Source organism: Perca flavescens, chromosome 5 (assembly GCF_004354835.1).
Source record: "Perca flavescens isolate YP-PL-M2 chromosome 5, PFLA_1.0, whole genome shotgun sequence".
NCBI lineage: Eukaryota > Metazoa > Chordata > Actinopteri > Perciformes > Percidae > Perca > Perca flavescens.
Window position 1 is genome coordinate 5282172 of NC_041335.1, and position 288358 is coordinate 5570529.

The window sequence follows — 288358 nt, forward strand, 5'->3', positions numbered from 1 at the left end:
TGAGCCCTGATCTGTTCTCTCCCTCAAGTTTTTATCCTATCCTCACAGGGGGTGTCTTCTAGTTTCTAGACAGAAACTGGTATCTTTATAGACACACACACCAAGGTTGGGGTCTCTGTGTGGTGCAACTTCCTTGTCTTCTCTCGTAACTTTAACTGCCTTTCCTGTTTTTCTGCTTATCTGTCTGGTACACAATGCACTCTTATGCCATAATAGGCTCAAACTATAGTTAACGGCTTAATCTTACCCTTCCATGCTTCAGTGACATTTCCTTGAACCACTTCCTCAATGACTGCACACAGCTTCTTTTGCAATGTGCACAAATATAACTTTAATTGCTAATATTCTACATTAGTTACCTGTATGGTCAAACGGCTTGCCATGTGGCCTACCTGTCAAGATTCATAGGCCTACCTGTAGTAGTTTAATTGACGGACGAGCTAGCGTTAATAGGTAACCACTGTTGCATGCATTTTTCAGTTAAAGGAGGTAGCTTTAATAGGTAAACCCTCACCCATTCCCAAAGAGTAACATTTCCATTTAAATATAAAATTGAATTTAATTACCTTAAAAGCTGAATTATTAAGCGTTAAGTTAAATTTGTACAGACCTTAACGTTAGGGCTACATTTTGGACATGGTTATTATCGTTCGATGGATAGCGGTGACGTTAAACCCTTTGTTTCTGGAAAGTTAGCTTAATGTTACAGTTACATTACAGAGTGTGGTCTAGACCTACTCTATCTGTAAAGTGTCTCGAGATAACTCTTGTTATGATTTGATACTATAAATAAAATTTAATTGAATTACATTGAGTGGAAACCAAAGTGTTTTTAATGCTTTGTAATATTACCATCATCGTAGTTTTCTCTAAAAGGTTATTATTTAATATAGGCTTAGGAAAAATCACTGTCATATTTTTCTTTAGGTTTTATCATTTCTGACGATACAGATGGAGCATCACTTGAGGAAACAATCCTCATGTTATCTCTTCACGTGCTCATTTACTGGATGTCACAGATGTGTGCGAGAAGCACCAAAATATGGCGCTATCATTTTCAACCAATGGGCTGGCCGTTTGTAACAGGTTGTAGCGGACGTCACTGTGGCGGGAACGCGCATTCAAGACGGGAAAGCGGTTGAGGAGGCATCGGGATCGCGCTCATCTGTTTGGCTGGCAAATGCCTCCGGTGTAACAGGCCGATCATTATGGGAGAACCAGGATCCCGAAGCGGGATGGACCCTGACCCACCGACCGCTGCGCAGAGCTTATGGAGGCGGTTTATACCGGGATAAAACATTGTGTGTGTCCAATAGCAAACAGCCAGTCAGTGAGCTACAGAGGAGGCGGTGTTTGCTGGGATTCAATCTGAGCCAGAGTCGCGGCTGGTAGCTTAACTAGGAGAGAGGGACGAGGAAACTGGGAAGACAGCAGTTTACAATCTAACCGGATCCTGCTCGAAATTGCGAGAATGATGGATGGACTGTCGATTACAAGCTGGTCCGGTCAGCACAACCCTGTCAGAGCAGGGTGGGTTCATCCGGAGTGAAATCAGTCGGCTCTTATTTGTCGGCTTGTCCTCCGCCGGGAGGCGATGTCCACTTTCTGCCTAGACCTGCAGGCGTCCGCCGTGGTTTCAGCACCACAGGAGCTGGACAGCGACTGCATGGAGCCCCGGGACAGCTCCGCCGCTCATGAGCCCGGCGGCTTTCAGGGTCACCCGCTGCCGCACGCCGGGTCCGGAGGCCTCGGCATGGCCTTGGAGGAGGAACTGGCCATGCTTACCGGGGACCGGGACGACGAGGAGGAGCTGTCGGACCTAGAGACGCCTGCGGTGGGGCAGAACGCAGACTTGCTGTCGCTCTTCCGTCAAAAGGAAAAAGACTTGGTTTTAGCTGCTAAACTCGGCAAAGCGCTGCTGGAGAGAAACCAAGACTTGACCAAGCAATATGAGAAAATGCACAAAGATCTCAACGAGAAATTAGAGGTAAACTAAGGGAAGAAAATAAAATAACATAGAAGTTTTAATGCTGCCTCCAGCCCTTGTTACTGGTTTGGCCTAATCCTTTAATCAAGTTTGAACTTTCACAATGTAAACAAACTCAAGAGGATCATAACAAATGCTGCCCGTAGAGCTCCACATTCAAGCTACCAAAGACAGTGGGTTTCACCTAGCATGATTCCCTTGGTAGGGCAGTGTTGTATCTAATGTCCTATAAGCTGGGACTGGTTACATAGCGTGAATTGAAACTAGCGGGTCATTCTAAGTCAACTATGCTGTCTCTGTCATTACAGTGACCCACAGCCAAGCTGAAAAAGGTGTAGCATGGTCTGAGTTATTTCACCCATCGGGTTTTGTTCTTGTTGTTTTCAAAAATCCTTCACACAAGCCAACACGTGGCCTGAGAAAAACCACATAGACTAATCCTGTGGCTGTCCAGGGCCTTCTGTATCTACTGTACATCTGTTCAGCCCTTTGATCCATATTCATCTTCATGTTGGAGCTCAGAGAAATAAGCTGCCTCTTAATATCATATTCTACTTATCATTGATGTTGTTACAGTTCCTGGTACCCTATTTTTGATGTTGTTTTCTGAGGTTGTTTTGATTCTATTTGATCCCTCCTTTTGTCTGGGCACATACTCACACATGAAAATTGTGGCCACACAGATGCCAGCTGCTTCAGCCTTGGACATAACCATAACAACAATCCCCCCCCCCCCCATCCCAACTCTGGCAACCGCTGGTGATGCAGTGCATCTGTCCACCGTTCATTGCCCTCTATAGAAAAGAAAGAAGCATCCTATTATCTGAACTGTCACTACCGGAGCTAAGGACACAACTGGTTCAGTTCAAAACTATATAACTATATAACACTATTATATCCCTGCCTGCACCAGATTAAACCGGTGCTTTCATTTTAGGCAATCATAGTTGCAGTTCTTGCGACTTTTTTGCACTTGTTTTGTAACAAAACTTCAATTTTGGGTGTATGGTGCTAAAGTCAAACTTTCTTCAGTCTTAACATCATATGTTTTCATATTAATGCTAACTGTATAGTATTGGCACAGTGACATAATAAGCACCACAAGGAAAATAAGTCTGACTTTTGCATAGATGGTACAAGAGTTAGGAACTGCAATGTTGCCCCTCCTTGATCCTTAACTTTTTTAACTTTTAGTACAGTGACATTTTTTCCAAGGATTGAGTACATACTTTCTCAGTCTGTTGCAGCACCAGCATCTTTGTGAAGTATCAATGATTTCATTGGTGCTTATGTTCATAAGTAAGGGCAATACTGTACTTCAAATCCAAGCAAATTAAGGTTTAAACCATACCACCCTCTCTCCCCTTGTCCACATGCAGCACTTGGAGCAGGAGAAGCATGAGTTGCGTAGGCGTCTGGAAAGTCGAGAGGGGGAGTGGGAGGGCCGTGTTGCCGAGCTGGAGACCGACGTCCAGCAGCTGCAGGGTGAGCTGGAGCGGCATCAGGTCCAGCTGAGAGAGGCTGACAGAGACAAGACCAAGTCCATCAGCGAGCTCTCCGAACAGAACCATAGACTGCTGGAGCAACTCAGTAGGGTGAGCAGCAGCGAGAGAGTGTGTGTGTGGGGGGGGGAGGGAGGGGTGTACAGTATGTCAAACTGCCCTGGCCTCAGGGCAACTTAGTCCAGTTGAAGTCTGCCTGGCTGACATCAAAGCATCAATGAGATGCTCAGCCAAGTGAAGTTTCAGCATCCCTCAGGGATTATCTACCTCCATTCAGCCTGGCTCTGTCGAACTTCACCTGAATTGTGCTAACTCATCAAAATAAAAGTGGAGCTTTCGGGTCTCATGTTGAATAATTTAGAATGATTGGACTGCACACTTATGCAATAGCACTCTGCATATTGGCAGGTAATTTGAGTGCAGTTATTATGACAAGCAGAGTAAAAAATGTCCTTTATGAGATATTCAGATGGACAGATAGATAAAACCACACATACATCTAGCAGTGCTCAGGATTTTCATGAGGACTTGAGGCTATATCCCTGTTAATGTGAATTGCTGTACGCACGTCAGGAGAAACTGAGATTGGCAGTAGATGCAGATGGATGGGGCTAAGAGTGCTAGTCTTTGTAGCTCCAGTTGATTAATGCCTTTCGTAGGAGTTTAGTACAACACCTCAGTCTGCTCTATCGACACAAAACAAGACACTTTATCCATACAGAGTGGCCACTTAGGTGTAACAATACAACGGCTCTGCAATGAACTGTACCTTTGGGAAGCCTTCAATGTAAATCTTTAATAAGACAATGTAAGAGCAGTGTTTATTTTAGAGATGTTCCGATACCATTTTGTACTTCCCAATACCAATTTAGAGACCTGAACTTGCGTATCAGCCGATCCGATACCAGTGAATTTTAAAATATATAATCTTGTTTATTATTTTGACAGCTGTATACTACTATCCCGGTATGGATGGGATATGATTGCTATCATTGTTGTATGGCCTGGCTCAGGTTTAACCCTTTGTAAAACATGAACAAAAACATACAGAGAATGACAGTGACAGTCAGTCACAATGAGAACATAAATAAACTATTTAACAGTATATTTATATACTATGTAGTATATTTTCTTTCGGGCTTAGTTACATGGTGTTAGAAAAATACTTTTTCTCTGATTAGTATTAAAACTCTTTGCATTATAACAAAACAAAACACTGTTGCTGCTGTTGCCATGTGGTATCTGGGAGCCACTGTCTTGTGTGTGATGCTGAGGAAAGAACAGGCACTCCTTGACTGAGATAACTGATGACATCGACTCTTTATTATGACTATAGAGTTTTATTACATTCTACGTTGTATTACAAAAGCTGTTGTAGAAAGCTTCAGTCAGTCATTTTCTGTACTTATGCTGTGAGTGTTGTAGATTGACTCCACTTGCAAGTAAACAAACTTTATTATAACTTCAGTGGTTCCGTCTATCCTTTGATAATGTAAATTATTCTAACATGTGGTATTGGATCGGTGGATAGGCTCACATTCTCGCTGATACTGACACCATTTTAGGCTGTATCGGAGGCACGGATACTGGCATCGGTATTGGAACAACTGTAGTTTATTTAACTATATAACTTTTTTTTTAATCTTTGAGACTATAGTCTAAGACAATTGTATTATTGACCTGGATTATACCCTTGGTTTTCTTGTTAATTTGTCCACGTTCTGTCCCTTCTGTGGTAGGGATGTAACGATACATCTCATGATTCAATACGATTCACAATATTGACGATATAATTTTCTCACGTTTTTTTTTAACAGAATGAGCTGCAGACAAATGACTGAAAAATAATCATTTATTTATATAAACTGTGCAAAACAACATATGTGTCTTCTTGTCAAACTGAACTGTGCAACTGAACTGAAATTGTATAAAACGACATCTTACACAACTGAGATGACGTAGTGACGTCTTTAAAATCAAAAGTAGATTACACCTAGGCTGTTTAAAAATTGCATCGCAATTCTTTATTTATTTATTTTTTTTATCTCAAACGGTTGTAATCTTTACACATTTATAACCAATTTTAACCAATTCATGATGCATCGTTACATCCTCATTTAATAGTGGCTTCATTTCAATGTTGTCACTATATATTATGTAATATTTCCCAAACTGTGTGGTTGAGAAGCTACATATCACTCCAACACACTTTACAATTGATATGGCACAGGGATGAGCTTGCTTTCCAAGAGCAGGACTATGCCATGCTGCCTAGCCTGTCAGAGTCATATACAGTATACACCTGTAAGACCATTATAGAAACTTCGAGTAAGGGCTGTACAACAGAGGCTTCAGACTATGGTCAGCTGCCAGGTAGGCTAGCAGTAGTTGCCAAGGCTATTTCAGGATGCCCTAGAGCTGTGCATACAAAGGTTGACATGCCTGTACAGGTGCTTTGATATCCCCGTCAGCAGTTGTGCCTATGGTGACGCTGACACTGTGTTGTTCCCCTTCCTGGGAGAAGATAGGATCTGCTGCCAGCCACACGCTGTTCAGGGAAGAGAAGGCTCTGTGTGGCTGATTTTAACCCCCAGCTCGACGCTGTGCAGAGCAGCTGTCCTTCCCATCTTAATCAGATTAAATCAGTATCCTGCACCATCTTGCCCCAACCCCATCATCACATTGCAATCAAGGACTGCCCTGGACTGGCCAGTTGCTATGGATAAGCAAGAGCAGGCACTTAGCATAATTAAACTGTGTTTAATTTAATTGAAACCTGGGTGTGGGAATCTATAAAGTTATTCCCTGAAAGTGGTATATTGTGTTTTAGGGGGGAGCATATATTGTGGTCTTTGTGACTCAGTGAAATGTATGAGACTTAATTGACTGCATCGATCCAGATCCACGATTCAATGAATTGGGCATGCAGAGGAAGACCTGCTGGGTAATAGAATAAACGAGGTCAGCCACAGCGCTCACTTTCTCTCTCGCTTTATCCTTCTTTGTTTCTCTGTCCTTCCTGCTTTCTTCTCTCTATCTTTTTCTGTCAGTGCTCATTATTAGGCACTGGGCTGTGACTAAGTCATGTTAACTGTTTACAGCTCTGAGTGAATGGAGGGAATGTAAAACTACCCTGAGGAAACCCTGCAGAAGGGAGGTCACTGGAGACCTGCTATTTTCATCTGCTTCCCTGTTTCTCATAATAGTTAACTCTTTAATCGAAATAGTCTGATTATGATCTAAACTGGGCCGTATGTTGCTTCCTGTAAGAATAGCACATTTTACGACTGTATGGCATGCCTGCTAAAAATCACATTATAGCGGTATAGGGGTAATCGGACAATAGACACTTATTGAGGACAAGGCTCATATCAGACAGAAGAAACACATCTACAGCCTCTGGGTTTACAATAACACACAAACAGGGGGGGGGTCTAATAAACCAGCTTGTGGCTGCCATTGCTACACCACAGTAAGCATACTGTGTTCATCATGACTGTGGATGACTTCATAATCAATGCAAACAAATGAATACATTTTATTTGATAAGTCATCAGAAATTAATATAAAGTAGACGTAAAGACATCATTTATTTTATTTCCAGATTACCAACATTTTAAAATGTATTCAATTATTTTGCATTTAATTTATTTTAAATCAGCTATTTATAATGTATTTCCATAATTATTTCAGCATCTATGTATGCACATATTTATTTATTGATGAATAAGTCCTCCTGTATATATAACTGCCAGTGATTTCTAAAGCAAACCTTGCAGCCAAAGATAATAATAAAAACCGTGCATTGCCTTAAGAATTTAAGAATGAGTGTCTGCAGTGGGATGACCTTGAGAAGGCATAGGAAGTGATGTCAGTCACAGGGTAAAAGACAGCGCTGAGGGGGATTAGGCTATAATCTGTGCTAATAGCCTTGCCATATGCATTCAGTCAGGAACCAAAACAACTTCAGTCCATACTCGACTTAATTAATAACAGCAGGTTACTAAGATATTTGGACAAAGAAGATCTAAAAATGTAGTGCCCGGCTTGTTACATCTTATCCTGGGCGGACACAAACACCCCCTGTTGTTATTCCACTTTGGGTGTGGGTGTGTGCATGTGTGAGTGAATATTCCAATACTGGGTGATAAAACTCTACATCTTATTCAATACACCCAGAGAAAATAGGTTCCTATTGATCCAGGAGTAGAGCCTAGGAGGTGTGTGCTGGTCTGTATGGGTCTTGGGTGTGAGAACGGCCAATCTCCTCAGGCCTAATCTGATCAGAGTGAGCCAGCAGGAAGGGGACCTTTCTCTAATTACATTATCACACATGATCAGAGAAGGCTGGGGATGCACTGACTCCAGTATATGTGTCTAACTGCATGTTTTATGGCCTTGATCAATTCTACCTCTAGAATGTACTTAAATGTTGACAGCAGCCTCCAGTGACTCATCAATTTTGGTTACTTAAAGGAGAAAGACGAGTGCTTAGGGACCGTCTACAAACTACAGCACCGAAAAAAGATACAACAAAAATATGTATTAATTTAATGATTAAATAAGGTAGTGTCTCCAAACTTACCTCAAATATAACGTGTCTCCTGCTAGTTGTATTACAGCACTTTTAAAAAAAAGAAGCATATGCCTATTTTAGAAAATATGTTTGTATCGCTTTTCGGTGTTGTAGTTTGTAGACGGTCCCTAAGCACTTGTCTCGGAAGAAATCTGTTCACATGGCTAGGCACTTGTAATGACATCTCGAAAATTTTAAGAGGCTAAAAGCACGTTTAAAACCTGACCCATTTCAGCCGCCTGGGTGCGAAAGCTAGCAGTAGCATAACTGGCAACACCGATTATTTTCATTTTTCTTGCTACTGACAGCACTACGTGACAACAAACAACATAGCTACGTGTTGAAATCAACCGGAATTCTCTTTTAAAAGAAGAAGAAGAAGAAGAAGAAGAAGAAGAAGAAGAAGAAGAAGAAGAAGAAGAAGAAGAAGAAGAAGAAGAAGAAACTTAGTTATTCGTCACATACAATCGTACAGTACAATGTAGTGCATTTAACCCATCCTAAGTATTAGGAGCAGTGGACAGCCTCACGGATTTGAGGAGTAAATCAATTTTTTTGACTTGTCATTTACAACAAATTAAAGCTTTAGTGCGTAACTTTTTGCTATTAATGAACGTCCGTTACATTCAAGGGTGCGCGGTCACAGAAGGCTTGTATCATGTGGAGGCGCCGGCAGTGTTGTTGTCTTTACTTAGAATTCCTCACGGGGGCAGCAGAAACTACGCACTATAGCTTTAAGAAGCAAGGTGTAATGTTTATAATGACAAGGGCAGAACGTATGCATCCTTTGTTGTGTCTCGTCTCATCAGTACAGTATGTCCACATCATACTCTGCACAGGATTCATTTTCACTCCTTCTTTTACAACCTCTAGCCAGCGTTGAACGCAGCCCCTGGGCATCTGTCCAGCCATCAGCTTTGTTTAGTCACTGGAGCGCATAACGTCTGCCTTCCATCAGCCCAAGGTGGCTGTTGCTCTCAGGATCAGCTCTCTGATTGGCACGTGTTGTCACTCTCTGTATTTGTTATGCAACCGTTTTGGGGTTGCCCATCCTCCATACTGTAAGTCTAGACAAGGCAGGGCTCTGTGAAAGTGACTAAGGAAAATACCAGAAGCTCTGAGACCACTATTCGCATCTCCACCAATCCCACTTTTCCCTGGTTGCTATGCCAACCAGAGTGACATGCAAATTGAAACTCCATGTGTTGTTACCATGGGAATGTGCTCTACAGAATGGCACGAGGACACAGCTAGTTTGATGCTAGTTTGCGTCATTGAAGACCTGTGATGCACCTGCAGTCACATATGCTTGATCATGTTCCACAGCCACAGACAGCCGGCAACTGAATCAGCAGGAGCGATCTACACTTTTCAAGTGTCAGCCTTCCTCACATTAAAGAGCATGTACGTATTTACTCACATAAATGTCAAAGTAAAGACACTGTAAAGAAACGTGTCTCTCTGCTGAGCCCTACTTTGCTGCCCTGGATTCCGTCACAGCGGTCTGATATGCCCTTGTTTGTCCTGCCATGCTGATAATGCCTGATCTGGGATCTGAGGAATGTATGTGCAGATTAAGTGAGTCTCTGCAAATCAGGCAGTCTGTGGTCAACCCTGTGGTTTTTCGACATGATCTCAATCTGTCAGCATATGGGGCCAGTGGGTCAGATGTCACTTTACCACTTTGACCTGCCGCTGCACTGGCCTTCACTGACTGTACAGCTGTTTCCCACACAGAGGAGACAGGATCATGCAGCTGTCAGCTGGTACATAGAAACTAACATCTGGCTATCATAGCAGAGACTTTAGATCATTGTCTAGTTATTAGATATATTATCTTCTGCCTCAAGGTTTGCCTGAACACAAAAATGGCTTGGCCTTACGATGCATTGGACAACATTTATTTCTGAGAACTTTTTTCTTTGTATTTAAAGTGCTCATATTATGCTCATTTTCAGGCTGATAATTATATTCAGAGGTTGTACCAGAATAGGTTTACATGGTTTCATTTTCAAAAAACACCATATTTTTTGTCGTAGTACTTTTTTTCACCCTGTGTGTTGAGCTCTCCGTTTTAGCTACAGAGTGAGGCATCACACTTATTTTCCATCTTTGTTGGGAATTGCACATGCTCAGTAGCTAGGGAAGGACTACTAGCCAGTCAGAAGCAGAGTATGAGGGCGTGCCATGCTAGCAGCTAGGCGAGCATTATAACGTGTGTAACAAATTGACCAGGTTTGTCTCTGAAGTAAAGGCTGGACTACAATAGAGCTGTTTGGAGCAGTTTGTGAACAGTGTTTTCTGTTGGAGATGGTAAGTCCCTTTGGGTGGACTTTGGGCTTTTTTCCTTTTTAAACCCATAACAAAAAGATATATAACACATTAAAGGAAAGGGAAAAAAACAAAAAGCATAATGTGAGCACATTAAGTCCACAGTAGTTGGTTTTTCATACAAAGACACTTTGTTAAGTTAGAATTTTTAGGAGTTTATCAGGTTGATAACTTTTAAAGAAAAGAAAAACTTTTTACATTCTAATTTCCAGGGATTGCATATTTCAACAGTTAAATAGATAAAGAAAATGTTGCTGATTTAAATCCAGCTCTGTGTCATGGCAGTATGGGCAGTGTGTTTAGATGAAGCGTGTGTGGCTTCCTTCCACAGCCGCAGCGCATGGAGCTCGGAGCAGCCAAGGTCTGCCGAGATCTGCTGGGTGACGCAAAACGACCAATTTCTGTCAAAAATATTTCCTTTAAGTCTCAAAAGATAGGTCAACTTTTTCATCAAATACATTTCTAGAACAATATCAAGCCATTGCTCTTTTCTAAGAGGATCAGCTTTATACCAATGCCTTTTTTTTGCCAAATATCTCTTCCTTGTTAAACCTTTGCAGTGTTCCCTTGGTTTCACAGCTTTTTGGAATGGCATATCCGTCAGTGTCTTGTATGGTTAGTTTTATCATTCATATCTCTGTGCAGTTCGGTCCTCAAGTCAAAAAGACAATAGCCACGCCAGCAACAGCCTGTTCACCCTGTTGCAGTCTGGCAAGCGATACAGTAGTATCCACTGCCGTAGCACCAGACTACAGAGCAGCTTCTTTTCTCAGTCTGTGAGACTCCTTAACTCATCCTCCGTACTCCAACTTAAACAAAATAGTTTTTTGTCTTAGTTTATTCTTGTGCAGCATAAAGGGACTAAAACTTGTAGTTCATTGTGCAACCCTGTGTTGTAGAATGACAATACATAATGATTGTAATCAGCCTTGAATCTTGATTAAGTAGTGATACTTAGTGTTGTCTGTGTTACTCTAATATAGCAAGATAATATAAATATAATATAGCATGTAATGTAGTAAGACAGTATAACATATTAACATAATATAGTATGACATGGGACAGTAGAGCAGTGGTTCCCAAAGTGGGGTCCGGTTCCTTGTGGGGGGGGGGTTCCAGGGGGTCCCCAGCAAAAAAGGGGAATCATTCATGTATTTTCACTATAATTCCATCCATAAGTAACACAATGACAGAATGTATAACTAACTTATAAAACATTATATCATTTCACCACTATCTTTATAGTCATTATACAAAACAAGTAATTTCATTATTATGCTATGGCCATATATTACGGTGTAACATGTGTAGTCCTGTCTGGAATAAACACTGGGAGGTGCGTGATTAATTCAGTTATTGTACTTTGCAGAATATATGACAACATCTACTATTGTATTTGTTGTTGTATCTGTTGAGCCTCCTTACATCTCTCTTTGAGCTTCTTGGAAGGAGGCAGCAGTGTGTAGTGCCACCTAGAGGCTGTACTTCAGATGGATATTAGTCATCTCAATTTTCACTCACCACCCAGTGATTGAAAGACAAACAGAATAATAATAATTTAAAAAAAATGATGATTTGAACTCAAATATTTGTGGGGATTTGCTTAGAGTTGAGGACTATTTGCCACAGTAAAATAATAAAAACAAAAAATTAGTATTCAATGTGCAGCTCCCTTTTTTACATGTTTTTGACATATTTACTATATGTTTAGTCTCCTCAGTAAGCTGTAAGTAGTGAGTGGTTTTAAGGACTTTGCTGTTGCCATGGCAGTGATAATAATGCAAACAGTAGCTTCCTGAGTGCAGCGCTATCCCAATGAAGCTCAGCCAGGCACTGTGTGGCCTGATCCCACCTGTCCAATAAGTGACGATAAGATAACTGATGCACTGAGTCTGCAGCTGGGCTGGATTGCACAAATATTGAGCAGTTGACTATTTAAAGGTTATGACATTTAAAATTGGGCTTTCAGAGGAACAGCTATTAAATGCACCATGTACAGGAACAGACTGGGGAGGGCTGGTTTAGAAGTAACTCTTATATCAGTAACACTGAGTACATACTAGTGAACCATGTCAGTGTCAGACGCGTAACCATCTGTAAGCAGGGTAAGCGGTGCTTACGGGCCCGGACCAATCAGGGACCCGCATCACTGGAAGATATTTTCATTACTCGCAACAATCCCAGCAGTCCCACGTGCAGCCACTGACCAAGCGGGAGTGAGAATGGGTCAAATTAATTTCCTTGTTTCTGTTATGAAGACGAGACGTGTGTGTGTGACTCGAACAGCTCACATTTACCAACAAAACGTACAGCGAAAGACCGTGCAAAACATTTCAAACCGTCCTGCCAACATGTATACATTTTAACATCACTGTATGCTGTAACGATTTTTCACTATAAAGTCACTGAAGCGGCTGCTGTTTCAATACTGTCTGTCTCTCTGCAGCGGACGGGGCTGCTGCTCCATTTCCCCCGCGACTGACACACACACGCGCACACACACACACACACACACACACACACACGATGTGACCTAAATTGAGGACAGCTACGCTCGTTATTGTAAGTGCAATGATAAGTTAAAGTCCAAGAAGTACTTTATCAAACCGTATGAATTTGTGTGTGTGTGTGTGTGTGTGTGTGTGTGTGTGTGTGTGTGTGTGTGTGTGTGTGTGTGTGTGTGTGTGTGTGTGTGGCCAGGATAGGAAATTAACTACCAATGTAAAGATCAGCAAGCCACTGACAGTGACATATATGTTCATATTTGATTCATTCAATAAATAATTTTTTGTCTTAAATCCACCAGCCATTTTCATATTATACCAACATTTGCAGCATCCTGAGCCTATTTGGTAAGGTTCCCTAGGAAATCTCAGCCCAGAGTAATTCATTAATAGTAATAATTATTATTCTCCCCAAAACAAGTTTCCTTTTTATTTTTAAAGAACTATACAAAAAGAAATTGCAACTTTTTTTGCAACTTTCACTGTCTTCTGCAACTTCATTGCAACAAACATACAAAAGACATTACATTATTTTTACAAAACCTCCCGTGAAATCAGGCATTTTGGGCCACAACAATCTAAAAAAAATGCCGCGAAATCCTGGAAGGACTGCCCTTGTGTGTTATGGTGCGCATTCACCAGTGTTTTTTTGTTGTTGTGGTGCGCGTAGGCTACTCCTGATTTTGTCAGTCATCTCATCTCTTATATGCTGTGTCTCTATGATCCTATCCTGTCCTATTCATGGTAGCCTACTCGAGGACAGTGCGCCATCATCACGTGCTGTAGTAGGGGGGCCCGCCTTGATAATCCTGCATAGGGGCCCGGTGTTGGCTCGTTACGCCACTGGTCAGTGTGTTTGTGCATGTCTACGTGTGTGTCTGTGTCTTAGACTTGCTATCAGACAATGAGTATCTTGGTAAAACGCTGCTATACAATCTTTTTAATTGAACTGAGCAGTTATTATATAACACTTTAACAATGTGTTGTTATGTCAGCATCGACATAAACAATAATTAAAGGAGAACATTTACCAATTATACAGATCTTCTGCATATGTGAAAAGAGTTGTAAAAAGCCTTTAGTTTCTCCAGAGGGAGCTATGTAAAGTCTGAAAAAAGGCAGTGTCAGTTTAGTCTCACATTGCCAGACCTTCCTCCACAGTGCTGCAGAGGAGGGTCTGGCTAGTCCACACAGCATTCCTGGATGGCAGAAAAACGTGCTCTGGTTTATTGGCATTTCTTTAAACCAATACCAATCGTCATGGGCGGCCCTAAGTGCCGGACGGAGCCACGGTGCCGCTGCTAAATAGCCTTGGGAAGGAACTTGTTTTGGTGGAACGTTTGTACGTTCCAAAGTTGTTTTAGTCGTACAACAGAAAACTCAGATTGGACAGATAGTCTAGCTAGCTGTCCGGATTTACCCTGCAGAGATCTGAGGAGCAGTCCTCATAAATCGACCAGAGTTTAAAATTCCAACACAAAGAAAGCGGAAGGTAACGAACATCCAGCCGAAAGGAGTGTCATCTGGTGGAATTTCCGGTGGCAATGGAGCAATCCTGAGTGGAACGTTTCAAATTTAAACAAATCTCTGATTGTGACTCAAAAATAAGACGCTACACTAGCCTCTATAACGCACAAGAATCTTCAACTGAACTGTCGGTGGTCGACTTGCATTGTGTCAATTTTGACAAACCATCACAAGAGCAGTGCTAAATCGAGTACTTTTAAGAGTTTTTAAGAGCAGCCACGTGGATTCTAAATTTGTCTTACTGACCTGTCTGTCTGTCTCCATCCAGGCTGCAGAGGTGGAAAGGCAGTTGTCCACTCAGGTCCATTCATTACGGGATGACTTCAGGGAGAAGAGTATGTCTACAAGCCAGCACATGACTCGACTAGAGACTCTACAGGCTGAGGTAAGCTGCTATCAGCACCATTTTTCCCTTTCTATTCATACACTAAATTGTACTTTTCGGAGTGCACACAGCTTCAGCAGTCACACGCCAGAAGCTTAAAAAACAAACTAACTGTTCAAAAGAGTAGCTAGGTACTTTCGATTGCTGCTGCAGTTATTGGTACGTAGTGAGAAGAGTGCCTAGGGTGACAGTAGATCCAAAGGGAAGTTTAAGCAAGACTATGCTTTTGAAAGTATTAAAGGTCCCATATCGTAATATATTTCTTTTTTGATTATAAAGCAGGTTAAGATGCTACAAATATAAATGCTGTGAAATTATCAAAATGCTCAATCCACAGAGAAATGCACACAGCCCATATTCAGAAACTGAGCCTTTAAATGACCCGCCAGGACTTCCATACCATTGTGATGTAATATCTATACTATAAATAGGTACAAAGTGCTGCTACAGTGCCATTACAGTCATTCCCCAGCTGCAATGACAGTAAAAAGACTCCTAGAGCTCAAAAGACCAGACAGGTCTTATTTGGGGGGTTGGCTCAAATAGACAGGTGGTAAAACTGAGCGTTTCAGAAAAAAAGGGGTCGATATAGGTATATTTAGACAGACAGTACAAGAAAATCAATGTGTTTTTTAAACATTAAAGCTTGTAAACATGTTCTAGTAGAAACCCAAAATACAAGTATGAACCTAAAAATTAGCATGATACGGACCTTTAGTTGAATTCTTTAGTAATAAAAACACAGCCCTTTTCAATTTAATACTAATACTAATACACTTTTCGCTACTACAGTTTTCTGCTTACTCAGTCTGGTATGACCAGTAGCTAATGGTAGCTAATGTTAGCTAACGTTAGCAAACTTTAGATAGATGTTACTGGGTAACTGACTTTACCAAGGCAATTATCTTATTATGACTCTTTTCTACTTGTGTTGCTGTTGTATTATGTTTACTGCTGTTCTGCAAAAGGTACATGGCCTCGCTTTAAAGTCAATGTTTTTGGTAAATAATAAGTGGAATACAATCCCAGTAAAGGGAAACTTTACTGCTTCCAACACGTCCTATTGGATGGTTTTCTCCTCTCACCCACCATGCAGTGTTTCTTCTGTTAGGGCAGGAGTGGGATTATTCTCAAACTACTTTTCCTCTCTTTCTGTAATCTTGATCTTTCTCTCTCTCCTCACCCATTCCTCTTCCCTTCACCCTCCTTCCCTCTTGGTTGGAGCAGCAAGGGCTAGAAGTGAGTGGTTACCGAACGCTGTCTGTCTGTCAGACTGCATGCTGCATGTAACGTCTTGTAAAATAATAGAAACAAGGATTGCACCATTGTTTTCTTTTGAATTTGCAATTGCACCTCCTCTGTCCAATTAAATGAGTTGATGATAGGCCAAAGTACTTTTATTTCATAGGATAGATTATTGAATCTCACGCTGATTAAAATACTTAAAACTTAAGACAAACACCTCAGCATTTTACATTTAATGTCATATAATTTAAAAAACAAAAGTATGTTGTCACCTAAAGTATGTAGCTATTACATATCCTTGGCAATCCCTGTTTCATGAGATCAAGCATGAAAAACATGCTTGGTTGTCAGAGCTTGAGTTGTGTTGTGACATCAGCTGTGTCATGTATGATATCAGCCAGAAAAGTCATGAAAAAATGTACTGTTAGAGCACAACAACAAATCAGTTTTCCCCGTAGCTTCACTTCAAAGTCAGGCAGAAAACACCCAGACTGCAGAGCCTGCGCTATAATTGGGAGAAAAAGCAACCGCTCTATATTTAGCTGAGATACTGCAATGTCTGGGTGCTCCCACTTTTCCAACGCTTTGCTTTTGTATGACATGTGCTGATGACTAACGGCTTTTTGCCCTATATGTGTGAAGACTGAGACTATAGCGGCCCCCGAAATATCCAGAACCTGGCAATGCGGATGCTCATATGATAATAAAAACAACTGATCCGCATGTAAGCCTCCACACTGTCAAGTAGGTTACCAGATGTAGGTCAAAAGCAGGAGGGATAAAAATGAAGAACTGATGTTTGTTTAATGGGGAAAGCTGCTCAGGCAGCTACAAGGGGACACAATTCATAAGGAACGTGTGTTGCTGCAATGGTAGCCTTCAGTAGAAGGCCGTTACACATGCATGGTAAGGTGGCAAGCTGATATCAAGCTTTGTGGAGACGCTAACATATCGCCAAGACATTCCTGAAGACGAGGGTGGCAACTAACGCCTACACCCGTGCTAGGCAACAGACATTCTTTAGGCCAGTGGGAGTACTTTTTAATCTTGTATAAGAGCCCAGCTTGCCTCAGAGTCAGGAAAACAACAACATTTAACTGCCCCATCTGTCCGCTATCCACCAGTTAATCGAAACAATCCTCAGTTTCAACAATGAATGCCTATTTTTCAGCGGCGCAGTAACTAACTGGTGCTGTTTGACACGTTAGATTAAGATGCTGTCGGAGAGGAAGATGGAGCTGGAGCGCCGCGTGAACGCCATGCTGGAGGAGAATGAGCTGCTGCAGAATACAGTGGAGGACCTCCGAGAGAGGACGCTGGTGTTGGAGAGGCAGTCTCACACGAAGGACCTACAGGTACAGACACGTGAACAAAGCTCTGTTAGATATGGAATCTTCGAGGAATAGCTACTACCTCTGTAGACACTGTGTGTAAATGACCTTTTTAGTGATGACACACTACTACTAAGGAGTCGACGGACCCATCAGACCTCTACAGGTGCTTCCTGTGTACTTTGCACTGTTAAGTCACAGTCATGCCTCCTCTGGTGTGTGTCCAGTTACGGCAGAGCCAGCTGGAGCTTCAGGAGGTTCAGATGTCCCACAGGCAGCTGGCTGCTCGGCTGGAGGAGCTGACGGAGGAGCACAGCCTCCATGGCCTCACCCCGCACCCGTCCAGCCTGCTGTGTGAGATAGAACAGAGCATGGAGCAGGAGGAGCAGGAGCAGGAGAGAGAGCAGGTAATTACTGTCAGGCCTCGATCTAAGCATAGGCATTCTAGGCACGTGCCTTTTTGGCCATTTTATGCATCTGCGTTAAATCTACGCCATAGGTACGTGGTGATACAGACCCTACGCCGTAGCCTGACGTGCATCTCTCAAAAAATGTCACACATCGCGGCGACGCATGTCGCTCAGCCGTGGCTCGGTAGCTCTGCATTTCCCCGCCGACTCATTTTCCCCTAGAGGGTTAACTTTTCCTGCTACAGAGTTCCCACCGTGGTCAGAAAACACAGGGGAGACACTTTGTTTTCTCTCACTATGACTCTAGAGTCGCTACTCGCTCCGCAGCTAATCACCGTCACTCTCTCACTCGCTCTACCACACTCCCCACACACACACACACACACACAAATGCCGGCCCTGCTATTCTCTCAAAGAGATCGATGCACACATCAACGCACAAGTATAAACTCTAGGCCACTTACATAGGCTACGGCGAAAGCTCTGCGTGGAGCCTCCGCAGGACCATAAATCAGACTTAACAGGGAAAAGTCAAAATATATATATATATTTTTCCAATCTAACATTTCATTTAAACTAAAAAAAGAAGATAAAGAAAAACGACAAAGAGGGTCTTAGCAAAAGTTTCTCTCAGGCCCTTTAAATAAGCCTAAATTAGATGCATTAAAATACAAACGTACCTATGTAAATAAATTAGCATAATAATCATGTGGCAGTTCAAACGTAATCTTGTTTATTCACCAAAATAACATAGTATCCATTTGGAGGTGACAGTATGCCTAGTGTAATCTTTCCATTGAAATCCGGCTCTGGTTACTGCAGGATTGTATTTGATTGAAAAGACCTCTAAAACTAACGTCAAATACTTTGCTGGGTTTTTCTAAACACTCTTCCCCCTGCTCGTCCGTTCAGCTGCGTCTTCAGCTATGGGAGGCCTACTGTGAAGTTCGCTCGCTCTGCTCCCATCTGCGGGGAAATGACGTCACTGATTCGGCGCTGTCCACTGACTCTTCCATGGACGAGTCCTCGGAGACGTCCTCAGCCAAGGATGTGCCTACTGGGAGCCTCCACACCAGCCTGCTAGAGCTACGGAGGCTCACACAGAATCTGCTGGATGGCAACGAGTCCACGGTAATGAACAACACGCTGGCAACTAGTCAGCACTGTCAAAAGTAAAGCCTCGTTTTAGGGCTCTAGTAAGTTCCTAATAATTTCCCTGGAATAACTACATCATTTGGTATTTTAATAGGGAAAACAGAGACAATGGCCTTAGACACTGTAGGAAATATTACAATAGTAAAAGGGCTGTATATTTGGTCTCAATTCTGCTTGTAAATTAAATCGATAGGTATACAGTGAGCAAGTTTTACCCTTATTTTTTTAGAATAACTTCAATGCTGAAGGATTGCAGACTGATACTAAAAAGAGCAAAGAACAAGTTAGCACTATTTAGATCAAGTGTAGAATTTGCAGAGTCACATTAGCCAGCTCTGACTGGGGGATCCCGAGGCGTTCCGAGGCCAGGGTGGAGATATAATCCCTCCTCCTAGTCCCGGGTCTTCCCCGAGGCCTCCTCCCAGCTGGACGTGCCGGGAACACCTCCCTAGGGAGGTGCCCAGGGGGGCATCCTTACTAGATGCCCAAACCACCTCAACTGGCTCCTTTCAACGTGAAAGAGCAGCGGCTTTAAAGATAAAAATAAATAAATAAAGAATAAAACAGGAAGCTTTAAAATAACACTTCTAAACGCATCAACTTAAAAAAAATTTACACATATCAGTTCCTTTCTTGAAAGTAATAAAGGACCCTCTGGGACCTGTAAAATAAAGACAGCTAACTCAATAATACTTTGACACGATGGAGCCTCTGTGGGCCTATATTCAATAATAAGATGTGGGTGGTAACAGCACAGATACTGTACATACAGCGAGCGTGTGTTGTGAAGTGATGTGTGTTGTGCGTTAAAAGGGCTCGCCGCGCAGTGATGAGGAGGCTCTGGAGGAGCAGACGAGGAAGCTAGGAGAGGAGCTGAGGGAAGTCAGAGAGCTGTACGAAGCTGAGCAGGACAAAACACGCAGCAATGAAGACAAGGTGCTGCAGCTGCACAATCAGGTACCGGCTTCAGTAACATAACTGCACATGGGATCACACGTATACATGCCGTGTATGTGCGCATCAATGAGACATAAGAGATAAGGTGAGACATAAATGGGTCAAAGTGTGAGCAGAAGGCAGACTTTCTTCACACTGATGCCCAGACAGTTGATCACAGATCACATCCAGTCTTTCTTGTCTGAATAACGTTGCATTAAATCAAGGAGTGCTTATGTCTAGGGCTGCAACTAACGATTATTTTCATTTTTCGATTAATCTGTTGATTATTTTCTCGATTAATAGATTAGTTTTTTGGTCTATAAAGTGTCAGGAAATGGTGGAAAATATTTAGAAGATGTATTTATTGTTTTGCTGTCATAGGAGTGAAGAAACTAGACAATATTCACATTTAAGAAGCTGGAATCAAAGATTTTGTACTTTATTTTTATTATTTTTATAACAAAAATGCCTCCAACCGATTAATTGAATCAAAATAGTTGGTGATTATTTTAATAGTTGACAACTAATCAATTAATTGTTATCTTTGCTGCTCTACTTATGTATAGGAATAACATTTAGAGAGCATTGTGCCGCAGATGTAATATTCACCAGCAGTGGTGGAATGTAAGTAAGAGTAAGTACATTTACTCAAGTACTGTACTTAAGTACAAAATTGAGTTACTTTGTCCTTTACTTGAATCTATTCTTTCCATGCCACTTTTTACTTCTACTCCACTACATCTCAGAGAAAAATATAGTACTTTTTACTCCACTACATTAATCCGACAACTTTAGTTACTTTACAAGTTAAGACTTTTGCACACAAAACACATGTAGTTTATAAAATTAAACATGAAACTAGCCAACAATATGACAGCCTACAAGTCCAGCTGAAATGATTAGACCATTAAACATAGAACTGATTGGATCGTTTCTAGTTTCTAAAATGTGAGGATTTTTCTGCAATTACTTTTTTACTTTAAGTACATTTTCCTGACATTTTACATACTTTTACTAAAATAACATTTTCAATTCAGGACGTTTACTTGTAACAGAGTATTTTTACAGTGTGGTATTGGTACTTTTACTAAAGTAAAGGATCTGAATACTTCTTCCACCACTGCTCACCAGTTTGTGTGCCACTGTGAATTTGATGTATGTTGTTTGTAAAGTAGCACATTGCTTCAACCTTGTCTTCTTTCTGCCGGGACAGCTCACTCTCTGCTGTGGGTTTAAAGTGCCATCTTACGTGATTTACACACGCACGCACGCATGCATGCACGCATGCACGCACGCACGCACGCACGCACGCACGCACATGGGTCAGCTGTTCTCCTGGTTGACTGGATAACTGAACATCATAAGCACCCGGGTATAGCATGGACTTCAGAGACTGGATGCAATCCTGAATGTATGAGGCCTGCGTCTCGTCCATCTGTGTCATTCTCCCATGTGACCTGCAGATGGCGCTGCTCTCTGTAGAGATGTGCTCTCTCCGGGAGGACAACGAGCGGATGAGGACGATGGCTGAAGTCCGAGAACCCAGCGAGCAGCTCCAGACTGCTATCAGAGACAGAGACGACGCCATAACCAAGTAGGATCACATCACATATGCACATATGCAGATTCTCACAGGCAACTAAACTTTCTTCATCATCATCTCAACTTGTGTGTTTATAGTTTGGCTATGTTCCTATTTGTAATATTAACATTGTACTCAATACGTTCATTGCTGAGATCTGGGGATATGGTTACATCCCTTAAACCTTTTGGTTTTACCTCCAAATATAATGGTTTAGATAATTTCAAGTTTTGGCTGCTTTAAGGTATTGACTTGTTCCCAGTTATCAGAAATAACTTTCTTTTGCAAAATTTTATCATAACTGAAAACTACAAGAACAAGACCCAAGCTTTAAAGGTCCAGTGTGTAACGTGTTCATTATCAAAATCTGTGTTGCCCGTTAACAAACTTGTCCTTTTTTCATGAATATGTACCACCCTCAATTCAAAGTATTCCTTTTGGCTTGAAATTTTACATTTGCATTTGCATGAACTGGGGTAGACGCTCCATATTCATGCGCCATCTTGAAATACGTTAGCCGGTAAGGGACATACAGGACATACTGCTCCACCTTTCGCGTTTTCTCTGTCACATGATAAACTCACAGGAGCTGCTAATGCTGCTAACGGGTATCGTAGCTTCCCGGCCCCGGCAAGTTTGAAGAAGGAAACATGGAGGACCACACGTATTCAAAATCCAAATTTCAGGAACGGGAGTCTTCTTCTTCTTCGCCCAGAAAAAGAAAAAGGATATTGAAAAGAGCAAGACACCAGCTTTTTGAAGCGTGAAGGCTACCGTAGCTGTAATACATACTTTGAACTGCGTGGTGTGCGAGAAAGTTGATTGCGATTTATGAAATTCCTACACATTGGACCTTTAATGAACCAGAATTGTCCTTTAAATTTGTTCTTTTTCATCACTTCAACACAGGGATAAGATAGATACAGATTATAGATAGGGAAATATGCCTATTTGTTAAATATGAAATATGAAGCTACAGGCAGCAGCTAGTTACCTTAGTTTAGCATAAAGACTGGAACCCAAAGCTAACAAAATATGCCTAAAGATCACTCTTTAACATGTTATATCTTTTCTGTTTAATCTGCACAAAAACCGAAGTGTAGAAACAAGCGCAGTGCATGTATCATCATTGCTTCTGGAATTGGTTGCGCCTTGAAAGGTCAGCAACAACGAGGTCAAAGTTGAAATAATTTGAACTTTGAGTGCAGCGCTCGGCGGCAATTCCGAGTGGTGCGTGACGCCATAAGTAGCGCTCCACCTAGTTGGGCGGCACTGCTCTCCCCATAAGAAAAACAATGGAACGGCCAGTGCAAAGCGGTTTTACTGCGGATCATGTGTAGGCAGCTTTAGAGGTGCTAGTAAGCGGAATTTGTTACCAAAAGGCTGGTCTATATCCTTAACGTTCCACATTGCTCTGGTCCCGCAGGAAATTCTGCCGGATGTATGTATTTTCACTGATTTCCGTTTCCTTCCACTTTCTTGTGTTGGAATTCTAAACTCCGGTGAATTAATGAGGACTAAGTAGTAACTGCTCCTCAGATCTCTGCAGAGTAAATTGAGACAGCTAGCTAGACTACCTGTCCAATCTGAGTTTTCTCTCGCACGACTATTTTGCAGCGGCTACGTGTGGAGCTTAGCACCGCCCATGACGATTGTGATTGTTTTAAAGAAATGCCAATAAACCAGAGCACGTTTTTCTCCCATCTCGGAATGTGTGGAGTAGCCAGACCTTCCTCCGCTCTGCAGCGTGTGGATCGTCTGGCAAAGCGAGACTACCATAAGGCTAGCTGTTTCCCCGTGCCTCCAATCTTTATGCCCAGCTAAGCTAACTGGCTGCTGAATGTAGCCTTATGTTTACCAATCTTCTTATTTAATGTGGGGTACACTCCACACAAAAATAAAGCCGATTTTGGGCCTGATTCCCCCCTCCCGACAATGGTCAGCAAAGCCACGATTATCCGCTAACTGCCTGTCCCCTGAACACACTGTAAAAAAACAGTAGACAGCCCAGGCTCCACAAACGCCAACAAAAACTGGGCCAACCTGCACCACCAAACATAACAAACAGTCTTCCAGCATTCCAGTCAATAATCGACAAGAAGGATTTTAAGGTGGGGGTTGGGGGGAGTAGGGAGGGGCGAGCTAGACTTTGTTTTGTTTGACAATACTTCGAATGTCAACAAGAAGTGACATCACCCAACATCGCTTAGAGCACCTTTAAGGGTGTTTTTACTGATCGCAGTGATTTTAAATCGCAAATATAATATACATATATGTATATTGTTGTGAGTGAGGAACGCCTAGGCATACAGAGCTCATACCGCTTATCAGCGGATCATGAAGGGAGAAAGAGGGTGGGATAAACGGGGAGCTCTAACAGAGCTAATGTCTACAGTGCAAACAGAGCATTAGTCAGCTCCATGGTTAGCTCACACTGTGTGGGGTCTCTTCCATTATCAACATCTATTGTGGGCCAGGCCTAACTCTCTGCAAGAAATTGAATAAGCGTATTTACCAAAAGGACGAAATCTTCCTTTAAAGAGTTATTTTACATGACCATAGTAGGATGTCACTAGTTGTTCTGTCTGTGCGTCCTGCAGGAAGAAAGCAGTGGAGATGGAGCTGGCCAAGTGTAAAATAGACATCATGTCTCTGAACAGCCAGCTCCTGGACGCCATCCAGCAGAAGCTCAACCTGTCGCAGCAGCTGGAGGCTTGGCAGGTGGGTCAAAGGTCACCAGCGATAATATTAGTAAAATCCCAATTGTCCTTTTGTAGCATTTTGAAACAGCTATTTAAAGGTTATTACATAAATAAAGCTGTTCTGTAAATGTAGTTTTTGGATTCTTTTTGTTCATTCAATTTGAGATGAAATTAGGAAGCTGACTATTATATAATGTATATGAATGTAATGTAAATGAAATTGCACTAACTATTAGAACAGTTTGTCCATTTTCCTTCCCTTCCCCGTAACTTGTGATTATTATTTGGACACTTATAGAATCTGTGCACATAAAGTACACTATACTACTCCATTAACTTCAGAGGGTGCATTTCCGTTGCTTGTCTTTAATGGGTGTCCATAAGGAAATATATTACATATCGTCGCTGTCGGTTGAAAACATTGTATGCCCAAAGCTGTCGTTTTTCAGGAAGAAAAAAATAGGCTAATTTTAAAAAAAAAGTAAAAAAAAAAAGATATTTACCTCAGACAAAGTCAGGCAAAATCGCCTGAGAGAGAAAAGGGGAAGACATGCAGTAAATGGCTGCAAGTCGGACTCAAACCATGAGCCACTGCGTTGAGGACTGGGCCTCTGCATATGGGCGCCTGCTCTACCAGGTGAGCTACCCAGGTGCCCTTCTTGTCACTGTTTAAATATTTGTAAAATCCACAGACAGATGTAAAGGGTGACCAATAGCATTGATATATAAAAAAAAAAAATGTAATGACTAAATATGGAGATACAAAGTTTCTGCCCAACAGCGACGATATGTTACCTGAGGACATTGTGTGGGTGGGTGGGTGTGTGTGTGTGTGTGTGTGTGTGTGTGTGTGTGTGTGTGTGTGTGTGTGTGTGTGTGTGTGTGTGTGTGTGTGTGTGTGTGTGCGTGTTCCCTCCCTCCCCTCCCTTATCTGTAACTAGCAGCTCTTTCCTCTCTCTTCTCCCTGCCCACAGTTTGCCTCCTCAGGGCTCTTTACTGTTTGGCTCTTGTGGTTTCTGATCTAGTGGCCTTTCTCAGCTTCCGTACCACCCTTTCTCCCCCTGTGGTACCCCCCCCTCCTGCCGTAGAGGTGAGCCCGAGCCGCGCCATCTCGCCGTTTCACCTTGCACTAACCCAACTATGCCATGCTGAGCCATTCCATGCCAAGGTTACCTGACTCAGGAGAGACGCACATCCCAGCTCCCTTTCTCTCTGAACCCATTCACCACCACAGAGAACCATCCAAACACACCACCCTCTCTCTCTCTCTCTCTCTCTCTCTCTCTCTCTCTCTCTCTCCATACACCTGTATTCCCTAAAGGGAGATTGGTCCATTGGTCAGCTTACCTGTTGAGAGATGAGAACACAGACACCAAAAACACGCCCATATCTCCAATCCATCCTAAACTAGGGTGGTGTTTAGTTATAATAATGCTACTGCTAAGTGATATTAGATGGCATCCAAAAAAAAAAAAAAAAAAAAAAAACATTAAAAAAGTGTGTTTTCATATTCCAAGTACATATTTTTAGTCTCACATCACAATTGTTGCCAACCTGATTTACTGTAGCAGCTTGTCATTGCCCCCTGGTGGCTTTATCTCTCAGGAGCTACTAACAACCATCCATTGAATATCAAAGTATTTTGTCCAACAGGATAAGAAAAAGAAAAAGAAAAAAAAAGATTTCTGCAACACAACATTTTGTGTTTTTTTAGCTGACTTTACTCTAATGCTTGCTAAATTAATCGGCAACCGGTTTTGTGCTCATGTAATTGAATTGGTTGGAGGTTCGATCCCCCGGCTCCTCCTGCCCACATGTCCACACTGAACACTGATGGTCAGGCTAGCACCTTGCATGGTAGCTTGCTGTCATTGGTGTGTGTTTGTGTGTGTGAGTTTAAATGGGTGAATGAGAAGCAAATTGTAAAGTGCTTTGGCACGGTATGAAGTAACGTAATAAATATAGTTCTTAAATATCCATTGTTTAAGTTTTGTGCTTCTTTTTTTGCACATATTCCTAAATAAAGGTTTTTAATCAAATTATCACACTGCAAATCTGAGGCCAGGCAGTTTTAAGTAAACAACAAGTGATCGACCAGGGATGAAAGTTGATTGTGGTGTCGCTAATCAGTACCTAACAGCTAACTTGATCAATGATTCCGATCTCCCTAGAACTTCCTGTACCACCCTACCTGTGTAACACTTCTCTCCTGTCTTTCTCTCATCCACGTCTGTGCCCATGGCTTTAGGATGATATGCACAGAGTGATTGACCAGCAGTTGATGGACAAGTACCAGGACGAGTGGCGCGCTGACCCTACCTCCCTGCCAGGGTCGTCCAGGGCCCATGGCGGTCAGTCCTCCAGAAGAGCTCACCGCATCTCCGACCGGGACAAGAGACTTTTCTCTTTTTTCAAAAAGAACTGAGCCTCATTGGAGCACAGCAGACAGACAGAGACAGACGAGGCCAGGGACAAGGAGGGAGTGACATCACAGTATCGGGGTAACAACACAGCCAAAGACGGGCAGTGGCACACACTGAGGTTTGGATTGGGAGGGGGGGTGGGGCGTTGCGTCATTTTGCACTTTATCTGTCCCATTACTCTTCTATTTGCTGATTAATTGGTGACTGCTGACAATGAGAGACTGACTAAAAATAGGACTTCCCCAGAGGCTTCGGCTTCAGCCCCTCTCACAGAAAGCTATCGGTCTTACAGAACATGAACAGGGTCACAAAGTTTACCTCCAAAGAGGAAGGTTTCCTTGTAGTGCCTACAACCATCTCTACTAGCCCACTGCCAACTCTGTAGAGGGGGGAAACACTATGTTACTGTATGCATCCCAGTTATCAGGCCAAGCAGTCTGGGGAACGACAGGTGGACGTGTGGGACATTGCAGGATTGTAGGAAAAGATGTGGATAGCAGGACAGAGCTGTACATCAGAATATGATGCAGCAGCCAGCCCGCGTGGGATCTCTCAGGTTTATTCATTTGTTCAGGGGATGTTCACAACATGAGGCAACAGAGCTCGATGCATCAGGACCATAGTGTGCTGTATATCTGACAAAACCAATGACAAAAAGAGTGCTTATTTTTCTTATTGACAGCAGCGCAGGTGAGCGTATTGCCCCAGGCCCAAACTTCCAATCAAAGTGAGAAAAAAAAACCTTACATAAATGATTTTGTATTACATTTTCAAGTTTGGGGACTTGCAATAGATATATTAAAGCTGCATTTATCAATATTTTTATAGAAACAATGTGTAGTGTGAAAAGAGCCACTCTTAGTCAACCCCCACCCAGTGAATTATCACCCAACTCTGCAGTTTCCCCTCAGCTCTACGGGGTGTTTCAACCTTTTTTTTAGCTCATTCTTTTGGTTTTACGACCGTTTTGGTTTCCCCCTTTTTTCTTGGCAGCTGGCAGCTGTTTTCAGCAAAAAGCTGTAATAAACCGATTGCACTCTACCTGCTCAGCACCAGACCGCCGACACACACAGTGGGCATCCAGCTGGTGAACATAGTGGAGCATTTAGCAGCTAAAAAGGCAGATAGATTGGATAGAGACCAAAACAGCCACAGTAGAAGAAGAAGAGTAAATACTGGCCTTAGACCGTATTGGGTGGCAAGAAACACGACTCCCAATTATTGCTAAGGTTACACCGTGCCTGCTGGATGTGTGAACAACTGGTGGCTAACATTTGCAAAACAACTTTAAAAAAGGGAGTATATGCATATGTCTTTGCAGCTAGTTCCTTAAGCCTAAAAAATAATCAATTGTTCAAATTCAAAGCAGCAGAAGCAGAGACTTTTAGTCTCTAATATCAAATCCAAAAACACTGGATCCTACATTTACCACAATGCAACCAAATACCCAGTTTTGTAAACAGATGTTCTGTTATAAATTTGTATTTTTGTAGCCTGAGTTGCGATTACATTTTCTCAGACTTAACTAAGCTCTTTCAGAACCACAAGACAATTGAAAAACTGCTTATTGTGGTTATGAGAAATATTCCCATGACTAGTAAACTGACTTTTATGAGTAAAAATCCCCTTTAAAGTTTTTTTCTTCTGTTGCATGACTAAAACAAGCCTTAATGTTCATCTCCAACATCTGAATAAACCTTTGGGTGACTGAAGATAGTGATATTGTATGTCTGGTTGGTATCATTTTTCCACACTTTTAAATGTAAAATATATATAATTCTTTCAAAAAAGAAAAGAAAAAGGCGCTGTCCAACATTGTCCTCGTGATGTCAATCATCTTCCTAGCTGACCAAATTTTCTAAATGTTTACATCAGCTTAAGGGAGGAACTATGTAGAATGCCAATCAACCCACCTCAACAATAACCTGTTGAATTGTCTGTCATTAGAGCAGAATCTCCACTAAACCTCCTCTGCAGCAGTCCACACCGGACCTGCTTTGGTTCAACACTAATAGAAAAGGTCTACCTCCATTCTCATTGCTTCACCACTTCATGGGCACTTTGTTTTCCTAGTTGCCGAGCTTCCGTTTATAGGTGCCATTATCTGTGACACCGTTAGTAATACAGCACGTGTTGACCCGGACATCTGCGATCATGGATGACTTACCGTGTGGCACAGTGATGTCTCATGTCTGTCTGTGTTTGAACTCATGTCTAATAGAGCTGTGCAAACCTATGCAGATGTCTTCTTGTCATCTCAGCTGGTTGTTGGGAAGGATCAACCCAAAGAGTGATTTTTTTTTTTTTTTTATTATAAAAAGTTGAATAGGTTTGGACGAAATCGTTATATTTATAAGAAAAAAATGCATACCTTTTTGAATGAAAATCTTTTTTTAGAGAGAAATATACCTGTACGTTGTTATTTCTAGGCTGTTTGTTTTTTCATGCGTGTCCTAACAGTGAGTGGGTAGTCCACTGGTGAGTTGGACATATCACTCATACGTATGTCTATTTGACTGTTGGGGTGTGACATGTAGTAGAGCTGGCAAGAGATTCATGAGTACTTCTAAGTTTTGCCCAAATTGTTCACCAAAAAGGATGCGTGACAACCAGGAAAATGCCAAGAAGCATCATGAATCTCAATTATTAATCCAAGAGTGCCCCATAAAATGCAACTTCAGCTGACAGTTCTTGGACCACTTCCTGATCAGTCATCCTTTATAAACAAGAGAAAATCTATATCACTCTGGTGTCTGCCTGTTATATATACCATGCTAAAACCAGCAACCAGTTAGCTTAGTTTATAAATCATTAATAAAGAATCAAGAGTCTCACTTTCCAATAAACCAACAGCAAACGTTAGTAAGTCATCTGTAAATATAAATATGAATAAGTCCTTGATTAAGGGTTCTCACAATAGGCTAGACAAAAGTCTGCATTTGTAAATAAATTGTTAAGAAATTAGTTTTGGTCCAAATGCTGTGCAGACCTGTTCCAGGAGGTCAGAGGTCAAACCACTGATTGGACGAGTCTTCCTGAGGCCCGTTCCAGAAAGCAGGTTTAGTGAAAACTCTGATTGTTAACCCTGAGATGAGGGAAACTCTGGGTTTTCCGTTCCAGAAAGAGAGGTAACTTAACCTCGGAGTCAGTTACTATGGTAACTGAGTCTGTGAACCTAACCTGGTCAGGAGCAGGTTTTCTTCAAGAAACCTAGAGTTTCTCTCAAGAGAAACGGAGGAAAAAACTTGAGTTTCTCTCAGAGGAGACTAAGAGAAACGGGGGAAAAAACTTGAGTTTCTCTCAGTCTCATTTCCTCATTCATTCATTCAGTCTGTATCAGGCGCATTTTAATGCAGTTTTGAATAGAAAAACGTATTGATTTATATTAGGCAGATTATAAAACGTTTTTTTCTCATACATGTCATGTCCTTTTGTCGACGATCCCATTGATGAAAAAGCTGTATTAATTCACAGAGAGTTTACGTCGGTATTGAGTCCCGACTAGATGTAGGCCTATTTTCATTTCCACATAACCGATTTGAGAGGTATTTTTTATCACAGTCCATTAGATATGTAGATACCTTATCTGTCCCTTATATCACTAACATCAACCATCGTGGACAGGCTTTAACATCCCAGCAGATTCTTTGTATCGCATTACGTTTTTTGCAAACGGCAGTTTTCTTTACAACAGTGTAGCGGATCATACTGTAATAGTAGGCTAATCCACTGCAGAGCCATCAGAAAAGTGTGACTCGTTCTGAAACGTTTTTTAAACGTTTTTGTAGTGTTCCCTGGACAGTAGAGCCATTAAAAAGAAATACATGATTATACATTATAGTTCTGTTAATGATCATGGTGCTGCAGCCTCAGAATGGGATTAGTACTTTTCCGCCCGCAGGATTGCACCTAAATGAAATTATAGGTGTAATACCATTCCAGTTTTCACCAGTAATGTTATAGGTTACCTGTGATTAAATATGAAATTAATACACTGTGAATGCATAGGCCTACACATTGACTCGAGCAGCAATCTTCTTCCACACCAATAATCTCTCTTTTGCAGCAGCCGCCGCTGTCTTGCTTTTTTAACTAAATACATGTTCAAACTCGCTGTTTGTGCGCATGAGTATTTCCGCCGACCCATTTGTTTGTGGTTGTTACCATGGTGAATCGTAGAATCATGGCTCCATTCATACTGCCTTTAGTGCACGCGCGTAACCCTGAGTGAACATACTCAGAGTTGATTGAACCAACTCAAATCAGCTGTTCTGGAACCGAAAACTCAGAGTTTCCCCATCTCAGGCTAGGCTAAATCAACTCAGACATCAGGGTTAGACTCAGGGTTTGTTAAACCTCCTACCTGGAACGGACCCCTGATGAGTTAAAAAAATTAATAAAAAGATGTTTTATTTAACTGTGAAAAGCCTTATTGATATTTAAAAAAAAGTGTCCTGGCCAAGATAGGCAGCACTAACAACAAGTAACCGGGAAACAGAAAGAAAAGATTACAAAAAATATCCGAATTAAACAGATGTGATGCAATTTCTTTCTAAAATCGACCTAAATGGCACCTTAAAACAATCCAAAAGCTAATTTATCTAAAAATATGAAATAATCAAGACCAATCCAAAACAATGCAGTAATGAGACTATGAAATACCTCAAAATATTGGCAGCCAGAAGAGAGAGCGTCCAGTTTCTACAGCAATGATTTGAATTAATAAAAGCGACAGAAAATGTTGCAATTTTAGATCTGACTTTAGAATAGGGCTGGGCAATATGGCTAAAATCTTCTTTCCCCATATAAGTCATTTCATATCTCGATAACGATATATATATATATATATATATATATATATATATATATATATATATATAAAACAATATAGCATGTTTTCTGGTATGTCAACATATAAAAAGTCCATATGAAATAACCACATGGTAAAGCCTACTTTGTATCCTCCTGTGTGAATTAAATACTTGACAAATGAAAAGTACGTATTGCGGAGTATTTTCTCATTTTATGAAAAACGTTCTTGCAAAATGAACATAACATGCAAGGATCAAAACGTAAATCGTCCAAATGACATAAAAAAAATTTTTTACATTGCGATTGAAAAATTAGAAAAAAATACATACGATATATCATATTTTTATATTGTTTGACGAGATATATCATCATATCGCCGAGCCATACTTCAGAAGCTTCCAGGCATTAGTGAATCTTTTTTATTATTATTAACTCTGTCTAAAGGGTGCCTTATTAGAAAGTTCTTTGACTGCTCCTGTCTGAAGAGAAAGTGTGAGAGTGGTTGGATTCAAACACTGATCCTTCACATCCATGTTTTCCATTGTCTGATTGACAGGTGAGGGGAAGATACTGCGGCCTGCAGCAAGCTTGGATTAAACACCAGTCTCTCCTGCCGTAATCAGACGTAACCAGACTGTAATTTGTCTCACTTCATGTCAATTTTTTTTGTCAGAAAAACAACACATTGTAACATATTTGGTTCTGTCCACATTATGTCCTGATTACCGTTTGTTTCTTGTTTGACTGTTTGTCTTGTTGAAGACTGTCACTCCGACACTGTAGACTGTACTGATTCATTTTTTTAATTGAAAGCATTTTCTCAAATGCTGCCTGCTGCGTGTCGGTGTGGTAAACATCCTGATGCTGCCGCTGATGCTGATGTGGGTCGAGTGTGTATTGCAGTGACAGACGGACACGCCATCGAGTGTGTTTTCTGTTGCTCGTCTCGACTTGGTCGGATGTTGTTTTGGAATTTAGTGCTTTCGGTGGGCTCATTGTGCTCCGTGTGAGTGCTTCCATTCACCACTGACTAACGGCACTGTTTTCAGAATGCTTCAAACTATTCAAACTATTTATCATGCAATTTTCTTAGCATTTTGGGGGATTTTTTTGTACAAATAAATACTTTACAATCTTCCTGTCTCTCCTGACTTGGCTTTGAAATACAGATGCTTCCCTTCTGTGGTTCTCACAGTCAGTGGAATGTGGTAAATAAGCTAATGATGCTTCTAACTTTCCCGCTGAAATACGAGAACACCATCATCTGCAAAGAATAAAACAATAGCAGTTTTATAATACCTAATTGCACACAAGCAAACTGAATGAGCAGTCGTAAGAAGCTCAGACCAATAGTATCACAACATGAGCAAACCTGTCACAATGTCTTCTTGTCATCTCAGCTGGTCGTTATAATGCATTAACACAAAGAAGGATTTTTATAAAAAGTCAAATAGGTTTGAATGAAATCAATATTTATAAAAATGCATACCTTTCAATGATGATCTTTTAGTAGCCATGCTAGTGGTGTGGCTTCATTAATGTTAATTTCAGTTGCTGCACCACTTTTGGTCCCGACTGAAATAGCTCAACAGTTATCAGATGGATTGGCATGGAATCTGGTGCAGATATCCATGGAGCCCTATGATTTTTCCTCTAGTGCCACCAGGTGAAGGTTTTACGGAAAAAGAAAAAGAGTCAGAATTTGGAGATTAAAGTCAGAATTCAGATTCTTTTTTTTTGCTCTAAAAAACGACTCACAATTCTGAGAAAAAGTCAGAATTCTGACTTTAAATTCAGAACTCTAACACTCTTCCGTAGAAGGTTAGCCCTGTACTGGGTGGAGTGGGACTAATGCTGCGTTCCAGACACCCGTAAAAGCCCGTAAAAAGTCACGACTCACGAGTTGGTAGGTGTTCCGGGCAAAGTCACAACAAACCATTCTAGCTAGCGTTAGCTAGCGGCTACCTACCGTTGACGTTAGCTAGCGCTAGTTGATACTACCGATTTCTAGTCGGTGACATATTTTGGGCTTCATAAACATAACCTGTAGTAGTACACAATTGTATGTGTATTGTTTTGATTACAATGTGCGGAATTACTTTACGTTGCCTATTTATGTCTATTTCTCACCGTTAATCACCGGCGTCTGTACTGCATCTAAAGAGGTCGACATTGTTGTTTATGTGTGTGTGACGTCAAAAACTGTAAGTAGTAGTAAGTTAGGGGTTTGACTGCCGTTGCAGGTAACTTTCACAGGTAGAAGGTTGAGAAAACACGAGTTACGGGTTGCCTGGAACACAGCATTAATGTAGCTAAGATGTTCATGGTTCCCAGGTGATGAATCCTACTGATTTTATTGATTCCATACTTTTCCTCTAGCGCCACCTTGATATTTGTGTCTTTGAGTGAAATGTCTCAACAACTACTGGATGAATTGCCATGAAACTTGTACTTAGTGCTAATTAGCAGTTGTTAGCATGCTAACATGTTAAACTCAAGTGAACGTGGTAAATATGACCTGCTTAAATCTGCATGGTATCATTGTCATGAGAGTGTTAGCATACTGATGTTAGCATTTAGCTCAAAGTTCTTGCCACAGCTGCTAGCATGGCTGTAGAGCTTAGTCTTTCTTATATTCATTTCCCAGGGAATGGCTGCAAGTAGTGGCAATAAATGCAGTGGTCTCTGAAGCTAGCAAACAGAGCCGGGTGTCCTACCTCAGTATTTTGTGAGTACGGTCCAAAATGTGTCTGTTGCATCGAGCTTATGGGTCAAATATTGCATCAGTCTTATTCTCATCCAAATCAGGGAACGTTTCTGTCTTTACACCTGTTTTCTAAAGACAGAAATGTAGACATACGTATACCAAAAGAAGCCACGCACAATTACAAGTACTGGATTAACCTTAGACCAGGGGTCTTCAACGTTTTTCAAGCCAAGGACCCCTTGATGTCTGAGTCTGCCTGATGAGTTAAAGAGCTAAAAAGATGTTTTATTTGACCGGGAAAAACCTTATTGATATTAAACATCTCTTTCTAAGGAGTGTCCTGGCCAAGATAGGCAGCACTAACAACAAGTAACTAGGAAACAGAAAGATAGCACAAAGAATTAAACAGATGTAATGCAATTTCTTTCTAAAATCAACCTAAATGGCACCTTAAAACAACCCAAATGCTAATTTAACTAAAAACATAAAATAATCAAGACCAATCCAAAATAATCCAAGGTCTTATCAACTTTAGATTCCCTATACAACCCCCTTGGTTCCCCAGCATGTTTATATTTAATTTTTTTAAAGGTCTTATTTTAGTAACAAACATTTTCAAATGATACTCCGCAGTTACTGACAATGTAAAAACCTGCCAGCCTGCCTTTCCATCCACCAACAAAGCAGGTGGGAAGTTAGCAGTGACGTGTGGAAAACAGTTAATGCAGGGTTTCTGCAGGTTTCACCAAGTCAAATTGAAGACTTTTTTTAAGACCTTTATGAATGACATTTAAGACCTATATCACGACAATAAAGTACAACGAAATGAGTGACAAAAGTAAATAAATATATTCAAACTGAATGAAAGCAACACGGAGTAATAATATTCTGTTCATATACAGCAAATTATATTTGGACTATAGTGAAAGAGAACTACAACACCATGGAATCATTTTTTTTTTTTAAGTATTTCAATAAGCATTACGTAGGACGTAGGAGCATTTTAAGACCGGTTTAAAATTATGTAAGACCTAGAACACAACACTTCAGCGAATTTAAGACTTTTTAAGGCCTAAAATTTAGATTTCGAAATGTTTGACTTTTTAAGACCCTGCGGAAACCCTGTTTTAAGTGGTAAAATGAAAAGGGATGACAATGGAAGGCAAAAACAGACCGATTTAATTAGTTTCTTTTTCAAACGTCCTGCTGCTAAGGGTGAAAACCGGAATTCCTCTCCTGAAACATGACTCCGATTGATTCCCCGTGTAACACTGAGACAGACAGTAGCAAGTAGCAAGAGGCTTCAAAAGACCAGTTCACACTTCCTCACATACAATTTTATTCACAGAAAAGCAAAAAAAAAAAAAAAAAAAAAAACACAGGTTTAAAATGAAGTTAGGACCAAGTCTCAAAATCACTGACACATGAGATCAGTCATTATGTGTCAAATATTTATTCCTTTAAAACGTTTTATTACTGATTAAATTCATGTAGGGAAAAATGAATAGTACATCTCTTTTTCTCCAGTGTACAGCAAACCACAGCTGACGAGTGTATTTCAACCATAGCACACGGGGCATGTTAACACATGCACAGTTTGGTGTGCCAATTATGTGTGTAATGTTATATACTGAATATAAACACACAAATATATTTATATATACATACACGTAATGAATAGAAATCATAATGTGTGAGATTTGACACCATATCTAGGCCCTGGAGGTGTATCAGGATCCCTAACTGGCTGCCCGGAGTCTGCCCAGAGTCCAAAAACTAAATGTTTCCAACAGAAGCTCAGCCAACATCTATAGCTCTTTCCATTTATTACTCTCCCAATTCAAAAATAAAGAACAAAAATACGTCAGTTATAGACATTGTACGATGCTTCGGGCCTCTTGACAAACCCTGGTGGGGCACGTGGAGAGGGAGAGGAGCTCAGGCCCCCGAACACACTGGGATCCAGCGCTGCAGTTCATCCCTCGTTTTGTTCTATCATCATCAGTCCCACTGTCTGCCACACTCTCATTGTGAATGCCAAAAAAAAAAAAAAAAAATGAAGAAAAAAAAAAAACACTGTGCGGTAACACTTTAATTGAACAGGTAGAGAGGGGTTGTGTGTGAAAAAAAAAAAACATGACTACTGTTTCAAAGTCTGATGTCAACTGTTGAAAATATTCTGCAAGCTGAGAAAATACAGTAAATCTTTTGACAGTCTAAATGCAAGTCAGGCATTACCTTTTACATACCCCTTCAAACAAAGTGTTACATGCAAGGGCAAAAAAGAAAAAAAGAAAATACACTGCTATGGATTGGAGATCACTGCGACGACTACGAGAAGCCAGTTTCCAGAGTAAGAGCCCCCGTTGTGCCCCTCGAAGGACCGAATGCAGGAGGTGAGTCCGGAGCTGTGGGTGCTGCTGATATGTGGGTGGTTTGGGGGGTGGGGGGGCGGCCAGTGGCTGCAGAAGTACAGAGGGAAATAAGGAGAACGAGGGGAGGGCAGCCCCCCCCAAGCACTTCCTGAGGGTTCCCCTCATGCCCCGATTCCCCCTGCCTCATGGCCAACCAGGGGCCACTATGGCACCAGGTCAAACGAGAGGCGCCACTGAGCTCCTAATATGTTTTATTTTTTCTCTAGAATATTGGCAAGTATCATTGTTTTTATTTTTTATTTTTTTTGTTTAAAATATTGAGGAAAAGATTTAAAAAGCAAAGTCTGAAAGAAGTAGTAAGACTGAATCGTCAACGGTGCTTTCAGAGGCCGGACGTCCCAGAGCTCCAGGTGCTCTGCCGCACTTTAAAAAAAAAAAAAAAAAAAAAGAATGTTGGCTCAGCACTATTGGAGGTTAGAGGGGAGAGGGTGGGAAAGCTTGGCAAAATATAGACAAAGAAAAATAACAAAAAAATAAAATAAAGCACGAGAAGTCACCAGTTCTGTCCATGGATTAATTGCTATAGGTCGTCTACCAATTGTCATCATCATCATCATCGGTGGGATGCCACCACCCCCCCCACAACAAGTCAAATAATAATAATAAAAAAAAATCTAGCAGTTCATGATTTCTTGGCATGAGCTGTGGTAACACAGGTGTCTGAAATGTTGAAATGGTAGAGAGGTGGTGACACCTCCACTCTTACTCAGACACAACTCCCAACCAACCAAACATCCCCCCCCAAAAAAAATAAAATTATTAAAGAAACAAACCAAAAAAAAGAAAAAGGTGAAACCCTCCTCCTCAGGCGCAGAGTCTGACGTGACTCTGAATGTCCCGTGTGCAGTGGAATGAGAAGGAGGGCTGAGATACTGAGTGCGCGAGAGAGGGGGGGGTGGGTGGGTGGGTGGGTGAGGGGGGTTATGTGGAGAGAAATCGGAGCATTGTGGCGTTCACTTGTCAGCTCACAGATCCTTTAACAAAAGGAGGACCTCAGCTCAATAGTGCCCATCTGATGAATTCCAAATAAAACTTGATCTGACGTCTAATAAAATCTGTACACTTGTTTTGAAGTCTTCATGATTAGTTTTGTCCAAAGGGGACTTTTTATTTTTTTTATTTTTTTTCATCTTTCACTGTATATTTATTAAATCTTTATCTGCTCTTTAATTTAGATGCTATGAGTCCCAGCTTGTGTATATGCATGTGTGAAGAGGGAAGAAAAAAAAAAAAAAGACGCTGCTGGCCTTTTTTTTTTTTTTTTTTTTTGTGGATGGCTTCGAGTTTGCTAGCAGCACTTTTTCTTTCGTTTACTGTTCCGGGTGAGTTTGACCACGTCGTTCTGTTGCTGCTGCTGCTGCTTGGCGAGCACCTCCTTCTTGGCTCTTAGCACTAGCTCGGTGATGCAGTTGAACATCTGCAGGAGAAGAACAAACCGGAGCCGGGTGGTGAGTACAGCAACCAGACGGGCTCAAATAACAACAACAACTGGGGCTGAAATCTAGGGATAGGCCCATTATCGTAATCATATTTTTTTAGCAGTTTGCTTGATAACCAATAAAGTTAATTAATTAAAAAGGCCGCTACTTTGGCTCCGCTACAGCTCTGCGTCTGTCCCTGTCTAACTCCCTAACTCTCTGTTACGGGGTATAATGTTGAAAGTTTCTTATTTATTAAATAATTGCTTAAAGCATTGAAACTAAGTTTTGTGTCGGAGTTTGTTACCTTCCAAAATCTTCATTTTGACTGTAAGATTTTCATTTTCACTGTAAATGCACATTGTTTCCAAATATCCGTTTCATTAACTACTAATAATCGGTATCGGCCTTGAAAAACCCGTATCGGTTGATCCCTACTGAAATCTGTTCAAAGTGTCCCACCGAAGCCATCAACATCCTAATATTTACATAGCATTAAAGGTAACGGTTCGAGAAATAGGGTTATTCTTGCTGAGAGTTGCTTGTACAATATGAAGCTACAGCTTAGCATAACAGCAAACGAACTAGCCTTGGCATGTATAAAAATGATAAAGCAAACCTACAGTTAGCTAACTAATACCTTATATGATGTTTGTTTGAGATGTAAAAAAAACAAAAGTGTAAAAGTGCCTATTTGTGGTTGTACTGTAATATGCAAGTGGTTGCCTCACCATAATAATAAGACAAAAGAGATATTATTAAAAAAAAAGGTGCTGGTAGGCGGGTTTTATTACCTTTACACAGGACAGTTAGTTCTTTCCAGTCTTTATGCTAAGCTAAGCTAGCCATATAAGGATGCCTAGTTGGGCTTTAGGAAATTCTGATTGTGAGAAATTGTGAGTTTTTTTTAATGTTCTGACATTTTATAGAGCAAACAATACATCGAGAAAATAACTAGGCCAGCCACTGATCATGAAAATAATTGGTAGTTGCAGGCCTAAAGTGTAATTTCCCAAAAATATTCCTTTAAAGGCAGTGGTTCCCAAACTGGGGGGGTCTGCTGCACTGCTAGCAAAGCATGAACAAGTTTGTGAAAAGGACTGTCAGGTGTAAAGCAGATGATGAAGCTACACCAAACGCCACAGGAAGTGACCACAAAACCCTAAGGAGCCGACTAGAGCTGTAACAATACCAAATTTGACCGGACAATTAATTGTCTCCGAAATTATTGCGATGAACAACAGAATTGTCTTTATCAGTCAAATTTGTAAAAATATTTATTTATGTATTACTTTTGCAAACAAATTCCAGTTTTGATTGAATCCCAGAATACACCTTGTGGTTATAATCACGGTCACGTGACACAGGTACACCAGCCTATGAAGTAAACCCCGCCTATTTATTATTCTTAAACATAAAATTGCATAAATATCCCGCATATTCAATCGCATTTTTCAAGGAAACGTGCCGCATAATCAAGGATTTTTGCCCGCAACATTCACAAAAAAAACTCTGCATATTTCTGGAAGGAATGATAAATGCAAAAAATACTTGTGAACTCCCCCTAGGCCGTGAGTCCGATCTGGACGAAAATGTGCATGTAGACTCTGTGGACCCTCATGATAAAAAGTTATCAAAGTCATTCTAACAGCACAGGCAGGTGGCGCTATAAAAACAAAAAGGGGGGTTTTGCTCTATAACTCCCACACCGGACGTCGTACATTCAAAATTCCTACGTTGGCGCGTTCCCCGAGCTCAGCCGAGTCTTGTCCGACACCGTACGTCGTACGACTAGTGTGGCGGCTGTGAGAGGTAAAAGCGAGAGGACGAAGAGACAGCAAAGACCATGGAAATGGGAGTTAAGAGTAACCAATAAAACAAGCTTCTCAAGACACGGTGACTAGACATCGCGATTGCGATTAGATTCATCGTGTAGCCCTAGCATATAGGCCTATGTATTATGTTATATCACTAAATAAATACTTCTATCTACATAAAAGGGGGGCCCTACAGAAAAAGGTTTGGGAACCACTGCTTTAAGGAATGCTGTGTACAATAAGCCAGAGCACAGTGAGCACCCTGAGACAGCCTGCTGATCAGCAGGTATTACACAGCATTCAGACACGCTGCCTCATTCATTCATGCATGCATACCAGACATGTCCCAGAGACCATTCCGCACAAACACGTCAGTCTGCACCAGTGTTGGGCACTAACACATTACTCAGTAATAGATCACTTTCCACTAGGGGTGTGACGAGACACTCGCTCACGAGACAAGACGAGACACGAGATTGGGGTCACGAAAACGAGACGCGATCTTAACACTAATTTAAAGAAAACTTCAGTTAAGAAATATGACTCGGACAAATAGTCTTTACTCAGAGAACCAAGGTTACAAGCTAGGGGTGTGACGAGACGCTTACTCCACGAGACGAGACACATCACGAGATTGGGTTCACGAGAACGAGACGAGATTTCTCGTCGAGGTGAAAAGTTGTCTCGCGAGGCGATGTGATGTCAGCGTGATGGAGCGTGGAATTACTATTGAAGATCCCCCTGCCACTTTTAAATCATTTGTGTGGCAACATTTTGGTTTTCCTGCGGAAATAATAAACAGCGAAAGAGTGACAGACAAGACGAACACAATATGTAAATATTGTAAGAAAAAAATGCCGTATACCGCGGCTAACACGAGCACTATGCAAAAACACTTACAGCACCACCACAGCTCTCTACTAACTACTGCAGCCGCGACTCGCGGGTGCTGTAGTTAGTAGTACGGCATTTTTTTCTTACAATGTTTAAATATTGTGTTCTTCTTGTCTGTGACTCTTTCAATCTTTTCACCTCGACGAGAAATCTCGTCACGTTTTAATCTCGCGAGATCTTGTAAAACGAGATCTCGTCACACCCTTACTTTCCACATATATCCACGACGTTCCACTTCCGGGATTGCTCCGTTGCCGCCGGACATTCCGCCGGATTTCACTCATTTAGGCCGGATGTCTGTTGCCTTGGGCTTCCTTTGTGTTAGCATTTTAAACTCTGGTCGGCTATGGTTAACCTTTTCTCAGATTTCTGCAGGGTAAATCCAGACAGCTAGCTAGACTATCTGTCCAATCGGAGTTTTCTGTTGCACGACTAAAACAATTTTTGAACATACACAATGTTCCACCAAAACAAGTTTGCCTAGCGCCGCCCAAGACGATTTTGATTGGTTTAAAGAAATGCCAATAAATCAGAGCACGTTTTTCTTCCATCCCGGAATGCTGTGTGGACTAGCCAGACCCTCCTCGCGGTGGAGGAAGGTCTGGCAAAGCGAATTACTTTCCACAGTGACAAGTAGCGTAAGGGATTACAATTTCCAAAACAGTAATTTCATTACAGTTACTAATCCAAGCAACGCTGCGTTGCGCAGTCCTTCCAGAAAAATGCTGGATGGAGTTTTTTTGTGATTATTGCGGGCAAAAATCCTTGATTATGCGGCACGTTTTCTTAAAAAAAATGCGATGGAACATGCAGGATATTTTAGCAATTTTATGCGATGAAATTGCCGGAACTTGCAAAAATTGCGGTTTGATGAAAAAGAGAAAAAAAAGTGATTCCCCCAACACCCTGATTTTCGATGATGTTCACGTTGCATAATTACGTCACTTCATAACATTCCCATGGCAACAGGGGAAAATGGCTGCTCGTGTGAAGTAAACGCAACATTTATAAGATATAAGGGACTTTTTTGCAACAAAAATGCAGGGATTATTAAATAATAAAAGCTCCGCGTATTTTGTGCGAAAATCGGCAATTTATGCGCCAAAAGTGTGGCATATTTGAAAAAAATGCACCCCCCGCATCAATATGCGGACTTTGACTGATTATGCAATGAATTATGCGATCGCATAATCGCGTTTTTCTGGAGGGACTGGTTGCTGCCTTACTTAAAATGTGATTTGATTTTTTTTGCCCAAGGTAGGCTTTCTTATATGATGACTTAATTTAGCGAGCGGCAGGTCAGGGCCAGGACAGGTCACGTCGGCTACTAGCCAAAAAGCCAAACGAAGGACGACGGAAAGAGGAATACTTCCAACAACATGTCACTGTGAGCAGAGCAGCGTCCCTTCAGGCACAGCGAGTTAGTATGGTTGTGGAAATCTGGATCGCCAGGTCCTTTTCATTATGTAAGTTTATGTGAAAAAACACTTAATAAGCCTATGTAAATGTGCGATAGTCTTCACATCACGCAGTAACAGCCTGAATGCAGAATGTCCGCAGTTATGCAGTTTGGCTGATTGTTGACTCCTTTTTTTTTTTTTTTTTGGAAGGGTGGGCCGCGAAAGTAATATAGTAATCAAAAGTTTTCCTGGCTCAGAGTGGGCCTTTGGGGGGGCGACGCACGGCAGTAAGCATGATTGCTCCGCAGTACAGTAAAGGCAATGAGTCCGTGTTACCCTATTTGACAGAAATCTATGCATTTTCCTGTTATTTCTGACAGTTTGATAAACAAAAATGTATATCATGTATGTATAAATGAAACCTCAATTAACAAAAATTATTATTTAAATAAATCACATGGAGAGTCCAGTACTGGCTGACTCTAGACAATAAAACTGAGATTCAGGGCCCTATCTTGCACCCGGCGCAGCGCAAAGCCCGACGCAAGTGTCTTTGCTAGTTTGACGCAGTTGTCAATTTCCCGTACACAGCACCTGCGTCGTTTAAATAGCAAATGCACCTGCGCCCATCTGTGCGCCCATGGGCGTGCTGTGTCTTACAGGGAGGCATGTTCAGGTGCATTCTTGGCGTATCGCTATCTTATGGTAGCGGAAAGCGATCGTTTCCATGTACGGTCCGCTCGTGAGCTTTCACTTCACACACGAGCCAGATCAGTTTCTTCTCCTGAAAATTCTCTTACCAAATCCGCCATCATAATAGCGATGCGCCAAGGTACAAAAGCGTAATATATTACACTTTCTGAGTAACTTGCCCAACACTGGTCTGCACACAGTCAAGACGACAGAAACAACGACTTACCTCTTCGACGTTGATGTTCTCTTTTGCACTCGTCTCAAACAGGTTGATTCCCATCTGCTCTGCAAACTTTTGCGCGTCAGTCGTCTCGACCACCTTGGAGTTGGGGTTGTCGTTTTTGTTTCCCACTGAAAAACCGAAAATGTTGCCGGTGTGATGTAACAGTAACGGACTGTCTGGACTCAAAACAAACAGGAACTCATTTTTCACTAGATTCAAGGGTACAGTCTATTTTTTAAAAGGTGAAGGGTGCCGAGATGTGCCCGGACTTTTTCGGAACACCGAAAGGCGCAAGCTCACCTAATATTCGGCACACGTCGTCACAGTTCTGGTTGATTTCATGTAGCCATCGTTTGACGTTGACAAAGGACTCGGCACTCGTGACGTCGTATACCACTATGACCCCGTGCGTCCCCCTGTAGTATCTGAACAGGCAGACGGAGAGAGACAGTCAGCCTTTGACAGCAGGGAACTCAGGGGAGTCCCAGAAATTACAGTTTGACTGAAACATACATTCACACATATTGTGTCAGCTAGAACACTTGAACACAACGCTAAGAAGTGCATTAAAAATAATAATAATAATAATTCAGAAAAGGATTTAGAATCAGAACCAGAAAATGTGTTTTTGCCATGTAAGTAAGACAAAGAATCTGCCTTGGTGATTGGTGCATACATAAACATATTAAACATGAATATGAAATGAACAATAAATACAGCAACAAATGTGTTCAATGTAACGTTTAACATTTAATAAAAAAAGAGGCTGTATGGATTAGTGTGCAAAAGTTTAGGATATATAGCATCATACATGATGAAGATGTACAAATTGTACAGGAACACAAATATCTGGGAGCAGTGTTTGACTTGCAGCTGAAACTCAACGTGAACGCAGACTGTATAGTCACAGCAGACAATTCATCTGCTAAGGAAGCTGAATTCTTTCTGTGTCTGCAAGAAACTTTTATGGAACTTTTATAAAACTTGTAGCTAGAGATGAAGCGATAGACCGGCCGGTGACCGGAATTGGCCGGTTTTCACGTGCTCGGCCATGACCGGCGAGCGGCAGGTCAGTCTGACATATGCCGATTTCATGCCGTTCAACGCTACGATTAACTGACAGCATAAGTTATACGAGTTACAGTTCTCAAGGACACACGCACACGACGGGACAGCGGTGTGAAGCGCGTGTCCGCGCTATTCTCACACATGTAGGGAACCTCGTGAATTAACCTGCAACATGTCAGCTCTTTGGAAATTCTTCAGCCTGTGTGCAGAAGATAACAAGATTGCAATATGCAACACCAAAACGGGACGACACCAAAAACCTAATTTGTTTTGTTGGATATTGGATGTGAAAAGAAGGAAATGGTTCTGACATTGCACATTAGATGTGTGTGAATTTCCCACACCAGGAGTAATTTATATAGTTCTATTTCATAGTGATTATCTGTTCAAAAAATGTTCTATGTTCTGTGCAAGATGTTCTATTAAATATTTGCGTGTGCTGTAAAGTCGTTAGATAAAATGATTATGGAATCGTCTAAAATCGGTATTGACTGGCCTAACTCAAAGAAAATCGGAATAGGCCTAGAAAGTTGTAATCGGTGCATCTCTACTTGTATCGAGTCTTAACTTTTTCAATTGTGTTGCTGGTAGGCCTGCACGATTCTGGGAAAAAAAAGTTTTAGCTTAGAATTGATATCACGATTCTCTGCCACGATTTTTTTCTCACAAAGTGAAATGTTTATTGCACACATGATAAACAAAACAAATTGGCAGTACCAAAAAGATTATTTTTGGCACCTATAGCACATTGCGCATCACCACAAGTCTGTAAACATAGAGGCTTCAATGAATAATGAAAATAAAGTACATAATGGCTATTTAAGTACAGCAGGCTACCAAAAATAGTGACATATAACACATTCAACTAAATATGGCCCTGATAGAGGCTCTGTCAGCTCTCTGTGGAAGAAACAAGTGGTTTGAGAAAGCTGAAATATATAATAACTCAACCTGACCACGCACTTTCTAGTGAATTTTGAGTTATGCCGTCAGGCAGGCGCAGCTACGTGGCTGCATGGGAAACAAATTGCTATGTACATTGCTCTATTCCTTCATCTATCAGGTTACTAAACACAATCCATTGATCTGTGCGCGTGTTGTCACTGGCATGTTGAGGTTTTCGTTGTTGTTATGGATTTATGTATTTGATCTACATGGATACCCTGGAAATTCAGAGTTCTCGCGAGAGCACAGTTTGAATTTGCCATGTGTATTGTTGTGATTGGGTCTGGCTTTCCAGGCTACTACATGGATGGGATAGACTGTACAAATGAATTGCTAATTATCAGATAAAGCAATCTGAATAAAAATGTGCAAAGGGCAAGTAATAGTCCAGGATAACTAGCAAGCAACCAGAAAAGTTAACAGAGATGGCTAAAAGTAATGGAGAATTAGTAGAAATAGTGACCATCTGGTCTATATCTGGCCTAAAACAACTGTTTGGTACGTTTTCCACTCCAGTCAGACACTTTGCTGCTTAACCCTTGTGTTGTCCTCGGGTCAAATTTGACCCATTTTTAAAAGATTTCTTTATGAGAAAAGTGGGTTTCTTTCAACCAAATTTTCAGAAAAATAATGCGGATTGTTCCACACAAGTCAAATAAATTATCAGCCCACTACTTTCTTTAAATTTGGATGTCTTACAACGAACGTTGAAAAAAGTGACAAAAATGGCAAAAGGCGCAGAAAAAAAATTGTCAAAAACATTGGAAAAAGTGACGAAAACATCGTGGGGAAAAGCAATAAAGTTTTGAAAAAGACGACCAAAATGTTGAAGAATGCCTGTGGAAACCCAGCATAAGGGAGGAAAGCCAACAGAAGTGAGACCTGCATCTGTCCCACACAGACAACTAAACCTGAATGTGATGATGGACAGGTCAACTGTAACCCTTCAGCCAAGCATCAAACCGTGAACCAGGCATCAGAAAGGGAGCATCCCCACTGTAGCTGCACTCGCCAAACAAACACAAAGACCCTTTTGTCAGGCTTACTGTGTGTAAGAGTGTGTGTGTGTGTGTGTGTGTGTGTGTGTGTGTGTGTGTGTCTCAGTGTTTCTGCCTGGCCTGACAGTTTGGTGATACAGTGTTGTCTGAGCAGTAATAGGCCACCACACAGCAGGCCTGGATGGATCTGTATGCGCGAGCGTTCGGCCCTTGTGGCGTAAGGGTTGAAGGCGCTGACCGTGTGAACGCAACCTCCCTGGTTCGAGTGTGCTCATATTTCGCTCATTTTCAGGTTCATAATTGTATTTAGAGGTTGTACCAGGAGGTACATAGGTTTACATGGTTTCATTTTAATAAAACACCATATGTTTGTCGTACTGCACACTGCTGCAGCTCCTCTTTTCACCCTGTGCGTTGAGCTCTCTGTTTTAGCTACAGAGTGAGGCATCTCACTTCTGTTCCATCTTTGTTGGGAGTCGCACATGCGCAGTAGCTAGGTAAGGACTACTAGCCAGTCAGAAGCAGTGTTTTTGGAGAGGACTTTGTGCTTTTTCACTTTGTAAACCTATAACATGCACAAACAAAGATATATAACACAATAAACTGGAGGACTACAGATGGAAAGTAGCATAATTGCTAAATCTGGTGCAGCCATCTTTTTAATGTAACTGCACATTGTCCTGCTAAATAAACTAAACTAAACTAAAGGGAAAAAGCCAAAAAGCATAATATGATAAAAGTATGTGAAAATATACTTTGTTATGATTCATATTTTATTCAACATGGTTTTCCTACATAAAAAGTTTGTTGGGTCTCTATAAATTATTGAGAGTGGTCTAGACCTACTCTAATCTGTAAAGTGTCCCGAGCTAACCTCTGTTATGATTTGACACTATAAATAACATTTAATTGAATTGACTGGTTTACGGATTAGTGAGTGACGTACCAAATCCAAGCATGCCTGGGCTACGTTACGATCTCAGATTTCATCTCAACCCCTTCAGGAGAGGTAATTAATCGATTAGTTGATCGACAGAAAAAACTGAATTAAAACTATTTTGATAATCATTTAATCGTTAAAGTAATTTTTAAAGCAAAAATGGCAGAAAATGCCATTTTCACCTCTCAAATACAGCGATTTCCCTTCCTGTTTTATATCATACTGTATTGAACTGAATATCTTTGGGTTTAGCAAAAAACAAGACATCACCTTGTAATAATAAGAAACCTTGTAACAATAGTTAGTTGCAGCCCTAGATACAAGTCAGTATAGTCAAGGTGAGACATTTTAAAAGGGACATAAACATAAGAAAAACATTTCTTAATTGCAGGGGGACATTAAAGGCCTTGATTTGGGCCTAAGGCTTCTGTCAGCTGTGGGTCAGCCACAGGGTCAGGCTAGTCCGCCGAGTGGACAGAGCAGAGGCCTGTACGACGGAGCAAGATTTGGCGTTAACGAGGTAACTTCAGGTTCAACCCAGGGTTTTGTGTATCACGGTGGATCACTTGTTACCGGGTTAAATCGCCGTGGTAACTTATGCCGAACACCTAACCTGCTCGGGAGCATTATGGTCAGGGCTTGACATCAACTTTTTGAGGCACTTGTCCTTCGGACAAGTACATTTACGTTTCACTTGTCCATGAACAAAAGTCACTTGTCCGGGTAAAGATTAATCATTTTATAATTTTTTTTATGTTTTGCTAATGCAGAATTTTAAGAAACCATTGAAAGCATCCAAACACTATCAACATTAATACAATTCAGTTTAAACAGTAGAAACAAATGTGTCCCAAGAACAGATTTCCCCTTCAACAAGAAAAAAGGATCTCCAGACTCATAATACAAAGTTATACTTTGCACGCCGGTGTGCAGAAGTTAATATATTGAGATCCTAAGTGAATATTTTAAAGTTTCTCATTACTTTCAGATTCCTAGTCAATATTCTAAGTTACTATGTCAATTGAGATATTTTGAGATATTGAGTCAATATATTGAGATTGTAAGTCAATATGTTGAATGTTCTCATTGCTTTGAGATTCTTAGTCAATATTCTGAGTTACTAAGTCAATATATTGAGATACTGAACCAATATGTTGAGTTATTAAGTCAATATATTACGATACTAAGCCAATATATTGAGATTAAGTCAATATTTTATAGTTTCTCATTACTTTGATATTCTTTGTTTATATTCTGAGATACTGAGTCAATATATTGAGATACTAATTCAATATTTTGACCAGAGGTAGTGGTGACTTGAACTTATACTATATCTAGAATCATTTTGTAGACATAACAATGGATTTTGCCACTAAATGTTGGTGTCAACGTGTCTTACCAAGGGATCCTTTTAAAAAGGTGTAGCTACTTTACAGTTGATTATTACTTGATATTTAATTCGCTACAAACGAGTAGCGGAGCAGCTAGTAACGTTACGAGGCAGAGAGCCAGCCGTCAAGAGTCAAATTAACTTCATGCTTCATCCGCACAAAGCACACTTCTATCGCCACGAGTGACAGCTTTATTCGGCTCGTTTTCTGTGAAAGATTTGGGGACGGGGTAACGTTAAAGCGTAGTTAGCATGCTAACGTTAGCTAACTAACACCGGCTGCCTGGCTTGCTGGTTCCGCGGTGCTTTCATGCTGTATCGCTTACAGAGAATGAGCTGAACAGTGGGCTGGGTCTAACGTCAGCGGTCCGCTCTCCGGCTGCTGCTGGGTCTAACGTTAGTTAATGTATTTGTTTCAAATCGGTAAAGTAAAATCTGTAACATAAACGGAATGAGTGGCACATAATAACGTATATAATGCTTCATCCACACAAAGCACATTGCTATCGCCACGAGTGACTTCTGTTTTCAGCTTGTTTTCTGTGAACGATGTGGCGAGGAGGTAACGTTAAGGTGGAGTTAGCAAGCTAACACCGCCAGCTAGCTCGCCGTGCTTTCATGCTGCTTCGCTTTGGAGAATGCGCTGAACAGCGGGCTGGGTCTAACGTTAGCGGCCCGCCGACCCGCTGCCCGGGATTGTGGGGTAAAATATGTATTTGTTTCAATTCTGTAACATTGACAAAATGAGTGGCATTTTGATTTGTTTGAGTTTTAACTTGTCCAGTGGGGCAAGTAAATTTCTCTTCCACTTGTCCTACAAAAAATCCACTTGTCCCGGACAAGCGGACAAGCCTTAATGTCGAGCCCTGATGGTTATGTTGGAGATTAGAAATCAACCGGTGTAAAAGCACCGCCTACTGACCAATCAATACTCGACTGATAACGGCGTCACCGTTCTTAGAAGATCTGGAGCTCAGTGGGCAGAGAGAGGGAGGGAGAGAGAGGGGGGAGAGAGAGAGAGAGAGAGAGAGAGAGAGAGAGAGAGAAAAAGTGCCCTCATACAAGTTAAAACATTTAGAGACCGACAACCCCGTTAACATTCCCTGATGGGTACTTTTATGAAAGATATAGATTTTCAGCGGAGGGAATTACGTATAGGCTATTTGTCGGCTTCTTGAGCCGTGTGTTGCCAATGCCACACATCAGTTTGAATTATGTTTTTTTATTTTCTCTCACCATCGCTTACCACTGCCAGGGTTGCAACACAACAATAGAACAGGCTAAAGCAACGACGGTTGGACGATGCAACGATGGAAAGCACAAGTGTAATTATGATCAGACCTTGTGCCTGACTGATGGGGAAGTGATATTGATAAGCGTTGTGATTTAGGCATAACAGCGTCGGCTTTTTTGCGTATTGCCTGTAAAACAGTGCCTGTGTTGTTCATATTTATGTAGAATTATAGTATAGTATAGCTCTTCTTATGTAAAATATGCGGCTCTGGTAGATGTTTGCGATTGGTCGCGCTGTGCAAACACCGCCTCTTTTAATGTGAACGTGCGCGTCGCTGGATTGGGAAGCCCTGGGTTGATTGAACTAGTTGTTAACCACCGCGGTTGTTAGGTTACGTGAAGCCGGGAAACTGAAATAAATCCCGGGCATGTTGATCCGGATTCGTAGTACAGGCCTCGGGTCTCTGCCCATGATCCAGCTCCACGGGGGAAAGTGGTTTAGGACCTAATGAGGCACCATGCCGCTCTACTTCAGCACAGTGAACAATTCGCCTTATGGCCAGCCTGCTTGGTGGAGGGATTCCTGCAGCCGTCCTCCCAAACTAGGACGATCATACTCCTCTGGGGGCTGAGGCGTCAGCACTGCACAGGATTTCAAGCTTTCTGGGTGACTTTGGTGTTCCGATTGTCCTCACTGCAGTGGCGATAGTACAGTGAAGTTTTGTCCCGAACAGGGCCAGGAGGACCGATAAGTCAATTATCTAACATTATCGGTCCTCCTGGCCCTGTTCGGGACAAAACTTGGGACAGTGACAGTTTAATATCTTTTAATTAAGTGTAACCTCTGTCTGTTTTAGTCAAAGTCAAAAAGGAGTGAGTGGGTAAGATGACAGAAGTTTGAGCTGTAGGTCACATCAACGCTGTTTCTACCAGAGCTGCTCAGACGCTGTCTTTTCATACAGTGAGAGCAGCCGCCCATTGATGCGCAACTCTTATTTATTATTGGGTGTCAAATGTGTGCTCTAATGTCAAGCCAGTCCATGTTAATTGCCCAGTAACTGAATGGTAAGTCCATATTTCAGCAGAGCGCGGTAGGAGCAATCACGTGTGAGTGGTCTTCAGAGCGAGACAGCAGCAGCGATGTCACCCAGTGTTTTTTTTTTAAACCGGCCGTGACGATGTTTGGACGACAGGGCCGAACAAGACATTTTTAGGTGACCAAAAATGCTCCAATCAACTTTGATGAAGTGAAAACACACAGTGAGAGGGTCAAAGTTTAAGGTGAAAACATGGACAGGACCCCAAAACAAGTTCACGGCTATTTTAAATGTACACAGTGCCACGGATAGGCATTGCTAAGCCACGCCTTAAAGCATTCCCTGCTTTATCGTCCAGTTGAAAATAAATGGGACCGTCATTTACAGAATGAACATCGTGCTGTATTGAAGTAGACTTGAAATTAGTGATTGAGACCATACACTCATCATGAAAATGTTTACTGAGGTAATAAATCAAGTGAGAAGTAGGGTCATTCTCCCGTAGTGTTATGCAAGCAGACTTCTTTTTTTGCAACCACTTAAGTCGCCCCCAGCTGGAAATAAGATAGAATGCAGATTTAAGGCACTTCCGCATTGGCTTCACTTTTCACAGCCGGAAGCTCCGTTCATTGTTTTTTTTTTTTACAGTCTATGAGGGGAAAATTTAGCAGCCAAAGAGACAGTTATTTCCCTAGGCTGCCCTCAAGTGGTCAAAAAATCAGTTAAAGGGGTGATAGAATGCAAAACCGATTTTACCTTGTCATAGTTGAATAACGACAGTTTGGTGGGTAAATAGGACATACATAGAACCTCAAAATCCCATTGACACTTCTTTCCTCTGCAAATCTCACAATTTGGAACTGCCTCTAGAAACGGGCGAATCTGAAAAAGCTAAAAGTCGACGTCAACTTCTCAACTACTCCTTATTTGGCTCTACCTTCTATTTTTGTAACGCCCCAAAATTTACATAGGCCACTAACTGATCTGAGGACAGTTAGTCTTCTGAATAGGTCGCGCAGATCTCAGAAATTGTTCATCTGCTGTTTTACCACTAAATTCACTTCTGAGACTTTTTTATGCGAGAAATCAACTATGTAGAGGTCAAATATGGGTCGTTTTTTACAAAAATTGATGGCTAAACCGGCCTGCTGTGAGGTAGATGGAGCTCTGTCACGGCTGGCAACCCACGGTGCTCGATACCCGCGCAAAGTCATCATTTCTGGGCTAATGGACTACCAAATGCCGCTGCCCTGACAGAGCTCAAGGGGCTGCAGCTCCCCTCTTCCTGCTAAATGCAGACCTGCCAACCTTGAAGAACTTTTATGAGTACAACACCCTCACAGTGACGGGACAGCTCGCTAGGAGGGGCAGGTGGGCGGAGGGTTAAAATGCAGCGCTCCGATTGGCCGAAAGCTTTTCACTCCACTGCTCAGCGGCAGAATCAACGTCATAGATGTAGATTGCATAGAAACTGAAACCGGAGGAATGCGAGATGCAACAAAATGCGTACCTAGAGAGCAGCGAATCGTACAAGCGTACTTAAGGGTCAAAATGCGTGCCGAGTACGAAAAATGCGTACATGTTGGCAGGTCTGTAAATGGCCGGTCTGTGTGAGTGAGGGCGCGGTCAGCGAGCTTGTTACGTCTGCAATCTCTTACCACAGGTTCCAGTTAATCTTATAATGGATATGTGTATTGAGTTATAAACACCTCTTGTCCGTGAGTGAGCTGGATGGAGCTCTATTAATGAGAGCTAGCTTGCTTGCCTCCTCCTAACAAGACTTCCAAAATTCACAAAAATGAGGAGCTGTTATATAAGTGGCGTGACGAAATTCAAACTGTAAATATACTCCAGTTATGCCGAAAGTGTAGCTAACTAGCCGCGATCTGTACACATAGGATTGAAGGGACACTAGCAGCTAACGAAACCCCTCATGTTCACAAAAATGCATTAAATTGAAATCGGACACAATTGTTAGCTTTATGTGACCTTGGGGTAGCTGTAATATAAGTGGCGTGATGAAATTCTAACTGTAAATATACTCTAGTTATGCCGGCAACTGGCAGCCGGCTAGCTCCCCCGAGCCCCGGTAGTAAGTAACCGAGAAACGGTGACTTTCACTGGGTATGGAGGTTGCCGCTTTCTCGTCAGACTGTGTGGAGCTCCTAAAGTCCAACACGTCTTACCAAATTTGCAATTAGCCATCAATTTTTGAGCTTAATATCGTTGATTTCTCACATAAAAAAGTCTCAGAAGTGAATTTAATAACGAAATAGTAGACAAACAATGTATAACTTTGCAGTGTCTGAAATATGAGACCTGCTGTCTCGTCACCAATGTGTTTCTATGTGGTTTGCTCAAACCAATCAGCGTGCAGCTCATCTAAATATTCATGAGCATACCATATTTGGAAGAAAAACTCTTGTTACAAATAGGGCCATATTCACAGTGTAGTTAAGGGCCTATAAAATAGCATTCGGGCATTTTTCAGCCCAACCAATGTGACATACCCTATTAGGAGACCTTAAGGAACAGTGTGAAATACCCTATATAATCATTCTATCACTCTTTTAATGCAGTTCCGGGTTTAACGGACCCTTTTCCTAAAATGAAAAAAAAAAAAAAAAAAAAAAAAATAGCGGTAGTGGTCATGCTGATAGTTTTGATTTTGATTTGTCTTTTAGATTTCTGTCTCCACCCTATTAAAAGTGTTTTCATTTAAGAGTAGCGAGTGGTGCATTTCATTTTGTGCTGTGACTCAGCTGAAGCCAAACTGGACAAAAATGTTTGGATTTAGATTTAAAATGAGCTCACAGGCCTCGTGTTGGACACGTATTTGCACGAGTGGGCAGTCACTGCTTTCGTGTTGGAAGAAGATGGATGATACAACAATAATGTGGGTCCAACAATTCACCTGTACAGACCAAAATTACTTCCATACATCAGCGTGAACCCAGAGGCACACAGATGCTGTAGAACACGGGACAGCGGTGTGACACAAACTACAGCATAAGAGGGTAACGACGCCAAGGCCTTTGCCGTCATGTAGTGCTGCAGTACGAGTCAAGTCTCCCCTCTCACATCTGTAATTAGGATATGTGGGGAATTCCACCCAGTTTCATAGCGCAGCACCGACTCAGTCTAGTTGTCTACAAACTGCTTCCTCAAATAAAACCTAATCTGAGGACCGCAGAGAGCCTTTTTTGGTTTCAGATTCAACTGCTGAAAGAAAATATCAAGCTTCACCTTGGTGTGTCTGTGTGCGTGTGGATCTACTTACGTGGAGGTGATGGTGCGGAAGCGCTCCTGCCCTGCTGTATCCCAGATCTGTAGCTTCACCTTCTCCCCGTTGATCTCCACTGTCCGGATCTTAAAGTCCACGCCGATCGTGGTGATATAGCTACCTGCAAACACGCACGCCGAGACAAAAATCAAGTTAGTACGCTACAACAACAAAGTAGACTTGGCAATGGTGCTACGGGGGCTAACGGTAGAAGCAGCACGCACCTGAAAATGTGTTGTCTGCAAATCGCAGGAGGAGACTGCTCTTCCCAACTCCTGAGGACGAAAACACAAGCACAGAATGAGGCTTAGAGTCCAACCAACAGGTTTCCAAAAGAAATAAAAAAAAAAATGAGTGCATTCTTTATGTTTGACTTATAGCTTTCAAACACAATAACTACAGTTGTCTGAGGACAAACATGTTTTTGAGTTTGAGGTTGTTTTATATTATATTCTAGCTACCAAAGAGTAACCACGTGGCGGCTGCAAACCAAAAACAAGACATCAACCGGAACAGTTGCTGTAATCCTTTTACATAAAAATGAAGGATTTCAAAAATATACAGACAAAGTTGTACCTGTTGCACAGTGTACAAGCTGAAGGATTTAAGGTAAGCAAGGCTGCACCCTACATGTTCATTTAAAACATTTGATGACGCTTGTACCTTAATCGCTTCAACAGCAGAACAAACAGCAGCAGTTAGGAAAGCTTGCGTCGAAGCCACAAAGGCAAGACAACAAATGGAACAACTCTATCACAGATATAGACATAACAGATGCCAGGTGAGGACAAAGCAGAGGAGGAGGAGGAGGAGAGTTGGATGAAAAAGGAAGATTGATAAGCGGGATCAGTACGGTCTTCAACAGATCAGTTGTCAGGTTACAGCCAGAAGATAGAAAATGACTGTGCTGCCTAGCCTGGGGTGGGGTGGAACTCAGCATATAGAGCCTTGTGACTTAGCCTACCAATTGTGTTATTGTCATCTCATGTTTGATTGGTACCAACATAAAAAGCTCTCAGGTTCCTGTGGTCTCCACGCTACAGAGTTTTGTTCAAACAAACAATAGCCAAAGCTTCAAAGCAGAAGCGAGATCATCATCATTTAGTACTTTTGAAGCTTTAATATTCCATCCTACTGTCTAGCCACCCAGCTTAAAAATTATATTCCTCAGGGGGTCAGTGATGAAACTATTCACGACGTTTACATGTTCGACTTTTGCGGCCTGGAACTTGTGAACAAAAGGTAAACGCAAACCACTGCGATGAGCAGATATATCACATGCATGCAGTGTTTTCCACTGGGTTTGTGAAAGACTGAGGTGCATGTATTTGGTGGGGGGTTTAGTGGTCCACTAGAAAATGTTTTTCTTTTTTAATTCAGTGCAATTTCACATGATTATGGACCATTTTGATTACCATATCAGTGTCTAAAATGATGGAAAAGCTAGAGCAGATAAATAAATAACCCTCAAAAAGCTTGCTGAAGAAGTCCACTGGGAACCAAATACAATAATTTAGATCTGAAAAAAGTAATTTAGTTAGTTTTCATGCCCACAAGTTTTTTACTTTCATTCAGCTTAGGTGGTGCCCAAAACTGATTGGGTGCTGCACCTTAGCCTTATAATAGTAGGGGAAACCCTGGCATGTGCTACTATGTCAGGCCAAAAGCTAAATAAGTCCAGTGATGTGATAAAACTCAGCCTGAGCAGCTTGGAGATCCAGAGTGTGAAATGTCTGAATCGCAGCAGTCCATCAATCTACATGCCACGGTGGGGCAAAGGCCAGAGCATCTTTCCTATATAATCTCTGTGCACTGCACTGCAGACACTTGTACTTCCATGCTACAGCTGAGGGGACACTGGCCTCTGTGTAAGGGGCAGTGAAGGGATTGCTGTGCTGCCTTGCCCTCTACTGTGAGCAGCCAGCTGATGGGGTAGTGCCAGGATCTGGGTTGTCAATGAATGCAAAGATCATTGCCCACAAAGCAGTCCTGCACACTGAGGCTACACTCCTACTGAGGGTGAAGCCATTAAGGCATGTTCTCACTTTAATGGGGAGATACAAGAAGAGCAGGCCTTATCACTTGTACATATTTACATGATCTACCCATCTACTTGTGGCATTGTTTGCCATGGGTTTTAACATAATAAAGAAGCTAAACACAGCTAAGGTAACCATATATTCAGTGGTCTTTGAACCTCAGCTGCTTGACTATAATATGGCTCTTAATACTACAGTTGACACTTATTACCTCTGTCTTGTCTCACTTCACTATACTTTGACTGGCTGGATGCAACTAACGTAAGAGACTGCAGTGCAGCATTCCTCCACTCTTAAGAAGCTAGCACTATAATGCTAGCTAGCTAGCTAAATAACAAACTGCATTTCAATAACAACCCAACTTAGTTGACTTAACACCGTGCAGAAAACAGGCTAGTTTTAATTTCATGTATGAGGATATACATGAAATTAGGAATACTAGCGTCTCAGTCCAGCTAACGTTAGCAACATAACCAAGCCTGAAAGTGTAATGTTAGCCTAACTTCCATCGAGCTAACAAAGCAAACAAGCGATACAAACTACAGGACAAATTAGAGGAGCATGTGAACCCCGGTACAGTTATTTGGGTTACAGTGGGTGTTTTGTTGTAGAGCTAAAATAAATGTCTTAGAGCCGATATGAGAACAGGACTGGAAAACCTTCAAGAGACAAACCCCGAAGATCTTGAGGCGATATCCGGCCTGATCGGCTGACATGCCCAGCCCGGACACACAACCTCCGCCCTGTCACCGCTACATAAATATGGCGGATGTGTACATTTCACCAATCATTTCCATGCAGAAACTAAAAAAACAAGTTGTAAAAGCATCATAGAATCGAAGCGGGCCTACAGCTGCATTTCTTCTTCTCCCCTTAAATAAAAAACAACAAGACAAGGCCCACTTCCCGTCCCTCATCCCCGGCGTCGGCTTACCGCTGTCACCGATGATGAGCAGCTTGAAGAGGTAATCGTAGTCCCTGGCCATGCCGGTAGCTGGTGGCTCACCCCCGCCTTGTGCCGCTTCTTTGCTCGGTTTGCTGTCCAACTTCCTCGGATCGTAAAAAAAAAAAAACTCACCAGCCCCCAGATCCCCCGATACGAAAGCAAACGACCACTACCGATACTACAAAGTGTTAGCCCCCCGAGCTGGCTGCGTTTTTTCTCGGGGTTTCGCGGCGTAAGCAATCCTCTCCCTCCGCTGCAAACAGCCGGAAACTCCGCTTCCTTCTCTGGTGGAGCGGTGGAGCTGCACCCAACTCTGACCCAGCTTCACTGCGCAGGCTCCTGCTACAGCACAGGCGTCCCATCCCATTGATGAACATTAAACTCATGCTACTAGAAGGACAATAGACTAGTACCGTAATGTTGACTACATCTACAAGCAGTGTTCAAGAAATTGCTGGTTCCATTTCTTTAAAAATAACCCTTACCCTCTACACAACGTCATTCATACTATACACACTGCCAACCACATAATGTGGTAAATCTACCCGTTCCTCTATTTACACTAATCAGATTGATGCCATCACATAGCGAATGATTAAAATGTTCAAGGTACATAAAACACATTTGAAACCTTTTGCTTTAGATATCAATCTGGGTCACTTTTAGTATGATGGTGGTTTTAGAGCCCTAAACAAGATGCTTCAGACAGCTGAAGAAGTGACACACCCACCCCAGGAGGGTTACAATTCCCAACAATCCCGCTCTATACATGTGGTTTGTCTGCATATAATCCTCACATGTACTGACAATTTAAATAATCTCAAATGTCAGTAGGTAGTACACAGAGACATGTGAAGTTCCTGTAAGGTGTGATGAAAGGCTCAGTGACCTGACCCGCCCTGTAGAAAACGGTTTACCAATAGTTCACACACATTATGAAATCAAGATCTTTTTTTATTTTGTATTGCCTTTTTACAACCGTATCACTGACATAAGAATTTTTTTTTTTTTCTTATAAGAGGTTGCTTTCCCCTCCAAACAACTCTCACACACAAAGTCCAAATAAAAGTTAAAGACAGGGGGTGTTTCATTACAGTAGCGTCTTAAATGCTTGAAATCATTTTTGTAAAATAAGTAGCAAAACACTGAAACATCAAAACAAAATTGGCATTGTGTCTTCTTATGTAGTTTAGTACAGGATAATAACCTGCACATTGTGAGATAAAATAAAATAAAATAAAAAATTATGAATTGGGCTTAAAGGACGCTAAAACAATGAGAGAAAAGAGAAGAAAAAAATAAAATAAAAAGGAATTTCTTGGGGAATAGGTGGGAAAACACTACCCATCTCAGTCTTGGTCCATGAAAGGCAACATGGGCATGTGTGGTGAGTGTGTCTGGGGTTGTACAGTGGGGATCATTTCATAGCTCGGTCCTACTCAATCACGTTAGGATGGTGTCATCTATCTCTTCATTGGAGTCTGGCAGGCAGGCAATTTTTTTCAAGGACCGGCGGTGACACTCTGACAGCAGGTCGTTACTCGCAGAGTCCAGAATGACCGTAATACTCTGAATTGTAGAAAGAGCAAAAAGGAACAATTAGAAAAAGCAGTCTTTTGCTATACAAGTTATCTACATCGTTATATAATAGCAGAGAGTCTGTAGTCTGACCTGCATGGTTTCCTCTCCCTGTCGGAGTCGTAGCAGGTTGATGATGGTGTGTTCGCTCTGAGCTCTCACGCTGGTGTTCTTGTCCTTGGTGTTGTCTAGTAGACTCTTCAGGAGGGGCTTGATGAGATTGGCCTCCAAGGAGGGTGTTGCTGGTTCTTTAAACACCCACCACAGCACCCGCTCTGACACCAGTCTGATGTCACTGGACTGATTCTGAAGACACTGCATGGTCACACAGACAACAGACGTCTCAACACAAAAACATACTACACACACTATTGAAGCAGGTACTCATCACAGAATTCACGGTGTTATGTCAGTATTCACTGTGTTATGTCCATCAGTCTGATATCAGCTTTCATTATGGGTTTTAATTATATAACCGAAGGCTTTGTGAAATTAATAAATGAAAAAAAACAATTCACAAGTTTTTGGGGTTTCAAAAGCAAAACAAAAATGGATTCAGCTGGGCCTGAATGGAATGGAAACAGCCTTGGCAGCTGGAGTTGAACAACCATCAATGAATGTATTCTATACTCCTCAAGCTTGGACTTTTCAGCCTGTGAACCTAAAAATACTTCATACTACTAATATAGTACCAATGCTACCCTGGTAATAGAGTAAGAACTAGAAATACGGTCATCAAGTAACAAATGCTGAGCAACTGTTTGTCCTTAATACCATTAGGCCTAAATAAAACATAACATTTTTAAAAGGCGGCATCATTTGATTTCTTGTGTACACACAACATTGTTATGTTATCACCCTATACAGTGTTTGTGGTTGTGTTAGCCAACAGCTGTTTATTTACACATCCAGCAAGCATGGAACACCATAAGCATTCATTTGGAGTCGTGTTTCTGGCAACCTGACAAATTCAAGTCTAAAGGCCCTGACACACCAACCCAATGGCTGACCTTTGGCCGAAAAGGCAGTCTGACTGATCAGTCGGTTCCCCGAGGTCCAAAAAGTGCATCGGAACACACCGTAGCGACGCCGACTTGAGCGTGTAATACGTCTCCATAACAGCAGGTGGCGCTAATCTGTATAGTCGTCCAAAAAATTTAAACCGGCAACTGATTGGACGAACGCGTCACGTGGGTCTGGTTTCTCCGGAAATTCAAAGCCAGACTGTCATGGTGGCTTGTTCGGAATACAATGTTATATTGTACTAAAATAGTTCACCACAACGTGTTTATGAAAACGTTTTAAGCGAGAAATAGGCCATGCAGATGCTGAATCTTCCGAGTCTTCATTTCAGATGGACAAAGGTCAGTTTAAAAGACTCTAGTCACGCTCATCACCGCTTGTCATTTCCGGGTTAGCACTCCACCAATCAGATTGGCCATGGAGTCCGACTGCCCGCCATTTATTTTTATTTTATTTAACCTTTGTTTATTCAGGGGAGGTTCACTGAGAGGCAGCCTCTCTTTTGCAGGAATGCCCTGATCACATTCACACCTGGAAGCGGCCCAGTACAACCACAGTCTGATCTGCTGGCCACTGAGCAGCTCCACTGGAGCAGTTGGGGTTAAGGGCCTTGCTCAAGGGCACCTCAGTGATGGTAATGAGGGAGGGACAAGCGTTGCTCTTTCACTTTCCCCACCTAGATTTTATCCTGTTGGTCTGGGGCTTGAACCGACGACCTCCCGGTCACAAGCTCTCTTCTCTAACCTCTAGGCCACCACTGCCCTATCAGACGCAATATGTCAGGTCGGCCAAAATGAAGGCCGACAGCCCCTCGGATGGACGACGGCATGCAACACACCGAACAGACTCGAGTCACCGACCTCGCCAGACCGTCCGACGGCCGATTATCGGCTTGGTGTGTCACTGACTTTTTCTGGGAGAGGGATCCCTCCTCTGCTACTATTCCTGAGGTGTCTTCCGTTTTTTTCCTGTAGGTTTTCCACTACTAACAACATCTTTTATATTACACATAGTCACTTGACCCATTTTCTAACTATAAATCAAGGAATCTCTGTGTGTGTGTGTGTGTGTGTGTGTGTGTGTGTGTGTGTGTGTGTGTGTGTGTGTGTCCGATGTTTTTCAAATATCTCGAGAACCGTTCATCCGATCTACTTCACACTTGGCTTCCTGGCTACCCAGTGAACTTGGCGTTTGGAGTTTGCAGTTTGGACAGTGTTGGATATTGGATATCAACAAACTGTGAATAAAACTAAACGGCCGCACAATAAAGGTTGAGAAAAAAGAAAATACTGGCATAACGCTGGCTTCACTTCATCCTCGTCTACCCATCACAGTAAAAGCCCAGCTTAAGTTCACTCAAAGCATTTCGCTAAGAGGAAAGTCAATAAAAAGGCATTTATTTGCCAACACTAGATATCAAACAAAAGATAGATAGTAATCTGTGATTACTCCATATTTTAATAGTGATATTTTGTGAGTATAATCTAATCACACTATATAATTACGCACAAAGCCAGAGCATAGGGTGAAGAACGGTTAGCTAACTTATTAGCATTCACTTCCTTACTTGTACAAATATAGAAAAGGGAAGTAAAGAGCCTGTAATTATCAGTTTAATAAAACAGTTCCTGCTTTACCTTGACAAACTGTGTTATGATGCGCTGGGAAACACTACCGCCTCCCTCTGTTCTAAGGTGATGCCTCATCAGGTATCCCAACGCTCTGATCCCACTGGTGGCAATGGGAATCTGGAAGAAAAACACAATCACAACATGAACCGACGCACATGAGGGCAAAAGGAATAGCAGGAATAACAGGACATACAATGTAAGAGAACAGAAGAGGACACAGGATTGTAAACTATACTACTTTATTATTTCCATTCATTTTATTATGTAAAAAAGTGGGGGAATTACTGACAACTTGAATTTTTGAAATGTCTGTTGAATCTTACATAGGATAGTGTAATCTACAATATGCAGCACTTGTTTTCGGAATGTCAGTATGGTAAATATAAAGATACAGCCAGGTTAGACAGTTAACTTAGCATAAAGACTGGCTCTGTTTAAAAGGTAAAAAGCATCTAAAGCTCACTCATTAACACGTTATATCTGGTTGGTTAGTTAGCTGTGCTTGTGGTCACTTACTAGCTACAAAGAAAACCACGATGGGTGAATACGCTAGTTCCCAAAATATCAAACCATTCCTTTAAAAAGGCGACATACAGAGTGCCGCACAAACTTTCTTCTCACCCTGTCAGCAGTGGCGTTGGCCAAAATGGTCTCTGTCACAGTATCACAGTATTCCTTCCCACACAGCTTCTCGGGAGCAGACTTAACGGCTATGGCCATGGCCAAGCTACGGCCATGACGCACCATCCAGTCAACACCAGACACATCCGCTGAGAGGAGGAAAAACATCGATTAGTTTGTGCTCTCGCTGTTCTGCCGATGCACGGGGAGCAGCATAAGAACACTGGCAAAGTCAGACCTTTATGAAAACATGTAATTGGACAAACATCATGAGAGGTGCTACTATAAACATATTTATAAAAAGGACATGAAAAACACTGTTTGTGCTTAAACCAATTAAAAACACACATTTACTAAGTCACTATTATTATTTCGGTGTGTACACCGAGACAATTGTTGTAATAAACAGCAATTAGGGGCACAATGAAATAGTCAGCCCAACATTATACGCAGAATGTGAAATGTGATGTGCTTTGCATATAAATACCAACCCAAGATGTGCTGAAGTAACACACTCTTTAGCTCCTCCTCTGACAAGAAGGCACACAGCTCACCAACGCAGCCGGCCGACGCCATGCGGGTTGCATCCTACGCACACACACACACACACACACACACACACACACAGGTTGGGTGTTAGTTATTCTCAAACTGACAGACGCTTTTAACCACCTTTTCAGAAAACCACATCCTCTCTGCCTGACTTCCGTTTTTCTATTGTGATCACAGAGGAAACTACAGCACAGAACAACTGTCTGTGAAATCCCTTCCATGATTTCATACGTTTATACTTTATTTTATTGGTAATTACTTAATGTATTCCGCAGCTATTGCAACCCATTTGTTGCCACAGATTTTAAAAAGCTCTAAATCTGTGACAACTCCTCCAATGCATCTGCAACTTTCTGTCATACCTCATCGTGTCCCAGCATGCCTAGTAATGTGGTGGTGATGTTCTTGCGGATGGCTGGGTCCACTTTGGAACCGGCCCCCTGGATGACAAACCTTAAGGCTTGGAGCATAGTCTCCCTGTGAGAGGGGTAAACAAGGACAACACAAGCATGAGAATGAGTTTTTACAAATAATGATCTAATGATCTAAAATCAACATGAACCAGACCACTGAACAGTGCTCTCTGCTGGACAAACTATGTAATGGTGACACTCTTTCTAAATAACTGCAAATACACATGCACAGTACTGTGCCAAATTTTTAGGCAGGTATGAAAACATGCTGTCAACTAAGAATGCTTTAAAAAATGGAAGTGTTAAGTTTATTTTCATCAATTAACAAAATGCAGAGAATGAACAGAAGAGGAATCGAAATCAAATCGATATTTGGTGTGACCACCCTTTGCCTTCAAGACAGCATCAATTCTTCTAGGTACGCTTGCACACAGTTTTTGAAGGAACTCGGCTGGTAAGGTGTTCCAAACATCTTGGAGAACTAACCACAGATCTTCTGTGGATGTAGGCTTCCTCAAAACCTTCTGTCTCTTCATGTAATCCCAGACAGACTGGATGATGCGGAGATCAGGGCTCTGTGGGGGCCATGCCATCACTTCCAGGACTTCTTGTTCTTCTTTACACTGAAAATAGTTCTTAATGACCTTGGCTGTATGTTTGGGGTCGTTGTCCTGCTGCAGAATAAATTTGGGGCCAATCATACGCCTCCCTGATGGTATTGCATGATGGATAAGTATCTGCCTGTATTTCTCAGCATTGGGGACACCATTAATCCTAATCAAATCTCCAACTCCATTTGCAGTAATGCAGTCCCAAACTTGCAAGGAACCTCCATCATGCTTCACCGTTGCCTGCAGACACTCCTTATTGTATTGCTCTACAGCCCTTTGGCGAACAACCTGCCTTCTGCTACAGCCAAATATTGCTGCCATTTTTCTGCACCCCAGCTCCTATGTTTTCGTGCATAGTTGAGTCGCTTGGCCTTGTTTCTATGTCGGAGGTATGGCCTTTTGGCTGCAACTCTTCCATGAAGACCACTTCTCCGGACAGTAGATGGGTGGACCTGGGTCCCACTGGTTTCTGCCAGTTCTGAACTGATGGCACTGCTGGACATCTTCCAATTTCGAAGGGAAATAAGCTTGATGTGTTTTTAATCTGCTGCACTTTCCTTGGCCGACCACTGCGTCTACGATCCTCAATGTTCCCTGACTTTAAGCAAGTGTACCTATAAGAATTGATGCTGGTTTGAAGGCAAAGGGTAGTATCACCAAATATTGATGTGATTTAGATGTTTTTTTGGTCACTCACTTTGCATTTTGTAAATTGATAAAATAAACATTCATTATTTATATTTTTGAAAGCATTCTTAGTTTACAGCATTTTTTTCACACCTGCCTAAGACTTTTGTACAGTATTGTATATACAGTGAGGAAAATAAGTATTTGAACACCCTGCTATTTTGCAAGTTCTCCCACTTGGAAATCATGGAGGGGTCTGAAATTGTCATTGTAGGTGCATGTCCACTGTGAGAGAATCTAGAAAACAATTTCCAGAAATCACAATATATGATTTTTTAACTATTTATTTGTATGATACAGCTGCAAATAAGTATTTGAACACCTGTCTATCAGCTAGAATTCTGACCCTCAAAGACCTGTTAGTCTGCCTTTAAAATGTCCACCTCCACTCCATTTATTATCCTAAATTAGATGCACATGTTTGAGGTCATTAGCTGCATAAAGACACCTGTCCACCCCATACAATCAGTAAGAATCCAACTACTAACATGGCCAAGAACAAAGAGCTGTCCAAAGACACTAGAGACAAAATTGTACACCTCCACAAGGCTGGAAAGGGCTACGGGGAAATTGCCAAGCTTGGTGAAAAAAGGTCCACTGTTGGAGCAATCATTAGAAAATGGAAGAAGCTAAACATTACTGTTAATCTCCCTCGGACTGGGGCTCCATGCAAGATCTCACCTCGTGGGGTCTCAATGATCCTAAGAAAGGTGAGAAATCAGCCCAGAACTACACGGGAGGAGCTCGTCAATGACCTGAAAAGAGCTGGCACCACCGTTTCCAAGGTTACTGTTGGTAATACACTAAGACGTCATGGTTTGAAATCACGCATGGCACGGAAGGTTCCCCTGCTTAAACCAGCACATGTCAAGGCCCGTCTTAAGTTTGCCAATGACCATTTGGATGATCCAGAGGAGTCATGGGAGAAAGTCATGTGGTCAGATGAGACCAAAATAGAACTTTCTGGTCATAATTCCACTAACCGTGTTTGGAGGAAGAAGAATGATGAGTTCCATCCCAAGAACACCATCCCTACTGTGAAGCATGGGGGTGGTAGCATCATGCTTTTGGGGGTGTTTTTCTGCACATGGGACAGGGCGACTGCACTGTATTAAGCAGAGGATGACCGGGGCCATGTATTGCAAGATTTTGGGGAACAATCTCCTTCCCTCAGATAGGGCATTGAAGATGGGTCGAGGCTGGGTCTTCCAACATGACAATGACCCGAAGCGCACAGCCAGGATAACCAAGGAGTGGCTCTGTAAGAAGCATATCAAGGTTCTGGTGTGGCCTAGCCAGTCTCCAGACCTAAACCCAATAGAGAATCTTTGGAGGGAGCTAAAACTCCGTGTTTCTCAGCGACAGCCCAGAAACCTGACTGATCTAGAGAAGATCTGTGTGGAGGAGGGCCAAAATCCCTCCTGCAGTGTGTGTGCAACCTGGTGAAAAACTACAGGAAACGTTTGACCTCTGTACTTGCAAACAAAGGCTACTGTACCAAATATTAACATTGATTTTCTCAGGTGTTCAAATACTTATTTGCAGCTGTATCATACAAATAAATAGTTGGACATGCACCTACGATGAAAATTTCAGACCCCTCCATGATTTCTAAGTGGGAGAACTTGCAAAATAGCAGGGTGTTCAAATACTTATTTTCCTCACTGTATATGACATTTCTGTATTGACATGTGTGTTATCAGCTGAGATACTGTATGTTGATACTGACATATCTGTGATGAGTTAAAATCACCAAATAATATTGGCCTCTAGTAAAGAACATTTTGGGACAAATGTCAGATCACACAAATTTATGGGTTGTTTAATATTTTGTTTTTGTGATGTGCCTCCTTTCCTTGTGACCATTTCCCACATATCATCCACAGTGTTACGGATCATCATGCTTCTCATATCTGCAACTTTTTGTCTTTTCTTCTCATGGACCGACTTTGTTCCCACATCCTTCAGACCACTCAGGGCTCTTGTCTAACTTTTTCCACCATCCTCCCGGAACTGTCCCGAAATACAATCTAAGCCATCCCCCGAAAGGAATGCGCACCGTCCCGAATTTAAGATCTTTATTTACCAGTATTGGTATCGGCTCCGATACTGCCTAAAACGCCGGTATTGGTAATTACTGGAGTTTATGCACCGAGCCGATACCCCATAAGAAAATCTGCGTTGAAGTAGTTTATTTAGGTTCTTTTTCCGTTATAACTGACTGTCAAACTGGATAATAAAAGAAAGTTCTGAGGCAGAGGTGAAAGACAAGTATCCACAAAAAAGAAATCCAAAGAATTAAACAGTTTATATCACTGAAATATATTTTTTATTTCTTACTCCTTTAATCATCTTTTGTGACCCCTTAGGTTTATCTTGGGACCTGGGGTAAACAACAACAATCATCCCAAACGCAAATTTCAAAGCATGATTAAATGTAATTTAACGTGTTGTTTATCTAGGGGTCCGCGATATTAATAGCTAAATCATTCCGTTTCCAAAAATAGTTTGATTAGAGTAGTAGCTGACCGATTCATGTCTCCTCTATCTGAAGATTTCTGTATTAGTCTGCTGTACGAGTGCTCACCTGACTCCTGAGTCCTCAGCGTTGCGGATGGCAGAGAGCTGCTCGGTGAAGAGGGGATCCACCTTAGTGTGGATGGAAACCAGTTGGCCCAGAGCCTCAGCAGCCTTCAGCCTCACCCCACGGCTCGAGTCCTGCAGGGCCTTCAAGAAGGTGGTCTGCAGCTGGGGAAGGAAGGGCTTCAGGGCAATGCCCACCTGGAGGAGGAATCCAGAGGTTAGCGCCAAACATTGTCACTTAAGCCGTAGCCTACGTTAAAGCGGCTCACGCCGCTGTGAGGTTTTATACTTGTGCGCTGTGGTGTCTGCGTCAATCTTGCGTATCTGTTTAAGAGAATAGCAGAGCCGGTATGTGTGTATGCATGGGGAGAGAGTGACGGCGATTAGATCGGAGCAAGTACCGACTCTAGAGGCATAGTGGGAGAAACTAAGTGCCTCCCCTGTGCTTTCTGACCACGGCGGGAAGCTGTAGCAAGCAAAGTTAACCCTCTCCTTGATTTCATGTTGTTTATTGAGAAGGAGAAAGGGGGAAATGCGACGCTACCAAGCCACGGCCAAACAGACCAATCACAGTTGTTGCGTACTGCGTCGCCGCAACGTGTAGTTAAATTTCTGGGGAGCTGCATGTTAGCCTACGGTGTAGGGTCCGCATCTACGCCCTACGTACGAACCTACGTACGTACCTATGGCGTAGATTCAACACAGAAGTATAAATTGGTCATTAGCCTCCTGACTGATAATTTGATCATCTGTAGTGTGATGGCCTAAGCCACACAGGTTAAACAGCCAGCAAAGGTCCTTCCTGATGCAGAAAAGGTGTGGCCAAGGGTGAAGGACTGTTTTATACTATGGCCTGCCAATTGGGCCGTACCATTAGATGCCATGCTGGAGGGGGGTTTAGGTTGGAGTTTATTTGTATTAGTTTAAATTATGTCTATTTTAGTTTTTCCCCTGGGTGGTTATTTGGTTTGGCCCAGTTGGTATATATGTTCACTGTTGTCTCATTCTAGGGAGGGAGGTTTTTGATGTGCACATGTATTTTTTGTTATAGTTATTTTTGGTTTGAGTTATATTAAGTTTACCAATTTTATTGGTTTATGTATTAAGTTCTTGGTCTTATATTGTTTTGTGCATTTTTTGGGTAAATAAAAACCCACTTTTTTCCAACAAACTATCCTAATTGTCTAACTGCTTGGTCTCTGACAGTAGGGAGAAATGAAGGTTGAAGAGGTTTTGGTAATTTACGTCCAATGGGGAGATGCAGGTACAGACCTTTGCCAACAGCAGGGTGAGAGTCTCCAGCAGAGCGGTCTTCACAGTCCAGGCAAAGCGGTCTCCCAAGATACGAATGAGCGGTCCAGTGATGTTGATGACAGAGGGCCGCAGTGCCTCAGGGGAGGTCAGTTTGATGACCCCTCCTAATGCTTTGGCTGCCTCTTCTTTCTGCTCGGGGCTTCCGGTGAGGACACCTTCTCTCAGGACAGGCAGGATACAGGTCACTCCCTGTGGAAACAGAGAAAATAACAGGAAATGATGAAAAGGACTGCAACAGACAATCTTTTTTTTATTTTTTATTAGTCATTTGTCAATTAATGTTTTGCGACTACCTGCTTAATTGCCAAGTAGGGCTTTACCAGATTGAGAATTTTGTCAGTCAAATCAGGTTTGGCGGTGGTCATTTTTTTTTTCTCAAGTATTCAGTATCAAACAACGCGTTAATGAACTGACAGATTTGTGAATGAGGTTCGGCAGGACGTTAAGGGTGACAAAGAGGTTCAGTAAACTAAAAATGCAAGTTAGCCCTCTGGGCTAGTGTGTTCTAACTTCTGTAGCCAAGGGTAATACAATAAAAACAGGGAGGCTCTCTATTCTGAACCAGTATAACTAAGATGGCCAGCACACTTTTATTAACTGCCATATTGACAACAGCAGTGTATAACGCTCCAGCTTAACTTCTTTAATTTTTAGCCCAACTTAAATTCACTCAGAGCATTTCCCTAATAAGCAACCCAATAAAATAGCTTACTATATGGCGTAACATTTTTTTGCCGACAGATATCAAACAAAAGCCAGCTAGCGGAATGATTTTAGCCCAGAGAGCGGTGTGAAAGTGAGGAGTGCTCACTCTGTCAAAAAAAAAACGACTACCGTCAGTGTCTACTGAGTGGACACTGACGGATGATTCAAATATTGAACTTTCAGGGCGCGCAAATCCTCGCATTTGTGATGCTGGAACCAGTACATTTTTGCTTTATAAAAGGACTTAAACAATTAATAGTGTATCAATAGAGGTGTTGAAATTAATCAAATAATCAATGCATTGCATCGCGGACATGGACGATGCTGCATCGATTCAGTGGCCCACCATAACCGATTATAACACAAGGACGTCGCTCGTTAATTTTCCGGCCGCGGCATAAACATTCAAATGAAAAATAACATTCTCAGTAGCCTAGCTAACCCGTTTCACACACGCACGCGCGCGCGCACACACACACACACACACAGACACACACACACAAAACAGCTGAGCGGATATACGGGAGAGTGGAGAGGATCGCAAATCCTCTTCAGAGAAGAGGAAAAGAAAACACTGAGAAACATGGAGAGACACTAGAATAGTTAGCTTGGAAACGATCTAAGTGTAATAACAAAGCTGAAGAGGTGTAGCTACACTACGGCACTTTTCCTGTCTAACAGCAGTGGGGATAACATCTGGTAAGGATGCCCCCTTGGGCGCCTCCCTAGGGAGGTGTTCCAGGCACGTCCAGCTGGGAGGAGGACTCGGGGAAGACCCAGGACTAGGTGGAGGGATTATATCTCCAACCTGGCCTGGGAACGCCGGATCCCCAGTCGGAGCTGGTTAATGTTGCTCGGGAAAGGGAAGTTTGGGGTCCCCTGCTGGAGCTGCTCCCCCCGCGACCCGACACCGGATAAGCGGACAAAGATGGATGGATGGATGGATGGAACAGCAGTGGTTTAGAACAAACGTTGTGCTAGTGTGCCTGGCTAAAGTTGGAGCTAACGGACTAGCTAGCTAGTTAACTAAAGTGGGAGCTAACGGCGGAGAGTTGCTGGTTCGGAGGACGCTGATTTTGGACCGGAGAGGACGACAGTGTGTTTCCCTGATGAAGAGGACTTTGCTGTAACTGGTGACTCGTTTTCGTGTTGGAGCTGTATTTCTTGGACTAACAGCTAACTGTAAGTTGGATTTCTGAGTGTTTGCTTCACTGAAGAGAACGTCCTGCTGGCTGCTGCAAGTCCACATGAGCTCGCAACTTTTCTTTTTTTTTCCTCTCTGTGTGTGTGGGTGTGTGTGTGTGGGTGGGTAGCTGTGTGTTAACACAGTGGTTTAACAGGGTTTGAGTAAGTTTCACATTGAAAATGCTGTAAGGAGGAATCATTTTGTGTAGCTGGAGTGTTTTAAGTGGAAACTGATAGAGAAACGGGTAAAGGGGTAGCTAGTTGTGTGTAATATTATATTGCCGTTAGCATATTTGAAGGGTGTGATTTGAGTTATGTTTTTTTTTATTATTCAATCTAACGGCTAAATATTATTTTTTTATATTAAGTTATTGTTCAGTAAACAATACCTTTTTTGTTAGATAAGATAAGTTGTCTGGGGGTCAGTTATTCCAATACAGCACAATAGATTTGCTGGTTAAAAGTAGGGTGGTATATGACTAATCCAAAATAGGTAAACCTTCGTGGTAGCTACCTTAAAGAAATGAACCCAAACACTTCATCATTCCAGTCTGAAGTTACGTATTGCAGCTTGGGCATTGCACTTGACAGTGCAAGTTTGTCAAGTAAAATATCCTATATGGCTTTAATAGAAAAATTTATTTTGAAGCATTGTGATGCATCGAGATATTGAATCGAAGACCCGATACTCTTAATCGAATCGGGAGATCAGTGAAGATTCACACCTCTATTTATCAAGGGTTTATAGTGTATTATTAACGAGGCTTAAACCATTCTCAGTTTTGACTGTCTGGCAGGTGTGGATTAGTTCCAGTAATCGAAAACAGTTTAAAGCTTGTAGAGCGTAGATGTCATTTTAAAACACAGGAGCTCGGGAAAATGAAAGGATTCTGTAAAAGCTAGAAACACAAGGACCAAATCCCCGTGCTGTTACAAGGTCTCCATGTTTATTGCGTCAGGAGGAGCCTTCTTACCTTCTTGGGCAGACAGAAACCAGGCAGGTGCTGACCCTTAACATCTGCAGCTGCTGATCTAATGTCTCGATGCAGGTCATCAATCATAGCCAGCTGGCTGCTTGCATCCAGTTTCTATACAAGAAAAACAAACAACACTCAGGCCACGTTTACCTTTTGATTAAGACATAACCAATGCACTGATCTGTACTGTTGTCTTTTCACCATAGTGTGCAGAAGCTATGGAACTATTTGTGTCAAATTGTCTTTACGCCAATGTCAAGACAATGTACAAATAATCAACACACCTTTGTAATGGAGTTGATGGTGTCCCAGCTCTGAGACAGGACCTCTGGGTTGGAGTCATTGAGAAGGCGGATGAGGCCTGACAGCAGGTTGCGAGTATGGGCACTGTAGTCCAGGCGGGTACGGGCGAAGTAGGCATTGAGGATGGTGACAGCAGCCTGTCTGACGCCGGCGTCAGCGCCTCGCGTGGCCTCCAGCAGGTCATCGATGATGATCCGCTGGCCCACTTCATCCTCCACTGAGAGGATCACTGTTTGGCAGCTGCACAACTCCTGAAGCAAAGACAACACACACAGGGGTTATGGTTGCGAGGAAAGAACAAAAGGCTCAAACACAACAGCAGCAGTAGACATCAAAGCTTGTGAATGCCGGTATTACCTGGGCTTCATCTTCTGTTCCCAGCTTTCCTTTGAGGGATGAGAGGAGGGCGGGCAGGATGACCCCTAGGTGGCGTGTGAGAGCGTCTCCAGCCACAGCGGACAGGAAGGCCAGCACACGGGTGTTCACAGGAGGAGCAGTCAGCTGGTACGACCAAAGGGGACGATCGCTTTAGTCAGATACAGCTAAAAACAATAACGAGGCCTAAAAAAAGGAAACCTTGACTGTGACATGTTACCTTTGGGACCAAGTAAGGCAGCACAGAGCGACTCTTCACTGCCATGACTTGCTTCAGGCCATCCAAAGCAAACTCAGCTGTCTCCTCGTCATCCTGAGAGAAAATATAACATTCAGTGTATTAAAAGCCAGACTGAAAACTTAAGAAAGCTATCAGTATTAGGCCTGAAACAAACAGCTCGCTCCCTCACCAGCTGTTTGAGCAGGGTAGGCAGGATGTCATCCAGCGCCTGGTGACCGATGGTTGCATGAAGCTGCTCAAAGGTTTTGGCTGCAGCCTCTCGGACCTCCTCCAGCGGGTCACAGAGAGCCTTCCTCACTGTGGGGACCAGCGACTCAGAGAACACCAGCACCTGCAGTACAAGCACCATCAGCTTCATAATGTTTTTATGTCTGTTGAAATTCCCAGACTCCTGGCCTAAAACGCATAAGTTAAAAGATTTGTACTTAAATTTACACCTTGATATTTAATACTTTGACTGTAAATGCAGCAACGACCTGTGGTTTTAAATCTACAGGACTGATGTAGAAGATTGATGTGGAAGGATCAACAAGCTAGCCTTATGCTTTGCCTCACTTTGAAGACCTAGTTATATACTGTACAGTGTTAAAAAAAAATAATATTGCATTTGCAATTTGAATATTACTAGAGATTGTTTAGAACCGAGAAGCGCCAACTCAGAGAATTGTTCATATTACATAGCCATATTTATTCTGCTAACCCATTCTGCAATATATTTCTTGTTCTGCCTATACTTGTATATCGCATTGCACTTTTCTGCTTTTTTTTGCACTTCTGGTTGGACGCAAACTGCATTTCACTGTCTTTGTACTTGTACTCTGCACAATGACAATAAAGCTGAATCTAATCTAATCTAATTTGCCTGTATCTGTGTCCTGTGGGTTTGTCCACTTCCACGCCTCTTTAGGAGACTACTGGCAGGTCCTGAGTATATTGATTCCTATCGGAGAAGTGAATGTGAACACAGACTATGACCAATTATTTAGCCTCATAGTCACGTAAACATTGGGCCCATTTTTCACAAGCCACATATCTCCTTAACATTCTGACATAAACAGGCATTTTTGAGACGTACACATCAGGAGAAAATGAACTTGGTTTGAGCCCTGTTTCTGTCTTAGCAACAAACTCTCACGAGATCTGACAAAAATAAACAAAGATAAGCTTATGTCCACTAACGTTTGTGAACGGTGTAACAAAATAAATTTTCCTAATGCTACATATGACTTCAAACTATTTAAATACCTAATGTTGGCAAAAGAAAATGATAAATTATACAAATATAACTTTTCATTCATTTACACAACGCTCGCTACACTTTCAAAAGAGGCCACGCTCCTTTAGGAGACAGGAAGTGTGTACAGTATCATACCATTGGCGCAGCGTGTAATGTCTTTAGTTATAGAGAATCTTTGATATTATCTTATCAAGAGACTCAATTGCATTTCTTTTCATAGAGTGAGAACTGTTGAAAGAGAGGGGGACATAAAATCATGGTGAAAAACCTGGTTTTAACTGATCTGCTTCTTTAAAAAAATAAAAAATAAAAATAAAAGTCTATAAAACCCCCAAAAAAGGAAACTATGACATTTTCTTTTGAGGATTATAGCTTTGAATCCTGGGAGCATCTCTGGGCTTTTATTTTTTTAAATAAATAAAATAATTCTAATGGTGTTGGTGGTGTGTTACAACATCTGTGTGTGACTCACCGCATCCTTGCTGGTGGACTTCATGATCTCACTGAGGCCAATGCAGACTCCCTGCCTCTCGTCACTCTTGTCAGAGCGCAGGCCCTCCTCCAGGATGGGAATAATCTCAGGGAGAATCTTCTCTCCCAGTTTCCTCACGAGATCACCCAGAGTCCGAGCAGCGATCTAAAACCACACCGACACACAGAGTCAGTAAAAGGCTCTGTGGAGGTACTTCAAAAAACACTACTGGCCAACCGGGGAACATTACAACAAAGTATGTTTACAAAGATAAAAAAGATATTATACCGTTCTCTTGTCAGGGCAGGTGGAAGCCAAGAAGCCCAGCAGGAGAGTGAAGAGGGTTGGGAGGATCTCTCGAAGAGTCCTGGGGGTGTTTGAGACCACGATCTTCCACACGTGGAGGGAAGCCTGTCGAACCACCAGCTGAGTGTCTGAACGGCCCATATAGAGGCCAGAGAGGACACGATTACGCCGCTCAGCACCAAGAGCTCCAATGATAGCCTGGGAGAGAAAAAGTCAAAGGACAGCAATTCTTAACACATCAATGTATAAATGTTTTATTTTTTTTAACGGACCAACGCCACGGTACTGTGATGGCAAGTAGAGATATAACAAGACAAGTTGTACTTCCTTTTACTCATTAGATCTGCCTAGGAATTCTTTTTTGTTTTGTAGAAAAATAAATATATTCATACTTTATTGGATGCAGCTGTTCCAAAGTTGTCATCCTCACAAGCGGTCTCTGTGGTCATCTTTCCTGTCACTCCAGAGATATGGAACAACAGATCTCCAAGCAGCTGCACAGAGCTGAACCTGCAAACCAACGAGATGGACGCACAACTTGTTAATATAAAGGTCGCGACACACTAACCCGATAATCGGCCGTCGGACCGTCTGGCGAGGTCAGTGACTCGAGTCTGTTCGGTGTGTTCCTTGCCGTCGGCCTTCATTTTGGCCGATTTGACATGTTGAATCGGAAGGCGGGCAGTCGGACTCAATGACCCATTTGATTGGTAGAGTGCTAACCCGGAAACGGGGAGAGGAATGAGCGTGACTAGAGTCTCTAAAATCTGACAAAAATCTTTTAAACTGACCTTTGTCGATCTGAAACGAAGACAGATTCAGCAACTGCATGGCCTATTTCTTAAAATGTTTTCAAAAACACGTTTCGGTGAACTATTTTAGTAAAATATGAGATCGTATTCTGAACAAGCCGCCATGACAGTCTGGCGTTCGTTCGTCCAATCAGCTGCCGGTTTGCATTTTTTGGGCGACAATACGGATTAGCGGCGCCTGTTGTTATGGAGACGTATTACGTCTCGTCGCTTTGGTGTGTTCCGAGGCACTTTTTTGACCAACTCGGGGAGACTGATCAGTCCAACTGCCTTTTCTGCCGAGGGTCGGCCATCTGGTTGATGTGTCAGGGGCTTAAGAGAGAAATTAATACCATCACTGATGTGTTGCGTGTGTATTTAAGTCTGACCTGATTCTCCACAGGTCATCAAACAGGCCCTGTTCCAGCTCAGGAAGCAGCAGAGCGATGGCTGTCTCAGCATACATGCTGATGATTCGCTGACCGGCTCGCAGTGCTGTGTCTCTCACATATTCATTCTCATCAGCCAGAGCCTGGTGGACAACACAAATAGGGTTAGAGCAAAGGCAGAATACCCTGAATTAAGGTTCTGGGATTTCTCCCTAAAATCTGTTCCCGCATCAAGGAAAGAAATTGCTGCTGGAACCTGGTGTTTTAAGCATGTGTATGCTTGTATGTGTTCTGAAGACTATGTACTAAAACAAGGATACTTTCCCCAAACCTCATTAACGCTTCACACAACAGTCTTAGATATGGGCCGAGCTTAGTTTGCTGTGATATAACTGGATCAACTTTTCAGCACAAACTTTTCAGCTCAACTGCGTGGCAAAATATATCATTTTAGATTAAAAGAATGAACTGGAGTGCAAAGCTTGTCATTTTAAACTTTGCAAGCGACTTAATCAGACATGCAGATTTCTATAGGGAATCAAAAAAAAAACATATTACCACATAATCTAACATATGAAAGAATAACATTGGAAAATTTCATTTCAGTTATGTTTTTAAAACTGCATGAAGTTCTGGGAAACCTGAGAAAATGGCGAGAATATTCCCTGGGAGTAGGAATTTCAAAATCGTGAAAAACAAAAACAAAAAAACAAGATGAGTGAAATGTGAGTCACAGCAAAAATGGCACACACAAAAACCTTTCTGGTCATAGCAATACCTTGAGAATGCAGGGGATGATGGGCCCAACGTAGGGAGTAAACTTGTCTCCAAAGGTGAGAGGCAGGTAGATGAACATCATGATGTAGCCGTCTCTGACGTGGGAGGCGATGTCTACCTTACTGGCTGTTTGCACCACATCTGGCATCAGCTTGTCCAGCTTCTCTACTCCCAGTCCAGCCATCACCTCAGCCAGACCTGAAGACACCCACGCACAAATAATTCAGCGAGTTATTTGATGGGTGGGGATGGGATGGGATAACGATGGGAGTAAATGAGAACCAACACAGGGACAGGTGGGTGTGGAAGAACCAACCTTGTGCAGCTCCAGAGCGGTCTACGGAGCTCTGTTCAGAGGCCAGGGTCTCCATGAGCCACGGCAGCAGGTCATCAAAGCAGGATTCACCCATCCCCTTCACCATGGCGCCCAGGGCTTTGGCTGAGACTGTACGTACCTGAGGAGGAGAAGTAGAGGAGCAGCTATAGCTTCAACTTCACACACAGAGCATATATTGCTGCAGTACTGTTTGTATCACTAAACACACCTCAGGCACCGGGTCCAACAGGGAGGCCTTCAGTCCAGGAATAACACTAGGCAGGTAGGGTGACAGATCCTATAAACAACGACACGGATTAGGCCACAAACGAAAAAAACAAGTCTTTAGAATACACTGGTTTAAAAGGACATATACACATTTCGTTTTGTTTTTAGTTCAGTGTTCTATATCAATATTCAAGCAGCGCTGTGTACCTTCTGGTCAGTGAGGGAGTACATGTTGCCGATGATCTGAGCGGCCATCTTGCGAGTGTCGGTAGAGCGATCCTGGAAGGCTCTCTGGACGATGGGCATGATGAGGGCCAGGGAGGGGGCGTCGATGAAGTGGACAAACTTGGTGTCCAGCAGCGTCTGCAGGCACGTCTGGGTCCTCCTGGACGGTTCAGTGAGAGCGTCCAGCAGGATGGGGGTAATGGCTGAGAGAGGAACAATGGCATGATTGGCAATGTCAAAAAACTAATTAATGAAGATTAATTAGGTGAATCAACACCTATTTGATACAGCCTCAACAAAAATGTTAGCCTGACGTGGTCATACTCAGATTCTAGTCAGAATGGGAGTCTGAAACCGCTCCATTGGGCTGTGATTATGGGGCGTGTTCCAACCGAACCAGGAAAAAAAATGGCTCGGCATTTATTGGATAGACCTCCAACCAATCAGAGCAATGGAACTATGTGTATCGTGTATGTGTACACTGTGTATCGTCTCCATAGCAACCACTCTTTGTACAATGCATTCATTCTGACTTCCGACTTTTAGACTTTTTTGAAGCTGGATATATCATTTGTTTCTTGTAAATAAAAATGTGGAGAACGTTAATGATAGTGACATGCTCGCTACAGTTGCATTTCTAGAGATGGATCGGCGAAAACACGTTTTATTTCTCTGATTCACGGCTTTGTTCTAGCGCCGGCGGTCCCTCTCTTCAGTCTCTCTCTAGGTCTCTCCACCATATAACGCTCTCTCTCTTCAGTCTCTCTATCTCGCTCCACCACATAATGCTACTGTGCTTTGGGGCAGTTGTTGAGGCTCCTCCGCTGAGGATTTTAAAATGAATGCGCTGTCGATATCTTCTGTAACAGACGCGATGGTGGAATCTACACATCTCAACAAATTCAACCCAAGCGTTCTTTGGTGACGTGGTTGATTCTGTTACTGTTGTTCGGGCAATAATTGCTTCTCAACGGAGCGACTCCAGACCGAACTTCCCGACCTCGAATTTTGTGGCCGGGGCTAAAATTGGCTGGCATCCAGGCTACAAAAATGTAGCATTGATGCATAAAGCTTGGCTTTTGTGCTGCCTTCCTTTACACTGTACAGATGATCATTTTGAAGACTGTAACCCCTGTATAACTGAAGTCTATGACTAACATTTAAATCCATGCATTCTTTTTCCTTGACATAATCAAGCGCCTACATTAACCACAATGCAACTCGACAGTCCGGTCAAAGATTTGAGTGTGTTATGGTTGTAGCGGCTAATGTAGTCTCAAGCAGAGTAGAGGAGCAGGCTACTTGTTAACTCACTTCTTTCTAACTCAACCCAATTTTTTCCATTTTTAAATTTGTAGTCTTTAGATCCAACCAACACTAACTCAAGTGACATCCCTTTCAATTTATCACGCTTTAAACAGCTTCATCTGGAGACACAAAACGTTTTTTTGCAACTTCTTAAACATTTGCAAAACTACAGTATGTAGTAGTATGCCCAATACAGTGCGGATCGGTCCGCTTTTTTTCCTGTCAGAGCCCGGCCCGCGTCCGACATCTAATTTTTTTCTCATACTAATGACACATGTACGTTTGTTTGTGTGGAAAGCCCGCTTTTATTAAGCAACTGTAGGAAGGCATTCGGAAACGTCAACAGATGAGCGCATCAGCACACAAGCAATGGTAATAAGCTGTTTAAAATGTGCAATGCCTTATCGTGTTGATGTGACCAAGCCCGACTCGAACATAATTTCTAAATATCTGTCCAAACCCGGCCCGGCCCGTCGGAATTCCTTATTAACTACACCTCTGAAATTAAATTCAGTGTACAGTGCCACTGCCAACTGTTCAGCAGACAATAATTAAAGATGGGCATACAGCTTCCCCCCAAAAAATTGTTTCTACATGAAGAAAAGAAGAAATAACGCACATTTCGTATGTTTTTAAATCCCCTTTGGGTCAATACTTTCAGACAGTTTATGGGCAATAAGCCTTCTCGGTCATGGCAGCTCTGCCCCATGACTGTGGGACACCTACCCAGGATTTCGGGGTTGCGGATGACAGAGCCGATTTGTCGGAGGGCCTGTTGGCCGGCCTTCTGCACCTTTACATGGGAGTCGGTCAGCACCTCAGTCAGCTTGGGCACGATGCTGGGCAGACAGGAGGACAGCTGCTTCGGTGCACAGAAAGCCATGGCACCAAGCAACTCCACAGAGCCTGGAGGAAAGGGGTGGGGGGTTGATTTACAAGAAGCTACTGTTTGAGTAAACACCTAACTTGATTGTGAATGTCCAGAGATGCTTAAATATTTTTCATCATCTCAAGACATTTCAGTAATGCCTAGGAATTCTGTGCATGAAAGGGCTCCTAACCTGCTTTAGTTCTCCAGGACTCCTCCTCTAGAGCCATCAGCAGGGAGGGAAGAACCAGCTTCACCCCGTGGGCGCTCAGGTTCCTCATCACAGCCTTGGCGCAGTCATCTGCAGCCTGGTGGAAGAGGGAGGCGTGGGGGAACTTTAGACAGGGATCCTACACATTTCTTCACACAAATTCTATGACAGGAATTATTAAAGTTTCCTAAATGAGTGCCTGTCTCATGGATCACGTGTTACGCCAACCTTACTATGTTCTCATGTGGGTATACAAAAACACTGGATAATTAAGAGAGACTTCTTTTAATTTAGAGCAAGACATTTTGATGATACATTTATGAAAAGTAAGATTATTAATGCAGAAGGCGGCTCTGGGACATGCTGCTCACCTCTCTGACATACTGGTTTCCGTCTCCAAAGCAGAGCAAGAGGTGTGGCAGCACATGGACCACGTACGGCTCAAAAAGCTTCCCCAACATGTTACACAGCATCTCAAAGGCAAAGAGCGCTCCTGGACAGAGACAAACAGCTAGTCAGTGGTTTCTTTTATTTTTCGTCTTGAGGCAGATGGTGGCCTCTGGTACTTATGTGGTTCATACAATAAACAGCAGTCCGACATACATAATATCTGCATCAATGTGTGTTAATCAATACGAAACCAAACAGTTCAGTGGTTGGATAAACTTTACCGACCTTCCCTCCGTCTGAAGTTTTTCTTGTCCTGGATGGCGTCGGTCAGCGTGGTCATGATGTCCTGCTGTTTGAGTGCCAGGATCCCGAGACCTTTGACCAGGCCAGCCAGTCCGTACGCTGCCCCCTTCCTCTCTGCGTACTTGTCGCTCTCCAGCAGCAGCTGCAAGAGGTTCCTTACAATGCCTGCAGCGTCCTCCTTGATGGCGGGGACTAACGGAGGCAAACAGCCGGCCACAGACTCCTGGACCTGATGAGGGATGACAAACCACATGAAATAATGGGATGAAGAGTAGTGGACTGTCAGCAAAATGGGATCTCTGTCGAAATCTGTACAGTGGAGAGGAACCCGATTGGGCACAAATCTACACTTTGCAGCGCTCTGCGGACTGCGAGTCTCTGGCGTCAGTATGGAAGCAGAATGAGCTGCTTACCTGCTGTGAAGGTGTAGAGAGCGCAGTGATGAGCTTGGCCACGATGGGTTTGACCTTGGGGTCATTTTTATCCAGATGTTTGGCCAAGGAGCCCATGAGAATAACCACACTCTGACGGACAGCGTCGTAGTTGGCGTCCTGAGGGGCGTCCTTCAGAAACTCCTCAAACACTGGCAGCAGGGAGCTCACATTGTCCTGTTACATAAAGCAGGTACACGCGGTTCAGTGCGAGACATAAATGGTCACATTTGAACGTATCCGCATGTTTTGTGCATGTGAAACGTACAGCCGTTGGGTGAGAAAGTACCTTTCCGTGTGTGTTGAGCGCAGAGAGGGCAGCGTCCAGCATGCAGCGCCGCACCTCAGTGTGGCGGTCGTTCAGAGCATCAGGAACAAAGAAGAGGAAGAGGGGGGTGACCTGAGATTCGTCCAGGTACTGCGACAGCTTGTTCAGAGCCAGAGCAATGCCACCCCTGACAAGAAGCGTGTGTGAGGAAAATGGCTCAGTGCACAAGAAGGAAAATGTTATGGTTTCTAGTACTCTACTACGGTCTGAGATTAGCTTTTTTATTTTTTAATAATATCGGATATTTAACAACTAAGGAAAGACATTTCGAAGCAACCCCCCTGGACTGGTGTTTAGGATATAATTGTCAAAAATCCTCAAAATTACAAAGGTAAAAATAGCGAGCCGGCAGCAAAGGCTGCATCTCTGATGAGCACTTTCCTGCCTTTTTCTGTCATTACTAATTTTTGGCACGTTATCTCTCCCTGTTGGAACTAATGCACATGTTTCTGCCCTGATTGATAGTAGGCCAAGGAGGTTAATTGTGCATTCAGGAGTCCCTTGAACACTCTGATTTTTAAAGTAAGACTGAACGGTTAAAAAACATTGAATATCTTTGCAAACAAACACTGAGATTTACCTGGCCTCCCATTGGTCAGGAGGAGCTTCAGAGATGACTCTGCCCAGGGCATCCAGCACAGGAGGTGGTCTCTTTAAAAAATATAAACATATTTTGGTTTCCCAGCTTAAATTCATCTACTAGCAGCCAACGCAATTTGAGTAATGCAGTTTGGCCATGGTGCAGGGTCTTACATAGAGTTTCTGGTGGTAGAGCTCAGTGAGTTGGCCCAGCACTGTGGCAGACTGGTCTTTGTACTGGGACACGGCGCTCGACAGAGCTTCGGCTGCGGCAGAACGGACAGCCTCCTCGTGGTGGGTGACGTCTCCGATCAGCAGGGAGCAGAGCTCAGGGACCACCTCCAGACCCAGAGATTCCCACAGTCTGAGGAGGGAGGACAGGAAAAGAAATGAGTTCAACTGATCAAAAATCTAATTTTGCAGGATAAAACGTTTTTAAATGACATTCAAAGGACAGCGCGGTAAATATTTTGTATGGTGGAACAGGAATGTGATTTGGAGAACAAAAAAAAAAAAAAAAAACTGTGCTGTTGAAAAAGCAATGTGTTCTGAGTTTTAGATGTGAATGGGTACTCCGCTAGTAAAGAAAGGGAGCAAGAAAGCACATAATACATACTTTTCAGCCAAGGTTCGGCCCTCCTCCTCAACGTCAAACCTGCAAACCCAAAGCCTGCGCAGCAAACTCAGCCCGCTGGCCTCTGTGCTGTCTGTGGACAGGGCAAACTCCATCTCCAACAATCCCTGAGCACAGAGACATCACGTGTTAATAGCAATTCTAATAGAAATACACAAGCTATGTAATATGTCACTTAACCAAGATTAACACTAAATATGTTAATAGCAATGCTTTCATCTTGGTCTAGAAACTATTTTTATTGTGTTTTTAGCTCATAAATCTTTATCTGTGGAGAAAAACGCAAAATCCCATCAAATGTGGGGCCTTTTCCTGTCTCAGAACGGAGGAATACCTCACAAGACAGGTGTGTAGAAGGGGGACGGGTAGGTCAAAAGTTGCAAGCATAACTTCTGCACACTGTCTAAGTTGCAAAGATACATTTATTAGCGACGTTTCGGTACATTTTGTCCGATATAGGTCTAGTACTGAAACTGAAAGGTCTAGTACTGCTAATAAATGTATCTTAGACAGTGTGCGGGAGGTTTTGTTTACAACTTCTCCTGCCTAAAATAAACTGTTTACTCTACTGAGGGAAAGGCCAGCTTCAACAAATGTGAAATTAACAGTGATTCACAACACACCCTGAGGGCAGCATCCCGGACAGAGAAGCAGGGTGAAAGGAGGGCGTTGAGCAGGACGTCTATTTCTGGCTGCTCTGCCACCGTGCAACCCTCTCCTCCTCCAGCACTGGCACACAGCGCTGTCAGGCACTGAGATGCCAACACCTGAAACACAAGAGTGTGAAAAGTCTCATATCACAATTTTAGGTAGCAATTCTGTCATCCATGGGGCTATAAAAGAATGGAAACGGGAACAGAATAAAGAGCTTGACCAAACTAATACAGAGTGTGTTTGTGTGTGTGTCTTGATGGTTGAATTTCAAATGCATTTAAACTGTGTAAAATCCCTTGTTTACCTGGAGTCTCGGGGTGGCTGTGGCAATAATTCTCGTCAGCAGCAACAGCATGCTGACACGTGGAAGCAGTTCTGGGCCGTTCTGAGACAAGAAAACCCAAGTTAATACATAAATCTACAAAATAAAAGGGAGTAATGTCATATGAAGCTTTCCCAATTTGGTGTCCATTTATGTTAACAGGCCAATGGCTGTGCGAACTAGCTATTAATGTGTGCAAACCCAAAAGACAGCTATGTAGAGGTCTGCTGAGTAAATACTGTACATTCTGAGACAAATTGGGTGCACTCAGTAATTTCAGCTTGTCTTCACTGATGTTCCCGTGCAGGTCACAGACAAAAGAAAATGCAACGGAGATGTCTGTCTCTACCTCGTCTATAACAAGATCGTCCATGTCTGTGGCGGCCCGAAGCTGGCAGTGTACGGTGATGACTTGCAAGGCTCTGGTCATCATGTTCTCCGTCTCCTCGGTGCTGCCTGAGAACTCCCTGAGCATGGCGTTGAGGAGAGGGAAGCAGACGGAGAAAGCAGGGGCGGACAGTGGAGCCACGTCTAAGGGGAGAAAAACAACAATACAAAAAGGAACAAGAGAGCAGTCAGTACAGTGCAGCACAGTCACGTTTACTATCTCAGCTGCTGGCTACAACTCTGACCTGCTACCGGTGTGTACATTTAAATGAAAATTTGTTTGCATATGTACTCTTCTGCGTTGCAAAAAATGTAAACTTCAGAACATTTTCAGTCTCATGTTGTCTGTTATCTTAAGCTTTCCTTCCGCTCACTTTATAAATCCATTGAAAATTGGAAGTTTTCATTTAAAATATTGGCTTGATATTATCTGGAACAATACACTATTTATATTTCCTCAATAGTATTAAAAAAGTAAATAAATAGGAAAACAGGAAAATCAAGTGAGATTTCCAACAGAGACTGAGTTCCTATAGTTGATTCGTTGTTTTAATGTTGTAATTTAGTTCATGACAGAACATAAAAGACTTCATTATTAGCAAGAAACGAACACATGATTCAGAACACAAGTGTGCATGACCCTCCCCACCGTTCTTGGCATCTCTCTGTGGGACAGTGTGGTTGTGCAGCAGCAGTATGGTGCGGTGAGCTGCCGTTTCCAGGTCCTCCTGTTCCCAGGCCTCATCCAGAGCACACTCTGGCTTCAGCAACCGTAAAGTCACATGTCCAACAAGCACAGCTAGAAGGGGAAAAAAAAAAAAAAGTGACACTGAGTCGAGATGCTGAGGCTGTGTCTACCAATACAATACAATACAATACTGAGACAGGCCACGTACCTAGAAACTCAAAGTGTTTGGGCATGAGGCACACTACGATGTCCAAGAAGACCTGCTGGATGGATGGAGCAGCCAGAGGGGACTGTAGCAGGGGTATTAGGACCTGGAGGACAGCAGGGAGCTCCCTGGTGATCTGAGGCGGTCTCTCTTTCAGAGTGGCTTCCAGCAGACCCACCATGCCCTGCAACTCCACATCCAGCTGGGGACGACGACAGGTACACCGCAGATCAACATCGAGCAACATCGAGAAGTTAAGAATGTCACACACATCAGGCGTCAAAAATCATTTTTGGCGACTTATGTCTACCAAACACTAGAAGACTTTGAAAAAAGACTACAGTTGGATACCATGTCACCTCTAATGTCATAGTATGTAAAGACTGGGGATCTTGCAGGGTCACACATTGCAAAACTACAACTACATTCGTTTTGAACATGTTTACTAGCTGGTTACTTTAAGGGAAGCGTGCCGATTTTCTGTCCTGCAGTACATGCAGATGAATGGCAGCAGTACCCGGGAGGTCGGCGTTTATCCGTCGGTAAAACTCCCGCTGGATGAGGCGCTTCAGAAGGGTTGAAAATCGGCAACTTTACCCCCAAGCGTTAAGCTTAGGACGGCGCCAGAGCAACCATAAACAACACTGGCTCCAGCAGTTTGCTGCTTTCTGTTTGGTGCTGGAGGTTGCGCACCCATTGGTTGTTGATAATGTTCACATGATTTAACTTCACTGACAAGACTTAGCCTAAAACTTAAGATAATATCATTATCAATGATTTTGTCGGAATGATAAGATGGGAAAAAGACTGACTCGGGCTGAGTTTATAACCAGTTCACAAAAACAATTGAGAGGATGGGAGCGCGCCCCAACTCTAGCAAGACCCTCAGGATTTCATTGCGATATTGGAAATTTGTCCGCGACAGTGGAATTGCTTGAAAAGTCGTTTTGGTGTAAGGTCGGCATTAGTTTCATACCCCTTGGAGTCTCTTGCGAATAGCGGCCTCTTTTTCCAGCTGGATTTGCATCATCTCCTTCTGTTTGCTGGTTAGTTGCAATTCCTCTTTGATGCCTTTTTTCTTCTTAAGCTCCTACAAGATCAAAAGAGAGATCAAGATGTGTTCCAGACATTAACACCGCTAAAAAAAACAACAGATGATGGTAAGTGCACTTTACCTCCTGTAACTCCAGCTCAATGATCTGTTCCTTGTAGGAGTAGGCCTTGTTCTCTCTCTTAATGTTGGCCTTCTTGGTGCTTTCCTTCTGGGCACTGCGGCAAGCGTAGAGGAGGAGGACAAGAGTAAATAAATGTCAACAAGACAAGACAACAGAAGGTTCTGGCGACTACTGTTGGGTTAAGAAGTTCACAGTGGAAGGAGAGGCTGTGTGTTACCTCTGGATGATGCTCTTGTCGTACAGTTCTCCCTCAGGTGTCTGCATGATGGCATACTCCTCCCTGGTGACCTGAAGTAGAGCGGGTCTGGAGAGTCCCTCACTGACGTGACTGATTACCCGCGGTAACAGCTTGTCGGGCGAGAGGCCAGAGAGGGCACCGACCGCATTTTTCACCGCCTGAGGAAAGCAACATGACCACTAAACATCCTAGTATCATGTAAAATGCATCAGCAAAATTCAAACACAAATGTCCTTCGACATATTCTGCACAGAACGTAGTTTCTTTTCTTTTTTTACAGTTTATCTATCCTTCAATCAACCCTGGTTTCTTTACAGGAATCAGTTATGTACACTTTGTTTATGTGTGTATAAGTCTCATGTAAATGCAGCATAAGGACACGTGTGTTATTTTCAGACCTGGCTGTCAGCATTGACTTCCAGTAGATGTGGCAGAATAGCCTCCAGATTCTTTTCTATAAATTCTTCTGCTTTAATGTTCATGGAGAGGAGCAGAAAAGGCCAGAGGCCGCTGCGAGCTCCAACTGAAAAAGATATACACAGAGCAGATGGCATGTAAAAATATGGCACATAGCACCAAAACACCATCCAAACAAACTCTGGTGTTATCAAGTTACAAAAACATATGGTTAATGGTTAACCCAACTACGGCTAACAAGTGAGCAGCAGAATCATTCAGGAGAGCAACTCATTCTCATACCTATGGATGGATGATGAGTGACTATGAGGATCTCCATGGCCAAATTCTCTGCTTCGGTGGGGTCACCCCATTGGCTGGCAGAGGAGCAAATAACACACAGCGCGTCCAGCAGGATACGAGGGGGAATGCAGCCGCGACCCAGCTCAGTCAGCTCTCCTGACTCTGATACCAGGACATCCTGGGGCAAAACCTGATGGTTTACATTACACGGTCAGTCAACAATCACAAACAAAAAAAAAACACATTGGTCAAGCTGAGCGGTTGACTGATTGTACGATCCACAACCAACTTTTAAAGATGTAGCTCTATGTTTTTGAGGTGTATGGTAAATAAGCAGTCTGTACTTTGTGTTTGTTGATGACCACGCGAAGTTCTCCCAGGAGGCCACGGGCAAGACTGGATCCACCCAGAGAGGAGAGCAGCTTCTTGATTGTCTGTTGGGCCCGCTTCCGCACACGCCAGCTCCGAGACAGCAGAACCGCAACTGTGGCGTGATGATACATCCTACACAACAGTTACATGCAGGAAAAAATAACTAGTTATTAAAGCACTAAAAAAGGTAGATCAGCATTTTCGGCCTTTATTTTGACAGGACAGCTGAAGACATGAAAGGGGAATGAGAGGGGGGAATGACATGCATCAAAGGGCCGCAGGTCGGAGCCGAACATGGGCCCGCTGCGTCGAGGAGTAAACCTCTACCTATGGGCGTGTGTGTGTAGGACTCTAAGACATTTTCAAGCTCAAAAGATCTCTACATGTTAACAGAGGGACAGACTCACTGGGATTTGCTCGTGTTAAGCCTATGATGATGGTCCAGGAGGAGCCTTTCACAGAGCAACAGCACTGTGAGCAGAGCTAAAGACAGAGTAAAAAAAGGGCAAAAACAGGCCATTATTTCATGTCTTATTATTTTAAAACACCCATGAGCCTTTTAAGCTAGTAAAATACAGTATGTTGAGAATTGCCTTACTTTCCTCGTTGACCTGGGAGAGGAACTTCTCTGTGGTGAAAAGTGGCTTCTTCTCATCTAAGATCAGGTTCCAAAAGCTGGAAAACTTAGCCTCTGCAGAGACAAAAAAAAAAATCCTTATCATTTCCCATCCTTTTATGCTCCAACAGTCTCTATAAGGGAAAAAAAGTCATTTTTGATATGCCAGCCTCACCCGTCTGTGTCTCCAGCAGTGCCAGTCGACTCAAAAGAACCGAAGCTGCCACACCTTCGGAAAGCAGAGCATGCTGGGAGTTTTGTGCCGCAGCCTTCTCCACTGTTTGGAGGAGCAAGGGCACGAGGTCTGAGGCTTGGGCCAGAGTGTCACCTAAAAACCAGGGAAAAGGTGATAGTACAGTATTACCCAAAGTGGAGGAAAGAACAAATTATGGTGCAGGTGGAACTTGACGCATCTGTACCTAGTTGGCGTTTCTTTCCACACCCACCCAGGTATCACCAACCAGTCTCCTGTGTATACCGTAGCCGCCTGGTGTCATTTTCAGGCGATTTAATCAGGGTAAACACAGTGAACGGCCGTGCGTAATGCCACTGCTGGCGCGGCGCCGGCTCAGTTACTTACCCAGAGTCATGCAGTTAGTTTAGGAAGCCCTTGATTTAATATGCGGCAGAGTTTTCTATGATCCGAGCACACATTTTGAACGTTAATATCGCAGTCGATCATGTTCATTTAATTGTGGGAAGCCAAAATCGTGACCTTGATTAATATTCGATTAACTGTGCAGCCCTAATCCGTATATTCGCCACATAGCATAGCGGTCTTTGTTTGCCTGACCTTTGAAGGCCCCCAGCATGGCCTGAAGGTAGGCGTGTCGAACCAGAGAGGTGGAGGTCTTGAGGGTGAAAGCTTTTTTCAACCAATCCAGCAGAGCGGTGGGAACTTCCACTGTGAGACGACTGCTCCACTGGGAGAGCACAGACACTGCATGCACCAAGGTAGCCTCGTGAACTACATAAAAAATGTTAAACAAAAATGTTAGCACCAGACTGAAACATCACATCCTGGTCTCTTAAAAATGTTCCAGGCCTAAGGCATAAACTTTAATGATGTACTCTTTTTGTGCTTAAAAGTTAGCAAGAAAAGTAAGAGTAACGATACCTTCTTGTTGTAAATAAGGGATGAACATCACAGTGACTGCAGAGCTGAGAGTCTGGCTGGAGGTTCCTGACGCAGCATGATGGCTGCAGCTGGCAATCCCTAGAACAAGACGAACATTTGTCAGGTTGGAAAAAAAAAATGTCTGCTTATGGATAGCTAATCATTTAAAGTGTTGGCAAAGGCAAATACCTGACAACACACTCATCTTTTGGGCAACAACTGTGAGCTTTCCCTCAGACCCTGCAACCACAAAAATTTTGATTCAGGTGGGCAAAACCAAACACGGTTAAGACAATATTTCAGCCTAATAGGTAATTAACTAGTAACCTCCGAGGATCTTAAAGAGGTGAGTGACGATGTCCTGCACAGCAGAGGGGTCACTGCACTGCTGTGCCAGGTTGTGCATGGCCTGGACCGCCTGCTCCATTAGCTCGGCATTATTAGCTTTCAGCTGGCCTGGAACACAAGACAGTACCAGTGATTAAATACACATTATGCTAAATTTGAGTAGTCAGTCTTTCTCCTGCGAAAAATTATAGCCTCATGACAGCGGAGCGTATGCTTTAAAAATGTGTTCCACAAGACAAAACTAAATCAACTGAGCATCCATTAGGCCTTACTTGCAATGGCCTTTCCGATATCCATGGCGTACTGACTGAGGTCGAGAGTTACAGCCAACAGCAGGCAGGAAACGGCTGGAGAGAGACCAGACAATGTTTTTATCCACTGTATGAGGGCTGCCTGAGCACCAAGCAGGTCAATATTTAAGCAATCATCAGAAACTAAAAGCATCTCACTCTGCATAGCGTTCTCTGGACTTCGGAGCATTGTCTTCTGCAGTGCAGGGAGCAGCAGCTCCTTGAACTCAGAGTGGGACACGTGACGCAGGAAGGAGCCACTTTTGTCCAAAATGTGCTGGTATGGTTTTGTCTTGCTCATAAGGACTGATTTTATGTACAGGTCCAACAGGGCACTCTGAAAGAAAAAGAAAAAACAGTAGACACAAGGTGATACGCTGCATGCCAAAATTATACTCATCTTTGAGGTCTTTGAAATAATATATATTTATTTGATTGGGACAGTGCATGTTAATAAACAAACATGGAATACATGCATGTAAACATGCCGGATTGTAGCCAAGGGCTAATTTCCATCCGTAATATAAATGCAAAGTATCATAGCACAATTGGTTAATGATGTTAAGCTCAATTTATGGTGCTGCGTTAAAATGAGACACCGTGGGTACATACGTAGTACGCGAAAATTCGGGCTCTACGCCGTAGGCTGACGTGCATCTCTCAAAATTTTTTACTACGTGCCGACGATAATGCGGTGACGCAGACCGCAACGACTGTGATTGGTCCATTTGGCCATGGCTTGGTAGCATCGCGGTTAAACAAAGAAACAGCGTTTGTATATATAAAAAAAAAAAAAAAAAAAAAAAAATGCGAATAGACAATTATGTAATAATTGTTACAGGCCTAAAGGCCCTGACACACCAAGCTGATAATCAGCCGTCAGACAGTCTGGTGAGGTTGGTGACCTGAGTCTGTTCGGTGTGTTTCGTGCCGTCGTCTGTCCGAGAATCCGGCTGCCTTCATTTTGGCCGACCTGACTTGCTGGGACCAATCTGATTGGTGGAGGGCTAACCCGGAAATGACGAGCGAGATGAGCATGACTATGCCTCTTAAAATCTGACGAAAGTATTTCAAACTAACCTTTGTCGCTCTGAAATGAAGACAGATTCAGCATCTGTATGGCCTATTTCTCGCTTAAAATGTTTTCAGAAACACGTTTCGGTAAACTATCCTCGTAATATATGAGATCGTATTCTGAACGAAGCCGCCATTATGCCCGGTTGAAACATCCGGGAGCAGCCAGACCCACTTGACGCATTCGTCTAATCAGTTGGTGGTTTTAATTTTTTGGGCGACAATACAGATTAGCGCCGCCTGCTGTTATGGAGACGTATTAAAGAGATGCGCTAGAACGACACAGACACCAGCGCACAAGTATAAACCTCAGGCTACAACGAAAGCTCTGCGTAGAGCCCCCGCAAAAGCAAATCCGCTTTAGAAGTGTAGAAATCGACGACATCATGCTAATAATGAGAACTGAAGAACCGATTAAAGAAAAACTCACCTTGTGCTTCTCTATTGTAGCTTTGTCTTTCTGAGCAGTGCAGAAGTCTAAACACACCCCCAACATGGCCAGAGTAGTAGGGCTCTGGTCCAGACTCAACAGTGTGCTGATGTATTCATCGACCAGTCCAGGGTTCTGTCAAAGACAACACCGTGTCAAACCTATCCAGCATTCCTGCATGTATGGCAGCTGTTCTCAGCTCACAGAGTAGGAGCCGAGACGGTTTGTGGATGTTTTAAACAGGTCAGGTTATATGGTCCATTATCGCACGTCTCATTGGATTTCGCAGGCTCACAGCACCAATAGTTCCTGATCAAGCCCAACATTTTGAGAACCAAAAGTCCAAAGCCCCATCCAGACAGGATCAACACCGGGCGGAATTTTAGCCACTGGTAATTTACAGGAGCTGGTTCTGTAATCGACAGTGATGTGCTGCGGGAAACAATGTCACCTTTAGGGGTGCACGATTCAGAAAATGTCACGATTCAATATCAATTTTCAGACTCAAGATTCGAGTCAAAATCAGGTAATTTCTTCCTCCCTAGTTCGAGATTCCCCCCCCCTCCAACATCTCTGTGATTTAAAGCTGGATTGTGTAATTTTTTGAGTTGATTCTTTCTGGGAGATATTCTTACACAATGTAGCTTTAAACAAAGTGAAACAAATGGCAATTTAGGCTGATCATCAAGTTAGATCCTCCCCACCGACAAGATCAAGGAGTGTCTTTTTATTGCCACCGTTTTCCATACTCACTGCCTTCCAGAGGTGACTGAGATTCTTGAGGCTTGATTTCTGAGCCGTGGTCTTGGCTCCGCCCACCACCTCAGCTACGAGAAGGCTCTGAACCTCCACCTGAAAGAGAGGACAACAGACCACGAAGTGACACCAACTTCCAAAACATAACACTGGTCAAAGGTGGGGGGAAATCTGGGTGACAGGTTTGTTAACTCCATTAACCACTTCAGCAAGTAACCAACTTGGATGACAACATTTAAAGGACAATTCCGGCGCAAAATGAACCTAGGGGTTAATAACATATGTGTACCGAGTCGAACGTTCTCTGGGACATGTTTTCATGCTAATCAAATGTGTCTGTAGCTTGAAACTAGCTACCGCAAACCGGTGTTTGCTAACGCTAGCTTTCGGGCCATCTTGGATAACAGTCATGAGCAGTCGAATGACGAATGCCGTGCAACCAGTAACATAGCTCCAACGCAGCATTCGTGATTCGACTGGTCATGACTGTCATCCAAGATGGCGGCCGCATGTAAACATTAACGCTACTGTCTTTATAATCTATCTTTGTAATAAGCTGTCTGTACACTTACAAAGTTCTCAATGCTTCGGTTTGCATGTAGGGACCCTCATTATGCTACCGTTTAAGTGTGGTGCTATTTTGAGCCTTGTTAGTGGTGTAGAAATTATGAAATTTACCCTCTGCCCTGAAAGCTAGCATTAGCAGCTAAACACCGGTTTGCAGTAGCTAGTTTCAAGCTACAGACACATTCGATAAGCATGAAAACATGTCCCAGAGAACGGTCGACCCGGTACACGTGTCATTAACCCCTAGGTTCATTTTGTGCCGGAATTGTCCTTTAATGTCTCAGTAAAAAAAACAAAAAAAAACACACACATACACACTGGATATAAGCTGTTATTTTAGAATCACGGACCACATTTATACAGTTCATTTGAAAAAAGACAGATACTCTTTTACTGACCATTTTCTTCCAGATGGGTCCTTGTTTTTTCTCTGGGGCAGAAAACACACGGGGGACTAAAAGGCAGGTCCAAGACAAGCTGATGAAGGCAGCAGAGCCTGTGCTTTTGCTGCAAACATAATAAGGCAGCCATATGACGACCAACAAAGGACAACCGGGATAATATGCAACCAAAAATTGGTTCCTAGACACACTATTGTATTTTCTGCTTTATTAGATAATTTGGTTTCTTTAATCTTCATCTTCAGCTGACTGCACCTGCCTCTCAAACCCAGCGGAAAATTAAAAGATGTCTATTGCTGACATTGCTAATTCTGTAAATCAGTTTGAAGTCAACTTTATGGATAAAAAAACAGCAATATAAAGTTCAGAGCAGTACCTGGGCTCTCCATTTTTGCTGACGACTCCACTGTTCAGCAAGCAGTGGAGGAGGCCGGTCACCAGGATGTCAGGCTGACTGTCAGCCAGCTGGGCGATAACAGAGAGGACCTCTCTGCGTGACGCAGCATCCCTGAGGAGCACACACGGCCATGTAAACACAAAGGATATACACTCAGTTCCTAGTTTATAAAAAAGGTACACTTAGCTTAAACTAATTACAACAGCCCAGCAATAAATCCTACCCCCGTGTTGGTTCTAATTAGATTTTGATTCCGGTCACAAAAACAATGCAATCGGAAAAAAAACAATTATTTTGCACATTACGTTTTGCAAGTAAACACTTATTTTGTCTTGTGTTCTGAATGACACATGCACCTTTGGCCCTCCCTACATTATTTATTTTAAGGTGAATTTAAAAACTTCAATAGGAAAAGCATAAAAAAGGGAAATGTCACAGTTCAAGGTGTTTTCACTTTTGATGTGTTGAACTGTTTCACTGTTTTTTCAATTCAATAAATGCAACATCTTTCCAAAAGTCAATGAGTAAAGGCTGTTTTATGCTTCTGCGTCGAATCGACGGCGTACCCCTGCATACCCCTCTACGTCGGACCCTACACTGTAGCCTGACGTGCACATCTCGAAAAATGTAACTACACGCTGCAGCGACGTACGTTGGTCGGCCGTGGCTTGGTAGCGTTGCATTTCCCCTGACTCATTTCCTGGTTCTCCTTCTCCATAAAGAAGATGAAATCAAACAGAGGGTTAACTTTTCCAGCTACAGATTTCCCACCTCGGTCAGAAAACAAAAAGGGGAGACACTTTGTTTCTCTCATTATAGCCTCTTTCCGACAAAGTAGTTACAGGAACGTAGTTATAGGAACAGTTCTACTAACTACTCTTCCCCCAAAACCGGTTTTCCATTTGCATTCACACTGGCCAAGTGGCCATAGGAACTGACCTTTTGTTATTATAAGCCACTTTCCAACCAAGTAGTTACAGGAACGTAGTTATAGGAAAAGTCCACTTTTAAGCAGTTCTACCAACTACTCTCCCCCAAAACTGTTTTTTCCATTTGCATTTGCACTGGCCAAGTGGCCATAGGGACTATAGGAGGGGCAAGGGAGTAATGCCAGCATGGCAAAGGTCTTTATAGCGTTAAAATCAGAAAACAAATACACCAAAAAAAGTATGAACTAAATACTAAATCTAATGTATATAGCATATTTGTTATAATTTAAACTAGTCTCCCGAAGAGAAACTGGTATCTCTTTCTCTCCCCCACCTCTGCTTGCAGCGTTGTGGACGTGTGTGTGTGTGTGTGTGTGTGTGTGTGATGGGCGGACAGCGAGGTTCTCAAGCATGCAGGGCACGCTTGTGGAGTTTAACTCCAAAAAGACAGTTAACCACAGGTTCCCGTTAATCTTATGCTGGACATGTGTTGTGATATTTAAACAGACGAACCGTCAACGGCCAAATAAAAGCCAATAAAAGCGGTCTGAGAGACCTCCAGCTTACAGCGGGGTCTCTGAGCAGGACTGGCCGAGCGACGAGCTAGCGGCCGGGGCAGGCGCCTGCCGACTGTCGCCTCACTTCATGGAGCTTCTCACCTCCGAAAACTTTGAAGCAAATTGTCAATTCGGCATCAATTTTCGCAAGAAATCTAAACAGTTCATTTCTCGCCTAAAACGTTTGTCAGAAGTGAATTTAGTGATGAATAAGATGGCGAAACTTAATCCCCAAATTGGTCCAGTCGGAACACGAGAAAAAAAGGGTACTAGCTCCGAAGCTAATCGACACACTCTCACTTCTCCCTCGCTCTACCACACACACACACACACACACACCGGCTCGATGCACACATCACCGCACAAGTATAAACTTCAGGCCACTTACGTAGGCTACGGCAAAAGCTCTGCGTGGAGCCTCTGCAGAACCATAAAACGGCCTTAATCGTATTGCATAATCTCGATTTCAATATTGACCAAAATAATTGACTATGATGCTTTTTCCATAGTCCAGAAGCCCTAGTTCTAATGTTCCATTTTTGTTGAATCTGTGTAAGAGAGGTGCTGATTCAACGGTGTCATTTCAGAGGCTACAGTCCGTGGTGCTGTTGAGCTGTGTTGTGTTATCCAGACAGGTGTTGCTATTATTGTGTCCACCCCATTTCTATAAATAAGGGTAGGCTAAATAACAGGAACACTTCTCTAGTCTGTATAATGCAAAATATAAGTCAAGAGCACCACAAACTACACCCTCCAAAATAAGCGTACAGTAAGTTGCATCAACATCACTCTAAAACAGACTGAACAAAAGCTGAGCTTTCACGAAGGTGGGATTTATTGCAAGACGGTTGTTTTAGTGTGCATTAGTTTTAGCTAGGTTTGATTAGTAAACTGGCAACTGAGTATACAAATTTAAACAAAAAGCTGTTTTGGGAGCATTCCATTGGCTGAAAGTTATTACATTCACTTACCGATATCTGTTTGGAGTGAGACAGAAGAGCTTGCATAATCCTTTGATGGCAGGCTCTGGTAACTCTAAAAGAGATATTTTAAAGAAGCATTAGTTTTGAAAGTAATACATATTTCAAACATAGTGTAGAAAATTGAACACAAACAAAATCCCTCACCTTTGCCCTTTATACACCGTCTGAGCTCCCCGAATATGTCCTTGCGCTCTTTCACACTGGCTGTAGTCACTTTTACAGCGAACTTCTTCAGTGTGTCTGAAACCTGGAGTAATAGAATAGACTGTTAATATTAATATACAGCCTATGAGTAATAGTCATAGACATTATAGAATCTGGACCTAGTGAATAAGTGGCATTTGTAATTAAGGAATATCTTAAATGACTAGATTAGAAGAAAAATAGCAGATTTATTTTTCTGTTGATTGATAATAATAAAATAAAAAATAATTTCTTGTTGATTGTCAACTAATCGCCTGAGCTCTAGTTACAGTGCTCAGCATAAGTGAATACACATATGCTAAAGTTAACTAAAAAGAGGAATAAAAAAATCATCTTTGTGAAATTGATCTTAATGCCTTAATTAAAAAAATGAGGAAAATCCAACCTTTAAGGACACCAATTTTATTTGTGAATGAATAATGTATCGTACAGAAATAAAATGTTCTTCCTTAAAATACAGGGGGCATTAGTCAGTACACCCCTATGTTAAATTCCCATAGAGGCAGGCAGATTTTTATTTTTTAAAGGCCATTTATTTCATGGATCCAGGATACTATGCATCCTGATGAAGTTCCCTTGGCCTTTGGAATTAAAATAGTCCCACATCATCACATACTCTTCACCATACCTAGGGACTGGCATAGGGTACTTTCCATAAAATCATCGCTCAATGCAAATCAAACCAGCTATTAGGCTAACTGAAATAAAACCATGCCAATCTCTACGTATGGTGAAGGTACATTATTCACTCACAAAGAAAATTGGTGTCCTTAAAGATTCGATTTTTTTAATTAAGGCATTAAGATCAATTTCCAAAAGATTTTTGTTTTATTCCTCTATTTAGTCAACTTTAGCATGGGTGTATTCACTTATGCTTAGCACTGTACATGTCTGTCAATTAATATTTGGGACTGTACGTTAAGCCTTTGAAGATGGAGTATGTGTGTCAGTGTGTTAGGTTTTGTCTGATTGTACAGGGTGAAATGAGTGTAATGCATAGAAATAAGAGAAAAGGAAAGAAGAAGAAAAGTTTAAGTAGTTTTAGTAGAAATCCTCTGCCAAAAAAAAAAAAAAAAAAAATCGCCAGTAAACTCTTAAGGCCTTGATTTTAAAACTGTTCGTTGCCGACAAAGGAATTTCCAGCACAGGCAATACTATACCACGATGACTACTGCGAATGTAGCTAGTGCACTCACAACGTATCAGTTAACTAACAATAATTTCCTACTTTGGAGGGCGTGGTTTAATTAAATCATCACATAAAATGCTCGTCTGCCTAATTTTGGGAATTAAGACCAATTTACGTTATTGACAGTAGATTTAAACCCCCGACGAGTTAGATTACAAGGGAGTACTATCCAGATAGAGCTTCAGCTCGCCTCCCACTGTGGACAGAAAACGGTTATCGTTAGCTGTAGCAGCAGCTCAGCCTGAAGCTACGAGTCTGATGAAGTCACACTGAGGCTACGCACGCAGCGCTGAGCTAACAGCCTGCTCGCTAGCTGTTGTTGTTGAAGTTTGCCTGAGTTTCTCATTGAATGCCAAAACACACCAATATGTTTTTAAAGCGGTAGTCAAGATACCACGAATTATGTGTCTACCATATTTGAAAGCCTTTTTGTAAGACGATAGTCTAATGTTAAAGAACAGCCACACAGACCTGCGTGTCCGCTGCCATCTTGCCGGTCTTGATGCAGGAAGGACTTGTTGATGTCACTTCCGGGTCACAAGTGCTACGTAACCCTTTTTTTTTCTTAAAAAAACACATTTTTTTCCTTTAATGTAATCAATAAATAAACACTTTAATATATGAAAATAATCGCTTAAAACAGCTACATAAAATGAAATTGCAAAATAAAAAGGAGCACCCTAACCCTATATATGTACAAATATATCTCTGGAAATGTGGATATTGTCAAATATGCAGATAGCCTACTGAAATAGTAACCTTTTAGGGATTTTGTAAGAAAACACATGGAGAAAAAAAGAGATCTCTGGGACACACATTACATTATTTAATTAAGTTTATTACAATTATTTACACACATTCAAAATTATATTGATATAATGTGAGCAAGTTCTACCTTTTGTTTCTAAGTTAATTTTTTTAAGTTGGCAAATCCGGTGTAAACACCTGAACAAAAAAATAAATTAATTTCCTTTTTTTAAATTAGTTGTATATTTAATGCACCAGAGACTCGGAATTGATGCCCCCCTGTCCTTGTCAGAAGATTTTTTAAAGTCTATAGAAATGGTCACAGTGGAGCTGAGAAGCACCTCTAGGTATGAATGTTTTGGTAATTTTCCTCTAGAGTGTGAAGATGACACATTACCACCCCCCAAAATGTAGTGGATTGAAACCTTGGTCTCTCAATAAGCCTAAAGGTTCCAGTCACCTGGATTCACTTCATTAGATGTACCAACAAAACAAGACTTGACAAAACGCTGGATATTGTCACAACAAACTTGTATACATCTGTTTATTAGTGTGTGTGTGTGTGTGTGTGTGTGTGTGTGTGTGTGTGTGTGTTGGGAGGGGTTAGGATTTTGGATTTTTTAGGATGTGGGAATGACTTTGCACATATTTGCGTATTATTGTAAATTAGTTGTTGGTAAAATTGCATATTCTGATGTTTTGTGCTTCACTTGCATTGAATATTTATGGTTTTACCTATACCTGCTCAGGGACTACGGGCGGGAAATAGCATTTGTGCTACAACCTGGTGCAAAGCATCGCTCTTGTTCTTATACAAGGTTAATGTTTAATTGTACACTGTCCATGTTTAAATAAATAAAATAAAGAGCAGAGACTGACAGTTCTGGTTATGAAAATAATAGTAACTAGAGACCATCTTGTGTCGTGATCACACTAGCCGCAACGTCAAATTGGGCCATTGGCCTCCCCCACTTTACCCCTTCCCTGCTTCCTACCCCCCTTCTTCTAGCGTCCTTGCTGGGATCACCAATCTTCAAACTTGGTCTTGATTTTGATCTCAACTACACACCTGTAAAGTTTCATGACTGCAGACACAGACAGACAGACAGACACCTGGCAAGATATTTAAATCTGCCTAGTCGCCGATCATGGCTGGTAAGTATGGTTATTATCTTAACAGACCACCTGCACCTCATGTGACAAAGAGCCATTCCGATATATGGATTCAGATTCATTTTAAAGGCTTCCACACACTGCCAATAAGCCTTTCAGTAAACAGTAAGTATCACGGTTGATAAATACAATGTCTGGCTAAATGGTTACATAGGAGTCAGCTGTCTAAACTCATTACACAAAATACCTGATAATTGGAACTTTGGTTTTTCTCTTTTCTGCATATTTATCTGAAGTAAAAACATTGACCAGCAGGGGTCACTGTCTATTCTGGTATTCTTTACTGACGCTGCAAATTAACTGAAATAACATTTAAAATGTAATAATTTACTATTGATGGTTCCAGGCTCACATTTTCTCCTTGCTTCTAAACAACAATATAGAACATGTAGGCTCTAAATACTGGCTCCGTGTGGACTATATTGGCTATAGATTAAATGACACGCAGTTGCTAGTGGTTTGGATATTGGTTTGTATGAACCCAAAATGTGTGCACAGAGTGTTTAACACAAAAATGTAAGTTGTAAACATGAATCTGTTTTCTATGCACATCTTACACATGTCGCACTGATGAGTAGAACAAGTATTGACAAGAGACCCTTTTCAGAAATAAACTTACAAATTCGATAAATCTTATTTTAGTCAACAAATCCGATTGCATCTTTAAACACATTTTAATGAAACAGACATTTCATTTTTAACAGATGAGATTTTATGTGCCAATACATCAGTTCAGTCTTTCCAATTTGAAGCTGCATATATTCACCAAGTTTAGTCTTTTCTTTAGTCTTCTTGCGCTGATAGCTGATTGGAATAATCGATTGAATTGTCGGTGAAATGGATTCTGTCTTCATTTCAGCGACCACTGACACCAGTTATCTGTTCCTCTGAGCGGTGCTCTTGAACGTGGATCACCATATACAAAAAAATACTACAAAAGTAGCAACGTAATAATGTTTGGTTAAAACAAAGTGGTGGGGTGGTGCCCAAGCGGAGATATGACCTGTGAAAAGTTATTTTAAAAAGCAGCCAAGCAATCAATGGTACCATATCAACTGAAGACTTACACTAATGAAGAGTGGGACCAATGCTCCCATAAATATCCTAAAACACAGAAAATCACAGACTGGGCAGTTCAGGCGTGATGCTAGAGTCCCATAGTTTGCATTCCTCTTTTCCTGGACCTTTTATCTTTGCCCACTTCATGTCCCAATATCTTATTTTCCCTTCAGCATGGGAGCTACTGTTGTGTAGTACTAACAATGGCATAGATTATAAGTCCGAGAATGATGAGTGCAGCTACCACTCCGATGCCAATAAACATCACTTTCATCTTCTTGTTCTCCCATCTTTTCTTGTTCTTCACCTGGTTGCTGGTCTTTTCAAAGGCTTTACTCTAGGGAGAAAATACACAAATAGAATGTTACATTACGTTGTTGTGTAACTAAACTGCTGTCTGATAGTCTTAAACATACGGAACATACGCCAAGATGGGATGGATTTATTCGCCAGCATACTAACTTATATAAATCTTCCAAAGGCCTATTGAGAAAACATAACCAATCCAATTTTATACATTTCTTAGTTGTTTCCGTACTTTCTCTTTCTTTAAGTGGTTATGCTCAATATGTTTATATTAACAATGGATCACGTTATATGGTCCGTCTGGAGGTCACATTGTTCCCACATTGTCCCGTTGGCCAGTATTACATCACACTGTTTCTTTTTCAGAGAACTAAAAGAGCAAACTGAGGTTTTAGTCGTACACAATCGAACACAGGGATCCACTCTGTGATAACATGGATTATGAGCAGGCCCGCTTTTGACACCATGGTTAACTTAAAGTTGCACCAATCTTTATTTTATATCAACAAATGATCAAATGAATTGTTATATGAAAGAGGTAGGCACAAATAGTTACTACCTGACTTTGGTTCATGTTACAGCCCACTGGTGAGCAGTTCTCAGAAAACTATGAATAACTATAAAACAATAAAAATGTAAGGTCAATGAGCCCTTGGATACACTTTGTGATAATCAGTGTCAGAAACTAAGGGGTGCAAATGGCAAATGTACCCCAAGAAATTTCAAAATGCCGTTAAAAATAACGTGATCAAGGGGCAAAAATTGCTCCCAACATAAAAAATAAATAAATATTATATTTACCAGTTTAGGCCAATATCCTAACCCCACATTAAGCCATAATTGTATTTTCATTCAATTCATTACAATTTCCGTTTCCATCTCTAAAATACACACACTCACACAAACAGCGCTGTTACATGTAAAAGCACTGATTATAGCAATATGGTTTTTATTCACTCATGTTGGCACCAGGTGGTAATTACTGTTTGCATTTTAACCTGGGCTCATTTCACATTAAAAAACAGCAATATTATGCACTAATTACTTTTTGGATTAGGAAACAGGCAAACTAGGAAAGAACCTTTCCGAAGACCTCAGAATTTTGGCACTATGATAAAACTAAAGCCGCACCAATCAAATGACGGCACGCAATGTGAACGGGGTCGCCCATGAAGACAAACCCTCTAAGCTCTATGGGGCGTTTTAGCTTCTTTCAGCTCATTGTTAGAATTACAGCCCAAATTTTACTTTTAGGTCAGTCTGTCCACTCTTACCAGCATGGTTTTTGGCCGTAGCAGACAGCTGTTTTCAACAAAAAGGTCTAAAATCCCATTGTACACCACCTGCCCAGAATCAAATGGCAGACGGACAAAGTTAGTGACTTGTAAAAGCCAGATATTTCCCTCTATTGCTATAAACTCCAAATGAAGCTAATGTTTCTCCATATCTGCTGGATGTGTAAAAAAAGCAACTGCATATCAACTTAAAGGTGATAATACAGGGTGTGTCAGTGTTGTGTTTAAAGGTGCCCTGCCACACGTATTTCACTACTTTGTGGTGATGTCTGAAGTTCTACCATGGACTCTGTACCATTTTTTGTGGAAAAAATGCTTTGGTTACCTTGTTTCAAGCCATTCTAGTTTGGTATAGAAAGCCTGCAGGAAGACTCAGCTCGATTTCTGCCAGTTCTCATTAATATTCAACAAGCTAAGCTGTTTGAATCTGATTGGGTAGCCAATCTCTCATTGGCTAGACAGCTAGCCAATGAGAGTCTGGCTGTCAGAATCCTTTACCCAGCCCGACTGGGCGAGCTAATGAATAGTAATGAGCTCAGGCAATATAATGTCAGACTGACCAGCTTTTGTAATTGGCCTGATTTCTCTGCACACATATAACACATATAGACCTAACATATTTCAAAAAATACAAGGAAAAACAGTTTTGTGTGGCAGGGCACCTTTAAAGCTTTTTTTCTGCTGCCAAAATGTGGCCTTTATTTGGCCACTTTTTTTGCACATAACACAGACATATTATCACTGTATAAAGTTATGATGAACGGAATACAACAGACAGTACAACATTAGCATTCATTTGGAGTCATGTTTCTGGCCAAGCAATCAATGGTCTGTATGATGTTTGGTGCTTGGCAGCGACTGCAACTGACCTTCTGCTTGAGAGCTGCTTTCCTAATTTGTCTGCTCATAATCCATAATATCCCATATTATCCCCATAATATCCACGACGTTCCACTTCCGGGATTGCTCTGGTGCTGCCGGAAATTCCGCCGGATGTCACTCTTTTCAGCCAGATGTCCGTTACCGTCCGCTTTCTTTGTTGTTTTAACTGGTGGATTTATGAGGACTATGGCTAACTGTTCCTCAGATATCTACAGTGTACATCTAGACAGCTAGCTAGCTAATGTCCAATTTTAGTTTTCTGCTGTACGACTAAAAGAACTTTTGAAAGTACAAGTTCTACAAAAACAAGTTCCTTCCACGAGGGTATTTTGCGGCGGCACCGTGGCTCTGTCCAGTCCTTAGCGCCGCCCAAGACGATTGTGATTGGTTTAAAGAAATGCCAATAAACCAGAGCCCGTTTTTCTCCCATATCGGAATGCTGTGTGGACTAGCCAGACCCTCCTTCGCAGCGCTGTGGAGGAAGGTCTGGCAATGCGAGACTATCCCAAAGTGTATCCAAGTGGTTCTTGAACTTTCAGTTCAGTTGCCTGCCAGTTGTCTGCTTTTTTAGTTCTCTGAGAACTGCTCAACAGTGTGATGCAAGATGTAAGACTAACCAAAGGGGCAATGTGAGAACCATGTAACCCGCTTGTCCAACGCCGGATGGACATTGGCCTCGTGGCATGTCCTGGACTCACTCTGTCGTACCCAGGGACCAGCTTGCTTCATTCATCTTAGGAAAACAATAGGAAATACCTTTCTAAAAATAGCCCCATAAAACACAATCAGGATGTAAATTGTACATTTGTTTTCCTCTCCAGCTCCACCTAAGGGGTATTTATAGATATAAATTATGACATTTCCTCATATTAGTCTCTGGACGCCTGTGGAAACACTCCCTGTGTGTGCCATTTGCTCCAGTAATTCGCCTCATCCATTCAATCCAGAGACTTCCACACAGAACACTAAAGTTAAAATAGTGGGGTGTGATGCTATGTAGTGATTATTTTCCACTTCAAGCTTCTCTGATCTGCCCCTGCTTACCTTTGCCAGCAGCTCATCAGCCCTGTCCTCCAGTTCTCCCAGTTTTCCAGATCTCTCATCGGCTTTGTTCAGGTTGTCCAACATGATAACCTTCACCTCCTCCACGTCCTCCTGGGCCTGCTGCAGGCGGCTCTTCCCATTCTCCTGTCCAAACAACACACACAACATGGTTGAAGAGTGTGGATTCATTCAGTCATTTGGGACACGGCAGGGACTTGTGTGCTCGCATTGTTTGAACTTTTTCCAGTGCCAGCTACTTGTTTATTGGGAATAATCCTCACTTAAAGGGTGATTTCGGGTTTTTTCAACCTGTTCACTATTTCCCATGCATTTGTGTCTAATAGACTGTTGTGAACAAAAATCGTTGAAATTGGTCCGGTATTGAGCAAGAAATGCAGTGACCGGCCACCAGGAAGTCAGGTGCAATGTAACCTAATGGGGCAATTGTGCGCCCTTGATTTTTGTTGTTGACTAAAAGTAATTGTTTTTGCCACGGACGGGCTCAGATTGTTATTAAAAGTGTCTGACAACATTATCGATTGCAGGAGGCGACTTCTTGTCGTCTTGAGCGTAAAGGCCGTTTTATGGTCCTGCTGAGGCTCCACGCAGAGCTTTCGCCGTAGCCTACGTAAGTGGCCTGATGTTTATACTTGTGCGCTGGTGTGTGCGTCGACCCGGCATATGTGTGTGCGTGTGTGTGGGGAGTGGGTTGATAGAGCGAGGGAGAAGTGAGAGAGTGACGGCGATTAGCTTCAGAGCGATTAGCTTCAGTTCTTTCTGACCACGGTGGGAAATCTGTAGCAGGAGAAGTTAACCCTCTCCTTGATTTCATGTTGTTTATGGAGAAGGAGAACCAGGAAATGAGTCAGGGGAAATGCAACGCTACCAAGCCACAGCCGAGCTACGTGCATCGCTGCAACCTGTAGTTACATTTTTCGAGAGGTGCACATCAGGCTACAGCGTAGGGTCCGGCGTAGACACAAGAGGGGTCTGCGGGGGTACGCCGTCGATTCGACGCGATTTTGGTTCCAAAAGCATCTGAGCGTGTAAGCGCAAGCTTATCTGTCCTCTCTGCATATTGACACAGAGTGGAGCTCCGACCGACACACACACACACGCAGTTTTGTTGAAGTCACAGAGTCACGGTTGGTTTCAAGTGTGGTTACAGTTTTTCAAAACTTCACGCAGACAGCGTTTGCTGAGATTTGATATTAATCAAATCTGTTGTGCTGTTGACGTTATACTTCCTCTTACAAAAGCAGGCACAACGGTGATTTCTCTGCCCTGATGGATGACTGACAGGCTGAGCTTGCAAGGCAAGGCACTTTTAATAATGTTACTCTTAGTGAGCAGTTTTACCAGATTTTTTTTATTTTTATATAACTGTTTTGATTCACAATTAAAGTGGAAAATAAAAGCTTTGTGTTTAATGTATTTTTGTTGATGTTGAAATGGATTTTAAAACATATGGTATTGAAAAAAGTATCGTTAGGAACCGGCATCGAATCTGAGGTATCAAAATTGCAACCCTAATTGTAGGCATAAAGGTCAGTGTAGTAATCATTAGGAGTACTATTCAGCCAGTGAATTCATTGTTTATTATCTTCCGTGGCTCTGGAGTCTGAACTAGCCCTGATGATGTCATCAGGCCTGCGTTACAAACTGGGGTCGTGGGATTTAAAAGTCGTGGGCATTTACCTGGCCGGCAGGGAGAGTTTAATGAAAAGATGCTATTGGTTGTATTATGGAAATGTAGGATCCAGTGTTTTTGGAGTTTGGTCCATATAAGCATATCAGCTTTGACTTTGATCATTGTTTTTTTTCATATATCTATCTCTTGTGAGTTCTTCTGTACTTTCCCACATAGACCATGTGGTCAATAGCAGTGCTGAAGGTACTCTGATTGTTGTTTTGTGCTAACGAGTGCCTCAGTTTGGAAATTACTGTTTTAGCTCCATTCTAACATTAAATTATCATATCTGTTATTCCTTGATGTTTTTGGTTAGCACAATAAAAAAATAAAAAAGTAAGTCAAATAAAAGTCTTACAGCTTGTATTCCAGACAGGCTGCCGACTGAAAAGAATCCAACCTTTGTCTGCCTGATATAGATCAGATTCGTTGCTGTTTTATAAACACAAACCTGAGAGTACATTCATTTGTAACTGTATGACTTAAAGAATTGTTTTTAAAGCAAATAATGGAACACAAATCTGAAACTTGAAGCTAAAGTGAAAAGAGGAACAAGTTATGAGAAACTAATAAAAAGAAGTAAGACAGGTTTTCCCAGCTCATGAAGGATACGTTCTAGCAGCAGCTGTTTACACTATCCTCTGTAAAGGCGGTATCCAAGGGCACAACAACAGCAACAGGGCTACCTACACATTGATAAGAAACCTGGAGCAGGATATGTAGAGCAGTGATTTTCAACCACTAGTGTGCCGTGAGAGATCGCCCTGTGTGCCGTGAGAAATTATCAGATTTTACTTAATTTGTCCAACAACTTTTTTTATTGAGTTACTGCAAATAATTTGCCATTGTTGCGCATCTGTGCCTGCAATATGATGACTGGCAGAGAAATTAAATACTATTCTGTATCAGTAGGGTAGGTGACTAGCGCAATAATGACCTTGTTGATTTAAGACAATAGAATTACTAACAGCAGGGCTCCTGACTGTGACCAAAATTTGAGAGTGTGCGACGAATTTTACATCCAGTCTCACATGTGCGACCAGTAAATTTGCCCCCTTTTTTACACGTTAAACGTTGAAATTTCGGTACTTGAGAGCGCGTAAGCGCAAGCTTATCTGTCAAAATTGACAGGGAGCGGAGCTCTGACACAAACACACACACTCGCACACACGCAGAGCTGCTGACCGTGCAAACTACGTCGGCTCTGACGTAGGTAGGTAGGTAGGGACGTTGGTATTATCTGACTTTGTTGAAGTCACAGTGAGTCACGGAAATGCAGATAAAGTGGTTTTAAGTGTGGTTACAGTTTTTCATAACTAATTAATGGCGAGCCGAAAGCGGTCACGGTGCTGTTGATGTTACACTTCCTCGGAGCAAAACAGCCAGGCACAACGGTGGTTTCTCTGCCCTGGTGCGAGACTGACAGGCTGAGGTTGTAAGGCAAGGCAATTTTATTTCTACAGCACCTTTCAGCAACAAGGCAATTCAAAGTGCTTTACATGAAACATTAAAGAGCAATTAAAAAAATAATATACAATTACAATAATAAAAAAAAATATAATATATTTGTTTTTACTGTCATGACAGCGATGGGGCTGTGAGTTTACCTTATATGTTGCATCTTCAAAAGTGACACTGAATTTGAAACAGCACATTGGAATTTATGCATCTATTATCAAAGTATTTATTAGTAATAGAAATGTGAATATTTGGTTAGCACGTTGATTTACGGTGTGTGTAGGGCCAAGATCATTGATGTAAGCCTGCAAAAGCAATGGATACATTTTTATGAATGAAAAATGCAGATTCTGATCTTATTAGGCTACAATGCGTCATTTTGTAACATTTTTGGTTGGTGGTGTGCCGTGGTATTTTTTTTATGTAAAAAATGTGCCGTGGCTCAAAAAAGGTTGAAAAACACTGATGTAGAGGGTAGTTTGACCTCTAAGCAATTTGTATCCTGACAGGTTCGCCGCTGTCCTTTGAGCCATGAGAGGAAGCCAACATCTCAGAAGTTGACAGCAACAGGAAACCGACAGATAGGACAAAACCAAACAAGTACGCCCTCAGCATCTTGATTTAGTTCATTATTCATTCTCATTTCCTGTTCAAATTTACAGTATGTGTACAAGTCCCCCGGTAGGCTGAGAATAGTAAAAGTAATATCAGTGCTTGGCGGAAACTGATTCATGGATGCCCTGAAAGCCCAGTTATCTTGGCTTTGGCCGTCCAAGTAGTAGATGAACAATAGTCTGTGTTTAAAATTCAGCCCGGCGACACACAGGAACTGCTGCCCATTCCAGTTCCCCTCCTTGCTTCCTTCCTTCCCTCGCTCCCTCCCTCCTGCCTGCATAAATGTACCTGGCATTATACACGGAAACCTCACCCACGTCAGGTTATAGCCTGTTTATTACAGTGTAGTAGGTACTCCATTCTATTTCAACAGTGAACGCAACCGGGGGTTGTCAACCACTGTCTTGTTGGCTAGTAATAGTACGTTCGTGTTAAGTTCATTCATATTTAAGGAGAGCATGTATGAAGGTTATTGGTAACCCCCATGCCAAAAATGCATTCTTAATTCATGACTTAATGAGCTGGCTTAATCTGGAAAAGCTAATACATGCAAGAAAGGACCCAGAAGACGTCATCTGTTATATTTATTTTTATTTGAGCAATTATCTATTTGATACACACCTACTCTGCTCTCACTTCACACCTAATGCTCCTCTCACATCTCAACCTGCGTAGACTCGATTTTACTTACTCCAGATCAACACTGTAAAGATATAGCCTACTGTATAGCCTATCATGATTTTTTTAATGCATGCTTTAAGTTTTGTATTTCTTTAGGTGTATTCATTTATTTAAGATTCGCCTCAATGTACTCCGACCTGACAACGAACTCACGTGCTGTTTCCAACTAAATACAACTGCATTTTAATATAATTTTTGTTATTTTCTGGGTAATATTCGTCATTTAAAATGGAAGACATCACAGTTAACAGCAGCTATAAGTTACCTTGTCCCTATACCCACTATTAGGCTGTTTTGTGGGACTTTGCCCGCAGATTATGAAGGGTCAAAGTAAGCTATGTATACGTTTTAAAAAAGCATACTGACAAAATAAGTTCCTTCTCTTCTCTCTTTCTATTCTTATCAAAGTTGTAAAGTCATTATATAGTATAGCTTTTTAGCCCATAGGAGAATTATATTGACTTACCATGTCTGTCACGTCTCTTGCTGTTTGTCGAGGCTGTCACCAGATCCAATGCATTTACAGCGCGACTCAAGTCTACTTTAGTTACAGGAAATACAGCATACCAGCTGTGTAGTTTTAATGTTCCACCTTGTAACCTAAAACGTGTAGGTGCAACGTGTTGCGGTTTCTTTGTTTTTTTTGTTGTTTTTTTACACACCTTTGTTTTCAGCGTTAGCTCGACTCTCACTTTCACTTCTGCCGAGCTACAATCGTCCTTCTGTGCTGTCCCTCTATGATGCGTTCATGGTATTCCCGGAAAGACTAAAATTACAAAAAGGTGATCACGTGACCGTCATGTTGACTTGGCAAAATCCGGACTTTCCCTGATTGGGCTACTTGGAAGACTTGTTGGACTCATGGATGTATTAAGAGAACGGTTGTAGCTAGTTGGTAAGTGGCTCTAGTAGCTAGGACCAAACAGTAGGATTCGGATTTCCCCCAGTTTACCACACCATAGTCCACAAAGGCTAATTCACTCAAGTGCTACTTTATACAAATACTCCATGGCATTTTAGGGAATTTAATTTTTTTTACTCCAAAACATTTATTTGACAGCTATTAGCTACTAGTTAGGCCTACTGGTTTTGAGTTTTTTTCAGGTTAAGATTTATTCAATAATTATATGTTTCTTTTAATTATGGTGCATTGTTTTGCTATAGATTATACCCAATAGGATATAAAGTAGTTAAAACAAAAAAAGGCTACATTTCAGTCTCAGATCAGACTTGACTAAAAATACACAAGTATTAAAATCCAAATATACATACCAAAAAGTGGGAAAAAAACTCATATGCAGAATGTCCCATTTCAGAATAAAAGCCTATATATATAATAGCACTGGGTCATAATTATTGATGCATTAATGTTGCAGCTGGTCAAGGTGGAGCTAATTTAAACTACTTCATATACTGCTGGGCAGCTTAATCCATAATATTTTCGTAGTTGATTCATATCTTGTATTAGTTAACTTAATTTGCAAAGTACTTGAGTACAGTACTTGAGTAAATATAACTAGTTACCAATACATTCCACCACCTGTTACTTTGGAAATTAAGATTTTACATTCAAAACATAATTACCTTATAAAGCATTATTCAACAGTATGAAGTAGTGAAAATTAGTTCCACCTTAACAAGCTACACCAATCAGAAAATTCAGCTTACATTGTAATGCATCAGCACTAATAATACAATAACATAGAATTATATCACATTCTAAAATAACACATTGTTTATTTTGTATTATTGTATATTATTTTGTATATTATTGTATGGGCCTATTTTGCTGATAATACTTACGTGCTTGAGTTGGTCTTGAAATTACCAGGGGGACCTAAATGCAGCAGCACTCAGACTCTGTTTTTTAATGTTTCCTGTTGACTGTTGGAGCAGACGATGCAAGGAAAGGTTCTGTGTGAACGGACATTACAGTTTTATCTTATCTTATCTTATAGTGACATTGCCTTATATCCTTCATGCAGCAGAAAAACTAGTAAGAACTCCACAACAGATTAATCATAAACATACTGATATGCCTTTCCGCTTCACTATGTTCAGTGAGAGTCTGGCAACATTTGACCTGTCCTCTCTTTACATCTTTGTCATGTCATGAACATTCAACTAGTCCATTTCATTTCTAGCAGGCCTTTGCAGTCTTGCTGCAGAACATTGTGTGCTGTTTGGTCACTGAAGGGTGTTGCTTTTATATGGGCTGTGCATGATTTTAGGAAGGTGACTGCTGGTCCACCCTTGTGAGAAACATGTGCAGTGTTCATATTATATCCCCATAGGGACTTACTGTACAGTGTGTCTGGGGCACTAAAACGTACATTTATATCGACCTCATTGCACTATTATAGTCATGTAGTTTTTGACCTATAGTTTCGATATCTGTATAGTATGCTTTAACTGGAGTTATTTTGTCATTGAAAAGACAACAATGGCATCATTGTCTTGCAATAGACTCATTTGTGGCTTACAGTTACATACAGTTACACATAAGTCGCGACATGTGTTGGGTTGCATCAAGACCCAAAGAGACCAAATGTCTCTGTGGGTTTCTTGAAGCAGGATGGTTTGTCATTAGTTACTAAAACTGCACGTCACTAGAGACTACCCAGGCTCTTAATCATGACTGCTGCTGTGGGTGTGTGTGTGTGTGTGGGTGTGTGCCTGTTGCACTTATGATAAGGAACGAGCAGGCAGACAAAACAACTCCATTGTAGCTTTACTGCGTCACTCACACTGGCAATTGGAATTCTTTCCAACAGTCTTCGTTTCATTCAGTGAGAGTTATATGCCAAACCAAACACCATCAGGCAGACCCCATTATCTCTGATTATGGAAGCTGTCCAAACATAATTGAGAGATTGTGACCTACTTACTAAATCATTAGAAGTTGCTGCATGATTAATTCACAACACTAGTTGGCACACTGATGTGCTTCATGTTTTGTAATCTTGTATCAAAGGATACAAAAAGAGGATGTGTGCTAGAATGAAGGTTTAATTTGTTCATGTAAACAAATAGAGGATCTAAAGATGAAATAATGGAGGTCACAGAGAAATTAGAGAAATATCAGAAACAGGAAGTAGGGTAATTCACATATTTCCTCCTAAAACCTTAATGAGGTAAATCACCTTCTTCATTTGAATTTTGTAAAGATCTGAGCTATATTGAGTTGGATGAATGAAAAAATTGGTTTAAATCCACATACGCATACTGTATATTGCTAAAGCCCTGTAAATAGAGTATATATTATTATTATTATTATTATTAATATTATTATTATTATTATTATTATTATTATATATTATTGGCTGTAATAGTATTAAACTCTCAAAGGCCTGAGTTTATGTCCATAAACTAAATTAACTCTCACTCAGCTTAGAAAAAGATTTTTTTTATTTCTTTGCAAATGGTAAAAGGACAGAGCACATTGGGGACATGGATCTAAATAAAATGGATTACAGTGCTGTGGGAAAGGTATGTGATCGTAATGTGTAATGGACTTTCCATTTAGATATTTGGTTGGTATTATCTGTTTTTATCTACAATAAATGCAGACAAAGTCTAGAAAATGTATATCTAATTTATCTGTATCATTAAAAATCCATATTATTAGCCATACACTGAGCAGTTATCCACGGTATGTGATAGTGATAGTAGTGATAAGCCTTTTCAATACTAAACACTGAAGACAAGGGAGGCGGTCCATGTGAATAAAGCACTCAGATCCTCACCATTTCTCAACACAGACCTAATGACCGTGATTCCTTGTTCACTGAGCGAGACTTTTTGTTTAGAGCCCAGGTTGGCTCCAACAGAGAGTCACACCTTGTTCTAATTAAAGCCCTTTTGTTAGTTGAAGTGCAAATCTACTCAGACTTGTGAGTTGAAAGTCTTCTCAGCTTTTATTTATTCTGTTGTGTCCTGTAAAGTTGTACAAAACTCTGACCAGAAACTTCTTCATGGTCCATGAATAAACACAACTAACGTTGATCTAAAAAATACATCTACTGACAATTTGCTGTTATGAGAGGGGAAGCAGGAAAAAGACTCTTATACATTAGTTAAACTACTTTATAATACTTTCACTACTTTATTCATCCATCCATCCATCCATCCATCCATCCATCCATCCATCCAAAAACAGCTAAAAGTTAAAATAGTCAGCTAAAAGTACTGACTAAAAGTTAAATTGTTAGCCAACAGTGGGAGCGTGCCTATGTTCCCACAGCTCTATGTTCCCATAGCCCTATGTTCCCGTAGCCCTATGTTCCCACATTTCTACAATTGTTTTCCAAAATTAGGCCCTATGTTCCTACATTTCTTTTTTCATGAATTTGTATCAGATTGTATCCCCCTTTCTCCCAATTTGGTAGCCAATTACACCCAACCTATTATCCAGTAGCAATGGACTACAGATGGAATGTAACCCTAACCCTAACGTAGGGCCTAACATAGGGCTGTGGGAACATAGCGCTTAATTTTCAGTGAAAACTAATTCTTAGAAATGTGGGAACATAGGGCTGTGGGACCATTGGGCTGTGGGAACTGAGGGCTGTGGGACCATTGGGCCGTGGGAACATAAGGCTGTGGGACCATTGGGCTGTGGGACCATTGGGCTGTGGGACCATTGGGCCGTGGGGACATTGGGCTGTGGGACCATTGGGCTGTGGGACCATTGGGCTGACCCCCCAACAGCAGAGTTAGCTAACAGTTCAAATAGTTAGCTAACAGCTGAAATAGTTAGCTAACAGTTTAAATCGTTAGCTAAAAGTAATGGTCCACTCCAAGTAGTGGTAGCCTAGAAGGCTGGTAGTAGTATGATTGCTGACCAAACCAACCTTAATATTGGCAGTTCAGTTGTATGACAAAAATGAAAAATATCCACTTTTAATGAATATTGTTATACATTTACAACATACATTGAGAATCGATGAAGGACAAGTTCATTAGGGCTGTGGGGGTACGTCAGACCAAAAAGGTTGGGAACCGTTGATATAATTTACTATAGTGTAGCATACTAAACCACACTATAGTATAGTATAGTCTAGTATGTTAATAGTATATTAAGTAATATGTTAGCAGCAGCGTTAGCCAGCACCAGTCGGGATCAATTCACCGGCTGCAGCAGTTTTTTACCACGTCCCTGGTCATGCAACTGTTTAGAAAGATGCTGAGTTTTTTAAGGTTGGGTAGAATGAATCTACCTCTGTTAATCCAGTTGTTTCTGCCATGGCTTGCAGCTTTTGGCTTCCGTTTTTTTTTGCGTGTTTATGTTTCATGTCGGGTGGCAAAATGGGCGGTTGACAAGAACAAACAGGCCATAACCAAAACAGACATTCCTTCCCGGAATGAAAATTTCAAAGAGAAAAACACTGGCTTTATTGTTGTCAGAGAAGATTAAACTTAGCATGTTTCCTTAATATCTGATGACATATTGTGATAATGATGGTCATTGATTTAATACAGTAAATATATTAGCCTACTTAAGAAGATTGAATGGTACTAGCAACTTGAATGCAAATCTGTCAGCATTGAACTTGCATCTGCCTCTAAAATACATTGGATTAATTTTACTATGATATCATCAAAGTGGACAAATAATCACCATAATACATCTGGGATGTAGCATTTCCCATTTTTCTGACTGACACAGCACATGAGACTTTGTCAAGTCAGAGCTGAAGAGGCCAGAGACCGGCCAACAAAAGCCTTCTTCAGGGAAAAGCTGACCAAATACAAAGGCCATATTCAGCATGCTGATCACCCTCCCTTTGCATCATTGTCTGACACTCGTCCATGGATGGTAGACTCACATCCTCATGACTGCAACAGTCTGAGTCCAGGCTGATTTCCCATCAGCAACAAATGGGCCCTCAGTGGATTGGGTTTGTCCAAGAGGCGTTGTTCCAAAAACTCATCCGGGTTTTTGTCATGGGGATAAAACATTAAAATTGTAGTCACCACTTGTTGACAAAACAGCGCATTCATCCGGATCCGGACATAGAGGTTTACTGTTGTTGAGTCAACAGGAGATGTAGGCCTGTTACGACTTGTTCAACAGTCTGCCAAAAGTTTTAGTTTTGCTTTACTTAGTATTCCTTCTGCAGATTGTTTGGTTTCAGGCTGTTCTAATGAACCAGCTACGAAAAGTAAAGCACTGTATGCACCACATTGACTGCTGCTGTATAAAAATGCATTGGTTGTACATTAATACAGGGCTTTCAAGCGAGGGAGTGGTGTGCGTTAGAGCTGGGCCAGGGGCGATTCTAGGATCAGACCTTTAGGGGGGCTCCCAGTAACATTTTGTTGCTTAAGTTCTAAGGATATACAAATTGATGTGCACAAGCTTTCGTACAATATGTTTGACAACAAAATATTGTTTGGTGGGCATATATGGGAGAAAAAAAAAATATAGAATTAAGAAATATTTGATAAAAACTAACAACATGCACTACCGGTCAAAAGTTTGAAGGTCACTTAGAAATTTCCATTCCACTCCATTATAGACAGAATACCAGCTGAGATCAGTTGCATTGTTTTTTTTTAACCAGGGCAGCAGTTTTCATATTACATTATGTGTCTACATAATTGCAAAAGGGTTCTCCACTCCAATGTTTTCTCAGTAAGCCTTTTAAAATGATATCAGATTAGTAAACAGAATGTGCCTTTGGAACATTGGATGAATGGTTGCTGATAATGGGCAATGGGCAGCCACTTCTTTCTACAACAGTCGAGAACCCTTTTGCCATTACGTAAGCACATGATGCAAAAAAAAACCAAAAACAATGCAACTGATCTCAGCTGGTATTCTGTATGGAGTGGAATGGAAATTTCTAAGTGGCCCCAAACCTTTGACCGGTAGATGATAGACAGTAAAGTCCCATCCTTATTTGAAAACAGAGAAGGTATTCTGGCCACTAGCCTTACCAGCTGGGCCTGATTTGTAGCACACTAACAGTATACCACTCTTTCTTCACTACTGCATTCTCCAACCAATATGACCCACTTTTGTTTTTAATGTTTGCAAAATTGAATGTCCTTTTTCAGTGAGTTGATTCCAGTTTTTCAAATGCACCACAAACATTTTGCTTTTGCTTTTTTGCTATTGGTTTGTTGTATTTCTATTAGTAAAGCCTGGGAATAAACTGAGTAAGTATGTCATAATGTCCTGCATAGTTTCACCACAGGAGAGAGAAGCTGCGGGGAATCCCCCTCAGATCTACATCCTCAAGTCTCAGATCAGTCGTATTCCTGTCTCCATCTTGTGGCAGTTCAACAAACAGCAAAAGAAGTAAATATAAAGACTGTAATATTTATAACATACCAGATGTTTGAAACTCTTAAATTACATAGGTCATAAAAAAATACTCTTGTGAATTCTGCTTATGGAAAAGCCACAGTGTGACTTTCAGAGAACTGAAAACGATCTTAGTCTCAAACAGCATGGATTAGCTCAGCATGAGTGTGTGAAAAAACAAATAGATTAGGACTACAGTGCCCCAGAATCATGTAAAAAAATCACATCCAGCTTTCAATGGTCTTTGACCGTTTTTAATTAAAAACAAATGTACTATGCATTAGGGGAAAATGTGCGATATGCGATAATGTTGAATATCGCGATAACAATATTACTTGCATTACATAAACAGATATTGAAGCGCACTCACTTCTGCGTTTCTGCTGCTTTCTGTATTCTGCTAAAATACAACAATTGCTGGTTGAATTTAACAATTTATTTTTGAATAAAAAAAATAAATAAAAGGAAATCATTTCCAACATTCTTTTACTGAACAAATTGACTTGAATGTACAGGCACCACTGGAAAAAGAACGACAGTTACATTTATAAGTGCAGTTTTCTACTGATGAAATATCAGAGTGTCTTTGTGATATGTCGCAGCCTTTCACGATATGTGTATTGCGGCAGTTAATATTGCAATGACGATAAAAAACGATATATTGGGCAGTCCTATAATGCATTAGGCCTAAATAAATATAGCCTCTAAAAGAACACTTTCATTAACACATTGGTTATAAAACTAACTTTCTGTCATATTTGCTGAAACTGACCCTATATGTTCGAGTAGAACTACATGAAGCAGGTAATTTAAAGGGGAACTATGCAGTTTTTTTAGCTTAATTTACCTTAACTGAATAGCTTCGAAGTCATTGGTATGGTTATATGACTTTTTTCGAGTTGATTGGTGGTTGTCTCGCTTCCCCCCTAGCGCCTGTGAGTGGAAAAACCACCCTTGCAACCACCGGCCTCAGCATCAGGAAGTATCGCGTGATATCAGGTCGCGTGATGTAACGAATTGCTTCACAGCACTGCACACATCCGCCCATTCAGGAACCGGCTAACAAGGTAGTGATGGAGTTTTTCACACTATCGTCATGGCGGAGCCGGCAAAAAAATAAGTAGAAAGCTAGGAAAGCATTGTCGGAAGAACAGAGAAAGAGGAAATGGCAGACTGACCGAGCGAGGTATCAGACACGAGTAAAAATCGGAGCTGCCAAATATCTATTCCGAAGCTGTAGGGGGAGCTCTATAGAGAAACCTGCGAGCAAAAAGAAGAACAATTGGCCAAACCTGCATAGCGCCCCTTTAAAAAAAAGAAACCGCTCCTCTGGCACCACCTACAGCCTGTGTCACTACTCGATGTGAGTCGAGTGCAGATGTGAGTTGCGCATGCTCAAATTTAAACGGTTTACAGCATAACGCCAAGGGATCCAGATCCGGCAAATGTTTAAGCTATCTATGATTGTTTGATTGCTAACGTTAGCTCAAAATGCCATTCAAGTGACAGCCTTTGTTGTGTTTGATTGCTAACTTGTAGCCAGCAGTGAACAAACTTCGTTATGTAGCTCCATTTTTATTTTATTGACAATTACGGAAGTCTCTCGTTAGCAGGTTCTTGTAGGCTACTTCAGCCTCTAATCTAGAACTGACATCAGGGATCATGCCGTGAAAATGTGATGTCTTACGCTAAATAATAAATTGCTGCTATGTAATTTACCTATCTCAGTATTCTGTGGCTAACAGCAAAACAGATCTGCTAGCCCAGTGTTTTTCAACCTTTTTTGAGCCACGGCACATTTTTTACATAAAAAAAATCCCACGGCACACCACCAACCAAAAATGTTACAAAATGACACATTGTAGCCTAATAAGATAAGAATCTGCATTTTTTCTTTTTAAAAATGTATCCATCGCTTTTGCAGGCTTACATCGATGTTCTCGGCCCTACTGCTTACATCCTGTTACTGCAGGATGCGCGCGAAAGGTGGCAGCAGGGCTCCAGACTAACTTTTTTCACTAGGAGCACAGTGGCCCCCAACTGAAAATTTTAGGGGCACAACCACAAAATGTAGGGGCACACACCGTAATTCAACATGCTAACCAAATATTCACATTTCTACTAATTTCCACTGTATTACTAATAAATACTTTGATAATAGATGCAGAAATTACAATGTGATGCTTCCAATTCAGTGTCACTTTTGAAGATGCAACATAGAAGGTAAACTGATAGCCCCATCAACGTCATGACAGTAAAAAAATATATATACAGTATATATATATATATATATATATATATATATATATATATATATATATATTGTATTTGTATATTATTTTTTAGCCTGTTTTATTTTTATCATGACCGTTTTTAATTGCTCTTTAATATTTCATGTAAATCGCTTTGAATTGCCTTGTTGCTGAAAGGTGCTGTAGAAATAAAGTTGCCTTGCCTTACAACCTCAGCCTGTCAGTCACTCACCAGGGCACATAAACCACCGTTGTGCCTGCTCGTCTCCGATGAAGTGTGTTGACATCAACAGCACCGCGACCGCTTTTGGCTCGCCATTAATATCATATCGCAGCAAACCAAGTGTAGCCACACTTGAAACCACTTTATTGGCATTTCCGTGACTCACTCGCCGATGTAGTTTGCGTCGTCTGCAGCTCTGCGTGTGTGCGAGTGTGTGTTTGTGTCAGAGCTCTGCTCTCAATTTTCAGGGAGGACAGATAATGGTGCGTTCTTTTTGTCTTGTAATCGCAACTAGTAGCTCGAGTGTGACGTCACATCCATGTCGAAAAAACAAATAACCGCAGGTTGTTGCTTTCTTTTTGTCACACAATACTACGAGTCGGAGAAAAGATGGATTTTTGTAACATTTTTGTAACATTTAGGATTTTATTCACCGAGTTATTGACATATTACACAAATATATTTCACAGTTTGATACATGAAAATTATGTTTTGATTAACGTTAGGCTACTGCTCTGCTTTCTGCTCAAGACTCGGCTTAAAGCCATTGTTGTCATATAGCAACCGACCATCTCTAGCCAATTTCAGCTGCACAACCTACAAAATAACTAATCAGGCGGTATTTAACTCCTAATAAGACTGTAGCGACATGCCTATAGGTAGCGGTATACAGTGCTATGTGTACGACTTCTTCATTTGGTTACAACAAAGACAAAAGTGCTTAAAATTGTAGAAAACCACAATGTTTACTACGTGTGATGCACGATGTAGCCATCTTTGAAAGTGAACTCGGGGGTCTTCTGAGTTCAGACGACTTGACGAGTCGTATATACGACCTCGGTGGCGTTTTTTTTGCAACTTCCGGTTCGTAACTCCGGAAAACGACTCGTAAATCGACTTGGGTGGACAAAAAGAACGCACCATAAGCTTGGGCTTAAGCGCTCTCAGGTACCGAAATTTCAACGTTTAACGTGTAAAAAAAGGGGGCAAATTTACTGGTTGCACATGTGCGACTGGATGTAAAATTCAGTCGCACACCCTCAAAGTTTGGTCGCAGTCTGGAGCCCTGCTGGCGGTAATTCTATTGTCTTAAATCAACAAGGTCATTATTGCGCTATACTGCCACCTACTGATACAGAATACTATTTAATTTCTCTGCCAGTCATCATATTGCAGGCACAGATGTGCAACAATGGCAAATTATTTGCAGTAACTCAATAAAAATTTTTTTGGACCAATTAAGTAAAATCGGATAATTTCTCACGGCACACAGGACGATCTTGCGGCGGTGGTTAAAAATCACTGTGCAAGCCTACCTGCGTGGGGCTGTTGCAAAGTGAGGCATGCGCAACTCACATCTGCACTCGACTCACATCGGGTAGTGACTGCCTGTAGTAAGTAAGTAAGTAAGTAAGTAAAATTTATTTGTATAGCACCTTTCACAGATAAAAATCACAAAGTGCTTCACAATGAAATGCAATTCAACACAAGAAGTCACAATACGAGCACATTGAAATACAAATAGAAAATGTAACAAACAACCATAAAAAACCCATCAACTAAGTAAAAGCCTGCTTGAACAGCAGAGTCTTCAACTGCTTTTTAAAAGATTCGACAGAATCCACACAACGTAGCGAGAGAGGCAAGTCAATCCACAGCCTAGGAGCCACTACTTGGAATGACCGATCCCCTCTAGTTTTAAAATTAGTGCGGGGAACCACTAATAGCATCTGACCTAATGATCTCAGACTACGGGTGGGGGTACGTAGCTGTATCAAATCAGAGATGTAGAAAGGAACTTGACCGTGCAAGGCTCTGAAAGTAATGACCAGAATTTTAAATTGAATTCTATACTGGACTGGTAACCAGTGAAGTGCTGCTAAAACAGGTGTGATGTGTGCTCTTTTGTTAATGTGCATTAAAAGCCTTGCAGCAGAGTTCTGAACAGTCTGGAGACGATAAAGCTGATTCTTACTCAGACAAGTAAAAAGACTGTTACAGTAGTCTAAGCGTGAAGAAATGAAAGCATGAATGATCATCTCTAATTCATCCTTAGTGACAAGTGGTCTTAACTTAGAGATATTTCTCAGGTGGAAGAAACAGTTCCTAACTAATAATTTAGAGTGGTGATCCAACGACATAGCTGAGTCAAAAACCACACCTAAGCTCCTGAGACTGGGCTGGACAGACAAGCCTAAGTCCCCAATATGATGCTTTATCTCAGGGATACGACTTTCAGGGGCAATAATTAGAGTTTCTGTTTTTTCTGAGTTCAAAAGCAGAAAGTTGTCACATAACCACTGTTTGATACTAGACAAACAGTTTATTAAAGATGACAGTTTGGAGAACTCAGTTTCCTTAAAAGAACAGTAAAGTTGGATATCATCTGCATAGAGATGGTACGATATGTCTCTAAATTGACTAATTATCTGTCCTAAAGGAAATATATACAAGAGGAACAGAATAGGTCCCAAGACAGACCCCTGAGGTACCCCACACGACAACTCTGCAGTTTCAGACAATATCTGATTAACATGAATGATGAGAACCATTTTAAAACTGATCCAGACATACCAACCAGATCATGAAGTCTATTTATCATAATGGAATGATCAATAGTGTCAAACGCAGTCCAATAGGACAAAAACTGTAAAATCCTTTGAATCAGCTGACATAGTGTGATTAGTTGTCGATGTTCAAAGCTTTTGGCTAAGTCTTGGATCTTCTTAATCCTACCTATGGCACCTTTAAAGGCTGTTGCGAATATCATAAAGGTGAGACTATGTTGACTATATAGGAATTATTTTGACCTCTTTGAAGCTAAACTGGTCCTGTTACAGCAGACAGAGGTGGGAGATGAGACACACACAATCTTTGCTTCAGACTGAAAAATGACTGTTTTGAGGCTTATTGGTTGCCATGGACCCAGCAGGACCAACCATAGCGGGGGGCTGTAAATGATCATACCTCCGCTGGTTGGCTGGAGGAGCGTGATCCCCCAACACTCGAGGTGAACAGACATGGGCTTGAAATCTGACCTTAAACATCTGACCCCTGGCTGTGTGATTATTGAATCAAAATATCAAAGTCATATGTTGTGGGTGTGGAGCTCTTGCGCCTCCCACAGCTGTGCTTGTTTTCTCTCAGTGCCCTCGATCTTCTCTTCGGTGACTTCTGCTGCTTCACAGCTGCTTCACAGCAGCAGCAACACTGAGCTGTGCGGACAAAGGCAAAACCTGCAAAACCTGGTGGTGTTCCAAAATACTCCAATGTCTAAACCAGGGGGTTTCAAGTAGGGTGGACCAGGAAAACCATTGCATTGCAACCGATAAATAACAACACCTCCAAATTTGTTGCTTTCTTTCAATCTAAAAGGGGTAACCCCAGACGAGAAATTTGGTGCAGAAGGAGAGGAAACACTGATACATTTTTTCATGTATGGCATGCTTTTCTATCATGTGTAGAAAAATGTGCTCTGGTTTATATATATATATATATATATATATACGCAAAACAATATCACCCCACCCTCCCCAGGACCCAGAGGGCTGACAACTGTAGTCACAGTCTGCCTTTTAATGTCTTTGCCAATTAAAAGCCACAAATCCACATCCACCTCCATTGATGCGGGCTGTTGAAAGTTCCATATAAACTATGTCAAGAAAGGTCAGAAGCCACTGCTTAATGGTCAAAGTGTTTTGGGGCTTCCAGCACACCGCCACCATTTTCTTTGCAGCTGAAAGCCGGGTAAGGACTATCCTTTTCGGACATTTAGAAATCTGTCATTCAGTCAAGTGAGAACTGGTAGTGTTGTGGGAACTGTCCCAGAAACGAATGTCGTCAGCTCTGAGGCAACATTGTGCAAGAACCGTGCAAAGGGGCGACACTCCCAAAACATATGCAGAAATGTGCCCATAGTATTTAGCGAACACAATGTGCTTGAAGCATCACCGATAATTTTCATTAGGCACAGCCTACAAGGGGTCAAATAAGTCCTATGGACAAAATGATAGTGGATTTGCTGGTGGTCGGGATTTCTAGAAGCCAATTTAACATTATTCCACACATTGCTCCAGTCAAAATCTTTTATTCTTTCCTTGTTTATTGCTTTGTTTGTCTTTATATTGTTTGACTATTGCTGAATGATTTATTGCTGAATATGGTCTGTCACCTGACTACCTGTCCACAACAATCATGTGACTCTTCTCCTACTGACCATGTGACTACTGGCCAATAGGCGATTAGATACAGTACAAATGCAAACATTTTATACTTGCCTAAACGTTACCCTCCTGAGGGCCTCAGTGTCCTTGAACCCTTGTACACTTGGATCCTAGATTGCCTGATTTAATTTGGATTAGTATACAAAGTAAGTAGTACTTTGTAAACTTTGCAACAGTATGTATGTATGTAGTATGTACATTGTGTGTGTGTATGTGTGTGTGTGTGTGTGTGTGTGTGTGTGTGTGTGTGTCTGGCTTGACGACAGGAGTGACTATAGAAGGCATTGGCCCACTGACAGGGATGACTCCGGTGGCCAGCAGGATGATGATGAGCACGATGATGAGGACGACCACCACGACGACCACGATCATCTTGACATTCTTCCACCAGTAGCTGCGCGCCATTTTCTGAGACGTCTGCTGGAAGTGCTGAGCCTGAGCAGGGAGGGAGACAAGACAATATATTACATTGAAGCAACACATCTGTCTTCCTGACACACTGGTCTACTTAAGAAAACAGACCCCCAACTCATCAACGTGTCCCTGATAGCTCATTAGCTCCAACCTCTAACACTACCTGAAACACTTTGTACAGAAAGCATATAATAACATGTTATGGCCTTTTGACATAGCAAAAGGAAACAATACACTAACATCAAACCCAAAGTCTATGGGAAAATGACCCTACTTTGATTTATTACCTCAATAAACATTTTTATGAGTTTTAAGTATCAACGCAGCATGATGTTCATTTTGTAAATGATGGTCCCATTTATTTACAAATGGACGACAAAGCAGGGGATGCTCACACCGACCTGTCAATCAGGACAGAGGCTTAGCAATGCTGACCATGGCCTTGCTCCTGTGTATGTCACGGGGCGGAAGTGGATGTTTTTATTTGAGCATGCTTTTATTGGATTGCTGTGTTTTTATTGTTTGCTGTGGTTATATCTTTATATTGCATGCTTTTATTTTGAAATGTGTGGTGTTTTTAATGTTGACTTCCGCCAGTGAACATTTTAGCAGGCCTAATCAGGCTAATGACTTTCACCTGGGGGTGAGAGGGGGTTGATTGGCCCTTGTATAAAAGGGCAAGACCTTAGAGGAGCTAGGAGAAACAACCTTAGAGTGCCCTGAAGCTATAGATGAGAAAACACAAACCCTGACTGCTAGCGGTAAAAAGTGGAAGAGTGTGAAAACTCTCCCTCCCGCGTAAGTCCTTTTTTTGAGACCGGTGTTAGGTGGTGGTAAACGTGATGAAGTGGTAGCAGTTGCTGAGGACGTGTTACCGGCCGAAGTTTTTCTGTTACGGGTTATACCAGAGGAAGGCCGCACAAGGAGAGGAAACTGGTTGCCAGCAGAACCCTGTGGACATTGTAAAGTCAAGACTCCCGTTCTGTTTGGACTGTTTTAGTTGATTTTTAGTTTTTTTAATTTTTTTTAAGTAAATTTTGTTTTAACCTTTTGTTAAAATAAATGTGGTTCCTTTTTAACTTTTTTTTTTTTTTTTTTTTTATATTCATTGTTTTGAATACAGTTTTTACTGCTCTCCCCCGGAACAAAGGACCTGGTTGAATCTTTGACTTTTTAATTGGAATTGTTAGTCTTAAAGAGGTCTTAGGCCTCAAGAAAAACCTAGGTGGTGTTGTCGGCCCCTTGTTTTTTTTTTTATATACCATTTTTATATATTGGATATTTTAGCTTCAATGCGCCTGCCCCCCTCGCCTTTATGACATGTACATTAAAATAGCTTTGAATTTGTTTTTAGGTGTTAGTATTTTTGTATTAAACTTTAACCCTCTCACTTTGTGTTCACTTCAAAGGTAATTGGAACATTTGCTTGCCAAAAAATGTCTTGTTCAGTGTTATGCCAAGCTAGCTAGCTAGCATTAGCTGGTAATTTAAGGAAAACCATTCTGTACTGCTGTACATGGAGATGAATGGTGCCAGCACCTGGAGGTCCTTGTTGTTAAATCTCCACTGGGTGACTCTCTTCAAAAGGGTTAAAAATTGGCAACTCTTCCCCTTAAAGGGGTGATAGAATGCAAAACCGATTTTACCCTGTTATAGTTGAATAACGACAGTTCTGTGGGTAAATAGGACATACATAGAAGCTCTAAATCCCATTGACACCCCTTTACTATGAAAATCTCCTTTTGAAACTGCCGCTGAAAACGGGCGAATCTCAACAAAGCTAGTTGCTTACGTAAGCATCCCAAGACCTGTACCTTTTGTCACGCCCATGGGTGTATTAAAAGAACTGTCACGCCCCAACATTTTGTTGGATTCCCATAGGATACAGATTTGACCATTGGCAAATTATCAAAGATGTTTTATCAATATTAATAAAGTTATGAATATGGTTAATAACTGTATCAAATCGACAAACAATCAAAACGGGGCACCACCCTGCAAGTCAGGGACCAATAATCAAACTGTGGAACAGTCTCATTTCTGTGAAAATCCTTTAAAAGGAAACAAAGGAAGGGGTGATTTCGAGCACGGACCGGTTCAGCCAGCAATTATTACAACAAGTACACAAATAATCACAAGCAACTGCTATTTAAGTATAATAAGATTTATTAACGTCAGAATTATCAGTAGCTAATCAATCCTTCAATAATAAACCTTTTATAAAATACCTTTTTACAATATCACAACCAAAAACAAAGCAAAAACAAAGCAGCATTGACATGTCTGTGTGTGTGCGTGAGTGTGAGTGTGAGTGTGAGAGAGAGTGAGTGAAAGAGGAGGGGCGGTGTCGAAATGTAGTTCTAACAGGCAACTACCAAAATGGCTACTCCGGTGAGCTGCACATAACTATTTAGCCTCAAGAGGGCAGTAGTGGTGCTGGTGAAGAAGCCGGGGGGGTTGCTAGGCAACGCGCACGCTTAGCTGGTATGGTAGTTTCTGTGTTAGCTCTGTACAAACGTAAGCCGATTCCACGTGGTTAAGCTAGCAGCGCTAGCTCGGGAGCTACGTGGCTAGCTTGTGTGTGTGTGTGCGTGTGTGTATATAATTAGTAAAAGAAGAGTAGAGAAGAAGTGTAAAGAAAAGAGGCACTCTGATCTTAGTTATTGAAAAAATGACTAGTTTCCCTCAGCCCTGGACCACACGTGTAGTGTAGTAGGACAGACTGAGACTTTTGACTTATCGAGGGAAACGGCCACTATAACCACTCTAATGGCTAACAGCGGATTTACCGCGATTATCTCGCAGACAGTAACTAAACTCCGTGAAAGGAGTGACTTAGCAGGTTGCAATTACAGTTATACCCAGCTACTTAACAAACATAATCAACAATATCGTGATCCATTATACATTCACAGAAACAGATTAATAATCATATATGGACCATTACATGATTACAATCAGATCACATTAATGGCAAAAATGGTAGCGAACCCTTTGCTCATTAATAAAACAAACCAAAACACACCAATTTTATAGTCTGCCCAGAACTGTGTAAAAGCCTCCTTACTGTGTGTCGTTTGTCAGTTAATCTCTCGCCAGAGTTTAACGATCCGTTTCGTCCAGAGCAGTGGACGACACGGAATCCAGGTCGACATCAAGAAACGGGACGTATTCCTTTCTTGAATCCGGACTGATTAAACCCGCTGCAGATAGAGGAAATACTGGGCCAGTGTTCCTCGGATCCCCTTTGTATATCAGAGAGATATAAAATGTCCCAGCTCAATCTCGACCAGCGAGGTGATGCTGGCTAGCTAGTCCGGACTAGTGCACCTCCTGTCAGTAAACTGGGTTACCGTGGAAAGCAAAGAAGCACAAACTCCGACAGCTTTTATCCTTCCTCTGCCTCCTAGTGGCGGGGTGGTGCATTAAAAGGCCCGACAGCCAATGGGAAAAGCGCAAACTTGTCACAGGTGTGAAGCAGTTCTTTGTCTCACCACCAGTCTGCCTTGTTCCTCACATGTTGAAGGTAGATTCTCCATTTTGGCGACTCTGCCTGTAGGAGTTTGGTGAAACTGGCTTTGGGATTCACATGTAGGCCAAGATCCTTTGTCTTGCCTTCCCTGTGTCCTTTGTCTCTGCAGTCAGCTCAATCTGAGCCAAATCACTGTTTAACCAGCTTCTTGGTCCCCAACAATTTACATAAGCTACACAACTGACCTGAGACCAGGTAGCCTTCTGAATCTAGGTCGTGCAGATCTCTGCTATTCCATTACAAAATTCACTTCTGAAGCTTTGCGAGAAATCAACTATGTAAAGCTCAAATATGGGCCGCTTTACGAAAATGGATGGCTAATTGCAAATTTTGTCCGACTGTGTGTCGGAGTTCAGCGGCTGGTGCTGCCTGTGTTGTTGCCTCGCCGCCTGGCCTGTCTTACTTTACAAACCCCAGCCTGCTATGAGGTACTTGGAGCTCTGTCACGGCTGGCAGCCCACAGCACTCCATACCCGCGCAAAGTCACAGTTTTTTGGGCTAATGGACAACCAAACGCCGCTGCTCTGACAGAGCTCCAGGGCCTGCAACTCCCCTCTTCCTGCTAGCTAAATGGCCGGTGTATGTGAGTGAGAGCGCGGTCAGCGAGCTTGTTACGCCAGCAATCTCTTACCACAGTTCCAGTTAATCTTATAATGTGTGGAATTATAATGTGTTGAGTTATTTAAACAAACGATTGGGGAAATAAACGCCGCTTGTCCGCTAGTCTCATTGATAGAGCCTGCAGCTGGATGGAGCTAGCTCTATCAATGAGAGCTAGCTAGCCTCCTCTTAGAATTCCTCTGAAATTCACAGATATTCATTAACTATCTGTGATTTGTAGCTACACATAGGTAGCCAGGATTGAAGGGACAGTTACAGCTAACAAAACCCCTAATCTTCACAAATATTCATTAACTTGAAATCGGACACCGTTGTTAGCTTTATAAGATGTTTAGGTAGATGTTGTATAAGTGGCGTGACGAAATTCAAACTGTAAATATACTCGAATTACGACCAAAGATGAAGCTAACTATCCGTGATTTGTAGCTACACATAGCTAAGATTGAAGGGACAGTTGCAGCTAACGAAACCCCTATCTTCACAAATATTAACTTGAAATCGGACACCGTTGTTAGCTTTATAAGACCTTTAGGTAGATGTTGTATAAGTGGCGTGATGAAATTCAATTCAATTCAATTCAATTTTATTTATAGTATCAAATCATAACAAGAGTTATCTCGAGACACTTTACAGATAGAGTAGGTCTAGACCACACTCTATAATTTACAAAGCCCCAACAATTCCAACAATTACAGTAATTCCCTCAAGAGCAAGCAGTGCGACAGTGGCGAGGAAAAACTCCCTCTTGGGAAGAAACCTCGGACAGACCCAGGCTCTTGGTAGGCGGTGTCTGACGGGCCGGTTGGGGGTGTGATGAACAGTGGCGATAATAGTCACATTAATAGTGGAACAGTGACTGGATGTAGCGGGGAGCTGCAGGGTTCAGCAGGAAGCAGCAGGGTTCAGCAGGAAGCAGCATGACATTGCAGGGCACCGCTGAGCTCGGCAGGGAGTGCAGCAGGACCACGGCGACTGTAAATATAGCTACTCTAGTTATGCCGGTGTTGTGCCGAAAAAAGACTGCCTGCCGAAATACGACTGCACACCGCTAGAGGGCGATTTTGGTCATGTTGTTCTGATATCCAAACCAAGAGTAAACAAAATGTTATTTAAAAAGTTAAAATAACTGTCCCATTTTTGAGCGGGGAAATATTTGTCACGAGTTTACATGAGAAACAGATTGGACATACATTAGATAACATACATACACATATTTATAGGACTACTAAAAGTCCTGAAAAGTTTGTCTTTGTCAGCCTTTGCAATCCTGAGTTATGGGTGTGCAGTCCTTTTTCGGCAGGGATATATGGTACATTTTATTTACAGAATGGACACAAAGCGACGCATGTGTCTGCTCAGAGCTCCGTGTGTTTTTTTCCTATTTATTTTTTCTTAAAAAACATTTCAGAGCTCTGTGTGTTTGAGCCTGAACCATAGGCCTATAGACTGTTAACAACACGTCACAGCAACACAGGAACTTAAACTTTGTGTTGCTTACAACAACTAGCTAGGCTAATGACATTTGGGGCTACAATTAAAACATTTGGGGCTGAAGCCCTTCAAAAATGACCTGGTTAATATTGGTGCGCATAACTATTTAGACTGACCAACATCGCCCTCTAGCGGTGTGCAGTCGTATTTCGGCAGGCAGTCTTTTTTCGCCACAACACCGGCAGCTGACTGCCACCCAAGATTAACTGGAACTGTGGTAAGCGATTGGAGGTGTAACAACTTCGCTGACCGCGCTCTCACTCTCACACACGGGCCATTTAGCTAGCAGGAAGAGGGGAGTTGCAGGCCCTGGAGCTCTGTCAGGGCAGCGGCGTTTGGTTGTCCATTAGCGCAAAAAACAGTGACTTTGCGCGGGTAAGGAGTGCTGTGGGCTGCCAGCCGTGATGGAGCTCCAAGTACCTCATAGCAGGCCGGGGTCTGTGAAGGAAGGCAGGCCAGGCGGCAAGGCAGCAACACAGGCAGCACCAGCCGCTGAACTCCGACACACAGTCTTACCAAATTTGCAATTGGCCATCAATTTTCGTAAAACGGCCCATAATTGAGCTTTATATAGTTGATTTCTCGCTAAAAAAAAGTCTCAGAAGTGAATTTAATAACGAAATAGCCCGACAAACAATGTATAACTTTGCAGTGTCTGAAATATGAGACCTGTCGAGTCTCCCATGTGTTTCTATGTAGTTTGCTCAAACCAATCAGCGCGCAGCTCATTTTAAATATTCATACCATATTTGGAAGAAAAGCTCTTGTTCCAAATAGAGCCATATTCACAGGGTAGTTAAGGGCCTATAAAATAGCATTCTGGCAATTTTCAGCCCAACCAATGTTACATACCCTATTAGGAGACCTTAAGGAACAGTGTAAAATACCCTATATAATCATTCTATCACCCCTTTAAACATTTAGTTTAGTCTCGCTTTGCCAGACATTCCTCCACAGCGCTGCGAAGGAGGGTCTGGCTAGTCCACACAGCATTTGGGATGGGAGAAGAATGTGCTCTGGTTTATTGGCATTTCTTTAAACCAATCACAATTGTCTTGGGCGGTGGTAAGCTCCGCACAGAGCCACAAAATGCCTGCAAAATTGCCTCGGAAAGTAACTTGATTTGGTGGAACATGTTCATTCAAAAGTTGTTTTAGTCGCGCAACAGAAAACTCAGATTGGACAGATAGTCTAGCTAGCTGTCTGGATTTACCCTGCAGAGATCTGAGGAGCAGTTAACCATAGTCCTCATAAATACACCGGAGTTTAAAATGCCAACATAAAGAAAGCAGAAGGTAATGAAAGCGAAAAGAGCGTGATCCGGCGGAATTTCCAGCAGCACAGGAGCAATCACAGAATTGAAATGTCATGGATATAGACTACATTTAGCTTAGTGCGCGTCAACCTCCCCAGCTCCACCCTCTCGTCAAAAATCGTAACATCTGGTTGCAAAAAACCAAGATGGCGATCTCGTATCACCAAACTCGAGGCTTCAAAACGGCAGTCCACAAACCAATGGGTGACGTCACAGATGCTAAGTCCCCCATTTTTACAGTCTAAGGCTATGATGAATAAAAATAAATAAATAAATGTCAGCCTGAGGTAGCGGGAGTAAGTTTCCAACAAGTGCTTTACATATTGTAGGGTAGGTGCTGTAATAATAACAAGCATTTACTGACACATTTCCTGTAATAAGAAAACTAGAATGACAAGTTGTGCACTTTACAGAAAGCGGTCACTCCCTGTGATGAGCAATGGACCTTTTTCACAGCAGACATTTTTGACTTGTCATAGTAGGAAAAGCACAGCTGAAATTGATAACCTTAACGATGGCTCAATTCCATCAAGTATCCCAGTGAGCTATTTCAGTGAGTCAGCACGCACAATACCAGGGCCTCTCCTAAGTGGAATGCAGCCATCAGTAATGGTTTTGAATACACCTGTGCTTTTCCTGCTATGACATGTCAACATGTCTGCTGTGAAAAAGGTCTATGCAGCCTTTGCAGTGAGGCATTTGAACCTCAGACAAAAGGTGTCGGATTAACGAGCTTAATCACCTAACGAGGTGCAGCTGGAAAAAAGGCTTTATTCAAAATTTGCATCAGAGCAAGAGAAAGGCCACACTTAGTCAGGTTCGTTTGTGTTCTGTCACTGTAACGTCCTCAATATGGGCTGGCCTCTACTGACTTGGAGATAATCAATTATCACAATATTTTTGACCAAATACATCGTTGTCGATATTGGGGCGATATTGTAGGGTTCACTATTGGTGCTTTTACAAAATAAGAGTTTTGATAAATAATAACCAATAATACAATATCTAAGTGAGTAAAGGCAAATAATAAAACAACTAGTAAATCTGGTAAGTTCAGAAAATGACATCACTTTACTGTAAGGCAGCCTTAAAAACCAGGAAAAGACAACACTTGTGTCATATCACTATATGAAGATATCCAAAATTTTTGATGAAATCTAGTCGGAGATTCGAGACTGTAAGACTGACCCCTTTTTCCATTTCCTCTGCCTTGGCGAGCAGGTCGAGCCCCTTTTCTCCACGTTCAATGACTTGTTCCATATTCTCCTTCATCTTTTCTTTGACTTCATCTACCTGATCCCTCAAGGCCTGCAACTTGTCCCGTGGCGCTGCCATTCCTCCCTGCTCCTGGGATGGGGTACCAGATAAGTTAATTAGTTAGTTACTTAGTTAGTTATTAGCATTACATGCAAGAAGGTAACCATGTTTTAGAGTTTAACCAATACCAATTCTATTTCTCAATAACCTGTAATTTCTAAAGTCCGTCACCGCGGCTGTTGTTGGTCCTGTATGGTAGTAGTGGATCTAAATACTGTAAATACAAAATAGGTAAAATTTTTTAGATAGTTGTACCCTATATAGTGTCTAATAGATTTTCCATTTAGATATTCCTGCATCCATTATTATGCTTCCTCCTCTTCGTCTCTAGTTTTGGTGCTTGGCAACAAACAGGCATTACATCACCAACTGGAACCGAATGTGCGTTAACTTGCAATCTAGGACCAGATTCACCAAACACAATTACTTCTGATTTTATTTTGTAGTAACTGGCAACAAAGATGCTTAGGGGAAATTTAGTGGACTAAAAGTGAAAGTTTCCAGAAATATAAATAACGTAATATAAATATTTAAAAAAAAAAGTACAGATATGTGAAAATTCTACCTAAGTACAGTAACCAAGTATTTGTACTTTATTATATTACAACTGATAATTTTTCATCATGCATGTTTCATCCAGCCTGCTCTTATCCCTCTAACGCAACACACCTCAACACAATCTAAGGAAGATATGAGATGATTCAAAATCAGGCTTGTGCATAGCAAGAGGCCCTTCAATACCTCGTCAAATCATATCAGATTATGTAAAATGATTTATTGTTTTTTCAATTTTGGGAACCCTTCAACTTAAATTGAACGCAGATGTGAAGGCTGCTCACACAGTCGTAGTGTGTGTGATTTATGAGCACAAATGTTATATACAGAGGAAAAAAGCTGCACAATGAGCCAGGACAGTAAATGAACAAAGCAACAGCCTGTGTAACAAGGTTTGGGTTTCAGCAATGATTTACCGAATCTGATTAACAAGGTTAATCGTTCAATGACATTTCCGATTTGATTCAACATCAATTAGGTTAGGGACATTGTAGTTACAATAACGATATTGATTGGAAATGAAAAGAGATTCTCAGAGAAATGATGCTGTGAATTGTACAAGCAAGAGGCAACTCTCAAATATTTTTTTATAATGCACTTGGTTAATGTTTACATTAAGAATTTGATTTAGAGTACTTTTTACTTAAAACTATAGTGCGTAGTTTCTGTCTCCCCCATGAGGAAGTAATGACAACTAAACTGTCGGTGCATCCACATGATACAAGCCATCCGTGAGCGGGCTCACCCCCAACTATTTCCTTACCATTATAGCTGCAAAGATGAATTGATTAGTTGTCAACTATTAAATTAATTAACTATTTTGATCATTGATTCATCGGTTTGAGTCATTTTTTATGAAAAATAGGAAAGATTCTCTGATTCCAGCTTCTTAAAATGTGAATATTTTCTAGTTTCTTCACTCCTCTGTGGCAGCAAACCAAATATCTTTGAGTTGTGGACAAAGCAAGTTTGAGGACGTCATCTTTGGCTTTGGAAAATACCGATCGACATTTTTCACCATATGACATTTTAGAGACTAAATAACTAATCGATTAATCGAGAAAATAACAGCTTAATCAACAATGAAAATAATGATTAGTTGCAGTCTTACTTACCATGTCTGTATTGTCTCTTGATGTGTTTGTGCCAAGCCTGTCACACATCTAATGCATTTAAAGAGCCCATGGTTACCTGAGCTTCCTGAAAAACAGGTCATCTTCACAGGTGACGTCATCTGTTAGTAAGTGGAACAAAAAAAAGTCCATCCAATTAAATCATACAAATTGATTGACCCTCACTGACTTGTTCCAACAGGAATCACATCACACAAGTATTCATACAATTTCAAGGGACCTTTAAAGTGCAAATGAACTTCAGAACACAACTTCAGAACCCTAGTTGAGGATTTTAGGGCGCGTCGAAGGAAGGGTAAGATGGAGGTAGATGAGTTTGAAAGAAGCAGCGGGAAGAAATCAGAGAGAGAAAAACAGAATAGAGAGGAAATTTCAAGTATAGGAAGCAGTTAGGAAAGAAAAGATTCAAGAAGTAAGGGAGAACAAATCAGAAAGGAAGCATGATGAATACTGTTTGCAGGACAAGATTAAGTTCTCACTATTTCTGGTCACAGTGATTAACTGCGCTGCTGAGGCCGGAAGGAAATCTGAGAGAATAGTAATAGCTATAGATGCTGCGATAAATATTGTTTAAATTACTGGAGAGGAAGAGCAGGGTCTGTTAAGAAAGGCTTTCAGGCCCTCTCAGAGCCTAGTTGCCAAAGTTAATTTAATTAGAGAATGGGGTGAGGGGTGGAGCACAGGAGCTTTTTTTTTATTTTGTATTTTAAAGTTTGATTAGATTAGCCTGACAAACCAGACCCACATTAAGACGTTGGGTCTGGGAATTCACCATTGGCAGGGCTCAATCCGAGCGGGATAAACTGTTGTCTTTCATATTCCCTCTGCACTCATAGCCAACCAGAGCAACGCTAGTTGATGCCGTATCCAGTCGGCAAAACTCAGAACACATCTTCCTTTTTTAAGAATGACTTCAGTGCTTAACTCCAACTTTTCTAACCTGACTCCGCCAGATGGATTGCTTTGCATTTGCTCGGCATATCCATCTGGGAACTTTCCGTTGGAGAACTTTTGGGAAGGGGAGAAAATACTGGTTAGCTGATTGGATGAACCATCTGTCTATCACCTATGTTGGTGATAGACGGGCCAAATCAACCAATCAGATCCACTAAGCGTATGAAAATACAACCACAAGCCCGGCCCTGCTGCTGCAGGCAAAGCATAGCTCGTTAGCTCAACAAGCAAGCAACATGTCGGTAAAGGATATTTGCCGTTTGTGTAACGAGAATTTAGGAATAAAAGGCACCATTTCAGGTTCCCGGACCATATTCCAAAAGAAGGATCCAAGAGAAAAAAAGCATTAGCGAGCGACTAACAGAATTAGGGCTACCGCTGGCTGATAATACTGGTTAGCTGATTGGATAAACCATCTGTCTATCACCACCTAACCCACCTCAAAACCAACGCTGATTGGCCCGGTTGTTTGGCTAACAGCTCCAAATTTTCTCTATCTCAAGATGCCAGACTCATTTGCGAGTGGAAAACTGGAGCTCGCGAGATCAAGACGGTCTCACGAGGCTACAAGTTTTCCAGAGTTGCGGCTAAAGACGATTCGAAAGACCGCTGTTTGCCAGCAGCAGCAGCCATCTTCTTTGTTTTCAAGTAGCAGGGAATTCACGTGGAACCGTCGCAACTCTGCCGTCCTTATGTTAAGCCCGCCCACCGACTCTATACACGATGTGATTGGCCTGACCAGAATTTGGTTTTTCCAGCTCGCAAGCCAATGGAGAGTTGCTAGATTGAGGTAGTCTAGGCTAAGATTAGATAGGAGTCTTATTTTTAATCCAGTAGAAAAGGGTAATACAACATTTGGATGCAAACTGCCTTTTTAAAACCAACGAAGAAGAAGAAGAAGAAGAAGAAGAAGAAGAAGAAGAAGCAAGAAACACAGCGGACAAGCTCTTCTGTTTCCTGTACCTGAATGGTTTTTGGTTCTAGTTCTAATCCACTAATTTTGATTGACAGCTAGGCCACTGATTGGCCAATTGGCCACACCATAGTAATTGTGAGTGTGGTATGATTAAAGTGGCCATATTATGCTCATTTTCAGGTTCATAATTGTATTTTGAAGTTGTACCAGGATAGGTTTATATGGTTTAATTAAAAAAAAAAAAACATATTTTTGTTGTACTGCACATTGCTGCAGCTCCTCTTTTCACCCTGTGTCAGGTCATGCACAGTAGCTAGGTAAGGATAACATGAGCTAGCTAGCTGTTTCTCCAACTTCGGCCTGTACAAGGCAGGATTAGCCGGGAGACTTCTTCTAAATGAGGGCGCACTTCCAACTTTGTGTGGTATACCTGCAGAACAGGGACATGTAAGTAGTTCTATACAATTTATTTTGTAGATTAGGGTGAATTTGTGTGTGTTGTAGCAGTGTTTTGCCATTGTGAACAAGCTAGCATGCTAGCGGTTAGCCCCCTAGGCCCCTTGTTTCGGCTAGTGACGTAGAAAATCCTGCAGATTTTGAAGGCAGGACACATATCTCACTCAAAACACCATGGATGGTTTTATTTCAAAGTTTGTATGCGTGTGGAAGCACCAGAGACACAAAATAACACCTCAAATCCCAGAAAAAGTGATTTTTTTTATAATATGGGCACTTTAATAAAAGGAAGTTAGAAACAGAAGTGGTTTAGTTGAGAACAACCATCTGTCTCATCTTATTTAATATCATTTAAGAAACCATCAGTATTATTTATTTCCCCTGATTCACACACATGCTACATTAGCCTACAACGTTTTGGTAGGGTCATAAAGATTTATTTCTACGGGTAGGACATTTGAGTTTAATTATTATTTTCAACAAACGTATGGGGCCTGGATCCACAACAAAGGAACAAAAGTGTGTTAAAACAACTCTTCTATTGCTGGGGCAGTGACTATAATTTTGAAATGGAATAGCCACTACAAGCGCGTCTCCATGGATGGTGGTCTGTCCATCAGACTGAAATATCTCACAATGTTCTGTTTGGTTTGAGTTGAAATGTGTACAGATGTCCGTGGGCCCCAGAGGGAGAATCCACCAGTGACTTTGGCAACCCCCCTGACTTTTCATCTAATGCTACCAGCAGGTTGACATTTTCTTGACTATCTTGACTAATATCATTTTGATGGCTTGCCATGCAATTATGGACATTCATAGTCCCTACAGAAAGAACTGTAATGACTTTGGTGACGTATATATATATTTATGTGTGCACCACTTTAAAAGATTATCAATTTCCTGTCATCCTGGGTGCATTCCCACCTGTATTTGGAGCTGTCCACTTGTGATCGGATCACTCAGATCGGATTTTAATACCAGGTGGAAACGGGGTGTGACAGTGGGCAGCCCTCTGGAGGCAAAGTAGACCTGACAGCTGACTCTTTGTGTTGAGGAGATCAAAGCGAGCATAACCGGTGTAAAGCTCATCTGGCAACTTGGCCTCACACATAATGGAGGCGCTCCTGGTTTTGTAGCCTGATATTCTGGACGTCTTTGGTGTTGTGGTCTCTCTCCAGTCTCTCCTGATGCCTCCGTTTTGCCAGTTTTTTGTTGTTGGGTCTTTTATGGCCAGGATAGCTCGAAGAAAGGAAAGGGCAGAGAAAGGGGGGGGATGCAGCAAAGGGCTGCGGGTCAGATTTAAACCCTAGTCGGCCGCTGCCAAGGGCTCTAGCTCTTGGCTATGCTGTATACCTCCTCTGGACAGGAACCCTGGCCTATCGCCTCTCCATTCATCCAGGCTCTCTGGTTGGGGAATGAATGGAAGTGCAACTCCTTTTGTCATCAATTAGTTTCTTCAAAGTGAAATATCCTTTTCTGTGAGGTGTTTACAATATGTTTTGTTCCCTATAACAGCGGTGGAAGAAAGCTTTTAGACTGAGTGCCTAGAATAAAGCAGTTATCAGATGTTATCAAAGTCAAGTGCAATGTCTTGCTATTGCTTAGCTGTGTTAGTACCAAACAATTTTTAGAGCCGGAGAAAATGTGTCATGTTGCACTAAGAGCTAAGAACTGTGAAAAGCATCCCCTCTGACCTACTTCCTCAAGTCTCAGATAGCAGCACTCTATATCTCCATCTAGTGGCTCTTTGACAAACAGCAAAGGAGGGGACATGATCACACAACAGAGCAGAGGTAAATATTATTTATTTCACATCAGACCATTTTAAACCATTAAACACCATTAGTCATCGGAATAAGACCTTGAGGATTCTACTAATCAAACATCCAGATACATCATAGGTCAGCTGAGCAGGATTGTGTTATTTCATCCGTTTCGAGAATGTGGAGTCAACATGAACATAGTTCAAGACAGAGACGGACCTGCTGCAGCTGGAGCCCGCAGGAACAGAAATGTGATGTCAATGTCCTCACACACAGCCTTAATTGCATCAGGATGAGCCAGTAAACAGTCAGGCAAAGAGATTAGGACTACTGCACCCCAGAGCCTTGTAACAAAAACACACAATTGAGAATTTGTTCCAAAATACACCTACTGCACTTACAGAAAATGATTACCAGCAGAGTAATTGAACTGTACCATTTTACGATTAATCAGTCTGGATTATCGGTTTATATATACGGAAATCACTTGCAGCTTTTATTGGTTCATTTTTGATTAAAAAAGAAAGAACAGGAATGACATGAAGCATTAAATAGATAGCCTCTAAAGAAACAAGATACTTTCATTAACAACATTTGGTTAAAGGCTGTTGCAAATATACATAAAGGTGTGATTATGTTGACTATTTACAGTTCAGAATAGGAATCATTTTGGACCTATTTGAATCTAAACTGGTCCTGTAACAGCAGACGGAGGTGGGGAGGTGAGCTTGTATTCTGAAAGAAGTTTTCCTACTCATAAGCTGTGACTATTGGTTGCCATGGAGCCAGCAAGGGCGGGCGGGGGGAGCCGTGGAGGGGCTGTAACTGTAAATGATCGCTCTCAGCTGGTTGGCTGGAAGAGCCTGATCTTCCACAACTACTAGTGTGGGAACAGACCATAAAACAGGCTGACCCTATTGGCTTGTTTGTTTATTGAATCAAAGTACCAAAGCCTGACATTTAAACTGCAATATCTCTAGAGTTATAAAAGCAAGGAAAAAAGGAACATGATCTGTTAAAAAAAAAAAAGAAAAAAGAAAAAAAGACTAATGATACTGCAGAGCACAAACTGTACAGAGCTATAATCTTCCCTTCTAAAGGACCAGGTATTGCTGTGGAGTAGAAAAACCTTTCATCTTCAGGTCCCGTCATCAGTTAAATTGTATAGCCTTAATCAAAGACACACTGTGATGTAGCCAGTGGTGTCCCAGCTCACCGTTTTTTGAAACTCAACACAGTTCAGGGATTCTTGTGAATTACAGTTGTTTCCTAGTCTATATCCACGGCGTTCCACCTCCGAGATTGCGCTCGTTCTGCTGGAAATTCCGCCGGATGTCACTCTTTTCGGATGTCCCGTTACCTTGCGCTTTCTTTGTGTTGTAATTCCAAACTCCGGTGGATTTATAAGGACTATGGTTAACTGCTCCTCAGATGTCTGCAGGGTAAATCCAGACAGCTAGCTAGCTAGACTATCTGTCCAATCTGAGTTTTCTCAGTACACGTACACGTTCCACCAAAACAAGTTCCTTCCCGAGGCTATTTTGCAGAGGCACCGTTGCTCCGCTCGGCGCTAAGCACCGCCCCAGACGATTGTGATTGGTTTAAAGAAATGCCAATAAACCAGAGCACGTTTTGCTCCCATCCCAGAATGCTGTGTGGACTAGCCAGACCCTCCTCCGCAGCGCTGTAGGGGAAGGTCTGGCAAAGCGAGACTAGTTGTTTCCTAATCTTTGACTGTGTGCTATTCTCTACTCAAACATGAGCATCGACACCAACAAGGAGCTAATTACAGTACATTTGAAAGAACTACAGCAGTGCTAAGTGTATACATTCAATAAACTGACAAATTTAAAAAAAGGAATTTCTATGGATGATTGCTTATTCCAGATTGTCGAACTACAAAGAAACTGGGAAGCACTTTGAAAAAAAATAAGCCCACAAATAGTAACATACATATCCAATACACAATTCAGAATTTCATTACATAAAGTGTGACCTAAAATTGTTACAGATTTGTGTGTGGTGCGTTTGTCCAATGATGGCAAAAACACTATTTCTTTTAGAAACTGCCTTTTTTCAGCTTTTAAACTAGCCAACCTGCCTTCTGTAAAAGGTGCACTTAAGTGAGAACATTCAAGACAAACATAATGTCAAGTTAAGAGACTGGAGAAATCCACATTCATTACTTTCATATACGCAAATTAAAAGGGACTTCCTCTTTGCCAGGTTGGAAAAGCCTTTGGTGGTAATCCACAAAGAGGAACTGACGTGGTGATATGAAGCATCCTCTGAGAACAGGGACGGACTTAGACCTCCCAGACACTTTTGTTTAATTTCTCACAAATTTTGAAAATGGCTAAGCTTAAATTGTGTTTAAGGGTCTCAAAGGCTCACGTTCCTTAAACCAAGGCACAAAGTCGTTGAATTCTAATAAAAGCATGACGTTAAGCAGTGGAAACTAACTTAGAAGTAATAAAGGTTATTTGCTTTAGTCTATATATTACTTTGTATAATGTGCAATAAGAATGGGTTTGTTTATGATTGTATATACATTGTGTGTGTGTGTGTGTGTGTGTGTGTCTCTCTCTCTCTCTTATGGCTTGGTGGTGGGAGTAATTACAGGAGGCGCAGAGGCACTGACAGGGATGACTCCGGTGGCCAGCAGGATGATGATGAGCACGATGATGAGGACGACCACCACGATGACCACCACCATCTTGACGTTCTTCCACCAGTAGGTGCGAGCCACTTTGTGAGACGTCTGCTTGAAGTGCTGAGCCTGAGCAGGGAGGGAGACGAGAAAATACAATTAGGGGTGTGAGAAAAAAAAGTATCGCAATATTTTACAACGAAGCGACACGTTTATTGTTTTTGCTCTAACCATCACTAGCGAGTGACGTATCTGCCTGCCAAAGACTTTTGAAGTCGACATGGAAGCTGCAGTAGTGGTTGTCTCGCTTTGCCAGACCTTCCTCCGCAGCGCTGCGGAGGAGGGTCTGGCTAGTCCACACAGCATTCCAGGATGGGAGAAGAACGTGTTCCGTTTTTTTTGGCATTTCTTTAAACCAATCACAATCGTCATGGGCGGTCCTAAGTGCCAAGCGGAGCCACTGCAAAATAGCCTCGGGAAGGAACATGTGTACGTTCAATGGTTGTTTTTGTCTAGTCTAGCTGTCTGGATTTACCCTGCAGAGATCTGTGGAGCAGTTAACCATAGTCCTCATAAACCCACCCGAGTTTAAAACCCCAACACAAAGAAAGCGGAAGGAAACGGGACATCCGGCCGAAAAGAGTGACATCCGGCGGAATTTCTGGCGGCAACGGAGTAATCGTGGAAGTGGAACATCTTCAATACAGACTACAGTAGTGGTTGCTAGGATCGTGGAAGTGGAACATCTTCGATACAGACTACAGTAGTGGTTGCTAGGTGCAGTTAACTTAAAGCTATAGTGCGGTTTCTGTCTCCCCATAAGGAATTGTAAGTAATGACAACAACACTGTTGGCGCGTCCACATGACACCCCCACCCCTCCTCCACACAGTTGCTAGTAGCCAAGGAGGACATGGAGGATTAAATTAAAAAAAAACATGGACTCTTCAGAAGAGGAAATTCTTTTCAATCGAGCTTTTGCGTGCAAAAGTCGCTGAACGACACGGTTTTCTAAACAACCATACTGAGAAATACAGAGGGAGTTGTGTGGATAGTCTGATAGTCTTAATTAGCTTTGTAGCAACTCATTTGGCCACGGCTTGAATGTAACGGACGTTCATTAATATCAAAAAGTTACGCGCTAAAGCTTTGACACTTTTTTTCACACTGATAAAATATATTGTCATATCACTATATGGCATAAGTCTGGATTTTCCAGGTTTAAACTTCTCACGATTTGCATGGGGTACTTTCCATGAGATCATCTCTCAATGCAAATCAAACCAGCAATTAGGCTAACTGAAATAAAACAATGCCAATATCTACGTATGGTGAAGGGTATGTGATGATGTGGGTCTATTTTAATTCCAAAGGCCAAGGGAACTTTATCAGGATGCATAGTATCCTGGATCCATGAAATAAATGGCCTTTAAAAATAAAAATCTGCCTGCCTCTATGGGAATTTAACATAGGGGTTACTTATGCCCCCTGTATTTTAAAGGAAGACAATTTATTTATTCATGATACATTAGTCATTCACAAAGAAAATTGGTATTCTTAAAAGGTCCAATATGTAATATTTGTACTGTAATAAATCCAAAAATGACACCAACGCCTCATCAGATATTAAGGAAACATGTTAAACTGAAATACTATCTTTTCTGACAACAATGCTAACATCAGTATTTTTTCTTTTTGAAATTTACATTCCGTGACGGAATTTATGTTTTGATCTGTGTGTTGTTATCAACGGCCCAGTTTGACAGGCAGGCCGGGTTGCCAGATATACCTGTAAAAATGTAAACCCAGCGCGCTACAGCTGTAACGGTAGTACAGCCATGAAAGCAGCACACAAACGAACAGGATCAACGGAGATAGATTCTACATGACATAAAAAAAGAAAACAGCATGTTTCTAACAGTTGCGTGACCAGAGATGTAACAACCCCCTGGTAAATATTGGAGATGTATTTGAAAGATGGAGACAGCTTAGATCCCAAAAGGACGCAGAGTTGGCTTATTTTCTCCTGAACAGGTAAGCATTAGCTTCAGGCTAATTTATCACAGCTACTAGGAACGGGCATTTTTTGTCATTTCAACATTTGTGTACTCACATTGAATTATATAGCTAGAGTACCCGAGTTGGTTACTCGCAAAAACAATTGAGACAGAGCCAGTAAAGTGATGCCGACTGGTCCTGGCTAACGCCGCCATGCTAACCCTGCTAACTGCTAACGTTACCCGGAGGACCAGGCAAGCAGCTCATGGGTGTTTACAACGTGTAGTTCAGCGGCTGGAGCCGACAACGGTGAGTTATTTTAAGCCACGAGAGGGGGGCTGTAAATCGGAAAGAGAGGACTGTGAGTTTGCAGTGTGTTTAGCGATTGTTGCCGTAATTCTAAGCCAATGAAGTGTGTTCCGTCGGCAAGGTAGTGGTATTTTTAGCGTTTCGTATTGCAATTCTAAGCCGAGGAAGTGTGCCTGACTGGCGTGTGGAGAGGACAGTGAGGTTTTTGTGTTTTAAGCAGTTCATACTGTAATTTTAAGACGAAAAAGTGTGTCTCAGTTGGTTACAGAGCTCCGCGTGAGCACGGGCTTTTGTGACTGTCAATATAGCCAGCATCTACCGTTAGCTACTCCGCTGTGCTGTGGAGTAATGTCTGGCTATGTGAGACTAGCATCTACCGTTAGCTACTCCGCTGTGCTGTGGAGTAATGTCTGGCTATGTGAGAAAAGCGTCTAGCAACATTGTTGTGAATGCTGCGGTCTCAGCCTGGCAACCCCCGTGAACTTCGAGTCTGGGCAGGAGGGGGCGGGGGAAACGACTCTCCAGTATTTTGAATTGGTAGTGCAGTAACTATTTTAACCGCTAGCTGCCAGTATTACATACAATATTACATATTGCACCTTTAAAGGTTTGATTTTTTTTTTTTAATTAAGGCATTAAATCAATTTCAAAAAGATGTTTTTTTATTCCTATTTTTAGTCAATTTTAGCATGGGTGTGTAAACTTATGCAAGCCACTGTATGTTGCACCCTAGATATGTTTGAAGATGACATCCCATTCTTAATCCCACCTACAAATGTTGGACTGTTTCATCAACCGGTGGAAACAGGCGTCAATAAGCACAACACCAGACCAATTTGAACTGCTGAACAAACTGTGTGCTGCGATTAAGAGATCTGGAACCCAGCTAACACTTAGTCTACACCAATATTTGATTGGGATTGTCGCATTTCTTCTACAGTTAAAATGTGTGCCATCAGAGTATGTCGTAACCAACACTTTATTTACCATTTCAATGTACACACAGCCTAACAATGGCTACTTTGTGTGTGTCCGGAGAGGGTTAGTCTCGACTACTGAACCTCCCAGATGTATGTACATAGACACCTCAATCACAGGTCACTGATAACGGCTCCTTTGTTCAGATCTGCTATTGTGCCTGCCGGTTACCTGACATGGCTTACTGGCACAGCTAAATGGAGCGGAGCCATTATTAATGTTATTAGATACAGCTGGGCTTTTACGGCCATGACAAAATGTCTGCTGTGAGAAAGGTCAGTTTTTGTGAGACAGCAGGAGGTTGTATGTTTTGTCGCGGTGCTTCAGACAGTTACTGTGATCATCTCTGAGAAACATTACCTAGTCTAAAAAAGAAATAAAGGTTGTGTACTTTTACAGACAGTGGCCATTTCTTCGCCTATAATGAGCAATAGGCCTTTTTCATGGCAGACATTTGGATATGTCACATGTGTACCTAATGTCATTAATAATGACTGCATTCCAGTTTAAGGGTAACTTCAGTTTTTTAAACTGGACATTGGTCCAGTATTGCTGCAGTCAGCAGCAGCGGAACAAGCTACAACGTACGTTATTGGGCAATCGCGCACCTTCAATTTACGTCCATAAAAGTGCTTGTTTTGCCACTGACTGACATGCTCGGGTTATTATTTTAAGTGTCTGACAACATTATGGAAAGGATTTCTACAGAGGTCGACCTTTTCTATTAAAGTAAGTTACGTAAGTAAGATCCCTTTTTTAAAAACATAAAAAATATGTAAAAATGCTATAGCTAAAAATGTATGTAAAAAAACAGTAATTTTATCATCGTAAAATACACTTCACAAAGTCAACAGACACAACATAAAACTATGAAAAGCCGTCTTGGTTCGTATTTGCAGTTTTCCAACAATCACCACTCTGGTCCAGTTAAAATAAACAATAATAAACAATGTATGGATTTACGTGTGAAAATATGTTGGCTCTATACACGCTAAAAGTAGTGTTTATTTAAATGGAGTCCGGTGGGTTTAGCGATGGCAATCTCGGAGCGGTTTCTGGTTAAACAAAGAGGATTTTACTCTTTTAAATGATGAGTGATGATTGATTTCAATGATCTGAGCCTGTCAGTAGCAAAAACAGCACTTTCAGGAGATAAAATTAACGATGCACATTTGCCCTATAGGGTTAAATTGCAGCCCGGGTTCACGACTGCTGGTAACAGCGTTATTTCTCAATACTGGACTGTGATGGCCTAAGCCACACAGGTTAAACAGCCAGCAATGGTATTATGGTACACAATCTCACCCAATGCTTTTTAGTACACATTTTAATTTATTGTGCAGTCAGCCACACCCCAAACAATTCCGACATTAAAACAAACACATTACACGGTTTGGTTAATTCATAAGCCACGTTTATTTCCTTTAGCTTTATATGGTTTAAATGGAATGCAATCTTTTCTACATTGTAAGGTTTTTGATATATTCAGCATTATTTTCTGTCTTTGTTACCACGCTGGTGGTGAGGTCCTTCCCGGTGCAGAAAAGGGGTAGCCAAGGCTGAAGGATTGTTATATATTATGGCCTGCCAATTGGGTTGTACCATCAGATGCCATGCTGGAGGGGGGATTTAGATTTAGATTTAGAAATTGGGTTTATTTGTGTTAGTTGCAATTATGTCCATTTTGGTTATCCCCTGTGTGTTATTTGGTTTGGCAAGTTAGTGTGTGTGTGTGTGTGTGTGTGTGTGTGTGTGTGTGTGTATGTATGTATGTATGTATGTATATATATATATATATATATATATATATATATATATATATATATATATATATATATATATATATATATATATATATATATTATATATATTTTAAGTTATAGTGAGTTGACCTATTTTAGAGGCCTAGATATTAAGTTCTTGGTTTATGTTTTGTGCATTTAAATAAAAACCCACTTTTTCAACAAACTCCTGTTTTTCTCATTGTTTAACTGCTTGGTCCGTGACATGGACCAATTTCAAAGATTCTTGTTCACATCAGTCACTTACACACAAAAACATAGGAAAATAGGGTCCAAAGGCCTGTACTACGAAGCAAGATCAACATGTCCTGGATTTCTTTCAGTAATCCGGCTTCACCTAACCTAACAACCGCGGTCCCGCATAACCTGTACTACGACGCTGGTTATCAACTAGTTCAGTCAACTCAGCGTTTCCCAATCCAGCGGCGCGCGCGTTCACATAAAAGAGGCGGTGTTTGCGCAGCACAACCAATCAAAAACATCTACCAGAGCAGCATGTTATATATAAGAAGAGCAAATTATAATTCTACATAAATATGAAGAACACAGACACGGTTTTACAGGGAAAACGCAATACAGTTGCTGCTTCCTAAAACAGGAAGGAAAGCTGGCAAAAAAAAATAAAAAATAGCCGACGCTGTAGATGTTTAAATCACAACTCTTATTAATATCACTTCCTCATCAGTCAGGACCAAGATCTGACCATGATTACACTTGTGCTTTCCATAAACTGTCGTTGCTTTAGCCTATTATTTCCGTTGCAACCCTGGCAGTGGGAAGCGATCGTGAGAGCAAATAAAAAATATAAAAACATAATTCAAACCGATGTGCGCATTGGCGACACATAGCTCAAGAAGCCGATATGCAATTCTCCTCCCATTAAAATATATATTTCATAAAAATACCCATCAGGGGATGTTAACGGGGTTGTCGGTCAATCAGAACTCTCTCTCTCTCTCTCTCTCATTGATTGATCAGGAGGCGGTGCTTTTATACCGGTTGATCTCTGTTCTCCAACTTAACCTGCTCCCGACCAGGTTAGGTGTTCAGCATGAGTTACCATGGCGATTGAACCCGATAACAACTGAAAATCCTGGGTTGAGCCTGAAGAAATTTCCCTTCGTTTACACGGAAACGGAGAATTTGCCTCTGAAAACGAGTCTTTCCTAAAACCTCCGGCCAGAGTGGAGATTTTAGAAAACTTCGTTTGAACGTTTGCATGTAAATTGAGACAAACCGAGGTCTAGGCAGCCGAGGAAGAGACTCGTTGCTGTTGTTGCTATTTTCGGGATTCTGATTGGCTAACGTGGGCTTGAGCTTCTCGTTACACTGCCACCTAAAGGTTTGGCATGCTCTTGACGGCACTGACGGCGTATATACAAGGGCACCTGTAAACGAACACTTTTCTGAAAACTGACAGCTGTGCACAATGTTACTTTTGAAAACGGAGAGGTTGAAATGTCCGTTTATGAAAACAGCCGGCCACGTGTAAACATAGCACCAGGGACACAGTAATGGAACAGAGCCATCGTTAATGTTATCAGTTCCATCTGTGCTTTTCCTGCTATGCCAAATCAAAAGGTCTACCATGAAGAAGGTGTGTGCAGCCTGTGCAGTGAGGCATTTTAACTTTGGTCAACAGGTGTCGGGTTAACGAGCTCAATCAGCCAACAAGGTGCAGCTGGAACGACGCCTCGCTGAAAAAGGCTTTATTCAAAGTCTGCATCAGAGCAAGAGAAAGGCCACACTTAGTCAGGTTCATTTGTGTTCTGTAATGTCTTCAACCTTACTTAACTTGTTGTACTGGTTTAGCCGATAGTTATCACTGAGGTCACTGACTATGTTTACATGCACATAATATTCCGTTATTTGCCCTTATCCGAAAAAGACAATATTCTGACTAAGCGATTTACATGGCTAATTTAAGTGAATATTCCACTAATATTCCTCTTTACATACAGTTGTGCAAAACACTATTTTTTTTTTTTTAAGTTTTCCCACTGGTGGCAGACTTGTTTCATTCCTTCAAATCACCTTCTAACAAAAGGTCAGCATTTCAATGTTTGTGCATATCCTAAAATCTGTTGATATTGAAGTCGTTCATAATGTTTAAAAGTAGCGGTCACTTTTATTTTGACCATGCATCTCTACCGCAGCCCTGCAAACCGTTGGCTAGTTGGTTTGTGTACAACAACCATAGCAATAGCACAGGGCTCACCGTAAGCTGTTAGCAGTCCAGAGGCCATAAACTCCCACAAACTTGCTGTAAAACCCCTGATTGATACGCATATTCCGAATGCGCTGTATATGTCCAAAGAATGCTTCTAAAACCTGAATAAAACCAGCATATCCCCCCATGTCTTAATCAGAAAAAAAGGCCTTATTCTGAATATCCAAACAGAATATGCTGTCTAATATATATGTCATATATGGAATTAGAGTGGAAGATTAGTGAGCATGTAAACATTCACTGCTTAATAACTAGAGCCCGACCGATATATCGGCGGGCCGATATTAGGCATTTTCCAAACTATCGGTATCGGCATTTATAATGGCAGATTTAAAAAATATATATATAAAAATTATAATTTATGACAAATGATTTTGATAATTGAATATTAAAAAAATAAAATAAAAATGGGAGAAACACCCTTCAACCATGTTATGAGGGTTGGCATTGCATAGTTTGTCCACCAGAGGGCACTCTACAACATCCCTGTTGGCAACTCTCTGATTTTTTTTGTTACTGTCTTTTTGTTCAAAGGACTTTAAGTTTCAAATCTTAAATTACGCATTTCTGGATTTTAAAACAAAATATATATCTGCCGATATATAGGAATATCAGATTTTTAAATCATCAAATATTTGTATCGGTATCGGCCTTAAAAATTGGTCGGGCTCTATTAATAACCTCTTTCTTTACAAATTCACCGTACGACGAGGATGCACATATGAAAATATAGTCCACATCTCAACCCACTTTTACACAAATCAAAATAAACTCCTGTGGTAATGACTCACCCCTGCTTGCAGGTCCTCTGACTTGCCCATAAGGTCATCGAGTCTCTCTCCTCGAGCCAGGATCCGGTCTACATTCTGCGTCATGATGTCTTTCACTCCATCTACTTGATCCCTCAAGGTCTTCACCTTGTCCTGTGGCTCCGCTGCCGCCGCTCCTCCTCGCTCCTGGGATGGGACAGAAAAAGGAAGTTTAAGAAAATAAGTTCAGGAACAACATGTGAGCTGCAATCCATGTCCTACCTATGGCTTATAGTTTTTTCAGTGGAAAGAAAAAGCCAATTTTGTTTGACACCACACAACAATGGCAGCACCCATGGAAGTTTATATTGTAAATGCTAAACAGTTATCTAAAAGGCAACGTAAAAGTATATTTGCATGTATTTAAGGTAACATATTTATGGAATATTAAGAAACATTTCCAAGTATAAAAGTGCTGTAAAATCAAATGTATAATGCATTTTTCCTCCTCGGTCTCGTTTATAACTACGGTTTATTAGGGGTGTAAAAAAAAAAAAAATCAATACACTTGAGTATCACGATATTTTATTTAGCAATACTATATCGATTTTCAAAATGCAATATAGATTATATTTTTTTTTAGTTTACTTGCAAAAATATTCATGTAAGACAGTGGTTCACGTTTATGTTGTTTAAACCCCTTAACACTAGATAGCTATGCTGAAACGCACCACTAGTGTCCTTGCCTAACAGTACCTAACAGTGCCTAGCAGTGCCTGACTTTTTGCTAGAAGCTAACAATGTAGCTATGGCTGAACTTTGGCCTACTTTAGCATATACAAATTTTCTCACTGAGAACCTGGGAACCACAATCCCAAACTGGCAGTTTGATTGTCTGTGTACTGAATTGTTTACCTAAACTTCTTTAACTTTTATGCACATCATGGAACGCAGCATAGGTAGAGCTTTTGATACTGGGTATAGGCTATAGCATCCTCATAGACCTCAAGTCTCACTTATTGGATCAATTCCTTTTTCTTTGCACATAACTGCCTCTAGGTCACACAATCATGTTGAGGCTAATGCCCGACGAGGTGTCCGCTATCAGGAATTAATGGAAGATGGGGAGGCAGGGTGAAAAATTAACTTTTTGGTCCATGGGCCAAATGGCAAGTGAATGCTCACATTTTACCAGCCACTCAATAGATTACCACTGTTTTTTTTGACTGGTGAGTGAAGCAAATCTACCAGGCACTTGCATATTTTTACCAGCATTTGGCTGGTAGATGGGGCTAATTTTGGACCCTGCGGGGGGGCCAGAACCATCTGACATGCAGTCCATACATTCCTTATTACGGACACCACAAAAAGGCATTACTTACTACTATTATTTAGGGCTGTTCCCTCTTAGTCGATTAGTCGACTAATCTGTCGTTTTGGTCTTAGTCAACTAAGATTTCTTTAGTCGATTAGTCATGTTTTATGCTTTTTCATGCTGAATGACTTATTTGCAAGAAATGTACGAGCACATCTCTGGTAAACAAGAAGTAAAGTGGTGCTTTTGCATGACTCTTTGCGGAGAAACTCAGATTTACAGATCTGTCGATTAAATCAACTAATCGATTAGTCGATACAGATTTTCTTTTCAACCGACAGCCGACTTGTTCTATCGTGCGGAACTGATGAGGCTAATTTTTACCATAACTAATATTCTTTCATTTCAGTGGCTGGATTCATCTGTCTGACACCAGCGCATGTTTATAAAGCATTAGATTCTAAGGGAATAAAAATCAAACTATTCCCTATCAGTCTCGTTTTTTCAGACAACAACGAGCGTGACAGCTGCTGGTGCCCTTCGGGCTGCACATGACAGCACAGGCTGCTCGCAGTCAAACCATGTTTCTTACATCACAGCGCGTCTGCACTCAACAGGAAGATAAGATGGGATCTTACAGTTGTGGGTGTGATTTCAAAGCAGAAATGTTACATGGAGTGTTTTTATGTGCAGTGACTTCCACGTAGGGCTGGTCAATAGACCCTTTTCACGGCAGACATGTTGATATGTCATAGTAGGAAAAGCCCAGGTGCATTCAAAACCATTAATGATGGATGCATTCCACTTAGTAGAGGCCCTAGTATTGTGCATGCTGACTCACTGAAATAGCTTACTGGGACACGTGATGGAACTGAGCCATCGTTAAGGTTATCAATTTCAGCTGTGCTTTTCCCACTATGACAAGTCAAAATGTCTGCTGTGGAAAAAGGTCCATATTTCAATATTATAATCCGTATAGTGATATGAGACTAGATATTGTCTTAGAATTTGAAGAATGGTAATATCGTTACATGGTAAGTGGTGTCTTTTCCTGGTTTTAAAGGCTGCATTACAGTAAAGTGATGACATTTTCTGAATTTACCAGACTGTTCTAGCTGTTCTATGATTTCCCTTTAACCACTTAGTCATTATATCCACATTATGACGGTTATTTCTTATGAAATCATAAACATGAAGCTATTTTGTGAAAGCACCAATCGTCAACCTTACAATATCGTCGCAATATCGACATTGAGGCGTTTGTTAAAAAGTATCGTGATCTGATTTTCTCTATCGCCCAGCCCTAATTCCATGTCCCATGAGCCAGCACCAGGCTGTAAACAAAAAAAACTGTCTCTAGGAAACTGAGCAGGTTTTGCTGTGTCATCTGCTTACCTGTTACTCTCCACTACCTTCTCTTTCTTTTCCTTTTTTTCCTTCTATCAAATGTTCCTTTCTTCTGTTGCTTTTTTCCTGTATTTTGTCCATCCTTTCCCTTCCTTCATGATTATTCTGTTCATTCTTCTCCCTCATCCTTCCCCTTTATTTTTCTTTGGATCGGTTGGTTTATGCAATCTTCTCATCAATTCACCTCTCAAAAACAACACTGTTACAGACTTTCTTTTCCTTTTGTCTTGTTACTTTTGTGTTTCATTTAACATTTTTTGTTTCTTAATGTCCCCTTTAAATCATATATCAGCATCAGATGCCTTGCTGTGCGTCTGCATATAATATTATTGGCATTAAAACTGCATTAATACTGTACATTTCAACTAATATTCTTATTTGCTATTCTTGCATTTAAAAAAAATTAATCATAGATCCCATTTTCAGCATCATTATTTACACTATTATATATTGTAGTATAAATATTGTTACATACTAAATTCTTCTATTTCTCTATGTTTATATTATTTCTATTCTAGAATGGGAACAACTGTAACGTAACCTAATTTCAAGGGGTGGAAGTGACAAGTTACATTTACTCTCATTACTGTAACAGAGTTGTTCTTTGTGCACTTGAACTTTGAGTATTAAAATAAAATAGAAAATCTGTAATTTTGTCTCCCGGAATTCACATGATGGTGCCCTCTGTTCCCCACAAATACAACAGTTCTGAGTTGATTTGAACACAACATAAGTAGGCGAGTATGCTACTTGGAATCCGTGATTAAGAGAGACAAATGGGAGAGGATCTTTCAATAAAAATCATCCTCTTGAACAATCTGTCCCCCTCACTTCGGAAATTACGGCTACGCCCCTGGATGTATAAATTGAAAATACAGAAAAGTAAGAAAGGACAACAATGGCGAAAAGGAAGAACAGGAATGTATGGACAGACGACGAAGTGGATCGGTTACTGAAAGGTATGTAAGCCTACCTAACCGGTAAGACTGATGATGTGCATCCTCGTTCCCAAAGGTCTCCGTTTGTGCCCGTCTAGACTACAAAGCAACCCTGGAGTTTTCAAACCAAAACGGTAACAGCCGTGTTTCCAAATGTCTCCGTTTTAGGGGCTCAGAAACATCGGAGTAGTGCAGACGTCAGGCGTAAATGTAGCAAAAGAAATTTGTTTTTAAACCAAAGCGTAGTAGCGTAAATGTAGCGTCAGAGTAAATTTTTTACTAGGGCTGCACAATATATCGTTTTATCGTCACAGCGATATTAACTGGTGCAATAAACACATCGTGAAAGGCTGCGACATGTCAAAAAGGACACTCAGAGATTTTTTGTGTTAGTTGAAAGAAAATATCAGTATAAAACTGCACTTTAAAAAAGGAACACGCCGACTTATTGGGAATTTAGCTTATTCACCGTAACCCCCAGAGTAAGACAAGTCGATACATACCCTTCTCATCTCCGTGCGTGATGTAACACTGTCTGACACTTCCAGCATTAGCTTAGCCCAGCACAGATCTTGCAGGTAACTGGTTCCAACTAGCCTACTGCTCCGAATTGTGACAAAAGTGACAAAATAACGCCAACATGTTCCTATTTACATGTTGTGATTTGTATAGTCACAGCGTGTACAAAAAACAACGTAACATGAGACACAGCCATCTTCTAACAGTAAACAAACTGGGAACTATATTCTCAGACAGACAGACAGCATATCACTCCGCCCAAGTACTATATTCTTCCGCCTGATAATATAGTTCCCAGTTTGTTTACGGTTAAAAGACGGCTGTGTCTCATGTTACGTTGTTTTTTGTACACGCTGTGACTCTATAAATCACAACATGTAAATGGGAACATGTTGGTGTTATTTTGTCACTTATTCGGAGCAGTAGGATTACTGGAACCATTCACCTGCATGTTCTGTGCTGGCCTGATGCCGCTGGAGCCGTCAGACAGCATTACAGCACGCACAGAGATAAGAAGGGTATGTATGGACTTGTCTAACTCTGGGGGTTACGGTGAATAAGCTAAATTCCCAATAAGTCGGCGTGTTCCTTTAAAAATGTAATTATTTTTTTAGTGGTGCCTTTTATATTCAATGTTCAATAAAAATGTTGGAAATGATTTCCTTTCATTTGTTTTACATTCAACAAGTAATAGGTTGTATAGCAGAAAAGTCAAAGCAGCAGAAATGCAGAACTGAATAGACTTTAATATCTGTTTATTTATCGCAAGTAATATCGTTGGGATAATAGAAATAATGGTAACACTTTACTTGAAGGTATCGACATAATCGTGACATGACACTGTCATAACTATGACATGACACTGTCATGAACATGTCAAACATAAACAAGTCAAACATTCATGTTTGACTTGTTTCACTCGGTTGTTGTCGTGACAAGTTGACAATGTTTGGGTTGTCTTGGTCATGAAAGTTGACATTACATTTGATTGGGATGTCTTTGTAATGACAACTTGACATTAACCAGGATGACATTACCAGAGGATGTCTTTGTCATGACAACTTGACATAATGTCATCCTGTTTAATGTGAAGTTGTCATGACACATCTTCTGGTAATGTCATCCTGGTTAATGTCAAGTTGTCATTACAAAGACATCCCAAACAAATTTAATGGGCAACTTGTGATGACCAAGACAACTTCTGGTAATGCAACTTTGATTAATGTCAAGTTGTCATCATCAAGACAACCCAAACAATGTCAACTTGTCATGACAAAAACCGAATGACACTTAATGACAGGTCATAAACGTTTATGACACGTTCATGACCGTGTCATGTCATAGTTATGACAGTGTCATGTCAGGATTATGTCGATACCTTCATGTAAAGTGTTACCAAAATAATTAATGTTATCGCATATTTTTTCTCATATTGTGCAGATCTAATTTTGACTGATCTACTTTCTATTTCTGATAAACCAGGCCTTTTCTCTCCCTCTTTTCCCTTTAACAGTGCTAGTAGTTTAGTGAGGCCCACTGAATGGCTGACAGCTATCAAGTATCAACATTCACAGAAAGAGGGAGACAGAAACATGCCCAGCACAAGATATTCATCCACTGACGGCTACATGAAGTGTCCAATTAAAATATTTGGACTGTTGTAAGCCTCAACACTGAATTCACCCAACAATGTGTTCCTCCGCTGTGCATAGAAAGTTACTTCAGTCTTCCAGTGAAACTTGACAACTCTTAACCAAAGCCTGACGATAAGGCCCCTTTTTAATACATTCCTGATACATAAGTAATAAGGAGGATAATGCATCAAGGTAGTGATACAAGGAAGTGTGAACGAGAAATCAAATATTTCCTGTTAAAATGTTTGACTGCGATTGTAAATGCAAAGGATGGATTTCATTTGTGTTGCGAGGCCACAGTAAATCCTCACAGCTCCTAATCTAGTCAAATGTGAAACAACCCTTATCTGAGTACACACAGGATGTGAATAGACTAGCCTGCATGCAGTAGGATTTCCCTTTTATCAAAGTACCGGAATTAATGCGGACTAAAACCTACACTAATAAACCGACACTAATAAATGCTGCAGTAAAACGGTCGGTTTAGGTTTTGGATGTATCGTAATATCCTGATATGACACAAGTGTTGTCTTTTCCTGGTTTTAAAGGCTACATTACAGCAGAGTGATGTAATTTTCTGAACTGTTCTAGCTGTTCCATTATTTGCCTTTACCCACATTATATATCAACATAACTGAGGATTATTTATCAAAAATCTCATTGTGTGCATATTTTGTGAAAGCACCAATTGTCAACCCTACAATACCGCCACAATATCAATATTTAGGTATTTGGTCAAAAATATTGGGATATTTGATATTCTCCATATCGCCCAGTCCTACTTGTGTTAGCTAGATACATGTTAAAAGTCACATTGCTGTTAACAGCACAGCAGGGAGAGAACATAGGAAAGACACAATTGTGCAAGTCGTCATGAATAAAATAAAAGTCACTCAATTATCCTTAAGCTTAACTACTCCTTGAACACCCTGGGACTTCCTGCGAGACTTCCAAGGACATTAAGCACTGATAGATGAAGTAAAACAAAGTTAGCATTTTCATACTACCATGACATATAGGCTAACGTTAGTAAGGTAACGTTATACTTTTTTAAGGGAAATGACGTTACCTTTTTCCATTTCAGAATAATATGAGCGAAGCATGACTTCACTTCAACTTTTTACAATTGTGCTCTTAGCAGTTTTGTTAATACAAGATATTAGCCGAATGTAACGTTATGCTACATGAGTGGCACCATAGATATAGAACAGTGGCACAAACTGGGGCTATAAGTAGCTATTCTAGCTAAGTTAGTAGCTAAGCACTGAGCTCAAGTAATGTAAAAGTTGACATTTTATTCAAAAAAGTGTTGGGCTCTTGATGTGGCAGAAAAGAAACGGCATAAGCAATGCTGTGCCGGGGTTTGACGTCTAACGTTATTAGTATTCAGTAGGTAAGGTAACATTAGCGAATGACATATTTTAGTGGAGTTTGGCTGCAGGCGCCAGCTCTACCGCCGCTTCACTTGTTGTCGTGCGTTTGAAATGTATGCGGAAGGTTAGTTAGCTAAGTGACTTGAAATAAAAACTTGACAAGATATAGGCCTTATAGCGGATGAAAATGTCATGTAAAGTGCCTGACCTGTATTGAGTGACACCAACATTAGCTTAGCTAATTCCATGAAACACTGTATTTCCACTTTAGACTTTCTGCAAAGAGTGTAATTAGGCCATTTTATTTAGGATACTCTGACTTCCTCTCTCGACAACGAAAAGTGAATGCGCTCACTTAGCTAGCTATATAAGTAATTACCTTTGCGACTAGGTACAACAGTTTTAGGTCAAATGTAACTTATACTACTTTTCAGAAGTACACCCGTTGAATGATCGTCCCTAACGCCAAACATGGTGACGGCGGAGAGGCTTTCTAAACAACAAAAAACACAAGCTTCAACCATTATCACCTACCGGATCGATGTCCATCTTGTTGCAAACTAGTCCCTTTGACCACAATCCGATGAATCAACTTTGTTTTAAGGTAACGCTGTTATTTGAAAACCTTTATGAACCCTCTTAGATTTGCGTTTGATGCTCTACCACAGCGTTTCTTCCTCTGTTTAACTTCCTGGTTGTTTTTTTGTCCCCCGTTCAAACTTCATTCCTTCGCAAGTGTCAAGCGGCCCATAATACAATCACTATTTCCCGACCACGTTTAAAAAAAATAATCCACTGTCGTAACCTTTTTTTAAGGAACGTAGTCTACATTCAGTGGTTAGTTTATTTAAAAAAAACATCACCGTTAAGGTGAATAGTGAAAATCAAGTACTTTATGAATAAGTTTATCAAAATATACTGAAAACCACAATGAGAAAATAAACATGTTGGCCTAAATTTATCTGTAAGGTTAACGAAGCTCTGAAGAATGCCGTTTATTTAGCAAATAAACTTATGTATTAATTTATAATATGCCTATACAGTATGTGATGACCTTAAGTATTTTGTTGGCATTTTAACCACGTTGCACCATGACAATTGCACTTTTATTTTGAAGGCCCTTTCCCTTCATTTCCTTTATTGTTGGATAATACAACAACTTGTGGCTCTCTTGTGGCAATGGGGCTCTCCCAACTTTATCCTCAGGAAGGCGTCATAAGGTGTTACCATGTCGTCTATGTGCTTGATTACTGAATCATTAGGAGAAACTAATTTTGTCATAATCATTGTTAATAATCATAATATTTTGTGTTCTTCATGACTATACTAAGAGCTTGGAGGCATGAGCTAGGTGTTATGTCATATCTTGTTTATGATCAAACAAAAGGTGTGCTAAGAAAGCCAGACTAATACTACTATTGCAGTGAGCAAGCATAGGCCTACCAATAACCTACCAATAATTAAAATCACCATTGTTATTATACAGTTTTTTCCAACTGCTTACACACAAAATCTTTTCATGTTTCACACGATTTTTGAAACCTCTCACTAAAAGTGCAAAACTACACAGCAAATCTCCAAAACCATAAGCTATTTCTCCGCCTTTCACTCAGTTTTCAATTGCATAAAACACTTTTTTCAAAACATCAAGACACAAAAATCTAACAGGAAGTGACTTGCTTTCCTTTTCTAAACACAACCAATCAAAATGCTTCACTTATTTACCAGGGCACACACACACACACTCCTCACATTTGCAAACACATTATGTCATAACTGAACACTTACCAATCATTGCTTTAGTATAGGCCTATACAGAGGTCAAAGGTCAGCTTACCTGTTTTGAACAATGGATGCCAACAATAGACAGAGAGCAAGGGGAGTAGGAGGGAGAGACAGGGGATAACAACGAGTAGGAGGAGGAGGGAAGAAGAGTAAGAAGGAGAGCCATCTCTGATGAGATCAGGGCCACAATTATTCATCATGTTATCAACCACGGATTGACCAATGAGAGAAGCCCATCTTGAGTAGCTTTACAGTGGCGTCCATACTGCATGCAACTATCTAATGACTATTTCAGCATTACAAATCAATCAGACTTTGTTTTGCACAAAGTGCATACAATTCCCCTCCCTGACACACACACACACATATTCATTATTCTAAAAATGATACCTTTGGTTTACATATGTTTGTACTTTTGTTTTCTTGATTCATGCTACTGTATACGACACTGAGCTACTCTTACAAACGTGTTTTGCCCAATCAATATTTTCCGTTTTACTGTAACATTACATAGTTTTTTACAGTGCACTTTTCAACCCCTCTCAGCAGATGACTTTCTCTCTAGAACATTGTAAATGTAGATATAAGCCTATGAAAAACAAAAGTGCTTTAGATTTAGAACAACAGTGTGTACATGGTATATCCAAAAATGTACTATTATGAAAAAAGTGTTTGCCATTTGATGCAAATGCTTCATTTTGAGATGTGTTTATGGTATTTTGAATGCAGTGTTCCATTTTGAAGGACATGTGGGGCATTTTGCATTTTGTGTGTGCAGTTTTGGGAATTGTGTGTAGAGTTTTGAAAAAAGGAGTTTTGAAAACGTGTGTAAGCAGTTGGAAAAAAATTGTAAGACATTTGATCATCACAGGTATTTCCCCATTGTGGGATTAATAAAGTCTATCTTATCATATCTTTAATGTGAATTGTGACAAACTTAATTTGATCCACCAAGTCAATACATGATATTCCTTCACCAAGAAAAACAGTTCTTCATAAACAGCAGCTGAGCAAAGTAATTGCTAAGCAACAAACACAAAAGTTAAACTAGTAACAGGAAGGAGTTTATATAGGTTTCTTATAACACTGGCATTTGATTTGACAGGTTTTGGATTTCATATGCATTATATTGTGATGATGTTTTCAACAAATCAAAATAACATGAACATGGGAATCTATTCCATTAAAATGTGTAAATATTAGAAATTAATTGTGAAAATGTAAAACCACTCCCACAATATGAAACCAACTCACTCTGAATGCAATAATTAAGGCTGTTGAGTCTTAGTCTGTGTAGGAACGCTCTGCAACATCACTCTCCTCACTGACATTACTCCAAAAAGTTGTTTTGACTCGTGATTAGCAAGATTTCTCTACATTCCCCAATCTTACAGCTTGACTCATGCTTTTTTTTTTTTTGCATGGGGTGTCTGTTTTATTGTCAGAAACTTGGTTTATCATGCGCCCTCATGCCAAAGTTATCCATCTATCACAGGAAAATACCATTAGTAATTCTAGTTTCTTGATTGGTTTGAGACATTCAGTCATTTCTCATTATGTTGTATTACACAATATGGAATTTAGACCATTGCAACTCATTCCTTAATGCAATAACTCAGTATCTCTACATCAGCAGCCATGTTCAATGTCACAGATCCCATTTGATTAGATATAAATGTCTTGATCCACATTAGGAACTGATAATCATTCATACACAATGTGGGATTACCATTAGCTATTGCTATTCATTTTCTAAATAAATCAAACCCAGTGAAATTTAACTCCACCAAAGAACGGTTGGGACTTTGGTGTCTTCCTCAGCTGACTGAGTGACTCCTCCCTAACCTGCAGCTTCTTAACATACTGATGTCATGCTGAGTCCCGCCCAAACAGCTGCACCGACCAACCGGTTTCACCTCCCATCTAGGAAGGCGGTGTGGTGAGGCTAAAATGCTTTTACCTGCATGTCAGACAACTTCTGTATGCTGCTCTGAGTCACAAGCAGCTAAAAATAATCCCAGCTATTATGTCCATTTTGGAAAACAATTTGCCTGGCAGGCATTATTGATAACCTAAATTGTGTAACGAAAAGGCCTAATGATTTGGAATTACAACATGTTTTAGAAAAAAGGCTTTTATTTTTTGAAAATATACATTTTCTGTGCAGTGGGTGAGCAGTTAAATTATCTACACACAGGATAAGCATCAAGAGTACAGAATAAAAGGAAAGGCAAATGCTATTCAAATAGAGGCAGTTTTGACTTTTCAATAGTTCCTTATTACGTATTGTATTTGCTAGAAAATTATTAAAACACTATACAATCTAAAGAGAATGTCACAGAGATACACCTGATAGTATATAGTAAAGAGTAACATCGATGAACAGGTGGAGAATAGCAGCAATTCTCCCTAAATCATCCCATCATTTTAATCATCCCATCATTTTATTCTTCTCAGTGGCCTTGTCTGATGATGATATCAGACATGTCATCAACCTTCACCAGCTCCAAATTCTGTAAAAAACAAAAACATATTCCACACTACTTTAAAAAGATATGAATACTTTTAATTTTTCAATAGATGGCCACGTGTCTAAACACGACCATTTCAGATACTCCAATGTTTGTAAGATCTTTGTAGCAAAACCCCAGGGTGAATAAAAACGTTTGTACACATTTTCTCCTTCAATTCCTTCTGTTTGTCTTCATTACTGGTTTTAGGTATTTCATGTGGTCGACAGGAAATTCATTAATTTAAGGTGAAGAACGCTACCATTAGCAGCAATATAAATAGTGTAATAATCATGTACAATCATTTCATACAAGACAGCTTTGAGTGTATTATTGCAAGTAAGAGTGGCTATTTTTAAATTATTTCATGTTATATAAGCTGGCGACAACACACACTCACACACAATAAATGATTAAATACATTAATATGCCTATGAAATACACCCTGAAATAAATAAATGAGGCAATAAATATATAAATAAATGTGTCTATATAGTTCAATAAATAAACAGGTTTTACTTTTATTTCACATCCCATTTATTTCCCTTCCTTATTTATTCCCACTTCTTATATTCAAATGAAGGGGTGTGGATATCTCACGGTCTCAGACCAAAGCAGCTTTCCTAACTCTCCCTCCCACTCTTTTTTATATTGATGTATTTTAGGATGTATTTTTTTTTTATATATATATATTAAAATTTAATAAAACAGCATTCCTTAAGCCATAAAAAAAAAAAAAAAAAAAAAAAAAACCCTCACCTTTTCATTGGCAAGATGAAGCAGTGCGACAAAAGCCAGAGGCACCGAAAGGTTCTGAGCCATGCTGTTTGGCAATCTGGACCACCACACACAGAGAGAGAGAGAGAGAGAGAGAGAGAGAGAGAGAGAGAGAGAGAGAGAGAGAGAGAGAGAGAGAGAGAGAGAGAGAGAGAGAGAGAGAAAATAAATTTCACATTCCATGAAATCATTCTGTTCAACCCTAGTGCCTTTAAGGGAGTAATACATTTTTTAGTTCTGCTGCTAGCTGGTTCAAAGCACGGTTCAAAGCAATGTAACTCTACAAGCTTTCTTTACAAAAATATAAAAATATTGAAGAGACTGTTTGAATCTAAACTTCCATGTCCAAGTAGAAACCCTGAACTATACAGACAACAGTGGAAATCTCTACATATATTTGCATGCCATGCACTTTTGGTGAGTGCTCTTCAGTCATTATTATTCCCCATTAGTGCTGTGCCACAGCAGGAAGACTGCAGGTACCTTTGAAGCAGCGTCTTTGTAGTCTGACTAAAGACTTTCTCCCCACACACTTCTGGTTTCTCCACAGTATCCGCCTCCTGCAGGGAAGATTAAGGCACAACTAATAAAATAGACTGGTACAAAAAGAAGCACATAGATATACACAGCCTAATCCCTCACTGGAGTGTCTACACCACCCACCAAATGTAAGCAATGACCAAATGACTCGAGTTTCAAACCTAAAACCGATGAATGCAGACAAAAGAAGATGATACATGGCCAGTTTATCAGTGTAATTTACCTCTGTGGGGTTTTCTGGGCTTTCGGCCAGAAGTGTCCACATGCTGTTCTTGAGTCTCTTCATGTCCATTTTCTTTGCCGTTTTAGCATAATTAATCTCAATCTTGTTGACCTGCAGAAAAAAACAATTATGTAAAACCACTTGCAAAAAAATCTATTATAAAATCAGTCCAAGTCATGATGAGCAGAATCATTTGTGTAAAACGTGTCCACAGCCGTCTGGCTTCTGGTGCGTTTTGTTATAGTCCGCGTAGTCTGGAACAATCACTGTCAGGCTTTGTCCCTCGCCTTCTGCTCTTTGTGTTGCCGTTCTTAAAATCCCTTCACTAAGGGAAACCACTAACTTCGAGCAGGCAAGCGACATGCTGAAAGTGGCACGTTTTGAAGAAAATTTTGATCGTGCAACAAGGCAGGCCTGCTTGGTTCTTTCAGTGAAAGAGTGTGAAGATTTTACAAAGAATATGTTCACGGCATTTCCTCTCTAACTGGGTCGTTTTGGGACCGATTGGCGGGGATTGTTATGGACGAAGCGCATGCCGCTATACACTGGTAAGTAGGGGTGGGAATTACCAGAGGCCTTACGATAACGATATCATCACAATACAATATTATTGCGATTTTAAAGATATTGCAATATTCTGCGATATATTGCAATTTATTACCTTTTTTCCCAACTTCAAATTTTCCCAATGATGTCCCCAAAAGAAAACTTTGTCAACATCTGTTTTATCTAAAAAGATACATTTCTCTGTTTGTTCATCTCACTTCAATTTTATTGCTGCAAAATGGGATCGTCAAGCAGACAAACTGACCAACACATATATAATAAAAGATCAATACTTGGCATATGTGTATTGATACATTATTGCCATGGAAAATATTGCGATACTATGCTGTATCGATTTTTTCCCCCAACCCTAATGGTAAGAGCAAATGCCGTGTAACCATGCATCCAGCTAATTTCAATAGCTCATTCTACTGTATTGTACAGTTAATTTTTTTTCATATTTTATGTGGCAACGTTTTTTTGCTGAGTGCAAATGTTCCACAAAAACAAGTTCCTTCCCGAGGCTATTTTGCAGAGCCACTCTCGCCACGTCCGGAGCTGAGCGCCACCCAAGACGATTGTGATTGGTTTAAAGAAACGCAACCAACCCAGAGGGTTTTTGGTTTGTTCGTCAGTAGGATTACAGAGAAACTACTGGCCCGATTTTCATGACACTTGGTGGAAGAGTGTAGCATTGGCCAAGGAAGAACCCATTACATTTGGGAGCTGATCGGAATCACGGGGCGGACACACAAATAATTTTTTATTTTTCAGTTAGATAAGGTGTTTGTGCTGCATACATGAGTTGCCGGAATAATTGAGTTCCCGACTGGGAAAATTCACACTGCATCAACATTGTGAGATAGGGTATGCCTTGGCGGAGGTCTGTGCTGTCCGAGTGCCCTTCTAGTTTCAGAAGCTTTCGAGCAGAGAGATGCTACCTCTAAAAAGCCAAGACCCAGCTACAGTATGACCTGCACCAAAATCTTGCGTTACCCACCCTGTGTGGTTCAGGTACCAGATCCTCCTCCCCGTAGGTTGAGATGCCCTCTAGATCTTGTGAGGGCGGAGGTATGCTGTCACCTGAAGGCTGTGTATCGTCTGAACCGGCAAACCCTTCGACATCATCATCACTGTCGCCCCCCTGGACAAGGGAAATGCAAAGACAGAGGATAAAACAATTGAGATGTGGTTCCTAATGAATTTTAAATAACCAAACTCTATTATGGTTCCTCCTAGGCCCGAAAACAATCATTACTTGTCTAATTGTCAATATTTTTACTATATTGTTGGACTATATATTTTGGTTATTTTAATTGTTAGTTGTTGGCACCTGACCCTAAACACGTTCACTGCAGGGGGGAGGGGGGTATTTGTGTTACATTATCTGGTTCACATAACAGTGAGTTAGTGGTGTAGAAATAGCGATTTCTTTTTACTTTAACTGTGCCCCGACAGCTAGCGTTATAAGCTAATTAGCGGTTTGCGCTAAAACTGGTCACATTCGATTAGCATGAAAACATATCCCAGAAAACGGTTGACTTTGTACAAATGTGTTATTAACCCCTAGGTTCATTTTTGCACCGGATTTTATCTTCTATTTATCCTTTAAGTTAATATTATATCAGCTGGACTAGAGTTCTTTTTTGAAGAAGGGACAGAGCCACACATCTGCCTCTCACTTTGTTCTTTCCAAACAGCCAGTGTCACACAGGCAGAACACAGGGCCATGCTGTATGAATCTGACCACACTAACTGAAATACCTTGCAATGTCTATACTGTTTTTAAAAACATATCTCCTACCCGTACCCCTTAGATGAAGAAAGTATGTTAAAATACAGTAAAGTAAAACGGACAAAAATCAAAAGCCATAATAAAAAAATGTTCAGACCTGAAGACCTGGACAGAAGTTGGCCGTGTCGTTGGCGTTGTTGTAGTCGTAGTCTCCAATGGCTTCTCCGAGCTCTCCAGACAGCCTCTTCTGGCCTTCTTGACTCAACTAGAGTAAACAAAACCAATATATCCTTCTTAACCGAACAAATCATCTTCATGTAGATGCGGGTACTCAGGGCAAATTATATGATTAGGCCTGTTTCTTTGTTTCTTAATTGCCAACATTGGCTAAGGTCCTATGGGTATGACTGATGGTAATTATCAGTCTTATGTTCATTTGATGATTTTATGGAATCTACCCCATGCCAATCTCTAGGTATGGTGAAGGGTATGTGATGATGTGGGGCTATTTTAATTCCAAAGGCCAAGGGAACTTTATCAGGATGCATAGTATCCTGGATCCAGGAAATAACTGGCCTTTAAAAATCAAAATCTGCCTACCTCTATGGATGTACTGACTTTTGTTGCCAGCGGTTTAGACATTAGTGGCTGTATGTTGAGTTATTTTGAGGGGACTGCACATTTACACTGTTATACAAGCTGTAAACTTAATACTGAAAGAGACAATTACATTGTTAATCGCAATTATTTCTGAGGAAATAAATTGTACAAAATTTGGAATTGTTACAGCTCTATATATCAATTTTGTAAAAAGTCAAATTTAGTTTGAAAACCTAACCACCACAAGAACTATGTGAATGCTGTACATTTTTTTATGTTTGTGTGGACTAAATTGATAAAAATGGCATTCTTCAGCCAAAATCTGCCTCGTATCAGTGCTGACGGCTGTTTTTCTCTACCTTTAACCTCTTCCAGTCTGCTGACAGGAGTAGCGAAGACTCACCGAGCTGGAGGGTTTGAGGTTGAGCTGGGAGAGCGTCTCCGGGGAAAACTGGAAGTCTGCTGGCAGAGTGGTTTTCCTATTGCTTGCAGTGAGAGCAGACTTGCTGTTGGTAGTAGCCGCCTGCGAAGGGAAAGCAGACAATGTCAGATTTAGTTCAGATACATTGAAGTGTGTTTTAGGTGTCTTAAACAACATGTTCAACTCAAAAGCTCTTTATTTGACTCCGAACTCCAGAATGAGACCAAAATTTGAGAGTGTGCAACTAAATTTTACATCCAGTTGCACATGTGTGACCAGTAAATTTGATATCACAACCTGCTACGTGCGTCTGAACAATGAGCAAGCAAACAATTGACTTGTTCTTCTGACCTCCGGCTAGTGTGCTAGAGCCAGAGTTTACAGTGTCATAGTCAGATGATGATTCAGAGTCAGAGGTTTGCATGGCCAAAAAGGCCCGAACCCACCATTTTCGGGAAGACTGGCTGCGAGAATTCAGCTGGTTGAGGTAATGTAAGAAGACGAACTCATCACAAAGTTTGCCGACAGTGTGGACATTTCGCAGTTTAAACAAAATACACTAGCTCAACACAATCTTAGCCTCAAGTATAGAGTATGCCGTGACATGTTAATAAATGAAAAAGCAACGCCATTGTCGGGTGCTTTTAGAAGACAAGAGGCTGTAAATCAGAGCGCAGATGAGGCCAAATTACAAGGGCTGGCCTTCTGAGCCTCCTAGTGGAACACAGGAGGATCTGCTCTAAGAGGGAGTTAGTAAAGGTTAAAGTTAATAGGACAATTCCAGCTTGTATTTACCTTCAAAAAAGTGCTTGTTTTGCCACCGACAGGCTCAGATTAATATTCTAAGTGTCTGACAACATTATGGAAAGGATCCCTTCAGAGATGGACTAAAGTGCTCATATTTTGCTTATTTTCAGGTTTAAAATTGTATCTAGAGGTTCTACCAGAATAGGCTTACATGGTTTAATTTTCAAAAAACATATTTTTGTGACACTGCACATTGCTGCAGCTCCTCTCTTCACCCTGTGTGTTGAGCTCTCTGTTTTAGCTACCGAGTGAGGCATTGCACTTCCGTTACATCATTGTTGGGAGTCTCACATGCGAAGTAGCTAGGTAAGGACAATCGTAGGGCGGGACTTGCCTAGAAGTTACGTGGGATCCATAATAACACGAATATGAGGGTGTGCCACGCTAGTAGCTAGGCGAGCATTATAACGTGTGTTACAAAGTGACGCACGTTTGTCTCTGAAGTAAAGGCTGGACTACAATAGAGCTGTTTGGAGCAGTTTGTGAACAGTGTTTTATGTTGGAGAAGGTATGTCCCTTTGGGGTGGACTTTAAGCTTTTTCACTTTGTAAACCTATAACATGCACACAAAAGATATACAACACAATAAAGGAAAGGGAAAAACCCCAAAAGCATAATATGAGCACTTTATAACCTCTTTGAGACCTTTCTGTTTAACCAGAAACTGCTCTGAAGTAGCTAGCACTGGGTACCGAACGTCGATACTTTTATGGCACAGAAAAAATTCTTCCGCTTCCAAAGGCGTCTGCGCAAGCTTATCTGTCCTCTCTGAATATTAACACAGAGCGGAGCTCACACACACACGCCCGCCCGCCAGGGACAGGGGTTGCAAATTAGTCATGGCTATAAACCTGTATGCATGGCATCTACTTTGTATTCTTTATAAAGCAATGTTCTATGCATTTGTCCCTGCCAAATAAACATTAAATTAAACACACACACACACACAATAAACTGTCTGCAGTTTTTTTGAAGTCACAGAGAGTCACGGCAGACAGCGCTTGCTGCGATATGATATTAATGGCGAGCCGAAAGCGGTCGCTGTGCTGTTGACGTTACACTTCCTCTTACAAGCAGGCACAGCAGTGGTTTCTCTGCCCTGATGACTGACTGACAGGCTGAGCTTGCAAGGCACTTTTAATAATGTTACTCTGAGTGAGCAGGTTTACCAGAATTTTGAAATTGTGATAACTGTTTTGATTCACAATTAAGGTGGAAAATAAAAGCTTTGCGTTTAATGTATTTTTGTTGACGTTGAAATGGATTTTAAAACATATGGTATCGAAAAATTTATCGTTAGGAACGGGCATCGAAACTGAGGTATCGAAATTGGCACCGGATCAAAAGATTTTGAAGGATACCCAGCCCTAGCTAGCGCTAAACCTTTTAGTAAATACTTTGTGTGTATACAGCATACATATTTTCACATGTAAATCAGTAAACTATGTGTTCTTTTCAACCAAAACTAGAGTTGTGATGGTTGGAAAAGTGGAAAGACAACCCCAAAACGGCTTTTCATAGTTTTATTTTGTTTCGGTCTTTGAATTAAGTGTGTTTTACGATGCTAAAATTACTGATAATTTACATGGAGTCTGGTGGGTTTAGCGAACACAATTTCGCGGATGTTTTTAGGTTTAAAAAAATAAATAAAAAAATCTTACTCTTTAACGGAAAGGCTGACCTCCTTAGAAATCTTTTCCATAATGTTGTCAGACACTTAGAATATTAATCTGAGCCTGTCAGCGGCAAAACGAGCACTTTTGTGAAGGTAAATACAAGCTGAAATGTTAGATTCATTTTAATGTATCTTTTTAGACATATTTACATTTTTGAAAAGAAACTTTCAAAAAAAATTTTTAAACATTTTAAACTGTGAGAACTACCTTGGGGTCATGGTATGGTCTGAAATATGTGCCACCAGAAACTGAATTTCAATCATTTATATTGGAATTGCTAAACTTGAATTATTGCATTGAAAAACTAAATTTGAATCATATAATTTGAAATTGTATTGTTTAATTTGAATCATTGCATTGAAAAACTGAATCTGAATAGTATCATTTGAAATTGAATTTATTCGTTTGTAACTCCAATAAAATTTGATCCTCACTGAAAATTCAACTCTCTATATATCTTCACATTCAGTTCTCACAATTCAGATTCAGTTCTCACAATTCAATTTCAAGTTACTGTGACAGACATCCGGGTAGTTGGAGGATGAAGGAAGAGCAATCGAGCGCAGATCAATAGGTAGAGTTCAGTGGGGCAGGATTAGCACTAAAAATGCCAGACTGTTGTGCTGTTTCTAGATGTTGGAACCAAAGAAATGAAAAAAAAAAAAAAAAAAAAAAAAACAGCAAGGGATAACAGTTCACAGGTGAGAATTTGTTTTATGATATATATGCCGCCTTGGACCTGCAATCTGAGCTCCGGCGGTAGCGGGAGATGGAGAGTTCGGTGGCAGGGTGGCACCGTCTCTTTCCCCGGGCAGGAAAACCGCTTCGCCTCGCTGCTGCGCCGGTCCCCGCTGATCCATATGGGACCGGCCAAAGACAGAGTGGCGATCGGCAGGATCTTCCACGTAGTCCAGGATGACCTGGATGTAGATTTTGGCTGGAAGTTCCACTGCCTTTGCCGGCGGCCGGAGAGAAGCTAAAGCGGCAGCAGAGTCCGTCTGCTGCTGCAGGATCTGGAGCTCACTGCCCGCTTCCTCTGAGCCAAAACCGACACCACGCAGCTGGAGGCCCGGGCCGTACTGCTGGGACGGCTGGAGGGAAGGGAAGCCCGGGAAAACTAGAACCAGGACTCAGCGGAGCGGACTGTCACAGCCTGCTGAAGTTTAAATCACAGGTTTCCTAAAGGGAGTCTGGCGTGACTCGGACTGTGGACGACGAAACATGACTTTAAGTCTTGTTAAATAAATAACTATATGCAGAAATAAATGAATAAATAGTGGAGGAGTGAGCCTGAACATTTCAGTCTGTTTAAACTTCACTTTGAAGCAGAACCTCTTAGTTCAGAAGTTCTGTTTAGACTCAGATCTGTGAACTGATTATAATAAATATTCTTTGTATTAACACATTAATTAGTCTTTGTTTTGTTTGTTACCGCACATGATGATAAAGCTACACTTTTAAATCACAAACAAAACTAACTTTAATAAACGCTCTAAGGAAGGAGAAAAACGATCAGATATTAGAGTTGATTAAAAATAATAATTTACTATTTTGCATTTTAAAAACAGAAAACATAAAACATCTTGTATAAACTCAGGGGACTGGCTCTTACATCACATTGTATTGCAGGCTTGCTGATGTACAAAGTAAAATAGTTCATTTTAAGTTTACTTAAGTGGAAGAATGTGACTAATAAACCTAGGCCTACTAACACCAGGCATTACATTGTGAACATTATGAACAGGTAGATTATATTATCTATGAGTCTCTGGGTCAAGGCGAGGCAAGCACTTCTTCCTCGTTTCATGGTGGGTACTGTGCTCCAAAACGTAGGTGCTGATTAGCCGAAGAGGAGTCCTGTGTATCTGCGCCACTGAACTCTATCTATTGATCTGCGCTCGATTGCTCTTCCTTCATCCTCCAAATACCCGGATGTCTGTCACAGTAACTTGAAATTGAATTTTGAGAACTGAATCTGAATTGTGAGAACTGAATGTGAAGATATATACAGAGCTGAATTTTCAGTGAGGATCACATTTTATTGGACTTCAGTTACAAACGAATTAATTCAATTTCAAATTATACTATTCAGATTCAGTTTTTCAATGCAATAATTCAAGTTTAGCAATTAAAATTCAAATATAAATGATTCAAATTCAGTTTCTGGTGGCACATATTTCAGCCCATATCACGGACCCCGTTGAATAAGGTTGAACATCTCTGATCTATAATATACAGTATCTGCCTGCTTTACACTCTTTGACCAACAGTTGGCATTGTGAGCACATGAAGCCTCGAGAAATGAACCCTTTGCTGGGAAGTTTCAATGCTCCATGAGGCTTCATCTCGCCATCACCAGCTCATTGACAATCATAGATATATGTGTATCTAAGATTGACAGTTAGCTGGATCATGACCAAGTTGTTTTACTGTGAACCATGTACATGAGGTCATCAAATGGCTCTCTTTGTTATATTAAATGGTGCTCTAAGCGATGTTGGGTGACGGGACTTGTTATTGACGTTCAAAGCATTTTCAAACAAAATGAGGCTAGCTCGCCCCTCCCTCCTCCTCATTCCGTCCCCTCCCCCTCCCTTCCGTGCACTAACCCCCCCCCCAAAATCCTTCTTGTTGGTTATTGGCTGGAACCCTGGAAGACTGTTATGTTTGGTGGTGCAGTTGGCCCAGTTTGTTTTTGTTGTTGTTTGTGGAGCCTGGGCTGTCTACAGAGACTGCTTTTTTATTTTTTATTTTTTTTTACAGTGTGTTCAGGGGACAGGCAGCAAGCGGATAGTGAGTTTGCTGTATGTGACAAAAAACGTGTGACATTACTTAGAGTACCTTTAATATGTTACTTTAGATGAGAACTTATTATAGGTTATTGAGTCATCATGATCAGCTTTCACAATGGAGTTACCTTTACTACATGACAAACTATACAACTAAAAAAGGTCTATACCCTTAAAACAAACCAATTCAAATGTAGTCTGAGATACCGTGAGAAACATAAGATTCTGTTAAAAGATCTATGGAGAGAAACATCTGTCCAAAGGAAACACTATCTGCCTAGCAGCAGCTCTAGTTTATTGTTTAACACGTTATATTTTTTATATTTGTTTGTTTCATTCGTACTAACGTGTTCATTAGTGAGATTTTGTTACCTTTGGACAGAGCCAGGCTAGCCGTTTCCCTGTGTCCAGGTTTTACGACAAGCTAAGTCGGCTACTGGTTATAGCTATACATTATATTTACTGTACAGAAATGAGCGATATGAATCTTCTCATCCAACTCTTGGCAAGAAAGCAAATTTCTCAATATGTCCCACTTTTCCCTTAGAATTGATATCAGGATGCACTCCCCTCTTAGTAACTGATGAGAATTGTAAAGCATAGTGATTATACTATTTGTTACCATGAGTGATAGTGTTTATTTAGATTTTATTTATTTATTTATTTATTTATTTATTTATATTTATCTTTATTATTTATTATCTTTTTTTTCCTCGGCCTAAGGGTTTTGTTGTGGGTGGGATGGGGTTAACTGAAAGATGCTTTGCTATAATTGACATTGTAATATTGCATTGAATTTTGTGCATTGTAACTTCTCTAAAACAATAAAAACACTTGTTAAAAAAATAAATAAAAAAAATAATTGATATCAGGTGATATTTTTTACCAGATGACACTTTTCAACTGTGAATGTGTTGCGTTTGGAATGACAAGGGCGGCGAGGGTTCTTACTCTCGTGGTGCGGAAGTTGGTGTCAAAGTTGACATCATCATTGAAGTCAATTTCAAAGGTCTTCTTGGGCTTTCTTTTACGTGTCTCCTTGTCAGGCAAATGGTCCACTATAAGAGATTAAGTACATGATGCAGGGGAAAGACAACCATTAGAAAATCACCTCGGTTTTTAGAGAAAACACAAAAATAAGCCCAATGTGTACAGAATCCAAATACATTTCTGCTACATTTATGGCATTACATTTAATGGACTGACTATAGACCAAAGCTTCACATAAAGACAACACAAAGAAATAACGCAGTAGGTTGAGGCAACACTAGTCCCGCTTTGCCAGACCTTCCTCCACAGTGCTGCGGAGGAAGGTCTGGCTAGTCCACACAACATTCCGGGATGGGAGAAAAACGTGCTCTGGTTTATTGGCATTTCTTTAAACCAATCACAATTGTCATGGGCGTTGCTAAGCACCGGACAGAGCCCCGGTGCCACTGCAAAATAGCGTCGGGAAGGAACTTGTTTTGGTGGAACGTGTACGTTCAAAAGGTTGTTTTAGTTGTGCAACAGAATACTCAGATTGGACAGATAGTCTAGCTAGCTGTCTGGATTTACCCTGCAGAGATCTGAGGAGCAGTTAACCATAGTCCTCATGAATCCACCGGAGTTTAAAATTTCAACACAAAGAAAGAGGGGTCGGACATCCAGTCGAAAAGAGAGACATCAGGCAGAATTTCCGGCGGCACCAAACGTCATGGATATAGACGGTCCACACCAAGAACAATAACTACAAGGATTATAAATATATAGTTTAATAATCTTTTCATTTAAATTGTTCCAACTTCAGTGGATGGCTGAGTCCACACCCTATCTATGGACCTTTTTCGTAGCAGACATTTTGACTCGTCATAGTAGGAAAAGCACAGCTGAAATTGATAACCTTAACGATGGCTCAATTCCATCAAGTGTCTCAGTAAGCTATTTCAGTGAGTCAGCATGCACAATACCAGGGCCTCTCCTAAGTGGAATGCAGCCATCATTAATGGTTTTGAATACACATGTGCTTTTCCTACTATGACATGTCAACATGTCTGCCCTGAAAAAGGTCTATAACGACAGTGGCAAACAATATCGCTAGGATCACTTTCACAGCGATTTGATGAACGACAGAAACACTGACACCCAATCAAAATCCATCTGAATTTACAACGTGGCAAGGTGGCGAGAGAGGTGCAGTAGTGGCGTGACGTGACTTTTCCCATTGCTACGGGGATACGATCCTTCAGCTCTGTGTATTTTAAACATCAGTACTTTGAAACTATTTCTCATGTCACAGAAACCACTGATAATTCAGATTCACTGTGAGTGAATCTTGTATTTTGGGCGTTTTTGTTCCGGTGCTGTGCACATGCAGATATGACACCTGCTCTGATCTCCGAACTTTTTTTTGGTTCCTAAAATGTACCTGAATCCACGGATAAAGGCTATAGCAGACATTCCTGTAATCTTACGTCGCAACGTCTGCTGTAGATTATGAAGCCTATTATTATCATAATCGTTGTAGTTATCGTTCTTGGTGTGGGTGGGCCTTAAGGCTACATTAACTCTCATCACAATAAATGAAGAGAAAAAAATATTGTATTGTTACAGTGTTATAACACTAGCCTGCCTACATTTAGCAAGTATATGGAAAAATAATAAGTAACATGTCTTGCTCCAGGGCACTTACTTCTCTACTCTGACACCCCAATCGACTCTAATTATGTGTTAAACAACCATTTTCACTCACACTTGTGCTTTGGCTTGAACTGCCAGTAGCCGGGTCCCGCCCACGTGGCCATGGTCCTGGGGCTGAAGTATGAGTACTCCCTGGGCTGAGAGGACAGCTGCAGACACATAGTGGCGATGTCTCCCTCTCCGATGGGAATCACATCCCTGTACCACCATCACGACAGCGTGAGAAACCATTCAAACCAGCAAGCACATAGACACACATCAGCCGTCTGTTAAAAGAGGCTTTAAGAGTTTTGATTTTGACCCATTCAGTATGCTCTAATTAATGAAATACCTCCTCTCCTGGTGATAATAGGCAATGCAATTACTTTACCCCCATGATTACATAATGCATTTCAAACTTGCAAGCCTAAGTAAATATTAAAAACGGCAAGCTTACGTAGACATTAAGAAGGAGAGGCTAATTCATGTATAGAACTTAATAGTTGACAGTCTCTCATCCTAACACAACATACAAACTGCATTAAAGGAATGCTAGGAGAGAACAGATGAAGAGTGCAGAAACCAGACAAAGAAAAGATAGAAAGATCCTGAGACTATAAAAATGATTAAACACCAACAACAACAAGACGAAAATCAATCAGTAATCTGTGGTAAAAGGGTGAGTTTCTCTACCTCTCAGCAGAAGACACACACCACTTTTCAACTGCTCTACAAGCCACGATCTTACCTTCCTTTGCCAGAGCCAGAGGCCTCACAGCCATCCTTGTACTCCTTGGCTCTCTCCTCACAGTCACCCATTCCCTCCTCATAGTCGGCGTCATAGTCAGGGCAGTCATCCTCTTCAGGCTCAGGCTCGGCATTCACATCAAACACGTGTTCGCCCTGCTTCATCTTGTCCAAGAGCTGATTCATGGTCTGAAAGAAGATGCAGTCCCAGTCAGCTGGGATCTGACAGCCTCCGTTAATAAAGCCGTTCTCACATATGAACTCCGGACAATGTCCGAGGAATCATGCCCCGACATATTCCGGAGAATACAAATTAAATAGACATAAGAAAAATACACACACACACACACACACACACACACACACACACACACACACACACACACACACACACACACACACACACACACACACACACACACACACACACACACACACACACACACACACACACACACACACACACACACACACACACACACACACAAGGAGTAAGGTGTGGATGAAAAGAAATGACATATTGCACAGTAGGAGGTGACACGGAGTAATAAATAAATAACTTGGCTCTCTGACCTGCTCAGGGTTCCAGCTAGTGAAGGAGAAGTCCTGCAGCGAGGGGCAGATGGAGTTTTTCTCCTTGGAACGTTGTAGTCCGGCTGGCAGAAACACAGCACAGAAAGATGGGGAGGGGGACAGTTCAAAAGATGAGACACACAGCTGGGTGGTACTAAGGTTTCTCACAAATGATTGGGCAAAGTAAATGGTTTTTACCCATGAATGGGGCTGCAGGGACTCCCTGTGGGGGTGGAGGAGAGTATGAGGGTCTGGACTGCAGGAGGGTCATGTAGGAGGGAAACAGCAGCTCACATCGACTGTTCTCACTGAAGAGAACGGACAGGAAGACGCCGGCCGTGCTGCTCTCATCGAAGGACGTGGCCATCCGCTGAAACATGGGGTCCACCTGGGGGAGGGGGACAGTTGATCAAGTTCATATGATAACGGTACTGAGGTCAAAAATACAAATACAATGCACTGACACAGACTTCAGAGTAAAATGTCCTTCATGTACTGTATATGTTAATGCCTTTTGGTTATCTGAGCATCAGGATCAGTCAGGTATGGGAAGGTGAGGGAGTCATAGTGGAGACCAAAACAAATCTTAATACTTCAAGGATGATAGCTTAGTGACCCATATCTAATAATTAATCTTAATCAAACATGAACTTACCAGTCATCAGTCAGCGGCTATAAGGCGATTACGGAGTTTGAATCAATGATAGAACGATATACTGGAACTAAGGGAATGCTGCCTTGGCTTACACTTAAGTAAACCAATTAAATGAGTAAAAGTATCAGAAGATTAAAAAAAGTGGGATTGGTGCATCCCTTTTATTTTAGCACGTCTCCATAACAGCAGGTGGCGGCAAAAATGGCAGCCGATTGGACGAACGCGTCACGTGGGTCTGGCTGCTCCCGCATGTTTCAACTGGGCATAACAGCGGCTTCGTTCGGAATACAATCTCATATTTTACTAAGATAATTCACCGAAACTAGTTTCTGAAAACATTTTAAGAGAGAAATAGGCCGTGCAGTTGCTGAATCTGTCTTCATTTCAGATCAATAAAGGTCAGTTTAAAAGATTTGTCAGATTTTGAGAGACTCTTGTCACGTTTATTCCACTCCCCGTTTTCCCCGCTGAGACGGACGACGGCACGGAACACACCGAACAGACTCGGGTCACTGACCTCGCCAGACTGTCCGACGGACGATTATCGGCTCTGTGTGTAGTAGGCTTTAAAGATTTTCATTTTCACCGTACAGTATATGTATATCGGTTCCAAATATCTGTTATCAGTTTCATTAACTTCTAATAAACGTATCAGTATTAACCTTGAAAAAAAACAGTCCAGTGATCAATCCCTAATCAATATTACCCAATAACCCTGCTAACTGGATTCTGTCCACAGCCCATCTATCCTTTTAGAATTGGTATGGGTGTCATCTGAACTAATACTATTCTGTAAAGATAACACCATACAGTACCTCACACTTCCTCTCAGACTCTGCACTATTGATGTTGCTCAGGTTCTGCTCCACTGTCCTCTTAGGAGGTCTCTTTTTCTTCGGCTGCTTGGCAGTCGCATCACCTGCTGCGCCCCCTTCGTTTTCTCCGTCTTCCTCCGTCACACCATGGCCTGTGGATGCACAAATTTTTTTTAGAGAAACAAAAAAGCAGAACACTTTAAATAACAATGTGGGTAGACCAAGATTTACATTCTGTAGGGCAAAGCCTGAAAGAAAACGGCACCCCATTTACAGTGTATTCAAATGAAAATCCAACAACACACATTAAAATAAAAAGGCCTTTACCTTCTCCAGGTTTAGTCTCGGCCCCCAGGCCACCCAGCACCCTGTAGGCATCAGCATGAACAGCATCTACCCTCACAGCATAGATCTTTGTACTGGCGTCCAAAGTGCCAGCTGCCACCTTTATGAGGACAGAAACACACAGGTCAATTTTATTTAAAATAGACCAATATCACAAATTTGCTTCACAGGGCAATGCAAACATCATACACACTTATACACTCCTATGTATGCTAGTAAAACATATCTAATAAAAATGTAATAATTACAACAGTCCCGTCAGACTTTTGTAACAGTGGGTCTGCAGCTTTCATTAGGTTAAGTCAGCATGCTGCAGACTTTATCAGAACAAGTGGATCGGTTATTTACCAGAACACTGTGACAGTTTTATTCAAATAAGAACTGAATGCGCTACATTACTGGATTCAAGACCTTTGAAGGAGGAACTGGAGCACTAGGTCGAACCAACCGATATATATTTATATCACGTAGGGCTGCAAGATTTCAATTTTTCAATTCAATTTTATTTATAGTATCAAATCATAACAAAAGTTATCTCGAGACACTTTACAGACAGAGTAGGTCTAGACCACACTCTATAAATTCCAAAACCCCAACAATTACAGCAATTCCCTCAAGAGCAAGCATTAAATCAAATCGATATGACCTTAAATCAAAATCACGATTAAATGCACATTTTACCTCGATAAATGAATGATAATTTAATGATTCGTTGTGATTCATAGTTCATTGGCAAGATTTGTACTGTAAATAAGCTCAAACATTGAAGGTGAGATATTTTTTCTAATTCAAAAGTGCTTATTTTTGTATTTTAAAATAATTGAAGGAAACACACAAAGCGGGAACTATTATGGCTATTTATTGAAAATGTGTAAAATCGAAATGAAAGTACACATAGCTTGAAATTAAAATGTCTTGTGAAAAAAAAAGTCACATTTTAGTTTTATAAGAATTTGCGAAATTATCGTCATGGGAAAAAATACGTCGATAACAGCTTCAGAATTTCAATGTCGATATTTTTTCAATTAATCGCCCAGCCCTAATATCACGGTTTCTTTAAAAAGGAAATCAGCTATCACCTAACTGATTTAAAGAAAAGAAAAATACAAGATACACCTTGGACACCATTTTGTAGGGATGACTACAAAAGGTTTTCAAGGTTAAACTGGGAAATAATTACAACAAATAAAGTATGATAGATTTGGTTCCACTTCTTTAAGTTAGTCAAAAGTTCAAAGACTTCCGGTGAACCAAGGGAGAGTTATCAAAGGCGCATAAAGTAGATGAAAAAAAAGAAAATAAAAATCAAACCTTGAAGTTTGTGAGCTCAGAATCTTTCTGTTTGAGAATATCAGCCATGTAATCAATCAGATGCAGACCAAAGGCATTTTTGGTGGTGATTTTCTGCCGAAAAAAGAAATACATTAGTCTTTGATTTTTCCTTTTAAGTCTTAAACACTCTCCATTTCAAAAGTAATACGTCTTAAACACAGAGAAAATGCAATGGACAAGGAGAAAAAAACATAACGTTTCCATTGTAATTATTGAAACACTTCAAAAGGCACACTGTGTGAGACGCTGATTGTTTTCTCTGCAATCCAGACCCACACACATACTGTATACACATACACACACGCACAAAACATATACTCACATTCTCAGTGGAGAGTTTTATGCAAGTAGAGTAATGCTCTGAGATCTGTGCATTTGACAGTTTGGGCACGGCAGCAGGAGTCCCCGCAGCACTGAATACAAAAATGAGATTATCTTTAGGCACTGAAGATACATAAAAGCAATGCAGACAGAAAGTGGTTGTTAAGTTTAATGCTAGTTGAAATGTTTTTGGGAAATCAAATTCGCTCAAAAACATTTACATAACACACAATCACCAAAGTCATGCTAAAAACACAGTCAAACGCATGGTTTGCCAAACATTGAGCTTTACAGCTTACCTATGAGAAGCAGAGTCAGTAATGGAGGAGTCATTGGCAGATTGAAGATCAATGACCCTTGACCTCCGGCGCTGACGTCGTTCCCTATCATCATCATTGAAGGCTGCCAGCAGCGGGGTGCTGCAGCTTACAGGGGACGACACACCCTTGTTCTTCAAGGAGGACGCCGTCCAGCCTGGACGTATCCGGGAGACTGGTGTGGAGGCTGCACTCATCTTAACTAGAAACAGAGAAAACACACAATCAGAGGCTACATGTTGAACCAGGTCCAAGTTTCACCTTCAAGGATAATAGCTAGGCGGTTTCAATGTGTAAAGATAAAAGGACTTTTCAAGAGCAATGTAAAGTATTCTGTATGGGTGTATAACATGGCTTGCAGTGTGAGAGCATACCAGTTTTAGAAAATTGGAAACAATCCATGTTTTGTTTTTAGCTTGTATTGTACAGTTGAATTTTAAAGCCAAGTTTGACACCCTTCACGTCACAGTGAGCTGACATACAGTAGGAGGCCATACGTAAACATAAGGATTCGAGTGAAAAGATAATCTTATACAAAGAGTCATGACTGTAAGATGAAAACAAAAATAAATTTGCATTCATACCACAGAATCAAGTTAGCATTAACGTTACATGGAATGTAACCAATTGTGCCAACAACTCACGTTACATGTTACCATGTTTGCTGGAAAGGTGCACACTTAGTTAATACGCCTAGGCAAAGATAAGAAAGGTTTACTTCACTGGCGACCTTCTTTTAAGGCACTAAATATCACACAATTAACGGTAGCGTAATACATCTCTTCATAACAAATTACTTCATCTTTTGCCCCATGCACTCACAGAGGGTGTCACATAATGACATGCATTCCTAAAATACATTTTGTAAAGAAAGTGCTGCTTTGTGGGTTACATTTATGCAGATCCCGTCCTTTCTGAATTAAATTAACTTTAGCTACAACGACACGCACACATCAACAAAAGGACTCCAGCTGGTTCATAACGTCAACTTAAACCTATCTAAACAGTGTTTAAGTTATCGCTAATAGACCTTTCGAAAAAGCAAACTGTTATATTAACACGGCATATTGGCTAAGGCACCTTACCTGTCTAATTACATGTTTAACGCGAACAAAACAACCACAAAAACAAACGTTGACCTAGCTCAATTAGCTGATGACGCTAACATTACATGCTAATATGAACGTGCTCTCACTAGCATTGATAGCTAACGTTAACTGGCTCCGTGACACGCAAGAACTGCAACACAAAACTTACTTGGTTCACTCAACTTACCTCGAATTGTCTAAAATCCGATGTGACTTTATTGCGTGTCGTTATAGTTTGTAATACGAGATACAGACAACAGAGCAAGCTGCACTTTTTCTTCCTGTACAGCGTTTGAATTTTTGCGCCGAACGGTTTACGTAACAACACTATACGTTATGACGTCAAACCACGCCCACTCCGAGGTTTCACGGGGGCGGTCCCTGTTATTCCCAGGTGGCATGAACGCAGAAGTTTGCAGCCGATTCCAACAGCCTTTATCTGTATATGCACCTCTGGTATTGACTATTTGTATATGTACATACTGGCGATGTACCTATGTTATTTACTAAATAACATAGGTACACAGAACATACAGAACATACACAGACATAACATGTTTAAAATTATTCATAAATAGGCATATGTATAAAAAAACACATTATCCGTGTCTTTTCCCGTTGGTTGTCCTGCAGATAACACAAACACCTGGTGATGTGCTGTTTCTATGCTCGCATAAGAAAGCAGCAGCAAATCTTTTGTTATTGTGGCCTCCATGTTTCCACACACCAGGGGTCCGTTCCAGAAAGCAGGGGCCCATTTCATCATCCAAAAAATGTAGCCTACTGCTGTGAAAAAGCCATTTGATGCAAATGCTTCTTTTTGAGATGTATTCATGGCATTTTAAGGCATTTTGACTGCAGTGTTTCATTTTGAAGGAGATGTGAGGCATTTTGCATTTTGTGTGTGCAGTTTTGGGAATTGTGTGTAGAGTTTTGAAAAACAGATAGCTTTGAAAACGTGTGTAAGCAGATGTAAAAAAAAGCAGTAGTATCAGATCTGTGAGTCATTGGGAAAGAGCGCCACCTGCCCATTGACACCTCGTTGTGGCCGAACATGGTAATGCAGCCTATTTCTCCCGGCATCAAAGCGCTTTAGATGAGGGTTCGATTCTAAGCGAGTAGAGGCCACATTAAAAAAAAAAAAACGACAACACAATCTAATGGGCTCATATTTTCAGCAGACAAAATAACTGAGAAAGTAGCCTACTACAGTGGCAGCCGTGGCTAGAGGAAATGTGATTTAGCTTAGAGCCCAACTCCCCATGACCAAATACCTGATTAAAGTTCCTATTTTATGGATGAGTCATGAGAATTCGTATACATTAATTTTACGTGGCATTTATAATTTATAATCTGAACTCAGTGTCTGCAGTGAATATGAGATAGAGAGAGTGTGTCCTACATGGGAATGAACAGAGAGTGTGTCCTACATGGGAATGAACAGAAAAAACAAATATGCACCCTCAGTGAAACGCAGTAACCATTGGAGGCCTTTAAATACAGCTCGATTCCAAATTATTTTTCAGTAAGATGTGATGCAGCTGCAAGAGTCAGCGCTATATGACGGAGCTCATGTATAGGGATTTGCTTTGACCTAGCTCAGTCCAGCTGATGTTGGTTCATGTAGCATGTCTATCAGCGATAAGTCTGAAGCTCACTTGTGAAGCAATCTACGTTTTTCAATTGCTCAATGCAAAGAATAATATTATTATTAATTATTAATAATTAATTATTATTAATTAATAATAATACCGTAATTCATTGAATGCATAAAAACAATAAGACCGGAAGCCTCACTTCATGTCTAAACTGTTTAAAATTAGGGTAGCCTAATAAATTATTACTTTCCAAGAAAATAAAAAAAAAAACAGGCTTCAGTGAGGAAAAAGGCAGTGCAAGATCTTCCGCCCGCGTCACTTGAGCCTAAAGAGCGCCACCTGCCTATTGACCCCTTGCTGTGGCCACAAATGGTAATGCAGTTTATTTCCCTCTGCCTCGTGTCGTGTTAGATGCGGGTTCGAATCCACGCGAGGACTGGCCACATTAAAAATAACAAAACAACAAAACATGATGGGCTCATATTTCCAGCAGACAGAACAACTAAACAGTACTACAGCTGCAGCTGAGGCTAAAGGAAATGTGATTTAGCTTACAGCCCACCTCACCATCAGCACATACCTGATTAATCAGAATCTGCTTTATTGGCCAGGTTTGCGTAGACAAACAAGGAATTTGACTCCGGTAATCTTTGCTCTCAAAGTACAACACTTAACATATTAAGAATAAAAACAGAGATGACGGTAAGAATATAAACAATTGTGTACAGTATGACAATACAATAGAATTTACAATATACAAAAAAATACAAAAGTGATATATATATATATATATATTCTGTTTTAAAATTGCATTGTGTTTACACCCAATATCTCAACCCCTCTTAGCAAATTACTTTCACTGTAGAACATTGTATGGAAATGTATATTTAAGCCTATGAAAGACAAAAGAGCTTAAGATTTAGTGGTTAGTACATGGTATATCCCAAAAATGTAGCCTACTGTTGTGAAAAAGCCATTTGATGCAAATGCTTCTTTTTGAGATGTGTTTATGGCATTGTTAAGGCATTTTGACTGCAGTGTTTCATTTTGAAGGAGATGTGAGGCATTTTGCATTTTGTGTGTGCAGTTTTGGGAATTGTGTGTAGAATTTTAAAAAACGGAGAGATAGCTTTGAAAACGTGTGTAAGCAGATGTAAAACAACTGTAATAAACCATGAGGCTCCATCAGTAGTATCAGTTCTGTGAGTCATTGGGAAAGAGCGCCACCTGCCCATTGACACCTCGTTGTGGCCGAACATGGTAATGCAGCCTATTTCTCCCGGCCTCATGGCGCTTTAGATGAGGATTCGATTCTAAGCGAGTAGAGGCCACATTAAAAAATAACAAAACGACAACACAATCTAATGGGCTCGTATTTTCAGCAGAAAAAATAACTGAGAAAGTACTACAGTGGCAGCCGTGGCTAGAGGAAATGTGATTTAGCTTAGAGCCAACTCCCCATGACCAAATACCTGATTAAAGTTCCTATTTTATGGATGAGTCATGAGAATTCGTATACATTAATTTTACGTGGCATTCATCAGGCGTTACCCACAATTCCAATGGGCATCCTCAGTCAAATCAGAGCCAATAATTTGAAAACTTAAGCCTGGCTCAGACTACAGGAGTTTTAAAATCCTAACCGATTTTGAAATCTGGTTGCAGCACACACTTGAGGAGAATCTTTGCAGATTTTCTTCCCTCAAATCTTAAACATGCTCACACTACAAGATTTGAAAATAGTGGGGCATCACACACTACAAGATATTCTTAAGATTATCTTGCCAGATTTAGCACCTCACGTGACGCGATCTCACGGGGAAGCGCATGTAAACAAAATGGATACTGTGTCACGGCAACTTGCTGTAGTAATACTTATCCTTTGTACCAATAAAAAACAGAAAAAGGTTACTCTTACTGCAATGAAGAAATCAAAGAAATCAAAGAAAGCTAATTGGCTAATCGCGGGCTGAAAAGCTAGATGGCCAGAGCTGGAGGAACAAGTCCACAGGTGGGGGCTTGAACAACGTGCTGCCGGGAGGGGCTTGACAACGGTACGTCTCCACGCCCTGCTACTTGTTCTGTGTGATTTATACTCCGGAGCGATTTATAGTCCGAAAAATACGGTATGTGCAATGCATCTTTTGTTAGACCTGAATGTAGCAGATGATCACTGACCTAGATCTAATGTTTACATTTGCTAGCTAGTACGCTCATAGTCGTTTCACGCCCGATTATAATCCTAGATATCAAACATGATTGATATTATCGGGGCGGCCCCGATGTGTCTGCGAGCAGATCAGGAGGTGCAAGATTCGATCTGTGAACTCCTCACATTACCAGATAATCTGCGCCGAACATCGGGACCGATCGAGGTCCTCGACAAAATCTTTTCTCAGATTCTCGGGAGGGGTAAATCGGGCATTAATCGGCCTAAAACTCCTGTAGTCTGAGCCAGGCTTTAGGCTTATGCCTGGCTCAGACTACAGGAGTGAAACGACTATGATTACGTCAGTACTTCCACAATAGCCTATGAGAGACAGGTCTGCAAGGAGCCAGAAGTGACGGAAACTTTTGAAAATGTCCGCGAAAGCAGCTGTAGTACGGGTCCGGTGGACAACTGAGTTGGAAGAAAGGATGGTGGAGATGTGGCGACAGCACGAGTGCCTGTTTAATGTATCATCAAAAGAGTATCATAATCGGGATGATAAAGAGAAGAGCTGGGGAGAGATCGCTGCAGATTTGGACCTACCGGGTGAGTGTACAAAGTTGCTAGCGCACTAGCTAGCAAATGTAAACATTAGATCTAGGTCAGTGATCATCTGCTACATTCAGGTCTAACAAAAGATGCATTGCACATACCGTATTTTTCGGACTATAAATCGCTCCGGAGTATAAATCACACAGAACAAGTAGCAGGGCGTGGAGACGTACCGTTGTCAAGCCCCTCCCGGCAGCACGTTGTTCAAGCCCCCACCTGTGGACTTGTTCCTCCAGCTCTGGCCATCTAGCTTTCAGCCCGCGATTAGCCAATTAGCTTTCTTTGATTTCTTCATTGCAGTAAGAGTAACCTTTTTCTCCAGTCCCTCACAAGTTTCTCCCTCATTTCAAACTTTCTTTCTGCTGCTCGATTACTGTTTTCGGCTGCATATTTTACTACCTGCAGTTTATCTCTTTTCTTTCTCAGTTGTCTTTAGGAGCAGCATATAGTTGTCACAAGCCTAGTGCGCCCTCTCGAGGCTGTAGACAGTAATGTTTCAGTATGAATTAACATGTTAAATTATATATATTGATATATAAGTCGCACCTGACTATAAGTAGCAGGACCAGCCAAAGTAGGAAAAAAAGTGCGACTTATAGTCCGGAAAGTACGATAGTTTGTTTGAATAATATTATCGTCCACGCTCGTTTTATTTTCTTTTGTTTTTTTATTGGTACAAAGGATAAGTATTACTATAGCAAGTTGCCGTGACACAGTATCCATTTTGTTTACATGCGCTTCCCTGTGAGATCGCGTCACGTGAGGTGCTAAATATGGCAAGATAATCTTAAGAATATCTTGTAGTGTGTGATGCCCCACTATTTTCAAATCTTGTAGTGTGAGCATGTTTAAGATTTGAGGGAAGAAAATCTGCAAAGATTCTCCTCAAGTGTGTGCTGCAACCAGATTTCAAAATCTGTTAGGATTTTAAAACTCCTGTAGTGTGAGCCAGGCTTTAAAGCAATTTAAAATCTGAACTCAGTGTCTGCAGTGAATATGAGATAGAGAGAGTGTGTCCGACATGGGAATGAACAGAAAAAACAAATATGCACCCTCAGTGAAAACGCAGTAACCAGTGATTAAATACAGCTCAATTCCAAATTATATTTCAGTAGGTTGTGGTGCAGCTGCGAGAATCACCACTGTATGACGTAGCTCATGTATAGGGATTTGCTTTGACCTATCTCAGTCTAGCTGATGTTGGTTCATATAACACGTCAGTCAGCGATGAGTTTTAGGGGCCATCCACACGGAGACATTTTTGCATCGTTTGGGCCGACCGTCCAAAGGAATCCTTCAAACGCACTGCCTGAAAACGCACTTTTTTTTAAACCTGGTCTCAGGGTAAAAAAATCCGAAAACGGCTCTTGTTTGGCTTCGTATAGATGGTAAATACGGATCCGTATCGATGATGTCATCGCCACACCCCTCTTTTACACCGTCTCCCACGGCCGCTGAGCAACTGCGGTGATGCTAAGCGAGCATGTCCTATCTCCATGGTCAAACCAGCTCTCTTCATCTAAATACTGTGTCTCTGCTTCCTGACCCTTCCCTCTAGTTTCTACACAAGATATATTGCTAACGTTATGTAGCCAACGTTAAACATCGCTAAAGTAGCTTTTTCTCGCAGCTTAATAATAATACCGTAATTCGTTGAATGCAAAAAAACAAGCATAGGTTTTCCTCTATAAGACCGGACGCCTCACTTCATGTCTAAACTGTTTAAAATTAGGGTAGCCTAATAAATTATTACTTTCCAAGAGAAAGTGGGGAAAACGGCAGTGCAAGATCTTCCGCCCGCGCCACTTGAGCCTGCAGTAAAGTGCCTGTTTTTTGTGAACAGAAAAGTTTAACTTACAATGATTAGATTCACTTGACAAAAACAGCTGTACCCAAAAGCGCTACGTAATTGTTATTTATTCACTTTTCAGTACTCTCGAGCATGTCACTGACGGATATTAGCCTACTGAATGTATTTATGTGGGCCTAAAAGATATTGCTCCAGTAATGAAGTAAAATTCATCAGGAGTACTTCAAGAAACATTCTTGAAATTATTGGATAACAATCAGCATCAACTCCCCCGACATCTGTGCCTCTGAAGTGGATGAATTCACACATAGTGTCCGCTTTTTCTAAACATAAAGGCTTTACCGGGCTTTACTGTCTCCCTCGGCAGCAGTCTAAATTAGTGCCCTATATGTAGAGAGTGTGGCCAACTCAAATCATGGGCGCCATATTGGATACCAACGTCAGATGACTCTACAGTGTAACCCTATGGGGCGGATATGCTATCTTGAAATAAATCGCTTATTTTCACCATAAACAGGCATATACATGTTATTATCAACGTTTGTCAATATGTAAAAAGCCCTTATGGAAATATTCCAGTGTATATTTACCTTCTATATCGTAAATGGGCCTCTAAAAAATGCCCATGTAGTGAGTGACCACGTCGCCTAATAAGTCTCTTAGCAGTGTTTACCTTTCTAATATCCGCTAGCATACAAGCTAACTATAGCTAGCTTTGTGTGTAACGTAACAAAAACCCACCCATCTCAGAGGAGCGAAGCTTAATATTTCATTCAATAAAATTATGGTACAAAAGGAGCACTAACGCCACAGGTCTTATGTTGACAATGTGGATGAAGATATAGAAAACTCTGAAGGCAGTCGTAATATTTAGCTACCTAGCAGGGTAGGCTAACGCTATTGCGCTAACGTTAGCAAACATCGGCATAGCTGTCTAAACTTGTGAAAAGCCGAACAACATCCCCGTCCAAGCTGTGTTTCACTTTCCCTCCAATATTATTATGAAGACAATAAAGGCACCTGGACTCGGTCGAGACCAAAAGCCATAGCAATGGCTATTTAGGTACATGGAGTGCTAGCAAAAAGCTAATGCTAACATAAGGCTAACTTCAAACTTCATTCATTTCTAAAGCAGGGTTAGAACTTTTTTCAGCAATGTACACATTAACAATGGTATTACTATATTTGTCCTATGTAATTTGTTATCATATCAAAGAGACCATACTTTTTGCCTTTTTGCTTCACTTGTGAAATCTTTTGCTGCTTCCCTGGCATTTTTTTTTAGTGATTTATGTAATTTTTTAAATAATTTATTATTTTTCCACTATTCCCTGCCCCTGCACTATGTCAATGGGAATCAGATGAATGTTGGTATCAAACATGGAGTCCATGAAACACGTGACCACCTCAGAACCAATCGCAGAACGGTATGCTCAGAACATTTGATTCCCTCGTTGGCCACACTCTCTAAATAAAGGGTACTACACACACACACACACACACACACACACACACACACACACACACACACACACACACACACACACACACACACACACATAGATACACACACACACACACACACACACACACAGATACACACACACACACACACACACACACAACCACCACACACACACACACACACACACACACACACACACATACACACACTGAAAGTCTTTGAGTCAGGTGGAGTTCAGAGGTCAGCTGACCTGAACACTGAGTGCTGTTTCTGACATTGTTGTCTCTTTGCAGAATGTCTGAAGGTGTTTTTCAGACGAAGGTGTGATTTAGACGGAGGAGGATGCTGTGTTTGTGTAAACACTGAAAGGTTAAAGGTCACAGCAGTGAGAGAAAACTGTAGCGCTGACACATCGACCTTTAAACACACCTCCGCCTGTCACACGCTCCACGCCTCACGCCATTTCTTTATTTCTGCTTCAGAGGAGTTTATAAAACACATCCAACTCTCCTGAATGTGTGTGTGTATGTGTCCCTGTGTGTGTGTGTGTTTGTGTGTGTGAGTGTGTGTGTCTGTGTGTGTGTCTGTGTTTGTCTTTGTGCGTGTCTGTGTGTGTTTGTGTGTGTGTGTGTCTGTGTGTGTGCGTTTTCAGAAGTTTACTAACTGAGCAGCTTTGGATGAGAGAATTTTATGTACAGGCCGAACAGAAACAGTTGTGTATTTAAACTCTACAACATTTTTTGTTTTTTCCAACTGCTTACACACAAAATCTTTTCATGTTACACGATTTTTGAAACCTCTCTCTCAAAGTGCAAAACTACACAGCAAATCTCCAAAACCATTAGCTATTTCTCAGCCTTTCACTCAGCTTTCAATTGCATAAAACACTTTTTTTCAAAACATTACACACAATTCTCTACCTAAAACACAAAAATCTAACAGGAAGTGACTTGCTATCCATTTCTAAACACAACCAATCAAAATGCTACACTTATTTACCAGGGCACACACACACTTCACACATTTGCAAACAAATTATGTCATAACTGAACATTAACCAATCACTGCTTTAGTATAGGCCTATACGGAGGTCAAAGGTCAGATTACCTGTTTTGAACAATGGATGCCAACAATAGACAGAGAGCAAGGGGAGTAGGAGGAAGAGACAGGGGATAACAACGAGGAGGAGGAGGAGGGAAGAAGAGTAAGAAAGAGAGCCATCTCTGATGAGATCAGGGAGAGAAGCCCATCTTGAGTAGCTTTACAGTGGCGTCCATACTGCATGCAACTATCTAAAGACTATTTCAGCATTACAAATCAATCAGACTTTGTTTTGCACAAAGTGCATACAATGTGTTTATGGTATTTTGAATGCAGTGTTTCATTTTGAAGGAGATGTGAGGCATTTTGCATTTTGTGTGTGCAGTTTTAGGAATTGTGTGTAGAGTTTTGAAAAAAGGAGACATAGTTTTGAAAACGTGTGTAAGCAGTTGGAAAAAACTGTAATTACAGGGCAGAGTCCAGGTAATGAGCTGCCACATCTTTCAAATGAGAACCTGTCCTCAACGGCCTAGCTGGCTAAATCAAAAATGGGACAGTTCAGTGGAATAAGTTAGACCGGCAAATTACAGTTTTTTACAATCACTTTGGCACTAATTTCAGAACCTTGATGCCATTTTTCAAAACTCTAGACACAAAACTCACAACCAATGATCAAAATGCAAATTTTTCAAAACTCTAACACTTTTTTCAATTGCTTGGATACAATACACATAAACCTAAGATCATTTGTTCATTTAACAAAGATCACCTGTTCAATATGACACAACTTAACATCAAAGTACTACTATTTCAAAAAGCAATTCACACATTACATTTCAGATGATTGTCTATTCATTTCATTACAATCATCTATCAATTGATACAACTACTCAAAATGATAAGTAACTGTTGCATTACTCTCAATGCATAGTTGTATGGAAACAGACAAACAATATTCCATGTTTAGATCATGAAAGTTTCAAGATAACGAAATTCATTGTCACCAATTAGCGTGGAGCATGAACCAATTAGACTACATGATCTATGGATGTAATATTTCATCATCCTTCTTTACTGTTATGTATTACTGTTTATCAGACACTGTTTCTATGATCCCATGTACCACCTTTAAGACTATTTACTCTATTGACAGTACTGCACTGTATGCATGCAGACCCTAGGAATTGCTTGTCCAATTCTGCCAACTCGTTAATGATGATTGAGATATATACTTTACATATATACTGTATATATACATATACATATATACTCATACCACATTGTTCACCATGCCTGAAGGTTTTTTCCAAGATGTTTGGCTAATTGCAATGTAGATGAGAACCTGTGGCCAAATCCACAAGACAGAGTTGATGAAGATGTAGAAGTACAGTAATCACTTCTTTGTTTTGCTTTTTAAAGTACAAGCAAGTTGAGAAACACTGCATTTGATGTTTTACAGTACTGTCTTTTCTTTTCTATTTCCTAGCTATTTATTTTTGCTTTGATTCAAATCAACCTATGTTGTGATTGTACTGTATTGTTTATTATTATTATTTTGTTCAATGATTCCAATGTGTCTGTAGTATTCTTTCTACTACTGCAGTACTTTTATAGGGATGTATTTGCATGTAGTACCTTAATGAAACATGTATCACCTATTTTGTACTACAATACAGTAAGGCATTAAGATCAATTTGCAAAAGATGATTTTTTTATTCCTCTTTTTAGTCAACTTTAGCATGGGTGTCCTAATTTTTTCACGACTGTAAATTATATATCTCAATCATCAGTAGTGAGTTGGAAGAATTGGACAAGCAATTCCAAGGGCCTGAATCCATACAGTGCAATACTGTCAATACTGTAAATAGTCTGAAAAGTTGGTACATGGGACCATAGAAACAGTGTCTGGTAAACAGTAGTACATTACAGTAAAGAATGATGATGAAATATTACACCCATAGATACTGTATTCTATTGGTTCATGCTCCACGCTAACTGGTGACAATGAATCTCTGTATCTTGAAACTTTCATGATCTAAACATGGAATATTGTTTGTCTGTTTCCATACAACTATGCATTAAGAGTAATGCAACAGTTACTTATCATTTTGAGTAGTTGTATGGATTGATAGTTAGATGATTGTAATGAAATGAATAGACAATTATCTGAAATGTAATGTGTGAATTGCTTTTTGAAATAGTAGTACTTTGATGTTAAGTTGTGTCATATTGAACAGGTGATCTTTGTTAAATGAACAAATGATCTTTTGTTTATGTGTATTGTATCCAAGCAATTGAAAAATGTGTATTTTGATCATGGTTGTGAGTTTTGTGTCTAGAGTTTTGAAAAATGACGTCAAGGTTCTGAAATTAGTAGCAAAGTGATTGTAAAAAACTGTATTCAATGATTGTAAGAACGATGACACAGTGAAACTATGTGAAGCTTGTGTGTGGGTGATCTAATAATGTTTCAATGGTATTTCACCATAAATTAGTTTTTTGAACCAATGATTGCGCAAGTGCAAGATTTCTTTAAAGATATGAATGCACAATGCAATGTTCTGAACATTGGACAGCCTGAATTGGACAGAACTAATTGCAATGTAGATGAGAACCTGTGGCCAAAACCACAAGACAGAGTTGATGAAGATGTAGAAGTAATCACTCCTTTGTTTTGCTTTTGAAACTACAAGCAAGTTGAGGAACACTGCATTTGATGTTTTACAGTAGCCTACTTTCTTTTTTTCTATTTCCTAGCTATTTATTTTTGCTTTGATTCAAATTAACCACCAATCACAAATGTTGTGATTGTACTGTATTGTTTTTCATCAATACATTTCAGATTTTGTTCAATGACTCCACTGTGTCTGTAGTATTCTCTCTAGTACCATAATGAAACATGTATCACCTATTTTGTACTACAATATTTAAATATTGTAAGAACGATGAAACAGTGAAACTATGTGTAGCTTGTGTGTGGGTGATCTAAAGTAACGTTTCAATGGTATTTCACCATAAATTAGTCTTTTGAACCAATGATTGTGCAAGTGCAAGATTTCTTTAAAGATATGAATGCACAATGCAATGTTTTGAACACTGGATAGCCTGTCTTACAAGTGATGACCGGTTTGAGTTTTGTGTCTAGAGTTTTGAAAAATGACATCAAGGTTCTGAAAGTAGTAGCAAAGTGATTGTAAAAAACTGTAAGGTCATTTGCAGCATGAACTCTTTCAAAAAGAGAACCAAGGCCTGGTTACTAGAGAGAGAGGGGGGGCAAGATGGAGAGTAGGGGTGTGGCCTTGACCAGGCTAATGTACCAGAGTCTGGTAGGACCAGGCTAGTGTACCAGAGTCTGCTAGGACCAGGCTAATGGACCAGAGTCTGGTAGGTCCAGGCTAATGTACCAGAGTCTGGTAGGACCAGGCTTGTGTACCAGAGTCTGGTAGTATCAGGCTAATGGACTGTAAATGTAAATGGACTGTTCTTATATAGCGCTATTAGCGCTGACTCGGGGTTCAGTGTCTTGCCCAAGGACACTTCGACATGGGACTGCAGGGCCAAGGATCGAACCACCAACCTTCCGATTGGCAGGCAACAGTGGACCAGAGTCTGGTAGGAACAGGCTAATGTACCAGAGTCTGGTAGATCCAGGTTAATGTACCAGAGTCTGGTAGGACCAGGCTAATGTACCAGAGTCTGGTAGGACCAGGCTAATGTACCAGAGTCTGATAGGTCCAGGCTAATGTACCAGAGTCTGGTAGGACCAGGCTAATGTACCAGAGTCTGGTAGGACCAGATAATTACCAGGCTAATGTACCAGAGTCTGGTAGAACCAGGCTCGTGTACCAGAGTCTGCTAGGACCAGGCTAATGTACCAGAGTCTGGTAGGACAGGCTAGGACACTGTAGGTTATTGTAAAGGTCCCATGACATGAAAATGTTACTTTATGAGTTTTTTTTTAACATTAATATGCGTTCCCCCAGCCTGCCTATGGTCCCCCAGTGGCTAGAAATGGTGATAGGTGTAAACCGAACCCTGGGTATCCTGCTCTGCCGTGTGTGTGTGTGTGTGTGTGTGTGTGTGTGTGTGTTTGCGTTATCTCAGTGAGGATTGTTCAGTGTTTGGCTGCTCTGAGCCTGTTCTGAGACATGTTAAGAGTTGTGTTGCTGTGAATGAGTTGTGAGGTGATGGGAACTGTTCAGCTCAGGTGACTGCTACTGTGCAGTCTGTAGTTTGAGTTTTGCACGTGACTCCAGTTGTGCCCACTGTCGTTTCCCAATCAAACAAAAACTGAATGCAAGTTTACAATGTTGCCAATGTATGTGTGTGAGCTGATTTACACAAGATTAATAAGTAAGATTTATAAGTAGAAATAGATAAATGAACAACGGAAACAAATATGGAATGCATGCTTTAATTAGATAGCGTACAGTATTGGAGAATTCACAGATTCATTGTCTTAGATTCTGCTGTCTACTTGAAGAATATTTGAACAGAAACTTGTTTTCATAACTGATAACTTTGGATAAGATGTGTTGTTTTTAGCAGCTGTAGAGCTTATTGATCCTTATGATGTCCCAGGAGGACAAGCCCTGACTCTGGCCGATCTGGACGTTAGGGTCGGGGATGGGGGTGATGGAGTCCTGCCCGTTGATGGAGAAGGCTGTTCTTCCATAGCGCATGATGGAGCTGTAGTGGTAGGAAGTGTTCAAGTTGTTGCTGACCTGCTTGTTGAAGTTGTAGGCCATCTGAGGGTTGATGTTGGCCCAATTGATCGTGAGGTAGTTGTCGCGATCGCTCCTGGTCTGTTCGTGCCAGAAGCCCAGAGCGTGGTTGAACTCGTGCTGGATGATGCCGTAGTAGCCCTGCCTCTGCAGAGAGAGCAACCGTCTGCCTCCCACTTTGCCCAGAAAGGAGAAACATCCTGCTTTGTTCTCCACGCTGATGTAGTCGGTCTCGTTGTTACGGGGCACGAAGCGGATACAGGTTTTGCTGTGGAAGCCCTGCCAGGTGTTGAAAATCAGCTGCTTGTCTGTGCTGGTGAACTCTCTGCTCAAGGTGAAGGGGACCGTCACCAAGCCGCTGGAGTTTTTCTTCCAGAAGCAGTTCTGGGTATAGCACATTAGGGCATTTCTGGTTCTGGGAGCCAGCAGGTCTCCTTCCAGCAGGATCTCATCGCTACCCTTGTTGGAGGTCAGAATCCTGGTGGTGGTGATGTCGACGGTGTTGGGGGGGCTTCTTTTTCGTCTTTGCCTCCTTCCTCCTGGAGAGGAAGTGCCTGACAGAGGCCGAGCAGGAGCAGCAGCAGCAGGCTGGCAGAGGGAGTCATCTTCAGGGTCGGTCTGGAGGCTGTGGAGCTTCTCTGGAGAGCTGCTGTGGAGAGACTCCTTCAAGCTTGATGTTTGACTCAGTTCAATCCAGAGTCTTTATACTCTCCTCTACAGGTGTGTCTGCAGGAGGCTTATGGGTTGGGGTCTACACTGCTAGGCCTGAACAAACCTCTGAAGGGAGGACTCCACAGACAAGCTTACTTTTTCAACAGACGTTTCTTTGTCCAGTTTATCCTCATTGTTGGCCACATCCTTATAGCTACACCGAGCTCAGCTGTTTTTTTTTTTTTTTTTCTTGGTTTACAAATGGCTTTTTAGCAACCTGTATCAAAGTATATATGTACAAATTAAATGTGTGACCGAAATACTGTTTCGTCACTCTCTGATGACCTGCGTAATTGAAATCCCCATGTGCTCCTTTTATGACAAGCTGAAGAAGAAGGTAGGTTCTTCTCTACGTCCTCTTACTGTGTAGCTGCTGCGCTGCCTGCTGCGTTAGGGTTACTGTACGTACACACCGCCGCCGACTTGAGCTGCAAAGAAGCTCTGGCCGCCCTGTCAAGGACGCTTGTCAAAAAGTACGGGGAAGCTGTTTGACGCTTTGGCCGCTCTGACATGGCAGCGTTCTTCGATCATGTTCAACACACGATTGAAGACAAAGCACAAGCAGCCACTGCACGGCCAATACACTGACACTAGAAACCTTTTATAAATTACATATATAAGGACAGAATTTGTATTGTTTGTTGGTCGCGGCGGTGTCTGTTAGCAGTTAGCTCGCTCGTTAGCCGCTGAACCGCAGCAGAATGCAGGCAGAGCAAGGAGCCGCCAGGTGTTGACCCGTGCAGGACTTCACCGTGAGCGAACTGTTTAGAGACCATGTGACCGGCAGGTAACGTTAACTGGTCCCTATACGCAAACAACGTCATATCATAAATGATAGGGGAGCCCAGCAATGGCGATTATGAGATTTTCCTCCATTTTCATGGAACTAATGTCTTGGTAGGAACAAAAGTTGACATCGTATGTTTCTCTGGGATCAGCCAGCGCGAAGGACGTCTATATTCCAATTGGTTGCTGCCGTTTGCCGCTGAACCGCGTCATAGCTCATTACCATAAAGTTGACCAAAGTTCAACTTTCTGATTGACGCTCTGGACGCTCAAAGCGCGACGCCGACAGATTTGACGCTCCTTGCAGCTGAGAGAAGCCAGCTTCCATTGAAAATAAATGACTTCCGGTATCTTTAGAAGCTCAAGTCGGCGGCGGTGTGTACGTACAGTTAGGACATGCACACACACACACACACACACACACACACACACACACACACACACACACACACACACACACACGACCCAAACTCTAACTACAATCTGCCAGAGATAGGGACTCGAGTTGCACTTAAGTCGCACTAACCGCTGACTTCAGACTAGAGCTTCGAGACTCGTCAACAACCTGTTTTCATGCAATTATTGCATTTTAAATCTAAATATATTCATGTATTTCTATTTTCTTTTATTGCCGCATATACGTTGGGGATCCGTATGACGAGCTGCATGTCCCCTGCCCTTTGCCATAATGTGCAATGTAATGCATACTTTAACAACACTGTGTGTGCACACCAAAGACCTATAACTCCCCACTTATACAGGATGGCTTTTTAATCAGCCTTTAGTGCAGTTTTTTATCCTGTTTTGAATCTATTGAAAACTGTCTGGACACCAAAGGAGGGCCCCGTGCTCTCGGGCAAAGGCCTAAGCAACAAACAAGGCCTCCTAACCTGTGAGTTTTAAGTTTTCTTACCCTGACTGTAACCTTTTACTATGCAGTGTTACAGTTTTTTCCAACTGCTTACACACGTTTTCAAAACTATGTCTCCTTTTTTCAAAACTCTACACACAATTCCTAAAACTGCACACACAAAATGCAAAATGCCTCACATCTCCTTCAAAATGAAACACGGCATTCAAAATGCCATGAACACATCTCAAAATGAAGCATTTGAATCAAATGGCTAACACTTTTTTTGATAATAGTAAATATATGGATATACCAGGTACACACTGTTGTTCTAAATCTAAAGCTCTTTTGTCTTTCATAGGTTTATATCTACATTTACAATGTTCTAGAGTGAAAGTAAATCTGCTGAAAGTGGTTGAAAAGTGCACCTGTAAAAAACAATGTAATGTTACAGTAAAACAGAAAATATTGATTGGGCAAAACATCACGTTAGTAAGAGTAGCTCAGTGTTGTATACAGTAGCATGAAACAAGAAAACAAAAGTACAAACATATGTAACCAAAGATATAATTTTTAGAATAAAGAATATGTGTATGTGTTTGTGTGTGTGCGTGTGTGTGTTGTGAATGTTTGTGCATGCTTGTGTGTCGGGGCAGGGGGGTGTGTGAGATGGCTCTCCTTCTTACTCTTCTTCCCTCCTCCTCCTCCTCGTTGTTATCCCCTGTCTCTTCCTCCTACTCCCCTTGCTCTCTGTCTATTGTTGGCATCCATAGTTCAAAACAGGTAATCTGACCTTTGACCTTTGTATAGGCCTATACTAAAGCAATGATTGGTAAGTGTTCAGTTATGACATAATGTGTTTGCAAATGTGAGGAGTGTGTGTGTGTGTCCTGGTAAATGTAGCATTTTGATTGGTTGTGTTTAGAAATGGATAGCAAGTCACTTCCTGTTAGATTTTTGTGTTTTAGGTAGAGAATTGTGTGTAATGTTTTGAAAAAAGTGTTTTATGCAATTGAAAGCTGAGTGAAAGGCTGAGAAATAGCTAATGGTTTTGGAGATTTGCTGTGTAGTTTTGCACGTTGAGTGAGAGGTTTCAAAAATCGTGTGACATGAAAAGATTTTGTGTGTAAGCAGTTGGAAAAGTTGCCAAACTTTCTTTTACTTTGCTCTTACCTTTATTAAACCACCTCTCTATTTATCCACTCTTATTGTACTTTACTGAAGGTTTATTGGGCCTATTTGATAAGGCTTTTTTTTATTTTATTTATTTTTTTAAATAACAATTTTATTTCTACAGGTGGCCTTCTCCCACTCATCTCTGGGTCTGGTTGACCATTCTCCCATGTTCTGTAGCAGTTTTTGTATCGGCTGGGACTGTCCTGCAGCTTTGTGACAAGTATGCCCATTACACTTTACTATAGGTACACACCACTGGTGTTGGCCCCAGGGGGAGGGGTTGAGGGGATGGCAAACCATCGCTCCCCTTCTGCCCCTCCACCTGTGGCTAACAGCCAACCTCAAAACATTACTGTCAGGGTTGCAGCAGGTGGACCCAAATGCAAGACTCTTCCAGCAAATGTGCAGAACAAACTCTTTATTTTAACTCACACAACTAACAAACTCAAAACTACAAACAACCAGGACTCACACAGGACAGACAGAGAATGACGAACCGACAAGAGACAAAAGGAAACAGAGAGACTAAATACGCAGGGTAACGAGGATTAACAAGGAACAGGAGGCACAACAGGTGAAACAAATCAGACAATCACAAGGGAGGGAAAACCAAGGACAGGAAGTAAGCTAGACAAGACAAGGGAGACAAGACGGACTTCAAAATAAAACAGGTAACAGAACATAACAGAACCCACAATCATGACAATTACAGTTAACCATAATTTCCACCACACCAAAGCATATTTTAAACTCCTACAGGCCATATGCCATTCAGAAATCATAAATAACACTACACATAGGCATCTTTCCACAAGGAATGATGAGACAAATTAATAGACTAATATCCTTCATCAAACCCTCCTCACCAAACAATAACACATTAGAACTGGTCAAACTCAACACAGACACATGGATGAACAATAACATGAATATACTCAGAGATCACTATGACACATTTATTGCCACACAGCTGCAGGACCTTCCACCTTTCGCACAGGCATCGTTTAACAAGGCACTTCAGTGGGGAAGGGCTAGATACAGGAGGAAACTCACGGCCTCCTCTGTCTTCACACTGAGGGACCCACCTTCCTCTTCGTCACTCCTCCTTCCTCCCCCTACTATCCTTCCTCACCCTACTCCTTCTATAACTATCCCTCCCCTATCTCTCTCCAAATCCTCTCACCCTAACCTTACCCTTCCTTCCTCCACCCTCCTTCCGACCCTACTTACCTCCTCCTCTCATCCCTCTCCCCTTCCCTCTCCCCATACCTCTCCTCCTCTTTCCTCCCTCCCTCCTTCCCCTCCCCCTACTTCCCCCTTCTCCCCTCCACCACTTCTTTCTGACGCACAACCTAGCCCTTCAGGCCTCTGTACGCTGGGGTTGGAGGCGCCCGGGGGGCCAGGCGAGGAGATTCAGCTCCCAATTCTGCCAAAGCGAAACCCAAGATGCAACGTGAGGGTGGAGCTAAATCCATTGTCATTGTCTTTCTGCTGTTTTCTCCCTCACACCCACACAGCTGGAGATACTGGAAAAGGGACTCACTTTCATCCCAACACCAAAACCTCCCACCCGGCTGGAGCTCAGGGGGGACCTACACACCTTTCACAGGAGGCTTAAACTTTTGGACCATTTTCAGGGGGGCACAGAGGCAGGAGCCTACCGGACCGTCTTACTGGGAACCACACACAGACACATTAACACCACAAATTGCACAATTAATCAATAAAAACAACCAAGCACTCACACATTGGCGCCCCTTTCCACACAGAACACCCAACATTAGTCAGGAACACAAAGAAATTATTAAATCATTAGGTAATAACAAATACATAGTCATAAAATCAGCAGACAAAGGGGGCCAAATAGTCATACAGGATAAAAACAATTACATTTTAGAAGCCAACAGACAAATAACAACACATATTAAAGACCACTCACTCACCCATTACAATTAGAAACACAAACACTTATCAGGGACATTACAGATGACCTTTATCAAAACAAATACAAAACAGAAAAAATACCTGGACGGTCCGGATGAGCCCAGGCCTCGCCTCTTCTATCTCATAACGAAAATCCACAAGCCTCCTGTGACTTGGACGGTCCCCTCTGTTGTTCCGGTCGGCAGACCAATAGCAAGTGACTGCAGATCAGAATCATATAACATCACAGAATACATAGACCATTTTATTAACCCACTTTCTAAACTTCACCCTAGCTATATCCAAGACACATATGAATTTGTTAATAAAGTAAAAAACCTTTAGTTACCCGGTCACAAAACTCCTTTTTTCAATAGATATAGACACAAATATAGAAACACCACTTAGCCTCTCTGCAATAAAACACATTTTTGATAAATACCCAGACCCATCCAGACCTGACAGCCAAATTTTACAGTTACTCCATATCACACTCACTGGAAATGACTTCATGTTCAACAATAACCATTATCTCCAGCTTTCTGGGTGTGCTATGGGCCGGAAGTATTCACCATCCTACGCTGATATTTACCTGGCCCATTGGGTGGCAACAGCTTTCCATAAACTAACCATTAAACCTCTGCTTGATTTCTGGTACTTGGACGACATCTTCAGCCTTTGGGATAACACTGAACACTGAACTTTTTTAACCTTTCTTGACATTCTCGTTATGGTCAAGCCCCAGCGTATATTGCTGAACTACTAAAGCCGCACGCTCCTCTGAGGTCGTTAAGGTCTGCTGACTAGCTACTCCTTGTTGTCCCTAGAACGCACATTATCCTTAAACAGAAACATCTTTAGAGGAGTTTCTTGAAGGAAATGACTGTAAAGCTATTTTAACGATGGAAACAAGCTGTACACACCGCAAGAAGCTGTTTAGAGCACCTTAAACATGATTCTGACATTGAAACTTCCTTTATAACAGATTCATGAAGGAAATTACTGACAAGCTATTTCAGATACGGAAACAAGCTTGACACGCTGCAAGAAGCTATTAGAACCCTTGAACATTTTTCTGAAACAGAAACATCTTTATAAGAGATTCTTGAAGATGTAAAGCTATTTTAGCAATGGAAACAAGCTTTAAACTCCGCAAGAAGCTGTTTAGAGCACCTTGAACATGATTCTCAAACAGAAACATCCTTATAAGAGATTCGACAAGGAAATTACTGACAAGCTATTTTAGCGATGGAAACAAGCTTTACAACCCGCAAAAAGCTGTTTAGAGCACCTTACACATGATTCTGACATAGAAACATCTGATAAGAGATTATTGAACGAAATGAACGCAGCTGATCGAGCATTCTCAGTCGTGGCCCCAAGGTCGTGGAATGAATTGCCTCTGCATGTCAGATTGGCCCCCAGCGTTCACAGTTTTAAATCACGACTTAAAACTCACTTTTATTTTTGGCCTTTAAACCTGCTTGAGAGTTGTATTGTGTATTTTATTTTTCTAGTCTGTTATTTGTTTTAAATGTTTGTTTTGTTACTTCCGTGTTTATAATCATGTCAATGTCCAGCACTTTGTTCAACCTGGTTGTTTTAAATTTGCTTTACAAATAAAGTTGGATTGGATTGGATTGGATTCGTAATTCACATCACCCTAAAATAAAACTCAAACATAACCTACAACCCGTTACAGTGGAGTTCCTGGACACATGGGTCTTCTTCTGCAGTGACCAGACGAAAACACTAGGACACCGACCGCCATGCACTTCTACATAAGACCAGCTATCACCCTAAACACACGTACAGAGGCCTCATTAAGTCCCAGCTGGTACGCTTCCACAGAATTTTCTCCTTCCCCGAGCATGTGGAGGAGGTTACTAGTACACTTTTTTTAGTGCGATGAGGTTGAGGGGTTACTCGAGGCGCTTCCTTAGAGGTATGAAGGCGGAGGTCATCGGCAAGTTTAAAAACAAAGAAGAAACCATCCAACTCCACCCTCGTTCCCCTGGTAATTACCTACTCAGAAAATCTGAGGAATTTTATACCTACCATCAAAAGGAATTTCCAGGGGGTGGGGGAAGAGTGTGACGTGCTAAGGGACTGCCGTATGATCTCCGCCTACAATAAGAAGACTGACCCTAGGGAAGCGTTTCGGGGCTCGGATGTTGGTTTTATACGTCTCCCCCACATTTTTTATCCATATAGCAAGGTTGGTTTTAACCCGGGGCAGGTCCTGCAGCACAGAACTATTAATGTGGTTTATGCAATTAGTTGCAGGTCCTGCAACACACTACCATCAATGTGGTTTATGCAATTAAGTGCAGGGCTTGCCACAAATTGTATGTGGGGGAGACAAGGAATGCATTATATCTTAGAATCAAACAACACCAATACATTTTAAATAAGGGCAATGGCACAACTGTTTTATATGAACATTTTTAAACTCCATGGCTCCCAGAATGTATAGAGCATGGGCCTGGAGAGCAACAAAGCTTGGACCACAGCTCAGCATTTGGCGGCGGAGAGGAAGTGGATCCATTTTTTAAAAACCATAGACCCTACGGGTCTGAACGAAAAACAGTAAATGGACCTACTTCTCTTTTTAATCTAGTTTTTACAACACATATTGTTTTGAATATTTACCTCCCACTGCTCTGGTTCCCGCTCTCCTTAAGTTTTACCTGGACCTCCTCTGCAATGCATCAAATCTAACTTTTAACCCCCCTGCATGCCTTTTTTTCCTTTCCTTGTTTTTATTTGTTTTCTATTTGTATGACCTTTGTATTGTTTTGTATTAATTTTAATTGTTAAAATATGTCTATATATGTCTTTTAGTATGCTTTTAAGATCATATTATTCCTTCCTCTTTTCCGGGGTTTAATTTTTACCTGCAGAGGGGGTTCTACCTAAGATTTTAAATGATTATTTTTCCCACTGTTTTAAATAAATATTTCAAATATGCCTTGGTTTACCTTTTGTACATTTTTTTTTTTTTTCCTGGCTCATTTATATTTGAAAATATACAACGGGAATTACTTACCTGAGATTTTAACATGATAAAACACATGCCATTTGTTTTATGCGTTTTACTAACAGTGTGATTTTATTCAATGATGTATTTTTAACTTTGCATGTTTATGGCACTTTTTACTTATGAAGTACTTTCTTTTAAAAGCACTTACTTTTACTAATGTTAAATGGTGTATGCTTACATATTCTTTTAAAACTCAAGGGTAAGTAATTCTGACAATATTTTAGATCTTTTAAATGTGTTTAATTTTAACCCACACAGGCTGCCTCATCACCAAGCAAGTGATCCAATGAAATGAATGACGTTTGCGCGCAAGCTTTTCAAGCAAGCTCAATGACACAGACACAGAGTGTAGCTATTAGCTAGCTAATTCTGCAGCTTGTTTTCATTTACATTCAGCAAGAAACGCTCCGAGGAGCAGGAGGAGGACAATTTAAGTAACGCGGTTACAAGTGACGAGTTACCATCCTGCTCGGCCGCACTCTCCCCATCAAGTCCCCCCATAGCCACCCCCTCACACCATCAAAGCAAGTAGTGTCTTAACGTTATTAGTGTCTGGCTGTCTGAATGTAGGAGGAACCTGAATACATTTTTTTTGGCTTATTTTAATTGGCCCGTCCAGTTTTCTGGAGGCCCACCTACAATCAAAATCCTGGCGCCGCTAGGGCCTGCCACACACCAGCTGAGTGAGTGTGGATAAGTTGCGGCTTTCGTCGCTGTTTGTGACTTTGCCTGAGATTGAGTGACAAGTGTACTCGCCCTGTTGTTTATCTGGTTGCCATGACTTTGCTAGCGATGACGTCCTGTCACTGTTCCAGAGGGGAGAGAGAGCGGATGACAGTTCCCTTGAGTACAGTAGAGCACACGGCTCTGTAGAGTTGTGTAATTATAACTTTATAAACTACATATACATAGCGGAAACCCTGTTGTGCGTCTGCCATATTTCTGATACTGTGGCAGCAGAAATCATAGAGGAAACACTGGGTAGCTTTTGCGCCTATTATTATTATTATTATTATTATAGCTACATGTTGAATCGGCTGCAGAGCTACTCTGACAGTTTTATATTTTTATAAAGATACCCATTTTATAATAGGCCTACCCATAATACTTTTATAACAGTACCCATAATAATTTGGAATATTTTTTGTTTTTTCTTTCCTTTATTTTTACTGCACAACCTCCCGGCCCCCATTGTGAAAACCTTTGGCCTAGGCTATTTCATTATATTTTATCCAGACAATGCATAGTATTAATTATTGCACACACACACACACACACACACACACACACACACACACACACAAAGAAATACTGAATTAAATAAAAAAATATATATTTGTACAAATGTATGTGTCATTTATCAGATCCAAGTCCATCCCCACCCAAACCCCTGCCGCCAAAATCTCACTCTGAACTCTGTTCAAAACTTGAGATCCCTGCTGATGTCAGTTCTAGATTAGAGGCTGAAGTAGCCAACAAGAATCTGCTAATGAGCTACAAATGGACCTACATAACGAAGTTCATTCACTGCTGGCTACAAGTTAGCAAACAATGCTAGCCGGATCCAGATCCCTTGGCGTTCTGCCGTAAACCATTTAAATCTGAGCACGCGCAGCACACATCTGAACTCGACAGGTAGTGACAGCCATCACACACTACACACACTGTAACCTCCACAGTCTCCGTAGCGTGAGGAATACACAACAGTAACGAGTAACGATGCAGCACATAAAAAATTTATCGGAGTAAAAGTATTAAACTCATCGAAAATATGTACTCAAGTAAAAGTGGAAGTAGGAGAAAAAAATAATACTCCAGTAGAGTACATATACAGCTTTTTAGTACTTAAGTACAGTAGTGAAGTAGTTTTACTTTGTTACTATACAGCTCTGGCTAGCGGTTAGCCAAATTAGCTGTTAGCTAAACTAACGTTAGCGCCCTTTATTCAGTGGTGCGCTTTAGTGGTTTATGGGATGAGTAGCTCCTTCGCTCGATAATAAAAATATGTACACAGTCTTTTACCTTTGACTTTTTGGGATTTTCTATTCGTTTTTTCACTCTAAATGATACGTTATATGCTTATGAGTCACGTGGTAGCTGGTTAGCCTAAGGCACGGTCTAAAACTCTTTATATACGTCAATGGGAGAAATGAACGGGAAACTTACCTCCAGAACCCAAGGTCTCTCGGAGGAGGGGCGGGACTGTTGAGCTCTATTCTTCTCTGTCATAGACCTGTTATCAAAAACTAAAAAGACATCACTGCACTTGGCTCCTTTTTTACCATGAACATGGACATTGCTAGCCTGGCTCCGCCCTCCTACGTACTTACGCTCAATTTTAATTTTCCTTCACTACTCCGTCTGGGTTTGCGGTATATTCTTGGGTTTTCTCTGGCCAAATATTGGGCAGACCAGGCTACTGTACCAGAGTCTGGTAGGACCAGGCTACTGTACCAGAGTCTGGTAGGACCAGGCTAGTGTACCAGAGTCTGGTAGGACCAGGCTAGTGTACCAGAGTCTAGTAGGACCAGGCTAGTGTACCAGAGTCTGGTAGGACCAGGCTAGTGGACCAGAGTCTGTTAGGACCAGGCTAATGTACCAGAGTCTGGTAGGACCAGGCTAGTGGACCAGAGTCTGGTAGGACCAGGCTAATATACCAGAGTCTGGTAGGACCAGGCTAGTGGACCAGAGTCTGGTAGGACCAGGCTAATATACCAGAGTCTGGTAGGACCAGGCTAGTGGACCAGAGTCTGGTAGGACCAGGTAGGTTCTTCTTTCCTTTCCTACCTTCTTCTTTTTGTCCTCATGCTCAGTGCGTCTCCACGGTTATGTGACTCTGGTCTTATTGTTGGATGGCTGCGTTTGAGGGACAGACGGAGTCGTCATAGTTACTGGCCGTGTGTTCGGTGTGTCTGGTTCGCTCTTCTTCTGCCTGGAACAAATTGGTTTGTTCTTCTTCAGTGGTGGCGAATCTTCAGACTTCAGACAAACACACTGAGTCAGAGAGCTTCCTGTGGAGCGTCCCGCTGTTTCTGTTTCTACGGGAGATGAAGGTCAGAGAGCCGAGATGAGAAAGGTCACATCATCTTTATTATCATCATCATCATCATCATCATCATCATCATCTTCATCATCTAACAGGAAGTCAGCTGACTTCACTTCACCGAGAGAAAGCATCTGGAAACTAACTTCTGCTAATTGATCATCATTAGATGTCACACACACACACACACACACACACACACACACACACACAGAGACAGACAGACAGACAGACAGACAGACAGACAGACAGACACACACAGACACACACAGACACAGAGACACACACACACACACACACACACACACACACACACACACACACACACACACACACACACACACACACAGACATAGAGACACACACACACACACACACACACACACACACACACAGACACACACACACACACACACACACACACACACACCCCCGATATATAAAGGAGAAACCGCTCCAGTGTTGGTATTTGGCCGAGACTCCGAGACAGACGTAGCGCTGCAGGACATCAGGTGAGAGAAACATTTTTATGAATCATCTACGAACAACGGAAATATAACTTACAGTTTTTTTCGATTGCTAAACGACTGCACAGCAGCAGTTCATGTGGACCAAACTCTAGTTCGTTTTTCATTGCTTGAACACAGTTTTCAAAACTCTACACACTTATCCCATGACTTTAACCATAACGTGCACAACACTGTAGATTTACAGCACTTTGTTCAAATGCTAACACACTGCTGTCAAAACTGTTAACCACACATTCAAAACAGAATAGATTTCAGTCTGGTGCCTATCAAACACTGCTGATTGCAATTTTAGCTGAAAGCCTAAGCAGGTGTCTTGTTTTAGACTAGTTAGTGAACATATACGGTATTTATACAGAGAAAGCTCAGAAAGCCTTTTTTTGTATACAAACACCAAATAAGAATGAAACAATTATACACTGTACCGTTTGAGAGAAACAGGTAAAATATCAATGATACCAATATGTCCAGGTAAGATGTCTGAGGTTATGTACACAGCTATAAAAAAAGTGAAAAACACTATATCTTTACAATAGTAAAACTGTGTTCTTACTGTTTTTCAGAAAGTAATGGCGGTGAAAGCAATAGAAACACCACATTCATTTTTATTTAGAGATGATGCAGACATCCAATGTGATGAAGAAAACTTGCCACATGATGCTGGAGAGAGGCAGGATTAGTCACACTATTCTCTGTTACTTTTATGTACCTTTAGTTTTTTTCCCACAGTAATTCCATAAATTACTAGAGACAAAATACTTTATTGAAGAAAACTGCTGATTTTCATTCCTTATTTTTTACCTTATCTAAAAATTGGTATGCTATACAATCTATATTTTTTCCTTAAATAAACCGTTGAGTAGTGTCAAGTCACTCAAATTGTTCAAACTGTAAAGATGAAAAAGTTTGTAATTTCTGTTTTGGTGTTTGATGCTAGTTTTTTTACCCTCAGTGTGTTCTGAGTGACAGTGTGTGTTATCTCAGTGAGGATTGTATATATATCTTTTAGGAACCGGTATTTGGCTGCACTGAGCCTGTTTTGCAGGTGATGTGAACTGTTTAGCTCAGGTGACTGTTGGTAGTGCAGACTGTAGTTTGAGTTTTGCACATGTGACTCCAGTTGTGCCCACTGTCGTTTAGCAATCGGAACTGTAATACTCAAACTACTGCTATTTACCACGGACCCCCCGAATCCAGCATTCAGCTTTGGATTTAGCCGAATATTGGGCTTTTTGACGGGGTTGGGTTTCTTCCAACACGGTCTCACGGCAGCCCGTTATTTTTCATCTATTGATTCGTGTACACGGACATGATTATCTTGTTTGTTTCGTGTTGCTGAGAACGTAATGTATTTGTGCTGGTCAGCACGTAATGGGAAGCATCTATGAGGAGGTTGGGTTTTGGGGTTTCGGTAAAGAAGTCATGTCCTGGCTTGTGGCGTGTGGCGTGTTGTTTCGGGCCATGTTGTTTCGTGTCATGCCGTGGCATAAACACCGGGACACAAGAACGGGGGAAACAACATGCCACACGCCACAAGCCGGGACACGAGAACGGGGGAAACAACACACCACACGCCGAGACACGAGAACGGGGAAACGACACGCCACACGCCACACGCCACAAGCCACAAGCCACAAGCCACAAGCCACAAGCTGGGACACAAGAACGGGGGAAACGACACGCCATACGCCACACGCCGGGACACAAGAATGGGGAAAACGACACGCCACACGCCGGGACACGAGAACGGGGGAAACGACACGCCAGGACACGAGAACGGGGGAAACGACACGCCACACGCCGGGACACGAGAACGGGGGAAACGACATGCCAAACGCCAAACGCCACACGCCACACGCCGGGACACGAGAACGGGGGAAACGACACGCCACACACCGGGACACGAGAACGGGGGAAACGACACGCCACACGCCACACGCCACATGCCACACGCCACACGCCACGTTTGGCTCTTTGTGAAGGCGGTCGCATTCCAATCTTATCTTTTTCGGCTCCCTGAACCAGCGCTGGCCTTGGCCGAGGCCGATGTTGAATAATCACCTCCTCCTGGAGCACTGCAGCGAGGCACACTCTTGCGTTCCCTACGCGATTCCCAAAGACACCTGTTGATTGTTGACTCGGACTGGGTCCTGTTTCAAGGCTGACACCATGGCAACCGGCTGTGTATTGCAATGACAATCGTGCAGACTGAGAAAACCAGATTACGGGGGCCAGATGTAGCTTGACTACTCAGGCCTACATACACACGAACTCTTACATATATACAGATATGAAAATCACCCCCCACCCCCAATCCAGCGCCTTCACCGCTTCTACCCCCAGTGAGGCGGGCGGGTCTGTGACCAGCGCCTTTGTTTGGCTGCAGGACCAGATGTCTGCTTGCCTGTGCTGGACTACCTTGGATTGGATTGGGGGAAACGACACGCCACACGCCACACGCCACACGCCACACGCCACACGCCACACGCCACAAGCCACACGCCACAAGCCGGAACATGAGAACGGGGGAAACAACACGCCACACACCGGAACACGAGAACGGGGGAAACGACACGTCACACGCCACACGCCACACACCAGGACACAACAACGGGGAAACCGCACGCCACACACCACACGCCGGAACACGAGAATGGGGGAAATGACACGCCACACGCCGGGACACGACAACAGGGAAACAACACGCCACACGCCACACACCGGGACACAACAACGGGGAAACCACACGCCGGGACACGTTGATCTATTTTATATATGTCAATGGGGTCAAGGCCCAGATATAACTATGCTAGGCGTCCGCAAGATGCATTCAGCCCATGAACGAGGGTCCAGGTTATCACCTGACAGGCAGGACAGCAGTAGCTCACCCGCTGGCCCAGGAATATATTCCTTCCCAGAGAGCCACACTGGGAAATAAGATTCATATCAAAGGCCAAGCAATGTTTAGTTTATTGATATGCTTTTATTTAATCGAAAAAGTCAAATATCCTTGACTGTATTATTGCATGTCTTCTCACTTACAGTTTGGTCGACATAATTTCCTAAAAAAGTCAGGAAAAAGTGACAAAAACTTCGCAAAAAGTGATGTGTATGTATATTTGGGCCTTTAATAGGTTATTATGGGCGTTAATTGTGACATTGAGCTGTCTCTGTGTTTCTCTTGTTCCCGTCAGGTATACTGTCTGAGATGAAGCTGAACGTGTTGTTGGGGGTCGGGGCTCTGCTCGCCGTCTTCCTCCCTCGCTCTGCTGACTGTCACCCCGCCGATGCAGACGACGCTGTTGCCACGCCAACAGGCCTACGCCTCCCGCGGCCGCTGCTGCTCCATCTCGGGGAGGAGTTCTCCCTCCGGCTGGGGGAAGGCTCTGCTGCCTCCTCTCCCTCTCCCTCTTCCTCTTCCTCTTCCTCGGCGGTGAACGTGGCGCTGCTGCGGCTGACGCAGCGCCTCCTGCAGGCGCGCGCCGAGCAGCAGGAAGAGGAGAAGAAGAAGCGGTCTGAGGAGTCTCCCATCTCTCTGGACCTGACCTTCCACCTGCTGAGAGAAGTTCTGCAGATGGCGCTCGCCGAGCAGCAGGCGCTGCAGGCTGACAGCAACCGCAGGATGATGGACACAGCCGGGAAATGATCCAGGACGCTCTGCACCTCCTGACCCTCACCGTAACCAGAGCCCGTCTACGGAGAGCCATTTCACTTCCCATTAAGCCCCATTGTACCGAATTTGGTTGCAGTTCCCCCATAGTTCCACTGGGGGTGATCGCAGGAGAGTGCTAAATGAATGGGAGTCTATGGAGCTAGACGGCTAAATTTGTCTCTTTCGCCTGATTGTCGTTAAGAAATCTCAGATTTGATTGTAGTTTTTGCAAGTTGGATTATAGGTCGAAAGTTGAATGAACCAGTACTTATGTCCTTTGGATTGCTTACAGGTTGAGTTGTTGTTGCCCATAACACGCTAGCATTCTGCTAATGAATGCTGATTGGTCAGTGAAGGACTGATTACGACCAGAGGTTCCCACTTGATGGCATCCACATTCTCTGAAGTGACTCAGAGCCGTAAAGCAGTATCTCTGGCTATATATGTGTATGACGTCATTGACATTTTAAAAAGGCTTTTTAGAACAAACAAAAAAAACACAAAAATCTAACACCCAGCAGTGTGTATTTTCTCAGCCTCCCCTTTCGAATGCAACATTAAAATTACTAGACAAAAAATTATATCCTGAGAAAAGTGGATTTTGAGGGCAATAACTCCATAGAGTCCCATTCATTCTGCACTGGCCCGTGAGCTCCATAGACCACCATTCATTCTGCACTGGCGGTGAGCTCCATAGACCACCACTCATTCTGCACTGGCCGTGAGCTCCATAGACCACCATTCATTCTGCACTGGCCGTGAGCTCCATAGACCACCGTTCATTCTGCACTGGCCCGTGAGCGCCCCCTCTAGTGGAAAGAGAGTGGAACTGCAACCAGTTCAGAAGCCGGAAGCGTACCGAGAGAGTGGAACTTTTTTATTAGATTCATTATTAGATATTCTCTGCCGTAACCTGGGGACTTTCTACTTCCTGTCCAGTGTTTTTATCATTTTATGGTTTTCATTAAAGCTGCACCTGCTGATTATTAAACTGATGTTGCCCAAACCCAAATGATTCAGAGAACTTTCTGTACTTTCTGTCCAGTGGTTTTATGTTTTTCATCCAGTTTTGGGAGTAACAAAATATAGGAAAGTATAATCATAAACAAGATTACGGTGGTACATTTAAATTAGCTGATACATGGTTAAACCTCATTAGCTCTTACCAGCGTATGTACCTTACACTTCGGAAAGTCCACAATGTACAATGGAAGGTGCATAATTGTACCTTACACAGCCTCTGGAGCAGTCTAGCTGCAAAGAATAAATCTGCATGGTTACTTGGCTGGGTTTAATTCAACCTGCTTTTGTGCAACCAAATCTAAGTCTTAGATCTTAGATCTAAATCTAAATCTAAACTAAATTCATCCAGGATAACTTGAATATCCCGGCTTAATCCCTTATCCTGGGGCCTGTTTCACAAAAGCAGAATATATAAATCCAGGATAACTGATAAAGCGAGGCTTGACCTAGTCTAATCTGTGCAGCCTGGCTTGGTGCGTTTCACAAAGGCCAAGCCGGCTGAAGAGGAGCGACTCGGTTGAGCCAGGCTGAAGTTATTCAGATAGATGCGCGTCCACAGCTTTCCTCAAAAGACCGCGAGGTCGATCACAGATTTACTGATGCCAAAATGGAGAATACGCATTGTTCATACTTTATACAGAGTGAGCAGCAGCTTCTTGTGGAAGTATGTGTGAAACACACTATAAGAAAAGAAACATGGCCGTTGTAATGAAACAGCGAGAGAAAGCGTAGCAGACGATCACGGACCGACTGAAATCGTAATTGTAGCATTAATATATACATTAACTGACCACGGCTCTGAATTGAAGCCGTCATAATAATACCATTCAAGGATTAGGCTACTAATCATTTGCACAAATTAACAGTTGTACTCTTTGCCTTAAAAGTAAGCAGAAGATAATGTTACCATGAAGATACATTTTCTACAACGCTAGAATATGATGCGTAAATATGTCTTTCACTCTATTCCTCTCCCTCTCTCTCATGGGCTAAAATATAAATGTCCTAAGTCATATTAACTTCCACTGCTTGCTTTTAATGCAAAGTGTACAACTGTTCATTTTTGCAAATGACAGTGACTCATTGAATGGTTTCAGTTAAGAGCAGTAGTTCTTAAATGTATATTTTTGGACTATCATTCAGTCTGTCCGCTATTATCTGCCACACTTTTTCGCGTTTTTAAAAAAACATTTTTTTTTTTATAGAGGACGAGTTTCCTTCTCTACATATTATATGCCTTGCTCCCTCATATATATGGGCATATAAAATAAAGACACTGAAAAAATTGGACTCTAAAATCTAGAAACTATAAAGATAATAAAGTGATAAATTGCTGCTGGTGCCACTTCTCGTGGGCGTAGAGTCCGATCCTTGAGCCGAACACTCGTCCGCAGATGGAGCATGGGAAACCAGATGCCAGGGGGGTACCAGCCGCCCGCTGTCTCTTGATGCGACTCTCGGATCGTCTGTCTTGGCTGGTTTGGTGTATTTGAGAGACTGCAGTGGCACAGGTGACCTGCCAGGCTGATCTGTCGAGTGCCAGAGATTCAAGCTGCGTGAGAGGGATGTTCGCTCAATTTAGGAGGTCCCTGGTGTAGTCCTTAAAGCGCCGCTTTTGCCCTCCAGCAGAGCGCTTAGCGCCCATTAGTTGACTGTAGAGGACATGACGGGGCAGGCGGTGTTCAGGCATGCGTATGGTGTGCCCTATCCAGCGCAGATGTTTTTTGGCCACCGCTGCTTCCATACAGATTGAGTCAGTGTTGCTGAGGATGTCTGGATGGGGGATTCGAGCTTCCCAGGACAAGCTGAGGATCTTCTGTAGGCAGCCTATATGGATGGCCTCTAGGTTGGTGATGTGCTGGCTGTATGGCATCCAAGACTCTGCCCCATAGAGCAGAGTGGAGAGACATACTGCGTTGGAAACAACCACCTTGGTGCTGATCTTCATGTTACGGTTTTACCTCATTATCAAAAGATGATGAGGCTTTATTTATCCGGGTGTGTATTTCTGTGTCAAGGGAGCAGCATGAGGACAAAGTGGAGCCGAGGTAAGTGAAGGGGTCCACTGTTTTAAGTCGAAAAACTCTATCTGGAGTTCTCCCGTGAGAACTCTGGCTTGCATCCCGTCATGCAACTGCTGTAGGATGCAGAGAAACTTGGGTGGTACCCCAAGTCTGGAGAGGTGTTTCCAGAGCAGCTCACGGTTGATGGTGTCAAAAGCTTTGCTGAGGTCGATGAAGGCTACACTGTTAATTATTTGACTGTAAATTTACAATACATTGCAGGTTACCAGTTGTGTGGAACGATGTGACAGTTATCGAGGCATAGTAACGCTTTTTCTTTTAAAGCCCGATAACTACACTGTTAATTATTTGACTCATAGGTTAAAATAATATAAATAAAATAATATAAATATTGTATTATAACTATTAATAGGTTCAAAGGAATTAAAATACTTCCCTATGGTTTAGAGCATCTGACTCCTTGATCAGAAAGGCTTTTGAACAACATGTCCCTACATGCTAACACCAGGGAAGCCTGTAATCTTGGCTGCCGATAATGTTAATTTCTCCCCAATTTCAGATCACATTCCTGCTGGAACATGTCTGGTTGTTTAGTTTTTGGTTTAAAAGTTTTTGGTTTAAAAGATCAGATGCCAATGATGCAGACACCTGGAAACACTGACCAATGAGAGCAGACTGTGCTTTTTAGGAAGGATTTTAAAGAGACAGCTCTACAACAGAGAGTACAGGTGCTGCACACATGGGCCGTATATGAAAAATAAAGTGTCTCTTGAACATTAAAGCATGTAAAATGTTCTAGAAGAAGCACAAAACAGAAGTATGAACCTGAAAATAACCTTTATAACTCACCTAAACTGCCTACTATGATGTTTTTAATCAATATCGCCCCCCAGTGTTGGACTTGTTACCAGTTTGGTAAAGTGGTTTTCAGACTCTGTGGCGCAACGGTAGCGCGTCTGACTCCAGATCAGAAGGTTGCGTGTTCAAATCACGTCAGGGTCAATGTTTCTGTTTCTCTGTCTCCATTGTACAATAGTCACACAAGATAGGTTGGTATCTTGATCACATGCTGGAGATTTTATCACATCAGGAACTGGAAAATGGGCTCTGAATTACTGGACAATGAAATTACTCGACTAGCAATTAAACTCACAATCCTTACTAGAACTTTAAAATACTTTTTTTCACATCAAGAACTCAAAAGTGGCCATTAAACTGGAAACTAAAATTATAAACGGTTCCACTTTGTGAAATTATGATTCAATTTCGTTAGCATTGTGAGATAGGACATGGCCTTGGTGAAGGTCTGTGCTCTCCTAGTGTCCTTCTGGTATTGTATAATGTAATCCATTTACCAGCACAAGTGTTTAGTTTGTTAATTAATGAGTGGTGATTGGAAAGAGACTCTGTAGCTCAACGGTAGAGCATCTGACTCCAGATCAGAAGGCTAAATACATGTAGCTACATGCTAACACCAGGGAAGCCTGTAATCTTGGCTGCCGATAATGTTAATTTCTCCCCAATTTCAGATCACATTCCTGCTGGAACATGTCTGGTTGTTTAGTTTTTGGTTTAAAAGCTTCAGATGCCAATGATGCAGACACCTGGAAACACTGACCAATGAGAGCAGACTGTGCTTTTTAGGAAGGATTTTAAAGAGACAGCTCTACAACAGAGAGTACAGGTGCTGCACACATGGGCCGTATATGAAAAATAAAGTGTCTCTTGAACATTAAAGCATGTAAAATGTTCTAGAAGAAGCACAAAACAGAAGTATGAACCTAAAAATAACCTTTATAACTCACCTAAACTGCCTACTATGATGTTTTTAATCAATATCACCCCCCAGTGTTGGACTTGTTACCAGTTTGGTAAAGTGGTTTTCAGTGGCGCAACGGTAGCGCGTCTGACTCCAGATCAGAAGGTTGCGTGTTCAAATCATGTCAGGGTCAATGTTTCTGTTTCTCTGTCTCCATTGTACAATAGTCACGCAAGATAGGTTGGTATCTTGATCACATGCTGGAGATTTTATCACATCAGGAACTGGAAAATGGGCTCTGAATTACTGGACAATGAAATTACTCGACTAGCAATTAAACTCACAATCCTTACTAGAACTTTAAAATACTTTTTTTCACATCAAGAACTCAAAAGTGGCCATTAAACTGGAAACTAGAATTATAAACGGTTCCACTTTGTGAAATTATGATTCACTTTCGTTAGCATTGGGAGATAGGACATGGCCTTGGTGAAGGTCTGTGTCCTTCTGGTATTGTATAATGTAATCCATTTACCAGCACAAGTGTTTAGTTTGTTAATTAATGAGTGGTGATTGGAAAGAGACTCTGTAGCTCAACGGTAGAGCATCTGACTCCAGATCAGAAGGCTAAATACATGTAGCTACATGCTAACACCAGGGAAGCCTGTAATCTTGGCTGCCGATAATGTTAATTTCTCCCCAATTTCAGATCACATTCCTGCTGGAACATGTCTGGTTGTTTAGTTTTTGGTTTTAAAAGCTTCAGATGCCAATGATGCAGACACCTGGAAACACTGACCAATGAGAGCAGACTGGGCTTTTTAGGAAGGATTTTAAAGAGACAGCTCTACAACAGAGAGTACAGGTGCTGCACACATGGGCCGTATATGAAAAATAAAGTGTCTCTTGAACATTAAAGCATGTAAAATGTTCTAGAAGAAGCACAAAACAGAAGTATGAACCTGAAAATAACCTTTATAACTCACCTAAACTGCCTACTATGATGTTTTTAATCAATATCGCCCCCCAGTGTTGGACTTGTTACCAGTTTGGTAAAGTGGTTTTCAGACTCTGTGGCGCAACGGTAGCGCGTCTGACTCCAGATCAGAAGGTTGCGTGTTCAAATCACGTCAGGGTCAATGTTTCTTGTTTCTCTGTCTCCGTTGTACAATAGTCACACAAGATAGGTTGGTATCTTGATCACATGCTGGAGATTTTATCACATCAGGAACTGGAAAATGGGCTCTGAATTACTGGACAATGAAATTACTCGACTAGCAATTAAACTCACAATCCTTACTAGAACTTTAAAATACTTTTTTTCACATCAAGAACTCAAAAGTGGCCATTAAACTGGAAACTAGAATTATAAACGGTTCCACTTTGTGAAATTATGATTCACTTTCGTTAGCATTGTGAGATAGGACATGGCCTTGGTGAAGGTCTGTGCTCTCCTAGTGTCCTTCTGGTATTGTATAATGTAATCCATTTACCAGCACAAGTGTTTAGTTTGTTAATTAATGAGTGGTGATTGGAAAGAGACTCTGTAGCTCAACGGTAGAGCATCTGACTCCAGATCAGAAGGCTAAATACATGTAGCTACATGCTAACACCAGGAAGCCTGTAATCTTGGCTGCCGATAATGTTAATTTCTCCCCAATTTCAGATCACATTCCTGCTGGAACATGTCTGGTTGTTTAGTTTTTTTAAAAGTTTAAAAGACACCTTTGTTTCAGATGCCAATGATGCAGACACCTGGAAACACTGACCAATGAGAGCAGACTGTGCTTTTTAGGAAGGATTTTAAAGAGACAGCTCTACAACAGAGAGTACAGGTGCTGCACACATGGGCCGTATATGAAAAATAAAGTGTCTCTTGAACATTAAAGCATGTAAAATGTTCTAGAAGAAGCACAAAACAGAAGTATGAACCTGAAAATAACCTTTATAACTCACCTAAACTGCCTACTATGATGTTTTTAATCAATATCGCCCCCCAGTGTTGGACTTGTTACCAGTTTGGTAAAGTGGTTTTCAGACTCTGTGGCGCAACGGTAGCGCGTCTGACTCCAGATCAGAAGGTTGCGTGTTCAAATCATGTCAGGGTCAATGTTTCTGTTTCTCTGTCTCCATTGGACAATAGTCATGCAAGATAAGTTGGTATCTTGATCACATGCTGGAGATTTTATCACATCAGGAACTGGAAAATGGGCTCTGAATTACTGGACAATGAAATTACTCGACTAGCAATTAAACTCACAATCCTTACTAGAACTTTAAAATACTTTTTTTCACATCAAGAACTCAAAAGTGGCCATTAAACTGGAAACTAGAATTATAAACGGTTCCACTTTGTGAAATTATGATTCACTTTCGTTAGCATTGGGAGATAGGACATGGCCTTGGTGAAGGTCTGTGTCCTTCTGGTATTGTATAATGTAATCCATTTACCAGCACAAGTGTTTAGTTTGTTAATTAATGAGTGGTGATTGGAAAGAGACTCTGTAGCTCAACGGTAGAGCATCTGACTCCAGATCAGAAGGCTAAATACATGTAGCTACATGCTAACACCAGGGAAGCCTGTAATCTTGGCTGCCGATAATGTTAATTTCTCCCCAATTTCAGATCACATTCCTGCTGGAACATGTCTGGTTGTTTAGTTTTTGGTTTTAGGTTTAAGCTTCAGATGCCAATGATGCAGACACCTGGAAACACTGACCAATGAGAGCAGACTGGGCTTTTTAGGAAGGATTTTAAAGAGACAGCTCTACAACAGAGAGTACAGGTGCTGCACACATGGGCCGTATATGAAAAATAAAGTGTCTCTTGAACATTAAAGCATGTAAAATGTTCTAGAAGAAGCACAAAACAGAAGTATGAACCTGAAAATAACCTTTATAACTCACCTAAACTGCCTACTATGATGTTTTTAATCAATATCGCCCCCCAGTGTTGGACTTGTTACCAGTTTGGTAAAGTGGTTTTCAGACTCTGTGGCGCAACGGTAGCGGACTCCAGATCAGAAGGTTGCGTGTTCAAATCATGTCAGGGTCAATGTTTCTGTTTCTCTGTCTCCATTGGACAATAGTCATGCAAGATAAGTTGGTATCTTGATCACATGCTGGAGATTTTATCACATCAGGAACTGGAAAATGGGCTCTGAATTACTGGACAATGAAATTACTCGACTAGCAATTAAACTCACAATCCTTACTAGAACTTTAAAATACTTTTTTTCACATCAAGAACTCAAAAGTGGCCATTAAACTGGAAACTAGAATTATAAACGGTTCCACTTTGTGAAATTATGATTCACTTTCGTTAGCATTGTGAGATAGGACATGGCCTTGGTGAAGGTCTGTGCTCTCCTAGTGTCCTTCTGGTATTGTATAATGTAATCCATTTACCAGCACAAGTGTTTAGTTTGTTAATTAATGAGTGGTGATTGGAAAGAGACTCTGTAGCTCAACGGTAGAGCATCTGACTCCAGATCAGAAGGCTAACTACATGTAGCTACATGCTAACACCAGGGAAGCCTGTAATCTTGGCTGCCGATAATGTTAATTTCTCCCCAATTTCAGATCACATTCCTGCTGGAACATGTCTGGTTGTTTAGTTTTTGGTTTAAAAGCTTCAGATGCCAATGATGCAGACACCTTTGTTTAGGTTGTTTAGTTTTTGGTTTAAAAGCTTCAGATGCCAATGATGCAGACACCTGGAAACACTGACCAATGAGAGCAGACTGTGCTTTTTAGGAAGGATTTTAAAGAGACAGCTCTACAACAGAGAGTACAGGTGCTGCACACATGGGCCGTATATGAAAAATAAAGTGTCTCTTGAACATTAAAGCATGTAAAATGTTCTAGAAGAAGCACAAAACAGAAGTATGAACCTGAAAATAACCTTTATAACTCACCTAAACTGCCTACTATGATGTTTTTAATCAATATCGCCCCCCAGTGTTGGACTTGTTACCAGTTTGGTAAAGTGGTTTTCAGACTCTGTGGCGCAACGGTAGCGCGTCTGACTCCAGATCAGAAGGTTGCGTGTTCAAATCACGTCAGGGTCAATGTTTCTTGTTTCTCTGTCTCCGTTGTACAATAGTCACACAAGATAGGTTGGTATCTTGATCACATGCTGGAGATTTTATCACATCAGGAACTGGAAAATGGGCTCTGAATTACTGGACAATGAAATTACTCGACTAGCAATTAAACTCACAATCCTTACTAGAACTTTAAAATACTTTTTTTCACATCAAGAACTCAAAAGTGGCCATTAAACTGGAAACTAGAATTATAAACGGTTCCACTTTGTGAAATTATGATTCACTTTCGTTAGCATTGGGAGATAGGACATGGCCTTGGTGAAGGTCTGTGTCCTTCTGGTATTGTATAATGTAATCCATTTACCAGCACAAGTGTTTAGTTTGTTAATTAATGAGTGGTGATTGGAAAGAGACTCTGTAGCTCAACGGTAGAGCATCTGACTCCAGATCAGAAGGCTAAATACATGTAGCTACATGCTAACACCAGGGAAGCCTGTAATCTTGGCTGCCGATAATGTTAATTTCTCCCCAATTTCAGATCACATTCCTGCTGGAACATGTCTGGTTGTTTAGTTTTTTTAAAAGCTTTTAAAAGCTTCAGATGCCAATGATGCAGACACCTGGAAACACTGACCAATGAGAGCAGACTGTGCTTTTTAGGAAGGATTTTAAAGAGACAGCTCTACAACAGAGAGTACAGGTGCTGCACACATGGGCCGTATATGAAAAATAAAGTGTCTCATTAAAGCATGAACATTAAAAGCATGTAAAATGTTCTAGAAGAAGCACAAAACAGAAGTATGAACCTGAAAATAACCTTTATAACTCACCTAAACTGCCTACTATGATGTTTTTAATCAATATTCGCCCCCAGTGTTGGACTTGTTACCAGTTTGGTAAAGTGGTTTTCAGACTCTGTGGCGCAACGGTACCTGAACTCCAGATCAGAAGGTTGCGTGTTCAAATCATGTCAGGGTCAATGTTTCTGTTTCTCTGTCTCCATTGGACAATAGTCATGCAAGATAGGTTGGTATCTTGATCACATGCTGGAGATTTTATCACATCAGGAACTGGAAAATGGGCTCTGAATTACTGGACAATGAAATTACTCGACTAGCAATTAAACTCACAATCCTTACTAGAACTTTAAAATACTTTTTTTTCACATCAAGAACTCAAAAGTGGCCATTAAACTGGAAACTAGAATTATAAACGGTTCCACTTTGTGAAATTATGATTCACTTTCGTTAGCATTGTGAGATAGGACATGGCCTTGGTGAAGGTCTGTGCTCTCCTAGTGTCCTTCTGGTATTGTATAATGTAATCCATTTACCAGCACAAGTGTTTAGTTTGTTAATTAATGAGTGGTGATTGGAAAGAGACTCTGTAGCTCAACGGTAGAGCATCTGACTCCAGATCAGAAGGCTAAATACATGTAGCTACATGCTAACACCAGGGAAGCCTGTAATCTTGGCTGCCGATAATGTTAATTTCTCCCCAATTTCAGATCACATTCCTGCTGGAACATGTCTGGTTGTTTAGTTTTTTTAAAAGCTTCAGTTTAAAAGCTTCAGATGCCAATGATGCAGACACCTGGAAACACTGACCAATGAGAGCAGACTGTGCTTTTTAGGAAGGATTTTAAAGAGACAGCTCTACAACAGAGAGTACAGGTGCTGCACACATGGGCCGTATATGAAAAATAAAGTGTCTCTTGAACATTAAAGCATGTAAAATGTTCTAGAAGAAGCACAAAACAGAAGTATGAACCTGAAAATAACCTTTATAACTCACCTAAACTGCCTACTATGATGTTTTTAATCAATATCGCCCCCCAGTGTTGGACTTGTTACCAGTTTGGTAAAGTGGTTTTCAGACTCTGTGGCGCAACGGTAACTCACTGACTCCAGATCAGAAGGTTGCGTGTTCAAATCATGTCAGGGTCAATGTTTCTGTTTCTCTGTCTCCATTGGACAATAGTCATTAGGTTGGTATCTTGATCACATGCTGGAGATTTTATCACATCAGGAACTGGAAAATGGGCTCTGAATTACTGGACAATGAAATTACTCGACTAGCAATTAAACTCACAATCCTTACTAGAACTTTAAAATACTTTTTTTCACATCAAGAACTCAAAAGTGGCCATTAAACTGGAAACTAGAATTATAAACGGTTCCACTTTGTGAAATTATGATTCACTTTCGTTAGCATTGTGAGATAGGACATGGCCTTGGTGAAGGTCTTTGCTCTCCTAGTGTCCTTCTGGTATTGTATAATGTAATCCATTTACCAGCACAAGTGTTTAGTTTGTTAATTAATGAGTGGTGATTGGAAAGAGACTCTGTAGCTCAACGGTAGAGCATCTGACTCCAGATCAGAAGGCTAATTACATGTAGCTACATGCTAACACCAGGGAAGCCTGTAATCTTGGCTGCCGATAATGTTAATTTCTTCCCAATTTCAGATCACATTCCTGCTGGAACATGTCTGGTTGTTTAGTTTTTGGTTTAAAAGCTTCAGATGCCAATGATGCAGACACCTGGAAACACTGACCAATGAGAGCAGACTGTGCTTTTTAGGAAGGATTTTAAAGAGACAGCTCTACAACAGAGAGTACAGGTGCTGTGCATGGGCCAGATATGAAAAATAAAGTGTCTCTTGAACATTAAAGCATGTAAAATGTTCTAGAAGAAGTCTCTTGAAAATAAAGTGTCTCTTTAAAACATTAAAGCATGTAAAATGTTCTAGAAGAAGCACAAAACAGAAGTATGAACCTGAAAATAACCTTTATAACTCACCTAAACTTCCTACTATGATGTTTTTAATCAATATCACATGTTGGACTTGTTACCAGTTTTAAAAGTGGTTTTTGTTAGACTCTGGAACTGACTCCAGATCAGAAGGTTGGGTTCAAATCACGTCAGGGTCAATGTTTCTGTTTCTCTGTCTCCACAATAGTCAAAAGATAGGTTGGTATCTTGATCACATGCTGGAGATTTTATCACATCAGGAACTGGAAAATGGGCTCTGAATTACTGGACAATGAAATTACTAAAAATAAACTTTCCTTACTAGAACTTTAAAATACTTTTTTTTTTCATCAAGAACTCAAAAGTGGCCATTAAACTGGAAACTAGAATTATAAACGGTTCCACTTTGTGAAATTATGATTCACTTTCGTTAGCATTGTGAGATAGGACATGGCCTTGGTGAAGGTCTGTGCTCTCCTAGTGTCCTTCTGGTATTGTATAATGTAATCCATTTACCAGCACAAGTGTTTAGTTTGTTAATTAATGAGTGGTGATTGGAAAGAGACTCTGTAGCTCAACGGTAGAGCATCTGACTCCAGATCAGAAGGCTAACTACATGTAGCTACATGCTAACACCAGGGAAGCCTGTAATCTTGGCTGCCGATAATGTTAATTTCTCCCCAATTTCAGATCACATTCCTGCTGGAACATGTCTGGTTGTTTAACATGTCTGGTTGTTTAGTTTTTGGTTTTTGGTTTAAAAGCTTCAGATGCCAATGATGCAGACACCTGGAAACACTGACCAATGAGAGCAGACTGTGCTTTTTAGGAAGGATTTTAAAGAGACAGCTCTACAACAGAGAGTACAGGTGCTGCACACATGGGCCGTATATGAAAAATAAAGTGTCTCTTGAACATTAAAGCATGTAAAATGTTCTAGAAGAAGCACAAAACAGAAGTATGAACCTGAAAATAACCTTTATAACTCACCTAAACTGCCTACTATGATGTTTTTAATCAATATCGCCCCCCAGTGTTGGACTTGTTACCAGTTTGGTAAAGTGGTTTTCAGACTCTGTGGCGCAACGGTAGCGCGTCTGACTCCAGAGATCAGAAGGTTGCGTGTTCAAATCATGTCAGGGTCAATGTTTCTGTTTCTCTGTCTCCATTGTACAATAGTCATGCAAGATAGGTTGGTATCTTGATCACATGCTGGAGATTTTATCACATCAGGAACTGGAAAATGGGCTCTGAATTACTGGACAATGAAATTACTCGACTAGCAATTAAACTCACAATCCTTACTAGAACTTTAAAATACTTTTTTTCACATCAAGAACTCAAAAGTGGCCATTAAACTGGAAACTAGAATTATAAACGGTTCCACTTTGTGAAATTATGATTCACTTTCGTTAGCATTGGGAGATAGGACATGGCCTTGGTGAAGGTCTGTGTCCTTCTGGTATTGTATAATGTAATCCATTTACCAGCACAAGTGTTTAGTTTGTTAATTAATGAGTGGTGATTGGAAAGAGACTCTGTAGCTCAACGGTAGAGCATCTGACTCCAGATCAGAAGGCTAAATACATGTAGCTACATGCTAACACCAGGGAAGCCTGTAATCTTGGCTGCCGATAATGTTAATTTCTCCCCAATTTCAGATCACATTCCTGCTGGAACATGTCTGGTTGTTTAGTTTTTGGTTTAAAAGCTTCAGATGCCAATGATGCAGACACCTGGAAACACTGACCAATGAGAGCAGACTGTGCTTTTTAGGAAGGATTTTAAAGAGACAGCTCTACAACAGAGAGTACAGGTGCTGCACACATGGGCCGTATATGAAAAATAAAGTGTCTCTTGAAAAAAAGCATAAAGTGTCTCTTGAACATTAAAGCATGTAAAATGTTCTAGAAGAAGCACAAAACAGAAGTATGAACCTGAAAATAACCTTTATAACTCACCTAAACTGCCTACTATGATGTTTTTAATCAATATCGCCCCCCAGTGTTGGACTTGTTACCAGTTTGGTAAAGTGGTTTTCAGACTCTGTGGCGCAACGGTAGTGGCGCCTCTGACTCCAGATCAGAAGGTTGCGTGTTCAAATCACGTCAGGGTCAATGTTTCTGTTTCTCTGTCTCCATTGGACAATAGTCACGCAAGATAGGTTGGTATCTTGATCACATGCTGGAGATTTTATCACATCAGGAACTGGAAAATGGGCTCTGAATTACTGGACAATGAAATTACTCGACTAGCAATTAAACTCACAATCCTTACTAGAACTTTAAAATACTTTTTTTCACATCAAGAACTCAAAAGTGGCCATTAAACTGGAAACTAGAATTATAAACGGTTCCACTTTGTGAAATTATGATTCAATTTCGTTAGCATTGTGAGATAGGACATGGCCTTGGTGAAGGTCTGTGCTCTCCTAGTGTTCTTCTGGTATTGTATAATGTAATCCATTTACCAGCACAAGTGTTTAGTTTGTTAATTAATGAGTGGTGATTGGAAAGAGACTCTGTAGCTCAACGGTAGAGCATCTGACTCCAGATCAGAAGGCTAAATACATGTAGCTACATGCTAACACCAGGGAAGCCTGTAATCTTGGCTGCCGATAATGTTAATTTCTCCCCAATTTCAGATCACATTCCTGCTGGAACATGTCTGGTTGTTTAGTTTTTGGTTTAAAAGCTTCAGATGCCAATGATGCAGACACCTGGAAACACTGACCAATGAGAGCAGACTGTGCTTTTTAGGAAGGATTTTAAAGAGACAGCTCTACAACAGAGAGTACAGGTGCTGCACACATGGGCCGTATATGAAAAAAAAGTGTCTCTTGAACATTAAAGCATGTAAAATGTTCTAGAAGAAGCACAAAACAGAAGTATGAACCTGAAAATAACCTTTATAACTCACCTAAACTGCCTACTATGATGTTTTTAATCAATATCGCCCCCCAGTGTTGGACTTGTTACCAGTTTGGTAAAGTGGTTTTCAGACTCTGTGGCACAACGGTAGCGCGTCTGACTCCAGATCAGAAGGTTGCGTGTTCAAATCATGTCAGGGTCAATGTTTCTGTTTCTCTGTCTCCATTGGACAATAGTCATGCAAGATAAGTTGGTATCTTGATCACATGCTGGAGATTTTATCACATCAGGAACTGGAAAATGGGCTCTGAATTACTGGACAATGAAATTACTCGACTAGCAATTAAACTCACAATCCTTACTAGAACTTTAAAATACTTTTTTTCACATCAAGAACTCAAAAGTGGCCATTAAACTGGAAACTAGAATTATAAACGGTTCCACTTTGTGAAATTATGATTCAGTTTCGTTAGCATTGTGAAATAGGACATGGCCTTGGTGAAGGTCTTTGCTCTCCTAGTGTCCTTCTGGTATTGTATAATGTAATCCATTTACCAGCACAAGTGTTTAGTTTGTTAATTAATGAGTGGTGATTGGAAAGAGACTCTGTAGCTCAACGGTAGAGCATCTGACTCCAGATCAGAAGGCTAACTACATGTAGCTACATGCTAACACCAGGGAAGCCTGTAATCTTGGCTGCCGATAATGTTAATTTCTCCCCAATTTCAGATCACATCCTGTTGGAACATGTCTGGAACATGTCTGGTTGTTTAGTTTTTTAGGTTTTTGGTTTTTGGTTTAAAAGCTTCAGATGCCAATGATGCAGACACCTGGAAACACTGACCAATGAGAGCAGACTGGGCTTTTTAGGAAGGATTTTAAAGAGACAGCTCTACAACAGAGAGTACAGGTGCTGCACACATGGGCCGTATATGAAAAATAAAGTGTCTCTTGAACATTAAAGCATGTAAAATGTTCTAGAAGAAGCACAAAACAGAAGTATGAACCTGAAAATAACCTTTATAACTCACCTAAACTGCCTACTATGATGTTTTTAATCAATATCGCCCCCCAGTGTTGGACTTGTTACCAGTTTGGTAAAGTGGTTTTCAGACTCTGTGGCGCAACGGTAGCGCGTCTGACTCCAGATCAGAAGGTTGCGTGTTCAAATCACGTCAGGGTCAATGTTTCTGTTTCTCTGTCTCCATTGGACAATAGTCACGCAAGATAGGTTGGTATCTTGATCACATGCTGGAGATTTTATCACATCAGGAACTGGAAAATGGGCTCTGAATTACTGGACAATGAAATTACTCGACTAGCAATTAAACTCACAATCCTTACTAGAACTTTAAAATACTTTTTTTCACATCAAGAACTCAAAAGTGGCCATTAAACTGGAAACTAGAATTATAAACGGTTCCACTTTGTGAAATTATGATTCAATTTCGTTAGCATTGTGAGATAGGACATGGCCTTGGTGAAGGTCTGTGCTCTCCTAGTGTCCTTCTGGTATTGTATAATGTAATCCATTTACCAGCACAAGTGTTTAGTTTGTTAATTAATGAGTGGTGATTGGAAAGAGACTCTCTAACTCAACGGTAGAGCATCTGACTCCAGATCAGAAGGCTAACTACATGTAGCTACATGCTAACACCAGGGAAGCTTGTAATCCTGGCTGCCGATAATGTTAATTTCTCCCCAATTTCAGATCACATTCCTGCTGGAACATGTCTGGTTGTTTAGTTTTTGGTTTAAAAGCTTCAGATGCCAATGATGCAGACACCTGGAAACACTGACCAATGAGAGCAGACTGTGCTTTTTAGGAAGGATTTTAAAGAGACAGCTCTACAACAGAGAGTACAGGTGCTGCACACATGGGCCGATATGAAAAAACATTAAAGTGTCTCTTGAACATTAAAGCATGTAAAATGTTCTAGAAGAAGCACAAAACAGAAGTATGAACCTGAAAATAACCTTTATAACTCACCTAAACTTCCTACTATGATGTTTTTAATCAATATCACATGGTTTTCAGACTCTGTGGCTGAGATTTTTCAAATCACATCAGGAACTGGTCTCCATTGGACAATAAAGTGGGTTGGTATCTTGATCACATGAATTTTATCACATCAGGAACAAAATGGGCTCTGAATTACTGGACAATGAAATTACTCAACTAAACTCACAATCCTTACTAGAACTTTAAAATACTTTTTTTTCACATCAAGAACTCAAAAGTGGCCATTAAACTGGAAACTAGAATTATAAACGGTTCCACTTTGTGAAATTATGATTCACTTTCGTTAGCATTGTGAGATAGGACATGGCCTTGGTGAAGGTCTGTGCTCTCCTAGTGTCCTTCTGGTATTGTATAATGTAATCCATTTACCAGCACAAGTGTTTAGTTTGTTAATTAATGAGTGGTGATTGGAAAGAGACTCTGTAGCTCAACGGTAGAGCATCTGACTCCAGATCAGAAGGCTAACTACATGTAGCTACATGCTAACACCAGGGAAGCCTGTAATCTTGGCTGCCGATAATGTTAATTTCTCCCCAATTTCAGATCACATTCCTGCTGGAACATGTCTGGTTGTTTAGTTTTTGGTTTAAAAGCTTCAGATGCCAATGATGCAGACACCTGGAAACACTGACCAATGAGAGCAGACTGTGCTTTTTAGGAAGGATTTTAAAGAGACAGCTCTACAACAGAGAGTACAGGTGCTGCACACATGGGCCGTATATGAAAAATAAAGTGTCTCTTGAACATTAAAGCATGTGAAGTGTCTCTTGAACATTAAAGCATGTAAAATGTTCTAGAAGAAGCACAAAACAGAAGTATGAACCTGAAAATAACCTTTATAACTCACCTAAACTTCCTACTATGATGTTTTTAATCAATTTTATCACCCCCCAGTGTTGGACTTGTTACCAGTTTGGTTAAAATGTGGTTTTCAGACTCTGTAGCTCAACGGTAGCGTGTCTGACTCCAGATCAGAAGGTTGCGTGTTCAAATCACATCAGGGTCAATGTTTCTGTTTCTCTGTCTCCATTGTACAATAGTCACGCAAGATAGGTTGGTATCTTGATCACATGCTGGAGATTTTATCACATCAGGAACTGGAAAATGGGCTCTGAATTACTGGACAATGAAATTACTCAACTCGCAATTAAACTCACAATCCTTACTAGAACTTTAAAATACTTTTTTTCACATCAAGAACTCAAAAGTGGCCATTAAACTGGAAACTAGAATTATAAACGGTTCCACTTTGTGAAATTATGATTCACTTTCGTTAGCATTGTGAGATAGGACATGGCCTTGGTGAAGGTCTGTGCTCTCCTAGTGTCCTTCTGGTATTGTATAATGTAATCCATTTACCAGCACAAGTGTTTAGTTTGTTAATTAATGAGTGGTGATTGGAAAGAGACTCTGTAGCTCAACGGTAGAGCATCTGACTCCAGATCAGAAGGCTAACTACATGTAGCTACATGCTAACACCAGGGAAGCCTGTAATCTTGGCTGCCGATAATGTTAATTTCTCCCCAATTTCAGATCACATTCCTGCTGGAACATGTCTGGTTGTTTAGTTTTTGGTTTAAAAGCTTCAGATGCCAATGATGCAGACACCTGGAAACACTGACCAATGAGAGCAGACTGTGCTTTTAGGAAGGATTTTAAAGAGACAGCTCTACAACAGAGAGTACAGGTGCTGCACACATGGGCCGTATATGAAAAATAAAGTGTCTCTTGAACATTAAAGCATGTAAAATGTTCTAGAAGAAGCACAAAACAGAAGTATGAACCTGAAAATAACCTTTATAACTCACCTAAACTGCCTACTATGATGTTTTTAATCAATATCGCCCCCCAGTGTTGGACTTGTTACCAGTTTGGTAAAGTGGTTTTCAGACTCTGTGGCACAACGGTAGCGCGTCTGACTCCAGATCAGAAGGTTGCGTGTTCAAATCATGTCAGGGTCAATGTTTCTGTTTCTCTGTCTCCATTGTACAATAGTCATGCAAGATAGGTTGGTATCTTGATCACATGCTGGAGATTTTATCACATCAGGAACTGGAAAATGGGCTCTGAATTACTGGACAATGAAATTACTCGACTAGCAATTAAACTCACAATCCTTACTAGAACTTTAAAATACTTTTTTTCACATCAAGAACTCAAAAGTGGCCATTAAACTGGAAACTAGAATTATAAACGGTTCCACTTTGTGAAATTATGATTCAATTTCGTTAGCATTGTGAGATAGGACATGGCCTTGGTGAAGTTCTGTGCTCTCCTAGTGTCCTTCTGGTATTGTATAATGTAATCCATTTACCAGCACAAGTGTTTAGTTTGTTAATTAATGAGTGGTGATTGGAAAGAGACTCTGTAGCTCAACGGTAGAGCATCTGACTCCAGATCAGAAGGCTAACTACATGTAGCTACATGCTAACACCAGGGAAGCCTGTAATCTTGGCTGCCGATAATGTTAATTTCTCCCCAATTTCAGATCACATTCCTGCTGGAACATGTCTGGTTGTTTAGTTTTTGGTTTTAAAAGCTTCAGATGCCAATGATGCAGACACCTGGAAACACTGACCAATGAGAGCAGACTGTGCTTTTTAGGAAGGATTTTAAAGAGACAGCTCTACAACAGAGAGTACAGGTGCTGCACACATGGGCCGTATATGAAAAATAAAGTGTCTCTTGAACATTAAAGCATGTAAAATGTTCTAGAAGAAGCACAAAACAGAAGTATGAACCTGAAAATAACCTTTATAACTCACCTAAACTGCCTACTATGATGTTTTTAATCAATATCGCCCCCAGTGTTGGACTTGTTACCAGTTTGGTAAAGTGGTTTTCAGACTCTGTGGCGCAACGGTAGCGCGTCTGACTCCAGATCAGAAGGTTGCGTGTTCAAATCACGTCAGGGTTAATGTTTCTGTTTCTCTGTCTCCATTGGACAATAGTCACAAGATAGGTTGGTATCTTGATCACATGCTGGAGATTTTATCACATCAGGAACTGGAAAATGGGCTCTGAATTACTGGACAATGAAAAATGTAAAGTATTGTCTTGAATTTAATCACTATAGCTTGAATTAACATGACCTGATTAAGTTCAATTTATTAAACAGAAATAAGCTTTGCTAATGTTTTCCATGTGTGTTGATTGTACTTAATGACTAGAACTTAGTTGCTCTGTTTAAGTCTGCAGGTCAAATAAAAACTACTTAAGTCACTTTAATTGACTTTATTCAACTTTGGTTTTGAAATATAATCTGTCAAAAAGTTATATTGACCTTCAAGGTACATTACTATATCTGGGACTATCATGAAAATATGTAAGCAACACTTACATACAAATACAAAGTGTACAAATAAAATTGAAGACAAACATAAATCCAAGTATAAAATGCAAATACCGTAGTAGTAAATAATAGTATATAAATAAAAATTCAAAAATATAAAACTTGTCTGTGAAGCTCTTTCACCATCTGATAATGTTCAATCCCATTATAGCTTTATAGTCCCAAAAGTGAATCTGAACTTTTACAATGTCAAGAACTTCCAACAAGTGTTGCCTGCCAAAATAAAATTAGAGGCAAATCCTTGTGTTTTAGCTTAATAAACTGCTTTAACTATAAACTTTAAGAAAAAAACAACAATTTGACAACTCTGACTGACAAACTAAATGGAAAAATGATTGTCGCACTGCATGTCCACTGTGCCAGATTTTCTGTCTCAAATTTTCATCACAAAATACATCATTGGCATTGGGACAATGAGATATACTGTACAGTAATTTACCCTTTTTTAAACTGCCAGAAACACAATGAGCCTAAATAATCATGTATATGCAGTAGCCTAGTATATTTAACCATTCCATTTTAGTGGAAATTTGGAGGGCCAAACTCCTGCCAAGAATAAAATATATTTTCAAACAAATACATTTTTTACCTTGAGGCCTCAGTAAACTTAAGCACCAAATGGATGAATTCCAAAAAAAAAAAAAAAAAAAAAAAAAAATGCAAAGAATATAACAATATAAAACAAATTCTAAAATATAAAACTTGTCTGTGAATCTCTTTCACCATCCGATAAGGTTTAATCCCATTATAGCTTTATAGTCCCAAAAATGAATCTGAACTTGTAGGTCTTGCCTGCCGAAATAAAAAATGAGTCAAATCCTTATTGTTATATGGAGGGAGGTTAAATTAAGTGAAGATTACAAGCAAGAGGATTTATGCAGCAGAAAATTCTCACTTCACCGTTAGAACATACTAAGTTCAGACTTTACATACATGCTGATTTATCAAGAACATTGTCATGAAAAATAAAAAGGTTTATAGTTTGCATCAACAGGAGAAAAAGAAAATCAGCAATCTAATAAATGCCTGTTTATGTAACCAAAAACAATCTTCACCTTAAAATTCTTTGAGATGGCTACATTATAATAACAAACCAGTGTACGTCCTATTTAATATATGTTTTGATCCAATTAGAAATCAGAAAACAAGTGCAGTTTAAATGCCAATTACCACAACCAACATTCTGTCTTTAGATTGCTAGATGTTTTTTCTAGCAGCAGTCCAAAATCCAAAGAACTGAGCTTCCCCAAGCAAGCTGATGACCAACTACAGTCTTGTCTGCTGTAGGTGATATTAGTAAAACAGCGATCCATTGAAACCATCATTGATCGCAGCTTTATTTTGTCTAGCAGCAGTCCAAAAATCAAGTAACCGTTAACAAAAGTCCAACACCAGGTCCAGTCTTGTCTGGTGCAGGTGATTTTACTCATGCAGTTTGTTTTTGAGGACCTGCACTTTAGTGGAGAGCTTGTTCCCATCCAATTCCATTAACACTTTCTGAAGAAATTCGAAAGTGTATCGCAGCTCCTTGGGATAGCTCAAGTTTAAACAGTAGATCAAGCCAAGGAGGACTGCACATCCATTTGCAACCTCTCTCAGATCTCGCAGCACTGTGCAGCCTTCAATGACGACGCCAACATCCTCAGGTGGATCTGTAGCATCTGCTCCATCATGTCGAACAACGTAGATGCCCAAAACCAGTCTCTCCATTTCCGTCATGGCATCAATACCAATATCCTCACTGGCCTATGACAAAGAAAGACACCCATTATTAATTATGCATCTATGACACTAGTAACAAACCCAAAAGATGTTAAGTTTACAATTACAGAACACAATACTCATTCCCAAGAAGTATTTGCTTATTATTTTGCCCGTTTGTTTAAATAAGGCAGATTTTTATTTCTTTGGCTTAACTTTACATTATATATACGTTATATACTAATGTAGAAATTGTTGCCAATTATGTTTTTGGTTGATTAATCCTATTAACGATGATATTCAAATTTGATATATTGTCAACATTGGCAAAAATCAATATAGCATAACATGCATGTTCTTAGCCTACACAACACATTTCAATTCACAGGTTTGTGAAATTAAAATATAAAAAAATACATATTTTCTGTATCAATTTGTCTATGATTGACGAAGAATGCAACTTACCCAGTACTCCTTAATAAGGCTGTCAGGCTTTTCATTTAAGTAGATGCACAACGCCTTTAGGATGCATGTCCGTTGTACTTCAACACTGGGATTCTGTGGGAAGCCAACAACTGATTTTGAACATTGACAAATCTATTATGACCTTTTACAGAAATACATCTTTGTACAAATCATAGAATTTTGTATTTGTGGATAGCAAATCATATTTGTAAATAGTGTAGTATTTGTGGATCATGGTATATGCAAATAATTTATCTTTCCATAGAGAGGTTAAAGACCATAATACAAAAAAATTATTATGTTTAGAGTAAATGTTAAACCCCCAGGGGTCAGAGCGCAAAATACACCCAAAACACATACCTTGTCCATTTCTGCAATGATTACGTCGATATCACGTCTTGCTGTTCCCCCCTTCTTTTTGAATACCCTCATTAGCTGGCTGGAGTAATGATCCAGTTGGGACATAAAGGTTGAGAACAGGGGGACTGTGGTGATGAGGGTGAATTCTGCATTCACCTGAAACGTATTAAAACACAAATTCACTATGAGTCTCTTAAGTTAAAACAAATATATTTAAAATGATCACATATGGTGTAGAGCAGGCATGTCAAACTCAAACTCTGTGGGCTACATCCGGCCCGTGGTACAATTATATCCAGTTTGCCTCGATAGTGGAGATGGCGTGCCCATAATAATAATAAGACTGTATAATAAGACTGTTTGGCCCTCAGTACCAGTTCTTAATTTTGGCCCTCTCTGTAACTTTCTGTTTGACACCCCTGGTGTAGAGGGAACATGAGTTTGCTTTTGGTAAATGTTTTTAGTTGGTGGTTCAATGTATCTGTAACCATTTTATATGGATCTATGTGTAAAGTGCATTGTAATATAGAGTAGAACAACTACATGCATGGATTCTTACCACACAGCCTCCAAACCTTTGTCAATTAAATATGTGCTCATTTGTTTTATACCCAAATACAGTATTTAGACATTAATTCCACATATTTAAATTAAATACAGGGGAATAATACTTTACCTGGCTCTCAGTAAACAGGGCTGGCCATCTGTTTTTGAACTCTGCTATGAAGGGCATATCTTTAACGACTTCCTGTCTTCTATAGGCAAAGGTTCTTTCCATTTTACTTTTGATTAGCTGTTGGTTGTTCTTCTTTTTCACCTCCAATAGAAGCGCTTTCCTTTCTTCCTCGAGGCTCTCTTTAGTTTCGCCTGCAGGGTAATCAGGACAATAGTTGACTTCTGCTTTCCATGGCTTCTTTACCTGGTTAGGTCCGTGACTCATGGCACCTCGCTTTTCTTTTACAGCGTTGATGCTCAACTCGGGGCAGCCGATGCTCCTTAGTCTGGTGCGGTAGTTTGCCATTTTGTACTTCAAACTAATTTTCCATCCATAAAAGCCAGTGACAGATCCTTTCTCCTTTAAAAAGGGATACTTTGTTGTCAGAGCCTGAGCCACATCATCAAGCTCTGTACTAGAAGGATAAACTTTGTATTTGATGATTTCTGATGCCAAACCATCTAGTATATCGGACCTAAGTTTGTTAGTTGTTTTTAGAAGAGTTCCACTGCTGTAGAAGGCTTGTTTTGCCTTTTCTAACTGAATCTGTACCTCATAACTGAACTGAGGTATTTCAAAGTTTGTGGGCCATGGCTGTGATCTAAGGGAAGTACCTGAAGAAATAGATTCAGCGGAGGAAAGTATGTCTGTGTCTGATGCTGAGGACAGCAAAAAATCATCTTCCCCTTGCGGAACAGTAGTGAGCGTGAGTGTGACTGTCTCATCTGGCAAGTAAATAACTTTAATTGTGCTCTTGTCTTTGATTTCTGAAGTTTCCGTTAAGTTCACAAACTCATTGTCGAAATCAATGTCTCTATACTGAAGCCTGAAATTTCCAGACAGGCTGAAGTGTCTTCCAATCTCTCCTTGAAGGTCCTCTATGGAATCGGGTATTCCATTGGGCAGAATTAATTTCGATGCGTTGTCTACGCCAAATATGACTCTCAGAGTTGCAGACATCTTGTATTCATTCTGCAAAACAAAAAGGAAAGTTTCTTTAAGAAGAATTCACTTTGTGTCTGAAAAGGCCTACATGCCTCCTTTTCCCCCTGATTAACATTTATGATAGCCCTATGTAATAATAAATGTAATTAGTAGTTAGTTTGTATTATGAATTTAAGCAAACTTTTGCTACAAAACATTATCTGATTAACAAATAAATTAGAAAAGTAAAGCCTCCACATAAATTTAAAAAAACATTACCTTTCACATGTACAAATCTTTTTAAAGTCACCATTCGTAGGGATCCAACTTTGTAGTCAGCCAAAGGATACTGGTCAGCAAGCTCCTTCAAACCAACAGCTGCAAGCTCTCTTGTTGGGTGTAACTCATAAGCTCGATAGTGCTCTCTGTACCATGAGCTAAGTTTTTTAACAATGAAAATCAAATCATCTTTTATAATGCACAGCTGAATTATTTCAGAGAATTCTGGAAGACCCCCACATGATCCATGCACAAGTATCATACCTTTTTTGTAGTTTATGCCATTAACAGTGACACTTTTGGCAAGGTTTACATCAGTGATGTCAGGGTATGTCTGGGTAATTGTGTTCAATACATCCTCATTAAGGACATCAATGGGGACTTTTGAAACTTGCGCAACCTCCAAGGAAGGCTTTTCATTGTCAGGACAAAGCATATTATAGGAAACCATTAACTGATGCTTTGTAGCTAATGACAAAGTTATGTTCCTGAAGTTGTTTGTATGCCTAACAACTTGCTTAAAAAAGCTGTGTTTGGCCTCGAACCGCATAGTCCATAATGAGACGAGGGGACCAAAACATTTAATCATTTCTGGATAGTGTTCCAGAAAATGATGTTTAGACAACAACTTCTGATCAGGAAAGAGTTCCTGATAACGTTCTCGATGCTCTGAGATTTTGCACTCCAAATATGCAATTGATTCTAGACAATGAACAGGGGCAACAACCAATTCAGCAATATCCTTTAAATCCAAAATCACCTGCCAAGCAGGTTCATCACTGGGAACAAGTTTACCAATGATAAAAGGAAGTAATCGAAGAAGACACCAGTTTTCGTGGGCATTGCCACCCACTGTGCGTTTCTTTTGTAAAGTTTTAGGTAGCAAATGAGGGCGGTTTGTTTTGTCCCCCTCTTTGTATGGAAAAGAATGGATAAGATTATTAAGGTGTTCAAGACTGAACAACTTCTTAGATAAAAGCACTTTAATGCACTGTGCTAGTTCTACAGGAACTATGCCCTCAAACAGATCGTGGACAATATCTGGGGGGTAACCACTTGTCACATTAAAGTGAGACAGACTGTCAGTTAAAACACAAGACGTTTTTACACCAAAGCAGCTTTCCCCTTTTTCTTGAGCCGTCTTTACGTGAAGCTGATGAACTTCCTTGGTTCTACGCTCAAATACCCCTGATTTCACTTCTTTCTCCTGAATGTCACAATTCTGAGCTGTACAAAACCGACAGAAATATTTTCCCGAAAAACTCTCTACAAATCCAGCTAGCCCATGAGCCCCCAGATTATCTGCAACAACGCATTGTACTGTGCCCTTGATAAATGACCCAAGTTGTGGAATAAACAGCCCTTGCTGCTCCAAAGTCTCTATATCATGCAATAAAGGTTCAAATATTTTTTTGTAGCCATAACCTTTAACATGATCACTTTTGCACAACAATGCTAAGTAGATTGAGGACAGCACTGAGCTGCTACCAGGAGGCAAGTTACCTAAAATCCAGTAGACTGCACACAGTTTGTGTTTTTTGCGTGAAGTTCCCAGCGGATTGCAGACCTCAAAGTCATCGATGTACAAACATAAGCAAATCCTTAAATCCTCACCTGAAAAGAAAGGGTTGTTATTGTGGTATTCACCGTCCCGAAAAGACTCATACTGGTGTGCATTTGCAGAAGAAACTGCATGATTATCAAGAAGCTTATCAACTATATCTTTACGATCAAGTAGCTGCTGTAGAGAATTCAGTAAGGGAACGTACTGAAAGGTTTTGTTGGACCTTGCCTCTAGTACATACTCAACAGGTTCCACAACCTTAAAGTTTTCCTTGTAGTACTGTTTACGTTTGAAGGCTGAGGCTAATGGACCACCCTTAGCTATAGCTATTACCAAAGGATTATTGCTAGAAATGGCTAAGATGACTTCATTAATTATTAACTGATTAACCTGAAGGTTATGCTTATTGAAAATGTCAAACGCTGTACTGTGTGATACAGGCACTGCAGCAGAGGTAAAAATGAAATGCAACTCTTCCAGTAACTCATCAATTGCAGAGCTTGGTACATGTGACAAAGTCTCTAATTTCAGAAGGACTGATGCCAATTTTTTAATTATTGTGTCTTGCAAGTTATCATTTTCTGCCTCAGCTTCAGTCAAATTGTCACAATCTAAATCAGAAGCAATTTCAGCAGTTGAATGCTTTTCAGATAGTTGATGCTCACCATCTTTATTACATCCTTTCAATAGTCCAACTTTAAAGTCTTTTATAGTGCAATGTGCATGCTTCCTATTCTTATGGGATTTGAAAGTAGCATATATATTGGTTTGAAAATAACAATTTTCAAACATACAAGTTACTGTTTCATAACTCCTCAGATGGTGGTTTACATGAGAAAAATACTCTCTACTAGATGCTATTTCATTTCCTGGACACAAAAGGCATGTCAATATTACTTGTTCTGTAGTCCTTAAATGTAAAGCATCAACATGACATCGACTCAAATGAGTTTTAAGTGCATTCCATGTTTTGAATGAGCATGGGCATTCATAGTATGTGCAATTGGTTCAATTTATAGTGTTTTAGTAATTGGTACCTTGTAGATTCACTTTCAGAACACTGTTTGCACCTCCACATTCAGAGCCTAAAAAAAAAAAAAAAAAAAAAGACATGAAAGTGTTAATGATACAGAGTCCATTCCAAACCTATAGCAATTATATTTGAGCCACTGGCTCATCTCATGATGGGACAATTGCTGAATACATCTGCAATCTACACAATGTATAGCTTGCCTAGACAAAAAAGATTTAATGTAAAGTGAATGAGTTTATGAAAGTATACAGTATTTTAGGTTTTAAATTGCTACCCTAAAAACCTCACATATTCAGTAAATGCTATCTGATTATTTTTATGTACTTGTATGGGCTGCACTGTAAGCAGCCACAGAGAACATGGCAGAGTTCTGCACAGGTTCTGCATTGTTGCATTCACACACACACAGTATTTAACATGGTTACAGTAACAGACAGCAGCACTAATTTAATACTATAATGGAGCTTAAAAAAACAATACTAGTTTAACTGGAGCTAAAAAAAACATTAAAAAAAGAACATGGCTATGCCATGTGTTATGTAAGGCTAATGTTAAATATTTCAATAAAAAAATAAAGCACAATGTTTAAAGCTAAATTAAAACAAAACTAAACTAAAATAACCACACAGAAGGCTCAATATTTCGATAATTTAATTAACACTTCTAACACTTAGCTAGCTCCTATGACAAGGATATAGGCTAGTAATTATGGGTGAATTAAGCTAGGAAGAAATCGTTTTAAATTATCAACAAAGTATACGGCTAAGTGCGAAAAAAACATTATCTGTTGTCACAAATATACAATTGTAAAATATATTACTAAAAAAAAAACGTTCTACTTACCAAATAATTTATGGATGATAACGGATTCAAAACATTTACAAAAGTTGCCCAAGGACATGTGGTACACGAAGGTGGAAAATGCTGTCCATGCGTCGTCTCGTCTACTGCGCATGTGTGAGATTGCAAGTACGGAAAGCGCTTTGGGACAATCTTCAACCGCTAGTAGGTTTAAAATGATCTGGTTACATTGGTTTGAATCTGTGACATTTTGTAGACTTGAAATATTATACTATTAATTTAATGCAATGAAACTTGCTTATTTTTACTGTATAAACATAATACTTTTAGTAATTTTACCATAAAACAAGTATTTAAATTAAACTACACGCATGCTTCATTTCTAAGAGTGTACTCGACTAGCAATTAAACTCACAATCCTTACTAGAACTTTAAAATACTTTTTTTCACATCAAGAACTCAAAAGTGGCCATTAAACTGAAAACTAGAATTATAAACGGTTCCACTTTGTGAAATTATGATTTAGTTTCGTTAGCATTGTGAGATAGGACATGGCCTTGGTGAAGGTCTTTGCTCTCCTAGTGTCCTTCTGGTATTGTATAATGTAATCCATTTACCAGCACAAGTGTTTAGTTTGTTAATTAATGAGTGGTGATTGGAAAGAGACTCTGTAGCTCAACGGTAGAGCATCTGACTCCAGATCAGAAGGCTAACTACATGTAGCTACATGCTAACACCAGGGAAGCCTGTAATCTTGGCTGCCGATAATGTTAATTTCTCCCCAATTTCAGATCACATTCCTGCTGGAACATGTCTGGTTGTTTAGTTTTTGGTTTAAAAGCTTCAGATGCCAATGATGCAGACACCTGGAAACACTGACCAATGAGAGCAGACTGTGCTTTTTAGGAAGGATTTTAAAGAGACAGCTCTACAACAGAGAGTACAGGTGCTGCACACATGGGCCGTATATGAAAAATAAAGTGTCTCTTGAACATTAAAGCATGTAAAATGTTCTAGAAGAAGCACAAAACAGAAGTATGAACCTGAAAATAACCTTTATAACTCACCTAAACTGCCTACTATGATGTTTTTAATCAATATCGCCCCCCAGTGTTGGACTTGTTACCAGTTTGGTAAAGTGGTTTTCAGACTCTGTGGCGCAACGGTAGCGCGTCTGACTCCAGATCAGAAGGTTGCGTGTTCAAATCACGTCAGGGTAAATGTTTCTGTTTCTCTGTCTCCATTGGACAATAGTGTTTCTGTTTCTCTGTCTCCATTGGACAATAGTCATGCAAGATAGGTTGGTATCTTGATCACATGCTGGAGATTTTATCACATCAGGAACTGGAAAATGGGCTCTGAATTACTGGACAATGAAATTACTCGACTAGCAATTAAACTCACAATCCTTACTGGGGCCCACCACCTTTGGGAGGAACCGTTGGGGTCGGGTGCGATGCCACACGGGTGGCAGTGAAGGTCAGGGGCCTCGACGGACCAGACCCGGGCGGCAGACGCTGGCTCTGGGGACGTGGAACGTCACCTCTCTGTGGGGGAAGGAGCCGGAACTGCTGCGGGAGGTGGAGCGCTACCGGTTAGATCTGGTGGGGCTTACCTCTACGCACAGTCTCGGTTCTGGAACCATACTCCTGGATAGGGGTTGGACTCTTTTCTTCTCCGGAGTTGCCCAGGGTGTGAGGCGCCCGGGCGGGTGTGGGGATACTCACAAGCCCCGGCTGGCGCCGCTGTGTTGGAGTTTACCCCCCGTGGACCTGGAGGGTCGCCTCCCTCGCCTGCTGGTTGTGGGGGGAAACTCTGACTGTTGTTTGTGCATATGCACCAAACAGGAGTTCGGAGTATTCGGCCTTCTTGGAGACCTTGACTGGAGTCCTGCATGGGGCTCCAGTGGGGGACTCCATTGTTCTGCTGGGGGACTTCAACGCACACGTGGGCAATGATGGAGACACCTGGAGAGGCGTGATTGGGAGGAACTCTAAATGTCTAATGTCTAAATGTTGAAAGAGCGCCACCTGCCCATAAGTCTCGCTTTGCCAGACGCGCTGAAGGAGTGTCTGACTACTCCACACAGCATTCGGGGATGGCAGGGAAATCGTGCTCTGGTTTAATGGCATTTCTTTAAACCAATCACAATTGTCATGGGCTTCGCTAAACTCCGCAGAGCCGCTGCAAAAATAGCCATGCAAGAGAAAACTCCGAGTGAACATGCAAATTCATTCCCTGACATTAGATGGCGCTTAATGTAAAACAGAAATACCCCGGTACACAAGGTGGCGCTGGGCAACTTTACGCTTCTGACACTCGCTTGTCACTCAGAAGAAGAGAGCAAGTAATTACGCGCTTGTCAAAATCATACAAAGAAAACATGGATATTTCAAGCACCAGTAGCTCCAGCTTCATCGATGAAGAAATTATTGTTCTGTTGAATGAGGAAAGACGCCGGAAAAGACGCCGATATTGGATACATCCCATAGTTACGAGAAGAGAAGAACATGGGGAGTTTTATTGACTGGTACAAGAGCTGAAAATGTATCATGAGCGTTTTTTTGACGGACATTTATTTTAGAATGTCCGTCAGTGAGTTCGAAAATTTACTTCAACAACTGGCTCCCTCGCTGACAAAAGAACAGACACACTACCGTAAACCAATCGACCCAGAACAGCGTTTAGCCTTGTGTTTACGGTGAGTTCGTTTACATTGTTATTCACTTCAATTAATGTTGTAAAAACATAAAGTATGCGTTGTTAAAAACTAGTATTTGTCTATTTCTATTTCAGTTTTCTAAGCACTGGGGACTCGTATCGCACTATTGCGTCCATCTTTCGACTTGGTGTGTCAACTGTGGCTTCGATAGTGAGTGAAACCTGTGATGCATTGTGCATTGCCTCAGAGATGAACATTTGCCAGTGCCTACTGAAGAGATGTGGAGGAGTACAGCCAGGAGGTTCCATGAAAGATGGAATTTCCCTAACTGCTTAGGAGCCATGGATGGGAAACACATATACATCCAGGCCCCTGCAAACTCTGGTTCTCTCTACTTTAATTATAAAGGTATGTTCTCCGTTGTATTGCTGGCCTTAGTTGATGCAGATTACCGCTTCCTGGTGGTTGATGTGGGGAGCTATGGCAGCAACAGTGATGGAGACATCTTTGCCAATTCTGTGCTGGGAAAAGCACTCAGAGATGGAACTCTGAATGTTCCCCCACCAAGTGAACTTCCAGGTGCTCCTGAGCTGGGAAAAGTTAACCATGTCATGAAACCATATCTCCTCCGGCCATACCCTGGACGCCGCCTCCCCACAGACAAGAGAATTTTCAATTATCGTTTGTCTTGGGCACGGCGCATCTCTGAAAATGTATTTGGCATCCTCAGTCAACGCTTCCGGGTTTTCCAAAGAACTTTACAGGTTCAACCAAGTGTTGTTGACAAAGTTGTCAAAGCTGCTTGTGCATTGTGCAATTATTTGCGCCCAAACGGAAATGACCAGAATCATGCCACAGAGGATGACCATGATTGTGAGGAAACACTACAAGGCTTTGAACATTGTAGGGGGAAGCGGGCATCTGTGGAGGCACAAAATGTCCGAGAACTGTACAAAGAGTACTTCAACTCACCAGCAGGAGAAGTTGCTTGGCAGTATGACCATGTGAACCATGATCTGGGGAACAGATAAAATCAAACTGTAAATTTGAGCCATGTTCATTACATTTCCCATTGTGAAAACCGCTAGTGTATGTAGTGTACAGTATGTGTATATATACAATTTCTGTGAAGTTGAATACACTATCAAATCTATTGCATCTGATTCTTCATTAATTAATATGCCAACACTCACCACAGCAAATTAAATATGTTTGATATAACATGTTCTATCAAAGTTAAAGCATAGTTTTTTGCAAAATGTAAAGTATTTGATCACTTCAACATATACTTATTTACAGCTAAATTTAAGTTGTGATTTTGAAAATAAACATTTTTACAAGCATTTTCTTTAAAATGTTCCCATTCCCTACACTATCCTGTAGATAACTGTTGCCTATAAATGCAGTGACTCTGTAATTAGGCACATAGCTATTTCAATAAGAGGTCAAGAATACTTATGTACCAATCTATGCCAAATCCCAAAATATGTTACATTATTTTGAAGTAAAAGTCACTTGCACAATTTCTTTTGGAAAAATGAAACTTATTTTTTTAATGAACTACAAGTTGCAATAACAATCACAAAGTATAAAAGGGAGTCAGAAAAGATAGTGCAAATAAGTCACAATTACTGTAGTGCAAGTGAACTGTAGTCCAAGTGAACTGTAGTGCATGTGAACAGTAGTGCACGTACACATTCAACTATTTATTGAATGTAAATAAAAATACAAATAAAATGGCATATATTTATATATATAAATGTATATGCAAAAAAAAACAGCAGTGCAAATAAGTCACAATAACAATAGTTCAAGCGAACGATTATTAAATAGCCATTTTCAACTATATTTCTTGAATGTAAAAAACAAAAACACTAAAAAATACAGAATTAAAATGCCTATAATAAACATCTATTAGGGTAGCCAAGAAGTTGTAGAGCAGCCATAGTTTGTTGGGATCTGCGGGGTGACCTGATGGTAGGACACCGGCGACTGCTGAGGAAAAAAAGCAGAAGAGGCCTGGCCAAACTCAGCATCATGCAACAGCTGATGTATTTTTAATTTGACTGAAGACTGTACGGCTGGGGACAATCTCCTTAGTGCTGGTATCAAGCTAACAGCAAACAAGTAATTATCATCATTTTGTTGCTCTCTTCGTTGCTCTCTGCGTTCCTCTTTCTCACTTTCCCTGGCTTCTTTGGATAAGAGGTACCGGTCCAAGAAGTCTGGGGTCTCTGAACGTTTTCTTTTGTTTACAGTAGACCTTGTCACAGTTTGGCTGGAGAAGGATGATCCTGGAGACGTGCTTGCTGTTGCTTCTTCACTGTCGCTCACTTCTTTTTGGACCACCACTTGGTCAATCCCTTCATCCATATTTTCAGGAGAAATATTGCTGTGAACACTGTAAAGACAAATTCAGTTTACATCAGAAACAATAACACACTGTTCTAATGATAATACCTTCGAAATTCAGTTGATGTTGCAAGGAACTCCATGACCTTCATAAATGTCCACGGCTTCTTGTTTTTAGCAGCCTGTCCACTTCGGCAATCATCTTTGCGCTTTTTTTTTTGTATATGTATCTCGCTGGCTTTTCCATTTCTGTTTTACCTCCTCCACTACAGCACACAAACGATGGCGATTGTCAAACGTTTGTGGGAAAAAGTTACAAGCCTATGTACATGAAAGACAATTAAGTGAAATGAAACTCACCATCTAGGCCCATTTGCTCTGCAATACCACTCCATAGCAGTTCTCTTTTGTCAAGATTTTTGTAGTCGCTGTTGCGTTTGTCATAAAAAGCTTTATGTTCCGACACCACCGAGACCAGCAGCTCTACGTTCATCTTGCCTTGTATCTTCCTCGTCTTATTTCTTTCCGGCAGTGTAGACGCTACTTGGCATATATCTTCTTCGCCGTTACATATGTGTGCTCGGCAAGACCGTTTTGTGTGTGGAGTGCCCCCAAGTTGTGTTTTACTGTAACTTAAGAAGCTCCAGACACGTGAGCAAAAGCGGCAATCTCATTGGTCGGATAGTTTTTGACGCGGCGCGTCAAACCAAAAAAACTAACCCGAGGCGTTTTTAAAAAAATGACGCTTTTACGGGTAGCATTTTTCGAGTCGGTGTGCACACTCAAATTGGCGCCCTTTGTTTAGTCACGAGGCGCTTCACTTTTAAAACAGTGAACTACTGACAACCAGACTACAGCATCAAACATCTGAACATTCTACAACTTGGTGCGTCTATATTTTATTTTATTACGTGTTGCCATAGCGAGGGGTTTGACCAACACAGTCTCACTCCCTACTCGTCAAATGTATGACGTCAAGTTTCAACAAAATAGGGGTACCCTTGACGTTATTTTTCGACGAGGGGGGGCCGTCAGATAGACATTCATGTTATTCCCTCACTGTCGGATATCGACGAAAGAAAAAAACACGCCCCCGCCCCTTAACTCGAAATCTGTGACAGTTATTGGTATTTTTAGCCCAATAACCGCTGTTTTAATCAACAATATTCACGAGATAGTATCATGGTTTATATGTATTTCTTTTTATGTTATTATTTCGGTATATTTCGGCCAGGGAAGCCGGATTGCTTTTTTGTTGATTTATATTTTTTAAACTATAATGCTACATCTATCAACATTTATTTAGATGTTATCATGGTATTCATTTCTTTACTTTAATAATATTATTTCGGTCTTATTACCGGTGAAATATTACAGTATATGCTGTAATATAGAACATTACGATATGATCCGAGCAGGAAGCATTCAAAGCCGATAGGCCTATCCCACAATGCAATGCGGCCATTCATTTCAAAGAATCGGGCAGCGATCAGCTGGTCTTTTACGCCAGGATCGCTTCAATATACATATATACAGTCAGTGATTGTGTCACCAGCAACAACACGTTGCTCAGTTTTGTTCCAGTAAGTTATGAACCATAATAACGTTTAAACGAATCCGCGGAAAACTCCGGAAGTGACGTAGTATGTCCCGCTCAGCGGATACGAAGATAAAAATATATAATATTCGTAATATTGATGTTTTTTTCTAACGTTGTATTTGAGGAGTTAAACAATAAAGATAGTTATAATAATAAAATACAGTTTCATGTATTTGTCTCATATATTGTGTGCTCGGCCGGCCGGCGGGCGGCCTCAATCTGAAGTGGAATCAAGCCATTTCACGGCAGATAGCAGAAAGAGGAGCCGAACGGGTCCCCCACCCACCCGGAAAAACTACAAGTGCTCAAGCTTTGTAACAGCTTCTGTGGCGTTTCTTATGGGAGTTGTAGTTTTAAAGTATATTGGTATATTTCTCATAAGTAGAAGTTGGCAGTGTATAATTTTGGATACACCCTGGGGTTTTTTGGGATGGAGAACACACTGGTGTCATCAGATTTTAAAAATCGAATCGTTAAATAGGTGAATATAGCTTATTACCATATTTGACAGTGCTTACAGTGGATAAACTTTGGTGACCATATCTACATGACAGCTGAGGTCCAGAGCTTTCTATAACAGCTGGTTTTATGTGTGTAGAACCTTCTGTTGCTAAATGACAGGCCTTCATACATGTACTGGGTTCAAGGTTCAGAGGTCAATATTTCAAAGCAGGAGTAATGTATCCTCTTCAGACTGACATATGTTCCTCTCCAGGTTGAGACCTTTCCAACGATGTGTTTGCTATAGTCCTACGACAACGTTTTAATTTTTACACATCATGGAGACCACTTAGCAGGAGATAGCCTACTTTATTGTTCCCAGAGGTATATTTGCCTTGAGTTCAAATGCTTCACAAATAACACTTGACATATTGTTTTATCATACAGCTGACATACTTAAAATAAAAAACAACATGAACAAAGTGATATAGGCTAGACTGAAGCACATCACACAGCAACAATCTATTGCTCATCTTTCACAAACAGTGACAAGAGCAACACAACCATGCTTCATATCATGAAGCTATTGCACACCCTCAATCTCAAGCAACATTATTTAAAGTTTTAATTGAGGTAGGTCCAAATTAGGCCTATATCATCATCAATGTTTTTATAGTTTAGGGCACCAAGGAAAAAAGGTTGGGAACCACTCCTCTGACCCATGTCATGACCCTTTTCTCAGCTTGTGAAATGGTTGAATGAGATGTGTGAGTTTTGTCTTTGTGCAGTAGGGCTGAGGTAGAAGTGTGCCAAAAATGCCATACAAATGTTGTATATGTATACATACCCAAACAAAGCTATATACATCTTACTCAGTGAACAAAAACCTCGGTAACAATCTGCTTATCCTTTTAATTTCCTGAAAATGCTTCTTAAAACTAGTCCCTTCTTAATTTTGAATAGGTAGTCTCAGTAAAGGCTACAAAGGTTAGGATGGCTACAAGCTGTAACCACGGTGATTGATATGAGGATCATGTTCTGAATATAATAATGAATATGTTAGGCCTACCATAAATTGATATTTCAAAAAAGTAATTTATTTAAAACAACTAATAATGCAGTGTGATTTTAAATCAAACTAAGTCCCACACATAAATATACTTATGTTTTTCCCCTTTAGTCTTTGCTATTAATATTCATCAACTGCAAAATTAGAAAATTGCGTTTTTAAATAACTATGTATGGAAAATAAAATAAAAAATGCTTCTCTTTGTATATTGTTTTTCACAACAGTACAATTCAAAACAAATGCAAATTAGTCAAACAAGCCATTAGGCTGTATTTCTAAACACTCAACTGTAGGTTTTTTATATAGTATATATAAGGCAAATAAAAGTGCTAAATATAAAACACAATTTTTTCATTATTAGTATTTTATTGTGTAAATTCTCACGTACAACTTGAAACATTCTTTCACAGACGAGATGTGGAATTTCCACGTCACTTCCGCGGATTCGTTTAAACGTAGACAAATACATGAAACTGTATTTTAATATTATAACAATCTTTATTGTTTAACTCCTCAAATACAACATTAGAAAAAAACAATATTACGAATGTTAGGCCTATATATTTTTATCTTCGTATCCGCCGAGCGGGACGTACTACGTCACTTCCGGAGTTTTTCGCGGATTCGTTTAAACGTTATTATGGTTCATAACTTACTGGAATAAAACTGAGCAACGTGTTGTTGCTGGTGACACAATCACTGACTCTATATATGCATATTGAAGTGATACTGACCACTGACTGTATATATGTATATTGAAGCGATCCTGGCGTTAAAGACCAGCTGATCGCTGCCCGATTCTTTGAAATGAATGGCCGCATTGCATTGTGGGATAGGCCTATCGGCTTTGAATGCTTCCTGCTCGGATCATATCGTAATGTTCTGTATTACAGCATATACTGTAATATTTCACCGGTAATAAGACCGAAATAATATTATTAAAGTAAAGAAATGAATACCATGATAACATCTAAATAAATGTTGATAGATGTAGCATTATAGTTTAAAAAATATAAATCAACAAAAAAGCAATCCAGCTTCCCTGGCCGAAATATACCGAAATAATAACATAAAAAGAAATACATATAAACCATGATACTATCTCGTGAATAATGTTGATTAAAACAGCGGTTATTGGGCTAAAAATACCAATAACTGTCACAGATTTCGAGTTAAGGGGCCGGGGGGCGTGTTTTTTTCTTTCGTCGATATCCGACGGTGAGGGAATAACATGAATGTCTATCTGACGGACCCCCTCGTCAAAAAATAACGTCAAGGGTACCCCTATTTTGTTGAAACTTGACGCCAGGGTCCTTGACCATGCGTCATACATTTGACGAGTAGGGAGTGAGACTGTGTTGGTTTGACTGACAGCCAATCATGATTCACTGCTGCCGCTGCACAGCATACTTGATAGACAGAAACATGACAACATTAAATTATATTATTTTATATCATAACAGCTAACATTCAAACTATGAATACACACAAGTCTTCTGAGTCATCATGCCTCAAGTCAAGTCTTGAGTCATTAAAGGGTAACTACCGTTTTTTTCAACATGGACCCTATTTTCCTATGTTTTTGTGTCTAAGTGACTGATGGGAACAACAATCTTTGACATTGGTCCAATGTTAACTTCTGTTTCTGATATGTACATCACATTAACATTATATACAGCAACTTGTTATACACAGCTTAGAGATTTTCCCAGAGACTTGAAACTTGAGAGACTCATCTTGGACTTGTAAGTTAAAGGGTAACTACCGTTTTTTTTTGTTTTTTCTTCAACCTGGACCTTATTTTCCCATGTTTTTGTGTATAAGTAACTGATGGGAACAACAATCTTTGACATTTGTCCAGTATTAAGCGAGATCGCTGCAGTCAGTAGCAGCGAAACAAGCTACGATGTAATGTTAATAGGGCAATTGTCCAGCTTGTATTTACCTTCACAAAAGTGCTCATTTTGCCACTGACAGACACTGACATTAATATTCTATGTATCTGACAACATTATGGAAAGGATCCCTTCAGAGATAGACCTTTTTAAAACCTCTTTGAGACATTTAAAAAAGCAATACTTGTAGAGTGCATAAAGCCAACATATGTTCACATGTAAATAGGTAAAGTATGTGTTTATTTCAACCAAAACTAGGGTTGTGATGGTTGGAAAAGTGGAAAGATGACCTGAAATGGCTTTTCATAGTTTTATCTTGTTTCTGTCGACTTTGAATGAAGTGTATTTTACAATGCTAAAATCACTATTTATTTGCATGGAGTCTGGTGGCTTTTTCACCTTTATTTGACAGGACAGCTAGGTGAGAAAGGGGAGAGAGGGGGAAGACATGCAGGAAATCATCACAGGTCAGATTCAAACCCTGGACCTTTGCATCAAAGCATAAACCTGCAAGTATATGTGCGCCTGCCCTACCCACTGAGCCAACCCAGCCACATAAGATTTCACAGATGTTTTTAGGCCTTTCTTTTCATAGGACAAATAAATACATGAAAGGGGAGAGAGAGGGGGAACGACATGCAGCAAAGGGCTGCAGGTCAGAGACAAACCCTCGGCCGCTGCGTTGTGGAGTATACCTCTACATATGTGCGCCCGCTCTACCAACTGAGCTAACCTGGCCACAGGATCTTACTCTCTAACAGAAAGGTCAACCTCCTTAGAAATCCTTACCATAATGTTGTCAGACACTTAGAATATTCTGAGCCTGTCAGTGGCAAAACAAGCACTTTTGTGAAGGTAAATACAACCTGCACAATTGCCCTATTAACATTGTGGCTTGTTTTGTCACTGTCGACTGCAGCGACCTCGCTTAAGTAATCTAAAATCTTATCTTTGCCTTTTTCATACTATTCATCCTGCACATACACTTATTCTTACTACTCTTATAATGTTACTGATTATTTTCATTACATTAAGATAAAATAGTGCTTAGCGTGGAGTTTGGAGTCTCCATCCGTCTCCTTTGTCAACTGTGGCAATTTTCTCCTTTCTTTAGCGACTCACTGTGGCACGAATATGGATGGCCGCGAAAAAGGATGACGCTGTTGCTGGGCAGAATTCAGATTCACCATCCAACCCATCAACTGTGTTAAGCCTTTTTACACATTCTTTACATATTTTTTACACTCTTGCGTAGAAATCCACACACAATGTGTTAAATGTGTAACAACACATCTTAGTGTGTCATTTTTGAACACATCTCTTCTAAGAGTGCAGTCTCAAAATCTTACTAAATGGATACAATTTAAAATCGCTGTTGTGTGTTGTTATTGTTTTATTTGTATCATTTGCAAGCATATCTTCTAGGCTGTATATTTTATGACTAAAAACGTTTATTTTTTTATCAATTAATTGCTTTATTACTCTTATTATTATTATTATTATTATTATTATTATTATTATTATTATTAGTGGTGGTAGTAGTAGTAGGCTATTAGTAGTATTGTTTTAATATTTTGCTCTTTGATATTGTGATTTTTAACATTTCTCACACTTCATAACAGCTATATGTGAGCTATTTCTCCACAATGTCTGGTACACCCGAAACACTCACCTTTTCCTTTCCACTGTCTCTCTGCTGGACTGATTATATATATAAACCTTGTGTTGATATAGGCTACTCTTATTATATACTATATTATACTATTTCATATGATACCATATTATGCTCATATTAAATAAGCATTTCAGAATCAGAAAAGGGTTTATTGCCACAATAAGTTATACTTCCGTGGAATTTGCCTTGGTGATTGGTGCATACATAAACAAACATATTAAACATTAATATGAAATAGACAATAAATACAGAAACAAATATATACAAATAGCTGTTTTGCATGGGGGGTTGAGAGTCAGTGTCAGTGGGGGTCCGGCCCGGTGCATGTTAAAGTGACAATATGTAACTTTTAAATGTTTCTGAAACTGTTTAATTTTTCATCTGATGATCATAAATGACCTCTAACAGCAAACAAGACTAACAGTGAAAAGAATGCTATTTTTATATAGTTTTGATTAATGCCTTTGCCGGGTCCGGTTTTTCCCACAAAGTCACAAAATTATTTGAGGCAGGTAAATGGCACTACAGTAACACATTCTGACGGGTCACAGATTTCGGCATAACACCGGAAAAGCCTGCGTTAGTGAGTATGCAGGTAAAAGGTAGCAGGAGATTTCTTTATATAGGCCTAATTGTCTTTCAATTTTGTTTAAGAAAGTTATCTGTTGTAGTTATCGCTGATACTGGAGCAGGGCCTTCACAGATAAAAAGGAAATAATAAATGAAGAACAACTAAAAGCTAAAAGGGAAATTATAGACAACGGGCGAAACGCGAGTCACACTTGGTCAGGCTTTTAACAGATGAAGACAATTACGGGATTGTAAAAGATTCAACAACGTCCTCCTTTGTCCCCCTGTACTTGTGTAAAGCGTCCGTGGGTTTCATGAATGCGCTATATAAATATTATATAATATTATAAGTTATTAATCCGTTGGTTGCTACAACAAACTCTTATTGCTTTGGCTCGTGACACAGTGACAGTGATAATGTTACCCGGTTTAGCTCATGATACATCCAAAGTAGGCTAAGTTACGGTATGTTACACTTGAAATACAACGATGCATCTCTAACATATTCTCTTATTGTAAATGGATGATTTTCTGTCGGAGCAAAAACATTCATCGCAACTATATGACCTCCTGGTAACGCTAACTCCTAGGCCTTTATGACAGCAAGTGTGCTAAAAACACTACCGCGTTTGTCCAAAGGGGCCGCTTAAATCCACACAAACTAAAAGTTACATATTGCCACTTCAAATTTCAATGAACGCCGTGTTAGAAAAAACAGCATAGACCAGCATATATTGTGTTTTGGTGCCGTTATGCTGGGATGCTGGCTACCAGCCTCCCATCACCAGCATCCCAAGCTGGTAAGGGGGCCATGGTGAGATGCTGGGCAATCAAAAATGTTGGTGTGATGATAAAAGCCAGAGCACATGAAAATATTATAATGCTTAAAAAGGCAATTGTAGCATTTTCACAACATTATGTTCATTTAACAAATAAGTATTATAACAGAAACAACATGAATATTTAATAAAAAAAAGCAAAAATTGTTTTCATGTTCATTTAATAAATATCAATAATAATTGACAGATAAATATTTAACAAAACGTTGCAATTCTAATGATTTCAACAGTTCATTTAATAAATAAATATTTAAGGAATATCGGTCATCTCTGTAGGTGCAGGCCACCTCCGGCTCCACATTCAGCATGATGACTGAACGCAAGCACTCCCTGGGCAAACATATACACAAACAAACAGACCCAGACAGGTCTAAATCATGAAATAACATCCAGGATATTTAATCAGGGTAAAAGAAAAAACACTTCCACTTATTCCTCATCCCATCAGCAGAAGGAGTGAAGCCCCTCTCTGAGCTACACACCAGCTTTTTTTCTCAAATCCCTTTTTTCTCCTTGGTAATACACCACCTATCCACCAGCTATGATACATATTCACTCTTTCTGTTCTGTTTTTTTTATCCCCCCACCTCCTAAATCTTACATGCACAAGTAGTGGAGACACTCCCTCAGCAGGACCCCTCTCCAGGATGCAGGTTTAGCACATCATTATTTTATTACCCTATATGTCTCTAACCCTTACCATTATATACAGTATACGATCAATATTTTGTTTTCTCTCCAGTTAATTGCCTTGGATCTCTTTGGCTCTACATTGCATTGGCACCTATAGAATATATAATCTGGGTTGGGCAGCAGGTCCTGTCTATCCATCATCACTAGCCGGGAAACATTCTCCCTTTTTTCTCTTCCCTTGCCTGGCACAAAGGGCAGTGTTGTTAGGAGGGTTAACTATTTTTATTATTAAAAGGCATAATGAGATTGGCAATGCATACAATTTAAGTATTGGAGGCACAATGTACACAGTCACAGACATGCATACACATGCAGACACGCACATTGTGTATAGACATTGTATTTTAATGTTTTACTGTGTATACAATTAACAGTGCAAAATTACCAATCAGCTAATGCATTCAATTTAGTGGCAATCTCTGCTCTTTAGGAGTTCATTAAAAAGCTACTTGATGCTGAAAGTCAACCGTGATCATGATTATCTAGCTCAGGGGTCGGCAACGGGGGAAATGTCAATCAAACTACTGTAAATAACAGGCTATGCTCCTGTCAGTGGCTACGAAAGAGGCCTTTTGGCATGTGGATAGGAACATTTACACAAAACTTTCTTGCTTACTTATTGCTAGTGTGCTATTGGTTGACTGCGTGCCAATGGTGGCCCCTGATCTAGCTGGATGACAAGACAACGAAAACTGCCAACACAAAGGCAGGTTTACGAAGCTAGACACAAAAGTGTACATGGGAAGACATGCTGGGTCGGTGTGTCTGGGCCTTTAAGGAACACACAGCACAAGCACAGGAAACTAGGAACATGAACAGAAAACCCAAAATACAAAATCCGCCACAGGCAAACTGTAAAGACTCTCTTAACAGGTTGTTGCTCTAACGACATACATTCACATTTCATCAATTAAAGTGGAGAGTGGAAATCTTCAGAGCTGATTCTCATAATTGAATATAGTACAATGACATCTCTTTCAAGCCCATAAAAGTACATTAATGAATTTTATGCAAATGGAAATATATAGGAATTTATTAACAATGCTGTAATAATTACAGGCTGCTGGATTAGGGATTCAATCTAATGAAATGCTGGTCCGTGGCCCAATATGGATATACTGTATTTGCTCCTGCTGTTTTATGTTTCTGACAATAAATGATGTTATGACAAATTTATTTCTCAGGCAACTGTCATATGTGTTGAGAAGGATATAGAGTGGAAGAGTTGACAGTTGGCTGTGGCTCAGTGATAGAGCGGTTGCCTGCCAATCGGAAGGTTGGTGGTTCGATCCTTGGTGTCCAAGTGTCCTTGGGCAAGACACTGCACCCTGAGTTGCCCCTGATGCTGTGCATCGGAGTGTAAATGTGTGTGACTGATTATCTGATGGAACCTTGTACGGCAGCCTCAACCACAGTGTATGAGTGTATGTAACGTGTACAATGTTAAAGCGCTTTGAGTAGTCGTTGATACTAGAAAAGCGCTATATAAGAACAGTCCATTTACATTTACAAAGATGTAAAAACAATAGCTGCTCACTAGGTGGCAGTAAAAAATAAGGCATGGCTCCTTTCTGGCAATTCCAATCTATGCAACAGTACTGGTGTGACATTTTGGTAGAACACTGTCTGTTGCATTTCCACTATTTGTTCTGTATTAAAAATTCAAGGGAAAAAAATTCATGCTGTTATCTATCTGCTGTAGCGAGCTCATTCGCACCCAGATGGCGGGGGCGGCACTGTATGAATTACGTTTTTTGATTTCTCCAGTGCATTCAACACCATCCAGCCACTGCTACTGGGTGAGAAGCTGTGGCTGATGGGTGCCAATGCATCCCAAGTCTCTTGGATCACTGACTACCTGACAGGCAGACCACAGTTTGTCCATCTGGACCATGTTCTGTTGGATGGGGTGGTGAGTGAGTGGTACAGGGGCTCCACGGGGGACTGTGCTGTGTCCTTTCCTGTTCATCTTATACACCTCAGACTTTCTCACCTACAGTTACAGTAGGTACATTTTCTGATGACTCTGCATTTGTTAATGGATGGAAGGGGAATACAGAGCGCTGGTGGACAACTTGGTGGAGTGGGCTGGTAAAAATCGCCTGCTGAATGGCCAGAGAGATGGTGATTGACTTCAGGAGGAGGGCTCGTTACGGAATTCAATACCTTTTAGGCATCAACCGAATTGCCTCTAAAGTATCAAGTAAAAGAAATGCCTCATCATTTAATACCCAATTTCAATACCTAAGGAGTAAATCTCATCAGCGTCGGTGAGCCAATAAGCATGCAGCGTGCTTATAAGATCTAATAATGATTGTGATTGGCTGTTTAGTGTTACACATCGTAGAGGCAGGCAGGGAAAACTCTACGTTACACAGAGACAAGCTCACGTAGTAGGAGCTGAAAAATAAATAAAAAGATTCAAAGTCGTGGGTGCCTGGGTACCTCACCTGGTAGGACATGCACCCATAGAGGTTTACTCCTATACGCAGTGGCCGAGGGTTTTAGACTCGCGGCCCTTTGCTGCATGTCATACCCCCTCTCTCTACCCTTTCATGTCTTCATCTGTCCTATGAAAATAAAGGCCTAAAATGCCCCCCCAAAAAAAAGATTTGTGCCGTAATGTTGTAACTTATTTTTGTTTTATTAAATTGGTATCAAAAAAGTATCATTTAGGAACCGGTATCGAAGTCACGGTTTTGGTATCGGTATCGACATATCAAACGATACGCAGCCCTATTCAGGAGTAGGGGAACAGCTCCGTAGACCCTGTGCATTCTGGGTGGGGATGTGGAAATGGCTGAGGAGTACAGATACCTGGGTGTTGACATCGACAACAGGCTAAACTGAAATACCACCAACAGCACAGCTGTTTACAAGAAAGGGATGAGCAGATTCTATTTCCTGAGGAAGCTGAGATCCTTCAACGTGTGCAGCGGAACGTTGGAGATGTTCAACCAGTCGGTTGTGGCCAGCGCTCTATTCTCCTCCGTCATCTGACATAAACATACTTAGAGTGCTCATATTATGCTCATTTTCAGGTTGATAATTGTATTTAGAAGTTGTACCAGAATAGGTTTACATGGTTTAATTTTCAAAAAACACCATATTTTTGTTGTAATGCACATTGCTGCAGCTCCTCTTTTCACCCTGTGTGTTGAGCTCTCTGTTTTAGCTACAGAGTGAGGCATCTCACTTCTGTTCCTATCTTTGTTGGGAGTCACACATGCGCAGTATACTAGGTAAGGACTACTATTATATTACATTACATTACATGTCATTTAGCTGACGCTTTTATCCAAAGCGACTTACAATTGCTATATATGTCAGAGGTTGCACGCCTCTGGAGCAACTAGGGGTTAAGTGTCTTGCTCAGGGACACATTGGTTAATGTATCGCGGTGGGAATCGAACCTGGATCTCCCACACCAAAGGCATGTGTTGACTAGCCAGTCAGAAGCAGAGGATGTGGGCGTGCCACGCTTTTTTTGTGTTGGAATTTTAAATTCTGGTGTATTTATGAGGACTATGGTTAACTGCTCCTTAGATCCCTGCAGGGTAAATCCAGACAGCTCGCTAGACTATCTCGCCAATCTGAGTTTTCTGTTGCATGACTACAACAACTTTTGTACGTACCCATGTTCCACCAAAACGAGTTCCTTCCCGAGGCTATTCAATTCAATTCAATTCAATTTTATTTATAGTATTAAATCATAACATAGGTTATCTCGAGACACTTTACAGATAGAGTAGGTCTAGACCACACTCTATAATGTACAAAGCCCCAACAATTCCAACAATTCCAGTAATTCCCTCAAGAGCAAGCAGCGCGACAGTGGCGAGGAAAAACTCCCTCTTGGGAAGAAACCTCGGACAGACCCAGGCTCTTGGTAGGCGGGTGTGTGGTTGGGGGTGTGATGAACAGTGGCAATAATAGTCACATTAATAATGGAACAGTGACTGGATGTAGCGGGGAGCTGCAGGGTTCAGCAGGAAGCAGCATGACATTGCGGGGCACCGCTGAGCTCTGCAGCGGCTCCGTGCGGTGCTTAGCGCCGCCCAAGACGATTGTGATTGGTTTAAAGAAATGCCAATAAACCAGAGCAAGTTTTTCTCCCATCCCAGAATGCTGCATGGACTAGCCAGACCCTCCTCCTCCGCGCTGTAGAGAAAGGTCTGGCAAAGTGAGACTAGAGACGGGTAGATGGCTTATATGAAGAGTCTAAATATATGTCAGGTATGTAACGTTCCTGTGTTTGAAGATAAATCGGTACCAGTTGAAGGCAGGGGGCGATCTTGTCTCTAACAGTTAGAATTTTACCATTTAAGAAGCTCATGAATTTGTTGCCTCTGTGGGCTATAGGACTACATGACTCAATAGAGCTGTGACTCTCTGTCAACCTGGCTACAGTGCTGAAAAGAATGTATGTGTATGAAAAACCCAAACATCATTTGTCCTCTGACACTAGTGTAAGCTATACTGTGTATACATCCTGACTGACAAGTACAGAAACAAATGCCTTTCTAATATGCAGTTAATATAGGGATACACTCTATGAATCTCCTGGTGGAAGACTGTTATAGTATTCATAGCTGGTTGTGGTTCCAGGATAACACAGGCAAACCCGCTGTGTGTGTGTGTGTGTGTGTGTGTGTGTGTGTGTGTGTGTGTGTGTGTGTGTGTGTGTGTGTGTGTGTGTGTGTGTGTGTGTGTGTGTGTGTGCACGCGTGCATGCTGTAAAATCTCTTATGCACTTTAGTGTGATATATGGTTATGGCATTAAAACCAAAATGACAGTGTGTGTGTGTGTGTGTGTGTGTGTGTCATGTCGTGTCGTCTGTGTTTGTGTGTGTGTGTGTGTGTGTGTGTGTGTGTGTGTGTGTATACTGGCAGGCCCTATATTTAAACCACCCATACATAAACATAAGAACACGCATACACATATTTATGTCATGCAGCAGTGCCAAACAAATGAAAAGCATTTATCTCTTCAGCAGAAGCCTCAGCTTGTTTTAACCAGACACAGCCATTTGATTGATTTTCCCTGTCTGCTCTTTGATGGGAGATGCTGAGAATTATTAAATGACTAATTTTTCCTTGCTTTCTCTGTAATCCTAATTCTTTTTACTCTGTAGTTGTCGAACACTGAACATTTCTTGCTTGAAGTTATTTTTTTAACAATTAACCTTGGTTACTTCTTGTTTATCTTAGTTTGACCTGTGTTTTACACAAACACACACCCACTTGCTCTTGTTAGCTCAGGGTTAATGGGGCACTTCAGCACACTCAAAGAATACGCAGTTTTATTAAGGGCCTATACTAAATTGTGTTGTTAACTTAAGTCTGCTTGGCAGAGGCGAGAACGGGCTGAGCTCCAAGTCATTGAAGGAGATATATGTACTGTGCCGGTCCAATTCTTTTAATGAAATTACAAAGCAGGGGTGTGCTGTAAATGGGTACACACAGGGTTGTTAAAAAGGGCAGACTGAAGCAGTAGAAAAGGGTAAAAGAATAGATTGCTAGCTGTTAATATGACAAGCAAAACAAACGATAAAAGAAACGGAAAATATATTGTCATTTTATTAATAGAATAGACCTTTTTGGTAGGTGTATTGAATGTCCTCAACTTTGTGGTAATAACAGCATTGTGCACTTCTAAATGTACAACTTTGTATCTGAAGAGAAAGTATTTGACTATGTAATAAAGTGCTGTTTTTGACAAGGAATGGAGGAAATGTTGGATTTAAACAGTGGTTTTGACCTGGGCAAACGTTTGACATCATTTTGACTGTGGACATCTCTGATAATTTATATCTTAGTGGACACACATACACACACACACACACACACACACACACACTGGATAGCAGAAAGAAATACTTTACTAATAATGATTTTTCCTCTAAGGTTTGTTCAAGGAACAATATGACAAATCACGTTAGTGTAAAAGTAAAGTACAGAGTGCTGAGCTCACCATTGGGACCACAACCCAGAGTATCTTCAGAGACGGTTTGAAAAATAAAGAAAAGACAAGTTACTGTCACAAACCCAAAAGTGGTACCCTTGGGGATATACCATCAGGGAAGTTTTGGAGCATTTTAGTGAGCGGGTCCCTGATTTTTTTGGTATCTAATACTCTTCTTAAACAAGCATGCTGGCGATGTGATTCATATTCCTGTTAGTATTGACTAGACTGCGAACACCGACTGCCCCTGTTGCTCTGGACAGAAACCAGTGAAGGCTATTAGAAGCATTTTTCCGGTGATCTCTTGCTTTACTGCGCAGCCTCCAACTGACAGAGACAACGTAAATGTGACGTGAGCAACGTGTCTGAAAGATGTAAGTCTTCTAGTAGCTGTGCCAAGAGAAATCTCAGTCATTACGAATCTCGCAGACACCGTGATGGATCACGATAAGCAACTTTTGGTAAGTATTATGATTAATTATTTGGTCATTTTGCATAGTATTTATTTAATTTAAAATATAACGCCAGTACACCAGATTAAGTTAATGCATATATCATTTAAGCTAGATGAGGCATTGGTAAAGATATGCTTGCTTGCACATGTTGTAACGTTAATTTTAGACAAGCAACTTTTGCTAAGTATTATGATTAATTATTTGGTCGTTTTGCATAGTATTTATTTATTTTAAAATATAACGCCAGTACGGCAGATTAAGTTATATATCATTTAAGCTAGCTGAGGCATCGGTAAATATAAAATGCTTGCTTGCACATGTTGTATAACGTTAATTTTGGCCGAATATAACCACAAAATGGTGTCAACTGTTATCTAGCTACATCGCAAAAGAAAATGGACGAATCAGTCATATAAAAAAGTTAATCAGTAAATCGCTTTGGACAAAAGCGTCTGTTTTGGCCTGTTAAATATCAGATAGGTAATAGATGGACAATAATGTCACCAATAACATCTATGACTGAGGGTTGCCCTTTTCATTTTTCTTTCCACATAGGTTTAAATACTAACATTAAGCAGTTAGCCTACACCATGCCTAACAATCAATTGTAGGTGCCCAAAGGAAGTATTACACAAGTTGATTTGAATTGTATAACTAGAAAACAGATTGGGTCCAAATATAATCCCTGTCAGCTACTGAATTAGCAAACAATGCTGTCTCTGAAGAAAAAGGACCCTAGGATATATTTCGGAACTGTATGAGATTGTGCTAAAATAAGATGTCACCTGTTAGTTGTAATGTTGTTATTTAGTCATACCAAAGCTAACGTGCTCTGTACTGTGCCTTTTAATTTTTCTAGGACCCGTCCCCATCCTACACCTCGGGGACAGCAGGAGAGACTATGGCCATGAAGCCTTCAGTACAAGTCCAAACAGGTAACCCAACTGACACACTGCAAATCAATACATGGCATGACTTCACACTATAATTAAGGTTTAACAGTAAGCTGTAGCAAAGAATGCAAAGCCCTCAAACGTTGTGTAATACCTATATGGTCATATTATTATTTCAATGAACAGATAAGAGCAATTCATTTGTGATTTATTGTATATCTGCATAGACTTTTTCTGTTTTGTTTATGGCCTGAGACAAGTTACTTGTGTGTGTTAACATGTGTGTACTGACACTTTCACATAAAAAAAAACACTTAGCGGCCAAGGTTCACTGGTTTGGCTGGGGTGGACTTCGATGGCACTCTCTCTTATCTTCCCCACGAATGTAGCTAGCTTGAGAGGAGATTGTGGGTCAGCTGCCTTGTTCCCCCCTCCTGTGTGTTTATGTCTCCCTTTTCCCCTCTGTGTTGGTCTGTACTGTTTGTCTCCACCTGGAAGTGGCAAGGGGCGTGTCTAGAGAAACTAGGTCAAGAGGCATGGCCATTAATCCCCGCTCTGTCACTGGCACAGCTGATGCACATTCCATGATTCACACCTGCAGTATTTATACTGCAGTTACATACTCCTACGTGGTAACTTGGCGCAGTATCCCTGCACGTATTTCTAGAAACTCTCGTGATTTAGTATTTTCTCTGTCTAACTTCAGTTCCTCTGTGCAGATCCTGCTGTTACCTGCTTCTTACCTGCCGTGCTCTTGCGTGCTGCTTGACACAACCACCTGCTTCTCCTGGATTCTACTCAGAACTTCTTTGGATCTGCCACTGCCTGGTTCCCTCAAGCTGCAGTCCATTCCCAGAAGACTACAAGCTCAGCCTTTATTGTTCATCTCCTCTGAGTATTTATGCCTACTAAATACTTGAACTGTTTATCTGTGTCCTGAGTGGTATCTCTGTGTTCTGGGTCATATATACAGCCTTAACAGGGATAGGGATTTTTTATTTATTATTATTACTTTTTTATATAATGTTTTTATTTGTGTTTTACTATTTCAACTTTTAATAAAGCAATATTATTAACCAAATGATTCAATATTTATTATTGAAACACACAGTAAACACTTCAAGTAGACATGCTTTGACAGAAATGTCATGTGGTTTTATTACTTATGTGGTAGAACTTAATATAATGCTATATATTCAAAGTCAGTGGCCTACACAGTGAATATTGATAAGGGAGGTGTCAAGACACCTTTAGATTAGATTTGATTATATTTCTCTTCAATGTCATTGTGCAGAGTACAAGTACAGAGACAATTCAATGCAGTTAGTGTCTAACCACAAGTGCAAAAAAAGTACAGTATAGACAGGTAGTGTAGTATAAACAGTATATGGCATAGTGCAGTGTACACAGTAGTATACAGTTAACAAAGTGGTATGGTGTAAGTGAATTAACATTAGCATTATAAGAGCAGAACACATGGATATGCAGTATGAACAATATAGACATGTACAGTATGTATAGATATGTGCAGTGTAATAACAGTAACATTGTATGGGTGGTGTGTGAGAGTAGGTGGGGGGATCAACGTTGATGGCTACCTCCTTGTTGCCCCTATCAAAGCGGCCCTATGGATGTGGTTCAGCTCATCAGGCACTATGATCAGGCACAGGCAAGGAGGTGTCGAGCATCTTGTAGATGGCTTCGACCATGATGAAAGGGATAACTTTAACCGCAATGGGCATTGAGAAGTTTTTTTTTTCTCCATTGGCTGTATAATTTCCCCATCCCCCGTATATACCTTGTTAACCCTACTTCATTATTTAACAACATATACATTTCTTAAAATATCATACTTGTTCGTGGATAAATGTTACTAAATATGAATTCACTTGCCACATTTCGAGGTATGAGTAATTCCAATCCATCAAAACGTTGCTGAAAACTGAAATATTATATATTATAAATCTGAAATAATTTCTTCCGATGCTTTTCATAAACTCTCTATGGGCTTCTCACCTTCTCACTTGACTGCATGCCTCCACGCCATAGACAGTATATAAGCTCCACGCCATAGACAATAGCTCCACGCCCCATGATAGCCTGCGAGCTTGGCCGTCTATGGCTTCTCCTGGCAATACGGTAATTTTTCGACTATGCGACAGTAAGTCGCGTGGTTATGACACAATCCTTAGCCTATTTTTACAAAAACATCTGCTATGGAATCATAATGAGAGGTACAAGGTAATGGACCCTTTTATACATTGTCGTGTTTCTTTAGAAATAAACAATGGACAAATAGTCCATTGTAATAGAGTCTTTAAATGCTTCAGATGTAAAGTTATTCGCAGTCAAGTGACGTTAAAAAACAATGGCGGTCAGCGGAATGCTAACAGGAGGTGATGGCCAGGTAGCAACAAAATGGCGCCATGATGGCTCGAGTTCTGAAGCGAAGCTTACCCCCTTGTTTACATGCAACGTAATGCAACAAAATGTAAAAACCGCGCCCTCTGTATGTTGGCTGTATAGCCAGTATCAGTACACTGCTGACATATTCAAGCTGTTAAAGTGATTGACAGTTGGTGGTGGTAACGTTCCCAGAAACATTGCAAAAAAAATACAGAAGCAATTCCATCAGCCAAGACAAACACCACTAATGCCTATCATACACTAGAACAGAGATCTTCAACAGGGGGTCCGGTACCCCTAGGGAGTCCTCAGAGTCGCTGCAGGGGGGGCACCAAATAATTGTATGATGACAGGCCTTCTGGCCTATAGATAAGGTAGTCACTAAGGTAGTAGTCTCGCTTTGCCAGACCCTCCTCCAAAGTGCGCTGGAGGAGGGTCTGGCTACTCCACATAGCATTTGGGGATGGGAGGAAAACGTGCTCTGGTTTATTGGCATTTCTTTAAACCAATCACAATCGTCTTGGGCGATGCTAAGCACCGGAGAAAAGCCGCGGTACCGCTGCAAAATAATGTGTACGTTTAAAAGTTGTTTTAGTCATGCAACAGAAACTCAGATAGTCTAGCTAGCTGTCATGATTTACCCTGCAGAGATCTGAGAAAAATCAACCAGGGTTTAAAATCCCATTACAAAGGAAGCCCAAGGCAACGGATATGCCTAAATGAGTGAAATCCGGCGGAATTTTCCAGCGGCAACGGAGCAATCCCGTAAGTAAAACGTCAAGGATATAGACGAGTAATGTTGCCTCCCACAGATACAGTTAATTCTAAGGATTCACTGTGCCAAGTATGTGTAACATTAAAAGATGATTTATAAAATCATGCCGACAATTATTATTTTAATAGCTTAGTATTCTATTCACTAAAAAGGTATTTATAAAGGCTTTAGGCTGCCCTTCACTTTATAGTTGGCCAAGTTTAATATGCAACATCATTTTATACAATATATGTAGTAGAGGGTCCCTGGTCTGTCTGTCTTTCAGTTTAAAATATGTTAAAGACGCCTACGCCTGCACTAGAAGACTCTGAGAAGACTAAAGTCTGACACAATCTCACATCTCAAGACAATATGTCATAATTGCACTGAGGTTTTCGTCACAGACTATAAGATTTTATCACATACTTAAAACTTACGATAATATCAAACACGTTTGATTTTGTTGTAGTATCAAGGTTGGAACAAAACTTAATACCGACTGATTGAGACAACGTGAGCGCGCCCCAACTCTAGCAAGACTCCTGATTACATTCCGATATTGGAAATTTGCCGGCAACAGTGGAATCCCTTGAAAAGTCGTTTGCTGTAAGGTCAGCATACGTTCATATCATGGAGGTAAACAATCCAGGTTTAAAGTGGCTTTAATTAATTCTTCATTTTTTATGACAAATGACAAGTAACAATGGGAAAAAAGTTCCAGGTTGTTATTTAGCTGTCTGTTTTGCTGCTTATCTCTCCTTTCTCTGAGTTTTTTTTGTATATACTTGTGCACCAAACAGCAGACAGACACAGTTAGAGACTAGCTAGTGAACATGGTGGAGCATTAAGCAGCTCAAAAACTGAAATATCCCTCAAGAGTTGGTAGAAACCAAACAAAAATCCTAATGAACGATCATCTTGCTCTGTAACTGCTGGGCGTGTAAATATGCATACTTCATACAACATACTACATTCAGAAAATTTTTGATGTCTTAGAAGCACATCCCCATTGTGGCTGTTTCCTATTTTGATGTTTTACTTATGGTAGAGGCTGCTGATGCTTCTGAGTAAGCTGCTGGCTCTGCGGGAGAGAGATGTTAATTCCCTGACCTCCACTGTGTCTGTGTCTTACATTTGGTAACCTTTTCCTCCAAACCAGCTGAGGGCTGGGATTGTCAAATAGCCAGCTGAGGAAGGTCGGTTGACCTGGAGAGACGGAAATATGTGTTACAGAGAAAATTCTTTTTCTTTCATCTTCATGCCAGCATGTCTGTCAAACTCACAAAAATATATACACACCGACAGAGACCCACAGATGTGTACTGACACATGTGTGCACTCAGACCTTCGGCATGCGCACACACAGTATATGCAATATATTTACACATTAGTATTTATGCAGTGTTTACTTGAGAGGCAGCCTTAATCCATAAAAAATTAAATGACTTCTATCAAATTCATGACACCCTTTTAAATATTTTGCTGTATGCCAATAGAGAAGTATCAGATAAATCGAGCACACTCTGTAATGGCCCCATAGAGCTCCATCACTAACATCTGAATAACCCAAAAATTATTCCATGAATACTGATGGCTCATATCAGGAAAGCAGGTGGCATTCCAAATATTGATTTGATTCTTCGATCTACTGATTAGACGTAAAGAATTGTGATTAGCAAGACTGGCGTGAGCTTATTTATGGTCCAACCCGGGATTCTGCTTTATGAACTTGCCCCCAGCTGATCACACGGTAAATCCAACTGTCAGCACAGTCAATTTTTATGACAGCCATGCCATTAGAATCAATGAAGCTTCTGTGTGCACCGTAAAACTCTTTAAATCAGGCCAGTACTGCCTGGGATTTATTGATGGCATCATTTGTCTTTTCTTCAGCGGTATTTGACAGAAAACACATGCTACATGTTGCAAGTAAGCAAGTAACTTCAAAAGGCACGATCGTCTTATGTTTTCAGACGAGCACAAGGGACAACCAGTAAGACCTGGTCAGAAGACCTAATACCCCTTTTACACCAAGGGCTCAACCAGGGTTGAACCAGGGTTGGCTGTGTGTTTGAAAGGGTTAACCCCAGTCGATCGAGGTGGGTTGGACCAGGGTTGGACAAGGGTCAATTTCAATGTGAATTGCACACAGCAGGGTCGCGCAAAAACCGGGGGCGGTACAAATTATGTGATTGGTTGGAAATGAGAGTGGGGAAGGGGGACACAGTTGCCAGAAGTCGCCACAAACTTTGAAAAAACAACAGGTTTTCACAGGCAGCTTAAACAACAGCAGAGCGGAGCAGTCCAATTCATTCCCTATAAGAACACAGCATTCTGGGATGGGAGAAAAACGTGCTCTGGTTTATTGGCATTTCTTTAAACCAATCACAATCATCTCGGGTGGTGCTAAGCGCCTCAGGAAGGAACTTGTGTACGTTCAAAGGTTGTTTTAGTCGTGCAACAGAAAACTCAGATTCAACGGATAGTCTAGCTAGCTGTCTGGATTTACCCTGCAGAGATCTGAGGAGCAGTTAATCATAGTCCAGTAACTGTAGGTGGAATTTCCGGTGGCACCAGTGCAATCCCAGAAGTGGAACGTCGTGGATATAGACTAACTTTGATTTAGCTTTTGCAGAGCAGTAGCGGAGTTGCAATTTGAAAAAAAAGCCTGTAAAAACACAGCGTTAGAATGTAAACGTATGAAAATAAGTTCTGTTTATCTATAAATCTATCTCAGCATCTCCCTGCTCTCTCTCGCACAAGACACACGTCTTTTTTAAAATGAGTCGGGAGGCCGACTTTAAAAAATATACTTTTAATAATATCAAACAAAGAGAAGAAATGTTCTCCCTTCTTCTTAAAATAGTTATAAATCAATACTAGAGTAGCCCTACTTGCTTGTTTGCTGCTGCCATGAGTAAAATGCATGAAATCCCGACTGTTTGCTGTCCTGGCTCCATAATGGTGGAACAAGCTCAATGTTGATGTCAGGACGGATGATAGTCTACACATCTTCTGCCGCAGCCTAAAAACACATCTCTTCCGACTGCACCTTGAATAAAAAAAAACTAACAAAAAACGTACTTGCACTAACAGTTGCACTTTCATGCGACTCTTTGTTTGAACCTAATAGTTTCTTGCACTTGATTCTTGCTGTCCGGAGATGGTACCTTCATGGTGGAATGCACTTAATGGAAGTCGCTTTGGATAAAAGCGCCAGCTAAATTACATGTAATCTAATGTAATGTAATATGATGTGTAAACTGCCTCGCCCATTTCTAGCACTTAAGGTAATTGTTGTGCATTGCTCCCTGGTTGTGACCAAGATCGTATCTGGATTGTCATGACCAGGGATCAACCCTTGTTGACTGGCTTGGTTTGAATTGCCAAAAGAAGGGTTGTACCCTGGTCAGATAACCCTTATCCAACCCTGGTCGTTGGTGTAAAAGAGGTATAAGGGACCCATACCTACTGGTGATCAGTGTTGGGCAAGTTACTTCCAAAATGTAATACATTATTGATTACTAGTTACTGTCATTTGAGAGTAATTTGTTACATTACAATATTACTGTCTCTGAATTGTAATGCGTTAGACTACTTTTGCGTTACTTTTGAGTTACTTTCACCAAAATAACAGCGGAAGTAGGATTTGGCATGTAGCTTGTCAATTTCACCACAGGATCAATAAAGTCTCATCTTTATTCATCATCATAATAATTTATTCATAATATTTTGTATTATTAATCTGAATCTGCAATGTCACTAAATCTATAAAATAAATACTGAAATAAAACATCAAATAGGCCTACTTGACTCTGAATTGTGGTGGAGTAGAAGTATAAAGTAGGAGAAAAATACTCAATACTACAATTGTATTGAAGTACGGTATAGTTACTTTCCACCGCTGATTTTACATGTAGCAAGCCTAAACATTAATTCCTGACATCTTTATATCTGTCAGCAACTCGGACACACCTGTTGGGACTCAGATGTTGTTCATACCATCTCTGGTTCTGGTCACGGGAACAGTGACAGGACAGCTCGCTTCAACTCAGCGTAAAAAACTCCTGAAAATAAAATAATGTCCATCTGGCAAATGAATCCCTCTATGCAGTCATCTCAACCATGGAATCCAGCAATGGGAAATGCCACTCACAGACTTCTTTTTCTGTGCCGAAATGTTTCGCAGTGTTGGTGAATTCTTAAAAAAAATAAATAAATAAAAAAATCACTGAATGTCGGATAAAAATGCGTTCTAACTCGAGTTACTGAGATTGTCACGGGTATAATATTACCAAAATGTTAATAGTAATGCGTTATATTACTTTATTACTGTAATTATGTTACTTTTGTAACAAATTACTCTTGACACTGCTGGTGATATACAGATGGAGCAGGTTAACACAGGTGCCTGACCATGCAGGGCTCTATAGGTGAAAACAAGAACCATACAATGAACCCTGACCTTGATGGGAAGCCAATATAAAGAAGATAAGATGTGATGATCATCTCTAGCACAGGTTGTGATACAACAGACCTAACTTTGGCAATGTTTCTTAAATGAAAACCTTTTCTTAAATGTACGAGTCAACGATTTGATATGTTGATCGAAGTACAACCTGATAAAACATAACAATATTTCTATGATTAGACTGTACAGCTGAAGAACGGGACCCAATACAGTGGGAAACCTTGGAAGTTATGCTATCTGAAGCAATGATAAGGACCTCAGTCTGTTCTGTGTTGAGCTGTAATGGCAGTTAGACAATTGTGCAAAACAATGAGTTTGTCAGTCTCATTAGGCTTAAAAGAGACATACAGCTGGATATCATCGGCATAACAGTTATATGACATATCTTTAAATTTGCTCATATCATTTTACTAGGAGCCAATTTATCCAAAATGGCAGAGCAGTGTGTATTGAAGGAGTGGACATCAGTGTGAGAAGACAACACTGTGCTTGGATCAAAAGCTGCAGAAAACATCTCAGCTGAGAGGCATGGTTCACATTCATGGTCATTAACATGCACCTCCATAGAGAATACAGAATCAATATTTAAACCAAACGTAAAAAATAAGGTCCAAGGTATGACCCCTAATGTGTGTGGGACCAGACAAGTATTAAATCAAATTTAAAAGACCCAGTGTCTGCAACGTGAATATTAAAAAATTCTGTCCAACCTATGATGGAGGATAACAAGATTTTTAAGTCTAAGAATAGATGCTTTGATATATTTATTATTTCATGTTACATATTAATTGTCCATGAATGGCTTTCCATGCCTTACTAGCTCCTGAGCTGCCACAAAACTAGAGTTTGGAGATTTGATCCAATTCTTTTTTTTTTTTTTTTTTTTTTTTCTTTTTTTTGGGGCTTTTCCCTTTATTTTAAAGTGGATAGACATGAATGGGGGAGAGAGATAAAGGGTGATACGCAGCAAAGGGCAGCAGGTCAGATTTGAACGCTGCACCACTGCAAGACTCAGCCAACATGGGGCTTACTGGGTGAGCTACAGGCTGCCCCCAATTCTTAAAAGTATATTTGCTCTGCTCTGTTTTCTGCAGCAGTTCTGAAATTGCTCTTTCTCTCATCTCTAGCTGGATACATTTCACCAAATGCATTGTGCTTGTTCTGGCAATGTTTTTCAATATTACTTTTTTGTTGTTTGCTTATGTCTCACCGCAGATCAAGCAGCACCGGTAAGCCAACTGCGTTAGCGGTGAAAGCAAATTAATCTGTCCCACACTTTAAAGTCTCCCTTTTCATCCAATGCTTGTCTTTATTTGGATTTGGAATCCATAGCTAGTCTATGGAAACTCAAGGCTACTATTAAAGTTACACCGGGCCATAGACAGAGCCTAACTCCGATTCTCCACTGGGCATGTCTGTGCTGTGTTTTGGCTGCGTTCCAGTTTTGTTCCATCCTCCTCCCACGCGCCATACCACACCGGGAGCGTCTCAGAAGCGTAGCATCTTAATGCCCGACTCGCAGATTATATTGTCTCTACAACTACTTTAAAGAACAATTGTGTGTTTATTAAGCTAGTATCAACTGTCCACTCCAGGCACTCCTACAGTTAAACTTGATGCCTTCTCTTTTCTAGTGTTGTCCTTGTCGTATTATGTTTTTCAACCTTCAAGATGAATCTCTCCTTGTCCGTAGTGTTGTAAAGGAGACATAAACGATATTGGGGGAGGGGTGGTCTTTTGGTAAATTGACTGGATACTCTCGCTATTTCATTTCCTGCCCGGCTGTCCGAACGCCCGCGGCTCACATGAAAATAGACCTATTGTATTTTTAGCGGAGCGGATAGCTGCTTCACGCACGCTTCTGGGACACGCCGTGGATTATCAAGCATTGACTTGAATGCTCTTTACTTAGCTAGGTTTATGCTCGCCGTCGTGTCCCCGTCACGATTGTGTGCAAACCAAAAATGAGGTCATAACATATTCTGCGTAAAGTGCAAAGGCTCCGCAAGTTATCGTATGAAACCAGATCAGATAAAGGGTTGTGACTGGCCCAACCAGAGCTCAGTTGTCTGAACAGGCAGGGGTCCAGAAATATCTGCCAGAGCAAATAAAACATGAGCTTGATGCATTTGGTTCCCAAGCTAAAAAAAGGCCTCAAGCGTAAAATAAAATAAAGGTAAATTACACCCCCTATAGAGGTCTTCCCTCAATGTTGTGTGTAACAAAGGGGAGATTTAGTTCCCAGGCAACAGGGCAAGATGAATAATGGCCATTCCATTTCTATGATCGTAGGATAGGCACCTACAATTTCACATCAGAGAGGGAAGGAGGGAGAAAAAGAGGAGTCCTATATGGTAGCCACTGTGTTGAACGTAATGATGCAGAGAGAGAGAGAGAGAGAGAGAGAGAGAGAGAGAGAGAGAGAGAGAGAGAGAGCAGTAAAATGTTTGTGTGCAGCTCTCACCACAGGAAACTGTTACAAGCCTGCTCAGGACCTTTATACCATTTATCCTCCACTACACAATTTGTCCATAAGGAATTAGGCAACCCTGCGGTGTATTCTTTTTAATTAAAAGATGAGACATTACCAAAGGACTGTAGCATCCATTGATTAAGACAAGCAGGCTTTCAATTGTACAGGTGTGACTGAGTCTCCCAGCATGCTCTATTTCATCATGGTTATGGTGTGCTAATCTTCTGGTCCCTGTGGGGAACAGACATTGGCATTTTCAGGCAGATAGGATTGTGGGGAGGGAAAGTGAACAGAGGAAGGAGGAGAGAGAAAAGCGACAGCACAATAACAGACGGAAACAAATTAGATGACGTTAATCAGTGAAGCTAAGATGCCAATCGGGACCAATGCACACTTCCCTCATGCGCTTGTTATTGTGACAGGGAAATATGCTCAAGGAAACAGGTTGTTTGTGTGGTTGAAGTCCTGTGGCCACAGTCTGCAGAGGGGGTGTGTCTTTATGATGATCTGGGAGTTTCAGTCAGTGTTTGGGAGCTGTATTCCTGTTATTCATGCATGGTTTCCTCAAGGGAAAATATGAAGTTTGAATCCCCATAGGTGAAAACTGAACAAGGGGCTTAGGTTGGATTAAAAAACATGTAGCATATATCTGGTATTGTACTTTAACAAAAGAACAGCTTCCAAGACGAGTTTGGTTAAGCAAAATAAACCCACCCTTTTGTGCCAAATGCATACCAAATCCTGAAATAAGAAGTCTATCTAAACTCTTTGTGTGTGTGCATTATTCCCAGGTATTGGGTGCCATGCAGTAGTCAAGGCTCTAGATAAAAACTGAGATTGCACTCAGTACTGAAAGGCAGTCTTGGACTTTGTTTACACACACACTTTGTTTACACACACACACACACACACACACACACACACACACACACACACACACACATCAGCTGATTCAGAATTCTTTCTCTTTAATGCAGCAAACGGAAAACCCTAGGAGCACATTGCTACTTAACTTGCACAGCAGCTGGATTTACATATTACACCAAAATACATATTGTCAAGCCTCAAGTAATGTGTTTGTGTCCGAACAGCTGTGGAACAAACCAATCAGCGTTCGTTAAGGAGCTACTGGCGGCTACAGGCATGGTTTAGGTTTTGTGTGACGGCCGCGTCTGTTCGTTCAAAACAACAATGGCGGACGTGATAGACAGATGGCCTCGTCCCCTGCCAGGTATGTTTTGAGTGCCTGCCCTTTTTGTGTAACAAACCATCCGACGTGTAAGGTTACATTTCTACTGTATGTCGGCCTAGAAAAAGTCCCGCACACTGACCATTACGCAAGCAATAATTTATTTAGAAAAATACTTTTTGGTCTTAGACCTTCATCAGGTAAATTCACACATTCACCTCAACCATAGCCTTACAGTTTTTTTCCAATTGCTAACACACTAAAATGACATGCATAGCACAATAATTTAAACTGACACACAGGGACAAAACCTCTTCTCAAGTCTCCAAAAGTTTAAACACATTTTCTGCTTTAAACACATTTTGCAATTCGAAATGGCACTTTTTAAATGCACTGAACACGGTTCTCTGCATAAGACACAACAATCTGACAGCAAGTCACATGTTTGCCATTTCAAAACACCGCCATTCAAAATGACACTACATGAGCTAATTGGCCAACATATGCTCCACCTGGCAAAACACCTCAATGCTTAATTGTTACCACTTCAATCAGGAAGTAAGCACTATAAAAAGACCACATGTGAGCACCTTTTGGTTGGTTTTACAACAACAATGGAAGACATTGCAGAGAGAGGAAGAAGACAAGGGAGGGTAAGAATAAGAGGGGGCGGAAGAGTGAGAGGTAGGGGTAGAGTTGGTAGAGTTCATGGCCAAAGAAGACAACAACTTTCAAATGAAATCAGAGCAACCTTAGTTGTTCATGTCATTAACTATATATATATATGTATATATATATATATATATATATATATATATCTTTCTAAAGGACTGAGAGACGCAACCATGGTGGAGGAAGGGGCCAAATGTTCACCGGGGTACAGAAAGGTGCCATTGTAAACTTGGTTTTGGAAAATAATAAAATCAGATTACGAGAAATTCAAAGCCACATCATCCAAGACAACACCAGAGACACTTGTTTGTGCATGCAAATCATTGTCATGTTCATCATGTTCAATCTGCAGCCAGACCAGGCTCATACAGCGTTTGCAATTCTCAGCTTGTTTTTGAACAGCTGAGGCAGCTGGACAGTTCACATATTGTCATTTGTCAGTCAAGAAGGATATGTTTTATACATATTTCAAGATCATTATGCTGTTCTGTGTTGTTGGTTGGCAGTTGACTCTGAACAATCATTATCTAACCATTTCACAGTTTTAAACGAATGCAGAGTCAGAGGTCAGAGATTTATGTGTAATGTGTCATCCCACTTGGTTTAATTGCTCCCAGCCTCCCAATGCTTCAGGAAAATGCGCTGTATTCCAGCCGATGTCATAAATGGCACTCTCATCTCCCTTCATAAAAAACACAGACCATGTGTCATACTTTGAATGTGCTCGGAGTTCAAATCTGTGAGATTTTATAATTACACTGCACTACATGCAGGATTAATTGAAGCACTTCAGGATTGCTTGATAGGAGGGAAAATATTATGCATCTCTCGTTCTCGCTGCTAGAATCAGGGTGCAAATTGTGTCAATCATTCATTCCCTCATTGATTGTGAGGCTCACTAGAAGATGAAGAGATGAAGACAGTTGTAGGACTGCGTCATTCTCGCTGAAATATCCACCTTCTCCTACCCCTGCAGCTGGCACCTTTGCTGTTACATTTTCCAATGCTCTTTGATTCCAGAGGTGGAGTCTTTTCCCCAGACTATAATCAAATATAAACCAGACTTAAGCGTGATTTATGGTCCTGCGGAGGCTCCACGCAGAGCTTTCGCTGTAGCCTACATAAGTGGCCTGAAGTTTATACTTGTGCGTTGGTGTGTGCGTCGATCTCTTAAAAGAAAAGCAGGGCCGGCATGTGTGTGCGTGGGGAGTGTGTGGTAGAGTGAGTGAGAGGGTGACGGTGATTAGCTTTGGAACGAGTACCGACTCTAGAGACATAGTGCAGGGATGTCCAAACTTTTTTCACCAAGGACCACATACAGAAAAATACAGGGCTGGACAACTCAGTAGGGATGAGATTCTCAAAACAGCCTCAGATTGCTTCTTCAGTCAGGGTGGTGTTCCCATTCACAGCCATGTATAAAGGGGGAAACATAAGGGGATGGGTATATTTCAGGCTTGCTATGCAAATAAGTTATTGGGCTTGTTAACACACCAACTATAGTTTGTTAGAAAATATTATCAACTTTAATTAAGTGAATTAATTAAGTAATTGTGCTTATTAACACATTACTTTACATTACTGTGTATTATATTTTTAGCAGCATTGCACTCAGTGGGAGCAGTGCTGCTGCGCTTTGGACTGAAGGATGGCTGGCATAGAGTAAGTTTGGTGGTTGAGATGCGAAGGACATCACAGAAATGGCTGTCGGTCATTCTGGTTCTCAATCTGTTTTTGTTCAGAGTTAACACAGAAAATGTTTGCTCACATATGTATGTTGAGCCGAACAGACTCATAATTCTTTTTGCGAGACGTTTCATCAGAGAGAACTTGTCTTTTTCCAAGCTCTTGTAGAAGTCGGGTAGAGAGAGAAGCTGATGTTGATTCTCCAGAGAATTATCACGCTGCATTTCAATAAGTTCTAATTGCAGTTTCTCTTCCACTTCTGCTGCGTCCACCAGGAAGGGAGTCGAGAACACTTTGATGTCTTTCTCAATGACAGAAAAATCTTGGAAGCGATGACTGAATTCTGTGATGAGAGATGTGATCACAGACACGTATTTCCCATTTTCAGCAGAAAGCTTGGCATTTGGAAAAGCAGATTTGATTTCGGACAGCGTGGGGAACTGCACAACATTGAAATTGCGTTGTTGCATCTCAAAGAGACGGAGCTTCACACAGAACGCTTTCATGTGCGCGTAAAGTTGTGGCACGAGCTGGTCTTTGCCTTGTAGGCTCTTGTTCAGTGTGTTAAGATGATTAGTAAGATCAACTAAAACAGCCAGATCTGCTAACCATCAGCTCATGAAGAGGCCGGTCCTTCTCTTTCAAAAACTGGTCGATTTCTGATCTCAGGTAAAACAAAACGCTTCAGCACGGACCCGCAGCTTAGCCAGCGCACATCAGAATGGTAGAGTACGTCCCCGTATTCAGCATCAACATTAGATAGAAAAGCTTGGAATTGTCTGTGGTAGAGCCCTCGTGCTCGAATAATGTTGACAGTTTTTAACAACGGTGTTCATCACATTGCCAAGCTGGACTGTCTCGGCACAGAGGGCTTCTTGGTGGATGATACAGTGCATTTTAACAGCCGTGCCTCCACTCTCTTGCACCTTGGAGCACACCATAGAGGCCATTCCTCACCTGTCATTGCTGGAGCCCCATCTGTTGTAACTCCACACAGTTTGTCCCATTTAAGTCCCATCTTGTCACTTGCATTTGACACAGCTTCAAAAATGTCTTTACCTATTGTTGTGGTTTCCGTTTCCGCCTGACTTCCTGTTTCATGTTGTAGACAACGGCAGACGCTTAACGCTTAACGTCTTGCGATTTTAAGTCCTCCACAACGAAATACAGTCACTATTTACACCGTTTTAGCTGTATTTTTACCGGATCTGTCAGGCCGCAGTTTTTCCGTTGTTTGCAAAACTTTCCTCCGCTCCGTTAGCTAACGTCTAGGTATTTGTTGTGCTAACGGCTAGTTAGCCTGCCTGCTAGTGGGAGTTAAAGTGGACCACTCAGGATTTTGCCTCCTTGGAAATCTATTCTATATTTTGGTAGCAGTAACGGGCTATCCACAGCTTGCTACTACAAGCAGGAGCACCTGCATTGTATTTCGATTTGTGAAGGTTTTTAGGTTTTAGGAGAAGGCCTCCATCAACGTTGCTACTAGCTAAACTAGCAAGCTACACGATGCCCTCCCTCAGCTGTTCACCTGGCTGTGACTCGTGCCTCCTGTTCAGCCAGAAGATAGTGGAACTTGAAGCCAGAATATCGACTCTCCACCAGATCAAGGCAAGTGAAGAGTTCCTCGACTCCATTATCATTGGAAGTTCCCCTTACACACACACTGTCGGATGTCTTGATTCCACTGTGCCCTGCAATACTCTCACCCCACCACGCACTAATGCAACCTCTAACCCTGTTGTCTCTCCTCGGCTTCTGCCGAGGACCCAGCCAGCTCTGCTGACCAGCTCCACTCCACACCAACCTCAGCCATGGCATGTAAGCAAGCACCAGAGCAGGCACAGCGCTCAGCCCCAGCCCAACCCCTACAACTAGAAAACCGCTACAGCATTCTGATGAACGACGAGGAGTTCCCTTCTCTGCCACGTCCCCAAGCAGCTCATCCTGGTCCATCCACATAGTCGACGCGCCCATTGAGGGCGGACTCTCCCCCCTCGGACTCATCAACCTCCACGCTGGTCATTGGAAGCTCCATGGTAAGGGACCTCCACATTCCCCCTTTACCTAGCGGTCCCTCCAAGGTCTACTGCTTCCCCGGTGCCAAGGTCCGTGACATCCAGCACAAACTTCCCGGCCTCCTCGCCCGCCACGCCAAGGTCGACAACGTCATCGTGCATGTGGGCACAAACGACATCAGAGAGAGACGGTCGATAGCACTCCAGGAAGATTTCACCACTCTCCTCTCCACCCTGATGGGCACAGGTAAGCGGATTGTCATCTCTGGGCCTCTACCTACCTACAGGAAGGGTGCGGAGAGATGGTCCAGACTGTTCTGGCTCCACACCTGGCTGGAACCACTCTGCACTTCCCTGAGCATTCCCTATGTCGACAACTTCAACTTGTTCTGGGAGATGCCCAACCTGCTGAAGCGTGATGGTCTCCACCCAAACCGACACGGAGCCAGGATGCTATCTGACAACATAACGACCACACTGAAAGGCAAGTATTGACATTATGTTGAAAATATCACAGATTCATGTCCCCCAGGTATTGATCCTGATAGCACTATACAAGTGGATGATTCTGAAAATGTTTTCTGCAGGATAACAAGTAGTACTATTATTATTCCAGTAACGTGTAGTACTAGTGCTATTCCAGTAACATGTAGTACTAGTGCTATTCCAATTATAATCAACAATAGACCACACAAAGTGGTGAATAGAGGGGAAATACTTAACAACCTAATTGGAATTAAAACTACCACTGCAATGATATAAAAGGATAGGAAAATTAGATGTGGATTAGTGAATGTCAGATCTCTGTCTTCTAAAGCAGTACTAGTAAATGAATTGATATCTGATAATCAAATTGATTTATTCTGTCTTACTGAAACCTGGCTGGGCCATGAAGAATATGTTAGTCTAAATGAAGCGACTCCTCCCAGTCATATTAATACTCAAATTCCTAGAGGCTCAGGCCGAGGAGGGGGAGTTGCAGCCATATTGGATTCAAGCCTGTTAATTAACCCTAGACCCAAACTAAATTATAACTCTTTTGAAAGTCTTGTTCTTAATCTTCAACATCCAACACGGAAATCAGTACAGCCAATTATATTTGTTGTTGTCTACCGACCTCCAGGCCAGTATTCTGAATTTTTATCTGAATTCTCAGAGTTTTTATCATGTGTAGTACTTAAATCAGACAAAGTACTTATTGTTGGTGATTTTAATATCCATGTGGACGTTGACAGCAATAGCCTTACTACTGCTTTCAACTCACTTCTAGATTCTATTGGCTTCAGTCAGAGTGTGCATGAGGCCACGCACTGTTTTAACCACACCTTCGACCTCGTGCTGGCATATGGTATCAAAATTGAAGATGTATTAGTATTCCCGCAAAATCCTTTATTATCAGACCACTCCTTAATTACTTTTGAATTCTTCATACCCGATTATACGATTAGATAAAAGCTTCTATACTAGATGCCTATCTGACAGTGCTATAGCTAAATTTAAGGAAGACATTCCAACAGCACTAAACCCATTACCTTGTTTTAATACAACAGAGGACCTGTATGTAAACTTTAGTCCTTCTCAAATCGACAATTGTGTAGATGGTGTTACGGCCTACCTACGGACTACTTTAGACTCTGTTGCTCCACTAAAAAAAAAAGAAGATGAAGCAAAGGAAACTAGCAACTTGGTATAACTCCCAAACTCGTAAATTAAAGCAAAACTTGAAAGTAAATGGCGCTCCATCAAAATGGAAGAGTCTTGTTTGGACTGGCAAGACAGTTTGAAAACCTATAGGACGGCCCTCAGACATGCCAGATCAGACTATTACTCATCATTAATAGAAGAAAACAAGAACAACCCAAGGTTTCTTTTCAGCACTGTAGCCAGGCTGACAGATAGTCACAGCTCTACTGAGCCATCTATTCCTCTAGCTCTGAGTAGTGATGACTTCATGAGCTTCTTTAATGATAAAATTACAACAATTAGAGATAAAATTCATCACCTTTTGCCCTCAACTTCTAATGGTTCACCTTTCAATGCAGGACTGCTAGAAAGAACGACTAGACCTGACATTTACTTAGACTGTTTTTATCCTATAGACCTCCAACAACTAATGGTAAAGGTATCTTCAGCAAAGCCATCTACCTGTCTCTTAGACCCCATCCCAACGAGATTACTCAAAGAAGCATTACCCGTGGTTAACACCTCTCTACTAGATATGATCAATATGTCTCTATTAACAGGTTATGTACCGCAGTCATTTAAAGTAGCCGTGATAAAACCTCTTCTGAAAAAACCCACCCTCGATCCTGAGGTCTTAGCAAACTATAGACCTATATCTAACCTTCCCTTTCTCTCCAAGATCCTTGAGAAAGTAGTTGCCAGTCAGTTATGTTATTTTCTCCATAGCAACAGCTTATTTGAAGACTTTCAATCAGGATTTAGAAAGCATCATAGCACAGAGACGGCACTGGTGAAAATTACTAACGACGTTCTAACTGCTGCAGACAAAGGACTTGTCTCCATACTTGTTTTATTAGATCTTAGTGCTGCATTTGACACTATTGACCATACAATCCTGTTACAGAGATTAGAACACTTAATCGGAATTAAAGGAATTGCACTAAGCTGGTTTAAGTCTTATTTTTCTGATCAATCTCAATTTGTTAATGTTAATGATAAATCCTCTAAGTACGCGAGGGTTATGCATGGCGTTCCACAGGGCTCTGTGCTTTGGACCAGTTTTGTTCTCCTTGTATATGCTTCCTCTTGGTAATATCATTAGGAAACACTCAATTAACTATCACTGCTTTGCGGACGACACCCAATTATACTTGTCAATCAAACCAGACGAAACAAGTCAGTTAGCTAAACTTCAAGCATGTATTAAAGATATAAAATCCTGGATGACCTATACTTTTCTGATGTTAAACTGTAACAAAACTGAAGTTATACCTCCAAACTTCATTATCTACAGATATAGCTACTCTTGATGGTGTTGTCCTGGCCTCCAGCACTACTGTCAGAAATCTAGGAGTTATTTTTGATCAGGATATATCCTTTAACGCCCATCTAAAACAATCATCGAGAACAGCCTTTTTTCATCTTCGTAATATTGCCAAAATTAGGAATATCCTGTCTCAAAACGATGCTGAAAAACTGGTCCATGCATTCATTACTTCCAGGCTGGACTATTGTAACTCCCTACTGTCAGGTTGCTCAAATAAGTCCCTTAAGACTCTCCAGCTGATCCAGAATGCTGCAGCACGTGTTCTGACGAGAACTAAGAAAAGAGATCATATTTCTCCTGTTTTAGCTTCTCTGCATTGGCTTCCTGTGAAATTCAGGATTGACTTTAAAGTCCTTCTCCTGACCTACAAAGCCCTAAATGGTCAAGCAACATCCTATCTAGAACAGCTCTTAGTACCTTATTGTCCCACTAGAGCACTCCGCTCCCAGAATGCAGAGTTACTTGTGGTTCCTAGAGTCTCCAAAAGTAGAATGGGAGCCAGAGCCTTCAGCTACCAGGCTCCTTTCCTGTGGAACCAGCTCCCAGTCTGGGTTAGGGGGGCAGACACCATCGCCTCATTTAAGAGTAAACTGAAAACTCTCCTCTTTGATAAAGCTTATAGTTAGGTTAGATATGGGTCTATAGTGGAGTGAGAAGTTGCAGCGTCCGCCTAACCGGGCCCACCTGCTTCTCTTCGTAGTCATCAGATTTATTGATCATATAATCAATAATATAGTGAGAGCAGAGGGGGGCAGGCCAGTACAGCCTCTCATCAATGTTTTCAATTGTTTCCTTTTGTATGCATCCTGTCCCAGAACTGCTTGTTACTAACCTAGATCTGGGGAGTTTACTCCCCGGAGTCCTTATGTTTCTTCTTCACAGAGCTATGCTCTGCGATTCCCTTCAACGTCCTGCTGTGACATGAACTACAACGACTACCTTCAACGTCACTGTTCCACTATCTTCAATGCGACTATTTTCGCCTTCACACCCCCAACCGGCCCCGTCAGACACCGCCTACCAAGAGTCTGGGTCTGCCGAGGTTTCTTCCCAAGAGGGAGTTTTTCCTCGCCACTGTTGCAATAGCCATTTATAATGCTTGCTCTTGAGGGAATTACTGTAATTGTTGGGGCTTTGTAAATTATAGAGTGTGGTCTAGACCTACTCTATCTGTAAAGTGTCTCGAGATAACTCTGTTATGATTTGATACTATAAATAAAATTGAATTGAATTGAATTGTGCCCTTTAGACTCCTAAGGTCAAGTAGCTCCTCTGTAATGCAAAAGTTATCGTCAACTCCCCGCAAAATAATTAACAGCTGTGCGGTTTCTGTTGCATCGGTGCTCTCATCACATGCAATCGAGTAAAAATCAAAATCACAAGCTTTATCTGACACTTGATGCTTTAGATAAGCTGACAAGTCTTCGATTCGCCGCAAAAAAGGTTTACGTTTACGTTTTTACATTTTTTAAGAGGTGCACGTCAGCCTACGGCGAAGGGTCCGGTGTGGGGTCCGTGTGTCCTTGTAACTACGTACGTAGCCCATGCGCGGAGTTTGCGAGGGGGCAGCCCCCCCCTGGTAGCTGAAACGGGTAATTGCATTGTTTCAAAAATGAGTGGAATAATTACTTCTGACATAACCAGATATTTTATAAATACTTTAAAAACACAAAACAACTAAATGGGGATAGGTAATACATCTGATTTCATATAGGCCTACTGCTTTAGTAAAAATAATATTTTTTTCAGGGCTCTGGCTCTCACCTGAGACCATTGTCGACGCATATGCATGACGCAAAAAACAATAATTTGTTGCACTAGTCGGGACATCTTACCGTGCCAACGTTGCAATAAAGGTTGCCTAAATGCCATATAAATTTGCTGTCAGCTTACTAATTGAATGTGCGTTTTGTGTAGATTTGGACTTTTATACGTTTTATTCCACTTTGTTTAAACGGCGAAGTTCACCTTGTTCACCTGTTTGGAGCTGACTGGTGAATGGGACGCTTGTATAGGCCTTGCTGGATACACCGTGACTCTGTTTGTGGATCTACTGATCGCTGTGGATGACTTTTTTTCATGTCATTGGATTACGGCAAAATACTGATCGTTTTTCTTAACGTGTCTTAACGTTTTATGGTGCGATTGCGCTTGGTTTCTGCGTTTGGAGAGGCATCTCAACAGACTGTAGGTCCAACACTGATTGTTCACTGTTAGCCTACATGTTAGTTGAATTTAAGTGTCGGGGCATTCTGCCACCGTCTGTCTATTGTGCTCCAACACAGCCGTGCCCACGGGCGTTTGGTTTGAAATGTGCTGGGGACAGAAACGCATTCGGAGGTACATTTCCAGAAGTGCTGGGTACAATGACGCGTACATTTTTTTTTCTCTTTCGCGCAGGTCAAGTTTAATGTACGTAAACAATGATCAATGATTACCAAATTTCTCTCTAATATTGCTCCTCATAACCACGGAAAACTGTCAAAAAATAGAACCCAAAGTCCTATTATTATGGACGTTATCTGACATTTAGCGTTTCTGCTGCACATTTTCAGCAGGGCAGCGGAGCAGCTGTTGGTTGACTCCCCACGGTTCTCATGGGCTTTATAAGTCCTGACATGAAAAAGCTTAACGTGGTTTAATATACCTAAACAACGATCAATCATCACCACATTTCTGGTTAGATTTATTGACAGTTTTCAGTGGTTATGAGGAACATTATGAGAGAAATTTGGTAATCATTGATCATTGTTTAGGTACAAGCTTTTTCCTCGCTTTTTCCTCACCATAGCCTGTCAAGTTCTTTTGACATGCGTAAGTGTTCATTACAAGATATGGCCATGATAAATTTGGTGATCGTTGTTGAGGTACATTAAACCACGTTAAGCTTTTTCACATTAAGCAGAACAGGCAGCGTTGTGAACAGAGAAGCGTGCAGCCTGCGCAGCAGTAGAGCGGCTGTGTCTGTGCCTGCCCTGTGGGGATGGAGATTGTTGTGGATTTTTTGCATCTGTCGCTCAAGAATTATATGTATTATGGACTTCTTTTTTTAACTAAATTGAGCTCGAGGTTTTAAATTGTTACAATGTAATTTCAAATCTGCTTAAAAAAATAAACATATGTTTATTTAGCATGTTTGTTTTGTCCATATGTGCTCGTGCTGTGTTCCCCAGGTCTCAGTTGCTACAATGTTTTTTTTTCTTTTTTTGCCCCCCCTGGCTCAAATGTCAAACTCCGCCTATGACGTAACCACAGCGTAGATTTAATGCGGAAGCATAAATCATGCTTAAGAGGATACATTTGTACATTTGGGGGGAGTAATCAGGGGAGAACAATCATCCCATGCCTTTGAAACTGGCCTTCAGATTGCCAGACCAATCAGCTGCCAAAAAGGCTTTTAGAAGGCAGTGGGCGCACCATGACAAAATCAAAAGCAGCACTGCATGAGACAAGTAGAGTGACTACAAGCTGAAGTAAGTGAATATGCAAGTGCTGGAATTTCTTCATATTTTGATATCGGGTGGCCGGGTTAGCTTAGTTGGTAGAGCAGGTGCACATATATAGAGGTTCACTCTTCGATGCAGCGGCCGTGGGTTTGACTCCAACCTGTGGGTCATTCCCCCTCTCTCTCCCCTTTTATGTATTCATAAATTTTATTTTGATATTGGGACATAACTCTTTTTTACGTTGTTCTGTGGATAACCAGGGGACTAAAGGAAGGTCATTTCAACAGGCCTCCCGATGATCCAGCAGATTATCTGTTTAACAGTCATTATAGATACCGCAAGATATTTAGAAAATCTGAAGGAGTGAGGTTATAGGCCAAGGCTTGGTACAAAATCTTCAAAAAGCTGGCGCTCCATGTAACAAATATAAAAATAACATTCAAAGTGCTGATAAGTAGGTCAGATGGATAAAGAACGTCAGCTGGCATGTGTCAATGTGTCAAGTTTCTGTGTTTAGTTGGTGTCATGTTTTCTGTTGGTTTTCCATTTCCTGTTTTATTTGTGTGTTTATCAGTATGTGTTGTCTTGTTTTACTTCCTGTCTTTTGGTTTTCTCGCCTTTGTGATTGTCTGCTCTGCCCTGATGTTTTTCACCTGTTCACCAGCCCTTGTGTCACCTGCCCCTTGTTAACCCTTGTTTACTTGTGTATTTAGTCTCTGTGCTGTCTGTGTCTGTTGTTGGGTTATTTTGAGTTGTCAGTCTTCTGTGTAATGCTCCGGCCTCCTGTTGTATTTTTGTGTTCCTGGATTTGTTCCCCGTTCCTTCTGTGTTCCTGTTTTTTTTCTGGATTACTCACCTGCTCAATTTACATGTTTGTAAGTCTCTTTGTGTTCTCATTAAATTATTATTATTTCTACTGCTGCCTCTCCTCGCATCTCTGCACTTGGGCCCAAGCCACCCTTCTGACAGAATAACCAACCAACCATCATAGATCCAGAAGAGACTGAGAGAGCAGAGATTTCTGATGAACTTTGTGACCTAGTTTATGACCTGGCGATGACCGTTCTCCCAGAGTCTTCGCTGACCCAAATTCTTTGCCGTTGTCCGGCGTCCCAGAGACTTTGCTGGTGTCCGGCGTCCCAGAGACTTTGCTGGTGTCCGGCGTCCCAGAGACTTTGCAGCGGACCAAACCACTGTGAGGCAAGGAAGGGGGTGGGGCTTTACTGCTTACACAATTACATTATTTACAATAGAAAGCGTGTTTTGTTTTTTTAAGGGGGGGGGGTGACAACCCTCAGATGGGGTAGGTCCTGACTCCCCTCCTCGATTTACGCCTATGCCCACAGAGAGTGGAAGTGGAGGTAGCAAAGCCAAGCAGGAAATGTACTTCCGTTGATTTAGACCAGGGGTCACCAACCTTTTTGAAACTGAGAGCTACTTTATGGGTATTGAGTCATACGGAGGGCTACCAGTTTGATACGCTCTTCTGAAATAACAAATTTGCTCAGTTTGCCTTTAGTTATATATGATTAATGATTAATGATACTCATTTATGTGAAGACACTGGTCATGTTAATGATTTCTCACAATAATTATCAACAATGACTTAACAAGGTGGGTAACCGATAATATCAATATTCAATTTTCATTTTTAGAACAGGCCTGAGGGCTACTCATGTGGTCCTTGGGGGCTACCTGGTGCCCGCGGGCACCGCGTTGGTGACCCCTGATTTAGACTATATATGAGATGGTGTCATTACAAAAAACATGTTCTGTTTAGTCTGACAGATTGGAGAGTGAAGTATGACTCCTCAACACCTGCACAGATGTTAAGACTCATGGTAGATCAGTGAGAGACTTACCAGGAGACTTGGCAACATGTGGCTCACTTTGCCAAGTGAACGCCACTTTGCCAAGTGAACCCCAGGAGCTCTCCTCTTTCTCATCAACTGCTGCTGAAAATCGCAACAAGGAGCACTGAGCACCTTGCTGCTCCAGTAGAGCTGCTCCGGAAGACTCCCAGGTGTGAGATATGTGTTTATAATCCTTTCCCCCTGCAACAATGCTTTAGTAAAGTTAACATAAATAAAAAGTCTTCTTAGCCAGTCTGACTCACCTCGTGTTCAACTGCTTCTTGCTGCTTGTATCTTCCATTTATTAGTGTTTTGCATATACAAATTGTGCTCCTGTTATTAATTAGAGAATATTGCGCCCCTCCCTTCTGACATTTAAGCAGGCTTTGTGATTGCAAAATCATTATCCATCAAGCCCCCCCCACCACCACCACCTTCTCGAAACTCAACCCTTGGGAATGGCTTTTATTGTCTTCTTCTGTCTTGGACTGAATTATAGGCGAAATATTGGCCCGTCCCCCACCATGAAATGAAGTAGCCCAATTTTGTCTTGTACGATGGAGCATCATGTCCTTGTGTTGTTCATTCCGTGTCTTGTTCATCGATCCCTCCAAAAGGATGTAAATGTTTGTACTATGCCACTATTTCATTTTGATGACCATTAAGAGCTGCTACTTTCATTGGTGTCAGTGAAATGATGTGATTGCTGGGATATTTTTATTGGCAATTAACACACTGGAAAATCAATTTGGTTCGATTACAATACTGGTATCGTGAAAAAACAAAAACGAACATTTGATATAGTCTTAGGCCATCATAATTTGTTTTAGAACATCTCTGTCCTTACAAAATAGTGAACGTCATCACAAAGAAAATCTCACAACTCTCAACGATTGAATGCTTAGTGCTTAACTTTGCTTAAGAACATTTTTGTTTTATTTTTGATACAGTCTTATAGCTTAAAGGGTAATTTTCTTTTTCTACCTGGACCTATAAGTGGTTATTGTGAACAAGTCTTCAAAATTGGTCCAGACCTGAGTGAGCAGCCACATCTGGAATGTAATCAATTTTCAATTCAATTTTCATCCAATAAGTATCACTACAGAGAGACTTTTTTTGTTAAAGAGAAAAATCATTTTTGTTAATCCAGCAACAGCCCAGAAATTGCTAAATGCACCAGGCGGCATTTAATTGAGCAATACTTTTAGCGTGTATAGAGCCAGCATGTTTCCACTAAAATGAGTGAATTAGGGTCTCATTTCAACCAAACCAGAGTGGTGATTGTTGGAACTGTGAAAAGACCAATCAAGACGGCTTTTGATAGTTTCATTTTGTTTCTGTCACTTTTAAATTAAGTGTGTTTTACAATAATAAAATCATTGTTTGGAAATTGAGTCTGTTGAGTTTGGCGACATCGATTTCGAGGCTGCATTTAACAAAAAGGTTGACCTCTGTAGGAATCCGTACCATAATGTTTAATAATAATTTGAGCACGTTAGGGGCAAAACAAGCACATTAAGTGGACGTAAATTGAAGGTGCAGAATTGCCCAATAACTTACATTGTAGCTTGTTTGCCTGTCTAAAGACTGTTGTTCCCATCAGTCACATAAACATAAAAGCATGGAAAAAAAGGTTTCAGGTTGAAAAAAAACGAAGTTACCCTTTTAATCCAAAAACGTTTTACAATAGACGAAAGTCACTACCAACTTTATGTTCATGTGTGTATTTCGGATAACATTTTCCAGGAAGCTTAATGCCAAAGAGATCAATCTCTGCTTTAGAAAGACGAACAGGCGCTGAGCAGAGATGCAGATAATAATGATAGATATTAAGGCTGGTAGTCAGTTCATTCTGACAAAACTCATGCATTCGTCTGTCTGACTCAAGTTATTGTCACCTAACTGCTCGGTGAGAGCTAAGAACCAGAGCTTTTAGAGATAATGTCACAATCAAAAGACAATCGAGAGATCTGCACTGCAGATTTGCAAGTTATCTATTCATCTTTCACACTAAAAAATTGAACACTGGCACTGAAGTTTTTCTACTATCATTATAAAATATACAGTTCTAAAGTCATTAATTTACTCAATACTACGGCTGGGTACCGAATACAATACTTTTTAGTAGGGGTGAGAATCACCTGAGGCCCCACGATACGATATTATCAGGATACTTATGTCACAATACGATATTATTGCGATTTGAAACCTATTGCGATATGTCTCTGGTTTGTTCATCTCACTTCAATTCTCCATCTAGTGGACTGAAAAAGCAATTGATCTTATTATTCTAGTACCAAAAGGTTAAATTCTCATGTGCAATTTATATAATAAAAGATTGATACTTGGCATGCATGTATCGACACAGTATTGCCACAGAAAATAACGCGATACTATGCTGCTGCTCTTTACTTCTTATCCAGTGGGAGGAAGAGGAGGATGGCTGTCTCAGGGACGGCTACGGTTGAAAGTTGTTGGCTATAACAGCAAGCCGCGGTTGTTGTGATTGTTGCGGCACTTTGCATTGTGGGATTCCGGCTCCCTTTACTTTTTTCATTCAGTCTTCTTGCTCTCCTCATCATCCGTTAAAGGTTTTTTTTTTTTTTTTTCTTATCAGAATCAATTGTCTTAGGACAGAGGGTGATGTGTGCTATACTGCTTGTAAAGCCCCTTGAGGCTATAGGTATAACATTGACTTGACTTGACTAGTGTTACTGGTTCTACGTGTGCTTTTCCTGGGAATCTGTCTGTCCAGTGAGGAAAAAATCTGTACATGAAGTTTAATATAACTGTATTGGGTATGTCTTGACAGCAGTACAGCCTTGTGCTGCTCCTCCCTAGGCACTGAGGTTTGAGAAAGAAAACTTTCAACCATAGTCCTTGAGTCCATCAGCCCAGTTTTCTGACAGCCATCCTCCTCTTCCTCTCATTGGAGAAGAAGTAAAGAGCAGCAGCAAGTCTAAACAAGGCTTCAACCACATCATGAACCTACGCAGAAAACAATGTCGTTTATTTAAGCTTTGTATGATGTCTGTCGATGTGAGGGATAATTTCACCTGTTTTGTAATGGTAACAAGATACATTCATAACACCACATTCATTTTTTTTGAGAAATATAGCATAAGTAAAAAAAAATATGCTATGATAGAAAGCTTCCAATTTTTTTTTTTTTTTTTAATTAATACTGATAATAATACTAATAATGAATTATTAGTATGCCCACATTTTATTCTTGCCTTGATTTGTATTGCGTGAAAGTGCCTCCATGCCAAAAAGCTGCTGTGTGGTGATATTTACTACCAACAGGGTAAAGAACCCATGACTTAAGTTTTCATAAGCTGCCGACCCGAAAAACAGAGCTTCAATGAAGACAAAAGTGGATACAGATGTAAGGAATCAGCAGAGAGAATGGGAAGACTGTGAGATCCTGACACGTTACGTTTGCAGCAATAATTTTGTTACCAAGTCAAATATCCAAATGTTAGTTTAAGGCTAACTTTATGTCTGTAAGTTAAGCTGACACACGTAACTCCGGACATATCGGACATAGGTTAGTGTGATCTCCCCATTCTCTCTGCTGATTACTCCCGTCTGTATTCACTTTTGTCTTCATAAAAGCTCAGTTTTTCGGGGCGACAGCTTATAAAAACTTAAGTTATGGGTTTCTTTACATTGTTGGTAGTTCATCTCACCACACAGAAGCCTTTAGGCATTTTCCTGTTGTTTGCTAGCAGACAAAATTGACAAGGAGGAACCTTCACGCAATACAAGTCAATGGAGAACGGAGAGTTCTTTTCCCCTCCGGTGGGACTTAAATGAGCTCTGTCTCTATACAGAAACTCAACTGAAACGCTCTTGATCCTATTTTCCTTTACACTACATGTCTTGCAGGGATATATAGTGCAATGGGTCCGTCCACAGACTGATCAACCAAATCCATCCCCAGTCACACAAGGGCTATGCATAGTAAGTTTCATGCTGCTGCATTTCGGTGGGGTTTATAACTGGATGAGCTGCTGTCCTGGCTGTCCATCAGTCAGATCATGGTAGCTCTTAGAGCTCAAATCACATGCATAGACATTTCCTGTGATCCATGCACTTCCCTTGGGTGAGTGCAGATGTAATTACCAGGCACTTCATTTCATGGCCAATGTGACCTTCTGTTGAGAAGTGCATTGCAAAGATAAGCACATCTTGATAAGTCCTACATTTTTAGAGAAACACTTGAAAGGAAAGTGCATAAGGACAAGCTTTTACATTTTCTTCACCTTGAGGAGAAAATCCATCCCACGAATAAGGAAAATGTCTATGTTCTCCTGTTATATTGTACAACTGAGTTTCTGGGTGACTACACTTGAGTTGTACCTTTTTACTTAAATAAAAGAGAAAGTGATGAAATCAAACCAAATGCAACCAAACCAAAAAGGTGGAAAACAGCAGAGAGAAAGAGACTGAATGATAGCCACATACACAGAGTTGTAAGCTTACACTGTGTGGGGTTATCAGACAAGAGTAATTGTTCAGAGGGTTGTCCCTAATTTAGGCAAATAGTAAGCAACCAAAAATTAACGTTGGCTTAACCGTTGTGTTGTCTTCCCATCGATGATGCAACTTTTATTTTATAAATGAAAACTTTTTTTTCAACTCTTTTGAACATCGCTTTCCACCAAATGCTATGAAATAAAATAAAATACTGAACTGATCATTTAATCTACTTGTAAAGAGCGTTGTATATATTTTTTGACAATTTGGTTGGAAGAAACCCAAATTTCTGTTATAGAAACTTTTTGAAAATGTCAAATTTGAGGTTTGAAAAAAACAAAAACACAACCCCTCTGTCGGCGTCGCGTTTTGGGCGTTTTGAGCGTCAATCAGAAAGTTGAACTTTGGTCAACTTTATGGTAATGAGCTATGACGCGGTTCAGCGGCAAGCAGCGGCAAACGGCAGCAACCAATCGGAATATAGACGTCCTTCTCGCTGGCTGATTCTGGAGAATCATACGATGTCAACTTTTTTTCCTACCAAGACATTAGTTCCATGAAAATGGAGGGACATCTCATAATCGTCGTTGCTGGGCTCCCCTATCATTTATGATATGACGTTGTTTGCGTATAGGGACCAGTTAACGTGCCGTCACATGGTCTCTAAACAGTTCGTTCACGGTGAAGTCCTGCACGGGTCAACAGCTGCCGGCTGCTCGCTCTGCCTGCATTCTGCTGCGGTTCAGCGGCTAACGAGCCAACTAACTGCTAACAGACATCGCTGCCACCAACAAACAATACATATTCTGTCCTTATATATGTAATTTATAAAAGGTTTCTAGTATCAGTGTATTGGCTGTGCAGTGGCTGCTTGTGCTTTGTCTTCAATCGTGTGTTGAACATGAACGAAGAACGCTGCCACGTCAGAGCGGCCAAAGCGTCAAACAGCTTTCCCGTACTTTTTGACAAGCGTCTTTGACAGGGCGGCCAGAGCTTCTTTGCAGCTCAAGTCGGCGGCGGTGTGTACGTACAGTTATGTAGCTCAGCGCAAATTCTTTCAGGAAGACCTAACAAGTAATCAGTCCCTCCTAAAGCGAATCAGCGCTGGAGGCGTTCACCTTCTGATAAACCAATCAGTAACAGCCAAGGATGGTTGATGTGTTGCATGTTTTAATAGTTATTATTTGCATGAGGTTGTGAATTTGCTGTGTGTTTTTTCTGATAACAGTTATTATTTGCATGAGGTTGTGGATTTGCTTTGTTTTGTTTCTAATTGGTGGATTGGGATTATGAGAAGCAGCTGTGATTGCTGTTATATTGTACAACTGAGTTTCTGGGTGACTACACTTGAGTTGTACCTTTTTACTTAAAAGAGAAGGTGATGAAATCAAACCAAATGCAACCAAACCGAAAAGGTGGAAAACATAATAATAATAATAATAATGCAAAAATAATAATGCATCCTCCATTCCAATTGGTGACGTAATGCCTGTTTGTTGCCAAGCGGCAAAAAAAAACAACACTCACTCACTCCCTTCTCGTAAAAGACGGACGCTTGGTCAGGTGCCTTTGTAATTGTTATTGCTAAAAGTCTCCTTAAGCGTCATACAACGCGATTTAACTAAACGCGCTTGGTCTGGACTATTGGTGTCCCTTTTGACGTAGTTAGGTTAAGGAAAAGCTCGTGGGTTGGCTTACGTTTCCGTGACTCACGGGAACGGGACAGTTGAGTTTAGGGAAAGGTCGTGGGTGGGCTTACGCTTCCGTGACACGCAGTCTCCTGGGTGAAAGTCCTGTGTTTGACCCATCCACTACCCCGACCAACCTCCCTACGTGGAATTTCCCCATTACATACTACTCGCTTAACCCCAGTGCAGATGCTGCTCTCCCCGGTACATTCTAAAAACACACTGAAGGGCGCTTTTTTCGTCGCTTCAGACACTGACAGCCACTGTCCAAACGTCCGTATTTTACAAGTTCAGAGTGAGAACGGGTTGAAAAAAAAAAAAAAACATAGGCCAAAACTAAAGAAAAAGAGGAGGAAGCATAATGACTGAAAGTGTCATGGAAGCACCTGCTGCAGGCTTTGCCGCAATGGTAACAGATGACGACAGTGGTGATGATCCTGATAACGTTACACACGTTTGGCCATAATCAAAGTTTTTTTTACTTTTACTTCTAATACTTAAGTACATTTAATATCAGAAAATTACTTTTGATACTTCAGTACAGTAAATATCACATACTTTAAGACATTTACTCAAGTAATATTCTAAAAGGAGACTAACTTCTAATTAGATATGTAGTTTTACTCAAGTATTGCTTTCAAGTACTTTATACAAGACTGAAAATACTGCATCTTAAACATGATGTAGTTTGACCTAAAGGGAGTATGAGTTCTTGCAGATCTGCAGCCCAATCCATGGCTGTTTTGTGTTTTCTCCTCATTTTTTGAATCACTTTCTATTTGTGGCAGCTGATTGCGAGCTGTTCTCACAATCAGAGCTACTTGTTCCCTGTAAACTGCAGAATGCGGCATCCTCTTAAATAAACTGTTTGTTATGCATGAAATAAGAAAATTATTTGAGGAAACACTGATAAACAGGAAATCAGTAAAGACAGATTTGTCTAAAATGTTAACGCAAGTGTCCAGAATGGACCCTTCATGTGCAGTTTTTTAACTACTACTGGAAAGTGTAGGCTATATGCTCTACATCACAGACACCCACACCCACACTTTCAGTTTCACCTCTAAATAAGGAATTTGTTCACAGCTTTGTCAAACAGCTTGTGTCCTTAAATTAAGTTGGTGAATAATACATAACCCTAAAATATAGAAAAGATGCTCCAGTTAGAAACCTGCAATTTTTCTTTAAACTTGGACATACATGGCTCATTAAACCAGATGATTGTTGCCCTCCATGCAGCTCCCCTGGATCTCCGTCCCACACACATACACATGCAATACACGTTGACAGCCGTGTTCTGACGTAATGTTTTACAGCGTTTCTGTAAAGAAATGCATGAACCTCCACCCTACCTCCTCCATCAGTGTTTAATAGGCTTTGCCTTCACCTGGTCAGCTGACCTAGCTCTCCATGTGGGCCCACAGAGCCTCCTCTCATTAAATAGAGGCCTGCAGAGCTGTGGCAATTAACTTCCGAATGTTGACTGATAATGAGTGCCAGCGCTTCGGTGACATCTCGAGTTGGGTGGTGTGTGTGTGTGTGTGTGTGTGTGTGTGTGTGTGTGTGTGTGTGTGCTAACCAACAAACCTTCACACAGTAGTCATAACCACTGGTGCAGTCAATGCCGCGGAGAGTAAACAGCACCATGATAACAATATTTATGTGGTGGATAACAGCGTAGTGCTTCAAGTTTGGCACTGATTTGAAATAAAGGGGAAAGTGGCTGCTCCGCCCTCCCAGCCTGGTCTCCCGGCGTTTACGGCGCCCTTTCCCCGTAAGTTTTTCCTAAACCCAACCTCCGCCATCCCGTTATTGTGGCATTTTGTCCCGCATGTTACTGTGGCGCGTCTCCCGCCGTTTAAGGCGCCCTTTCCCCGGCGTTTAAGGCGCCCTTTCCCCGTAAGTTTTTTCCTAAACCCAACCACCGCCATCCCGTTATTGTGGGGCGTCCCCAGCGGGCCACCTCGCAGCTTATGGAGCGTCCTTTTCGGCCGCCTCCCGGCGGGTCCCCAGTGGGCCGCCTCGCGGGCACCTCCCGGCTTATGGAGCGACCTTTTCGGCCGCCTCCCGGCGTCCTTTACCCGAGAAAATAATGTGACATTTACACGTAAGAAATAATGTGACATTTACACGTAAAAAACGAGAAAAACGTCTCCGTGAACACGTATCAATAGATTAAGAATAACGTGGACATTTACACGAACTGCCGTGAGACCTGGTTGGCCCTCCACACCTGTTTTGGGCGCAGGTGACCTGTCCTCCAGTGACTTGGCACATCTGGGGGGAAAGTTTCTGTATTTCTGTTGGTTGTCACAAAATGGACCCAGATTCTGTTTAAATTTTTCGACTCCACTTCTTCTTGGGTCATTAACTAAATGTGTCAGAATGTCAGGAGTTGGACAGATACACTAGAGAGTGGAGAAGACCTATCCCATATCTGGGTTGCTTGTGTAGCTCAATGTATTTCTGCATAGAGCATATTTTTTAATAGTTTTTTTCTGAAAAGCTGATATGCTACCTGGGAATTAATAACTTAGGATGAGATGGTTAGTAAAACATTCCCCGTGGTTCTGGGTAATCAAACTCATGGTTCCATGCCACTGCCATATTACAGGAATGGCCTGTCCAATCTGAACACGAGTGGTCCTTTGTTATTGAACTTCAGTGCTAGTCATGGATTGGCCATAACAAACACCACGTTCAAGCATACAGTAGGGTGATTCAGAAGTGTACTTGGTACCAGAGCACCTTAGGCCGACGATTGATGATAAATGATTTAGGTAGTATCATCAAATATGTAACCGTATGTCTTGGAGAATAGAAGACCAGAGCTGTCAACTGATCAGATGGTAGGGGAGCCTGTTGGACAGATCTGGGAAACCCAGTGAATGCAGTGAAGGTGCATCCCAGAGGGAGTTGGGCACGTGGTGTCTAAGTGGGTCATGTTTACACCCAATGTGAAGGTGGCTGCTAGGATTTGTGGTCAGAAGGTTGTCGGTGCCTATTGTAGGGGCAACCTCAGAAGCCGCAGGTGGACACCAGCTGCTAAAGAGGCCGTCAAGCTGAAGAAGCAGGCCTTACAGGCTTGGTTGGCCTACAAATATCACTGATTTGTGTATGCAATGTTTAGAACCACCAAACCTCTCTTAGAGAAATACAGTAAATCCCATTCAAATGTCTGCATTGGATTAGTTCTTTTTAGTCCAAACCTGAGTTTGATTGTCCCCCTACCCCCTCACCTAACTGCTCTGCTATCACACTTGTTTGCGGTTGTTCTGATCAATGGGGCATTTGCATGAATTTCATCATCAAAGTGCAGCTGTTTGCCATCATTGACAGGAGAAGAAGTTGGCAACATGCCTTCTGCCAATAAATCAATGAGAAATTTCATCTTTTCCTTTTTCCTACAACAATTTACTGCTACTTGACATGCCAGAATGTCACAAATGATGATGTTACAACATCACATACATTTTCTTCTTGTTGGAGTACGGATAGTATTCTGGCTATTCTCCATGTTTACAGGAGACATACTAGTTTGGGATAAAGATCTTGGGGTGTGGTATGACCCATGGCCACGGCTCTAAAAACACACACCTAAAGGACCCAAACACACATACCACCATCACACCACACCATTTTTGA

General features: G+C 41.1%; 8 protein-coding genes, 12 non-coding genes and 1 pseudogene across 21 annotated transcripts; 14 read left to right on the forward strand and 7 right to left on the reverse strand.

Moving 5' to 3' along the window:
* Positions 1-1594: 1594 nt before the first annotated feature.
* On the forward strand, positions 1595-32548 carry bicdl1 (BICD family like cargo adaptor 1). The gene is made up of 11 exons (XM_028577653.1): positions 1595-1987; positions 3367-3582; positions 14696-14812; positions 17266-17412; positions 17616-17795; positions 18711-18929; positions 19767-19910; positions 21356-21486; positions 24075-24195; positions 26425-26717; positions 31968-32548. Exons 1-10 carry the CDS (start codon positions 1595-1597, stop codon positions 26599-26601), a joined length of 1845 nt encoding a protein of 614 aa, XP_028433454.1. The 3' UTR covers positions 26602-26717; positions 31968-32548.
* A 4941-nt stretch (positions 32549-37489) lies between these two features.
* rab35b (RAB35, member RAS oncogene family b) lies at positions 37490-57224 on the reverse strand. 2 transcript variants are annotated; one of them, XM_028578422.1, is made up of 6 exons: positions 56866-57220; positions 54117-54167; positions 53890-54013; positions 43299-43423; positions 43002-43126; positions 37490-37970 (listed from the first exon to the last, which is right to left on the reverse strand). In XM_028578422.1, exons 1-6 carry the CDS (start codon positions 56915-56917, stop codon positions 37842-37844), a joined length of 606 nt encoding a protein of 201 aa, XP_028434223.1. In that variant the 5' UTR covers positions 56918-57220; the 3' UTR covers positions 37490-37841. The 2 variants fall into 2 exon arrangements, with proteins under 2 accessions (XP_028434223.1, XP_028434224.1); XM_028578423.1 differs by lacking the exon at positions 43002-43126 and having other exon boundaries at positions 37864-37970; positions 56866-57224.
* A 586-nt stretch (positions 57225-57810) lies between these two features.
* On the reverse strand, positions 57811-96595 carry gcn1 (GCN1 activator of EIF2AK4). The gene is made up of 57 exons (XM_028577404.1): positions 96539-96595; positions 94819-94921; positions 94663-94726; positions 92185-92316; positions 91806-91914; positions 90838-90936; positions 90085-90219; positions 88740-88917; positions 88563-88637; positions 88270-88398; positions 88132-88182; positions 87943-88041; positions 87619-87792; positions 87001-87153; positions 86808-86900; positions 86617-86692; positions 86182-86341; positions 85838-86027; positions 85537-85661; positions 85118-85296; positions 84901-84994; positions 84702-84815; positions 83729-83927; positions 83482-83631; positions 82795-82976; positions 82428-82508; positions 82093-82236; positions 81452-81576; positions 81010-81199; positions 80837-80907; positions 80218-80383; positions 79911-80105; positions 79480-79726; positions 79176-79297; positions 78787-78901; positions 78452-78631; positions 76400-76620; positions 76194-76262; positions 75965-76103; positions 75650-75846; positions 74872-75014; positions 74084-74201; positions 73674-73889; positions 73386-73550; positions 71846-72007; positions 71656-71748; positions 71418-71561; positions 71042-71311; positions 70755-70868; positions 67849-68079; positions 66581-66774; positions 62645-62759; positions 62222-62318; positions 61731-61879; positions 61116-61226; positions 58549-58770; positions 57811-58446 (listed from the first exon to the last, which is right to left on the reverse strand). The coding sequence occupies exons 1-57, from the start codon at positions 96554-96556 to the stop codon at positions 58321-58323; spliced, it is 8013 nt and encodes a 2670-aa protein (XP_028433205.1). The 5' UTR covers positions 96557-96595; the 3' UTR covers positions 57811-58320.
* Positions 96596-98620: 2025 nt separating this feature from the next.
* Positions 98621-107786, reverse strand: vamp5 (vesicle-associated membrane protein 5). The gene is made up of 3 exons (XM_028579377.1): positions 107484-107786; positions 102574-102717; positions 98621-99383 (listed from the first exon to the last, which is right to left on the reverse strand). The coding sequence occupies exons 1-3, from the start codon at positions 107484-107486 to the stop codon at positions 99228-99230; spliced, it is 303 nt and encodes a 100-aa protein (XP_028435178.1). The 5' UTR covers positions 107487-107786; the 3' UTR covers positions 98621-99227.
* A 12084-nt stretch (positions 107787-119870) lies between these two features.
* Positions 119871-129768, reverse strand: LOC114555338 (vesicle-associated membrane protein 8-like; the record flags this gene model as incomplete). Its single annotated transcript, XM_028577654.1, has 3 exons — positions 119871-120019; positions 121246-121462; positions 129589-129768. Coding segments are annotated over 3 exons (546 nt in total), but the record flags the coding sequence as incomplete, so codon positions are not given.
* Positions 129769-137135: 7367 nt separating this feature from the next.
* On the reverse strand, positions 137136-154153 carry LOC114555925 (vesicle-associated membrane protein 8). Its single transcript, XM_028578695.1, has 3 exons — positions 153930-154153; positions 146252-146416; positions 137136-138273 (listed from the first exon to the last, which is right to left on the reverse strand). The coding sequence occupies exons 1-3, from the start codon at positions 153942-153944 to the stop codon at positions 138088-138090; spliced, it is 366 nt and encodes a 121-aa protein (XP_028434496.1). The 5' UTR covers positions 153945-154153; the 3' UTR covers positions 137136-138087.
* Positions 154154-157304: 3151 nt separating this feature from the next.
* On the reverse strand, positions 157305-177051 carry ncaph (non-SMC condensin I complex, subunit H). The gene is made up of 18 exons (XM_028578292.1): positions 176843-177051; positions 175550-175769; positions 175252-175342; positions 174909-175001; positions 173580-173697; positions 173253-173404; positions 171981-172170; positions 171783-171865; positions 171211-171398; positions 170536-170681; positions 168756-168862; positions 162515-162634; positions 161669-161776; positions 160777-160920; positions 159231-159341; positions 158951-159027; positions 158450-158525; positions 157305-157693 (listed from the first exon to the last, which is right to left on the reverse strand). The coding sequence occupies exons 2-18, from the start codon at positions 175762-175764 to the stop codon at positions 157634-157636; spliced, it is 2079 nt and encodes a 692-aa protein (XP_028434093.1). The 5' UTR covers positions 175765-175769; positions 176843-177051; the 3' UTR covers positions 157305-157633.
* Positions 177052-189870: 12819 nt separating this feature from the next.
* On the reverse strand, positions 189871-190659 carry LOC114555556 (high choriolytic enzyme 1-like; annotated as a pseudogene).
* Positions 190660-202030: 11371 nt separating this feature from the next.
* LOC114555997 (corticoliberin-1-like) lies at positions 202031-205903 on the forward strand. The gene is made up of 2 exons (XM_028578806.1): positions 202031-202098; positions 205308-205903. The coding sequence occupies exon 2, from the start codon at positions 205322-205324 to the stop codon at positions 205757-205759; it is 438 nt and encodes a 145-aa protein (XP_028434607.1). The 5' UTR covers positions 202031-202098; positions 205308-205321; the 3' UTR covers positions 205760-205903.
* Positions 205904-209742: 3839 nt separating this feature from the next.
* On the forward strand, positions 209743-209814 carry trnaw-cca (transfer RNA tryptophan (anticodon CCA)). Its single transcript has one exon. It is a non-coding gene; the product is annotated as a tRNA-Trp (tRNA).
* Positions 209815-211638: 1824 nt separating this feature from the next.
* Positions 211639-211710, forward strand: trnaw-cca (transfer RNA tryptophan (anticodon CCA)). The gene has a single exon. It is a non-coding gene; the product is annotated as a tRNA-Trp (tRNA).
* Positions 211711-212608: 898 nt separating this feature from the next.
* Positions 212609-212680, forward strand: trnaw-cca (transfer RNA tryptophan (anticodon CCA)). Its single transcript has one exon. It is a non-coding gene; the product is annotated as a tRNA-Trp (tRNA).
* A 1888-nt stretch (positions 212681-214568) lies between these two features.
* Positions 214569-214640, forward strand: trnaw-cca (transfer RNA tryptophan (anticodon CCA)). Its single transcript has one exon. It is a non-coding gene; the product is annotated as a tRNA-Trp (tRNA).
* Positions 214641-218443: 3803 nt separating this feature from the next.
* Positions 218444-218517, forward strand: trnaw-cca (transfer RNA tryptophan (anticodon CCA)). Its single transcript has one exon. It is a non-coding gene; the product is annotated as a tRNA-Trp (tRNA).
* Positions 218518-219414: 897 nt separating this feature from the next.
* On the forward strand, positions 219415-219489 carry trnaw-cca (transfer RNA tryptophan (anticodon CCA)). The gene has a single exon. It is a non-coding gene; the product is annotated as a tRNA-Trp (tRNA).
* An 883-nt stretch (positions 219490-220372) lies between these two features.
* On the forward strand, positions 220373-220444 carry trnaw-cca (transfer RNA tryptophan (anticodon CCA)). Its single transcript has one exon. It is a non-coding gene; the product is annotated as a tRNA-Trp (tRNA).
* A 910-nt stretch (positions 220445-221354) lies between these two features.
* Positions 221355-221426, forward strand: trnaw-cca (transfer RNA tryptophan (anticodon CCA)). The gene has a single exon. It is a non-coding gene; the product is annotated as a tRNA-Trp (tRNA).
* Positions 221427-223199: 1773 nt separating this feature from the next.
* On the forward strand, positions 223200-223271 carry trnaw-cca (transfer RNA tryptophan (anticodon CCA)). The gene has a single exon. It is a non-coding gene; the product is annotated as a tRNA-Trp (tRNA).
* An 883-nt stretch (positions 223272-224154) lies between these two features.
* Positions 224155-224226, forward strand: trnaw-cca (transfer RNA tryptophan (anticodon CCA)). Its single transcript has one exon. It is a non-coding gene; the product is annotated as a tRNA-Trp (tRNA).
* An 884-nt stretch (positions 224227-225110) lies between these two features.
* Positions 225111-225182, forward strand: trnaw-cca (transfer RNA tryptophan (anticodon CCA)). Its single transcript has one exon. It is a non-coding gene; the product is annotated as a tRNA-Trp (tRNA).
* Positions 225183-234607: 9425 nt separating this feature from the next.
* Positions 234608-234679, forward strand: trnaw-cca (transfer RNA tryptophan (anticodon CCA)). Its single transcript has one exon. It is a non-coding gene; the product is annotated as a tRNA-Trp (tRNA).
* The last annotated feature ends 53679 nt before the right edge of the window (positions 234680-288358 follow it).

Bases quoted from the DNA above. Each gene is read 5' to 3' on its own strand.
- LOC114555997 (XM_028578806.1), top strand. From the start codon at position 205,322: ATGAAGCTGAACGTGTTGTTGGGGGTCGGGGCTCTGCTCGCCGTCTTC.
- ncaph (XM_028578292.1), bottom strand. From the start codon at position 175,764: ATGAGTGCAGCCTCCACACCAGTCTCCCGGATACGTCCAGGCTGGACG. The intron at 168,863-170,535 runs GTGAGTGAAAAT...AATCTCTTATAG, and splicing joins GTTCAAGCCAAAGCACAAGT to TGGACCATTTGCCTGACAAG. The intron at 162,635-168,755 runs GTAAGAACCCTC...TTCCCTTCGCAG, and splicing joins CCAACTTCCGCACCACGAGA to GCGGCTACTACCAACAGCAA.
- gcn1 (XM_028577404.1), bottom strand. The intron at 76,263-76,399 runs GTACACAGCGCT...CGTTGTTTATAG, and splicing joins ACTCCCTCACTGACCAGAAG to GATCTGTCACCCTACCTGCC. The intron at 75,847-75,964 runs GTTGGTTCTTCC...GGGTGTCTTCAG, and splicing joins CCGCTCTGGAGCTGCACAAG to GTCTGGCTGAGGTGATGGCT.
- LOC114555925 (XM_028578695.1), bottom strand. The intron at 138,274-146,251 runs GTGAGTCATTAC...CTCCCTGCTCAG, and splicing joins CAGAGGACCTGCAAGCAGGG to GCTCAGCACTTCAAGCAGAC.
- vamp5 (XM_028579377.1), bottom strand. The intron at 99,384-102,573 runs GTAAGCAGGGGC...TTTTCTCCCTAG, and splicing joins CTGATGAGCTGCTGGCAAAG to AGTAAAGCCTTTGAAAAGAC.
- bicdl1 (XM_028577653.1), top strand. From the start codon at position 1,595: ATGTCCACTTTCTGCCTAGACCTGCAGGCGTCCGCCGTGGTTTCAGCA. The intron at 3,583-14,695 runs GTGAGCAGCAGC...GTCTCCATCCAG, and splicing joins TGCTGGAGCAACTCAGTAGG to GCTGCAGAGGTGGAAAGGCA. The intron at 19,911-21,355 runs GTACCGGCTTCA...TGTGACCTGCAG, and splicing joins TGCTGCAGCTGCACAATCAG to ATGGCGCTGCTCTCTGTAGA.
- rab35b (XM_028578422.1), bottom strand. From the start codon at position 56,917: ATGGCCAGGGACTACGATTACCTCTTCAAGCTGCTCATCATCGGTGAC. The intron at 54,168-56,865 runs GTAAGCCGACGC...TTTCGTCCTCAG, and splicing joins GCTCATCATCGGTGACAGCG to GAGTTGGGAAGAGCAGTCTC. The intron at 37,971-43,001 runs GTAAGTCGTTGT...CTTCTCCTGCAG, and splicing joins AGAACATCAACGTCGAAGAG to ATGTTCAACTGCATCACCGA.